General features: G+C 37.8%; 1 protein-coding gene across 1 annotated transcript; it reads right to left on the reverse strand.

Moving 5' to 3' along the window:
* Nucleotides 1-43,584: 43,584 nt before the first annotated feature.
* On the reverse strand, nucleotides 43,585-207,293 carry ANGPT1 (angiopoietin 1). The gene is made up of 9 exons (XM_049827939.1): nucleotides 206,747-207,293; nucleotides 131,141-131,296; nucleotides 127,968-128,089; nucleotides 118,953-119,185; nucleotides 103,192-103,319; nucleotides 98,056-98,157; nucleotides 81,019-81,185; nucleotides 54,550-54,680; nucleotides 43,585-44,045 (listed from the first exon to the last, which is right to left on the reverse strand). The coding sequence occupies exons 1-9, from the start codon at nucleotides 207,041-207,043 to the stop codon at nucleotides 43,885-43,887; spliced, it is 1,497 nt and encodes a 498-aa protein (XP_049683896.1). The 5' UTR covers nucleotides 207,044-207,293; the 3' UTR covers nucleotides 43,585-43,884.
* Nucleotides 207,294-288,358: the final 81,065 nt, after the last annotated feature.

The raw sequence follows: 288,358 nt of genomic DNA on the forward strand, positions 1-288,358 counted from the left end.
TTTGACAGAACTTCTTTGAAGAGCCTCTGAGAATTTCCTTGGATTTGGATATAAGATGTAATTCTAGTTTTGGCTCACATGTTTGTTAGCATTTCTTTTTGCATTCTACCTCCAGTAGCTAAGACGTCCTACCTGAAGCCATCATCTATTGCTCAGTTTGGAATCAGTCCCTATAAAAGTGCAGGGTCACTTGAATCTTGGCCCAGACAGCCTAAGTTTTCCAAAAGTGCAAGTGAGCAAAGTGCACTATTTAGAGAAACTGACTAAAGCTGTGAATCTTTTATTTTCACAGAATCCAGAAAACTTGTAAAGTCTAGGATTGTCTGGCTGTTTCTCTTGCTTGTTACATTATAGTTTAAGAACAGAAAGGAAGTTGTTAATCACTGTTATGCTCCTGACCCACCTTAAGCCATTTTCCACTGAGTGTCCTGGTATGCAAACACAAGCTTTTTTACCGAGCACTTGCACATGTGGATTTCTTCTACGTTCAGTTACATCCAGTACAGCATAGTCCCTCTACAAGTGCATGCATACCGGTGAAATGCCTGAAACCTACTATTAGTCCCAAACTTTTAAAACATTTCGTGTACTTCATCTTCAGAAGTCTACGAGAAGAGCAGATGGCCACTACCTCTGAAAACCAGCCATTTAACTTCAGATTTGAATCATTGACCTTTAGCAGACATTAAATCCTTAATTTTGATAAAAGAAAATGATACAAATGTGATGCTGAATAGTTCATTCCTATCTTTTATGTTTATTTACTTCTATTTTCTCTGTTCACTCTGCTGGGATCTGTTTTCTTACTTTTCTTTCAGAACAATAGAGATAAAATTGTTGAGATCACAAGAAGCTCCATAAATAACATGAGCCCTCAGAATAGCAAATGCATTTCTAGTTTAGGCTTTGCTAAAATAAGAGAAATGATCTCTGTACTCTCTCACCTTTTTCTTCCTGATCTTTCCCATTAACTGAAATTAAAGTAATTCTCTCTTTTCTCTCTCTCTGTAAATAATTTTCATAGAAATACGTGCTTGGTATACAAACCATGCAGAGGGTATCTCTTTCCCTAGTTTTGAAGGTGTTTAAAATGATGTTTGTATTTGGTTTGCGTGGCAAGGTTTTGGTAGTGGAGGAGCTACAGGGGTGGCTTCTGTGAGAAGCTGCTAGAAGCTTCCCCCATGTCCAACAGAGCCAGTTCCAGACAGCTCCAAGACGGACCCGCTGCTGGCCAAGGCCGAGCCCATCAGTGATGGTGGTAGTGCCTCTGGGAGAACAGATTTAAGAAGGGGAAAAAACCTGTGCAACAGCAGGTGGAGACTGGATTGAAAAATATGTGAGACAAACAGCCCTGCAGACACCAAAGTCAGTGAAGAAGGAGGGGGAGGAGGTGCTCCAGGCACCGGAGCAGAGATTCCCCTGCAGCCCATGGGGAAGACCCTGGTGAGGCAGGCTGTCCCCCTGCAGCCCAGGGAGGTCCACGGTGGAGCAGGTGGATGCCCAAAGGAGGCTGTGACCCCTTGGGAACCCTGTGCTGGAGCAGGCTCCTGGCAGGACCTGTGACCCTGTGGAGAGAGGAGCCCATGCTGGAGCAGTTCATGAAGAACTGCAGCCTGTGGGAAGGACCCACACTGGAGAAGTTTGTGGAGGACTGTCTCCTGTGGGATGGACCCCACTCTGGAGCAGGGGAAGAGTGAAGAGTCCTCCCCACGAAGAGGAAGGAGTGGCAGAGACAAGGTGTGATGAACTGACTGTAACTCCCATTCCCTGTTGCCATGCGCTGCCGGGAGGAGGAGGTAGAGAAGTCTGGAGTGGAGTCTAGCCTGGGAAGAAGGGAGGGGTGGGGGGAAAGTGTTTTAAGATTCAGTTTTATTTCCCATTACTCTACTCTGATTTGATTGGTAATAAATGAAAGTAATTTTCCCAAGTCAAGTCTGTTTTGCCTGTGACGGTAAATGGCAAGTGATGTCTCCCTGTCCTTATCTTGACCCACAAGCCTTCCATTATATTTTCTCTCCCCTGTCCAGCTGAGGATGGGAGTGATAGAGCAGCTTTGGTGGGCACCTGGCATCCAGCCAGGGTCAACCCACCACAATGGCGCAGCCCAGGAGGAGTTCTTAGGACTACATCTGTACTAGTGAATAAAATGTTGCCAGATACTGCTCCCAGGGTCTGAAACTCCATCATCCATCCCACAAAATTGCTGGAGTGGATCACAGCCATGACCAACAAGTCCCAGGCATAGTTTAGGACTCAGCACAGGTCAGAAACTGTTCTCAGTGGGCGGTCTGGATACAGCCAGCCATATTTTGAATGGAAACAGAGTTTAGTATGGACAGGGGTTACTCCATGCCAGCTGGTCCAGAGTACATTTACTCTGCAAAGACAGCTGCGTTAGGAAAGTACCAAGACATACTAGAAGTTGTTTCTAATGAAAAACTGTCTTTTTCTCAAATTGCACTTTTTATTCCTATTTTAGAGGCATTAATAATTTGCAAATGTTCCTTTCTGTTCTCTGATATCTGATTTATGGTCTCTGTTATCGTGGAGCAATTGTCTGCCAGCAGACAAATAAAAGAGCACATATTCATACATGCATGCCAGTTAATTGCAGGTGAGATGTTACAGCACTCAGAGGACCAGAAACCTGTCTCATGTTTAGAGAAATAGTTAAACAAATGATGGGGAGAAAGACTGGAGGTATCTATCTTTCTGTAGATGTAAAGGAGTCCAATAAAGCTGTGGTAATCAATAGCTGCAGTTCCACCTCTTGCAGCTGTATTTGCAAGAGTTGCTTTAGTCTTTATGAAGTGTGGAGTATGTATCACCATGTAATCCTACATAAGAACTGATATTTCATTATGATTTTTTACTGTGATATTTTAAATAGGAACAGATTTGAGTCAATATGCATTGCTCTTTAAAAAATCATGTTAGTGATCTTCATCGCCTTCTAAGAAACACGCATTACATGGATGATACTTTGGCCGGATGGCTGATTCACTAGCAAAATCCTGCTGATAATCCTACCATACGTCAATATGTCAAGGTTAAAACTGAACTTCAATGAATTTTTTGAGCAGCAATGTCAGTATTTTATACTTAATATTTAGTATATATTAAACTTATATCAAATTATTGACTTTATATTAAATACATAATACATACCTTTTGCTACCCTGCCATTTTCCTTGAGGGATGGACTTGAGCTTAATTTAGTCTTTCTTTCTTAACTGTGCAGCACCTGCTTCCTCAGCTGTTCTGGCTTCACGTTGCTACTGGACACGAAGGAGGGAAAGGAAGTATCTTTCCTTTCCTATCCCTCAACAAATATTTGTCTTTGCTCCTACTGCTGTGGGCAGTACATGAAGGGAAGTAGTCTGTGGCATTTTCTGGCACAATGCAAACACTAACGCAAAGTCAATGACAGATCATTAATGCATTGCTCCTTCAGACCTTTCTTGAGGCATAACTTTGTAATAAGTTCCCATATGTTCACCTGGAAGGAAAACTAGTTTTACACACTAGTTATTTCTATTCTATTTCTATATTTCATTATTTCTAACACTCAGATTTGAATGACAAGAGACCAATTTTAGGCAAATGACCGAATTATCTCCTTAAATTTTTTTTTAATGGTATAAAACAATGGACTGTTTTTGTGCCCAGCTATATTACAAAAGAATCAGAAATTTTTAAATAGTAACTTTATTAAAAGCACCCTTAGCAAGAGAAATCCAGTGGGTTTTGACTGTTGAAAGCTAAATGATATAGTAATTTTACTCTAACCCAAGACTGTATTGAGAACCCAGAGTTAATTCACTTTCTTAGGGTTGGAAAGCAGCTAAGCACCTAATAAAAAGTTTCTGTGGAACAGGCCAGGTTGCAGGTAATTTCACCCTGTGAAAGCACAAAATTCCGAAGTAATTATCTAACTTTAAATATTAGAAATTAAAGCATTTTGCAGTAGTGGTTGTGTGTTATGTAATATTTTCTAAGTTTTATATTCTTATAATTAAGTCATCTGGCACTTGTCTGAATCCAACATAAAAAAATACTTAATTCAAATGAAGTCACCATAATATATATCAGTAATTTCATTACCATGCAAACCCACCACATCATCTTTTCCTAGATTTTAGATTTTCTGTTGTGCTTTCTTATTTCATCCTCAGTGGGAATGGCAGGATGTTTGCTAATGTATCATACAGACCCATTTCTTTTGATTCTTTCTCTGGCAATTTTTCCCAGTATAGCCTAGTCCACACCTTCTTTCTCTTTCTCTTAGGCCATATTAACTTTGTCTTTTTGTCCTTCATAATCGAGCAATACATAACCGAGTATTTAAAAAAACATTGAGATGTCCTAACTCTGTTTGTACTTAACTTCAAGAGTCTGTACTCTTAATGCAGTAATGGCCCAGCACAGTGCCAAGGTTGCTCCTGGGTTCTCCAGTGATCTGAATTTTTCCCATGTCAGAAATGCTGTTTTCTAATTCTGAATGACAAGAGATTCTTTTATATCCTGATAGATAATAAGTTGTATTGAAGTATATCTATACTTCGCTACTTCTGCTCTGGACCAACCAAAACATCTAGGACCCCAGTAATTCTGCTGCTTAAAAAAACTTGGTGCATAAAATATGCACTGGGGAGGAAGAGTTGCTCTCTTTCATACTGTAGCAGGGATGTAGGTGTAAACAATAACTGTGAGAATTTTTAAATAGGAAAGCGGTGGTTTGCGAAAGAGCCAAATACAATAAATGTTGAGGTACAAATGTCAAGGTACAAAATTTATGTAATGGAAAAAGGTATTTGGACAATATTATGGTTGAAGACCTCGTGGGAAAGACATAGTTAGATAGTTTTGTCCTCCAAACTTCTCAGAGGAAATCCTGACAAATATTTCAGATGAAAGTTTTAAGATAGTCTGCAGCTATTCCCCAAAGTCTTATATAAGCCTTACTAGGTTAGGTAAAGAATTAAGACTTATTCAACTTTTGCTAGTTATCATCTTAGTATAATTGATTCAGTGTGCGAACTGAGCTCACATCTCATCTTATCAATAGATGAAGTAACTCCAAGCTGTTTGGCCTTTCAAGTATCTCAAACACAAAATCATTTAACAGCTCTTACAGCAGCTATCCCTTTCTGCAAAACCCTTTTCTCCTTAATAACAGAGATTACTGAAAAAGATGCCATTGAACAGAAAGCTGTTCAATGCCTTTTTAAAGGCATGTAAACTTTCAATAGTTTGAAAAAAATTTATGAACGGATATAGCAGCTACAATTTTTTGCAAAGGTAGATCCAATACTCTGTTGAAAAACATAAGAAAAACTATGTTGACACACTTTTGTTATTCACAAATAATTTAGTATTTTATTGTTCATTTAATATCATAATACCCTTAAAAGGAAATGAATAACTTCTATTGCTGGAGCTGCTTATTATGGACAGCAGTTCAGAAGAATAAAACTTTAAAATAATAAATATACAGAAAAGACATCTGATTACAAATATATACATTTTTATTAGACATGTAATAACTGTAAAATGTCGCCTTTATGTATGGCATGAAACTGACATTAATGGACATTTTATATATTTTTTTCTGCTCTCATAGTATGATCTAGCTAATGATTGCTGTTTTGAAAGGAACTTGCATGTATTTTGTGAGATGACTCTGGAACGAGCTGCTAACTATTTTGTTTTTATCAAATCAGACATGGACTATACTTGATATTTTCTTCTACTGTAAGACAGTCCACATCCATTTGTTTTTAGAATTTTATCCAGACTAATTTCAGGGCTTTATGTAAGTGAACATTGTGGCGGAAAAAGACTTAACTGCAAGGTTGAAGCAAATGTTTTATTTGAACTTCACTTACAGACTTAATGTGCCCCTATTGCAGGTTTTACAGATACAATGGAGGAATGCACTTTTGCAATTTTTTAAAGCAAGAGTAGTATAGTACACTGTTACAACCATAAGCGACTCACAGACCACCACAAGCACACACGTGTTTACAAACTTAAAGCATAAAAAATATTCACTTACACCTCCAGGTAAGGGCTTTCAATCCCAGGGAAGCTAACTCGACCGGTGTCCCAATCAAGGCGGGGAAAGGTCTCCTTCACAAGCCAACTGTACAGTTGGAGAAGTGACTTCCCAGTTTCCAACCTGAATTTTAGGGGTTGTATCCCCTGACTTGTGGAACAGTGTGTATGACTATGTCTGAGTGGATTATGATATATACCTAAATGGATTATGTATATCTGGAGTTTCCCCTTATCTTTCCTTTGCTGGTCTCTCATTGTTTAGTACATGAGGTTGTTATTTGAAACTGAAGCTGAAACCCTCCAGGTGTGGGTTTGGGGTTTTTTTACCTTGCTTCCTCAGGCAACTGAATAGTGGTTGGACTGACACTCAGGGCATACTATTTGTTAAGGGATTTCAAGGCTCAGCTCAGGTTTTGGTTCTTTGAATGGCACAGCCACCGCCCTGTTTAATTTAGGGTTTATCAGACAACCCAGGGCTAAACTGTCTACACAGCTCCCCATGAGTGGTCTCTGCAGAGAGACAGGGCCTCAAGGCAACGCAAGGCTGGGTCACTATTGTTAACCCCCCGTGAGTCGCCTGTGTGCACTAGACATGGTGAAACTTGTTTGTGAACTATGAGCAGGACAATCCACACAAACATGAACTAGTAATAGTGCTTCTATCACTATATCTTGTGCAATGTGTTTTTCTTAATTTTAATTTACTCGTTTTGCTTAATTTTATTCTTTTTATAACCCCCTCCTCTGTGCAAATCTCAGTGTTCTGTCCTTCCTTGGTGTTTACACCTGCAAATAGTTAGGCACAGCAATAAGTGTTGTTTCTGGTTAGCATGTGTTTCAGATGACCACAATATGATGTACTTCTGATATTCCATAAAACAGTAATAAAACTACTACTGACTTCAGAAATACTAAATATTAGGCAATATGTGGTATTTCTACATGAAACTGTATTCAGTAAGTTGAGGATCTGTGTCATGGATGCCTGTCCTTAAAAGTTGAAGGTGCTCAAGAAGAATGTATTTGGTGGTGAGGGACCTGGATTGCTCCTATTTAAATCAAGAATATCCTTGATAACAGAAGCCTTGTAAGCACCACTTAATTTTGTATAACACAGATCAGTGACAAGATGTTATGGCTTTATATTTTAATCTACAGTAGTTTCTTGAAACCAGACTTGTTCATTTCCAACTGGAATCCAAGTGATCAGGGCTAAGCCCCAGGATGTTTAGCAAACTACCTCTGTGATATTAAGTGGTTCAGTCTTTCTGTGGCTCAGTTCTCCACATATAAATGTCATCAATAAAGATATTTCCATCTATTTTCTGTGCTACCTGTTAACTCTGGAAGTTTTTTTGGGGAAAAATCGATCCCTCATTTTACTTATGTACCTTGTCAAGAATGATGTAGCACAGTTGTACATTGATGCCTCTATATACTACTGTACTCCATAACATTAACAAATATATGAATATTTTCTTAGATTTCTTTTGGCATGCTATTCTTGCTAAGGTTGAAAAGTCAGTTTATCACTCAGACCAGCTCTGGTTTGAAGATCTTTACCATAAAGTCCCACTGGTTAGCAGGAAGATAACTGTGGCCAAGAAGAAAAAAAGAAGAAATAGGAAACTTTTAGCCCGTGTCTTTTAAAAAAACCCAGGAAACTATACTTTTTTTTCCCTCTAAAAGAGTCACAATTCATTTTTATTCTTCAGTTAAAAAAACAGACATGTAAAAATATGCATTTCCATCTCACAAAAATCCCACAAACAGTGATTTTTCACATAAGAGCAAAGGAATTCTGCACAGCGGTCTGCGCACTAGTCTCCCAGGTTCTACATACATAAAATTTCTGGAATGAAGCATATAGTAAAGCACACTGGTTGAAATTTTCCATCTTGTGTAGCTGAACTGACTTCCGTACAAGCATTCAGGAAGTCTGCAAGTCAAATCCTGCTGATCTGAACACTGGACATCTTTGAAAATTTTGGACACAGTTCATAGAAGATAAGCAGTAAGGCATGAAAGATGAGAGAGAAAGAAATAAACTTTGATAGAAGCTTTGGATGCTTAACAAAGTGTCTCGTAATCACCATCTTCAGACATAGACAAGTCAGCCCAAAGGATCAATAATTTACATATAGATTTTGCTCTTTGCCAATGACTATAATTCCCCAGATGCACTTAAATTTGGAAATAGGGATCTAGTAATTGTTCATGCTTTGAATAATGACATTGCTGAGTAATAAAATCTTTATAGACATCACTTAATCACCCATAAAATAGTCCAATGACATAATATTATAATATATATTTTAAATGAAAAGATTTGACCAAAATGTAGTTTTTTATTTAACATATGTTTAGCTTGGGTGGGCAGGTGGGGTCCAATCTTGTTAAACCAAAAATACTATACCTTTGGGATTACTCAGTTGAAACAAAAGTAGAGCAGAGTATTAAAGGACTAATTGATGAAGGTAGTTGACATGAGCTCATGTGGTATAATAACTACTCATACCTTTGGAATGTGCCCCTCTGCAAAAGGATGTATAAAGGTATTATATGAGTGAGATTGTAAATTGAGAGTGAAAGTGATGCATTCCCTTTGCATTGGCTACCTGTGCATGGGTGAATTTCATCATGCTTAACAGATACTTGTGGGCTAGGACCATTGCCCCTTAGTTCCATATTATATTTAGTAAATGGATATAGCTAGGTGATGCTGGAGAGCGATTTGCTTCTCAGTGGCTCAGTCACTCTCTAGAGGTGCTCCTCTCGCTTCCCTTCCTCTTCCCATTGTCCAAACACAAGAGGTTTTTGCCTCCAGCTTTTGTGCCTCAGGTACTTAAACCGAGTTAATACAAGGTGACAGTGACTAAAATTCCACTTCTGAATTCAAAATAAGGAAGCCACTTGCAATAATATTTTTATTTTGGTTTAGATTGAACTATTTAACTGTATAATGTTAAAGACAGTTTCTTAGCACTTATAAGCCAAATTTCTGTTTCATTTAAATTGATGCAAAGCTGGAGAGGAAAAAATGTGAATGACATGAGTAGGTCTTTTCTCAGCAAAATTGCAAAATCATCTTTTTTCCAGAGACCTTCTGTCATTACAATTAGGTGGAAGAAGAGGTAGCCATCTGGCAAACAAGTAACACTTTACCAAAACTTCCCTTCAGCTTTGGAACCTGTCCGTTTCCTTGTCATGGTTTAAGCCCAGCCAGCAACTAAGCACCACGCAGCCGCTCACTCACTCTCCCCCCACCCAGTGGGATGAGGGAGACAATTGGGAAAAAGAAGTAAAACTCATGGGTCGAGATAAGAATGGTTTAATAGAACAGAAAAGAAGGAACTAATAATGATAACACTAATAAAATGACAATAGTAATAATAAAAGCATTGGAATATACAAGTGATGCATAATGCAATTTCTCACCACTCGCTGATGGATACCCAGTTAGTTCCCAAGCAGTCATCCCTCCAGGTCAACTCCTCCCAGTTCCTGTACTGGACATGACATCACACGGTATGGAATATCCCTTTGGCCAGTTTGGGTCACCTGCCCTGGCTGTGTCCCCTCCCAACCTCTTGTGCCCCTCCAACTTTCTCGCTGGCTGGGCATGAGAAGCTGAAAAATCATTGACTTTAGACTAAACACTACTTAGTAACAACCAAAAACATCAATGTGTTATCAATCAACATTCTTCTCATACCAAACTCAAAACATAGCACTGTACCAGCTACTAGGAAGACAATTAACTCTATCCCAGCTGAAACAAGGACACCCTCTTTCCCAACAGATAGAAGCTAAAACTTCCCGTGTCTTTTTTTTTTTTTTTTTTTTCATTTTGAAAAATAAAAAGTAAGCAATAAGGTAAAGATTTGTTTTCCTAAATCTCAGATCACCTGAAATAGTGACTGAAGACAGAGGCAAGTTAAAATGCCCTTCATGTTTTCAGAGTTTTGTCTCTGAAAGAAAGGACACATAATCTTCAGTTAAATGGGGAATTTCCCCAGCATCAAAAGATATGTTAGGGAATTTGCGAGACCTGTTTTAAGAACTTAAATTTCCGCTGTGTAGGGAGTTTTTAGTATTAAAACCAAGTGCTTTAGTATGGAAGAGGTGGATCTATCAATCCATACACAATATGGATAGATATGTAACATTTCCTTTGGAAGAACATCTTAAAGTATTTCATTCTAGAAAAACAGGAACTGATTTTTTGCAAAAATATTTCACTGGAGCTTCATAAACTCTCCAGCAGCAGGCCTCCAACAGAATAAGGCAGCTTGAGGAATCTTCACAACAACAGCCTGCAAAGTTGTGGCAAAAGCAAAGATGTGACCTTGGAAAATCTGAAAGCCCATCTATAATCCTTTAGAAGATTTTCAAATCTTCTTTCATAGTCCTGTGGAAACGACATATTCCTATTCCAATACACATTTACTGACAGGAATGCCTTCAACTGGAAATGTAAGTAGAATTTAGAGGAAGTCAAGTACAATTCATTCCTCTCCACAGTCAGAAAGACACCATCCCAGATTTTAATAATCTTAAAATAGATACAATTTTACAAATACATTTTCTAACCTCCACATCTTTGCCTTCCTGTCTTGTTTTCTATATATCAAAAAAGTGCATGGCATAAATCGATTCCCTGTTTATTTTAAATGAAAGTTATCTGTTATCAATTTAATGTCAGTCAGAAAAAAAGTTAACTTTTATGACCTATCTAACCAGCAGTTACAATGGCTGCATTTTTATGTTAGAATTCACAGTCTTAAGCAGCAGAAGTTTGTTGTGAAGCGCTGGCACAATCTTGACACTTCTTTTTAAATACTTAATGCTAAATTCACTTAAGCCTTTGCATGACAGTAGCATCTGGAGAGTCTGTCTGTTTGTTAAGTAGCTAGGATGACTAGTTTTCCACTTCTGGAAAATGTTACTTTCAGGGAGGTAAAGGATTTACAATTAGAGAAAAAAAAGCCAAGAATTACAGTATTATGAGCATGACATCTCTGTCTGAATTCTAATTGCCAGACACAGAAATGCTGGCTCACACACCACATCAAAACAAATGAGAAAATATCATTAAATGTAAGTTTGGAACCCTTATTTTCCTCTATAATGTTGTATGGTTCTTCCAATCTGACAATGTGAGGGTGTCACGAAGTGTAAGCAGTACTTTCCAGAATAGGAACAGGTGGCCTTAAATTCAACAGAAAAAACAAGAATTCAGCTGTCTAACTAAATCTGTATGAATTTAACAAATGCTAAGGGAAAGAAGAAATAATTATAAGGAAAATGCAATAAAAAAATCTGTCTGCCAAATGTTTAGCGTCTGGCCCTGGACCAAGGCCCACTAAGACATGCCCTCTGCAGACTGGTGCACTCACCAGTAAGGTCCTTATCTGCTCTCTAGAATGTTTCTGGATTTTATCCAACAATTTTTAAATATCAAATTTGTAAAAAAAAAACAAGAAAACTTGACGTAGCCATTTCTGAACAATACATTTTTTCATTAAAACATAAAGTGGCTAGCCCCAGGCAAATGGGAAGATAAATGTCTTAGTGTAAACCAATACTCTGTGCTGCAGCAACATGGGGAACAGCAAACCAGGCAATTGCAGTGCTATTGTACAAAACCCCACACTAGCTATTTAGGAATATGAAAGCAAAACAAACAAAACAGTAGAAGGAAATGCTGATGTTGCTTTCGAGGCATAGGATTTAAAAAATAATAATAACATGATAAGATGCATGTAATAGTGTAAATTTCTCCACTATCCTGCAAAAAACAGGTCCACCTGCTACTGCAGATGTCCTCTGCCAGAACAATGTAGAAGTCTTCATAGAAATAACATCCTAAAGTTAATCTTCTCTCCCTCCCCTGCAAAGTGGAAAGGGTTTTCTTGCTCTCTTAGGCCATGGTTCAGCTACTCAGATTGTTATCCATACAAAACTGAATCATAAGACACAGGAGCTAAGAAAGTCTCTCACCTTCCTGAAGGAGGGGATGGAGGCCACCTCAGATACCAAAGACATGTCAGATGGCATTCTTTAGCTCTGCTTAGGCAACTAAACTGCGTCTATACAGAGGGAAGAAAATCCAGATGAAGAGCCTTGGATAACTACATGTAGGTAGCTCTGTATCCGCTGAGTAACTCAGAATTATGGTCTGTGGGCATCTGGTCAATAGAGTCAGTAGTGCCTAGAGAGGTACTCAGCCAATCATCAGTGGCTTTCTGCTTTCAAGTGCCTTGACTTCCCCAGGATCTAAGGATTCTGCTTGCTCGATCCCCATTGATGTCCAGCAGTCATCTGCTTCTTGTGGAAATGCTTACATGTAAACATCTGAAGATGACACCCTTCAATCTTGTGCAGATCTGCCCTTATTTTCAGACCCTACTGGATTCCTTTATTCTTGTCTTTCATGCATACTTCAAAGACTTGTTTGTAGACCTCTAGCTAGACACAAGTGTAGCTACTTGGTGATGGGCTGCTGTTCAACTCTACACTTATTCAAGAGAGAATGAGGACAGTGGTGCCAGTGTTGAAGGCAAAAGGATTTGACTGCACAATGGTATAACTTTTCTATTGTGCTTATAGTTAAAGGTCCCTACTGCTGTTATGTTTTAGACAGTGGATTAACTGATGAGACTGCCTGTGATAGCAAAGGGCTGGCCCTCAACACCTGGCTAGTTTTATGGCCTAAATGCAATAAATACTCACACTAATTCCACCATGCTTTCCCAGAATACAGCCAGGCAATATTTACAAATGTAGTCTTGAATTTTATTATTTTCTAAAATATCTGGTAAAACAGTTCACCTCCTCATCCTGGACAATGAATTTCAGAAGCTGAAACTGCCCTGAAAAATGCTAATTAGAGGTTGGACAATAATTATAAACATGAGATCAGGACTGAACTGGGTAATTTGAATCACTTGCTTACAGTCCAGTTAATAATTTTCACACACTTTTCATTGAAAACAACCGTTTTGTGGCTGCACAGGCGGGTTCAGTAATTCTGCTGTCATGAGTACAATTATAAAATAAACACCAGGGACTAAATGAGAGAGTGAAAGAATGAATTTGCCAGCTGGAAGCCTTAATAAAATGATATTCTATGACCTCAGGAACCATTCAGTACAATTGAACCTTGTCTATCCTTGGCAATATATTCACAATAAATGTAATTGACTGTTCCTCTCTGAACTTTGGGACGATATAGAACTGATCTTGTCTATGAAGATTAGATGTTCAGTAATGTCTTTGCTTATGTGAGGTCTTTATTACCCTGTGGCTAGTGTGTAGGCTGCAGTATGGTTTGGAAATAGCTTACATATTTTGTTATCAAGATTTTAGCTGGTATGGCTATTGTGGTGACATTCTTTCTCTCTCCTCCCTCTCTCTTTTTTTTTATGCACGTATTATCTAATTTTTTTATGCACATACCTTTCAATGTATATGGTTCTTTCATGGTTTTTTTTTAAATCTTTGGGTTTTTTTAAATTCTTATATTGTGATGTTAATTGAATGCTCTTTGCTATCAGTGACTTTATAAAGTACAGGCCAGTCCCCCAGGAAAAAGGTTCTTTTTCAAGTTTTCTTTGGATTAAGGCATTTTCAAATCAGAAACTAGGTGCTAGACAAAAGCAATAATAAAATAAAAGCTTTCCACATATAATCCCCTTCCAACTATTGCAAAATATATACAAAATATTCCCCAAACCAATCCCGAAGATCAAGCCTGTTTTCCTTCAGGTGTTGGATACCTCTCTCCGTTAGGACACAGAGCAAACTGATAGCAATGGTTATGCATATATAGGGAAATATTTCTGGAGACGCAAGCTACCTGCGTTTGGGGAGGAGGAAGGGTAGATCAGTGTGAACCAGCACATAGTCCAGGGCAACCCATCTGTGGCTGGAGCAATCCTGGCTCTGTTTTGCCTGAAAGGAGTCCAGTTCAGGCGCTCTAAGACCACTCTGTGATATGAACCAGAAAATTTTATTAAGTAGGTACAATCAGGAGATTATCTTCAAGAGTGCAATCATAAGGCAGATGCATTTGGGGTGTCCATGTACCTCTTATCATTATTGTTTTTCCCATGGTTCAGGGTGCTCCAATTTATGGACTGCAGTGATCTGGCTATAGTATGTAACACAGCATAGCACTGAAAACCAAGAGGGTGTGCTTTTAAAATAGAGAATATACAAGCTGTATGGAAGCATCTGTGTGGCTAAGGGAGCAAGTAGACACAGGTAGCTACCATAGCAGAGCTATCCTTCTTTTCATATTGGCCCTTCAACAAAATGTAGTTGATGTAAACACACTGGAAAGAAAATACTAAAGTATAGTACTAAAATGCTCAAACTTGGACGTGTTTAAAAAGTCCAATTTTTCAGCACTGCCTATCACTCCCAAATTCATTGATACTATTTGCAATCCCATATGTGTAACAAGTCTTGCTTTTTGCATACAAATCTAGAAATAACAACTATTCCCTAATACACATTCATTACATTGAGATATAGATATGTGTATGTATGTATATAAACCCCGGTTTTGTTAGAAAAAGAGAGAGTCTACATCTAGCCTCTGGCCTTTGTATCATAAATATATGTAAACTCCATTTATATATTACTGAGGGGTTTCAATTAAAGTCCTATCAAACTTTACATTTAGATGCAATTTTCATTTATAGCGTAACTCAAGGGCTTTATTTAAAAAGGCAGTATTTAAGAGACCCATGAAAATTAGCAATAAGATATGCTACAACAATTTTTGTATGATGTGTTAAAGATGGACATTTGATTATTTAGATAAGCCAACAAATTCAATATCTGTACTTGCCTCCATAGCCAGGAGCTTCATCCATCCCGTAAGAAGTGAAACAAATGTTGCTGTTTCACTCTGATACAAATCCTACTTCTTTTATTCTGTCTTCCCAAATAGTAAAATGAATTTTAATACAGTAAGTTCCTATACAAGGAAGAAAGTACAGGAAGGGACTGAAGTGTGCCTCCCATGAAGCAAAATGGTGTAGAAGCCACAGTCTCACTTAGGTCTGAGTTCATTCCACCAAGAGTATGGCCTTAACTGAGTGTCCCAAGCAGGCATCACACAGACCCATGGAATTTCATTTAATTGGCGAGAAGACAGAGTTCATCTCTAGAGACCAATTCAGATGGTGTGTGGGCTGCAAGTGCAAAGCAAAGAGTTTTGTGACTGATGGGTCGGAGGAAGTGAACTGCTCCTGCATCTGCACCAGCTGCAACTTTCCCAGGGCCGATGCTTTCCAGCTTAAGTGAATTGCATTGCTGTAACCAAAATGGGACATGCTGAAGGCATGAGTTACCATTGCTGGCATTGAATCAGAGAAGACAAGATGCAATCCTGAAGCCAGTGGGAGATAGTAGCAAGCATTTCTTGCAAACCCCGAAATATAAGAACATTATTACTGTCATAAATCATCTACAATATTTCTCAGCACTTTGTCAGCTAAATATCTACAAAGTAGGTCACACAAAACCAAAGAAAACTTAGAATCATCAACTATTGAGCTAGTATCCTATTGATTTGTTTCTAAAAATTGTTCCCAAGAGTTTACTGATTTTGGGATGTTTATATCCATCTTTTTTTGGATTTAATAAAAGAATTTCCCAGAACTTTCAACTTCCATCTTCATCATGTTGAAATTGCTCTGTTTCCCCATAGTTATTTTCAACTTCAACTGAATATAAAGTACTAATGCTAGGACAAATTACAGCCTTCATTTCAGAGCTAGAGATAGTCACAGAATATGTTTGTTTTGTAGAGCTTTTCTATTCTCTGATGCCCTACTATTAATAGAAATGTTAGTATTCGGCCTCCTTTCAGCTGCCTAAATGGAGGCAGTAAGTCACATAGACCACCTGGTCTCCAACTGCTGCTCCAGAACAGCCTGTAGGGCCTGTGTCCTGTTCAGAAGTGAAACCTTGTTCAGCTACCTTGAGACGTTTAAAATGGCACCAGGAGCCTTTGTTTAGGCAACTGAATTGAGTCTTTTCAGGTACAGTCATAGTGTGTCAGGGAGAGAAGATAAGAAATGTTTGCCATTCTGAGGATCTTTTTTTATTGATATTAAAACACCTCCTGAGAATTAGTCTGTTTTTACTGAGGGTTACTTTTTCTGTGGTGATGTGTCCTCTTGTATGGCCAAGCAACCTTTGAGAACTGCAGCCTTGGTAAAGGTTCATTTTCTATGCTACGTAACACCAGGAGAAAAATTGCTTCATTTTTATCAGAGTAATAATAATGACCTGATTTGCGAGGCACTGAGGACTGGGACAGTCTTTGTGTGACGTTTTTTAGAAATTGTCTTAAACTTACCAATGTATGACTTGTTTAAAAATACAAAACCATGAGATGCAGATTGCCCCAATTTATCTGCGTGCGGTTTTACATACCACAGCTATTGAAGCATATTGGTATTGGGACTGACTCCAGTTGTTGTCACATCCTTTAAAAGAATGTAAAGTCTTTAAGCAAATCTGTTTTTCACGTTAGGCCAGACCCCAGATGTAAGCTGTCCTTTTACATTAGTGTAACTCCAGTGATGTCAATGGATCTGCCCCAACTCCCGCAACATGGTGACCCAGTTCCCCTAGATGAGGTTCTTGGTCATTGTCTCTATGTTCCAGGTTCCTTCCAGCTACTGCATTGCATTGTTTCTAAAAGAATTCATTTTTATTTTAGGGCTTTTAAAACACATGGATTTTTAGAAATCTTACAAAGACCTTCAAAACTGGAAAGATTTCCAGATTGCTTGGACCTGTTGCTTAGTCAGTGCCAGTCCTCTGCTTGTGTTGAATTAACATGGCAGGTGACATGTTGTTCACTATTTACTCCATTACAGCTTTATGTTGGAATGAAATCACATTCAATGATTTCACAGTACATGAAAAATCTGGAGATGATACTATAGTATAATATAATAATCATGTTGATTATATAATTTAATTAAAAATACATGTGAACTTTTCTAGTGACACTTTAAATTATTCTTGTTCTATTCTCTTTGCATTTTTGGTAAAAGTACAAGCTGGTTCTTTTAAATTTATTCATATAACTTTGTCAATCTGTACTTGAGTGTCCAAAAATTATTTGGCTCTTGTGTCAGCTGAACATCTTGGTCCTAATGATGAGGGTATTCTCAAGACACTTCAACTCTCCCAGCTGATGTCAGCCAACAGGCACATAGGTCAGCCAGAAAGCTGTTTAAGGATGTACACAGAAAAAGCAACAACGGGGAAAAAATAAACACAAAGAACATCATGGGCCATATGCCTTCCAGTTAAAGGAAGATTCCCCTATGGGAAAAAAAAAGAAGGCTGTAAGTATAAAAACAATTATACTGTCCATTTTGAGACCACTTTCATACCAACAAATGTAACAAAGAGATGTTGTGACATTGGATTAAAAAGCTTTTGTCACCAAAGTAATGGTTGCCTCAACCAGTTCAAGCAATTATGCCGGTTTATTCAGTGGATCCGTGGCAAGAAAGAGATTATTTTAAATGTTTTTACTTATACCAGCCTGCCTACAACTCTAATGGCTTCAGTGCTGAGAGAGATCTAACGGAAATTAAAACCAAAAGAGGCCTTCTTCAGTATGTTGGTTATTGTCTTGCCAAATCAGCCGTCTGTATACAGAGCCAGTCTCTGTATCACTTGTGGCCTTCCCTTGGCTTCTACTCAGAGAGCTTAGGAACTGTTTGTTGTTTAATAGAGCCCTCAGAGATTATTCTTGGAGAGAGTTATTTCTGTAAACCAGAATACATTGACTGAAAATTCTTTTACAAAGCCTTGAAATAGGAGCAATTGGATGCACTCTTCCCCAACTAAATATTCACTGGGAAAGAGCAAACCAAACTTGAGGTCTACACCCCCAAATTTTTGTTTGCCATTCAGCAATTTACCACGCTCGGGGATGTTGTCTGGTGCCTATGTAAAGGCTTCTCAAGTGAATCGATGCTGTCATCACAATACGAAGGTTACTCACTGTCTTGCAGAATTAGGCCAATGATAGGGAGCAAATTTCTGTGTCAAAAATAGTAGCACTGGCAACCTAACAAGAATTCCTGTTTCAGACACTGTATGGACATACATATATACAAACATGTTTACGATTGCTATATATTTTTCTGGGAGTCATGCATTAGAAATTTTTCTTTTTTGTCTATGTAAGATGAAAATTTAAGGGAAAACACTTAAAAAACCCACACACAAACCCCTCTTTTTTGTTTGTTTCTTCAGTGAAAAAAAACCCCAAATTCCAAAGTACATTGTATAGAATGGAAAATAATTTGTTTGAGCTGAAAATAAATGTGTTTGGTGATTTATCTTTGGAATGTAATTTTTAAATGATTGTCATTTTCAAAACGCAAGTGCTTGAAAATGAAAAACTGAAATGTTTTCCCAAATATCAATGTGAATTTTCCCCTTCTTTGGCTGAATTTATTCTCCCAGAATTAACCCCAAATTAAGGAATCATTTGCATCTTTCCAATTGTATCTTTAAGACAGGCAACTTCTCACTGAAGAAAAATTAAATGCCAGCATTACTAATCTGCATCCACTGAATCAATAGTAGAGTTCTTTGGCTTTCTGTCTTGCTCTCAAAGAATAAATGTAGGCAGTCTAGTCAGATCACAGTAATACTTATATCAATAATTTCATTATTGAATTGTTACTAATGTGTGGCACTTTAGCAAGCTGACAGCTAGAGAAAGAGCCATATCTCCTTATATACAACAGGACATAGCTGCAGAGCTGGCTGTGACTGAATTAGCTGGGGCATTGAAACTAGCATAGCTACATTAATTACTCAATCATGAGTACTTATGAGTGGGCATACTCAATTATGCCCACTTCCAAGTATTTGTGGTACTACTTTGTTCATGTAGACACACTCTGGTGTCCAAAATAGAGATTTTCAGAACCCTGGTCAATTGTTTCTCACTGTGAAGATGCCAGCAGAATGTCTATGGGTCAAACATTGCAGTCCTGAGCCTTTCTCTTTGTGGATTCATCCCTTTAAGTTGTCATGGTAAGTTGTCATAAAGTTATGGTAAGTTGTCATAACAAGTCTGGGGTGAGTGATGGGGGGGGGGATACCCCAATAAGTAAAAAGACCAGAGTTCATGTAAGGTATCAGACCATTGGATGAGGGAAAGTTTTTGTGTTCTTCTCCTTTTGCAAGACAATGAGATACACACGGAATAAAACATGACAGCAAAAGCACTGGTAATAGAATAGAAACTTTTAAAATTAGCTCAAAACAGTCTTCAGTAGATGAGCTTTGTCTGAACTCACAGACTAGGAAATACAGTATTAATTAGATATAATTTGGAGGGTTTTTTGTGATTTTAGCAGAAATGAATACTCACACGTGAAAATAAATATTAAGTATTTTTTAAGTGGAGTTCAAAAACATATATTCAGCGAGTTTTTGGTCCATTGATCTTTAATTGAATAATGTTCCAGCAGGTGATGTTCCAGCAATTAAACAATTGAATTTCACAATTTCAGAAGTAAATCCGCTAAGTATAGCTAAATGAGGTTGGATTTTCACATCTTATTTTCATTCTCAGACACTCATCTGATCATTGTTAAATATCTCCAAACCCCAATTTGATCACAGTATTCTCCTGCGAATGTAAATCCAAGACATACTACAGTGTCTGGCAGGATTTTTCAGTGGTCTTTGATTCTCAGTTTCATTTATAATGCTTAAAAATGATATTAACCGGCTTTATAATTCTGCATTTTTTGCTGATCCATTCCATTTAATTTTCTAAAATACACTGCGTGAAATGTTAACTTTATTATTTTGACCCAGCCTGAATTTGTCCTGAGTCCTGGAAAATGTTCAGCTGAAGCTACCACGACGCCACAGAACGCTCTGGAAAAAGAAAATTATTTCCCCATAAATGTCAGTAAAGGCATTTCAGAATAACAAAACAAACATGATTTAAGTATTCTGAGGTCTTATTTGTTCATATTACTCAAAAGATTCCTCAGTGGTTCTGCCTATTTGTGAAAAACTATCATGAAAATATACTGAAACCACTGGGAAAATAGGCATAAATGCCTTCAGAAGCTATGCAACAGATGGAGTGATGCTGGATCAAAGGAATATGAACACTTTCTCTCAATTTCTCACCAGCTGAGACTCTTTCAGGTTCAAAGGGACTTCTGTCTTTTGGGCAGAGTATTGAGTTCTTGCCCTTACTCTTCAGGGACCCACAGGATAGGTCCTAGTCCATTTTATTTACTGGTGTAGACATAGCCATAAAACGTAGGATTTGATGTCAGAGTAGCGGGGACTGGATCTGGCAGAAGCTGGGAAACCAAACAGCGTTAAAGAGCAAGGAACCCAAGTGCCCAAGGACACTGCAGCTGAAAGCCCAACAGATCTGCTTTGGGAAGCAAAGAAACATGAAACTGATGAAATCACAGCTTGTGAGAAGAAAAGAAAGCTGGAGTAGTTACAGAGTGACGTACTCTTTTATTCTTTCCTCTCTTTTTCTCCCTCAATCTTGTGGCCCCTTTGGGGAAGACAGAGGGCATGAAAGTTGGAGAGGATCCTATAATTTGATCTATGGGTTATTTGGCCAATGGCCCCTTTCCATGCCTAAGCCTGAATTGCTGAGAGGCCTGATATGGCAGCTGCAACTTGAAGTCTGCTGTCAAAAGCCACCCCTGAACACCCATGTTGCTACCTATCCTGCAGTCTACATGGAGAAACTTTAACAAGAACACAGTAGTTCTGTTGGTGGCAAACGCTGAATAAACACAATCCTCTGCCAATATAATCATTCCCAGTTTTCTTACTTCATGGGCCCCACCTCCTTTCAGCACCAGCAGTTCCTCTTGCCTCACCAGCACAAGCAAGCTGCTCGTGCCATCTCAAGCTCATTTTCCCATGGGCCTCTTAAGGTAGGACTCCCAGGAGAGTTAAAACCAATGCCTTGTTCACATAGACGGCAACATAAACCCTGAATTAGACCATACCTCTGTGGCTTCAGTGTAGTATAAATATATTCTAATGATTTATCATGTATTTGCTTTTCCATTTCACATAAATAAAGCAGAACATTTGCGAAGCACAGTCTGTCAATGTTAATATAAAAGCCAGATGTCCGTTTTGTCAGCCTGCTGCCTTATACTGATATTTGAATATTATAATTTGCTGCTGATTGGTGAGTTATTTAAGGGAACAACATGTGTGTGCATGAGAGTGTATGCTGCATTGTAGCTGCTGCAGCTAGTGCCCTGGGTTCAGGGTATGCACAGGTGAATAATTTCAAGTCTCAAGAATAAAAAATAACCAGCCATTGGCATTGGCATTTCACACAACTGTGAACATATCAACTTCAAATATGCAAATAGCTGGTCATACGTGAATATGTTACTGTTGTTTATTCGTTAAACAACCACATGGGAATTTACTTTCATGTTTCATGAAGTACTGCTGCACTGAGATAGAGTGTCCTAATCTTCTGAACCCTTGCCTCTTCTGCCAGCCATCTCCAGGCCTTGGAGCAACTCCTGTTATTGCACATGTTTGCCACAGTATTAAAGTTTCATCAAGGTGGCATATAGCCTAAATTACAACATTCTAAGCAAGAGCAAATTTGCCCTAAGTCTCCTGTGCTAATGTTAAATTGTACATTCTGTGAGTGAATTATGTTACTCATTTTTCATGTAATGGTCCAGTTCTGATGACTTTTCTTTGGAGAGGCTAATGTTGTTGACGTTCCAAATGACAATTTTCTTGTTGGGTAGAAATGAAAGCTATTTGCCATACAGTTTCTGAATGATTCATTCTCAAGAATGAAGAATTGCTCTCAAGGGTGCTGGCTGCACAGTAGCCACCAAGGTCAGTGCCAGTAAGTACAACTTCTCTACTGAATTGCAGGTGCCAACTATGATAACTTAAAATTAACTTTACATGGCAGTTGTGTAAGGTGGCTGCTCTGCCATGCTCTTCTTGTCACAAATGCGTGACCTTCACACAGAGCGTGCTAAGCAAAAGCTGGTTACGGCATTCAAATCTTCCTCCATTCCTATTTGGAAGCGATGCTGGAGCAGCTTCATCTTGGTCTCAGAGAAAATATTTATTCAGCAGTACACCATACGAGGAAAGTTATGCAGTATCTTATATCTTAAGATACATTGTTAACACTCTGCCAAATTCTGATCTTAGATATGTGTGGAAAAACTCATATTGCATCAACTGAATTAGTCAAAACTAATTGAAATGAAAGTAAGCTTTAGCACACTGATGTCAAATAGATTTGCATGTGTGTATCTGAAGAGAGGAATGAATTTGCAAATACAGGGCCAAATTGAAGATTTCCCGCTGATTTTTCTGGGCTTTGTTTCACACCGTAAAATAATTTCAGGGTCAAATGACATATACTTAGCAACAACTGTGTAAGGGAGAATACATCCGTTGTTCTAACAAGCTTTTTTAAAAGTAGTTAAGAATTTTTTTGCTTTTGTCACATAAAATTTTTTTGCTGAAAGAACTTTGCCAGAGCGCTACATACCTCCAAAGCTATATCTGTTCCAACTAAGCCAATACTGTGACCCTGGATTTAAGTCAATGCTAGTGAGTGCAGATTATGCCTTAAAAAGGCTACTCACATGGGTAAAAGAAGCAGGATTTTTCTCTTTTCTTTAGAAATGGAGTTGAAACTTTGCTTTTAAAAAGTAACTTTTTGCAAAGTTATTCTAGTAGCTGTCTATAAAAGCATTGCCGAATCCATCTGAAATAACTTACAAGAATGAAATATAAATTCTATTTCTAATAAAATTAGAAATATTTTTAGAGACTTTTTTCTGTGGCTTTGCAAACTTGTATTTAAATTTCTGATTAACAGAATTTGAAAAAATCTGGTCTATGACTGGATCTGCAAATTTTTTAGTGCATATACATGCGTGGGAGAGAGCTTATATTAAAGAAGCTTAGAGTTTAGTTTGTTATTTAATCAGCTCATTGTTCAACAGTAGTCAGAAAAGCAAATCAAATGTTGGAAAGGAACAGAATAGAAAACACGAATTAAAAACCTTCCACCACTGCACAATGCTACAGGGCTCTTACATCTTTAATTCTGACTGCATTTATGTTGCCTCCATTACAAAGAGAATACAATAGCAGAGAAAAGAGGAGGAGAAGGTCAAGAAGAGGAGGGCAAGAAGGATGATTAAAGGTTCGGAACAGTTTCTATACAACAAACGAACAAGGAACATCCACTACTAAGCAACAGTTAAAGGAAGGAATATATGGTCCATTAAAATAATGAGGAGTCTAGAACAGGGAATGATCACTGCCATTCACTTTCCTCCACAGGTGATGTAAAAATAAGAATATCTTTAGCCTGGAACTCTGGAAATATTAAAAGTTCAATTGGTTTAAAATACATGATTGGAAAAAATACTGGGAGAAAATCTACAGTCATTAAATAAATGACATCTGAATTAAGTTCCTGAGCAGTATTCATGGAAATCATCCCTACATTCTGGGCCTGCTTTTACCCTTTGTCTTAGACTTCAGCTGCTGTGTAGGGGTTCTTCTACAGAAAAACAGAATACAGGGAGGAGTTTGGTTTTACCTGATGCAAGCTTTCCTATGTTCTCATTTGGAAGCTGCCACCCAATTGAAGTCGTGGCCTATAAATATCAATTGTCCAGAAGAGGGAGGAGGGCTGCAGTCTTCAGAGGAAATGATACAAACTGCTAGGCCACCATCACCGTGTCAGTTTGGCTTAAAATGAAAAGTTAAAAGCACAAAAAAAGACAAGAATAAAATAACACAGAAGGCTTGATAAGACAGACTTAAAAATCTTTATTTAAAAGATGGTATTTTAGAAGGATAAAACTTTATCATGTTACTTTGCATTTTTCAGTCTCTGCAACAGGATTAAACAGTACATGTGGGATTATTGCATGTTTGATTTTACTCATAATTCACCAAGCAATAATGCTATGACCCAAGTTTGCAATGCTTGCTGATCTCAGGAAGGATTACTTGTTGTAAAGACAGTCTGTGCAATGTTTTGGTCAATGTGGCTGGATACCCCCTTCTGTGCTGAGAGCACACAAACCGTGAGCAAGGTACCACCCACAGCTGCTTATGATCGCCTTTCGATAAACCCCATGGACTGGAGGTCTGTGATTCTGTGCTCAGTGCACTGAACAGGACAGCTGCCATCACTTGAGTGGAAATTCATGCGGGATTTAAATTGTTGTGGGCTTCCAGCTCTCAGTTTCTTTTTCCCAGCAGAGGCTGTAAGTCTCTGTCCATTGCCAGGATGATCTTCAGAGGCCTGGAGGCTGTTTCAGCTCCAGCGGGACTGCGTGAAATAGTGCTGTGCATCATCTGAGGCAATGTGTGTGAGCGAGCGATGCATCTGCTCAAAACCGAATGGCTGTCAACTTGTCAGGTTTGGCCCTTTTTAATATCTGATTACCGACACACCTCAACAAATGCCTTTGAGAAGCGTTAGTTGAGATACATTTGCAAAAACAGCAGTTATGCAATTTTTCCAACTATAGTGATTCAAAGTACCACACAAGAGAGTACAGCATGATTTTGAGACACTGAAGTACTAATCCATTTACTTTTTCTTTAAATATTATTACTTATGTTTTCCAAGTATAGTTGAATCAGTCCTTTCATATACTAGCATAAGAGTACTAGTGTCAACATGATATCTATTAGGCAAAATTGTTCTCTCAATTTTGATTAAAAAACAGTGGTTAGTGAACTTCTCTCTCATCCCTTCGTTGATTATAAACTCAGTATAATTTCAGCCTTTTGACTCCAATTAGAGGTTTGAGATTTCTTGGGAACAGATGACATATTTATAACTCAATATGTTTGTCTCCTCCATCTGTTCTCTGTTGGCAGGTTGTAAATTATTAGGACACATACTGTCTTGTCTATATCTTTGTATGCGCAGAAGAGATCAGGGTGGGAACGGTTTCCTGCTCTAATTGCTGTTTAGGTTCTTCCATTGTGTGAAAGCTATATAATAATAATCCATGGTTAGCTTTTTGATCTTCTCTAAACGCATTTATTCCTGTCCTCACTGAGGGTGAACTTATCAGTGGAGAGCCATAGTAAAAGGACAACAAGCACTTCTACAGACTGCAGCAAGGTCACACATAAAGCATCAGACTCACTGAAAAATGGCAGGTTCCAAAACCAGCTGCTTGTAAAAGTGAGGGAAAGCACAGAACCTTATTGGTCCTGACATACATGTAGTGACAGTGACACCCTTAGTAAGTGATTTAGTCAGAAAATAAATTGTTAAACTTGTACAGATAATTCCAATCACAAACTCATTCCCTGTAGGAATAGCCATCAAGCCAAAAAATGTATCTTTTCCATCAAACCAAAATTTGTTTCAGTGCAATGTGTGTCACTTTTAACTGCTGTATTTTATGTGAACCCACTGCTGGAATCAATTTTCTTTGAGAATTCTCCATTTATCAAGTTTCTTTTACAAACTATAGTTACGTGGTTGGCTTTGGTAATAGCAAAGGTGGAGAATGGTTGTGCTGTAAATGCTGCTCTAACTGCTAAGGCTGAAAAAGCCAAAATAGCAATACAGCTTTTATGGAAATCAAACAAAAAATTAAAGAATGCACTAAGCACCCTAGGAAAGATTATTAAGGAGTCAAGGGGTGATATTGTTGACAAGGCATCTAGCCAAACAATATTTGTCCAAAGCTGATAAGAAAAGACGGGTTAGAAATTGGAGACGCTTAAGCAGATATTTTTACAATTTTGCTTAGTACAAGCAAGATCTCCAAGGACTGGGCCATGGTTAGTATAACCCCATTATTAAAAAAGTGGTCTAGGGATTTACTTAGAAATTATATATCAGTGCATTTAGGCTCATATGGGACAAAAGTGTTTCACGAGATCAAATAAAGATACCCTTGGAAAAATCGACAGCCTGAGAACAGCAACATGTTCTCAGGAAGTGGAGATCATGCTTGAGCTGGTTGGAATTCCTGGAGGATATTATTACTGCAGAGGTGCGGGGTGATTTGCTGGAGTAGCAAACAAAAAATACAGAATTTACACTGTGGTTATTCAGATACTTTGATCATATAAACATCTTAGAACTTTAAACTGGTGTGGATGAATGTTCTTTGCTTCAAGGATGAGCAAAACTGGTTAATTTAAAGGTGTTTCTTAAACTCTTTTGGCTTAAGATTTTTAAGCCATCATCAGACTTAAACTTTGCATTTAGGATTCCTGGGATCTAGCAGGATTGGACACAAAGAAAAAAAAGCCCAACCCCAACACATTTGTGAATACTCCTGTTTCTTCACTGTTAAGATCAAGAGAAGTGCAAAAGAAACAGGAGGCAAAAAGTACTTCAGAGTAAGTATTTCAGAGTTTCTCTAAACTGTATTCTGCCACCTGGAAGAGCCAGCAGAGCAGCAGAGGGATAGTATAGTTCTCTAGAGTAAATGGAGCTTTAGTTTGGTTTGCTTAGTTTGTGAACACGAGCAATGTTTAGTAAAAGCTTAGCAATGCTTAGCAATGCTCCTGTCTAAGTATATTCAAGGCTAGAATCACCTCAAGATTAATGGTTTTGTTTTCCTCTTAGTGCCCCAAACCACAGCCGACCTACTGGGATCAACTGATTTCTTGTTGGCTGCCAGTGTTGAAATATATTCAGGTAACTTTTCCTGGAAAAATGGGATATTAAGTGAGCACACAGAGAGGACCCAGCTTCAGCAAATACTGAAGTTACGGCTCCAAGAAGAACTTCTTCAGGAAGAGTAAACATTGCAACTTGGATGACTGTTGAGATTTCATTACCAGTGTGAAATTCCCAGATTGCATGGATTACACAGAAGAGCTAACAAAATGAACAACTGTCAAATGAAACCTTTCCAAAGGACCTTAAGGAAAGAGCTTTAACCATCAAATCAGATTAAGAGTAAATTATTTTGAGTGACATGGAATTACAATAAGTCAAAGTAATAGTCGGATTCTCAAAATAAATATATCCCAAGTTATTCTATAAAGTTCAAGAACTCTTTATGTAGGGAAAGTAATAGAGATTGTTACTCTAGGAATGACAGATACACATAATGGGAAGATTTTAACCTGTACACACTAAATCATTCTGGTTTTGAAATGAAAAAAATACAAAAAGGCAATCTACAAAAAGTTGTTGCCTCTTCAATGTTTATCTTAAACTCCTACAATGAAGCCTCTACTCTTGACTGAAAGTTAAGGTTGCTGTTCTCACTTAAAGAAAATGGGACAAGAGACCATGAAATCTCCCTTGCCTTTATATATATATATATTTACTAAGAAAAAAATGTGTTATAACATGCAAGAGAAGTGAAGAATGAAGAAGAGGAACATTTTTCCTTCTTCTGTGACTGCTATTAAGAGATCTTCAGCAAAATGAATCCTATCTCTGTCTCCCAGATCTTTTAGGTTTCTTTGAATTAAATGTCTCCCACACAATTCTGTCAAATGGCTACTAGTCTTACCAGGGAAAACACGTGACTGTGAGAGCTGAGGAGCATTTCTGCTCTCTTCTTGATGGTGCAGACTGGGTTCGGTGTGTGCCAGTAGTGGTGAATGGGAACGGCACTGTCCCTAAGGCGTTGGTGAAGGTTTCAGATGAATGCTGCAGCTGCTGTGGAAATTTCCCTACTCGGCATTGGGCTTAATCTTACTCATTGTGAAATCTCACTGAGGCTCACTCTTCCTGAAGAAGCCACAAAATTTAGGGGTACACTCCTATGCTCAATAGCTATTTTGCTAAGTGTTTAGAGTTGAAATTGTGACTGTTAATGATTCTGATTTTTGACTGAGTCACTGAAATATTCCCCAGATTTTTTATTTAGCACTAGGCTTGGTCTTTTGGCCTTGGATATATTGAAACAGTTAAGCTTGTTAGAAGTAGATGCTAGTCCAGATGGAATTGAAACCAGATTGCTGAGGCAAGGAGTCTAAAGTAACAAATTATTGACACATTTCATTACTTCCACTGCAGTCTAAAATATTGGACAAATAAGTAATATAAATTCACAGTTTAGATAGCTTTTGGAACAAAGGAAGGCCATGAATTCTTTATGGTCAAACATGATATCTAATCACTCAAGTAACACCACTTTGCATAAAACTGCAGATGTCATTTTTGGATTGGATTTTGTATTAGGATTTTTTTTGATGAGCAAAATTTGGATTATTTCTTTTGTTATATGAATTATCCTGTGTTACAATCTGACATCTATTGTTGTGGGGTGGAAATTGACAGTAAACTTGGCTTCAGTCATACTGCTCTAATTGGCTTAATTGTTATTTAGAACAGAAAATGGCAATGTCGACAGATCAAAGTCTTCTCAAAACTAAAATGAATTCCTTGGATACTCCAGGGATTTGTATCCACATTGGATCATATTATCTACAATTCTTGCAATAATTATTTTATGTCTGTCTATAAACACAGAGCAGATGCAGGTTCCCCCTTCTCTTAACACCCTCAAGTATCCAGCATCAGGAGAGGCTGGCTTAGCATGCAGTCCATTTACATAACTTTCTGTGTCCAGCAGATTTCATACTGCTTTATTAACCCATTCAAGAGTTGGCCTTACGTTTACCAAAAGTGGTGAGAAAATCAGTGCATTGTTTAGACAATACAGAACACCAGAATTTTGCTTTGTGGAATGGATCTCTTTTTCATTGAACTAAGGGTCAGACCTTCAGGAGGCTATGGTGAGGCTTGTACTTTCCCTAATTATGACAAATTTCATTTCCATGTGGGCTACTTGTATGAAGGTACTTGGAATCAGGCCAGAGACAAAAGCAAAAGGGGGTATACAGCAAGAAAGACCTGGCACCGTCTGGAAGTGGAAGAGAATTCCTGCTACTTTTCATAGTTTTACATGTCATCTTGAGAGATTCAGGATGCAGAATAGGAGGTTGACTGCACCTTTATGAATAGCACAAATTTTAATTGTTTTCAAGTCATGTGTTATGTTTGGAGGGGCTTGAGGAAAATATTGTTTTTCCTTTGGATGTTACTGAAACAGACACATAACAAAAATTACTAAATTTTTCCATGAAATTCTGTAGAAGACACTTGATCACAGTAAGGAATACTTCCTCTGCTCAGCTCACTTCTAGATTTATGCAATTATGATTTTAGGAGGGCTGGATCAGTTGTTAGACTTGAATTACAGAGGCATTAAAACAGGAATACACTTTCAGACACTTAATCATGCCTTTCTGTTACTTAAAATATAGAGGGGAGGGGCAGGAAAAACATTTTTTTCCCAAAATTTTTTTTAGAAACCCAATAATTATTGTTTCCTATTTGTAGTTAATTGCTGATTTCCTTAGTGGAATTTGGGGTGGAAAGGAAGGAGTCAATAAAAAAGCAGAATTCTTCCACCATAATACGGAAATATGCGGACCTTTCATTGGACACCCAGACACTTCATCCCGAGGTTTTCAGTGAAACCACAAGTATTTCTAAAAAGAAATCCCCCTGCCCTGAATATTTCTGTTAAATAGGAAATCTTCTGTGAAAATCCTTGTTTTGTAGAAATAGACCACCGTGTTTTTGATGTTTGGTTGTAGTGAAAAGAATTTTCAGTTCCAATTTTTTAAAGCATCTTTGTTAATCACATCATTCACCTTTTTTAGACTTGGAAACTTTACAAATCAAACCTAGAATAAGTGTCAGATGCATCAATCCTTTATAAGGTAATGTACTTCATGATACCATAGAAATTTTATTTAAATTTGGCCAAGCCCTGTGAAGTATGAAAAATATAAATTGCCTCAAAAGTAATACTTTGGAGAAAGCTAATCAATGTCGGCTATTAACATTCTAGGTGTTAACATCAACCAAACTAAAGACCAATTTAGCTACCATAACAAGGAATAATGGATAGGAAGAAATATTCTTCAAACTTTGGTACAAAGCTACATTTGAACATAAAAAAACCCCATGGATTCTGCAGCCATACTCTTCACAGAAATTATTTGTAATATAAATTACTAGAGATGGAAAGAATAACCTATAAGTTTCAACTGTGGTGTATGAATCCATTTCTATTTTATGTCCTACTTTATGTATATATGCTGAGTATTGCCAAACCAATAGATGAAGAGTTCACAAAAGTTTGTTTCCCTTTTTTCCTGTAAGTAATAAGCTTCCCAGAAAAAAAAAAAAAGTGAATAAGAAAATGCAGCCTGACACAACGAAAGAGAATTCTGCTGATATTAGTTCTGATGCTTAGGAATCAAAGCAAGCTAATTGCTATTGTTTCATTGTATCCTATTTGAAAGGAAATAACTTTGAAGAGTCCAGACAAAAATTAAGGTTATTCAGCTAAAGGATGAAGCAGTTAAGAAATAATTGACATTAGAACAATTTTGCACTGTCTCCTGAGAGATAGTTTGTATATACTGTCACATATATTTTCTGTACAGAGACATGCATGGGAAATAAGTTTGCATGTAGGAGACCGCTGCCCAAATATGGTGTTACTTATTGTAGGCCACCCACAACAACGCCGCACTGAAGTAACTCTTCACCACCAGCAATGATTCAGTTAACCTTTGATTAAACACAGGAATTTAAACTATGGAAAGGTCTGAAACCTGACACAGTCCTTTGACACCTCTGTGTCTGTCATTAAAGATAATCCTGCATTAGGTACCGAGTTCTGAAAATAGAATTAAACTACTTTGGTTTTCAATCTTAACCCCTCCATATTACAAATGTAACCCTGCTGTGTTAGGAGACTTACTGAATTACTGCTTCTCCTTTCAAGTCTGTGTGTTTGTGAAGGAGCTTTGGGGGAGCACAGAGGCTAGCGAACACAAACTGGGCAACTCCATCACCAGCAAATGAAGTGACTGTCCAGGTCATAGTGATCGGTGGACCACAAATAAACCCCCAGGACCTCAAATTCTGATCATGCCCCATCATTCCTTCACTTTTTCACTCTTCATATAGAGTGAGACATCAAATCAGAAAGACAGACAACATTGTTGGGTTTTTTTTTAAATCTTTTCCTTGTCTGAGCATCACAAATGCCATGCCACTATTTTTAACTTTGTCTCAGTGGAGACTGTGCTCCATGTTTTGCCATGGTTTCTGGTAGGTAGGACCTCCCTGTGATGGAGGCCTTGGAAAGATCTGAGAGGCTCACACTCTCAGATATGCTTTTAATCCATTTTAACTACTATATTTTTTTCCCTCTTCCTCAACTCTGTTTATCCAAGTTACTAAGAAAACCTCAGTGGGAATCTCCTGATATTTCCTTATCCTGCTGTTCTTTTCCTCTATGCAACATTAAACACTGGCAAACAGCAACATGGTTTCATTTTGCAGTGGTTGTATCTCACCTGGATACACAAAATAAAATAAAGAAGTCAGAGGAGCACGACTCAGCAGCAGATTTCCACTGGAAAATAATGTGTCGGGATCCAAAGTTCATAGCCTATGAAATATAAGAAAGTCTTTGGATTTATACTGTTTTTGAGAAATTGCCCGTCAGTTTTTTGGGTACGTGGAAATTTTTTGGCTGAGTTGGATGAAGCAGGGTCCTGGCTGAGAATAGCCCAAGCCTTGACTGTCCTGCAGACACAACTCTTACACCCGTAATCACCAGAAATTATTTTGGGGGGCAGGACATCACCCCACAAAAGGGCTGATCTTGGAAGTACGGCAAGAGTCTGACCTGAGCAAAGCAAAGCCTGGCCAAGAGCAGAACCCTTCTCTTGAAGCTGAACATGAACACTGACCAGACTCCACAGGTGACAGTGGCCTCTCCAGCCCCCTCCAAGCCACCCTAATGCCCCTGGATGCTGGGATGCCCACCAGTCTTTCCAAGCCACTGGCAAACAGTTACGTGACTTTTAGAGAAAAGACTTTTTTCTTTTTCCCCAGCAGAAGCTTGTCAATCTTCCTTGTCAGCCTGTACCCTCTTGGCAGTGCACACAGGATGTTCCTATCTCCCAGCTACTCACAGAAAACTGAAAAAGGGAAAGAAGAGGCTTTCTGCTGTTTTCTTTTAGCTCCATGATGTATGGGCATGGAGCCCATGAAGGACAGCTTGGTCCTTGAAAAGTCTTCAAGTGGCACCTACTTAACTGTCCCAAGGGGCTGTAGTGCAGCTGCAGTTTCCTAAAATTAAAGCCTATCTTGCATGTCTCTCTCTAGCTAAATTTCTGGTTCCTCTTCACAGGTGTCTTATGAAGGAACAGTCAAAATGTTTCAAAATTATTAGTTGCAACAGGGCTGTTGAAAGTTTCAGTATGAATGGAGCTGGTTTAGGATCCTGCCCATATTAACATTTTTAAAGTATTTCCACATGCACTTTCTAGAAGGAAAAAAAAAGAAAAAGAAAAAGAAAAAAAAGAAAGACAACCTAAGGAATCTTCAGTTTAAAGCTGATGAATGCGAACAAGGAAAGATGGCAAGGGTTGAAAAGACTCCATCAGGGATGTGGCCTTTATGGAAGAAGGCAGATGAAATCTTACCCTTGTCAGTGAAGCTCATTTCGCAGTACCAAAGAGGGCATTGCATTTTGGCAGGGTCCTGCTGGGCGAGTATTAGTGTTGTTTATTGTGCAATCATTGTTTCTGATAACAATGTGCAGAACACTAACTGGAGATAAATACTTTGGGATGCATAGAGTAACCTGATATTTCCTGGCGGAATACCAAGTTTATCCCTTCCACGACATTAATTGCCTAATTCACTCGCTGAGCACTAAAGATTTCTCCTACAAATTAGATCTGTTTGGTAATCTATTTAGTGTTTTGACATACTTAGTACATTGCTGTTCATGTTCCTTCCTGGATAACAGTTTAATATGATCATTTGCAGATGGCAGCAGGAGAGTCAGACAGGTGCATATGTAAATGGAGTTTCTCCATGTTCTCGTTAATGATGCAGGAACCTGGTGGACTTCAAAATCCTTGTTTCCCCTACCTTGCTATTTTGTGTAAAAGCCTCATTGAGTGTTGTTTCTGACAAAGAGAATATGGAAAGAAATAATGCTAGCTAGACTTTTCTGACTTAATTTCTGTGGAGAAAGGAGAATGGTTCATTTGTTTTGTTTTGTTTTAATTTACATTATGTTCCAGATTAAAGGCCACAAATTCAGGATCCATTTTGATAGACACTGAACCTGCCCTAAAGTTCTAGGAGCTAAAGACTTCGAGAGACACAATGTAAAAACCTTCAGAAAAGGTATAGCCAGGGGGATAATTCAGTCCCAATTGAAGCAGCTTGACTGTCCATGCAATCACAAATGTTAGTACTTCAAAAGGCTTTACATTGACTTTACTGTCTAGCTTCCCTTGCCTTTAGTAAAGTAGGATTGCTGTGCATTAGGACATTCATTTTCTCCTGTTCACTAGGTGTGACATGCTCTGAAAGTACTGGTTCCTGGATATGCTCTTAAAAGGGAAGACAATTGAAAAATATCCCATTTAAGAAGTCTGTGGCATTAAGTGCAAAGCTGGGCTCTCCACAACAGGGTGACGCTAAGGTTTTTTATAAGTAAACAAACTGACATGTAGAACCACACCCTCAAAACATTTCAGTGTCTAACTCGTACGTGGAAAAGTCTAACTAGACACAAGCATGTGACATAATGATGCTGATTTGGGGCCCTTCAGGTATATAGTAGTGATCCTGAGAAGAGTTATTTGAGTTAGTGTGGGATCTGGTGCCTGAGCTCCTTCATGGCAAGAGCTTCATCTGACCCGAAGAAGATGAAGAATGGGAGGAAGGACATTAGTCCCATTTTCACCATAGGGCCCCAAGCTCCCCAGTCACGTGCAGAGCAGATAAGAACTGGACTGCAGTCCCAGGGTACGGCTGCCATGAGAAATGGCTTTTCAGGCATTAAACCTCCATTCAAAACACTGCTTTTTCTCGTGGTACATACACTGTAAGCCTGCGTTTCTTTACAGCTAAGGTTCTCAGACTGAAATCTTCACTGCATGTATAACACAGTGCCAGCTCCTCCATGCTGTACTCCAGGCACTGTGCAAACCAAGATGTGGGCAGCCGTGAGCAAAACGGTGTTTGCCTGTCATGCTTGTAGCCCATGGGTAACCAAATTGCTTCTGGTTGTGTTTCATCTGCATTCATTTTTATTTGTTCAGAGCTGCTAAGTTCACAGCTTTTGAAACTCAAAGTGGACAAAAGGGCACTAACAACGGGATTTCTCCAGCTTTCTAAATATTGTTTCACTTCTGGTTTCTGTAAGAAAATGACATGCAGTCCTACTAATATCTAAGGTTATCTGTGGCCTTGTGACCTGTGAATCATAACCTCAGTGTGACTCTGGTTTGAACACTGGAAAGTGAAAGGTCAGAGAAATGAGATAGCTTATGTATGGCAACAGGAGTAGCGGTTTGGGCTGCGCTGAATATATTAATTTGAACCATCTTATGACAAATATCACTCAGGTGCACTTAAGAGAAGAAAAGGAATTGTTGAACTCTTGATAAGACACAGTATTTTTTATATTGCTAAATATGGTTCCAGAGTAAATAAGGGCACCAAAATGAGCTGATCAGTTGAGAAGTTAAAAATATAAAATTATAAGGATATAATTTCATTTCTTGATTAATTATTTCTCAGGAGTCAAAAACACTATTGCGATGTGATTCTTGGACCATGCGATAAAACCAGTGTGTGAGAGAGTAATTAAAGACTTTCAGGATGATACATTATCCATAAGTTGGCTAAACTTAGGTTGGAAGAACAAACTGAATTCTTGCATTCACAACTGCTGAGTGTTTGTCTTGAAGACTATTTTAATGTGCTTTTTTTAAAATATAGTTTAGTTCCCATCTCAAAGTATAGTTTTCTTTTCTTTGCTTCTTTCTTAGGCTTCCTGATATGTGTGTGCTCAGTATACATATCTCTGGTCTAGTCAAATTGTAGTAAATGCAACATAACTTTTTAGAATTATTTTGTTTCATTCCCCTTTCTCCATCACCTATGTTTTTTGGAGAAACTTTTACTCTGTAAGTATCATTGTTTCCCTTCAGGAAGGTCTACACTGCTATAAAACCAATGTATTTTTAATCCATTTGGTTTAAACCGAAACCAGCAGGAGTTCAGTACTTTTAATACCAAAAGTATGTACTTAAATATAGACTTAACTTTGACCATCCATGCTGGATGTCCTAACCATTTTTATTAGTCTCCTCAGTTTCCTTTTTTCAGATCTTTCATTGCATGTTTAGTCGATTCTGGAGATGAACTGTTCTTTGAAAAAACTCATTTTTAAACCATAGGTGGCAGCAGACAGCAGAAACCTCAGGAATAAGGACTCCTCTGCATCCCCGAGTGAGCTGAGATGGCAGGATAGCTTGCTTTGCTGTAGGATGGGTTGTCTATCACTTTCTTTACACATCCAGTGGCTATTTAAACTATATGTTTTATATATTTATATTATATCTAATTGTTCTAAAAATATAAGCATTTTTGCTTTTTTTTTCCCTCTGAGTATTTACTTACTTACATGTATAAAATGTTAACCTGAACAGGTCACATTATAAATCTCCTTAGATTATATCAAACTGAGGCAGTTTTTCTGATCTAGTCTTTGGGCTGCGGGTGTGGTGGTGCAGACCCCCTGGGCCACACTGCGATGTCAGGACGAGCCAACATTGTGTTCTCGTTTTTGCTGCAAGTGCAGTGAGTTGGGACAGTCTGGTACTTTCTTGCCCTGGCTATGATACAGCAAGTTAGGACAATTAGGCACTCCTTAACCATACCTGAAATTCCTATTGCCTGGAACCATACCTGAATCTCCCACTGCCTGGATCATGGCCCACCGGGGAGGGTGCTAGAATTACCTGACAAGAATTGTGGCCGGAATGGAAATATACTGACCAAAGTCAGTCATCTTGCTATCCTATAAATAGTGATCCTAAGTGAGACCCTTTGAGCTCTCTGGGATTGCAGCAGACTGTGACTCAGGATCTCCTCCTGAGCTGGGGCGCCTGTCTAGGTAGGTTTCACAAGGATTTTAAATAGTAGATTTTGCAAGGATTTTTAAGTAGATTTCACAAGGATTTCGAAGATTGTCTGCTGACGGATGCTGATGAAGAAGAAGGGGTCAAAAATTGTCTGCTGACAAATGCTGACGAAGGAGAATAGTGAGTAATTCATTGCAATTAGATTTTGCGAGGTTTCAAAGACCATTTGGTACCAGTAATTTACTACAATTGATAAAGAGAGAAAAATCTTGATCATAGGTTAACCTCTATATATGTCTGTGTGTGTGCAATTTGATTTAGGATACTTTGTAGTGTTGTTAGCAAACTTTATTAAATCACTCTCATAATAGGGTGATGATTTAAGTACTGTTAAAAATCATGTAACCTAATCTTATGATTTACCATAACAGTGTTAATAAATCTTAAATTGCTGCTACCTAAAAGTCATGTAGGATCCATAATCACTCATTCCTCAATAAATTAGCATAGTAATTTAATGGGAGGTTTTCCTTACTCTTGCATTAATTACATTAGACATAAACCATTGACAAGGTCTGGGACTAAGATTGGATCTAGCTGTACCTAAGCTCCATCAGGAGTTTAGAATGCAAGGGGGTCCATTCTGAACCTCATGACTCAACAGGATGGTCTCCCTTACCTTTTTACATCTCCGGTCTCTGTGTGAATCATTCTAACTCGATTTTCCTTCATAAGTTTCCTCCATGTAGTAAAGTAGTAGAGCGAACCTTGCCATTGAACTTTGTTAAGTCACACTTTTAAAAATTCATGTTAAAATCACCTTTTGCTAATACCTTTGATGGTGGTTCTTTAAGTGATCTAAACCTCTCTGTCACAACAAATTGGCATAGTCAGCAGGCTGCTAAACCAGGATCTGCAACAGTGGGGCAGCTCCCTGTGGCCTGAAAGGAGATTCAGGAGATGCCGATGTCATGTGAATTTGCACAAGTCACACAATGGAAAAGAAGCAGTGACAGAGCTGCTGGTTCCTGCCCAAACCTCTGTTAATAAACCCATAGTCACAGCTAAAGAGGTAAATTTTCCATCTCTTATGTTACACTGTCGGGTACTTGAAACTGCTCTGGCTTATAAATTGATTTTTACAACACAAAGACCAACGTATTTATTATTGTCTTTTCCCAAAGCTTTGAAAACTCTAAATAAATGGCAACTTTTGTAACATGCTAAAGGTGAGTGAGCGTATCAGTCCTCTGAGAGTGCCATTAGACACACCTCCACCTACATGTTTAGGGAACAGCTTCTCTCCTCCTCTGGTAAAACTAACATTAGTTTCTTGATCTAATAAACAGGATAAATGAGTGGAAAAGACTTTGGCTAATGAGGCTTTGCTTCTTAAAAAATACTGGTACATAGTTATATCATCTTCAGCTTGTGACCAGGTAGTTTAAAGCCAGCACCTTCAATCCAAGGCTGCTTTACTGTGTGCACAGCCTGGAGGTGTGCAGACGTCACCTTGTGAGAAAGTGCTGCTGTGGTTGCTCCTGGGTTGCTGTGCTTCTCTCCACTCCTGGGACAGGGAGCTATTCCAGGAGAAATGGGTAGGAGGAAAGCAGGGGGGCTTGATGGCTCCCCCATTGCCTGGCCTAGGGTACAGACAGCCCTGATGTGGCTTTCAGCCAGAAAGGTTTGGGCAATAGCTGGTCAGTGGGCAGGGATGAGCAAGGATTTGTGGGACCCAGGACCTGCACTGAGGTTGCTCCAAGGACTTCAGTAATTTTTTTTTTAATTTTTTTTTCTGGGGAGAGATTCCCTCAAAGGACTGAAAGAAACCTTTCAAAAAGGACAGTATTGGTGCCTGGCAGTGTGATAGATGCTCCACATGAAGGCAGAGCAGAGTATTGGAGACAAGAACCACTGTGTAAGTCCAGGAGGAGAATTTTGCCTGGGGCTTTTACAGAACAAACAGCTCTAAGTGAAGCTATCAAAGGGAGATTAAATAATAATCTCTGGTGAATGAAAGATGAACTGAAAAGCAGAAGCTTTTAAATGAAAAGAAAGAAAGAAAGAAAGAAAGAAAAAACTAAAAAGTAAGGTTTGCTGCAAAAGAAGAAGAGTAAAACATATATCCAGGAGTTCTGTTCCATTACTCAAAAGAAAACAAACCAGTGGTTCAACAACACAGCTGAATGAGATCAGGTCTGAGATTTGTAGTTTCCTTTAGAGCAGACAATGATTCTAAATATAAGCATGAGAGGGCTGCACAAGGGTGGAGATCCACATCTTTCAGTGGAAGAATAAATACTATCTAAAGCTGATTTATCTACTGGTGGATTCTTGCCTCATGCTAAAAGCATGAACTGTTTTTCAGACAGCATGTTACCAAAAATTCCTCCAAGAAGGAACTGCTTTTTAAGTATTGCTTTAGATTTTACCAGATGTCAATGTATCTCCATTGCATTGTAAATATTAAATAAAAGCAGAAAGTAAAATGGCCACACTGTTCCCTTTAGGCTTTGGGGAATTAATGGGATATTAATTATCCTTTAATAAATATATTAGCAGATTCCTCTGCCCAATTCTTCATTTTCCTCCTTTTCCTGTGCTTTCATCTTTGCCATTTCTCCATACTCTTTTTGTCAGACTGTCTTCCTTCCTTTGCTGGCCTTGCCTTCAGCTTTGATCCTTTTGCATTCCATTTGATTCCTTTGCATCTGATTCCTTTGCATTCTTAGCTGTATTATCCTATAACAGCCATTTGCTCACTCTTTCTCAACTTTCTTACCCGTCTCAGCCTATCAGGACTCTCCAATTTTCCTTTTTTCTTGTTTCAGAGTTTTTCCCCCTCCTTTTCCTACTGGGCTAAAGAAGATGCCTATGAGTTACTCTTCTGAGGTCCTATCAGGGCTCCTAGGGTTGACCTGGGAAAGCATCCATTTTCTGTTAAAGTAGAAAGAAGGTCTTCTCTGTGCATATGTGCGTATTTTTCCCTCGGCAGCCTTGAAGAGCAAATGACAGTCAAGAAAGGTTCCTTCCGCAAGGACTGGTGGGGTCTGACTTTGCACTCCCCATAGGTGAAGTTGTGGTTGTGAACACAAGCATCTGCAGGTCTTCTGTTAAATGTGGTGCTTGCCTTCCTGTGACTACTTCCAGGCAGCAGAAGGCAAGCACTGCCAGCAGTTTAAAAGGAGGCACAGGGGCACTGTGAAAGTGAGAGAAAGGTAAGAAGCTTAACGAGAGAAAGAAAATTTATGGTAACACTTTGGGGCTCAAGATTCTCTCTAGTGAAACACGGGACTGGTGTCTACTCCTTCACATACTTTAATATATCATTGTTTTGGGGGAGTCATATTTACTGTATATATCCATTCTTTAATTTTCTTTAACTGAACTCACTGGTTCAGAAAACTGCACAGACCATTTATGTGGAGAATACGGTCTGCTCCCAACAGAAATTTTAGCTAGTGGAAGAACAAAGGTTCTAATTTCACAAGATTTTGGATGTGTATAGGTTCTATTTCATTACCATTACCAAAATTTCACATGACGGAATACAGCATTTTCAAAGGGAACTTTTCCATTTTTAAAGGACTTGCTACGGAGCTATTTTGCCATAACCATAAGCAGCATGTCTTCTTGAAGATCCATACTAAATTTCTCCCTGTGCAAAAATTAAAAAAGCACAGACAAACACACACACACACACACACACCCCCCAAAGCATACAAAAAGAAATGAGACCCATAGATTCTTGCTTGTATGAGCAGGAGCAAGGGAGAGGGGGGTCAGGCATTCCTGGAGGAGAAGGGAGATCTTACACTGTGTGACAGATATGGCACAGGAAATATGGAGCTGCTGTGTCTCATGAGTAATCCCTTGCCTTCAACTCTTCCCTGTCTGTCTTTTCCTCTCTTCATTACAGTCCCATACCCCTGTCTTCTTTCTTTCCTGCTCTTGCTCCCCTACCTTCCATATGCTATCCCTTAATCCTCCCATCCTGCTGGCATTTGCACTTTTCATTCATTTTTGGTACTTTCTGATTTTTTTTTAAATTTTTTTTGCCTGAGATTACAGTTCCTCTAGATAAAATTTTAAAAAGGCCATTTTGATTGGCTTTGTCAAGCTTTCTCCAGGCATATGGATTTGTGTGTGTGTGCACGCATGTGTGTGTATGCACACTACAGGTCAGGGTCAGGCAACACCTGCAGCATCAGCTGTATTCAGGGGTCACTGCCTCTCTCCTCAAGCTGCCCAGCTCATGTAAAAGCTGGTAGGTAGGAATGCCTTTTGGCACAACGGCAGCACAGTCAGGTTGTAAATTAAGCTCGATCCTACCAAGAGAGTTAAGCTCTCATTGTGATTGCTGTTTCAGTTTTGTTCTTCCCAAAGGAGAAGTGAGTGCTGTGCCAGTGCCAAATGACATTGGCTGAGGCGTGGTCAGAGCTGTGGTTTGAGCTGCAGGTCTGCAGAGAAGAAAGTTGTTATTATAGCTGGAAGGGTTTTTTAAGGAACCGTGTCTTGGGAAGCCATTGTACAGGTGATTATAAATGGAGATGACTTACCTACTTAATAGGCCAGTACTGGGTGCTAGGGCACTTAAAAAAGTGTGCATTGAAATTACGTCTCCAGCCTTAGAAGATATTAAAAATTAAGGATTTGTATGCTATGGAAAACACATCTATTGATCTGTGAAAATTTTCTGTATTCCTGTTCTATAAAAGAGGAAGAAATATATCTGAGAAGGGTAGGTAGTAAAGTTACTATTGACCATTGACTATTTTTTTAGTATCTTTCAAGGCAAGCAACATTTTAAGCAACATTCAGATCCAGAAAGACCATTTTTACTAATTATGACTCTTCAATTCATGCAGTACATAGATGTTCAACTTAAGGAGCAAAATATACTTTTATGTACATAGTTCCTCACAGCTTTAGTGTTGATTTCAAAAGCTAGGTTGGTCTGCATGAACACAATGAACAAGACCAATTAAGCAAAAATTCCTGAGTAAATGAGGATAAATTGACTACAAAGAGATGTTAAAACTGATCCCTGTAGTGTTAAAAGGCATACGAATGGAGAAAGAGGCATTTCTGGCTAAGAGATCAATGGAGATTTGTCACTGCCACACAACACAATCGAATGGATGATAGAACACATCATAAGGCAAGAGAAACAAGCATCACACTTCAGTTTGTATCTTTGCATGTGGAATTCAAGAAACGTTTTATTTTAAAGATTCATTGAGAATTGTATGATTTGAACTTAAAATGAGAAATCTAGTCCCATGATTTTAATCAAAGAAATTGAATTAAAAAATACAAAAATGTGGATTTGAAAGGTTAGAAATATTAATTTCTGGAAAAACTATAATTAGAGTCCTTTCTAGGCTTTGTCTGAATTTATTAATATTTCTTACAAAGAGAGATGGTGGCTTGTAAAATGTTATCATCCTGTCACAGAAAGGTAAACTCAAAGTAAAGCAAATCACAGACTCTGCAATTTTTTAAAATGTTTTATTATAAAGGATAGGAAACCAAATCCACATTTTTTTCAAACCCAGATAAATAAACAGTAAATAGCATGCTTTTGATTTTAAATGTGTTTTGCATTTTGCAATAGGATTTGCAAAAATGGCATTCCTAACTTGGAGACCTGCAAAAATATATCTTTTGAGAATATGGAGGAAGACAGACCACATATTTTGCACATAAATGAAGACCATTTCAAAAAACTGCTGGAAATTGAGACAAAACAGCTCTGTGAAGAAACTGCTGAGTAAGGAGTAGTCTGGTAACTTATTCAGCAGAAAACAGCAAATTAACCCTTAGGCAAGATTATTTCAAATATATATATAAATATATACAAATACACAAAACCAAAGATCTTCCCACTTAAAACCAAACAAACATCAAATTGTATCAAAACCAGAGAACCCTGTGGAGCCTTGTGATCTTTAAGAAGTGGTGTTTAAAAAAATCCAAGCAGTTTTTTTTCTATTCTGTGGAAATAAACAGCTAAAGGAAAAAAAAAAGGAAAAAAAAGAAGAAGAAGAAGAAGAAGAAGAAGAAAAAGCAGTTGTTACTGTATTACCATCATCCTTTAAAAAGAATCAGATCCTTCTTGTGCCTGATCTCAGGAACAGTTTAATGAATGAAACAAAGCAACAAACAGACAAGCAAAAAACTCACTACATTCAGATTTTGCATGTCATATTGGTCCCAATTTAATCGATGAGAATGTTACTTTTGATTTCAGTGGGATCGGGGTAAACTTTTTCCTTTTATATATAGCAGAAATAGAATGACTGCAAGCTACTTTCCCAAATGGACTTTCTTCATATAACTAAATCACAAGGGGCTCTAAATGGAAAGAGTTTTCTCTACAACCTTATGGGCCACCCAGCTACTTTGTTGCTTCTTATTATAGGAAGTTTTTCTTTTCCAATAGTTGAATTGTGCATCTTGCCCCACACTTCTGCAGCATTTTTATATAAAAAAAATTACTTGTTAGCAACCTGTAAGCAGTATTCTAAAGTTCTTTTAATATTTATATCCTTTTGAGGCTTTACACCCTTTGAGTAGGGTCAGGGCTGCCTGTACAAATTGAATGACCATTACAGGAAATATAAACATGCTATTTACAAGTTCACAATTCTTTATATTCTATACAGTTCTGATGAGTACTTTTTATAGTTGTAGCCTAAGCATTGTGTAGCACTGGCATGCTTCTGATATTCACAAAAATGTAATAAAAAAGTAAAATAATTAATGATAAATCACGCACATGCAAGGATACTGTAAAATGAATCCATTGCCTTAAGCTATGCATTTGTGTAATTTTTATATACCCTAACAGTTTGCTTTCCTGTGTACTTTTGATGGAAATATTCCATGCAAAATCCCATGTTTTCTTTAGGATAGTATTTCACATTCTTTAAACCTTCCATTAATTTTTTTTACATGACATTCAGGCTGCCTTTAATGAAAGAAGGGAAAAAACTCAAAACACAGCTACTTTTGTTATCACACTATAAATCCTAGCTCAGGGATTATGCCAATTATCTGATTTACCTCTACAGAGCAACTGAAGAATTTATGCTTATTACCCTTATCATTCTTCATATGTTTGACTCAGTTTATTTATAAGAAACATGTCCCTAAATGATTTAATGAAAAATAATATTCACACAAATTATTTGACTCTGGGATTAACATAAATCCATCCACCACTCAAATTCAGTTCATTTAAAAAAACAATATTTGGAGCGGCCACCTTGAGTGCTTTAAGATGAGTTTTGATAAAGGTGTCTCTGTAATCCTTTTTCATGGGTATAATGTTGGCTCTTCACTCCCAAATAACATTCTAGTCAATAGAGCATTGTTGATACATTTCAGTGCTTCAAATTCTGATGCTGTTGCTGAATAATCTAGTATGTTTTTGCATCTCCTATTTAGAAAAAAAAAAAAAAAAGGGACATCCACTGACAAACACCAGATTTGAGCAGAATAACCAGATCCAGTTGTTCTTCTCTGGAAAATCATTGCAGCCACCTTTTTGTAAACCAAGCCTCCCCAAGTTATCAAAATGCAGACTGACTGTTGGAGCATTTTGCAGGTTATGGAGTGATAATGAAGAGACTTTGCATCATCCCTATATGTTGCTTTCAAGAAGCGCTTCACCTTTTACCTTCAGACTGTGGTAGTGGTGCTGCTGAGGGCAGTGTTGTCCTGGTTTGTTCTGGGATCCACCGATGAATGCCTTTAATAGTCTAAGGGCCGAATCATCATGGTGGTGGAGCGCAAGGAGTAGCTGGGGCCTTTGAAATAATGCCATTTGATGCCGTTGAGCTTTCCGTGGTTTTGCCCAGCTGTGTAGAACATCCCATTGAGATTGGAGGGGCCGCAGGCATCAAACCACCACCCTGAAACCAGTAAGACAACCAATCAAGCTGCAAGTGCACTAAGCATTTTTATTTTGTTTTATAGGTTTAGCTGATTAGCAAATCCTGGTATTCCCAGGCTCATAAATACACACGGTGTGGTGGTGGGGGAGGTATTTTAATTTTTTTGCTCTTTTCTGCCATTCTGTAAATAGTGATGCTGGAGAATGCATAGTTGTATTTAGAGTTGGAAAAGTATTTAAGTCCTAACTCATTCTGGTTTTACATGCAGTATGTGAAGCAAGAACAAGACCAACACAGACAAATAAACTGCTTTCCATGTTTAGATAGTATTACAGTTCACCCATCTCATGTACACCTCAGAAAAACACTATAATTCATAAATATTTTGCATAATTTCACTTGTTTGGTTATTTTGCATATAAACATGATTTAATTTTATTTACTGGTCCTTTTCTTTTGCTTTAACTGTGATTGTTCAATTGCTCAGACAGTTTGCTTTTACTCTCAGGTTAGATGTTCTTAGGAAACATTGGTTATAATTATGGTGGTGCTGCCCTGTTATAATGATTACAATATTATAGTAATAGATAATCAGTATTCAGAATGGTGTACAAGGAGACAGATAGACTCTTTCTTTAAGGGTTATGATAAATCTGTAATAAAGACTCAGCAAATTAATGGAAGGACTAAGTGAAGAAGACAATTATAACATTGTAGGGTGCTGATAGTCAGAATACCTATGTGCATGGATATATGATTTAGATAATTACATGAGTGTGCATGCATTTAGGTGTCAGTATGGTCAACTTCAATCAACATATATTCATTGCATGTACAGTTTGGGCTGTAATAGTGACATTCAATCCTTAATCTTAATATTTTGAATGGGAAAACCTATTAAATCTTGAGCCTCCTAATCTTGATCTTGGAATGTGCCAAACGCTTTTGGGTCAGCAGAATCAGGAGGGTCTTTGCTCAGATCCATCTGACTTTTCTTCACTTCTCTGCAAAGCCTCTGAGCAAATTCACACCCAGCACTTAGAAACCTGACAAAAGTGCATTCTTTTTTTTTTTTTTTTTTTGTTTTGTCTTGTTTTGTTTTAAGTAGGTTCTAGGCACTTTATTTACATGTCTACAGGTAGCAGAAAATTACTAGTTACTTGACTATCATTGACTCCCAAAAGGTATTACAAATGTTACTGATTGATATCAAAGTTAGGCTTAGAAAGTTGCTGACTGCCTTTTCTGCTCCTCTATGCTGCCTGCTCTTTCCTAGCAAGATGCTGCTTCCTACTCATTAACCCGTTGAACTCTGTGTGCAATTGCACATATTTTATTCTACTGGAAAGACAGGGCAAAAAATGTCTTGCCCAGATGCTTGTGCTTCTAGTTCACTGCTCCAGCAGCTGCAAAGTTCTGAAAAGTGAGGTGACACAGATTTAGAAAAAAACCCAGAACTTTGCTTTCTGAGGGCAAACCAGCAATCTGGCTTACAGAATGGCCCTGTGAACTGTTGTGTTGGCATAACTGAAGGAGTAGTAAACTGAGAAGTTAGGATAAAAAAAGAAGTGTAACAGCTCAGGAACTTTTCAACCTGAGTTTTCTGCCAAAGAAAATGCATGTAGAGCCATACCTTCACCTTTGTGAGTGCTCTGTTAACATTGCACTGAAAATAAACCAGAAATATTTATCAAGTACTTGTAAATGTTACTAACAATGACAGAGGGTTTGCTCCCATTTGTATGACTGAGTGCAGAAAATTTGAACTTGCTGTAAGTGTAGGTTTGGTTGCAAAGTGTATGCAAAAAAAAGTCATATCACCTTTAGACATCTGCAATGAAGACATGTATGTATGTCTTTAACCAATGGACAAAATGGAGTCAGTGGTGAAATACAGTAAGAATCCTCAGATCTATTTTAAATTGTTGCTTTAAGATGAAATTAATCAGTTAACTCTCTTGTCTACATCCCCAAGATCTTTTCTCGTTAAGGTGAGCTTTAGATTGCCACAGGAGTCAGAGTTTTAAGGAAAACTCCAAACAACATGAAACTTGGCAACACTGAGATTACAGAACACAAACTGACAAAGATAAACTAGGTGACATGCTGACTCCACTGAAAGTAGTGGGAGTTTTGCTGAATATCTTGATGGGAATAGAATTTTCTCTCCAACACCTTACAGAGTATCTATGTAATGTAACAGAAAGCTGCCTAGTTCAGGATGAGGAAGGCAGAATGAATGCCCAGACTGCAAAGAGCTGATATTCCCCATGTCAAAAATATATTAACCTCAATGGCTAGGAACTCTATTTGTTAGAAAGATTTCTTCTGGTTTTTTTTTGGTTTGGGGTTTTTTGGGGGTTATTATTTGTTTTGGTTTGGTTTTTGGGTGTTTTTTTTGTTTTGTTTTTGGTTTTTTTTTTTGTTTTTGGTTGGTTGTTTTTTTTTCATTGTAAGACCTATAGGCTTTGTGAATCTTTAGCACAGGTCTTATGCATCTTTTCATGTAATATGGGTTGAACTGAGCATTTGCCTTCATATATGAAGGCAGATAAGATCATAAAGATCAGGTGGTGGCTTTTGCTTTTGGTAGTTGAATGCCATTTTATTTTATAAAGTTATTTCAGCCTGCACATCACAGCTTTGTAATCTTCCCAGGACCCCCTGCAAACCTTTTTCCAGCACCACCGATACTGGCAAACTGATCATCTAGTAAGTGGCTACTGAATTCTGCAGGTGCTGCTGTGGACTGAAATGCAGAATTGTAAATTTTCCGTGTGTTTCCCACTCTGACTTCTGGAAATGGAATTAAACTGTGAGATGGTCCTTTTAGACAATGTGCACTGCCCTAGTGAATAATCCAATTTCATCATATTCAGTGGTTAGCCCTTTATCTACCTATCATGAATGTATTGTACGAAGGTATTTTAAACTATGCCTTACTACTACTGATATGATATTGATAGTGATTAGCCTTCAAATCAAGTGCTTACTCTGTCCTTTGTATTCAGATCCATGTAATTCATGTTTCTAGTCTTGTAAACTAATTTCTTAGATTTTGGACAATACTTAGTGGGCTTTTTTCAGAAGTAACACTTCATAATGAACTCTTGAGGGAAGAATTTATGCCAGATAAATTCTGGCAAACTTCTATTTTGATACAACTGGCCTCCCTTTGATTACAATCTTATACCTAAGGGGGCAATAACAAAAGAAAGAGAAAGCCGTACAGCTGATGTTTTACTGTAACCAGAGTATAATCTTGTAGAAACTTAAGACAAAGTTAAACAGAGGAAATCTAATCGTCATTTTTCAAAGCTGGAACACAGATGCAGCTGGGTTCTGTTTATGGTGTTGGGATGAAGACATGGCAAGCTGTGCTAGTTACCATTTCATCTTAAAGGAACAGCAATAGATGTGTGAATGGCCTTTTCAGGGAGGTTTTCAGCAGTACCTTACAAAATCTATGTTAAAATGGAATGAGTTGAAGAAACACAATATTTTATAAACCTTTTGTAAGGACCTGCTCAAATCTCTCATCATAGATTTCTTCTAAATATATACTTTCACAATGTGTTTTAATGAGCATCTTTTTTTTTCTACTATACTGTTCTTGTTAGTGAGACTGTATGAATTTTTTTAAAGATGTTTCCTAATACTACGTTACATTGTTGAGTTTACTTTCTCTCTGTCTTTCTTTTTTTTAAGTGTTTTTTTTTTTGTTCTTCGTATGGTCATTTCTCTCCATCCTCCCCTGCAGACCTCTAAAAGCTCTTCATTTCCTCAGAGGGCCTCAGATTATCACAAGACTTCCTACTGCATGTCTCAACACCAAAATCCACATCACTGAATGGATGCAAATGTTTTTTTCAGATGCCTTGTATATTGGGGGAAAGAGGAATGGAAGCAGTGACTTCCTTGGTAGCTATGAGGGGGTGGGAGAACATAAACCAGAGGTTTCTGAAAGAGATACCTGCAGCACTGCCATTGGAAAAACATCAAATAAAGCAGCTCCAGAGCTGTGAGACAGTCTGACCCAAGAAAGAATCCCAGTAGCTAGATGTTGGCTTATTCCCCAGAGTTCATAGAATTTTCATCTCATGAAGAATCTTGTTTATTTTTAACTACAAGGTAATGGCTTTCCCAAATAATTATCAAGTCTTCTCTGAATAGCAATAAGATTTTAACCTCAGAGATAAGTTTTGGCAATGATTTCCATGGGATATTTGAGTCATGCATGAGAACCATGAAGGGTGGGCATTATGAGAAATAATAGAAGCAGTATTTTGAAGTGACTAATGAAGTGGTAAAGAGGAGGCTTTCATGAGAAGGTTAAGAGAGTTTTTATTCAGAAACACAGGTAGTTTCTTCAAGTTATTGTGATCACAAAGTCACTAATTGCTTATTTGAACTGAAGGTGGTTCAGTCTTTTGTGGTTAGCCCACCTCTAATAATTTGTATAGTACAAGCAACACTACCATCTCTGTTTGCTTTAAAAATCCTTAGGTCATAAAGTATATTGTCCAAACAAAAAATAATTTAGATAATACACTGATAAGTTGTTTGAAAGTTCAGCTATACAAATAAACATGAATTTCCACTGTAGACAGCTGCTCTTCTGGAGCAGTTAAAGCATGATCTTGCTCTGTGGACTCTTATGCTTTGGCCTTTAATTAGCGTTGCTACTACCTCTGGGAAGTTGTTAAATCTCCTGTCAGCAATTTTCATTAAATAAAGGTATTTTGAATGCTTCAGTCTACTTCAGCCACCTATCACCAGATAGTTCAGCTCCACAGACCTGCTTGTACCATATTGTTGGCCAAATATGAATGTGTATTAAGATAATTTCTATAAATACTTGCAAAAAAACTAGCTAATGAAGGAGCATTGCTCAAATAAGTAATGATACTACAAGAAAAAAACCCACAGCCATCTTTTATAATGGTTTCCTGAAGTCACAAGTATAATTTTTATATGATAGAATCTTCGTTGTCAAAAGCAATATAAAAAAGACTTTTGTATGCCAAAGCTAACAGCTTGCCTTTTTTTGGCTTCTTTTATAAATTGTAATTAAGCATGTATGTATGTAAAATTCTTTGTTAATAACCTAGGGCTCATCAGTTCATGAGTGCACTGTAAATCTAGCATGCATTGGGAACTTGCTAATGATGACTCAGGTCTGATGAGACGTTTTTAGCTGCCTTTTACGTACTAAAAGAATAGGTGTCTAAACCTTGCACATTTGATGGCGGACCTTTTCTTCACACGTCTGTCTCTGCTTTCCCTCTTGAGATTGAATGCCTCCAAATGCAGTAAGATCAATACAATCCATTCAATAAGATCCACAGTATGTTTGAACAGTATATTTATATGGGTCTATGGGATAAATGGATCCTATGAAAAGCCCTCTGGCTTTGTCCATAAAATTTAGTGCATTTGGCAACAAAGCCAATAAGAACAATTTCTAATGCAAAAATATTGAAATAGTCTTCATTGTTCAAAAGACATAATTTATTTTATGAAAGATTTCAATGTTTCTGACATTCTGTACTTTAAAGAAGTTACATGGTGATACTTGGACTCTGTTTGACTTTGCATTCATAATTCTCAGCTAGAAGACTGGGTGCTGTTTTGGTTGACACCTCAAGCGATATGTGGATCCACTGGACAGAGTCCAAAAGACTGAATGTAAAAGGAAAGATTTAGGGTTGTTTAGTCCAGAATTCAAAAGACAGGTTGCCAACAGTCTCAAATTCATAAAAAAAGCTGCTGAATAAAGTAGCTTTTCAAAGGAATGCGAAGGAATGGTCTATTCTTTCCAGTAATGGAGGATAGGACAAGGAACACACTTAAATTATTTGAGTCAACAAGTAAAGATTTCTTACATTAAATGTAGCCAAACTCAGTAACAGATTATATTATGAGAATGAATCTCTATCACTACAAATCTTGAAGATGAACAGAAAGACAGAAATAAATAGGTAGAGAAGAGTCTGTCTTAGAAAGGGCCTAAATGACCTCTGGAAGTAGTTTCCAGGCCTATGTTATTTTATTCATTACAGTATTGGATCGACCAGACTATCACTTAGCAATTGGTACTTGACATTCTAAAGCTTAAATCAGAAATTAGCTGCCAGGATATGACATAAAGGCATTAGCTTTTCATATCAACTGGATAACACAATCTTTTTTATAAGGACCGTTTTATGAGGTAAAAATAACATGAAACTTGCAGACTGGTGACCATGTTCTGATCTTCTAAATATATCAACAGAATATTTTTTTAAGTTAGTCACTTCTTGGTGTTCTCCTAATACTTTATTACTGTTGTCCATACTTAACCTTGATAAACATAGCAATATAGTAATGATTTTGTTAAAAGTGCTGAGTAGTCATATGTGTAATGAAATATTTCTAATACTTCTAGCCTAAATCAAATAATATTCCAATCACTTCTAATCTGCATGGTGGTTATATTTTTCTGTAAAAAAGGAAGGCAATATAAATGATACTTCATGAATGGTGTTTTATGAATATCTTCTTTATGAAAGCAACAATATGCATAAAACTTAAAAATTGATGCTTTCCTACGTAAGTAGTTGTATATCCAGGGGTTCAAGTTTGATACTTTTATGTGTGCTGAGGTTGCTATTTTCAAAGTCTTTGTTTCAAACACAGTATAAGAGAAATTGTGGCTTTTTCTAATAGGATAATGTGCGGGAAGATTTCTATATTCAGCCAAGAACTTCCCTCCATAGCATTCTTGCCAGACATTCACAAAATTCACCAGTTGGAGAAAAAAGCGGTGAAACAACAGGCAATGAGTGCACCACTGCTTGGGATTGTCATTGAGCAGTCTCTCACTTAACAGATGACAAATCCATTGAGAATTACTAAATACATGGGAACTGTCTCTGACTCGGGAAGCTCCCGAGATGCGAAAGATACTGGGAAAATACTCAGGGGAAGTATAATTTATTTGCATTGCTCTTGTACCCATACTGAGGCATCTGCTGCTGACTGCTGTCAGAGACAGGAGGCTGCAGCTGGATAGATCTCTGCTTCCAGTAGAACAAAAAAAATTATTTCAATAATCCTGTGCTGTTTCAATACTAGCAAGACATCTATAAAGTCTCCCTGTGACTTTGTCAAACTATTTCAGGGATCAGAAGTTTAGCAATGTTCTCGCTTATCACCTGAAGCAAGGTAAATAAATGCCTGTGTGAACACCTCTGCAGCTAATGCAAGACAAAATAAATCACCTTAAGACTCTTTCACTATGGGCCAAGTTACCATAAGTCACTTTCCAGTGACTGAAAACAATTGTACAAACAATTCCTGGGGCTCAGCTGACAGGTGGTATCCTGGTGGGTTGCTCTAATTTGGCCTTGTGCCCACAAATCTGATGCAGAGACATTAAGTGCACGTCTATTGGAAATCTGTCTGAAGTGCCTTGGACATCTACTCAGAGCTTCATTCTGGTGACAGTCTGTTATATTTTAAGTGCTGTTTCTTGCAAAAAGCTGTGTATGTACCTCACTGGCGTACTCTTCAAAATAATGCTTGAAATGATATGGGGATATAACCTTTTGTTCAGTTTATTGACCTGAGATATTGTACCAGTTCTTAACAGGTATTTTCATTATATAATTTTTTTTTACTATTTTGACAAATGTTAATTTTAAATGAAGAATATATTTGAATAAATATGGTTTGTCTCCCTTTAAAGTAAACCAAGTATGCTTAGTTTAGATTTTCCAAGGCACAAAAAAGCAGCTAAAATATTTAAATACCATATAAAGTTTACAGGGGCTAAGAATCCAGCTCATGAATGTGGTTTTTAAGCCATTCCCTAAAATCAATGTTAAGATAGAGTCAGGGAGCACAGCATGGCTCTTGAAAGGACGAGAAACACACACACACAAAACTCTGTTGATGCTACTGTATTATTCTCCCAGTATTTAATTTCTTATTCTGGGGAAGATGGAGGAGAGAAAGAAGGAGAGAGAATAATAGTTTTGATATAGACCAAATAAAACTGACAACTAGTAAGACCACAGAGAGAAATGTGTGTTTTCCGTACATTTTTATTTTCAGCCTTGACTATAACCATATCACAGTCTTGAGCTTCAGCTTATCTCAGCCTTTATTCCTGACATAAATACATTCAGTTCACCTCATAGAGATAACAGGCTCACCCAAACTGTCAAGATAGCTAGAAACCTGCCTGTAGATTTCATATCATTCATCATTAAAGAACTCTCTGTGATGTTGCCAAAACTAACAGAGTCTGGTATCTTTTGGAAAAAAAAGAGGTTTTCCAAAACCTTTTATCATTGCTACTTTTCTTAATTAGTCTTTGTCTGTGGTACAAAACTGAAATCTACTCACTAAACAAATGTTTTGGTATTTAATTCAATTTCTGATATTTCTCAAGGGATGAGAAAGTCATTTCAAGCAGCAAAGCATAACAGTGTTTGAGGAGAACTCTAGCATGGATAAAGTCTTTTTGTTCTTGAAGAACTACAAATTACTCAATGCTGTACAGCCTATCTCCAAAAGACTAGTACTCAGAGTCTAATCCAAAAGACTAGACTCATCTATCGCCAAAGGCTAGCTGCAACTCCTTTTACTCTGCAGTGATTTGTTCTATTTGTGGTTTCCTCAGTCTTTGGTAATTCTCCCCCTTCCTCCTTATTCCTTTCATTTGCTACCAGTATATTCCAATATGTGGTTTTCCTGTTGATTTACAGGACTGTTGCAGCAAAATATATGTGAACCTGGTGGAATGGTTGTTCAACAGCAGCTGACCTTAGCAGGGCATTGACCTGCCATAGAAGTCAGGGCAGAAAAATAAACAAAACCCTCAACTCCCAGAATTAGCTGTCTGGGAGCAGAGGTATTTCCAGGCAGCTGAGATACATGAATGAGTCTGCACTCCAGCACAGACACAACTCACATTTAGAAGCTTCTCACTAGACTCTGGTCTGCCATGGAAGTAAGACACTTTAATTTAGCATGGTCTCTAAAGGGAAAGGTCAACAGTTTTAATTAAAATAAACTGTTAACTTCTTACCCATTGTCTGTCTCCAGAACTACCTGGTTAGCTTCTTTTTTTATAGAAATGGAAATGTAGTGTCTGATCACCTGTCTATTGGAAAAAGTTTCCCATGCTGACCTTTAATAAGATATCACTATAGGAAGTCAGGAAAGTTTGAGAAATTGGCTTCTTAAAGACTCTCCCAACTGGGTCATTTCCAATCAGCAAAAGAAAATGAGGATATAGGTTGTGCATTTGATATAAATGCCCAGTGATGGGAACCCATCTTCTGTTAGCAGATGACAGCTTTAGAGGCTCACAGATGCCTGAATATGGCCTGAGCTGGATTCAGTAAGGGTGCCAGTAACCACTAATAATATCAGTTTTAACAGTGTGATCCAAAATGATGAATAACTTATATGCTATAGGATTTTTTCCAGAAAAGTTAGAAATCACTGAGGCAGAGTCTCTGAAGAAGATCAGGTGTGAACATAAGGGCCTTTCTTGGTCATACAGTCAATGAACCAGAGAATTCCAATTTAAGCTTTCTGCTTTAATGTGGTGTCCTAGAGATAAAAATGAGTTTGCCCATACAGGGACTAGGAATAAGCATCATTTGCCAGAGAAAGTTCTCACTCTTGTGCAGACCTTTACATGTCTGTATGGGAAGATAACCTCAGCTATTTCTCCTCTGCACTGGAGGCAACAAATATCAGTCATATACACTATACTTGCTGGCAGTCAGATTGACTTGGTGCTTTGAACTGTCCCAGTATAACTTCTCTGTGTTTTCCCCTACCTTGACTCTTCTTTCTTTCTTTCTGCAGCTCAACTCAGCTCAATAAGGATACTGTTTTAAATCTTCTAGAACGGCTAAGTGCCATAATCTGAAAAGGGGGTTGCAGGTCTAATCTTTCACAGGTGAGTGAATTAGCCATTACATTAATTATGTTTATATGTATATATGTATAATGCTCACATAAGACAGAAAGCTGAATCATTATAGTTATTTCAATAGCAGAATCATACCCCTAAGTAAAACAGATAATATATTGCAAGTCCAGATTCTGACTGTTTTTAAACTTTACCTTCTGTTGTCTATTTCCCTGCATTTTCTCTTTTCTTTTTTTTCTGGCTGATTCTCCCACTTCTTACAAAGTTCTTTTCCCCTTCATCTCAGCTTCTCTCTTACTTTGCCTTTCTTGCCTCAATAATAACACTAACTTATGTTTTCCCCTTTGACATTGTTGCAACAGCTTCAGTGTAGAAGTATACTGACTGCACCTCCCTTCCCTGCCGATAGGAATCTTGAGGTATTGGCACTACCACAATACATGTACAGAAAAGAGTAGGGGTAATAATAATAAAAGGAATTTTCACACAGTACTTACACATCCATGAATGCAACTTCATCCATGGTTGCTTTAGGAAAGCAGAGTAGATTCCTATTAATGTACCACATATTTTCAGAGTTGTACTCACCTCCAGTCAACATAAGAGCACATTTACACATGCAGTTGTCATTGTCAGCATCTTTTGTACTGAATTCAGCACCATGTAAGATCAGGCTACTCTGTTTTCCAGCTGTTCCACTATGACCTTTTAAATAAAGCCTGAAACAGTAAGAGAAAATAATCAGTGTCACCAAAAAGAAAAAACAAAAGATCCAGATCTCTTTTCATATCAGGTTTGCCTTGTATGAAGTTCACTCAGAAAATTCAGAAATGTCTTGTGTTTTGGCTCAATTTCTTTGTTGTTTCAGGTTTAAAATGGGGACATTCAGGGTTTTCTGATATATCTGTAGTAGCACATTGTCCCTGCTCCAGAGCAGAACAGAGCACAAGGAATCTGCACTGGAAAATGCAACAAAGTGGAGGGAGTCAGAGGAAGAAAAGAGAATGAGGAGAGGTCCCCAGAGATCTGGAATACATTGACAGAATAATTGAGTATTTGAGTAGCTGGTCTCTTTACTGTGGCATAGAAACAGCACTCCCAGTTAAGAGCAGCCATGTTATTAATCCCTCAGCTCGAAAGAGGATTTCAGCAGTTTCAGAATTTTTAATTCCACCAGTTACAGCACAAGACAGCAACCCAGTTCTGCCAAAGCTGTCTCTGAGTGATGAATGGAGAATAACTTAGAGTTCAAGCCACAAAAGTCTTCATGATTTGCAATGCTAAATATCCCTTTTCTTAAGGATCCTTGTCAACTAGTTGAAACCACAAGCATGATCTAGGAGCCTGAGCCCAGCTCCAGCCAATAACAGAGCATTTGTGGTGCTCAGTGCCATAATGCCCAAAGCCAAGCATGCCAGCTGCAGGGATGCTGAATGCAGTACCTCTGTCCCAGCAAGGAAACACTGGGGACCTGGGCATATCTGACTTGAGTTCACAATTGCAGGGACATGCAGAAGAAAATGCTGAAAAGAGAAGGGAAGGGAAGGGAAGGGAAGGGAAGGGAAGGGAAGGGAAGGGAAGGGAAGGGAAGAGAAGAGAAGAGAAGAGAAGAGAAGAGAAGAGAAGAGAAGAGAAGAGAAGAGAAGAGAAGATTGCACATAGTGTTTTCCCTTGCCTCTGCTTAAGCGTCTCTGTGAGACAGACATCACTGTGAGATGGATGCTCACAGCAAAAACTACTTCCTGTACACAGCTACCTGCCTCAGACATCTGACTAGTACATTTTTGGTCTTTTTCATAAAACATTGCTGGAAGCAGAAGGTATCCTTTGCCATAATAGCTTCATATGCAGGAAGGAGACAGGATCTCAGTGTCTACTGGAGAAATATGAAGCCATAATCCTTACATCCCAGGAGCAAGCCCTAGCCACTGGAGCAAGAGACAGGGGAAGGAGCATCCGTCACCTGTCTCACTGAAGCTCCACAGGCAGGAATACTTGAGTCACAGGGCTCACCAAGAATATGATTTGGTATCTAGTGGGATAGACTTCTCCACTGAAGAGGAGGTGAGAAACATCAGTTCTGTTTCTTCTAGGGTTATTGAAGAGAGACAAGTATACCCTTTAAAGTAAAATGCAAAAGGAGCTACGGCAGCAGCAGCAAGACTTAAGTGTGTAAAGTGGGAGAGATGCCTTTTTCTCTCTGGGATTTACAGTTGGGAGTGCTATCTTAGAAAATGCCTTCCCAATTTCTCCCACAAACACAGTGAACAAGGAGAGCAGTTATAAGTCACTGATTGTTGTTGCTGCCTCTTAGATTGTCATTGTATTTTTATCCAATGACTTTGGATGAATAAAAAAGTAAATGCCTTTACCAGAGTGTCATTCCTCCATTTGTTTAGATGGAAGAGAGATACTTCACTGCAAAGTGATCACAGTGTTAACAGCAGGAGTAGAGAGCATCCCAAACCCATTCTAGCAGTAGTTAAGCCATTGGCATTTTTCTGAGATGGGGAGGAGAGCCTGTCCTCTAGACTGAGATTTAAATAAAATCCAGTTCTCCCACAAAACTTTGGGTTTGGATCTCTGCTCATGAGTGGGAGGAGAAGGGGCACATAGGCATCATATGGTAGCTTTCCTTAATCAAGTGTATCACTGCTGATTTTACTTTACTTTTTTTTTTTTCATGCATATGTGGGTGGATATTAGATCCAAACAAAGCCAGTCTGAGTAAACTTGTTGTGGAAACTTGTAACAGAAAAGTGTCTTCTGGATATCCCAGTGAGATTACTCTCAAGATGTGAAGGCACAGAACCAGCACATGGGGCTCTAGAGGGTCTGAGATTCACATTTTCAGACTGACTTAAACTTCACCTAATTTTCAGTGAAATTCTTCCTATACATCCTTTCTCCATCTTTAAAAATGGAGACAATAGGTGCTAAGCATGTACAAGTTAAAAAGAAAATTTATTAAGAAAACAGAACTGTCAGGGCTACCATTCCAAAGTAGTTACACTGCCTACCTTCATTTGATTTTAATGTTGCATGTCACCTGATCTGAGCCTGATGATTAAATACCTTTGGATTTAATGCTTAGAATAAATGTTATATATACCTAAGTACACACATGTACACATATAAAAATTCTTGGATTAAATATAAATACCATGGATAGTCAAAAGCTTTGGGTAGCACAAAAATGGATAAGGCAAAGTGTGAGCCTCAATAAAAGATCATGAAGATTCTTAGAAATTTAACAAGGAACAACCTAAGAACAGGAATCCAGGAAGGTCATGGCATTATCCTATTGTCCAATCACAGTGGCAATTAGCCCATAATTACCATGTTACTCTATCAAAGGATGCTTGTTTTAGACAAGATTACTTTAAGATCTGTCTTTGCTCATGTTCATTTCTTTGCTCCATATAAACGAAAGGCTGGAATTGATACCATCTTCATTCATTGGACTTTTGCCTTGTTTTGCAAGCTGTGCCTAATTTTTTGCAGAACAAAATAAACTTTCCTGAGGTTGTGTTGATAGAAAAATTGCTTTGTCACATGATCTCTACAAACTGATTTTGAACTGCCATACATCTTCACTATATCAGCAACACCAAAGCTCACAGAAGTCTCATAAAGTCAGTATAAAAAGCAAATGCTGTTTACTTAAATCACAAAGACAATGCTAGCCAGATCTTTTTATTAACAATCAACATTATAAAACCCACTTAGTCCAATAAAAAAATTCATATAATGTAAGAAGACAATAAAGAAATTAATAATACTTGGTGTGCAATGTTTTCCCCAAAGGGGTAAGGCATTAGGATTATTTACAAGCTCATACTCTTTTCCTGATATTTTATAAACATTCCACTCAGCACAGATTTCGGTCTTGCCAGTTATGTTTGACTTTCCCTCAACACCATTTGTCTAGTAAGTCTCCAGTGTCTTTAAAAGAATAAAGCTTAGCTTAGCTCTAAACTCGAGTAGGCTTACCGTATTGCAGCAATGTACAGATGAACCATAGGGTGAAACAGTTATTCTCATGCTTTAAGCCTTTCTCCCTGAATTGGCATTGCCCAACAGTTAGGAAAAAATGATACTGCAAAGTTGGCACTAATTTAGGCCAAAATCAAGTGTCAATCAAAAACCAAAATTGGTCGTGAAGCAGTCAGTTCTTCTCTTTCTAAACTCAAGCCACATGGGGCAAACTAGCCTGGCTTGAGATAGCAAGTCTGCATAACACTAGGCCAACTGATGAGCCTGCTAGCTCCCAGGCAGCAGTAGATATCTTACTACTTTGATTTAGTTAATTTTTTAGTATTCTCAGATTCAGGTTGGTAAGATTGAACTTTTAAAATAAACTCTGAATAACTACCAGGACATAATTTCCCTCCCTTAGAAAAGATGGCGAGTCAGGGTAGAGTTCCTCTTGGTTGCTCTTGAAGGAGACAAAGAAAAGGAAGTTAAATATAAAAAGCAACTAATTCCAGTCAAAAGTCAAGGAGCAGTTTCAGGACTACATCTCCAGTCTTCCCACTTGTTCACAGCAGGAAAATTCTGAAGATCAATGAAAGTAGTGGAAACACTGTTCAGATTTACAAATTGGGTGGGAAAAGAAAATTCATGCTCAAATAAGCAAGAAGAACAAATCTACCTTATACTGTGGAATTAAAATAGCAACAAATAAGCATTAGCAAGTAAATTGTGAGTAAGTAGGAGTAAGTGAAATATTGCATGTGTATATTAAGTTTTGAGGGCTTCTGAAGACATTTTTATGACATTCTAAAATCACTATGAGGAACATGCCAGCTGATCGCATTCATTTAAAGACTAGTAACTTTCCTAGTTGATGTACTTAAGAAGAAACAGCACATTTGAAAAAAAATTGCAACTGGTACCTCTTATCTAGCATGAGTGTTAGAAATTACCTCTGCATCTTTTCCATGTGATATTATAGCAATGGCAGCTTGGGATCTATACATACAGGTGGTGAGGAAGAACTCTTCTAAGCATGTTTTGCTTTTCCCCATTCCTACTGTGTGACATGACTATCTGCACTCCCTTGAAACCAAAGCAAGGTATATTGTGTGCAAAGAATAGTTCTAAAAATATTGCATAAGCAACTGCACGGAAGCCTGAAAAGCCATTTCAAATTTACACTAGAAATTTTTCCTTTGGAAGTGATTAGATCACCTGGATTTCTTCTTTCAAATCTATACAGCTTAGCTGTGTTCACATCATATTTGATGGATTTAACAGATGAACCTGGGATAATTCCAAATAAATTACAAAAACATTTGTATATTTCTGCAAAATGCAGTTATGAAGATTCCAACATACAGAATGAGGTATTAGAAAATCTAAGAAATGAATGCAATCATAAATCCATATGAAAAAGTTGTGTGCTAAGTATTATCAAAAGTGTAGGAAATGGTTTCTGCTTCAGTATTGGATATAGAGCACCTGACCTTAGAGTTTCTATTTATTTATTTTTACTAGAACTAGTGAGAGGTCTGCAGGACTCCCAGAATTTAATGTTAGATATTTCTTTCTGTAATTTTTTTCTGTTAGAGTCATTAGAGATCACTCAGTCCTTCATTTAAAGAAGTGAGTAATGCATAGTTTGTCTGTAAATAAACAAAAAATATACTAGTTTACAGGAAACATTTACAACTGTCATTAAGAGATGTAGAGTACCATCTCAGCTACCTCAGTGTGCATGGTCTTAAGTATTTTAATGAGTTAAGATGAGATCGAATTTCATCATTGTCACAGTACTAAAAATTTTTAGCACAAATCTCCATGACTGTAATTCATTCATTCATATGAGTAATGGCCTAAGATTCTTAACCATTAAATAGAGAGAAACAGGAGTCTTGAAGTAGGATTTAAAAGATTCAGCATGATGAATGGAGAGGAAAACATCAAAGCTTGCCTTTGGGAAATACTGTAGAGGGACGACTCCAAATTCCCACCTCCCCTTTGTCTTTCTCTGCAGGTTAAAATGCCTCTCTCTGCCGCCTGCTCATTCCACATGGCTGGCAGGAAGGAATCCTAAATTCTGATCTCTTCTCAAGGAAAGGGTTGTTAATTTTGATGGAGGGGGTCACTGAATGGAGATGGATGCATGGGGATCAGAATCCTATGCCCAGAACTTCCTATTCTGAGCCCTCTCCTCACTGGGTTTCCATTTTTTCCTAACTTCAATAGGAGCAGAGGGCACCTACATCCCAGCCCTTCTTCTAACCCGCTGGTCACCACATACACCTGGTGTGTGGGAATACATCTGCACAGATAAATGTAGACAAATAAGCTCACACTGACTGTCCTCCAAGTTAGGCATGTTAAAAGCATCTTTGTTTTTAAAACCTGTATGACAGCCATAATTTTGTTCTCTAGTTTTGAAATGTCTGAGGTTAAGGAAGGATTTAACTTGTATGTTCCTTCTGGTTCACACTTGCGTCTAAATTTTAGATAGCTTCAGTTTGTGAATTGAAACCCACTCCTAAAGATGCTGAATTGGGTAGAGTTTTATGAATTGGTGTGTTAGTCAATTAAATTCCATTTATAATGATACTTAGGTAATTAAGCCCCTTTGTGAACCAAAGCCTACTGGCCCGCAACCATTTCGGAGGAACTGGTAAGAGATTATCCTCAAGTTACTCTTTTAATTCCAGACATGAATTCTAATAATACTAAGTAAAAAATGACACCCCCCCCCCCCAAAAAAAAAAAACAACCCCAAACACCTTCAAAACCAGATAGCAGCTTTATTTTAAGTTCAGAATTTTTCTCAAAAATGCTTTGATTAATTATTTGGGGATCACAAATAATTTGTTTATCAATGAATAAAACATAATATCTACTGAAGTAATATTAAATGTTGTTGGCTCCTTGTAAAGTTTCCCAATGTGTCTTTTCCTGAACATATTACAAAATTGCATGAAGTTTCCCAGTAGTAATAGTTGTCCCTGAATAGCAAAAGCACCTCGGTAATACAGACATCTTCTAAATATTTAATGATAGATAACGTGTTGTGAACAGGAGACAAAATCTAAATAATCACTCTAGAGAAAAAATTCTTGCCACTGAGGCTGAAGATAACATGTCTGCCAAAATCCTGTTAAACACGGAACTGAACATAATGTGGCAACTATCTGAGAAGCCTGCCCCTGGTATTCAACTTTTTCACCATTTAATACTCCCACTAAAGGATAAAGAGAAACATCCCTTGTGTCTGCTAATTTGTAAATTCAGTGGAAAGACCATCTCCTTGTTGGAGATAGAGTATGAGCCAGCTGTGGTGATTGGGGAGATCCCTGTGAGTTTGAACTGTTCTGGGTTGCAGAGTAGAAGGCATCATAGTCAATGCTTTTGTTCAGCTTACAGCTAGATTGCCCGGGCACCCATTTTCTTTGTTAGGAAATAAAGCTACTTCTTAAACATAACATACTTTTTCAGGGAAAAGCATCTAATTTACGTTTTATTAGGGCAGTGCTTGCTCTCCTTATGAAAACAAAATTAAACCAAACCCCAATATTTCATCATGAATCAAGACTGGTTAACTAACAAGGACTTAACACCAGATAAGGTAAGTAATAAGTTGAAGTAAATTAAAAGCCACTCACAAAGAAAGGAAAATACTTTGGAGAAATTGAAGAAACTAGATAGGGTGGAAGATGAGAAAAAACTCAGTCATCACTACTCTCACAAAATATTGAGCTCTTGCTAACCCATTTTCCCAAGTTGCAAGAACAATTCACTACCTTTATCGCTGCCTGTCCTTGAAGGACTGATGTAAAAGTACCAAAAAGAAGAAGAAAGGGAATGTCACGGTGTCTGACTGGAGAAACCCAGCAATATTAACTGTAAAAACCTAACAATACTAAATTTTTCCCACTCTTAACTTTAGTGCAAATTTGAGAAACAGTGTACGTGCTAAATTCATGGACTTTTTATTTAACCTCATTATATTCCTAATAGAGTTTGTAATTCTGCAAACAGTAGGCATGATGGTTCTGCAAACTGTCGAGAACCTGAATAATACAGTAAGTAGCTCTGACAACTTGAACAGATTTTTAATTTGGCTCTTAATATTCTTGCTGCCAGCACATGAAAATAATTTCCTCCCACAATTCCTTAAGAAAAGTGTAAGACAAGATGACCTCTGTATTTCTCCTCTGCTGCTCTGTAGCAATGACTTACTGCTGTAATTAAGTTTGACATTACCACAACTCCTTGCCCATTCTCCTGTTGAGACAAGTGAAATGTGCCAGGCAACAAAATATTAATTCAATATATCCAGAGTTAGAACACATATCTTCCAATTTTAAAGATAAAATGGTAATATAAATTACAATAATAAATGGATATGATCAGTTTTCCTTTAGAGTTCTTTCAGTACAGCCTGTCTATGGTACAACAAACACTACATAGTCGAGAGATCCTTCCCTGGGACTACACACTGTTAACAGAAAAGCTTGTTTTCTCTCTGAAGAGCTTGTGCTAATTTTAGCTTGTGTTTGAACCACACACACCTGACAGGTCAAAGGAGAAAAATATGTTTATCCTGGACAGTGAACAAGCAAACATAACCTAGCCATAAGTAAGGAACACATCTGCACATTACAGCAAACTATACAATAGTCTAGTGAGTCTTGCTGTTGTACTGAATGTGAATTTATACAAATAATACATCAAATTTGCTTTTTCTATATTAAATTTCTTCAATAATTGACTATAGAGCTGTACTCATTGGGAACAGGTATACTGAGCAGGGATAATTAAAAGACATCCAGATTTACTGTCAAAGAAATTTTTCCTACCATAAGGCAAATGGCCTGTTATACCACTGCATGCAGACAAATGGTGCTTTGTCACAGCTTACAAAAAATGTTTAAAAATATGTTTATTCTGGACAGTGAACAAGCAAACATATGCTTCTACTACTTGAAATACATGCTACAGAAGCCACAGAAACAGTCACTGCAGCAGTGTGAGCTGCTAGGTTTGCAGTTGATGTCAGTAACATAGTGGTGATGGAGACGAAACATACGGCAACACTGGTATTTACTGTTAACAGGGACAGAGACATATTTAAAGGCTACTATCACACTGATGTGTTGAACAGAAATAATTCCCTCTAATCTTTCACCAAACACAGCACAGAAGAGATACATTAATCTGATACTACCATTTTCTGTTAAAACTGTTTTTCAACACAATACTTATTAAAACGAAATTGCCCAGCCATTTCTTCTCGCATGGAAAACTGAAATGAAACTTTTCAGTTATTAGATTTATTATTTTTTTACTAATGAAAAGTTAAAATCTTGCTACAAAAAAACTCCATCTCACTCTCTCACCAGCTGTATAAATGGTAAGATTTCCTGCTGCTACAGAAATGACCACTTCTGTCCTGATTCATGTATAATACATAATATGTTAATTTAGAAAATATAGGGACTGTATTAATTTCAAACTTGAAATAACTAGAGATGATCAATGTTTTAGACAGACATATAAACACTGAACATATACTAAGATGATAATGCAAATTGTTTTGATAGCATTGAAGATGGATGAACTTCTTAAAAAATAAAATACAAAATTAGAACTTATCTGAACATTTGCCCAGGACACAGCAAGCCAAGGTTAGAGAAATTTGGTTAACTTAAAATGTAACTTAAAGTATAAAAATATTTTTGTCCCTACTCAACTACACTTCCTGGGTTTGGCTGAAGCCAACAGCAGAAATGCCAAAATTGATTCTCAAGGGTTTTTTCAACATAGAAATACAGGAACCCTCCAGACAAACTTATATTTTAAAAGTTTTCAAGGTTTATATAAGTAATCAGACCTTCTGCTGCTTATCTTTACTGAATTGCTGAACCTTGTGATGTTTGTGTATTTTATTTAAGGATCTGTTTTACAGCCATTGAAATTAGTGGAAAAGTTCAGTGAATATCAGTTTGAAATTTTATTTATCTGTAAATTGGTTAATCCTGTTTGAAAATCCAGTAAAAGAGACCCACACAACTCTAGTAAAATTTAGACTTAATAATTCTTTCAAAATATGTTTGAAGTTCCGAAAGTCTCATAAATACAGTTTGTTGATATCCATGCAGATATATTGTAATAGTGGATTTCATAAATCCATGTTTTAGTTGTACTGAGGGTGACATTAATTACCCACTGTCATCCACAAAGGTTGTACATTATCGTGATTAACTGTTTTAGATAAAATAGAAATGGAAAACTTCATGTATCAGCATGCTGTTAGTGCTAATTTTTACTCGGATGACTACTGTAGAGTTACTAACTTCTTGTTTCCATGTAGTGTCATTGAAAAATATAATTTACAGGCCACAGTAAAATATTTATCACACATTTTACTTAATTGAAAGTAACTAATCATAAGTAACCATAAAAGTTACAAATATCATAGACAGACCTATGTTAAAAATTCTTACTGAAGTATGTTGGTGTTTGGAAATTAATGTCTTTAAACAGTATATAATCAATGTGACTTGGGGAGGGAGCGTGTTAGGGGTTTGATTTGGGGTTTTTGTGGGCTTTTTGGTTGTTTTTTTTCTTTGTAAAGAGTGTGCTGGAATTCTCGCTGAAATTAGCTGTAGTTGTGCTATAAGAAGGTTAAGTACCACAAATCCATCTCTACTGTTGAATTATGCTAATTAAAACTTTGCTATGTTGTATGTTATTGTTTGCAATTAGAAGAAATCTGTGAAGATGCCATTTAAATGGGTCATTTCTTTTCCATTTACAGATATACAAAAGAAAATATAGCTAATTGCATTTTCTTTTTTCCACAGTATTTGCCTGAAGCTATGATATCAGTAAAACTTATTTAAGGATGCCTGTTATTAATTTGTAAATATCCTTTTACAAAATAGAGTTTAAAAGTCCTAAACACCTAACATTTTCAGAAAACAACACAATTGCACTCAGTAATTTCATATTCTTAATATTTTCAGATTCACTGGAATAACAAACTACTATGCTTATTACAAGAAAATTCAGAGAAATTATTCATACGTAAGCTTTTTCTTGTTAGAAAGCCACTGTCACTGAACTGGACGAGTTTTGTACATGCCTAATTCTTGAGGTTCCATAGATTATATATGTATTTTATTTTATTTTTCAAATTAACAGACAATATAAGGAAATTTCTAAGTGGAGATAGATTCTATTTTACCTGGATACTGGACCTTCACTGTTGGAGGTTCAATCAAATGTTTGTACAGCTTAGCAGAAAATTGCAGTCTAACTGAAACAAGTCACTATCCCAAGGATTTGGACTACCTTTTAGAACAGAAATTGATGTGATATTTTAATTGATATTGGTCCTTTCCTTAATAGTAGACTGTTCTCTAATGTTCTAGGGTCATGATAAAATCTCAGGTCACAAACCAGGCAGTGAGATAACTAACCCTTAAACAGGCCTGCCGTGCAGGAAAAACAGATCAAGAGTAGTATATATAGTACCACAAACTATTCAGTATGCTATGACAGCAAGTGGTAAGAATCAGGTAAGAGAGGAGCTGAAAAATAAGAGCAAAACCAAGGACTGGCACAGAGGCGATGTCTTTAGATTCCAAAGATTTTGCATAAAACAAAATGGAACAATGTCCTTGAAGTAATCTGGTCCAAAAATGTCACTGTGGATGAAGTACCTCCTATAAGGAGACAGCTCTTGTGATTCACTTTATGGAAACACTTACACTTCTAAACAGTGAAAGTAAAATACTGTCATTCTGTTCAAGAATCATGCCTGCTTCACACAGGCTTATGTTGCTTAAAGTTGTGTGTAATGCTAAGGCTGCTGGCTAAAAAGGCAATGAGAGGCACACTAGCCCACATAATTCCTGACTTGAAATATGAGTACTGAAATTTCTTTGTTTTTCTCAAACTGAATGTTGAATGAGGTGTAACCTGTAATCACCATTAAGAAATTATTTAAATACTGAATTGGACACAACATCTAGATTGAATAACCTTTTTCCCCATGTTTCCACAGGCACAATAGCTGATTGAAACTGTGTAAGGTATCTTTGAAATATCTAAGGGTTTTTTTCACTCCTTGTGAAGAGCTTGAATGTAAGGAAATGAATCATTATTGATAGAAGTGGAATATTCTGCAATTAATTTTTCATCAGTTATTTTTGATTGTTTATACTTTTTTTGTGCTAGCAGTGCAATCTTCTTTTACAGTCATGCTCTTTTGGGCATTTACAGATTCTGGTTTTGAATTTTTTCCAGTGTTAATGACCCAATGACCCTCTCAAATCACACTACAGCATTGCTATAATGTGGCTGGAATGGAATGAGTTTGCAGCTGCCAACACACTACGATTTAAAGAAATAACTTAATGAATAACACATTAAAATAAATATTTTGGGTTCTGCATGAGATTTTCAAGATTTATGATGGGATTCGTGTCAAGAGATGTGTGCTTCCCACTGGGTGAATCCCAGAGGAAAATTCAGGGATGTTTTGGAGGGATATTATTTTCAAAGCAAAATGTTAATCAGGATTTTCATTCACTTACCTATGTTTGAACCTCTTCAATCCTAATGAATAAACCAGTTCACAATTTATGAATCTATGAATTAGATTAATGGGCTTAATCTGGTGGCTGTGTACTCAGACTCATGACATCAGTAAACAGCAAGGGATGTTGAAGAATCTCTTTGTGGAGATGACAGGAAATGCAATAATTTCCGTATGTAGAAACAATATAAGGTAGTATTAATGACAACGTAACTGTCATGATCTCTTTCTGACCATAATATATATTTTTTTCTTTTACATTTTGATGTCATCTTCAAGAGTGTGCAATGGTAATGAAACACGAGTGACTTGACCTTCAGTGAGAGCTCTGGTGGCACTGCCTCAGCAAAGTACTTAGTATGTGCTTAAAAAAAATTGCCTAAGTAAGTGTATCCCTGAATGAGGGCCCAAGTACACCTCAAAAAAAAAAAAAAAAAAATTAAAATGAGAGAAGAGGAAAGAGAAGAAGAAAAAGAAGGTGGGGAAGAGAAAGGAAAGGCTTCTCTTATTCATATAGCATTATTCTCACCAGCAATATGACAATTAGTTTTTTGATTAAAGTTTTATGATATTGAAAACAGCACATAGAATTAAAATACTTATATAGTGAAGCACGTGCCACCTCCAGCCTGAGTTATATGCAACAGGTATGGCTTGATCCCTTTACTCATTAGTGACTGTATTGTACAACATGCTACGCTCATCCTCTGGCCTTTATCTCCATTATCATACAAAGGTTAGGCTTTCATTACATGGGCAAGTATCTAGGAAAAGGTAACAAATTTTAAAAGTGGCTGATGCTCAGAGAGTTTCTGTGAAATGTTTATAGTTATTTGAAAAATAAATATTGGCTTCACTGTTTGCTTGGTTTTCTTAATGCAAAATTAAGTTTAAAAAATGCCAAAATGAGTTATGTGGCACTAAGACCTCTGTAGAAAAATATAAACAGACTGTTAAAACATATTTCAACTCCCTTGGCGTCATTTGTGGCCGATAAACAGTCATATATGAGTGAAAGGTTCACTGACTGTCACCCATTTATGATCCAAGTTCTCTGCTGGTGCCACACTGACCAGGCTAACAGGGATCAGCATGTCTTACATGTTTTTTTCTCCCTAAAAACCCAGGTCATGACCTTATAAGAGCTGTGATTCACAATAATTACTTATTTGGTTCAAATGGCATTGAGATTGGTACAAAGAGTTTTTACTTCAGTGCAACTGAATTATAATGTTAAATAAAAGAAAATAGAACACAAATGGTGCACGTGCACTTGGGTCAAGCGTGGTGAGCTGTTCCAGCACTGATTTAAAATTGAAAACACATCAGCCTCTAGTATCTGATGAAACAGAAGACTGGAGACTAGACTCTGTATGGCACCAGGCACTCATTTGTCTTTTTCTAATTAGGCTTCCATTGTTATTGAGTACCACCTTCTTCCATGATAATAAAGAAGGCTTATTTAAACTTTGTAGACCAACTAAACAATAAAAAGTGCACTGCATCAGATACAACAATACTTCCATGCTCTGATGTTCAAAGCAGTTATCTGTTTGTAGGTTTATGTAAATTGGTAGCTCTTTAGAGATGGTGCATACCTCTGCTCTGTGCTCTAACGCTGCATTGCTGCTGTGGGCCAAATAATGAATATCACTTTTTCTTACCATTACTTTAGAGAGAGAGACAGCAAAATCTAGTATGTTTCCATTTGATAGGGAAAAAAACCAAAACACAACAGCAAACCAACAAACTCTTAAAGATTGATCAACGAATAACTCCAGAAAAATCTGGGATGATCCCTTTCCCCAATTGTCTCCAAGGGTCAGAGGTAGACTTGAATTTTGACTCATGAAAGAAGCAATCTCACATAAAATATCACACCATTTTTCTGGTATTATCCTGAAAATACAGTGAATCAGTGCAGAAAGTGTTCTCAGAATCAGACTCTAGAAACACTTGCCAGTAGAGCTGCTAATGATAAAAGGGGGGGGGAACCCCTGGAGCTGGTTGGCTGGGCAGTTGGTAACAGACTTCAGAGACTTTAACCACAAACACACTAGATTAAATAAGGGTCACTCTAAGAATTTTTGCCTATATTTTTGCAGGCAGATGAAAGCTTGCTCTGTCAGGTCTCTGAGCAGACATGAGCTCATTCTGCCCACACTCCATCCTGGCTGGAAGCTGTACTGTCGCAATAAGCACGACACTGAGCCTACTCAAGGGCAGGATATATTAGCTTGGGCTTGATGCCACACTGACAGGTCTACCGAGCTTCTGTTTAGCTCAGAGAGTGGGCAGACAGTCAACAGCTATGTGGGTATAAAGAGTGCACATCTCTTTGTTAGAAACTGTACAGAAGGGTCCTCCAGATCTCATTCTTCTTTGATTTTGCATTCTGAAGAATTTAAGTTTGAATTTTTGGCTAATGGTGAAAATTGTGGACATTTTGAAAAACTTTCCAAGCAAGATTATTTTTTTAATCTGGAGATATTGCCACTAATGCTAAATAAATGCATCATAAACTTGTAAACACTTGGTGGTCAAGCCCACTCTGATGGAGATCTTGGTCACCCACAGGAAGAATATAATTTTTCTGATTGAAATCAGAGACACATCTCATTCTTTGTATCCACATTTCAACCTTTTCTGGACCAGTATTTAGAAGTGTCCCTTTCTTCAGTTTTGATCAAGGTTATGACAAGAAAAATGTCCAGTTTAAATATTTTGAGCTGGACCTGAATTTGGATCCTGAAAATGTACCCCACTTCCCAACATTCACAGAAAATAGTGAGAAGAATGATACAATCATGGAATCTGCATTAAAGAAACTATTCTAATACAGAGATATTTTGTAATCCTGAATTTTACTGAGATTTTTTTCTCATTCTGCACTTTACTTTTGCATTAGTCTTTCACAGTCCTTTACTGCTTGCATCCTTAACTTATAGATTCATTATGTTGCAATCCTAAATCATCAACATATGAGTGATTAGCAAACATTAATGAAAGTCTAAATGTTCACACTGTGATGCTGTATCCATCTATAACTTTTGACATGTCCTTATATTTATCCCTTACACTTTGTACACAAATTTTCACTATGCTAATCTATATTCTGATAATCATTATAAGTTGTAGAGGGTTTTAACACTTATGGTGTTATACAAGAATTAAGTAAATTTAAACAGTGAAAAAGTGGCAACAAGAATACTCAACTACTGATTAAGAAAATTATTGTAACATTTAAAATTAGTTATTTTGTTATTTATCTTTTTATAGAAATAGAGCTAAATATCTCAATACTTATGTCCCTGTGATGGATAGCCTGAATTTAAATGCTATCTGATCTTGGAGATGTCTGGATATCCTACACACAAAAGTTTTGATATAAAAAAATTTCTCATGGGTGGCAAATATGTAGAAGTGTCTCAGATTCACAAGGTTCTTTTGTTCAGGATCTGTTTCATGTCAAAGCCCAGTGGAGATGAAGAAACTATGTTACTCATTTCTATAATAAATTCTAGACTAATACAAACATCAGTAGGTTTAAGCTCTTTGTAAATGCTTTGACAGAATTAAATTAAAGAAACATAGCTCTTCTTGGTGTTGCTACTGACAAAAGTGGGAGCTCATACCTTGGGGACAGTGAGGTCCATTCACACCAGGATTTTATAAACTTTGTTAAAATACTTGTTTGACATTCTTTCTTAATACAAATATGTAGAGATGGCATAAAGCAACAGAGGCTTAAAAGAGAGCAACACTGTGCAAGAAGAGTAACAATACAGATTACTCATAAAGATAATACCAACAAGATGAGAGTAATCATTTTATATTGGAGAACCAAAAAAATGCCCATTACCTTGTAAAAGCCTGTGCAGTTTTCTCTTAGGTGCCCTGTCATGCTTTGCGGGTCCTCAACAGCTGGGAAATAGCTGGTGAAACCTCCACTGAGCTACAATACGTAACAGGTAATATCACTACCGAGTTTCCATAGATATTTTTTCTGCCGATACATGTATTAAAGAGTTCTCTCTGATTTGTGTGCCTGTGCAGTAGTCCTCAGCAGGGATTTCACTATACCGTTCTTGCTTTGCATGATACTGTTCTCACACAAGTCTACTAAATTTTTTTTTCTGTAAAGATCCTCACGAGGTAATAAGTAGTTGAGCTACCAGTGGCTGTTACTGTCCACTTTTCACGTAGCATCTTACTGATCTGAGTGGTTACCCACCATGTAGGTGTTCTGGTTTCTATTCACTCAGCAAGAGAAAGGTTTAAAACCACAAAGCTTCCCTAACAGTGGTGTCATAACTAGCAACATGTGTCCCACTGCAAAAAATTGTTCAAGACTCACTGAGCCTTAGAGGGAGTACAAGTGAAAGTCTGTAGCAGAATTGTTTGCATAGTGTTCAGAGTTCAGGGATAGTCCTCACTGCTTCATAACATTCATAAATTTGCATCATTTAATCAAAGTCTATTTAATTCAAAATGAGACATAATCCATGGAGCCAGCAGCATAATCTTAGACTTCCCTCTCCCACCTCATTGACAAATGACCCAATACCTACTCATTCACTGAGCAGTGAATTTTTCCCTGCACAGTGTCAGAGCTTCATCAAGGAGCCTGTTCCCCTGCAGCAGGGATTGCTGATTTCTCTTGGGAAGCAACAACTATGGTCTGGATCCCCTCTGACAAATGAGTGCATTAACCCAGGGTCTTTTGTTTCTTTCCTAAGACAGGACATTGTCTCCTACCTTCAGGCTATGGGTTGTGAACTGTCAGTGGATATAAATGGATGCCTTGCTATTTTCAGAATTTCCTAATGGTTAACTCTAGGCAGCTCTCTGCTCTGCGTGTTGCCTGATTTGGCTTCCATCTAAGGAGCTTATCTCTCCCCAGGCATGCACAGAGAATCGAGTGTCTCAGCTAGGGTCCTGCGGTGGTCCGTTCCTAGGGCCTAACACCTTTAATGTTAGCACTGAAAATCTTTATCTCACCTACCTGTAGGAAACCATGTCTGATTTGTGAATAAGAATTACATTCATTAAATCCAGGATAATGTTTAAGTCCAGTAAATTTTTGCAAACCATTTTTTTTCTTGCCTCAAGTAATCAGTAGTTTGAATTGATGTGTTTATTTTATTGTAGATAAGTTTTATGGGAAAATAATATACTTTTGTCCTTACTCATATATTTTCCTTTTGTTAAAAAATGAATCTAGGAGCCTGGAGGAGGAGATAATGACATGCTCACTATGTCCATAGCAATAGCTGTGGTGGAAAATATTGGAAAACAAGCTGCTCTCCAGCTATGTGGTTTAAAAGCCGTGAAACACCAAAGAAAAGTTTCTAGAAACATAAGAGTGCAATCAAACTTAATTATTGAAAGTTTCTTATCTATAGCCTGCCAAAAAACCCTGGAAGGTGGGTGCTGCAGGTACATGAAAATGAATATATGGAGAAAAGCTATCCAATTTTGGTGAAGAAAATATATCTGTCTGGAGAAGGCAATTGAAAATTAACCAGTTCAAGGAAAAGGATAGAGAAAAGCAAGACCAAAGACAGCAACAATTTAGAGATAGCTTCAAAGATCTAATAATGAAAATAAACTAACAGATATTTACCTTTTATTGATTAATAAGTTAGGTCATTGTTATATCAGATATATACTGAGTAACCCACACTGGAGGCTTTGCTTTCCTCCTGGAAAGCAAGGCTGCTGTACAACCAACAGTGTATACCTTGTAAAGCTTGTATACCAGTACTTTTCTAAAATCTCAGGTAAAGTATTTCCCAGAGTTTATGGAACACCTCTGTTGGTTTGCCTCCATATCCTAGGTATTGGTGCATTAAAGAGCTCTAGTGTTATTTGTGACCAAACTAGAACACGAAAAAGAAATGTTAGGGGCTTTTAATGGTGTTTTTTAATAGATATTGTCTGATAAATTGTATCATTTCTGGGCTGAACTTGCATACGTGAATTGGCATTTGACTTTCTAAAAAAAGATTTTCGTATTGGCTGAAATGCAGTTCATGCTTGTGATCAACTGATTTAGAAAGCTGAGGAGGTTTGTGCTCTTCAAAGCATATTACCGTAATTGACTATGTAGATACTCTATCAAAAGGGCCTGAAGACTAATAGCAACATTCAATTTACATGGAACTGTTTAAGACTAAGAAGGCTAATGATGAAAATTGCAAATACCTAACTCTTACAGAGGAAATAATACATCTTCTGCATATGGAATGATTTGTGCTATGACACCTATAATGAACCACATAATACAATTCCAAATTAAATTTCTCACTTTTAATGATTTTTAAGTTATAAGCTAAGAAATGTAATCATCAATGCCTTTCTGTCACATGAAAGAGACAGTTCAGTGAACTGTGTTAGTATAAGATCTCATCAGTAGTTCTGTTAACAATCTGTAGCTCCTGGAAAATCAATTATTATACGTCATATGGACAGATATAGTTTGATATTGAATGTCTGTTATAGCTGGGTCTGGTACAGCTGTGATTTCATGGCTGCAGTTTGTGCTCTTTCTTCACTCAAACATGGCAGACAGTCACTAGATTTTGCAGAGCTGCCAGTTACAAAGTTTCAGGAGGATAACAAAGAATTACATACCACCTCATGGAGAGCCTATTTTGCTAAAGAGAACCCATTTTCTTGCTTCTTGAAGGGAATACAAGCGAAAAATACTTTGGTGCTGGCAACCGCCCCCCTGCTCCCCAGCCAACTTCCCACCAAAATGGGGATGTGGTGAGGGAAAGTACTCCACTACTCCCCAATCCACTGTCCAACAGGGCTCCCTCTTCTCCCACTCAGAAGCTGCACATCATTCCTCTTCCATCCATTCCCATCATTCTCTCTCACTATTCACCTCCCCTTCTCTACTCAGTCACTCCTTTACAGTACTCACTATATATGCATTCTCATTATATTCCATAACACAGATGAAGAAAACCTCTCTTCCTGCTTTGAGATAGTCAAGGCTATTGTATAGTGAACTACAAATGAGTTTTATGTAGTTAGAGGTGGGAAATGATGAGCTGTGGATGGATAATATACATAGGGATTTATGTGGATTAAGTTAAATTTTATTATTCATAAACTTCACAAGTACATTTGCATCAACTTTCAGTTAGACAGAGAAAATGTTATAGTTCATTTCTGCTTACATTTGGAGATAGTGCATGGACTGCCAGTGAGCTTTAGTCACTGACATAATATAGCAACACTGGCCTGGTTCCAGAAAGACCTCTGGTTAATGGGCATCAGATTGAATCCCTGCACTTCTAGTATTTAGACTTCATGGAATATTATTGGACTGACAGTGTTCTTAAATAGAATAAAGTTATTTCAGCCAGATATTTATATATACATAGAGACATTAAATCTTTTTTCCATATTATCTATTTTATACTATTGTTTGGTGAAAAAATATTAAATATATTTTCAAATAATGGAAAATATGCATACCACAGATATCATTCTGTCTGTTAATAGGATTTTGTGTGGATATTTCCTCTGAAGTAGACTTGCAAATTGAATTTCAAGCTTCCAAAGAAAAGTGAATTACTATAGGTTTAAATTTTTGCACCATGTCTATTTTTTGAGTTACTCTGTAGTTTTCATATTTGGCAAGAAAAGTACTAGGGTCTGGGCACAGGATTGGGTCTCAGAGGATCTGTGTTTATTTTCCTGCTTTGCTACAGATTTCCTATTTGTCCTCTACTATACTTTTTCTCCCCCATCTGATACAACTAATGCAGAAGAAGCTAAGCAAATGGCTCAGAAAAACTTACAAGTCAGACTGATTTCCTGTTATACCTAATCTACTAAAGTGACACAAGAAGAAAAAATGTTACTTATGGCAAATGCATCACTGAAAAGCCTGGGTAATAACAAAGAAAAACACCAATATTTAAAAATGAGATTTTGTACTCTGAGGAAAGTGACAATGGCCTGTTAATATCCTGCTGCTGAAAAGCAATCGTCTGTGGAATATATTTTTAAATTAAAGATACACAAAACAAGCTGTCCCCATAAAAGTTACACTCTCAAATAATACTTCCTTTTACCTATTAGAGCATTTTCATTGGTACAATTTAAAAGACTGTACCAAAAATATTTTTCTCTACTTTACAGAAAGAAAAGTGAGAAATTTTTGTAAGAGATTCCAGCATTAGTTCAACAATGGTGATTAAATAAATCAATAGCCCCCACCTTAAAAAAAAAATCAAAGATTAACATTACATCAAGGCCTTTGGCTCCAGGCTACCTACCTAGTTTGCCTAAGAAAACAGAGAGATATAATACTATTGCTGAAACTAAATATACAAACTCTTAAACAAACAAGAGCTAAAAAATCTAATACTCTGGGGAGACCTTATTGCAGCCTTTCAATACTTAAAGTGGGTTTATAAGAAAGATGGGGACAAACTTTTTAGTAGGGCCTGTTGCGATAGGACAAAGGGTAATGGTTTTAAACTAAAAGAGGGTAGATTTAGACTAGATATAAGGAAGAAGTTTTTTACAATGAGGGTGGTGAAACACTGGAACAGGTTGCTCAGAGAGGTGGTAGATGCCCCATCCCTGGAAACATTCAAGGTCAGGCTGGACGGGGATCTGAGCAACCTGATCTAGTTGAAGATGTCCCTGTTTATTGCGGGGGGGGGGGGGGGGGGGGGGGGGTGTTGGACTAGATGACCTTTAAAGGTCCTTTCCAACCCAAACTATTCTATGATTCTACTCAGGGAACTAAAAACTCTTTGCTACCGGGTCCCATAAAGTCTAACAATTGTTAGACTGATCTGGTTTCCTAAAGTAAAGCCTGGAGAGAAACAGTATGTTGGAGAGCTTGGAAACTGTGCTACCTAGATTTGTATGAATCACAGGAACATGTCAGTGGTTTGAAGTGATTTGAATCATATCAATGACTCTCCCTCCTCTTTGCAACAAATTGCATCAACTTCTTGCCTCTGAGGACCCATACATTTGATTTTTCTCTACATAACTAAAATTCCCCTGTCAACTTGTCTCTTGCTTGTTCCGCTAATAATGTGTCTCTATGTTCTCTTTCATTTTCTCATAAGATTTCCTAATCTCTTTATCATGCTGGTTCCAATATAAAGACTGTTCTCCTTAATTTTAACTATCAAAAGTCAGCCATCACCTTAAGTACGTGATTCACTCACAGAAATTAGGATGCTCTCTGTCGGGCATCAGTTTTCACCTGTACCTACAGCAATTCCAATGTCTTAAGTCTTACTCACCTCAGCAGCACTGCCCTCATCATTTAATCATATTCCTCCATGGATAGGACAGACGGTAGTGAGTCATTGCAGGAATAGAAAGCTTTTCTAACTGAAAGAATGACTAAATACTGGAATATATTGTCATAGGGAAGTGGGGGTATATTCAACCTCTCTAAGGGTTCTGAGGTACAAATAGCTCAGCCAATTAAAAATTGTATTTCCCCCATTCTCCATCCCATACCTTGCTTGGAAGCACTGCTCCTGTATCATAAGTAGCAAAACCAGATGTGAGTGCAGGCTGAAATTACTGCTGTTCAAAATCCAGCATCAGGATATCTGCTTTCATTAACTAATATGTGGGATTATGAAATGTGGTGCCTGAAATCCCAACATGTGGTTACTTTTCCTGTTTAATTCTGGAGGTTCTGAGGAACAGGTCAGAGAAGCAGTGTGTTGTATCTGTACAGATCCTAAGAACATCAAACAACGTCAACAGACTATCAAGAGTGGGCTAGGTAGAGTCTGCATGGGAAAAGAGGAGAGGCTGTGTGTCTTCTGGGAGTCTCTTTCAACTTACGTTTTTATAGTTCCGTGAATAATTCCTTCTGACTTTAATTAAGAAACACTGCACTAAATGGGGCTTGCAAGATCTGACTCTTCTTACCCTATGGAGATTTTACTTGCCACAGTGTAAGACTTGCAAAGAGACTGGCAGAGATAGTTTTCTTGCCATATACAGACAGCCCTCTGTGTAATCATTTTGTGTAGATAAGAAGCCTAAGGATGTTCTAAAGGAAATTAATCACTTAGATACTTCCATGCTATTCAACGTTTCGCATGTGGTGCAACAATGATTTTCCTGTTTCAGTTATCATTTATCATTATACATTTACTGCTTCAGTAACTACCTTCTCACCTCAACTTTATTCTATGTGGTCATCATCTGGGATAAATAGATTTCATTCTGCATTCCCAGAAACCCTTTTGGAGCTGTCTCATTTTGAAAGAGAAACAAGTATATTTTTAACATACATGTGTTCAGCATTACTCTTTTTAATCATAGATTCCTTAGGCTAATAAAAAGTAGTAAAGAGAATACAAACAGCCCAGAAGAAAAACAGAGCCCTTCTGAAATCACCAATTGGGAGCTATCCAGACTGAATCGAACTTTGCATAATGTTGGGGCAGGATTTTGGAGAAACAGCATGAAAATTATTTTCTGTATTTTCTCAGACACATTTTATCACTTCAGGGTATTTGTGTTCTTTTGTTTTTTTAAAATTTATTATATTCAAATGTGAGACCTGGAACCTTAAATTTTTTGTGTGTGTGTCTTCCAAATGTACAAGGTACTGCCATAGAATAAATGAAAGATGTTCCACTTCTTGAGCTTTTCCCTTCATTTCAATACCCTTTCTCTATTTCAGATCTCCTTGATCTACTGCCCAGACCAGCTTGGAAACTTCTCTCTGTACTGGTTATTATTTCTTAGTGAACTTGTATTATTTGAAACTAATGTAGAGTGCAGCCAGCCTAAAATTACTTATTTTTGCAAACAGTGTTGAAGAAACAACATTTAGTGTGGGTCATTAGCAGAAAATCCTAACAGCTTCCAAAATAAGAGAGTATCTAGTTTGTTTGGCAAAATTATTTCAAATTAACAGCAACTAAAGTTTTGAAAAAGTACGCTGTTCTGTGTTTGAGGTATTGAAAGCAAACATGGCAAATGCCTGACAATTGTGAAGAACACTGCAAGCAGGAGGTTGGGAGCTGTGGTTTTCAACTTCAGAGGAATCATTTAAATTCTTAATGGCAGCTCCTCAGATAAAGAGAAAACAGCATTCTCTGAAGGGTGGCCAGCTGTTTAGGACTCAATAATCAGGCTTTTATTTGGCCTGCCTTCTGGAGTTGCTTCTATCACAGATAGTGATGCTGGCAAGCAAAATAAAGAGGTTTTATGTCATAGGATGCATTCTTGTAATAATTTCTAAAACAGCCCAACATAATTTTGTTTTGCAAAATGTCTGTTGGACATATATCTGTCTGGACTAGGCACAAGTGTATTCATCAAGCATGAAAAACAATTTAGATTTGCATGTGGCTTATACTCCATTATTTCCAGAACTGTCACCATGTTACTCAGTTATTTTCTTCATGTATTCAGATAAGTTTGAGTAAAAATAATTGAGGAATTAATATGAAACCCAAAGGCCCAACAGAGATGGACCTTTTTACAGAGCCTTTTTACATCTCCATGTTTCCTTCTGTGTTTATCACAGAATAATGCGAATGGAACTGATTCCGTGTTCCCTGGACAGAGGAACTTCAGTTGTACCATAAAGAGGCCACACAGACAGCATGAGCACAGCTCATTCTGGCCTTTAATTGGACTATGGAGTAGGACAGGAACCAAAACTGCAGTCATTAGTCCAATTCAAATTTCTTCTGATTTTTGTGGAAATGTGACTTGAATGTGGATAGCAGAATTTATCCATCTTACTCAACTTTATACTTTTTGAGGCCTGTACACCCTTTCTTATTTAATTTGTACACTTTTGAAATACATATTTTTTGTTTTTCTTGTTCAGCAAGAAGAATTTTCATAGATCAGTTTTCACAGCTGTTTCCATGTTCAGAAAATACGGTTTATATTTCCAAAAGATTTCTATTGCTTCTAATGATAGTGGGTTTCCTTTCCTTTCCTCCTTCCCTTTCCTTTCCTTTCCTTTCCTTTCCTTTCTTTTCCTTTCCTTTCCTTTCCTTTCCTTTCCTTTTTCCTTATTCATGTAGACATCCTGGAGACCTAGACTGATTCAGGATGATTTTCCAGGGCTACTCTGTTGTCTATCAATATATTAAACCTAATTTATTTAAGAAATCTCCAAGTGTCTGTGTTATCACCCAAGGCAGAGAAGAAAATACTATGCCCAAGTCCTTTAAAAGTTCGTTCTTTGAGGCAAAGTTTATTACAGATGACAAAGGACATATCAAAATTTGAATAAAGTTTAAAACTTGGGGTAGGGCTTGCTCTTTGGCCTTCAAAATTAGTGGCACACCCCTACTCATGTCTGTATGGATGGACTTTCTTCCCCAACAAACTAACATGGACTTGCTCACAGTGTGTATTGGAAAAAGTCCCTGCTCCATGGGATCGATCCTACAGTTGTTTTCAGGAATTGACTGGGAAAGCGCTACTTGGATCAGGCTAAAACTGTGCCAGGAAAAGGGCAATCAATTAAATATACACAGGCAACTGTACATAATTTCTTAAGCCTGTGTCCTGGTCCTGGTTGGTAATTAGCACCTGGGGCAGTCTCAGGTCACAGTCCCCAGCAGATTTCCCAGACTGTTGGAGGGACAATGGTGCAGACCTTCCCCAAAACTCCTTGCGTCTTCTACTTTGAGCACATTACATGGATTATGATAGGCAGAAATCCCTTAAGCATTCCCAAGTTCCTGTACTATTTTACTACAAATGCAGTGTAGCATTTTGAAACAAAACAAGAAATTATTTCACTAATTTGCCATGAATGAACCCAGATGAGTCCTGAAAAGATATCCTCCCTTAACACAAGCTTTAACATAAGTTAAATTTTCAACATCCTTCCAATTCGTCAACAATATATGTTACCCCTATTCAGTACAGAATAAATGCGAGCAAAAAAAGACACTGTTTTTGCTAGCAAATTCAGCTATCTTAATTCACTCTCTAAGTAATACTCCTGGCATCTTCTGTGATTTTCACTGTAATTTTTAGAGCTATATGTAACTTTGTCCTTTGACATTTTTCCTCACTTGACAAGTATTTGTCCCATCTCTTCCTTACACTTTTGAACACCATCTTCTACTAATGTTTAAGGCCCCACGTTATCCACTTTTGCACTGCTGTTTTTACGTTTTGTATAAATACTTCTAGCCTCTGTTTTGAGAAATTCCCTTTACTTATATTTACTCTTCGCCTAAAAGCACCTCAGAATCAGTGCTCCACCTCCCCAAATCTGGGGAAATGGCATGCCATGGGCAGTGCCAGGCATGACATTGCTGGAGGCAATGGAGGACAGAGCTGTCCTTCGTGTGCCATGGGATAGTCTTTGCTTTATGCAGACACTAAACTCATACAGATTGCTTCTAAATGTAGGTTTTGTACTTCTAGGCTATGCAGTAGTGCCCTCTGACAAAACCCAAAGGACAGGGGCACTACTTTGTGCCCCATCTGGGCAGATTCCTGTCAGCAGAAAAAGCAAATTGCTCTCACTTCCATTTCTCTGGAGGCCCAGGGTGGGAGGAAGGCAATCAGCATTTCTGAGAATCATGTTACTTGAACTTAAAAATCTGAATATCAACCTAGTTTCACATGCTATGACTTGAATGTTTGGTTTTACAATATATTTTTTTCTCTATTAAGTCTTATGCTAACTAGGTGTGCTGTAATAAATAATTTAGGACCTTTTTCTGGATTTCATATTCTTTCTCCAGCATTGTAATGTCTGTTCAGATGAAGCAATGATTTTAAAAAAAAACCCCAAACTAAACCACTTAGTCATCCATCTGTCTTGTGTCTCCAAGGTTGGGGTTTTTTTTAATAAGCAGATTTAAGTTTCCTACTTTTTTATCTTTAAAAAAATATGAGAGAAAAATATTATAGGAAAAAGTTTTAAATTCATATGCCTTTTTAAACTGTAATAAATTACATGCTGCTGCTGATGATGAATCAAGGCTATCCAGTACCTGACGCTTCGTTTTATGTTTTATCTCCTCACAATAAGATCCAGCATTCTTTATTTACTCTTCATTTACACTGACTTTTTAGTTTGGAAATATCAGATGTTTTAACAGCATTTTTAGCCTTTTTTTTCTCATGTCCATTGTTTCAGTTTCATGCTTCTGAGGTAGAAATCCTTCAAGTTGTAATGAAGAATACATATCTTTTTTCTATTCAGTTTTGAGTTCTGATGGTCACAGATTTAAAGAGTTATACAATTTTTTAGCAGTTCTACCAGCCAGCACGATTAATAGATCATCCCTTGTTGTCAGATATGTTAGGTTTACTCTAACCTTCCATCACTGAGAAGTCAGATTTCTATTTAATTTTCATCCTCTTTATTCACTTTTGATGAAAATCAGGATCATATTATTGTCCTGTCTCATATTTAACAAGCGAACAATGAACAATATTTATCACTCAGCAGAGTCAAAAGAATTTCAATAGATTCTTACCTGTAATTCTGCTTTTCATTTCCTATGTGAAATCTGTCATACTGTGAATATGCCCGGTTTCCTTCCCAGTCCATTAATTCAATTCTTAGAGAATATTGCCTCTGACTTGTTATTGCAAAGATAAATTCATTTCCCAGCCAATGTTCACCTGACGGGCTACCAAAACCCTAGAAAAAAGTTGGCAAAATAACTAGATGTAATTATTGTAATTGGTAGAACCTTTATACAATAATAAAACCATCATTCTATTTTACCTATACATTCTAATTACTGGTCATAGCTTTTTGTGCTCCTGTTTGACTATCTCTATAATGAGTCTACTAATACATACCATGTAGGAGTGTTGTGCAGTTCAACTGATATTCAAAAGGGTAGTTGAGGCTATCACTTGAAAATCACTTTCCAATTACAAAATAGTAATATTATGATGCTGTATTTGCACATCCTTCAATGGGAATACTGGACATAGTCATATTCATAATACATTTCATATGATGTTAAACCTAGTTATCATTAAGACAATTAAGTCAAGATGGAATTCTGCTGCACACTATAAAAGCTTAAAAAGAATCTAAATTAGCTTAGATTATACACTAAATTCAAGTTAGCTGTGGATGATAGCTCATGTCTTAATCTCTAAAGCCGAATGGACCATTCCATTGCTGTCGAGTGTCTGCCACAACTGAAGGAGGGAGGTTTTTAGTTTTAAATCCTCTGCTGTATATAAGACCTGCTGGACAGGACAGTGTCTATGAGTCATCCTCAGTTGTAACATTTATTTACTTCATTCTTGGTCCACTAAAGCTCTTATTGGCTAATATTTTGGCTACAATGAAGTTATTTTTTTCTCACCCTGCTGAGGTGAAATAACGTATCTATGTATGTTTCCATGCTTTGAAATCTTTAACTTAAAGAGTTAGGATTATTCCTGTAGACTATCCAAAGCACAGGAGAGGGTACTGTAACTTTATTTTCTAAGAATTAAAAACCAGCAGAAGTAGAATATTTAAGGTACCTAACTCTCCTCACATTGCATATATTCAGATGATCTTATTTCCAGTTAAGCAAACTATACAATTTTCAAACATGGAAAAATTATAATAAAAAAAAAAGTACAACCAGTTTTCAAAATGTATTCCTAGCCCTATATTTTTTTGCATCTTCCAGGTTTTAAAGTTGTTTAAATTTCAGTTAATATTTTACTACATTAAATTTAAGGTTTTATTTATCGTAATTAACTTAATTTACTATAGATTAAAATTATTTTTCTTTATAAACTATTAGTTTATACCCGAGACTTCTTAGCTCCATTTTTGTTCTCTTTAAACAATAAAAATTATGTTAAACCATAATCTTTACTTGTGAAGAACTATTTCAACATGATTATGCTTACTCATATTTCTTAAGGTAGGAAAAACAGAACTGGAAATCTCCTGATTTGCTTACAGTCATGTGCTAAGAGTGTTTTAGAAGACCCTTGTGAAAATTTCCTGATCAAATTAAATGAAAGATTGGGTGATTTTCTTGCCTGTGATACAAATTCACCCTCTCTTACTGAGCTGTGACTGCCAGATATAAGAAAGAAATAAACAATAAAGCAATCCTGGGTTTGGAATAAATTAGACTGTATCCAATCTCAAATATTTTCCTTTATCATTCATTATAGGAAGTTGCTTTCCCTCTGCACTCCCCATCATGGTATTTAACAGACAATATTTGGTCTCAGTTTCAGATCATGAATTAAACCATGTGGTCTGCTATTGACTGAGTCAGTGTAATTTTCAAGAATAAGCTTGAATATTTCCAGAAAGCACATATTTTTTAAAGGGGGGGGTAAAATTAAGAGAATCCCTTGGAACTAGAAGTTAGGTAAAGGGAAATATGTCCGTGAGACACATTGGCAAGAAATCTATCTCCTATATATGACATTTCAGTCACCCTTAATGTGAGATGGAAACACTGAAAGTACAGACCTCTCTCTCTTTTGTTCTTTATTGCATTGCCCTGGCTTCAGCCCTGACTGGTTGGGTCTTCTGAGGATGAAATCCTGCCTCCCCAGAGGCCATGTGACAGCTGAATGAAGCTGCAGTGCAGCTAATACTTCACTCAGGCAATGCATAGGTATACCAGCTGAAAACTTCTAAAGAAACTTAATTGTTAAAATTTAGAAGCTTAAAAGTTTATGATTGGATAAAAAAAAATATAAAATGGATGGATCTTTTTGTTTTTCCTAGAGGGAATTACATTAGAAAGCACTCTACTCAAGAATCATTTTTGTTTTAACTGCCCTACCTGAGCAGATATTTGGTGCTCGCTGATACTAGAGGCTGAGAAGACATGCCACATTTGGCTACTCTGAGCTGAGTACACTAGTTTATGTTTTGAATAAGCATGCCTGCCTTTTTGGCTCAGAGACCATCAGGTGATAGCCATGGACAAAGTGTTTAGTTTGTCAGAACTAAAGTCTGTGATGAGCCTCAGAGAAGACTCAAACTGAAATATGGGAGGATACTATTAGTTGGCTTTTCCCTTCCTGCACATTATTTCATTATATCCTCTTTCTCAAGTAGATGATTTCATACGTAAGTTCCTGTAAATACTGGTTGTAGCTAAGACTGGTGATGTCTTGCTTTGACCATATCAGTCTTCCAGTGTGAGCTCCTGCCCCTCAAGGTTTCCCCTGATGATGCTTCTGCATCTCTCACCTACTGTTTTGATTGCATTCGCATGCATATTTGGCTTCATACACACATCCTAAAATACAAAAGCTTGTTCCTCACCTGCATAAACCCTGCCTACAGCTGACATACCTTTCTGTAGTTTTCACTGTTTTCTGTCTGTTCCTTTGATCCTTTTCATCTCCTTGCCTTGTCTCTCTGCCCTATGACTGTCACACATGGTATCTCCTGTTCTAGCAACTTTGGCAGTGTTATATTAGAGCAGTCAGTGGTTTGGTTCTGACATCGTCTTTCACCACTGGCCATTGCCACTCATCTCAGAGGAAGGGAAAATATGCTTTGCAGTGACTACCTAATAGGGAGTTTGCCTCCCTAAAATCCAGAAGGCAGAAGTTGGAGCATAGGTGTTTATATACCAGTCAAAGTACATTTCTTTGCAGTCTACATGGTTTCTTATTCACAGAAGATTTTTTTATTATTATTATTATTATCAGCTGTCTCCCTTTAAAAGAAGATTTTCAGGAAATCCTTTCTCCCTTTTCCCCAGTGCTGGCAAGCTGAAGGACTCCCCTTTGAACTGTGGCTCTATTGAATTATATTTGTCTTATCTTATTTAGATTACAGCCTATTCAGGATGTAATACATGTGGCTGTTTTAACATTATGTGTTCCCCTATGTGTTCTATATAAACTCCAGACACCATATATAATTATTCTGAAATAATAATAATTTTTCTTCTTCACATTTACACTTCCTTCTCCCTTTTCACACGTGTTATTACACTAAGATGAAAATCTATCACTAAGTGGTTTGCTCTCCTGACCAGAGGAAATGAAGTTGCAGCAAAAGGGAACAGAAGGAATATAAAAAGGAATATAAAGAATTATGAGGAAAGCCACCACATTAGTTAGAAAAATCTGAATCCTATTATAAGGAGCCCCAGTACTTAAGCTCAGATTAGAAATGCCTAGTCTAAGAATGATTATTTTGTTTCTTGTCAGGAGCAACTTCTTTTTAAACGAACTCCTTGCTCTTATGAAAAGAAAACCAAGGAAGTAAGTGGAATATAAAACATATCTCTGAAGCAAAGAATGTTCCTAAGGAGAAGTAGCGTATTTTATTAAACACCTAATATGGCTGGAAAAAGAAATAAACAAACAAACAAACAGGCATTGAAAGCTTTCATAGATCTAAAACAGAGAGAAGTACATTTCTGTTTAAGCACAGAGTTGGGAACAATTTCTTCAAGTATAATTTTATTATGCCAAACTCAACTGTTTCCAACCTGTATTTAGTCTCCAGTTTACTGCCTCTATTTCAGACCTGAATAAAGATTTGTGTGCTTGCTGTTTTTTCCAGATACTTTGGCTCACTTAATAACTACACAGCCTTCCTTGTTTATATCTTACTTTGACTGTCACTATTACAAGAACACTACTACTTTGACATGATATGTAAGCTTTTGTGTGCAGAAGAGAAGACATATTATTAGCCAAAAAAAATTGAAAAACATTATTAACTTTTCATTTCCATTCCCAACCCTGGGGCTGGCAAAGAAAATGATTGTGCTAGGTTCTTTTGATTTGCCTTCAAGATTTTTAACCTTCAAAGTACATTTCAGAATTTTGTCTTCAAATACAAAATCTTTCTTTTCTTCTTCATCCAGAAAACTTAAGGAAAGAAGGCTGTGTGATTGTTATGCCCACCTGTCCTTTAATTTTGTGCAATACTTTTTGAACACTTTTGAGGTTGGGATAGAAGTCACGCAAAATTGAATTTCAACAAGGTTTCAGGAGAACTGGTGTCTGGAATAAGTTTCTGCTGGGAGAAATCCTGAAGCAGAAGCTCAGCAGTTGCCTATTCCAATTGCCTATCAGCAGGCGCAGACCAGCCAGCCAAGTGCAGACACTGAGCATGTATTGCCTCAGGGGACCCTCAGACATGTGGGAGAGATTTGAGGGAGATAAGAGGGGAACTCATTGCCACAGAGAGTCTTAGAAAATAATATGGATTCAGGAGATTAGTAGTAATGAGAATGGGACTTCTATGCAGGACTCAGGACAAAAATCCACAGAAAAGCGGACCTCACTAATTTGCTGTTCATGAAATGATTCAGTAATTGTTCCATAATGAAAAATCAGTAATGAGATCCAATCATTTTAGTTAATGTTTATACTGCTGCTGAAATCTGCGGGGTCCCAAGTGATAAGATGTTTTCAGCCTTGCCTAAGACCACACTTGTCATCGTCTATGGACAAGGAGTTTGGTTTTAAGAATGCCTTAGGGCATAGTGTTAAATCTTAAAAATTAACATTAGGAGTCATCTATTCCAGACCCATAGCTGACCTTAAATGTGTTTGTTTCCCAGTACATATATACTCTGTCAACATACTCATTGGTTTTTTTCATTCATATTACTATAGCAAATACTTCCAGAATTATTTGTGTTAAAATTTTGTACTTAAACTCAAGGAAATACATGAGGTGATCCAAGTCATCCGCAGCTATCAATCTACTAGGCAAAGGAACATCTGTATTTGTACTTCATGAATGTGTTTGTCATTAACTACATTTTAAGCCCCTCTGAAACTCAGTGTGTTGTAAGCACTGTTCCAAAATTGCATTTTAAATGACTAAGAGACACTATTTTGTCATTACTTTTCTATATTTTGTTCATTATATATTTCCAAGTAGACAGATTAATTCTTTAAACCTTACATTTTATTCCAAAAATACTCCTTTTGCTTTTCCCTTGAAATTTGCATAACATTTTGGGATGACTGGCAAATCACAGGCTTTAAGTTTCCAAAAGAGTGTTTAAGGTAATTAGGAAAGGTCAGAAATTTCCAAAAGTTTTCAGAGTTCTCCTATATTTTCCTCATTAGCAATCTATGGAAGTTGGGAGAATATAGCAGGGAAATATGCTTACATTATCATAATATGTTTTCTTAACTATCTACTACTAGCCACAGACAGGATACATGAATCTTTGCACTGACTTAGCATAGATTATTCTAACATTTCATTTTATTGTTAACAAATGGAAAATATTTATATATTTGCTGCTGAAAATTTCATTAAGATCATATTTTGGCAAAGTTTGATCTGAAGAAAGTCAGTTAAAAAGACGTAAAAATTGCAACCAATTAGTAAAATAGGGTTTTTATCAAGCAATAATCAGGTGACATTTTGTACTACATTTAGAATAGATTGTTCTTGTAGACATGATAACACTTGGTTTTGGAGTAAAGAAATGACACAATATAGAACCTTACTGACAGTTTTAATCCTGTTTATGTACAAGGATGAAGCAAAGGAGTTTTCTGGTTCTTTATGTCTATAACCATATAGTAAAATTGTGTAAATTCTGACATAGTACCCAACTGTTCCGTAAAAGAATAAATAAATAGTAATTTGTTGTTCTTTTGTATGCATTAAGGTACTTAGAATCAGGAATCACAGACAGAAGTATATGATTTTATAATATTTACTCTAAATGACACCCAGGTTCTACATCAGCTCATTTCCAATTGCATGGTGATTAACAGAGTCAAAACTACTAAAGCAGTCATGAGTACAAAGAAATGGAATTCAATACTGGTTTTAAAAATGACCTTAAGAATTTACAAAGTTGATACTTATTCAAAAATAATAAGTAGGGTGCAAAAGACTTTTATTAGCTTTGGCAAAATCTGTGGGGGTATTCTGCTTGAATCTTGTTACTCCAAGTTCATTAAAAAATTATCTCTCTTACTTTATTTATTTTGTCTGATAATGCTCATAGGAAGCTTTGACTTTTTATAGACAAAACAAAATTGAAACCAGACACAGTCAATATATCCTATGGGTTCATCTCCTGTCAGACAATTCACTGAATAGAGCAGATAATAATTCAGTGTTTTACAGCTGCAGTGTCTTCCCAGAAGCCATAAAGAATATTCAGCTCCTTTTGCCTTAGCTGAGAATGTGGAATGGATTTTGTTTAAGAAGATAATTTCTAAAAAGGTCAATATACTTCTTCATTTCCATCATGTTGAATTATTCATTGTATTATTTGAAATAAAGATGTAGTCTATAGAAATGGCTTCAATTTCCTCAGAAAACAAATGTGTTAAATAATGTTAACTTAAAAGAATATGGGAAAATAATGCTAAATATTAAGAATTATTTCTATGATATACTAACAAATATTTAGTTGCAGGTTTTAAAAATATGTTTAGATGAAGCCAGAGGTACCTTGTCGAAAGACTAAAACAAAAACTTACGTATTGTCAGTTTAAACAAAAACCTAAATGTCTGTATAGTCATTACAAGTTTGAAAAGTGTTTCTCAAAATCTTGTTCATATCCTGCAGCAATTCAGTTTGTTACACTTAATTCTACACCAAATATATTAGTAGACATACAGAAGTTAGGTTCACTTTTCCTTTTTTTCTTTCTCAAACACACACAGCACCAGTAGTAGCAGACTTTCTGATGAGGAAGAATCACAGTGACAGGATCCAGGTTTGAGGTGCAAACCTTACACAGATGTTACCCCTGGCTAGGCAATGGGGCCCAAACAGCTCAGTTTCCTACAGTGACACATATGCAACAGACAGTGCATCTTCCTCAGGCCTGGATTTCAATCTAACTTCCTTACTGTTTTAACTAAAAACATGAAAGCATTTCCTACTGAAAGAAATTACATTGACAGCCTCTTTCCCAAACCACCTTCTTCACTCTAGGATAAGAGGATCCTGGGAATATACAGACACTTAGTGTAGCTCCTAGTAAGTGCATCCCAGGGAACTGGGTATGTTTTAAAGAAAAGAAAACTTAATTTTTGTACTCTAAGAAAGACAAATAGGGAGCTTAAGAGTACTTTCTGTTTTGTCCTTTGCAAAGAAATAAATTGTATGGTTTAGGCTAAAAATTCAAAATCTAAAAAAAAAAAAAAAAAAAAAAAAATCTAAAATAAAGTACTTTTGTTTCACTTCAGGCAAAAAGAAAAAACTTTTGGAGGTAGGACTTAATTCTCTTTTCAGAAGACACTGAATCATCCCAAATAGCAAAGATGCACATGACTAGGAGCACAGATGCTACAGGAAAGACCAACAGTCAAACCATCTGAATGTGAATTTGAGCAGGGACTTGAATCTCAGCCCCATAATCCATCGAAATACCCCAAGCACCAAACTTACAGGTTGCTCTTTTCTCTCTTGTTTGGGTTCAGTTGCTACACTAAATAGCTGAACAAGAACAGATGACTGACACGAGAGTCAAAAAGTTATAGTGCTAATCTGACGCATGAACCCCAAAGTGAAGGGCTACTCCAGCAAGTCCCAAATGGAACAGATCAGGCAGGAGATTCTCCTCGCTGAAGAAGAAGCTGTTCCATGATGAGAGCACACAACTGTCATTTTGGAGGACCTCTGCTAAAATTATACTAAATGTTCAAATCACTAATTTAAAAAACAACCTCTCAAAATCTCACCTGGCTCTTGCAAAATTGCATTTCTGTCTTATGGTTAGAAAGGAAAGTTTCTTTAATAACATTAATCTTTCTCATGGTGCTCTGCTACAGGCTGTTAGCATAATTAAGCTGAGTTTTGATATCATTACATAAAATTTATTAAGTTTTACATGTAAGGAATACCTTACATCATTATATTAACAGCCTTTGGAAGACCACGAGTCTTAATAATGTACATTAATGGTGTTACATTGAAGCACTGGTGGCAGAGTAGGCACAAGTACATAGCCATGTGTCAATACAACACTTGAAACTAGTGTTATCCAGTAACATTTGCATAGGGAAGACTGTGCTGAGTATAACACATTTAAAACACAAGTGTGCTCCACACAAAGTTGTGTTTAATTTTACATCCAAAACCCTTCCCCAAAATAAAGAAGGTGCTTCCTTGTGTGGTAGCATCTTCTCTGGTGCCCAATCTAGTGATCCAAAGCACTCCAAAACTAACATTGTTTCATTCTTTCTCCCTTAGATTATACTGTTGAAATGCATACTGTAGATTAAGCTTTGGTCAGGACCAGAATAGTTTCATGAACTCATTTTCATAAAACCAAATATGGTCTCTTACCACTTTGATATCACGTCTATCTCCACTTGACATGCTGGATTTAGACCTCGGGAGAAGCAGAGAACATGCTGGCTCTTTTTATAACACTGATGAAAGTGACAATTATCTGAATAACAGTTGCAGTCAGAAGTGACTTTTTATTAAACTAGCATGACGTGTCATTCTTTATCACAGAAGGGTGGGTCTCCACAAAAGACGTTACTCACACAATATCTTAATACACATTCCAGTCACCAAAAATCATTTCCTTATATACTAATTACTTGGTAAATGTTTGAAAGAAACAAAAGACTTCCATGTCATCTATCCCAGTCCATTGAAGTAAATTATTTTTTTTTAGATGTAAGCAACTTATAACTAGTGACCTTGGAGTGTACTATCATAAGAAATGTACTTCTGACTATATGTTACAAAATTATTCATGTCTGAAGCATGCCTTTTTTATCACCTTGTACCCATAACTCACTCTCATTCATGCAACATAATAATTCACCACCACCACCACTCCCAACCTATCTTGTTTGTTTACAGTACAGAAGGAACATGGTTTCTGCCAAGGACACACGTTCCCTAGTTTTTGCCTTTCTCACAGGTCCATCCTGTCCTCAAATCCTTCATTTTTGCAGGAAGGACCATGCTGATGTTGCAAGGCACTTTATAGAATTCTTTACACTACTGGCAGGGAAAGAACATGAAGCTGTTTCTGCAGAAGAAATTATGGAATATTCCTCCAGCTAGCTAGCTAGATGGATGGATGTAGTACAGATAGTGTAGGTAGATGAAGGCTCTCTTCCTTCCACAAAACTTTCTGTATTCCTTTGCTATTCCCAGGTTATCTTCAAAAAGCTTCCCCATGTTCTCTGAACCAACAATTCTTCCCCTCAGGACTGTTTCACTAAGCCACAGGGGGAAGGAGAAGCTGTGAAGAGCATTCTGAACAGCCCCTACTACTCTGTTAAGCAGAAGAAAGCAAACCAGAATAACCCACGTGCTAAGAGTAAAACCTTCTCAGCTCTGAAAAAAAGGCAGCCCTGTGCAAACTGCCACTTGAGAATGCCTCATTACCCCTAACTGCTTCAGCATTATTTGTGAAATGTTATTTGAGTCAGACCAAAATTCCACTAAAATTTAGTGATGAGGATCTTGTGTCATACGACTGTGATCACGCACAGGCCTTCGCCCTGTTCAATGCACAAGTGCAGGTATGGCCTAGGAGCTGAGAAAGAAGAAATTGAGTCAAATAGGAGTAGGATCCCCATCCACTGGATCCCTCCTGTGCAAAACAGGGAAACACAAAAACTCTCGTTGGAAGAAAGACACAGTTCTTATAATAAAACCCAATTAGCTAATTATCAGGAGCAGCTGTATATCTTTGCCCTTGGGGGATCCTTCATAGCCAGACAATTTGGGGTAATAATGGTGAAGATGAAAATATATGTGCATATGAGATCAATCAACAATCATACTTTTAAGGTTTACATATCCGACTGTCGTGGTTTAACCCCAGCCAGCAACTGAGCACCACACAGCCGCTCGCTCACTCCCCACCATCCAGTGGGATGGGGGAGGAAATCGGGAAAAAGAAGTAAAACTCGTGGGTTGAGATAAGAACAGTTTAATAGAACAGAAAAGAAGAAACTAATAATGATAATGATAACACTAATAAAATGACAACAGTAGTAATAAAAGGGTTGGAATGTACAAATGATGCGCAGAGCAATTGCTCACCACCCGCCAACCGACACCCCGCCAGTCCCCGAGCAGCGATTCTCTGCCCCCACCTCCCAGTTCTATACTAGATGGGACATCACACAGTATGGAATACACAGTTGGGCAGTTTGGGTCAGGTGCCCTGGCTGTGTCCTGTGCCAACTTCTTGTGCCCTGGCTGGCCATGAGAAGCTGAAAAATCCTTGACTATAGTCTAAACACTACTGAGCAACAACGGAAAACATCAGTGTTATCAACATTCTTCACATACTGAACTCAAAACATAGCACTGTACCAGCTACTAGGAAGACAGTTAACTCTATCCCAGCTGAAACCAGGACACTGAGCATATGTACATTAGGGGTAATATTTTTTTGTTTTCCTTATATTTCTTTGAGTTACTGTTTGTGACCAAAAATTGGATCACTTGAACATAGCTCAAGCCAAGCTTGATGGAGGCAACCTCTTACTGTCATAAAACCACAGGCCTTTTGGTAGCTAGGAATCTCTAGCTGGTATGTGTATGTACATTTTCCACATGATGATAAAGGTTTCCTAAGTTTAAATTCCTGTCAAAATTACAAAGCGTTACCTAAAAAGCAGATGAGTGCTTTAATTCCTGTGAACAACAGCAGCATTTTTCTAAATCTCCCTAACAGAAGTTAGGCGAAGTTCGTTTCAATGACCATTTCAGTACTTGATGTCCTGTGAACCCAGGGAGCTGCATCCTATGCTTGCAGTGGAATATACTTAGCTCCCAGCAATCTCTTTTCTTTAGTCTAAAGGGAAAAATTTAGCATGAATGATGATCCCAAAAGTGAGGTTTTGACAAACCTATTTAACGGGGAATAGTCACAGGTAAAGAGCAGTGTTACCATCTTCAGATCTCCTTGATAGTATTTGAGTTCTCTTTTAAAGAACACAGAAATACAGCAAATATATCAAAAATATCAGACTACTGTGAATGCAAGAAGTGTGAAGATTTTGTGGCCATATCAATGCATAACATATCTTAAACATTTATAATCCAGAAAAGGATTTAAATTTAATTCAGAATATCTAGCTTTAACAAAACTGAGAATTATGAAAGATAATTTTTCTACAATATAAGCAATCAAATTATGAGCAAATTTATTTTTTCTTTCAAGAACATTCTATTCAGCCTAGCCATATGGTTTATGTAATTTTTGTTTTAAAAAACCCCACATCTGAAGTTGTTTTCCACTAAAATAGTGGAACAAGAATCATGAAACTTACACAAACAATTTAAAAACGCTCCTTGTGATTTTTATGCAGTCACCCTCTCCTTGAAAAAGCAAGTGATGAACATAATAATCTAATGTGACTGGAAGGGGTTGGAGATCTGTCTGTAGCTGTTTGATTTTTCAAGTGTTTGGGGACAAAAAAGAATCTGCACATTGTTTGTAAATGGACAAAACTGCAACAGAGAAAAATCCATCATCAATTAAAGTTCCAAAAGGGAACAGTACAACAGCTTGAGTTTTTGCCTCTTTGCTCAGGTCAAACACAATGTTAATTAATTGTGGTGAGGACCTATCTTGAAAAAGAAAAAAAGTGTAAGTTAGTATTGTTACTGAAGCAATACGGAACAAAAAAAAAGTCAGAGTTTAGGGACAGGAAAAGCAGGCAGAAAGAATGCTAACAAAACTGAAAACTGGAACTGAAATTTTCACAAGAGAAATTAAAATAAGACTTAAAACAGATGGAGACCATAAAAGGAATTAGGAGACCACATTCTAAAACAGGAGCTGGACACTTTGCAAATAAAAATTAAATGTAAGTAACATCTGGAAGTTTTCAGAATGGACTGAAAGATGGTACTAAGAAATAAAATCTTTGTTGGAATGGTAGCTCTTGTTATGAATAATTCAGGTAGATCTAGATGCCCAAATACACAACTCGCAGTCTGTAGGACTTGCAAGGACTGGTGATCAGCAACTGGAAGGTCTTCCAGGAAATGGGTGGGACCTATATCCAAACTAGAGCTTACTCACAGAGGTGAACTGCAGGAAGTATATCAAAAAGGGTAGACAAAACATCATGTCTAGAAGGAAATCAAAGGTTTACAGTCCAAAGACATGTTCAGCTGTCTTTTAGGTAAGCAGAAGACATGGATCACCAGGCTTGTTATACTAGTTAAAATTTATTGAGTCTCAGAGGAAAATCACATTATTCCAGATAACATAATGTAAATGCCCACTAGAACTGCATCCAGATATACTTCCTGAGAAAGTTCTGGTAACCATCTCTGTGGTCTGGCTCTCAGTATGCTGTAGAATTTAAGCCATGGAAGAGCATAAATTATCCTGCTCTGCATCATACGATACTGGCACTATGGAGATAGCCATCAATTTGACCCAACAACTTTAAAGGAGAAAAGAAAAAGAAGAAACCCCAACAGAAATGGAAGTGGTTATGTGAATGTGCTTTTCAGGCACACACAAATGCTGGTGATGACTGCTGAGATGAATTGGCAGCAGACTTTTTTTAAGCACTGAACTGATGTTGGATTCTTAGATGTTAATCAGGAACATGAGATTAAGGGGGCGTGGAATTTACCACTGAACGTCATTCAAAAGAAAAACCAGCTGCTGCTCAGGAAGATAGGAGGTGGTTGCCATAAAGCTTAGAAATTCAGCTGTAAGTCTAATATGTACAAGTGATCCTAATCTAGCTCATGATATTATGAATGATTAAAAAAGTGATAGCCTTCTTTCATCAGAGAAAGGAAAATAGCAACACTGTAGCAATGAAGGCATGCAGTACAATTAAATACTGACATGCAGGGAAAAAAACCTGGCTAGGAATAGGATTGTTGTGGGCTGGCCAAGGCACGCAATTTCAAATACCTTTTAAGACTCTTTCTCCAATGACAGAAAATAAGAAAATAATTTTAAAGGTCTGAGGAAGTCCCCAATAGACTTGACCCCCAAGAAGCCCCACTGGGAAACTGATAGTGAATGTTGGGCTGTTGAGTGTGGAATAAGTTCTGTGAAATTGATGGGAATTATTAAACTAGACATACTAAAAGGCTAGAGAATAGGGAATCCAATACCCCATCACCTAATCTGGCAAAAATGGAGAGAGTAACTGGGAAAGGTGCATTCATCCAAGAACTGAAAAGCTGGAAATTGAGAAAGAAGTCTTGATAGCCAAGTTAGCGCATGAGATAATCATTGGATTCGATTATTCCTAATGACTGCCTAATAAATGCCAGAAACTGTGTCTTAGAAAGTAAGCTTGTGGAAACCCCCCTTCTAAAAGCGGCTCAGGTTTGCAGATGGTAACCAATTTTTTTTTAAATGATATTCTCCTTGTAGAGGTCAAAACTGTAATAGTGTTTTACATTCCCTCCTCAGGCAAGGAAATATGAAAAATGGTTGAAACTTGCTTCAGGGTGACCTTAGCCACTGTTGTTAAAGGAATTATATGTTGCTTCACTTCAAATTTTTCTGATAAGTAACAAACAGTATAATGGAAAATCCCTTTCAAAATGTGAAAGAACAGATGTAGTAGATACTGATAAGAAAAGGATGGGAGGATGAACTCACGGGATTTCCTCTGAATTTCTTCCAATTAGAATTGAATGTACAAAACTGAATTAGCCCAAGAGATTTCGTAGTCAGAAATGAGTTCTTAGAAGCAAAGGCACAAATTACACTACATGGCATAAGACTAATAACAAAACTGAATGATACTGGTAAGTACATAAGCCACTAAGGAAGAAGATGGCATAACCAATCTTGCATAACAATAAATCTGCATAAAACATTTTCTATTCATTAGCTATTGTTTTAGATACCAAAGAAAATGTAACCTTATTTTGCTGAGTGGTGACTGGATGCCAGTGGAAATGGAACCAAAAGAACAAGGAGAAAATGTTAGTACCACTATTAGTGTAGTATCACTGACTTTGTGGCAATTGATGTATGGATAGAGTTGTATATTTCCTACTTTCAAAAGATTCATGGCTACTTTAACTCTCTCTTAACCTGTTTCCTGTGATGGTGTCTGGAAAATATATTGAATAGGAATTGAAGTTCTTCCATGTAAGCTGAAGGCACCAGCATGAAACTGAATCAAAGACAATGATGGCCTCATTGTTGCCAGGTGACTCCTGTAACCCAGCAGTGCTGTCACTCACCTTTGCAGAGGATACTCCATGTGCACCCTTTCCAAGTTACCTGCTGTAAGGATCTCAGCTTAGAGCCAGAGAAAATGTGCAATGGCCTCCGACAACTGGAACAGCCAATAATTTGTGAGGGCACTAGCAGTGCCGCAGGTGGGTGGCCTGAGTCCCTGTGCAGCTCAGAAGCTGGCAATCAGTACTTGCTTGTAACTGAATAACTTCAACGGTTTTCCAGATTCTTTTCCAATAAGAGCTAAATGCACTGAAATTAAAAGAAGCCCCACTGACTTATTCTTGCTGTTATTATATTATTATGACATTGTTTATTTCTGTTAGATTTGGGGACCTAATGAGATACAAGGACAATAACAATGTCTCAGGAAATCTGGAAATCTGTATCTGAACTATGGGCTGAGAGAACACATATGAAGTTCAACCACTCCAAGCAAGATGAAGTACTATTGTGTCCCACAACACACTACCTGGTTTCCATTGGAAGAAACACTAGGTAGATGTGTCAGGAAGGAGAGGGGATGTGATCCGATAGCCATTGCACACCCTCTCTGAACAATGAGGGAATTAAGTCAGTGGTGTCATTGCCTTGAAGATCAGACACTGTTACATATTTGAGTAATCCACAGAGCATCCATCAGCCTCTATCATTCATCATTTGGTGATATAAGATAATCACAGAATGGGGCCTAAACTAGTTACTTGGATGAAATGGTTCATAGAAGCAGAGACAAGCCTAAATCCCATCTTTTCTCATGACTTACTTATAGGATAGCTATCAGTAAAAGTCCAAAACAGATCCTTTTTATTTGGTAGAAGTAAATGATCTCTTAGAAGACATAGAAGACTATGGCATTCCTAAAGAAAAGAAAAATTAATTCAGACTGCTTGAACTAGACAAAACCAACATAATCTAATCCTGAACAGGCTCACACTGTTGTAAATGAAAATTTGAGGAAAATGTTTGACTGAGTGAAAGGATATACATGAAAAAAGGCCACATGGGAAAACTTTAAAAAGAAGGGCTGTTTTTATTAAATGGTCTAAGAAAAAGCACAGAAGAGAAAAAATGAGTAAATCTCAATAATTCTAATGGTATAAACAGAAATTAAAACAGCCCATATAGAAAGAATGAGTTAGGTTGCATATACAAATTCTAATTTCCTCATAAGTAGAAATGGTAGAATCTTCAAATTTTGGTTCCCCCAAAATAAATCAATATTTTATTTGTCTCTGAACCAAAATAGAGTAAAATAGTTTTCAAGTTTCCTGCTAAATTAAAACTTCATGAATTCTAAAAAGAGTTTCTAATTTTGCAAATCCATTAAAAAATACTTTTTTGCCATTTTAATAATATTTTTACTTCACATGTCTTATGAAACAGATTACATCCTCTGGTCATCCATAGTAGCAGACATCTGACCCAAATGGTTAGTTCTTACCCCTGTAATTTATATTTTCAAGTAATATAAAAATACTGAAAAGAAAGCATCCATAAAATCCAAAATGACATTTTGGTTCAGTAATCTGATTTATTTCTGAAATGGTAAATTCTGTATCAGAACTTTTTCCCATAGAGGTTTTGCTGAACTGAACATACTTTTATTTTAAAACATTTTAAATGCTCTCTTCATTTAGTGCTTATTGAAAACTGTTGGAAAAAAAAGCTTTTCCTCTTCCAGGCTGATAACACAGTTCTGAAAACTTCACTGGGAATGTCACTGAAATCCAAGCCAGTTCTCAGGGACTCAGAGAAAGGAGCTCCATCAGAAAGTTTGATCAGGCAGCAAATGAAAAAACTCAGAAGTTATTTAGATTGGAGTAAAATTTTTTTGAGTCGGCAAAGGGAAAATAGCCTGCTGAAATCATGTCATCTGTAATGTGGTAAGTTATTTATTTTCTTTTAATCCTATTTGAAATATCAACATTTCCGGTACATTAGCTTGATTGGCAGAGGTATTGTATGACTTGGGATAAACCCCAGTAAAACTTTTCATTCCTATCTGAGATGCTCCAGGTTCTAAAGGAGTTCCCCTCATCTGAAAACATCCATGCATTAGGAACATTGTCACATGGCTATTACCTCTTAACATCACAGCAAGTCAAAACTTCGGAGAGACAGACAGCAACATTCTTTAGTGCATATGCCTGAACCTGAACTCATTTTAATCTCAGTAACTGACCTGAAAGAAACCTTAGGTCATGGGAAATAATACTCAACTAACTGAGTAAAAAGAATATTATGATTTTTGAAAGTAACAGACATGACAAAAGGTAGCTCATAAAAGACTGCAGGACCACACCACATCACTATAGGCAGAACTATCTGCTTAAGGTAATAGGAAGTACTATTTGAAATCTAACACTTCTATGGACTGTAAAGCTATTCCACATTTTTCACCTTACCATTTTGTATTCTTTCCAGCTTTTTTGAAAATCCAGACTCCCATCTTCTCGGTGCTGTATAACTGTCCATCCTCCTCCAGCAATTTCCATATTGCAGAAGACCTATGCAATAATAACAATTAAAAAAAAAAAAAAAAAACAAACAACAAACAAACAAAAAAAACCCACAAAACCCAAAGTAAAACAAACTTGCATTGGAATAATTTCATTTTAGGGGGAAAAACATATTTGTGAAAAACGGAACTAAGGAAGCCTGTTTTCCTATGGATTCATGCCCTATGCCCTCAATGGTATCCTCATTCGCTTGATTACAACAGGAACTCTCCTTATGTTCAGTGTAATTCTCCCAGTAATGTCTCCTTTTGTTTCAGCACATTACTCAAGAATATCCCCCCTCATCCCATTCTGCATCCTGAACTTTCCTCTTCACATTCCCTCCACGCTCCTTTTATTTTCTTTACAGTGCCCCTGTAACCACTCCCTTCCTCTTAACAAACAAGAGTATTTCTTTCAGTGATAACAATATTTTCTATGGTTTATAGCAGAGTGTCATTCTGTATAAGAAAGGATCTTCAGGAATTTTTACAGAAAATACCCATTCGAGGAGTCCAAATCATAGCACAGATGAGATTATTCTGTTTTGCTTTGTGTTGTAATGTTACTTACCGTGTGCCAGGCAGTGTCCCAAAACAAAAACAGCTGATCTCAGTTTAAGCTGCTTTACAGCTGACAGAGGACATAGAAACATATCTGTGGACAAGCTCAGAAGACCTATACTGAACATACCCTGCCATCATTGCACTAATAAAATTCTAACTTAGATACTGACATTCTGTATATTAAGGATAATTTGACAGTTTGACAATTTTGATGAAGCTTGTTAGAATATTGAGTCAACTGAAATCTGTTAACATTCTTAAATAATCTATATAATAATCAAAATGCATATTTAGTTTTCATTCATTTTTCACTCTTCTTACATTATCATTTCAAAAATATATAAGATAAATGATGAAAAAATGCAAATACTGCTTATCCATTCACTTGTCTTGGTATGGGGCAAGTGACAGTATTCATTTTTGTTCCTATTTTTGTATGACACTTGATTTTAAGATCTAAGTTTCTCAGTGCTACTCATTCCAGCAAATTTTCCTGATTTTTATTCCCATGTACTCATCCGTGCCATATTAGTAGTTCAACTATCTTAAATTTCATTTGCCTGAACTCTTGAATAGTTATATCCCTCTTTTTAAGTAGAATGTCAATATATAAGAGGGTTGAAGAGGTGTCACCCATCAGCTTAGCTTTTGGCATTCACATCAACAAAAGTCAATCCATTCAGCACTGGTCAGTAATTTAAAGCTTTAAGTTTCTTTGCCAAATTGAAGGTTACTATCCAATTCAGTTAAATAAAAATTTGTCCCTCATTTGACTAGATAACTGTATTCTACCCTCAGGCAAAGCAATTCCAAATCTTTCCTACTTATAATAAGCATTGTCACAGTAATCCCGTGCAAGTTCTTTTGTTTTAATTTGCTCCAGGCATGCCAAGTGAAGTCCATGTGTAGGTATAGGAAGGAAATGGAATACCGAACAGTGCAAACATGTGAATTTGATTTAGGGTAACCACAAGAAAACCCACAATTTGCAAGACAAACATTTTGTCCCTATTCCTCCTTCAGGGAAGACGCTGTGAGTCAAAACATTTATCTACAGGATTTAATTTCTTCAGTCTGTTTTACAGTGAGAATTTCTAAATTATGGTTTTACTTTCCTTATAAGTCATTTCAAGCTCCCATGAATCCACTGCTAATTTTTAAAACGTTAAATCCGCAACTGTATGAAGACTGTATTGAGACTACTAATTTTTAAGATGTGCACAAATTATGGGGTTTTCATACTAAAATATAATAAAATACCTGTAAAAAGACGTTGATGTTTTCTGAATAATATAACAAATTAAAAGAGAAAACTGCATAGTGAAAGAAAGATTTACCAGCAGCGTATTATTCACTAGCCATCATTGTGTGGTCTGCTGGTGGTAGACGCAAACACCTGCCTTATTAACAGGAGTGCCAAGCTGATTATAGATTTTTACTGTGTGTAGCTCCAGCCAACAAATGTCCTAGACTGGCTTCTGTCCCAGACAAGGTCAAGGCACTCAGCCATTAAACACCTTTTAACATGTTCTGATATTTAACCTTCTACCAGAAAATAAAAGGGTGAAGAAAAGTGACTTTGAATTTGCATGCGTCTCTAGATTCTGAGTTTATTGTCAATAAAATAACCTGATTTAAATCAAAAGAGCATCCAAAGCATTGCACTCTTACTCTTCCTTAAATGCATGGTAAAAATACTCAAGCTCCTAAAAGGCATATTATGAGATTATTTATACATATTTTAGCTTTACGGACTAAATTATTATAAACTTCATAATAACCATTTAGAGATAAGCCCAATTTTAAAGTAAATAAAAGGAGGGGGAATACTACATGGGGCATTTTAAGTGCATGTGCTCTAGGACATCTCAAGTCTACATTGTTGCCATGGAGCAACAAGCTTGAGACCAGCCATTTGAGATTCCGGCAACGTGTCTCTGCTATGCAGAAACCGGGCCTGAAGGTAACCATGTCAGGATGACAGTTTCCACTGTATATGGGGCTAGCATACATTTAATGGGTTAAAATTCTGGCATATATGCTCAGAGAGACCATCAACAACAATTTGGTAGGAAGTCCACAGGCAGAAAGTAGAGGGGAAGGATTGAAAGCTGCATTCATGGCAACAATTTTGCAGAGCCATGAAGACCCAGATATATAGACCCCCCTAACAATTAAAAACATGACATTTTCAGTGCAGTGCACCCAGAAATTGGTAGAAGTCATGCTTGTAAGGGCATTAGAGGAGACAGTGAGAGAGTCAAATACATTAATCCAAGGGGACATATGGAGGTTCTGTGTGCACTCAGACCAGTCCCCCTGGCCTACTTCAGCTTCTGAAGGTTGACATGGTTCCTTCAGCTCCAAAATGGTGACAAATGCACTCCCACTGCTCCTCTGCTCATCAGCAGCCTCTGCTTCCCCTGTAGCTGACCCCACCTCTGCAGGGCACTGAGAGGACTCTTCTTGCCTTTGCTCTCACTATGGCCTGGGAACAATCATTTGTCAACACCATCAGGCATTGCACACACCCCCACATCAAAGTAAACCAAATAATTAGCTTAATAATTTAAGGCTATCTTTTTCTTTTCACATCTCAAAAATATGGAATATTATTAATATCCTTTTAAACGGAAATGAATCACTAATTTTTCATGCAGGGCTGGAAAACTAACAAACTAAACTAATGAACTGTTGCAGCTAGAAACATGAAAGAAAAATTGCGATCTAAATTTGTAAGCAAATAAAAATGAAGCATATAAATGGTATGGAACTGTAAGCACAGAGTATAATTTTCTATGAATATATGAAGGTAAAACCAGCAAAAAAGTAGAACTGACAGTAATATTTGTATATATGACAAAGGGATATTTTCTACTGAATGTCAGGATTCTAGTAAGTATCCCTTAGGAAATATAAAATGAAACGAAGGTATATTTTTGTGACCTGAAGTATAAAATTACTATAAATGAGACAGTTGCCAGTGGCTGTGAATATTACAGAAGGTAATAATATATTTGGCCTCTTAAGAGATGTCAGAGTTGTGCATTGCATTGTGGTAACCCAGATAACTAAACTGGCTTTAAACAAGCGGGTATGTCTCCACACAGTACCTATCAGGATATTAGCTTGGGTCCCAGAGCAGTCTAACAGTGTCAGTGTGGTGCTACCTCTGGGCTAATTAGCCCTGGCACAGTGCTGTGTTGATGTGATTTTGAAGCTATCTCAGCTGGAGTTAATTCAGCTATCTCTGCACAGCACTACCTTGCAGACTGTTAATAGGACCTTAATGTCTGAAAAAGCATCTGTTAAAGCAATCACACTCCTCACTTGACTAACATGAATGTGCCTGGGATCAGCTTTTGCTGTGTTATGCTAGGGCAAGACAGAAACAGGTGGCAGCAAAACCACCCTCAACTTCCCCCCCCCCCCCCCCCTTTTTTTTTGCTAAAACAGGAAGCCTCCAGGAAAAAATAATGCAATTATATCAGCTGAGCTGTGGAGCCTGTTTTGATTCATAGTAGCTTCTGCAAACAGGGATATAGCAGAAACACAGGATGGCTTCCATAGTGTCACTGTCGTTATATGACCAGTGAAGTGGGTTTAAGGTAAATATACCAGAAGCATCAGTGCCACAGTGCTTTCAGATAAGCATTGTTCTTCATTGCAACCCAGCTTCTGGGGATGGTTTCTGAACTTTAATAAGGCTAGGAAAAGCCACTGCCAATTTGTACATTCAGTTTGGACTCTGATGTTACATCTCTGTTTTGACCGGAACAGCTTCTACAGAACTGCGTTTATTGTTCTTGTCCTGTTCATTAATGCTTAAAGAGATCTCTGTGTTTTATGTCACGTCAAATATTTTTTAATTCACATTCACCAGAGTTATATTGATCTTTGCCCATAGCACTCTCCCACCCCAATTCTACTTATGGTTTAATGAACTCTAATTCCTTAGTAAACTATATTGTCTTGACGTTTACAGGCTTCCAAAGGCCTCTAATAAAACCAAATTCAGTTTAGAAATAAGTTTTACATATCTCATTTTGTAAATCTTTATCTTTAAAAACTGCTCATTCTGTTATTCCTTTCCCTGTGCTACCAGATAATCTGCCCCATCAGCTTCCTCATTACAGCTGTTTACTAATTCTCTTCTAAACTTTATCACAGATTTATTTGCAGCCATTGTCTGGTTCAACTGAATTTGCCAAGCGGGATGAAGTGAGTCAACTATTAAGTGTATATTGGAACTTACGAAGGGTTCTCTGTCAGCGAGAAAGAAGAATGTCCTGAATAATACAGTTTATAATTTTCTTCACTCTACTGTATTTTTTTCAAGACTGAATATAGCCCAAGTTATTTATACCAGTACAACATTTTGCAGAATGAGAACTTCAATAAAGGCTCCAAATGCTCCTTTAAGGCCAGAGAAACATCATATTGACAAACAAGAAAATAAAACAAGTATTTACTTTACCTTTTTAGGATCTGACACATTGTTAATATAAATAGTGTAGACCCCGCTTCTGTTAAAACCAGCTTGGTATACATCTGCACAGTCTCTGAAAGGTTTTTCTTCTTCCTTTTTTGCATTCTTTAGTAAAACTGCAAAACAAAAAACCATGATAATATAAGTTACAACAGCAATCTTAAGCATTCCTGTATCAAGGAAGACCACTTCTGCACACTGTATTCCTTTTAAACATACACAGCCATAACTGTACTATGGTCCTTAAACAGTTGGTGCATTTAGTAAATTCTGTTAAAGAACTAGTATGAAACTTTCAGACAGATGGCAGGGTAGGCACCAGCAGAAGTCATGATGCAAGTAGATACAGAGCATCCTGCCTACTGTGAGGTGAACACAGCTCATTCTTTCTGAGTGCAAAGGTCTGTGCAGCTGCAGGTGTTGCCTCTGTCTCAAACTGTATCTGGAAAGTTGCCAAAATATGCCCCAGAGGTGGCACGTGGAGGTGGAAAATTTGTTTAGTGTTGTGATCTGACACTGATGCTCACCTAAGACGGCAATGCAGAACCCTGGAAGGAGAGAGCTTGTGCCCTCCCTCCATGAGGTACTGCCTTTTGAGCAGCCTACGGGCTTGGGGCAAGGGAGCTGTTTGCTTAAATTTATGGGTTTTGGCAGAGAATTATTTAATGATTTTCATATCTAGATATATAAAACTTGCTAGATACAATTAGTGGAAAGAAGAAGAAAAATCAGAGCTACTGAAGTCAGTTGTTTAGAGTCATGATTTATTCAATTTATTTTTGGCTCAAAACAGGAAAACAATTTATGTTAGAACACCGGTGCAGATCTTGATCCTGTATATTGCAGACAGACCACATATATGAGTCTGGACTGAGAAATCAGGAGGGCAAGATGTTTGAGGATCCCCATCTTGAACAACCAGGAGATTCCCTGTAGAAGGAGTAACATCTGAGAGTGTTCCTTCACTTTCACAAACAAAAGTAGTGTGACCCCACACGATACTGAAGGATATGATTTCATTCCAACAACACATACTTTAAGCACATCAGTATTCCCCTGGAAATCCATCAGCCTACTCAGATTCTTAAAGTTAAACATGTCCTTAAGTGCTGTGCAGGGCCCGGGCCAGCACTTCATTAATCCCTACAATAAGGAAACAATATTTAAGTCCTCCAGACACACTCATCATCTGGTGACAGACACTTCTTTTTCATTTTTGGCTTGAAAGTGTGCATTATAGGTACAAAAGGAACTACGCCTTATTCACTCTCAATGAAGTGGCCTGTGCTGCAAAACTGGTGCTTAACGACAATGGTGTGTAAAAAAGCAACAGCCTTGCACAGCATGTGGGACTATCCACGCCATAACATGGTATGCAACAATGCCAAAGCTTTGTAGCTTGGTATACTATCTCCCATTTGAATACCTCAAAGCAGAACTTTAGGATGGCAAATTCCTGCCAGTTCAATTGGCATTAATACCATTTCATAGGTGGGGAAACTGAGGAAGAGAAAGGTTAAATGTTTTACCTCGGTGACTTTGTGAAAAGGTGAAAATAGAAAAATAGTGAGAAATCCAATCCTGAACTGTAAGACTATCCTTCTCTCTAGGTAGGCATTTTACACACACATCATATTCTTTTTTTCCCTTTTACGTGTTTTATTTTGTTCTTTTAAAATTTGATTTTGACAAACCAAACCCCCTTACTTCTCCCTTTCCATGGATTTGCTGCACATTTATTATTTTTATCCAATACCATCAATAAAAGTTAAACTTGGTTCATATACTTGCATATGAACTTCAATTAGAAAATCAATGGCTTTGACACTTGACCATATTTGGAAAAGGTAGTGCTGGCAATGCAGTAGATGACACACTTTCCCATGAGATGGCAGGGAATGAGGTCCTCAGCAAGGTATACATCAACAGTGCACTGTCAAAGGTGCCATTTTTTAGATAAGACATAGAACTGAGGCCTTCACAGTTTGTGTTAATTAAAGATTTCACAGTACTTTCCTGTAAGCAGATGGTGTTAGCATCAGTGGCCAAAGTCCAACTTGAATAATTACTTGGGGCTGGAGCCAAAGCCTAGAGGAATTAAAGCAAAGCCTCTCATTGATTTCAGAGGGCTTTAGATTAGATCCATTCTTCCTGGCCTGAATTTCTCTAATGCTGTTGTTTCAACTGCAGACATCAGTCTCTCCTGTCTAAAAAATGTATTTAGTTGTGCAGAGGCAGAGTGTTCATTTTCTTGAGTCTTCAAGTACTTATATTTTAATATCTTTATGTAGAGAGATTATCTCACCTCTATTCAGCCATTATACACAGATTGAAAACCACTTGGAAATAACTGCTTAAGAGTCAATCAAGGAAATTTGAATTTGGTTTCTTTTTAACTGGAAGTTAGACCAAAAAACCCCCATGAGTATATCCTAAAGTTCATATTATTTAAATTTTAAACAAGGTAAGATTTTCATTTCAGAGTAACTAGAATTAGATTTGAAAATAATTTTCTAAGAAGATGGATTTCTAAGAAGCATACTTAGAAATAAATTTTTTCCTCATGCTTAAAGACTAGGAAAAACCACATTAAAACTGCTGTTGATGTAAGAGATGAAGGTGACAAAGACAGGTGCCATAGATATGCCCAGTTCCTTCCACCCTTCCTCTCAGTATCAGACAGCTGAAACACCTGAGATCACAGACAGCAGATGTGTTAATTTCCTGTAGACTAAGCAACCCAATACCCTTCTTTTGCAGCAGTGGGTTTTATTCAGTGAACCACTGTAGCCAGAAGATGGCTTTCCTTGGGTTCCTTTCATCCCTCTCTCAGGAGGTAGTGCTCCCACTGGAAGAAAAGCTCAGCTCCTTGTGAAGGAGCACAATATATTAAGCATGACCAGCACAAAGTTAGTTTTTCTTAATACATCAGACTGTAATTTGCAAGAACAGCCCAAAGTTATCAGAAAATTAATACTCAGGAATGTTACTGGTAATGTTCTTTTAGGGTAAAATATGTTTTTTCTAAGGTTTGCTGTTGTTTTTCTAACTTTATATTCCATACAATTTCCAAACCGCTTCTACCTACTATAGCTCCAGACTGGTTTTTGTACATTACATAGACCTTGAATCCTTATATATTAAGTCAAGTTCCTGAATGATGCAATGGCTTACATATGGTAGATGTGTAAATAAATTTGAGAAAAAGTAACAAGGCTCAAAGAAAGTAGTTCTAAAACAAAATACAAAGCCATTACATTTCTTTGTTCAGCTTCAAGATCTTAATTGACTTTACACAGATTTCTAATGTTAGTTTAGCTATTTTCAAATACAATGCTTACGTCAATGTTTTATGTACCTGAAGAAGAAAATAAGTCTACGTCAAGCAAAATAATTTTACCATTTTTAAACCTGAATGCTTAGCCAAAATTTGGACCCCTGGAGGGTCCAAACTGGTGATGAAGTCATGCTCCTTTGAAGCAATGATGCCTATGTGGAAAATCCTGCTTTCCTGAATGGAAGAATAATTAGCAAAATAACTTCTTTCACTGCACTTTCCGAAAGTCTCTTGGTTAATTTTTAGCTCAGTAACTTTCTCCTTGGGCTACCCTACCTGTGTTTCCCTACTTGATGAATTATTTCTGTCAGTTATCAGTCTTTCAGCTGTTTCTTTTCCTCAATGCCCTAAATGATGGTTTGAGTCCAGGCAACACAGCTGGTACCATCCATAACTGCCCAGAGCTCTGTCACATGGCTGCTCCCATGTAGAGGCAACAGCTCTGGCAGTGCAACTGCTCTGCAGCCCCATGGAGGAACAGGAACCCAAATCACTGAAGTTTCAGCTAACCTGTAGGCTGTGAACTGCCAGGGCTCAGCAGCTGTTCTGCTGCCTCTACTAACAGGGTATTCACCTTCAGTAGAAATCTGGGTCAGCACCTGAGGTTGCAGTCTTTTCAGTTTTCTTAGAAAGGGTTACCGGCACTCACAAGTGAGAGAGCTCAGGTATATAGGGCCTTTTCCCAAAACAATAGTCAGAGAAATCTCTTAACTGATTGTTAGTTGTGTGTGTCTCTGTGTATGGTGAGACTATTCCTCTGCTATCAGTTATGAAAATAATTCAATAGTAAATGAGTTTACTAGTTCCTAACAGCTATCACAAATGAAGGATGCCTGCTTTTCTGCCCGGGTGGGTGTAAAGAAATACAAACTGACTACTAGGAATAAATAGCTCCTCTAGGAATACAAAATTTAAAATATACAATATCTATCTTTTTTTCCTAGCTGTATGAAAATTATCTAATCCCATCTCTACTAGAAAAAATATTTTTAAAAATATACTTGATTTTTTAAATTGAGATTTCTGATTGTTTTTGAGAAAATGAAGCGGTTCTCTCATTGCTTCTCAAGTCTCTGTCAGATATTTGGTGAACAAAAAGTGCAGTTTGTCTGCAAGCAATAAAGAATGTTAAACTGCAGTTCATTATGTTGACTGAATCAATAAAATCACATTCATATCTACTAAATTATTTAAGATCTGAACTGCCATGTTTGTGAAATCAGTTGAGACTGAGTTAATCACTACAATCTTATGTCCTTTAGTGATACTGCCAGCAAATGAAAGGCAGCTGTTGGTTATTTTGCATGATAGTGACTTATTCGGACAGATATGCAGACATTTTTGTAGTGTCTTAGTGAACTATTATATTTTCATTGTTTTAATGTTTTATTTACATGTATCTAATTTTCTTATAGGATTTAATAATCACTATATATACCAGAAGACATTTTAAAAAATTCTTCATGCTTTTGAAGCCAGAAAGGAAAAGTCTCTCTCCATATCTTATTGGGAAATATAATTGACGTAAATTTTAGCTGTTCTGTCAAAAGCATCTGAGGTGAAAATTTCTGTCTACAGATGAGCAGCTTCTAAAAAATCAAAAAGGACAATGTTGTAAATTGATGGTTTTTACCTACAGCTGTAGCATTCCAAGACAGGTTCATTCAAGGACTACCAAATGGCAGTTTTTGTCTAAATCCAGACTGCAAATAAATTTCCCCTTGATCTTGTCATGGTTCCAGACACATGGAACCATGGGGTATCCTCTATTTCTATAGGAGACCCTGTATCTGACCTCTTTCCAACCATTTGGGTGCAGCTGCTGTGTACCACCACAGTTTCAGTTATGATGGCAAATAGCGCCTAGCTCACAAAGAATCAAATCAGGAACAGTTTGCTAATGTTATCAAAAGGATGTCAGTCAAATATCCCCAGTGAGGAGGCCTGGAACATGGCCCACATATGTATATATGTTCCCAGACTTAGCAGCAGGAACCACAAACAGATCTGACAGAGAAAGGGTGAAGATTATTTTTGTTTTGAGGAGGAAAAATATGTAAAGAGGTACAGCCACTCAGTTTTTGCTGATTTACAGCCAGAGGTATAGTCTGTTGTTTCAGTGGCCTAGTATTGCATATACCAGCCTCCACTGGAGAACAAACATTAAACTGCAACCTAATAGCTGCCTGTGACATCCAACTATTTCCTGCAACAAGGCAAACCTGTGACAACATTGTGCTGCAAATGTCACACAAACCACAGGGAAAGGCACAAACCTGGAGGCTAAGTTCCAGTCAGATGTGCTCTCCAGGTAACCACAGTGCTCTCTACAAACTAAAATGATAGTCATGTAAGAGTACATTTGTGTCTCTGTCAAAAAGGACTTGAAAAGCACATTTTCTGGATTCTAGTTTGTTCAGGTACACATGCTATGTGTTTTTCCTTTCCAAAAAGTATTTCTGGATTATTAAAGCTATCACCGTCACCCAATATAGCCAATATGAAAATTATATTCCATTGAGATGTATTAAATTAAAAATTATTGCAGTTACTTATTATTGATAAAACATTGGGCACTTTTAATGCATCTATCTAATTAAATAAAAGTTTTAAATGTGAACTTATAGGCACTTAGTACCCAATTCTAAATTATTATAAAGACAAACTACCACCACCTGATTTAAAACTTTCTCCAACATCAATTTTATTTCCTCCTGTATTAATACTATGTTTTATTTTCATCTCCAGAAAGTCTGAATATGAACTTTAAAAAAAAGGAAGCGGGGGGCCATATTAATATGAAAGCTGTATCTGGATATCTTGGACTCCAGCAGTCTTCACAGATAAGTCATTGTTTGTGCATGCTTGTGTACTCATATTTGTTTATTAGGGAGGTGGGTGAAAGTTTAGGACTATAGTTCGGACATATCGTTTTCTTCCAGCAAAGTATGTATTCACCAAAATGCTTTTCAAGGTAATATTTCTTTGTGAGATTTCTTTGAACCTGACAAAAAGAGCTGGCCAAAGGCAAAATGGAAAAAAAGAAGTTCATTTTGACATACTGGAATAAAATTTTTCTGTTCTGGGAACTATTGCTCCATAATCAAGTTTATAGATTATAAATTTGCAGATTCTAGTTTCTAAAACTTTATTGTCAAGGTTCCCATTAATCCCAAATGAAGTTATGAGAGTGGCTATACCAGGTTACATTGTCACTCCATCCTCTCCAGTGTCCCATCTCCAGCATCAGAGGCCATAGAAGTCATGGGGCTTCCTCACCAGACTTGATCTTTTAACCCTCAATGCTCTTCTGGTTTCTCCTTTGCTTGCATGCTCGTAAATTTTCTCCTTATTTTCTTTTTCCTTTAGGCCTTTCCTTCCCCAGGAGGACCCTAAGGTGTTGCAAGGCCTGGGCTAACACCTGGCCCCAAAAAACAGTCTTCAGTAGGAACAGATGTCCAAAGCAGATGACTGGAGAGCGGCATAAGAGCAGGCAAACATATCCAGGAATTCACAGCATAGGCACTTCCTCTGCCAGATAGAATGTCTATATATTTAATAGGCTTTGAAAGAATTTTCTTCCATTAATTTCTCCAGTTGCTTTTTTGCAGCCACGCAAATTTTAATCATTCATAGTGTCCCATACCAAGGAACTCCATACACATGCCATGTGAAGGACAATCTCCCATTGTTAGATTTTAACCAGTGTATTTCAGCTTGTGACCCTTCATTCTTAGCTGAAAGTGTCAGTAATTCTGCATCCATACTCTACAAGACACCTATCATTTCTACTGCATTCTCCTCCTATTATCTTTTACAGTGCCTGAGGTATCTCTGATATGATTAATGAATGTTATTTCACATCTTTGATCATCTGTCTTTGTAGCTTTTTCCATCTTTTTTTGTTTTGGGGCTGGGGGTTTTTTTGAGACAGTTTTTGAGCACATATTTTATACAGTATTTGAGCACATCATGAATTATACTGTGGTACAGTTTTTTTGTGATTTCCTTTCTGTTCCTTTGTAATAATTTACAAAACACTGTTTTCATTTTGACCATTAATAGGCAAGTACCACCTCCTGTGTCTTTCACTCAAGATTTCCTTGGGAGCTTACCTTGAACTTACATGGGTATTTTAGAAGGTGTGAGAAAATAGAACTCCAGAATTCCTTCCTTAGGCATGCTTATCTGCTGAATTATTAGAATGGAAAATGCTGGCCTTCATTTAAGAGTTCAGAGTTGATGACAGTGTAAGTAAATATACATATACTCACACATTTTTAAAGTCTAAGGGAGCATTTAGTCATGATCCAAAACCCAGTGCAATGGCAGGGTGTCACTTAAAGGAGCCGTGCTGCTCTTCTAATTTCTGTTAGTTGTAGACTGCCTCCATAGTCACAGAATAATCAACTAACAGGAGACCTGGCAGAAAGTGTTTTGGTTTGGTGTACGGGGAGGGAAGGGGAGGCAGGCTTGGGGGTTTTGTTTGCTTGCTTGCTTGTTTCGTTATTGTTGTTGTTGGTTTGTTTCTTTGCTACACATGTTTACTATTCCACTGGAATCAGCTCAATGATCTGATTCATCCTGTGACCCTACAATCACTGGACTGGGTGGAGAAGTGGAAGGATTTTCTTCCAAGCAGCAATGACAAAAGCAAAAATAGCCTTTTTGCCATCAACCCCCAGCCCTTCACGGCTGCATGCATACAAATTACAGCATGTGGGAGGCCCAAATGCATGTGCAAACCTCTCTTAAATACAGTCCAGCATAACTACCAGGCCATGCTGAAATGCAGTTAGTAGGGCTACGATGATTCTACCAGCCTAGGAACTCATCCATTCTCAGATTCTTTAGGAACAGTAAGGTTCATTACATACAAGAATTTCAGATCTATATTTTTAAGGTGGGGAGGAAAGAGAAAAGGTGTAACCAATTAGATGCCTCGCATTAACATTTACAGAAATGTTTTAGCAGCTAACAGAATATTACTTTTCTTTCCCACATACCCTCTAAGAGTCTGAAGTAAGAAAGGCAATCAATTGCATAGCAAGAGCACTCAAGCTATCCAACTACTTATTAAATAAATCATTTAAAACAGAATTTGCCTCCTGTAGTGCTGCAGGAATCGACTCGGTCTTTGAAAACAACATTAACATAGTAAGCTTTCATCCTCTCAAGGGCATAATTATTTACTACCTAATAAATTATCAACAGTTATCAAGTTTGTTTCCCAATAAATCCAGTCTTAGTGACTGGTAACAACAATAATACTTCAATTCACTGTGCGTTTGAAAGACATCATTTAGGAATACCATAAAGTGGTCCTCATTAGTGAGCTGAAATAGAATGCCTTATGGCCCATTTACAAAGAGATAAAGACACTTAATTATCCAGCTGCAATATAGTTCCTTAAGAGTTTCTGCTTGAGACAGCAATTTTGTGAGTAACCAGCCATTCACTGTGATGAGAACTAAAGAAGTCTTTCATGAACTGCTACAAGAGAGATTAAGCCACTGGCTTTGTTTAATATTTCTAGTGTCCATATTTTTTTAATTGATTTATATTTTTCCATGCAGGCACCCTAATGTGCATTTAGGGTTTCCAGCTGAAGAATGGTATGCATACAAAGAAATTTTTCACTAACAAGCCATTTGGGTGACACCAACAGTGTTGTTACTGGGTTTATGTATGCTGATATTCCCTCTAATATCTTTGGTGTGAGTGAACAATACCATTTTCACAAAGCAGAGTGAAGAGGTATTTGGCACTGACATATACTTTAGGAATGAGGGTGGGTAATTGATTTCAATATTAACAATCAAGAACTTAAATGTAAAAATATGTACTTAAATTATTAATTTTTCTGTACTAATAAATACTGACCTCCTGCTGCGACCATCAACAAGTTAATAGGGATAAAATAGGGGAATCTCCAATTCTGTTTTGATGAATTTAAATATTTTCCCACTGACAAATTTCAAATGCTGCACATCCAAATTGATTTATTTCAGGCTGAATCTCTAATAAATCACAGCCTGGCTTGATCCTACTTAATACACTTTGTTGCATTTAATTATACAGCAAAACTTGGAAATTAAGTATACTTGCCTGAGTAAGGTATGAAAATACTTTTATTTACACATCATGATGATTTGGAATTAATATTGTTATTTATTTAGTTTTAGAAAACAAGAATATAAAATTAATCTGTCCCAATGTAGATACTGATCATATAAATAGCAGCACTAATATCATCACCCCTTAACAGATAATATGGAGAAAGAAGGTACTTGCAGATGCAATTCACCTCATCCTAAGAAAACTCACCTGACAAAAGTGCCTTTCTTGACTCTAAAGGAAGTCCAGACCAGGACTCCACATCAACACTGTATTATTCTTTCCAAGCACAGAAGAAAAATGACCAAGACCTGTGTCATACAACCTTAGTCTTCTACATGACTGTCTATAATCTATTAGATTTAAATATCCATGTTATTGTATTCCAATACATGGCTGAATCAATATAATATAGAAAATTTGTCTTGCTGAACACAGTCCAAACACTAAAATTACATTTCAGAACACCTGAATCTGTTATTCTATCCTGGGATTTCCAGTGGAAGGTTTTGGGGGTTGGGGTTTTTGCGTGGGTTTTTTTGGTTGTGGGGGTTTTGGTTGTTTTTTTTAAAATACTAGCTTGTATTATATAAGGTGTCTTTGAAGTCTTTCTAATGAAGTAGACCAGCATCACTGCTGAGGTAATTCTGATTATGTCAATGGAGTTTCCCCTGTGCCTGTAACCTTCGGGTCATTTCTTTGAAGTTCTCATTCTATTCTCACTCTCCTCACTTCAGCATAAATGTTAACATCATAAAAACTGTGGTTTAAGAAGAGGAATGGACTACTTACTGTTTAATATTTTGAATAAATTAATTGCTATGCCTTTTTAAAGCATAAATTTCATTCAAATAAATTTTTGGACATACATACTTTTCCTGCATAATTTTCTAAAACATGAAAACTACCCGTAAACCAGGAGATTGGTACCTTTTCAGAAATGCCAGACCCACTAACCATGTTATTTACTTCATGAACTCAATAGGGACTTCTGGGGAGGTAAATTCCTAGCATATATGTGTATTATTTTGAGAATTAAGCTTAGCTTCTTGTCAGCATTCAAGAGGAGGCTAATGCTTCATTTGTCTCCTACTAGGAGGTCACAAAACCAGATCCATGACAAAACTTTCTCTACTGTTCCATTAGTTCTCTGTAGTATCTAAGTTTAGACCAAACATTTTAACAAGGTATATTATTATGCAGTCTGACAGACAACATAAAAAACAGGAAAAAGAAAATAAGTTTATGGTTAAATATACTTTCCCATTGAATTTTTACATTCCCTTATCCTGTGGGTAGGAGTACTTGGGCAGCTATCCTAAGTTATGCAAATTAATGTTAGCACAATAGACAGTCTAGATCTATTTTCTTATACTGGAATAAAAAGACAATGTATTTAAAAATATATGTGACTTTTGACTGGACATGTTCTGTGGTGTTTGGCTTTAAACATAATTTCCCACTGGACCAATACAATTTCTGAATTACATGGTTCGAACTTATATACACTTCTTTGATGGTGATATTATCTATTGCTTAACATTATTTGTAGTGTATTCCTTGTTTTGTCTTGGTTTTGGGTTGGGTTTGGGGTGGGGGTTTTTTGAGTAATATTTGCGTGACTCTCTACTTAGCACTGCATATCTTTTCATAAGTAATTTTTCTGATGTGGAAGCTTAGACAGTCTGTCATTTAAACTATTTACTGTGTTACAGATTTATTGTTCGTCAGTGACAGCTACGTGCCAAAATGCTTTATCCATCCTCAGACAAATAATACTCGAAGTAGTATGAGGAATGAACACTTTAAGGAAAACAATAATCACAAAATCTTTGAAGACCTCTGCAAAGAACAATGTGATCCCTATCCAACTCTTACCTGCTCCAGGTGAAGGACTTCTAGAGTCTTGGACATAGTCATGCAATATCTCTATGGTGATTAATTAAGTCTTCACCTCAATGTTTCTATTTCTCCATCTTTTGTTGGGGAAAAGTAAAAGTTTCAAGCATTTATCTATATTTGAATTTGGAGATTACTTAATCATGAAAAGTTACTTTAAATTTTCACTGTACTGAACAATCATTTCATTTAGAAGACTAGTGTCTGAAAGTGCTGCTTTTTTTAGAAATTCTGTCATAGAAATTTATTGGCAGCTGCTGCCCATGTTGTTGCCCCTGCCTAAAAAATACTTAGACAAAGTGACAAATCTATTTAGCCATAGACACAGGCCAAAATGGAGACATGTGACTTCCCATGGTATCCTGGGTATATTTGACTCTCTGTAGGCTTTGTGGCCTATTAGAGAGTCTATTTTAAGGATTACATGCAACTGAAATCCTGGAATCACTCACACTGGGACAGAGGTGGGTGGTATTTTGGAAGCCAAACTCACAAACAATTCCAAGTTTTACAGGTGGTCCCCATCCCAAAACTGGTCTGTACCAAAACTGACACTGAAAGTGGGATCTGGATTTTGTATTTAGGTCCATCTATATTTTAAAGATTTATCCTTTGTGTGGCTTTTACTTTTTTCTCTCTTCCTCATTTGCCTTTATATCTTTCAGAAATCCTCCTAAAGTGTGTCTAGCCAGGGTAGAAGTACAAAGCAGATTTTTTAGGGTTATCATCTAGTACTAGGGACTATGTCAGCTAAGCTTCTCAGAGTGTAAAACCAAACAAAAGCAGTTTCTGTTCAGCCTAGCAGGCAAACTTCTGAAAGTTTCCCAACTTATTTAAATTAACCTAAAAATAAATTTTCTGATATGATTATGGCATTACTGGAGGAAATTTATCTCATGTTTTGTAATCAAAAAGCAATGGTTATCACCTGCTTGGTTTCAAATGAAGTTGTTTAGCTGTATTATTATTATTTTATAAAAAATAGTTATAAAATACTAATTTCAGTTTCACAAATTGGAAAATCCTGAATAGTATGACTTATTCAAGGAAGAAGATAATTTTCCTGTCTGTGACGTATCCTAGGGCAGATTTTTAGGTTTCTTGATACAGATAATAGTTTTTAAAATATATATTCATACATATAATATAAAATATATGGACTTACATTTTTAATTTATGGTTGAAAAACCAACAAAGGTACTTAAAGCTTTTCTCAAAATAACCACAGGATTTAGACATATTTTGCAATTCCTCTCAATTCTGTGTTCATCCTTAGGAGGTTACTCATCTTTGACAATCTGTCCTTCTAGATTTGATGCCTTGCTTAGGCTGTGCTTCCTTTCAATGATGAGTGTCCCTAGTTGAAAGCCTGAAGTTTTTAAGGGGACCCATCCTCTGCTATTCAAAATAAAAATAATTTCAAATTCAAAATTCAAAAATCATTATCAATCTCAATGATATCTAGCAACCTTTACTTAACTTAATCAAATACTCTCTTTTATCAACAGAAAACATCTCACAATTTTACTGGCTGTTCCTTTTCTCCCTACCATTAGTTATTATTCTGTATACTTCCATAACAGCATACCACATACCTTCTTTCCCATCTAATAGTTCTGTATGTTACGGCTCTCTCTCCTCATATGGAAATCGTTCCATGTCTCTAATTATTTCCATTGTCCTATTCTTTCCTGGACCATTTCCATTTCTGTTATATCCCTTATGAAATTAGATGACTGAGATTTACCAAAGTATAAGACAGAAGGAGTGTCACTGATTTATGTATCACATTTTGTTATTCTCTATCTCCCAATAAACACCAGTTCTCACAGTATATTTTATGTTTTGAGCATTAGTGCACAGAAATACTTGTGTAAGACTATCTAAACTTCATATTTTTGTGTGAATTTAGAGTAGCTCCAGTGGTACTTCCCAGCATGCATACTTTTCCATCTTCAACATATATTTGCACAGACTGAAGCTGGTATTAATTTTTGGTACAACCAAATGCTTTAGTATTCAGCCTTCATTAGAGTGGTCTTGTGCTCCAGGATAATATTATTATTTTAACTTAAACTGTCTGGCTCCTTTTTCCGCTGTGAATGTACTTACCAAAAATGTTGGTCAGCTAGATTTAAACAGACAGCAAGTGGAAATATTTCTGCAATTATTTCTCTTTAAATTATTCTTTTTAAATAAAAAAAGGTATCCAAGGAAAATTCTGAACATGTTAATACACAAAAGGTAATGAAGTTCAAAATCAAGGGTTTGAGTTAGGCTATGAAAACTATATTTATGCATTTCTCTGTGCTGGGCATCTTTCATTTCCACAGTTCCTCAGAAGTAAAGGAACTGCTGAAAATTCACGTTTTCAGGCACCTGAATTTGTACCCAGGAGCCCAATTTGAAACATCCACTTCTGTAATCCTTACTCAAAGTTTTTATAAGAAGCAGCTGAGGAAACTATGTTTAGGAAAAATGTTGGTTAGTTTGTGGGTTTGTTTTTCTTTTTTTCTTTGACTCAAATTCAAAATTGTTAGAAAATCTTTCTAACCTTAAAAAGAACTTGCAGTATATCTCTATATGAGAATAATATATCTTTCATTTTGATATTAATTTTAAAGTACTCCGGAGCTCTATTAGAACACTCTGAACACAGCTTTGCCAGGTTTCTTTGCCAAAAGACCAGAAAACATAATAAAGGATTTGCATTGCATCACAATGTTTCTCTACTGATATGAGAACAGCCTACTATGACGGATGTTATTTAATTCAAAATGCTGGGGAACTATATAACAGAGTAAGCAGAAGGGAACATTTAGAATGAACATGAGAGGGAAAAAAAGGTTTTTTTAAAAAAAAGTCTATCAACACAGGCCCAAGCATGCAACACTTCCAAAGGAAGAGATCTAATCCTTGTCACTGGAGCAGTTTAGATTTAAGCCACACAAGTTGCATGGGAATATATAGTAGAGAGCAAACTCACACTGCCTTGAGCTGAATAGTTTGAACAACCTAGTATGTCTTCTGCCTCTTAAACAGAGTATTGAATAATGATACAGGTGACGAGGTTTTTACTGGGGGTACAGGGTTGTTGCTTGGGGTTTTTGTTTTGTTTTTTTGCTTTTTGTTTTCTAGATAAATTAGGCACTTAGAGCTCTAGAATTGCAATGAGCAAATATGCTGGGCTCTTCTGACTGCTGGTACTTAACCTCACATAGACCTCTTTCCACACTCACTGAATGACTAGCACAACTCGCACAGGTACAGTTTGCCTCTAAGTTTACCCTGTACCCTTTCTCAGAAGAGTTTTAATGGCTTCTTCCCAGATGGATATTTTTTTATTTCCTCAACTTTCTTTCTCCCAGTATTTTTAACCTTCTGCATGCTATACCAGGCACAGCTGTTAAACTTTTAGCTGTTTTTCTTAGCACATGCCTTTTCTCTTATATTCTCCCTTACATTTCTTCTTCCCTCTCTTCTGTATGACTTTGCCTTGGTTTTTGTAGTTACTGATTTGTTCTTTCCAATGTCCCATTTCTGTCCTTTAAAGTAGTCTCCATTCACCCATCTCCCTTTAGTTCTCATAAAAGGAATTTCTTTCCAGAGACATTCTGCAGTGTCTGTAACATTTGAAAATTGAAATTCTACCTGAATTTCTTACTCAGTCTCTGTAAGAAATCTGTTTACTAAGGCAGACAGACTTGAGAATTGTGCTAGAGTCTTTGTCAACCCCTTCTTTCAAAGGATGTTATTTCCACCTTTTGTGCTTGTAGTATCTCTAATGAAACCAGAAATAAACAAAATCCAGCAAGGCAGAAGGAATTATTATTATTATAATAAAAAAAATCTTATTCAAGAGAAGAGATTCTTCTTTTGGTTGTCTACAGCACCATAAGTGCCTACATCCAAGTTCATCAATGTTATAACCCATATATATGTATAAAGTTCTGGGTTACTTTCCTTTGTTTAGTACGCTGTTCTCTCCAATGATTGTAAAGGAAGTCTAGACTAAATTAGATATAGGCTTCTATAAAGTTAACATCCACAGCTGGTTGGATTACTCCCAGCAGAAGAAGACATGCTCAGAGGAACAAATCAGTATTGCTAACATGAAGTCAATGGAATTACGGCCTACATCAGCTACGGTCAAGGTATAACAACTCAAGGATATTGAATTCAGAAAATCGAATATGGCTGTTAGTACAAGGATTGGCCTCAGCACTGTCTGAACCTTATTTGATTTGTGGGTTCTCATCAGCTCTTTTGTCCTCAATTATAATGTCTTTTTCTTTCTTGGAATAAGCTCATTAAGTTCTGCCTTTCCACAAATTCAGGACTTACTTCAGAATAAATTTCCTAGTACTTCTAATGTTTTATAATGCTGCTTTCTTACCTCCTTCCTTGGAACAGAGGGTGATCAGAGTGTGAACTGTATCCATCAGTTCAAGCTGCTGTTTCTGCAGGACACTGTTATTGCTTGTTGCCTTGTTTAACTGCTTCTCTAGTTCCTGGATTATGTAGCTTTGTCGTGTGACCAAGCTTTGTAGGTTCTCTTTTTCCTCCTTCAGAGTGTCCAGCTCCTCTTTATGCCTTTCTTCCATTTCTAAAATTCTGTGCTCAAGTAAACTAAAATTAAATAAAACAGTTAGTAGATACTACTTCATTCCAACATATTTATTAATACAGAAAACAGAACTATTTTATTTTTCACCATAGTGTTCAGTACATAAATGATTTATTCTAAAAATATCACATCTACTAATTCAGCCCACTGATTATCAAGTAGCCAAATATAACTAATCTCTAAGGTTCCATTTTGTGATGTTTGCATGCTGTAGTGCTTAAAGTAGACAGAACTGCATATCTAATTGTTACAACCATCCAAGTGCACAAGCATAGGGCCAGTAACAGATTTGTGTATAGAAGTGCAGTCAGAAAAGCCTAAGTTAGGCAAAGGAGGGAGAAGAGCAGGGCACTGAAAAGGGAAAGCTGGGAAAGGAATTGTGCACCAGATTAGTGGTATCTGTTTTCACATTAAGAATAATACTGTTACCCCAAAAGATAAATCAGAAATTTTCATTTTAAGGTAGGATTCCCTTGTTTTCCTTGAGTCCACATATGGATATCCCCCCTGGCCTTTTCTTGTTCCACAAAAATCTCCTCATACAGAAAACTGTTGGACATCATACTATGCAGCCTGCTTACATCAATTTTCATAAATAATTTTACACATGTATGGAAACACTGTCGTTTCATTAACATTCTTTTTCTAGTACCCCTCTCTGTCCTGAGTCAGAAGTGTACAATTTACAAAGACAAAAGGCATATCAGATTATATCTGGAAGAATAGAGGAGCTGTAGACATAAAGGACAGCTAGTATCTGTCAACAGTGAACAAGAAGTTTTTTTCAGGCCAGTGCTTTGATGCTGGGGTGGGAGTTTAGCAGAAATAATTTATTAATATTAGATAAAGAAATTAATTCAATCCCTCTGATACTTTCTATTCAGTAATTCTACTGTATATGCCAAAAGAGGTGTTTCTTATGCCTGTAAACCAACAGGGCATTACACACTTGCCAACAAACTGCTTCCTGTTCAAGTCAGTCTTAGGTTTTATTTATTTGCACTCTCCCCCCACCTTTGTTTTTACTTCTGGATAATAGATCAGTGGCAAAATGCCTGCATAATTTCAGGTCATTTAACCTAACTGAAGAATGTAATAAAATCCATATGGAGTTGTTTCCACTAGATATCACGGAGCCTTAATATGAGCTGTTACAAATGATAACAATGCAAAGATTAAATTCAGTCCCTGGATTTGCTGTACAAGCTAGAGTAATATAAAACTTTCTTTTTTTTTTTTTTTTTAAATAAAAGAAACCAAACAGCAAATCTCTTTTTCTGAAATGTTATAAATGTGGGACTTACAAAGATACTGAAGAAAATATACTTTGTACCATCAACATATCTAGTTCTGTGAAAACTAGAAGTATGTGGGTAAGGGGGGTGGGGGGGGGGGGAAGGGGAGAAAAGGTGGGAAGGGAACACACTTTTTCATGGGGTCCCAAACACCAAGGGGAACATGATGTGTCATTCTAAAAGGCTCATTAATTAGTAACAAAAGCATAACAAGATTCAGTGGACTGAAATCGGATGATAGGAAGTTTCAATCTGAAACAAAGTACGGATTTTGAAGCCAACGACAATAAATTATTTTAACACCTTATCAGACCTATAGCTGATTTTTTTCATCACTTGATCTCTAACATTAAATACAATGCCCTTATACTCTAGACTCACATGGATTTTTTTGCAAATATTTATGTGGTAGTCTTTGAGCTTTGTTATGCAGAAGATCAGACTAATTAGTTTTGTTAGGCAGAAGTGGTTGAAAATGTTCTGATGGAACTGGTTTTGGTCATAAAATACTATTCAAAAAAATAATAATAAAAAAATCTATGTGAATTTTATCTGTTCCGTCTGTATTTTCACAGAAATTATTGAAATGCACATTTTGATTCTAAATTTTAACTGTTCTGATAGACTATAACTTATATCAATGCACTTTGGATAGGAGAAAGGTGGGCCCTGGGCACAGTCTGTGATCGAATGGGTGCTAGGTGTGGCTACATCCCAGTCTGACATCTTACAGTCCATCGAAAATGTTGTGTATTGCCAATGTAAGACAAGATGCCGTTCTTGAAGCTAGAATATTGCTTTATAGTTAAATGGTAAGTAGAGAAAAAAAAAGTTCCCTTTATCTTTGTTGATATCCAAGTACAGTACATGTCATTTCCCTAATTCCACAACATCCTATCTGTACGTCCACATCAAAATGATTTCCATATCTCAATGATTTCATGTAAAAGAAAGAGCCTTTGACAGCCACAATTTCTGCATTGCATTATTTGTTTCCCACTGTAGCCCTCCTAAAACCATAGCAAATGAACCCATGGTGATGACAGTCTTATTTGTAGCAACACTGGCCATGTCAAGAAAGAAGGAAGAAGCTGACAATGTTTAGAGCTTCCCAGTTTGGTGCCTACAGAGACAGACAGCAAGCATATGTTTTACAGCTTTAGTAATAATACACCCTAATATTTATGAGTGGTGTGTCAACAACATGCGGTGGAAAGATTGGTGTCACATCACGTGGTTCTTTTACAGTTTTTCTATGTAGATTAAAAGTCCTGTTATTATAAACTGCAAAACTAAGCTATTTTAAGGAATGCATATGCATTTATGCAATGATCTTTCTATATCCATAAATCTATAACAGATAAGAATAAAGTTCTGAGGATAGGACCACTCCCTGTATTCCTGGGAGAAATCCAAAACATTCATTGTGTTTTACTAAGAAGCAGTGAGAAACCTTTGGTCAAAGCTCCAAATGAACAAAAGCAAAAACTTCACATAGACTGGGGATTTCTGCACTGGCCTGTTCCAAAAGGAAGAAATCCTTAAACAGCATGAGAAAAGCTGCTCTTAAGGCCTTTGACACCAACGAGGCCAGAATTTTTCATTTGTATTGTTACATTCATATTTATTATAGCTCATTTAAATTAAAAAAAAAAATTTGTTAGAAACCCATCAAAAAATCTTGAAACAGGTTGAAACCCATTACAAAGATATTTAGAATTTTTTTAACAGTTGTGAGACCACTCTGTTCTCTCTTTTTCCCTTGTGACATCGGACAATTTCTAACAGACAAGTACCATGAAGAAATAATTTTGCTGAGTGCTTGGTAAAGATATTTTCTCAATTTTTTGAAGAGGCGTTGTGAAGACAGAGTTAAAATGACAGTATTTGTACTAGTTTTCATTAAATATTGCTGACATAAAATATTAAAGAAAACAAAAAGAAGGCTGTTTCTATACCAATTAGTGCAACAATCTGTAAAGGTTGACTGGAATTATTATATAACATTCTTTTATAACGCTTTCCAGTAAAATGTTATGGGCATGATGTACTGACTGGCTTTTTTACAGTAAGTTTACCGTATACATTTCCTATACATTTGAAATTCCTATACATTTCCTATATGTTTGAAATTCCTATATGTTTGAAAACATTACTGACCCAGACAGATGAAGCAGTCATGGGAACTACAATACTCATAATAAAAATAAATCACCATTCACTAGAAGCATCATATGTATACATATATATATAATCATACACATACACATATGTGTGTGTATGATTTATAATTGTAGCCTTCAATCTGGGGAAACAAATCAGGCATTTAGAGAACAGAATGAAGTTGTGAAGAAACAAATGTTGTTGTTAACATGGATAAACACCAGTATTATCGGTTGGACAATGACTCTTTGGAGTCATTATCTAGAAGTCAATTAAATTAAAAACAAACACACACAACCCAAACATGGACAAACTTAATTTCCCTAAAGGTTAACCATGTCTCAATATCTAACCTACGGATCTTGGCGAGGCTAGGAATCTATTTTCAACCAGACAAATTATTTGTTAACTTTGTCACGATATAAGCCAGTGGGATGCCTTGGTGCAACTGTGCAGTGTCCAGCTGATTCAGAAAAAGCCCTCTGCTAACACTGGAGAGGGTAGAAGACCCATACAGAAGTCAAAGAATGGCTTCCAGTGAAAGCTGTTGTCATTTTGAAAGGTGATGAAGTAGAACATATAGAAAGCACTCTGGTAGCTCTCTGGGGAGGAAGGAAAGTCTGGTTTAGACAATCTGCCTTATAAGGTAGGTAGTTTATTCACTAATCCATTCCAGACCACAGCAGTTTAAGAGGGTTTTTTAATCTTTGTTTTCAGAGGCCTCGGTTTAGACACGTGAGAACAGGATATAGACCAGATCTTAGAGATGGACATCTTTTGTATTAAAATAATCTTTAAAAGAATCTGGATTTATTAAAAATACAGATAAAAACATTTACTTTGTTGAGCTATTCAATAAATAAAGACAAGTAGCGTCACACTAGCAAAAAATTCTTTGGCTGTATACATGTGTTTTTCTTGTATTATGTATGTATGGGAAGACAAACAGGTAGAGGATTTAAATGCTTACTTTGGAGTGCAAGAATGGCATTTTCTCATTGAGACAGCTTCTTTGTACTTGGTTTTACGTGAGTGAAATTTCCCATATATTGTTAGCTGCTGACCACTCATACTTTGGTGGTCTGATATTGTCTGATCAGTTTAAGGAAATACAAAAATATGTCCCCATATTTCTTAAGGCCAGTAAAGTAACTGGTCCCTAAGCATCAGTAAGCTTATTTTTTATACCAGTGAAAAGATAATTCCATTGAAATCACAAAAGTGAAATGAAAAATCTGGATTTATCTTTTTAGTATGTACGAGACCTGCAAATAAAACTCATTAGACATATTGTGTTTCGAGTTCTCACTTTTCATAGGATGCAACAATTCTTGTATTGAATGTGTTAATGTAGTTTGATTTTCTGCAAATTCAAGTAGGATTTTATGTTTAAATTTCACTTCCACTATGTATTGCTGGAAGATCCAGAATTCCATTATATTTTTCCTCATTCATTTCATTTGAGTAAATAAAAAGTTATTTTCACATTTGCATATTGAAATAAATGGCACACAATAAGTTAAATGCAGCTGGTACACTCTGGAGAAAAAAAAGGGGGCTCATAAAGGCAGTTAAGCAAGGAAATCTTTCAAGGATAAATCAAAATAGTTTTTAGAAAGCTCTTGTGGGAGAAAAAATGGCAATGGAAGAAACTACCATTTACATTATAGTGGGTGGGAACCCACAAAACTAAATTATTTATGGCATGAGAGCACTCTATAGAAACATAATTCTGGGGCAAATGTGACTCTACTTATGCCATGGAACATCTTTCACTTCAGTGGGATAAAAAGAAAAAATTGGCCAGTCTTCCCAGCACAGGCAGGAAGTAGAGAAAGGCCAAGAATAGATATATTTCTAGTCTAAAGAACATGCATTGGTCCCCTGTTGATATGCAGTGTTCATTTTATTTGAGGATAATATACAAGTTACTGTAGTACATCAACCATCACTTATTATTACTATAAGATTTTGCATTACGTTCATCCAAAATACAATTCTTTGAAAGTGATTAAGGTCATTATTTTTATTTTACATAGAGGAAATTTTAGCACAGAGAAAGAAATTATCTGCCCACAGTACACCATCTGTTTTGATTATTTTTGCTATTGTAATAGTTCCTACACTGGTTCCTACTGTGGTGTACACCTACTGCAAAAGAAAGGCCCTTTCCAAAAAAGCTTTCAGTCCACATAGGCAACATGGATAAAAGGAATTTTCTCTATTTTATTGATCTGAAAGTCATAAGAAGAAGGATGAAGACATTTTAACTGCAAATAGGTACTGAATGTAGCCTCATGGTAACCTATAAGTACTGTTTAAAGTACTTATAAGCAAGCCAAAATCATTGGCATGTCAAGAAACATAGTATCTGCTGAGATCACCAAGATTTGTCCCACTGTGAACTTGACACACACATAATTGATTTCAGGATCAGGACCTACAAGGCCACAACTATGCAGTTCTTTGTTAGGAGTAGATGATGATACAGGAGCTGATGATCCATATTTTAGTGTAATCATAACATTGCCCTCTCCCTAATTTTATCACTCCCAAGGAAAGAGTAGCAGAACCTGGACAGTGTATGCCAGGTTCTTGCTTCATTAGAAGATAAAACTCCATGTGCTTTTTCATTTATCCACATACAACTATACTTCTGAGAGAAACAATTGGGTATAAAGTGTGCTTTTTAACATACCCCTCCTTTTATTTTGAAAAAACAAGGCAGATCCTTTTGTCATGTCAGATCATTTCATCATAATGTCAGCCAAGTCAAAGGTCAACTTAATTAAAACTTATTTGTTTACTGACATGAAGGTTTTACACCCTGACACATAGCTAAGAAAAATAAATAAATTGAGATTATTAAGTACACAGGGATCAGTCTCTTGAGCAGCCAATAAAACTTTGTTGCTAACCAGATTGCAGCAGATAAAAATGCAAGTATTTATATACTTAACTAATGCTTGGGTTAATCCCAGATTGAAATAGGTTTGTAAAATATGTAGAACAAACTGCCTCCTCCACATGCCTACTCTCTCCGTGGACTAGAGGGAGAGCCCCCACACACAGTTTAGGTGAATAACTTAATTTTGAGATGGCTGAAGTCAATGTTAATCCCACACTAATTCATTCATATTTCCAATTGGTCAAGGGAAATCTGTGGAGTTCAAGAGTTTCAGTGTAATCCAACTTCTCCAGAATAACATCTCCTGGAATTACTGGTTATAAACAATTGCTAGATTAAATACATTAAATTGGTTTTCATAACCAGTAGCAATAATGGCATATTATTTGACCAGCTTTGCAACTGGTCACATTTAACAAACACATTTCTCTGTAACAATATTTTCTAGTTTTCATCATTATCTGGTTTTTTTGCCTCTTTTCACAATAGATCCTTGCCTATTGTGGTGTTAGTCTTCCTCATGTATAACCCTGGGCAAGTTCTTCCTGCCTCAGCTGCCGATTCCTGTCCAGCAGCACCGGAGTCATGCTGCCCTTTTTGGCAAACTGTCTGATCTCAGTTTAAACAGTCCACTAAAGCTTGTGCAGGATGCTTCAGTAACTACCTCACTTTTAAAGCTGTTTGCCTTATCCCAATGTCAAATGTAGATAGAGAAAATAGAAACCTTAGGGCTAGTCAGACTTACCTCACAGTTGCTCTTTCTAGAAGGGAGCTGAGAGTGAAGCTGCAGAGTAAAAGCACTCTCTGTCCTCCCTGCTTAAACCTGGCTGTTACAGAGGCAGGAATATGAGCCTTAGGTCTCTAGAAGGGCAGCCAAGAAGGAAAAGGCTTTACCCACTGCATCGAGTGCAGATGCCCAGGTACGGGCAGTGGGGGCTGCAGGGGCCGGTTCTGTGAGGAGAGGCCGGGGCCGCCCCGTGCCGCACACAGCCGGTTCCAGCCGGTTCCAACCGACCTCAACAGACCCACCGCAGGGCATGGCTGAGCCTGTCAGCCAGGGTGGTGGTGCCTCCGTGACAACGTATTTCAGAAAGGGTAAAACCACCACATGACAGTGTGAGGAGTAAGGGAAAAAAGTGAGAGAAACAATGCTGTAGACACCAAGGACAGAGAAGAAGGAGGGAAGGAGGCACCAGAGCAGAGATTCCTCTGCAGCCCATGGGAGAGACCATGGTGGAGCAGGTATTTCCCATGGACAACCCCACGCTGGAGCAGGTGGAGATGACCAGAAGGAAGATGTAGCCTATGGAGAGCCCACGCTGGAGCAATCCTACCCTGAAGGACTGCAGCCCATGGGAAAGAACCACACTGGAGAAGGAAAGTGGTGTGAACTAACACCACAACCCCCATTCCTCATCCCCCTGCACTGCTCAGGGAGGGGGAGAGGTAAAAGAGTCAGGAGTGAAGTTGAGCCTGGGAGAAGTGGAGCTGGGGGGGGGGGAAGTCTTTTTTGTTTTGTTTATGTTTCTCACTACCCTACACTGTTATTAATTGGCAATAAATGAGGCCTTTTTTTGCCCATGACAGTAACTGGTAAGTGATCTCCCTGTCTTTATCTCAGCCACAGTCTTTCCTTATATTTTCTCCCTCTGCCCTGTCGATGAGGGGAGCGAGAGAGCACCTGGGTGGGCATCTGGCAGCTGGACAAGGTCAACCCACCATACATGTTCTCTGAGAGACTGGATTGCTAAATCCAGTGACTTCAGGTACTGAGTCCCTCACAGAGAGAGGAGCTTCTGTGTAGCACAGAAAGGGACAACACTGGAACTTCTTGACTGTCACTTCACTGCTTAAAAAGTTACGTGCTAATAAACAATTTTTCTTCAATTTCAGCATAAAACCCAAATCTTTACTGTTCACTTATTCTTTAAATGGAGCATGGCTTCAAGTGTGCTATATACAACTGAGTCCAAGGGGAGAGAAAGAGATCCTTCTACATGTTAGATCATTGTATCCATTAAAATTAGAAGATAAACTGCTGAAGATTTTCTGTTTCTTATGCACTTTAAGGTAGTTTATAATCTCATAATTTATTATTAATATTTTTCCACTTGAAAGTGCTCATACAAGTTATCCCTATGCTTTTCAGTAGCAGGAACTGTGGTCATATGATTAAGCTGTCATGAAGCAAACTGAGATGTAAACTTACAGTGCACACGAAAAGTGGTAAAAGTCAACTTACATTTATCCTACAGGAGCTAACACCCTAGCTCTTTTAGCCATTTCATAAATATTACCTATACTTTTCACTTACTGTATTTGCTTTTTCCATTTCATCGGTTGCTTAGAACAAAGTATGCATAGACCACTTTGTGATGAACAGAGAAAGAGTGTAACAGACCAACTACTCATTCTTACCTGTTTTTCTCATGAATTTTCAGGATTTCATGTGTCTGTTGTAGAAGCTGTTTTTCTAGCTTGTATGTTGACAGTGAATTTTCCAGTAGCTGAATTTCAAGTCTGGATGTTTGATTTAGCACCTTAAGGATAAATTAAGAACATTAAAGTTTATATTGTCCTGGTTATGTTGTTATAGCAACATAATACAACCATTTCATTCTGATCTGATGATTTGTCAAAAATTGTTTCTAAACCCTTTTTTAACCTCAGCTGCTCAGCTGGTGCAAATGAACTCAATCAAGTTACATTGATATGTACCAGCTGATATTCTGGCACCCTGTTTACTGTAGAATAATACTAGGCCGGCAGAAAAAGGAAAGGTGACTGCCAAATAAGCTTCATTTCAGTGGAAAGAACAAGAGGCATGCCTCAAATATGCATTCCTACAAAGCATGCTTAAACCAGAAGAGTGCAAGAGTACTTGGACTGAAGCCAAAGTGTTGCATCCTCTGTTTTGTAAGTAAAGCTCCTACTTCAGCTGTCCCCTGAGTTCTCTTTTTTTTTTGCAGTGTTGGCAGAAGTCTGGTGTCTGCTTATGTTATCGCTATTTGCACTCTTACACAGTTTTTTAAGATGAAGGCTGTGATCCTAAACATTGCTTTATGAAGTTGTCTTTCACTTTAGTGGTGGTCTGTATCAATAGCACAAGATTTTAATAAGTACATCAGACTGAAAGAAGCTTTTTAACTAGATGAAAGAGAATAGATTCTAACAAAAAATAGTTCCAAAGTGGAAATAACAGAATGCTTTTAAGAATGAAAGCAATAATGTTAATTAATGTTAGTGGATTTTGTTGGGATGTCGTTGTTCATTACATAGAGTCTGAAAGAGTGTTTTTTGTAGATATGTGTGCACACACCAGCTGAGATGCAACCACTTCTGGAGCTGAAAATGATGCCTCTTTAATGGAACTTATCAGACCTTTCTTGGAAGGACATTTATCAGTATCATCATAGGATTACATGGTAACGTTTTCTCATGCATGCCTGATAGGAATTTGTTACAGAACATAAACCAAAGAGAATGGCTCTCAAACTCAGTCCAGTGCCTTATTTTTGTTTGAAATTGTTTCATTCACAGAGCAACTTGAGTTGCCCTTTTTAAGGCTACAGAGGTTGAAAAAATTGGAAATTATCAGTATGCAGCTGTTATATTTTTCAAGATGGATACATACAGAAGTTCCAGGAGGCATCACCACAGTTTCAGAAGCACATGGCAGAAATTGAAGGTGTATTAGAAAGGTAGGCAAGGGGTAAGAAGACAGGAAAGCATCAACAGATTTCCAAAGAGCATACATCTGTAGAGCAGCCTACAAAACATCAGTAGAGCTTCAGGTAGACAAGAAAGCCTAAAGGGAATCAGTGGGATTTTGGATGGATCAGGGATTGGGGGAGAGCTCAGTAAGATTTTAAGGAGGTGGAGGGTCTATCTTCAGTCCTTCAGACTCCTCCTTAACCTGGTATGAGTACTTTTTATTACAGGCATGGGATCCTGGCCTCCCTTTCCCCTCCTTGTATCCTACAGACCTTCATCTCTCTGCCATGCAGCTGGCTACTTTCATCACTGCCAGAGAACTCTCTTTTGACTTTCTTGAGCCACCTGCACCACTCTTTTCTGATTGACAGTATAACCAGGGACTACAGGGACTTTCTCATACTGCTGAAAGAAGGGAGGTGGGAAAAGCCACCACTGAGCTGAAATTCAGAGGAAGTACTGTGACAAGGAAGAAACACTCCCATTAATATCCTGAACAACTCAAATTCTTCAGCAATAGATGTAGAAGGAGGAAGTTATCTGCTCCTTCACACAGTTACCAGTGATACCTCTACTTTAAAGTGGTTCCTCAAAGTGAGACAGAAGCAATGTACATTTTGACCCTTACCTGCTTAAAGGAGTAAACCATGAATGAGTACTCAACACTTACACCTAGGTAGGTCTTTTGGAATACAAGAAGAGTTCCTACACCTCCTTTTTCTTTACTGAACATAGAATACTACAGTCCATAGGTCTTCACCTTTTATGTTTCCATTTAGATAGTCTGCTGATACCGAATTAAAGATTTTCCCCAACATTTTCTTAAGTCAATATACTATGTTTTAGAAACTGTGGTCATTTGAGATCACAACATTTACAAGTGAATGTTGACCTATTAACCAAGATGTAGGAAAAAAGGTCCAAAGAACCCTTGTAAGACAGTGTATCTGTCTTTCATAATTACTGTTGTTTCTCGGTGTACTGTAATGTGATTACATAAAAACTTGGTAATGGTATCATAGACATGAGTGAGGACATGAGAACAGAAAATATGGTCTTTCAAGAAGTACATATGCTACTAGAACAAACTAAATAAATGCAATACTTTAATTCCGCTGTTCTAAATGAACAGTGAATGCAGTGAAGCTGGTAATACACCACATGCTAGAAGAGCAGGAGGAAGTCAGCAAAATATAAGGAAAACAAATAGGCATCTTAAACTGATAAAAGAATTCAAAAGGCAAAAAGTAGTGCGTATCTTTGCAATAAGCCCAGTATGAAATTGTACTCCGTGTTATGACAGTGATGCTCTTGTCACTTCAATCACAACAGTGATTTCAGTGCTAGGAATCATATGGAGATGGCTTTTTAAATTCATGTGATGTTAAACAATTTTACAGTAATAACAAATACACAGTGTTTTATAAAGAAGCTGATGCTTGTCCTTCTCTTTTTGCTATGTTTCAAATAGCTGGAAACATATTACAGAAAATAAACAAACTTTCTTGTAATAGTAAAGAGGCAAACAACAATGGAGATCAAAGGCTCTGTTTTAGCCTAAAACTCATTATTTAGCTTGACACTTGTATCATTCACAGTTGGTAGCTGGTCTGTTTGAAGTCAAATGCTGATTTAGTTTCCTGGACAGTCCTGCCTGCTTTACATGCACGCAGCTAAACATACTAACCAAATGAAATCAAAAGAAAGACACATAACAAGGGTCAGTCATCACTGCTGTTGGTACCAAGAAACAGAGTGTGTATGTTTCTTGGAGCCCTGTGTTGAAATGTTTTGTGTGGTGATGCATTAGAAAAGAAAGAGGATGCAAAAAGTTCTCTGCAATTAACAGCTTTTAGAAAACCACTCTGGGAACATACCTGGGTTTCAACATCCGTGAGTTTTCTCGTTTGCTCTGCTGTCTGGCTGAGGAGGCTGGTCCCTATCTCGAGCATGGTGGCGGTGTGGTTCTGCACAGCATTCTGCTGCAGCTGCACCATCTCCGATTTCATGTTTTCCACAATGTAGTTCTCAAGCTGTAAAAGAGAAAAGGTTGTAGCTGTGGTATTTTTACCTGTTTAGGCATTCTGGTGACATAAGGGTGCATAGCTGGCATTCTTACAAAAAGGGAAAATTTCAACATTTTCAGGGGGAGCCCAAGTCTCAGTTGAGCCTGTGACTGTTGGGGTAGGGACCTGACTATCTGGGTTGCCCCTTCCAGACACAGAGTCCCAATGTTTTTCCAGGTATCACAGCCTGCTGTCATGAGCTAGAGCAGGACCTGCCTGCCTCCATCTGTGTCAAGGCTGCAGTGAGCATTTGTGGTAGAGATGTCATGGCAGCTCCGAAATGAACCCCTAAAAGAACAAAGCACACTACAGGGAAACGCCAGGTTCTACTTGTACATTTTAACTTACATGTGAGTCCTTCCTGGAAGAGATCCTACCATATCCTACCTCCCCTGGATTGTTCCTATCTCACAGTCATTCAGCAATATGATTTTTTTACTGGGTTAGATACCCACAAAGACTTTCACAAACTTGGCAATGAATGCAGCTTAGTTTAGCTGTGACCAAAATATTGTAAAGGAATGGAGACACTGTCATGGCAGTAAAGGAAAGGAGTTGACCAAAAATCATAGAAAGCTGCTTTGCTCCATTGCTTTTGTCGTCTTGATGTTGTTTGCAGTCTGTTGAACTGAATCTGAATTAGCACCCCCTAAATAAACAGGGCACCCCAGAGAGAGTGGCACTTTTTGTTTTGGTTTGGGTTAGTTAACACAGGCAGGATCATTCCCTTCTAGCTACCTAGGTCCTCACCCTGCCACAGCAGGTGAGAAACCGAGGACTAGCCTACAATATGATGAGATTGTTTCTTACTTATAGAAGCATTGTCCTGGCATCTTGCTTGATGTGCTCCATAAAGCATTAACATAAAAAAAGGTGGCCCAGAACATTGTTTTCAATACCTTCTACTGAAATCAGCTGGAGTCCAGCCAATTTACACCCAGTGAAAATTTGGTCCTCAGTTTCATATTGTGGCTGATCATGTTTTTTATGGTTAGGTGATTCCAGAACCAACCACTGTTTTACCTAATAATTTTAATTATGTTGGACCTGCATCTGCAGCAGTAAGCATATTTCATTGTGAAAGGTAAGCTGCACAACTAAACAGTAAGAACCAGATGGAGTTGATTTAAAGACTGAAGAAAGGAGCAGAAGTCAGATATACAGTGTGATTAATAAGAAGGTCTGCTTTCATCTTATCTGTAAGCATACCTGTGCTTAGGGGTAACTACTGTTAGATGTTCTGATGAGCCACATTAGCTGAGCTCACAAAAGATTTGTTACAAATTTGATCATTTATCTGCACCTCCTACTGTTTTTTATGAACATTTTTACAGATAAAGAACACTGTCACAATGTAAAATATTTTCTGTATAAGACAGTTGGTGGTGGTTTGTTTATTTGTTTACTCCAGTTTGGAGAAGCATTTCATAACCATGACGGTCAAAACCAAAGGGGATGTCCTACAGTTTCAGACAACAAAAATGCTTGCTTGAATTGCCAGGCAACGACTGTGGGCTGGAAACCTGCAGTGTTTTAAGTGGTGGGGAAAATTTATTATTGAATACTCTGATAAGTATTAAAATGAGATTTAAAAGCCAAGGAAAACTATGTATTGCAAAACAACGTCTGCAATGGATGACACCATTTTCCACTCCCAGTGTAAGTTTACTGCTCTGTTTCAGTTTATTACTGTGAGGTAAGTGTTATAGATATTAAGCTACTTCAAGGGAGAATTTGCAGATCCATCCCATTTCTACACCATGCTTTTATGTTCAGAAGTATTTTGCCCGTATATCTCTTTCACATCATATAATGTATTTTTAGCCACTCTTTGCTTCTTGTTTTCTAACCAGTAATTTTTTATTTTTTTCCGAACTATCCTCTGCTTGCAAATAATCCCTGTGAAAGAACCCCACAAACTGGATGGTTGTGTTTCTCCACATTCTGGGTCAGATACTGGAACACCTGAACAAGAAATTCAAATTTCTCCCACAGCTTTCACCTCCTAATGAAACACAGGGCTCTCAAGTCGTGGTACTGCCCGTGATGGAGTACCAACGCATATATTTCCTCAAATCCAATTTCTTTTGTTTCCAGATAGGACTGTAGCATATCTGTGTGCGACTATACAGTGCTTGATTTGTTAGTCTGAAGCTTTCTGAAACTGCCTTGCTGTATACGGGCCACGTGGTGCATGTGTGTAATGGATGTCTGGGAAAACCCAGGCAAAAATATGGTGGCTACACTGAGTTATACATCAGAAATTAGATATTTTCACAGATGAATAAAAAGAAACACAGATAGGGATATAAATATAAAAATACAAAAAGACATTTATAAGTTCTAATTTTTTTATTTGCCTGTTATTTTACTCACATTACAGAAAGGATTGCATTTGAAAGATCTAATTGCATCTGTGTGGAGCTACAGCAGGTTTTGACTAGCAACAACAGAGGAATAGAGTGAGACATATTGGATAACTTGTACTTTTAATTATTGTAGTCTAACACGCTCCCCATGGTATCTAGTCTTGGGCAATTGCCCTTGGTTACTCACCCCTAAAACAGGCTCTGGTTGAATCTGACACTGACTCATTGTAACAACAAAGCTGATTTTCCTGTTTCAGAATTAGTCATTAAATGCTTTTGTAAATATTTGGTGTTCAGTACACTGCCACAATAGTTTCTGTGAGCACATCTCAGGAGTACCAGGAGGGATTCACTCAGGCAAAGGAGGGTAGAACAATGACTGAAATAATGTAGAGGTTCTGTTGCATTAATTCCCCTTTCTTCCTTCCTTCACCCACTTCTTTTAGTTTGCTCAGTAGATTTATTGGTTGCAATACTGGCCCTGCTAAAATCAATGGCAAAATTCCCATTGACTTCAATAGGCCAAGACTTCACCTATTTTTTTTTATTGCAGGAAACCAATATTTACCAGGTTCATTATGGCCAAGAACTGAGTTTTATCTGAAGCCTTCCCTTCTTTGGAGGCATGTATTAAGTGTACTGAACCTTAGACTGAGCTTTCTTTGTGGTTAGTTAAGAGGAATAGCATCTGATAAAAGGATCCTTGCAGGGTGGCCTCACAGAAAATGTGACACACAGAAAGCTATTCATAGAAGTAAATTCAAGAACATTTAGGGTTTTAAGTCATCTTTTAGAACCCCTTCATCCTGTAATTAAGTTAAATTCAATTTGTCCAGAGACTCTGCATTAAGCATTAAATATATAATGCATGATGAAATACTCTTTTCAGTTAATCTACTTTTCACATTTGGATTTTCAAATCCTTATATTACCGTTTCTTCTTATTTCAGTTACTTTTTGTTGCAAAAGTGAAACAGAATTCTCTTCTGCATTCTTTTCCCCCATCCTAACCCTCCCACTATATGGCTTTCTATAGTTCATTGATGTCCTTGTTATTAATTTGGCTGCATCTGCTTTTGGTAAGACTCATTACATTGCACAAGAGTTTTCAGTAATGCAGAGTTACCGGTGGGATGCATAATAAAGTTATAACATTCTCAGAAATAAAACTGTCACAAGGTTCAGTGTTATTGTTTAATAAACATTCCAGAGGATTATGCATTAAAAGTATCTAGCTTTTTCTGGACAATGTTTATTGAATAATCTTCACAGAAACCACCCAAACACTAATAGAACTATTAAAATGGAAACTGTAACTTAGGGCCTAAGTAAATGATAATGGTTTGTGGCAGATGGCTTATAAATAAAATAAGAGCTTTTTCTTTTACTTTGATCAAGTAATGTTGGTCCCATGTAATTATATGTTAAGGACTGCTATGATATCCAGATGACATTAGGTTTTCATCCAGTGCCTTAGAACAAGAATGCAAGTTAAAGTAACAATAGACTGTTCTCCTTCTCCTACCATATATTGCACATGATTTGGAATAATAGAAACACAATGCACCAGTTATATTTTGTAAGAGCTTTTTTGTCTTGTCTTGCTTTGCATACGTGAAGATGTACTAGTAATACTATACCACAACAACCAATGGCAGTTCAGTTCTTCTTTCTCTGTTTTTCTGTCTGAAGGTCATACCTCCCCAAACTAACAAACTGTCTCAGGGAGTCAGATATAAAAGTGACATTTGATGTAATTTGTGTTTTATAAATACTCAAACTGCCTTAGCGGGAATAAGGTGGAAGAAGTTGAAATATATAGAATACCATAGAATTTCTTTGATTTTTGCAGATGCAGAAGGGGGTTAGGAAGGAGTTTAACACTGAGAAAAGTGATTTTATTTGTGTGTTGAAAAGGCCAGCATTACATTTATTTTAAAAAAATAACATCTTCTATGAACTATTTGTCAGTGAGAAAAGATTGATAAAATGACAAATTTACAGTGATGCAACCTTCTTGTATTACAGATCCAAGGAGTAGAGACCAACCAGAATATATCCTTGCACTATTTCTGACTGTATGTAGTCAGTGAGAATCAAGGAAAATGAACATGGATGGCACAAAAAGGCAATGTATGATGCTCAAATGTTAACATGCTAATCTACACTTGATTTGGAACAACCTTACCTGGGCTTTAAGCGTGTCAAGGAAAGTGCACATCAGCCAGAAAAAAAATTGTAGATATACCATCTGTCCTGGTTTCAGCTGGGACAGGGTTAATTCTCTTTCTAGTAGCTGATATGATATAGTGTTATGTCCTGGATTCAGCAAGAGAAGAATGTTGATAACACACTGATGTTTGCAGTTGTTGCTGAGTAGTGTTTAGACTAAAGTCAAGGATTGTTCAGCTTCTCACGCCCAGCCAGCAAGAAGGCTGGAGGGGCACACAGCCAGGACAGCTGACCCGAACTGGCCAAAGGGGTATTCCATACCATGTGATGTCATGCCCAGTATATAAACTGGGGGAGTTGGCCTGGGGGGAATCGCTGCTCGGGAACTAACTGGGCATGGGTCAGCGAGTGGTGAGCAGTTGCATTGTGCATCACTTGTTTTGTATATTCCAATCCTTTTATTAGTATTGTCATTTTATTATTGTTATTATTATCATTATTAGTTTCTTCCTTTCTGTTCTATTAAACCATTCTTATCTCAACCCGTGAGTTTTACTTTTTTCTTTCCCGATTCTCTCCCCCATCCCACTGGGTATGGGGGGAAGTAAGTGAGCAGCTGCATGATGCTTAGCTGCTTGCTGTGGTTAAACCATGACACCATCAAACAGACAATGAAGATGACTACTTTTCCAAATCTATCCTCAATTAGAATTAAGAAGATTGCAATATAAATGGCAGCAAAGGAGACAAGAAGTGATCCATTTGAGGAAGACAATTCCTCAGATCTTGGGTAACAGATTACCTACATTAAGATGGTACAGGATGCATACTGATAATTTCAGTGAATTTATGAAATCAACATTGTTGAGCTAAAATGAAAGCTTTAAATGAGTGGTACACAAACTGGACTCACAGAAAGACCTGTTGGGATATGTAGTATAAGAAGCTTTCATAAATCATTGGTTATGAAATATACATAAATATTTGTGAGTTTCAATTCTAAAAGGAAAGAGGAAGGTAATCCAGCAACAGTATATATAGCCAAGCAAATATTTTTGAGGAAAGCCAGCTATAAAACCTCTGTTTTTTTCTTTTTCTTTTTCTTTTTTTTTTTTTTTTTAATGCAAGATACCCAGACGTGTAGCCTTTTGGCAGCAAGAAAATAAGCCTGTTAATTTTTCAGTTGCACAGTAATGATAGTAATTATTTGCATAATACTTATGCAATTCATTATTCTGTACTTGTTTTTGCAGTTTCATAGATTTCTGTAAGATTGCAACTCATCATTTTGATTTCCTACTTAGATATTTTTTATATCTTAAACCTAAATCACAATACTGTGGTTTTCCAAATTCTATTCCTGACAGAGAAACAAACAATGACTTGCAGAGTGTATATATCCGCCTAAACTACCTCATGCTGAAATGAATATATGCATTTCTGAACTGAAACATTTAGTTATTTTTTCCAAACTAAATGTTCCAAACACATCAAAGATACTTTTCATTAAATCCTTGAATCCTTGACTGCCTGAATCTGGCATTTCATATGTTTACTATCTGGCTATAAAGCATAATTTATAGACAGAATTAAATTGCCATCAGGAAAAACTGGTGATTGACGATGTGCCTTTAATTTATAGCCTGCATAAGATATATAAACTGTGAACATATCCTCATATGTATAGAGGCTCACAGATACAAATAATGACTACTTGTTTCTTTAGCATGTGACCAGTGAAACCACAGCTGCATTCTCATCACACACTGACCAAACACTCTTTGATTCTGCCCCAGCTGACTGATACTGAGATTTCTAATCCAGGTGACTTCCAACATACTGATGACACTTGTCCTTATTGTGGTTGAGTTTGGTTTTATAGCAACCTTCAGTTAAATAAAAGTTTGCTATGAATGTAGAAGAATCTTTTAGCTAGTTAAAAATTTAAAATTAACAAACAAACAGGTTTTCCTCTTCAGATAAACAAAAAGATGACCAGACACCTTTTTGTCAAAAGAAATCAAGGATAAGAAATATAAGACATTATTCCCAAAACCACGAAGTAATCTTTCTGCTGCATTCAGCAGCAGCATAGTGTCTGTAGGAGTTTTCATTTCCAGTTCTGAATGTTGCAATTCAAGAAGGATGTACTTATTTTGGGAGAGGGTACGGAAGACGGAGAGTGGTCATAAATCTAGAAAATTGAGACTGAGGAAAGTTTAGCTTAATAAGAAGGCTAACAAGAAAATAACTGACTAGAAGGACATATAACTGCAAAGAGAAAGAGAATAATCTGTTTTCCACTTCTATGAAGCTGCAGCAAGTGAAGTTTTACGTATTAGGGGAAAAGTTTTCTAACAGTACAGGTAATAAAATACTGATAGGGATTCTGTGGGAAAACTATGAAAACTCCATCATTGGGGGTCTTAAAAGAGTACTTTAGGTAAAGATCAAGCAGATTATGTGGTATTTTATTCTTTCTAGATCTATTTTTTCATTCTTCTCAGGTTTTTTACTACTTCACTTCAGACCTAAGCTCACAGACTCAATATTTGGAATCAAACTCTATAGTAAAATCGCCATTGGACTGAGAAGATTTTTGGAAAACTCCTAATGAAACTTTTAGAAGGAAGTCAATAAAAAAGAGGAGTCTCATGAAATAAAACACAACAATTAAAAAAACCCCACAAAACCACACATAATGATATGAATAAGAGGAACTGTTCTGTGTAGACCAAACCAGCAAAATGAGGAAACTCACTGTGGATGTTTCTGAATGTATGAATATACCTCAGTAGGGATGCAGTCTGCAGAACCATCCGAGAAACTATGGCATGAACCAGCTCTGCAGTTACAAAATGGCAGCACTGTATTGTATTCAAATTACTTCTATTAGACCTCTTTAGAAACTACAGTCTCTGAAAATCAATCAACTTGTGGCTATTCAAGCTTGTGTCAGTGGTGGTTTGACATCTCTGTACCATGTTATGTTATGCATTAAAGTACATAAAACATAATAGGCAATAATAGATAATGATAGTGGAAGAAGACACTGTATGGCATCCCACTGGAATCTTGGGAAACTGAAAGCAAAAGTATTTTTATTAAGCACTGTACTTTAATATGAATAGAAAAAGTCCTTGCTACGCCAGTCAAGACAAGATATGGGGAACACAGAGATCTTTGTTTCAAGATATCAAAAGACTTCCCCAGTTAGGTTTACCTAATAGGATAATATTCAATACATGGGTAATTTATGGGAGCAAGAAGGTTGAGTTTCAGTTCCTCATGAAGTAGCTGGCATGTCAAAGACACTGTATTGACCTAGGCCAGGTATTGATTGTACTGGTCTGATAATTCAATCTGAGCTTTCCACTAAGGCATCTTCAAGAAAACTTTTCCATTTGTTTTCAAAGTTTTATATCACTCCAAAAGCTTACCTGCTTCTAGACTAAAACCCAAAAATCTGTATAAATGAAATTTATAATTTCAAATTTAATTAATTACAGTTATTATGAAAGCATACAAAACACTGAGTCATTTTCTATTACTTCTGTATGAATATTAGATCTCTCTCAGTTTTTTAAACTTAAGGCTTAATAAGTCAATAAGCAGCATAGCTGAGAATCATATCAAATGTGATTAAATGGTCCCACAAGGAAGCTACTTATAACAAGTAAATCATAACAATATGTTCTCATTTTCTACTGATTAGTGATATTTCTGGTTCAAAGAATTATCCAGTTTAATGTTAACCTTTACAAATTTTATTACAGCATCAGCCATATTTTTCTTTCTTGATCTAACTTTCCAAACCACTTAATTCTATAAACTAAATTCATTTGATTATACAGTTGACTGCAAACATGAACCATCCCCACTATACACTGAAGGGGAAGGAATAATTGTAGAAAAGGCAACATATGCAATCTTACCTTAAACAAATTAACATCTGTGGGGATTTAAAAAAAAAAAAATTTTATATTAAAGTGTGGAACTAATTAATTTTCTTTGGCAAAGATACTTTTGGTGAGGAGCACATTTCAGAATGACTAATTTTGGAACAACTTCTGTGTATAAGAATATTTAGACACCTTATGGCTCATTCCTAGAGGATGGACACATGACATACTCAAAATTAGTTCCACTGAAATATCTCTTCACTACATTACATATGGTTCTTGAAAAATGTAATCTTAACCTGCCTAAATACTTCTGGTTTCTTTACTGCACTTCCAGCTTATATTTAAACTTTCAGTGAACCTGGAAAGATGTAGTATAGTTTGGAATCTATATATAACTTTTTGTTCGTGTTATAGGAGGCAGTATGATGTTTATAACATTGTATTACTTAATCTATTTTTAATTCTGCTTGGTTTCTTACACTCGTCACTATGACATATGAGTATATTGTTTGTATTCTGTGTATGAAAACACTTTTCCAAGAAAGGTTGTGAAATTAAGACTCAACTGCATTACATACTAGTCTCTGCACAAGTTTCTTCTTTCTGTAGTGTCTTATGTAAATATCACAGAAAGGGAAGCTCTTTATTCACCACCATGAGCTTTGCCTTCAGCTCTTAGGTTCTGTATCTTAGGTCCTCCCTGATGAATAAATCATAAATCCTTTTTATTACCATTTGTCTGTCTTTCCTGTGTAGGTTGCAACTTCCTTGGAGATTACCCTTCTGCCTTTCATCAGCACCTGATACAAAGTCTCAAAGTCAGCTGAAGACCCAGGATGCTATATTATGCTGGTGACTGCCAATAATCTACCATCTTAATTTGGGATCTTTTCTGAAAGCATGAATGGGAAATTTAGATGCACTGAAGCCACTGAAAGTACTGCAACTTCAGTACGTATGGGGCTACAGGAATGCAAGGGCATCCCCTGGATCATCAAACAACTTCCCCAGTGTCTCAGGCAACTAGTTACTTTTACCTTGAACCCAGAGAGATCCCCAAAACATCCGCTCCCTGCATCCCACCAGTCTTAAAACACTCAGCAGAACTCATGATGTGTGCACTATGTATTCACATCCTCTGTGTGTGTGCTTCTATCATAAATAACCTAGTGGTGTGGAAAACTGAAAGTGATCTCATATCTTTTGCTCAGTGACAGGGAATAATGCAAGCTTCCTAAAGTTTCAGGGTTACCAGAAATGTAAATCATATTGTGTACTCCCTGTCTGTGATGCCTATGATGTTTCACAGGCACCTAGTAAGGACTGAACCATGGTAGGGTTTTGCCTCATCCAAAAACAGATGAAGTGTGGGGCCAGTGATCCTTGTGGCCATGATTAGTGTTTATGCAGCTAACTTTACTTCAAAACGCAGAGAATAATGAAAGCAGAGCAAATCTACAGTGACAGCATGGTTTATGATTTGCTTGAGGGCAGAGGATGCTGCTATCAACTTGTGACTCTTAGTGAAGCTTTTGACAATCTAGAGCACCTGAGATCCCTCACTTCAGCACGTCTTATTTAGTGAAAAATGTTTAAAAGAATCCTATCTACACTACATAGTGTGATAATATTTTAATCAAAAGCCCTGTTATTTTATCCTCCTTTCCCTTTACTAATAATGGCAAATAGTATTTTGTTTTATGTCTTGTGTTCAGCATTTGGCTTCAACACTGTGAATCCCGTATATATTGAAGGCTGCTGTTCTTGTCCATTGGTACCTAATATAGCAATCTACGTGCTCTAAAATTCATTCCCCCACAGAACCCAGGGAGGCAGAAGCCTGAAATCTGCTGAACTACTTCAGTCTATCAGCAATTAATATCTAGGCAAGGGTTTATATATTCTCACACACAGTATTTATGTGCATAGATTTACATGAGTGTATAGATAATAACTCCCGTAAATTATGGGTTATAAATGTAGGTAGACAGCAATGTTCATTTGTGTCCTATAAAGTTTGGCTATATTTATGGTTCTTAACTTTTATTACACTAACCTGGGCACAAGTGGTTTAATGATAGATGTTCTGGATACATGACAATATTTACCTTAGTTTTACTGCAGACATTAAAAAATGATATTGATATGTCTCTGCTGAAATCACTTTATAATTCTAAGGCACAAATAAAGGAAATTTCCAGAAATATCTGTAGCAGTAAACTAAGAACATCATTTTCCCACAGCACTACAAAACTAGTACAAACTCTAACACCTTTTCTTTCCATTCTTGAAATTCTATATATACCCATTAATCTCCATGTGCCTCCAGACATAACTATAGTTCTCAGCATTGTAATGAAAGTGTAACTCTTCATACTGGGGAGATGGTCCTGCCAAAATACGTGCAGCCCTAGAAAATTTGGTTACTTCTTGTGCTGATGGATCTGATTGCTTTAATACATGTCAAACAGTGAATTAAAATACATAACTAAAATTGTTGCCAAATACTCCTCTCCAATAATTATTAAAATGAGAAACAAGCATAAAAATCTCAGATTGAAACTGTCACATATTCAGTATACATGTACATATATTTACATATGCACATACATGTATATATACAAATAAAATAAGGATGACTTCATTCCACTAAACACGTTATAAAACCCCTGTTTTAGAAGCAGCAGTGGAAAGATCTGAAGTTCAATAAACCATATAATGAAATATCAGGTACTCGAATTAGCTTGCAGAAAAGACTATGAAAGTTAATAAGATAAAAGTGCCTTGGTTTATCTGAAATGTCATAGTTCAAGATATATATCCTTTTATGGCTTTAATAATTGTATTGAAAGATAAGACCTTTTTTTATAGGAAATATGAGAGCAACCAAAGCATATAAAGACAATTCTGGTCCCTCTTTTCATTACATTCCTGTGGAGATTTTGAAAGGGAGCAATCACAGGTTTCCTTTAAGTAAACATGTGCTAATACGATCTCCTTCATCCCCAGTTGCTGGAGTGAGATTCAGGATATGATTATGGGGATCAATTCCTTGCCCTGAGTTTACTTCTTGAATTCTACAGCCTCTGAGTGAGAAATGTAAACCTGCAGGTTTCTCTAGAGAGCTCATATACTGGGAATAAGTATTATCATTTCCATTAGCTGCTAAAGGAATAACCATACTGAGGCTGCAATAAAGAGTAGAATCGGGCTGTTCTGTACTTAGCGCTGAGCACAAACTCAGTAGTAATGACAAGAAAATTGGGTTGAAAATCTCTTATTTTACTCTAATTCTGCAGAATAAAAACCAGTCCAACGTGTTTAAATTTAGGGAAAATCTCAAAATTCATGTCTTTTGGAGATATACCTGCACTTAAGTCACTGAAAAGGAATGATGGAAGAGTCTCCCTCTTAAAGCCTTGCTTTAGGAGCAGCATTTTTCCTGTCTTTTTTTCCAGGACCTGGCAAGAATATTCCCTCCTACTTCAGTTTATCATAATCACAGCTCTTCCTGGAAGTCAAAGTTATTGCGAGGCATTCCTTTGTAAGTCATGAAATCATGAGCTAAAGTGGGGAAGATTTCAGCCTTCAACTTCATATCTGCTAACTCATTGTCAGTAGTTTCTCTTTCTATGGCTGATGCACAGTTCCTATGGCTGTTGTTAACAAAAGATAGGACAAATAAATTCATAGATGAACAACTATTATGTATATGCATAAGCACATATGCAGAACAGATGTAGCAAATGATAGACAGAGGAAGAGGGGCATATATTAGAAATTGATTGCTAGACAAAGAGATGGGCAGTTTGTATGCAGCAATTTAAAAATATATCTGGGTTTACAAGGGAAAACAGAAGCCACCAGACATGTATTTGCAAATGTTATGCTTAATGACCAAGTTAAAAAAACAATAAGACACAAATGGTTTAAGATTCATACATGCTCAATACAGATTCAAAGTATTATACTAAAAGTGAAGTGGAATTGGTTTAATTACTTTTTAATAGTAAGAAACTATTCGGATGTCTTTGATATATCCTTTGGACAACCTAAATATGAATATCTTCCCAGGCGTACTGGCACCCGTGGCTGCTCCTGCATTCCCAGCGAGGCGGCAGGGTGGCTGTCAGACTCACTCTCTCACTGATTAAGTTGCTACTTTTGTTTGCAAATTTCCACACAGTGTCCCTGTGCCCGAAGTGATAATGATCACAGTCACTTCCGATTTGTAATCCAGGAACATGTACTGGCCCTTGCCCTGACGGAGCTTCACAGTTCACAAATATAAAGTGACAGTCCTTCTGGCATGATTAATGTAGTGAAAACACAGAGCAATGAGTCAAAGATGAGACACACCAGTTATTTCAAGTCTGTCCTTCACTCAGATCTTATATGAATTCTTAGCATTTATCATTGGTTTGCTTTCTTGATCTTCCTTCTACAATACTTTTAATTTTACAATAAATCCCAAGTAGGTCATGTATAACAATAAGACTAATGTTTTCTTGCCAAGTAAAACCACATTCAGAAGGGTGGTTTTGTAATAACTCAGAAGCATTTACAATGTAATCAAAAATACATTGAATAAACCAACATATCAGAATAACAGGACTATTAAATAAAAAGGAAGTATCCCAGGCCTTTAAAACATGCTGTAATTCTTCAGAATCAGAGATGACCAGGGCTCGAAATCAAATACAGATATTCCTATACTTTCAAGTATTCAGATTCAGGATTTTAGTTCAATCTCATTTTCATAATGATAGCCATGTGGTACTGTTCTTCTCCCTCAGGGGTAAGGAAAAATATCCGTTGTACTGACTTTGTAGTTGCTGTACATAAATGCGGACTTTCGGGTCATTAGTTTAACCACATGTGCAGAACATATAGGAATTAGGATAACAGTTCTCATGACTACAGCTATTCAATTGAAGGAAGAATTGACATCAATAATGCTCATATCTATCACACTTTGTACTATAATAGTAGAGAACAAAGTGTTCATGAATCCTTTGGAAAGTTTGGCAGCTCTTTTGCTGAGATGTTAGTCGCGATCACATTAATAGTTATACATTCTGCCCATTAGCTGGCAATAATGTTCATGCCCTGTAGTCAGAACATTATAGCATGGCAATTTCTTCAGTACTGAAAACAGATGAAGAATCTTGTCAAGCACTAAAAGAATGCTGTGACTGTGACTCTAATCATACTCATATCTGTTGCTCCCAGAGGACACAAGGAAACTCTATCAGTTACTGCAAAGTACCTCTGAACTCCACCCCCACCTGCAAACCCCTGTGCCCGGAGTACAGAAAAACTAAACATAAACCATGAAAAAGTCAGGAATAAATGTTCCAGGATAGGTGCTCTCTTTTTCAGGACATAGTTTTTCCATCCCTGGTATTGATGCTGATGGAAACAGCATTAACTCTACGCCATGCCCGAAGGTCTGATCAGGTGGCGGGCAGACCAGACTACTAGAGCCAACAGAGCCATACAGGAGACCTGCGGGGTAACAGGCCAGAAAACCCCTGATTCCCCACTGCATCCCTGTCTCACCTGGATCCAGTTCTTTCCATTCAGGTAATGCTGTGGTTTCATTTCCATGAGGTCAAATAATGGGGGGTTAAGACACATAGGGATTTATCTGTGGAAAAAACCCTGTATGATCCTCTGCTGGGATGACACAGGAAGGTTAGATAAAGTCTGGAATCCTGACATGTTAAAGTCAATGGAGATTTTGTAGTTAGCCTCAATTTGGCCAGGATTTCACCCCTGAGACTTCACTTTCCTTTTTGACTTTCAGCTCCAAAACAGGTAAAAATATCTTCCCAAACCCAACAGGAATGCTATTATCTGATTATTAATTAGCTGTCTGCAATTTTAGTCTGCTCTGCAACCTAACATTAAGGTTTGTCATCTTACTGTAAACCTATTAACATGCTATCCAAGATTATTTTCTTGTGAAAAATTTGCTGTTAACATTAGTGCAAGAGTGCACATAGGGATTATTAAACATTATTACATTTGGACTGAACTGCTAGCTTCTAGACATGGAAAAAAAAGCTAAAACACAAGTGCTTCTATTCCACTTGAAATAAATTACCATGCTACCACAAATTCCCAGCAGGAAAAGGGAAGGGGAGACATAAATTTTTGCACACTACGTAGAATGTTTAATGGATTTCTTTGTGATAACAGTTGATGTAGTGGCACTGTTCATTATGTCAATGTGATGGCAAAAAAGCAGGAAAACAGGACTTTGTTCCTTTCTTTGCAAGTGGACTGCAAGGCCATCACAAAGGTGTTTTCTTTAAAAGGAAGGGTACAGAAAGGATTATACAAAATGAGCAAAAGCTGCAGAGTTCCAGTTGAGAAATGAACTTCCTGAAAGGTCAGGGTGTTGGGGGTTTGTTTGAAGCTTATCTTTTTGCCTCTCTGCAGTTCCAGTAGCAGATCTTTCACAGCTGGGCAGCAGCAATAGCTCTGCTTTCACGGCACCCCAAAGGAGGGGGACATTGCAAGCAGACCTGTAGTCCACTGCTGTCACATGAGAGAAGGTCATGGAATGAAAGCGTCATCTTCATCACCACCCACAAATCTGTGGCATGTGGGACTAGACGCTCAGCTGGAACACTGCAACAGCTTGGCTGATCTGAACGACTTTTCCAGGTAGGACTTCTTCTACTTGCCAAAGAAGATTGCATAACAAATTTCAAATGTTCTACAAAACTCTGCTCTAGTTGAAGGTTCCTTATCCAAACTAACAGCTGAGTGTTTAGAAAACATGATTCTCCCTCCTCTCCACGCTCTTGTAAACATCTGTGTTAGCCTCGATTACTGCAAGGTTCCCTTTTATCTGGGATAATTGCACAGCTTTTCACTGACATGCGGGCAAACCAGCCTGCTTTCACGAGTGAATGCAGGTTTTTGCAAGAAGTAGAAGGAAATTCCTCTAGCTGTACTACCAAAATTCCCTACAGATTTCTTTTTGGACATTACAAATATATAAGAGAAAAGTAGTCTAGCTTTTCTCCCTTGTCCCAGCTCCCAGAAACTCAGTGCAGATCAGGGATTCTCCCAGCCCTACTTGAATGCAATGCATTCATAATCCTGCTTCTATTTTTGTTAGGCAGAAGGGATATGGACTCTGGATCACTGGTGGTTGGAGCTGATTATTCTTGAGACAGCTCAATACAAAGGTTTAGTCTATTCCCCACTTTCCTGGTGGTGACAGTGTACTTGTGTATGTGACTGACAGTCAATTCTGTAATATGTAAGAAGTAGCTTCTGTTCCCATCCTGCCAGAAAAGATTGTGTTCAACAGATGAGTCAGGGAATTTATCAGGTAGAAAGGAACCTGACACTGATAACTCATCTGCTGCTAAAATTAAGAGTGTGAGTCCCTGTTTAATAGTCACAACTATAAAACACATTGAAATACAAGGAGCAGCAAAAAACCAAGTGTCGTTTGAACTTACAGCTTCCTGGCTTCCGTGAACTTTCCACAAGGCTGCTAGCTTGTCTGACAAGAAGTCTCTGATACACCTGTGAAATAATAAACTAAAACATGGGCTGTCCCAGTAATTTTCCGTCACATGGCAGCTCTATTTTCCTTTTGTAAATATAAACACTGCCTTTCTGAAGGTAAGCTCTGTTTGAGCTACCAAAATCACAAAGCTGCAATTATATGTCACATACATGTCGATGGAAAAAAGGTTTCCTACCATTTGTTTCTTACTCCACTGCTGTTTTGTATTGGTTACTAAACAAATGTCCTCATAAACACGAATGGAACTCTTCTATGTATGATTCAAACATGATGCCAGCCCTGTTTGCTCTCTTATTACCAAGATGCTTCAAATAAACAATTAGTGACGTTTAAAATAATGAAGTGACCAGTGACAAATGTGAAGAATGGCTCAGTGGAAGATGTGTTTCATCATTATGTTTAAGAAAGGCGGAGGGTCTTGGCACAGACTGTGCTGTAGATCAGCTGAACCAGCACAAAGAAGAATGCTTGAATCCTTTGCTGCAATGGATCTTCATAATCCCCATCTTTTAACACACGGTTCGCAAAGCCAGAGTGGTAAGAAGGTTTTTTAATATAAACTGGCTTTCAGAATCCTGAAATGTTAATCAGGTTGGTATTTCATTTTATTTCTTTTATACTTAAAGCCTATTCTACTCTTGCATGAACTGTAAAGCTTTTATTGAGAAGAGTGAGATGAATGCTAAAACTGAAATGTAGAGTATATAATTAGCTCTGGTGGACTTAATAGTTGGAGGGATATACTTTAGGAAATAATCCTGAATTTTCAAGGAAGAAAATAGGTGATCGAATACTTTTATTCAACCTGTAATTCCTAGGATACTGTGAATACCTACCCTTTGATACCTCAGCAAAATGAATGCTTAATAATAAATGATTGCTTAATAATAAATAGAGTGACTATTAATTGCTATGAATATCCTTCCAGAATAATTTTATGTAAAATAAGATATAAACACAAAAAGACACTGGTTTATTGTCTCTTACTTGGATGACTTACATTGATTTTAAACAGTTGCAGTTTATTTAAAAGTAGAAGAGTATGGTTTCTGCACAGAAAATTGTGTGCAAGAAATACATTGGAATTCAAAGTGCAGGCCAGTCTTTCCGCTAGAAATAGTTTATCTCACTTAAAAAGAAAAGAACATTTAACAGAACATCAGAATTGCTGAAAAAACGTGACAGCTATACTTCACTATATTTATGTTAACTTCCAAAATCAGATTAAATTAGTTATTTCAACTGTCCCCCTAATTTTGTTCAAAACTGCATTTGCTTCTCAAATTTAGTGAAACTTTGATACCATTGAAGGACAAGTTAGTTAGCTCATTAAATTAAATTTAAATTCATACAGTTTTTCCAACATAAATAAATAATCCAAATATTTTCATCCAGACAAATTGAATGTGATGTTCAGTTAAGGGAACAGAACATTCTGTAAGAATTTAAATCCACATAGTGACTTGAAATATTTTTATAAGACAATGCCAACTTAAAGTCAACCTTATATTTAGCTCCTTTTTACCTTACTTGTGCTCTTTCCAAGTAATACCAACAGTGATATGTAAATGACTGCTGAGAGAAAGAAGGTCTTTCTGGTCATTTTGTTTGTTTTTCATAGTTAATGGCCTTTTGTCTCTGTTCAGTTTCTACTCACTTAATTGTGCCCAAGAAGGGCCTTAAATAAAGCCAAGATGACAACGTCGGTCTACACGTAAGCCCAACACTTGCCATATCCAAGCAACTTGTGGGCAAAGGTACACATTGATATAATCTATGGTGGCTGTTCTTTGAAAAATAGGCAGGACTTATCAGTTCCAACCTTTGCATGCATGCATAGACCAATATTATGCGTATATGGGTGTACTGATACATTTGTACATGGCTGAAATTGTAAGCATCTGTTATTGTATAGTCTCCTCCCATGGAGATCTCAGTACAGGATCAGGGCATATGAACTGAACTGAAGCCAGCAAATTATTTCATTAAAGCCCTCTGAAATCTAGTAAATAAAAATGCCTTTGACTGTTATTGACCTGAGCTGTATTTTACAAGTGAGCTGTTTGTGATGGGATCCCCAGACCATTAATAATTTTCTGAGTCATGCAGTTAAATCATAGGCATCTTTCCTCTTTTTCCTTCTTAATTAACTGCATAAAAGGTCTAATCATGATCTCAGTAAAGACAATGGCTCAAGCAGGTTTTTTGTTGTGGTGGTGGTTTTTTTCCTGTTGGTGATCTCCCCTTTTACAAGGTAGTTAATAGACCTTTTTTTGACTGTAGGAATCCACATCAATTATCTCTTCAAAGAGACCCTCAACTTACTTTAACTCAGCTCCTCAAAGATTTATATTTACTTGAAATATCTTAGAATATGTTTAGAAAGAAGCCGTGTTTTGGCTGAGCTTCCACTGCTGGGTTTTTACTGGACTTGTTTCTGCCTCTAAAACTCAGTACTAACTTTGTTAGCTTCAGCTACAGAAATGTTGTATCACCATGGGTACACAGAATTAAGCACACTGGACACGGTGCTGCAAAGGGCTGGACATTCAGCAAAGCCTGAGGCCAACACAAGCCTCCTTTTAAACATGGAGTGTTTCCATGATCGCTGGGGTGATTCACAGGCACACACACACATTGTGCATAATCTAGGGCACGCGGAGCAGAGTGTTCAGAAGTCTGACGGACCCAGCCTTTGGGCTTCGTCCTGCATGTCCTCATCATTTCAAAGTTGTCCTCAGTGTGTTTAATACTCTATAGCTTTTTCCTCCTCACATCTTCAGCTTTTTTCCAGTTTCATTATTCACTTGGAAAATGGAAAGTTAAAGTTTAAAACCTTTGATCTGAGATGTCATAACATAAACAACAGATGCAAATACTTCTTTGGTGACCACTAATCTGTCTGTAAATCTGTTGAATCAGAGCTAAAAATAATTATATTCTGTGTTATTTGGCGTAATTCATCTCTTCACTTTTATACTCTGGGAAAACAGAAAAATATTGCTAACTTTAAGGAATTTGTGATCTTAAAATGTCTCATAGCTAGTTTGTTATATACCTTAGTGCCATGGAGGGCATGGAGAAGGGGGTCTAAACTCTGTTTTACTGTATTTATAGATGATAGAATTTTGTTCTTTTTGTTTGCTTTTCTTAACAAGGAAAGAGTGTGAGTCATTCTGTTAAATTTGCCGGGATTAGCCCACTCAATTCACCTCTTTTACAAGGATATTCCTTTAGGTTTGTGAGATGAGGGTACCGCTTAACTATTATCTTTTACTATTTCCTTTATCCTGGGCACTAGAACAATTCAGCATTAATATTGTCATTTCACTGATACATCCCAATAGGCCATGGCAGGAGCAGTTACATGATTAATGGTTTTAGAGGTGATGAAATCCTAAACTACTATTAAAGTAGCCAACCTAAAACCAAAAAAAATTACTGTTCAGTCAAATGTTGCCAAATGCACACAGATTTAACAGTGCCAAACTAAACTGTGTACATAATGTTGACTATAGAACATGCACCTTGCCTTTCTATCGCTTGTATTAGTCAAGTTAGAGAAGGTTTATCATCTTGTTCATAAAAGATACTCCTCTATAGTATAAAAGCTATTCAGTACACCTCAATATTGTATCTCTTACATAAATGAAAAGCATAGGAACAGTTTTAAGAATAATCTTTTGGGACAAGTATCTCAAAAGTGCTAAAGTTTAGATCTATAAGGAAAGCTTTGGAGCAAAGATAAATACCTAAATTCCTCATACATTGAAAGTGGGTCATTAAGCTCTTAAGAATGTGATTCATAGTCACAGACACAGTGAGCAGAAGTTCACTCAAGCCAACTGGCACATGTGTTTCACTGGGAATAGGCTGACAATGCTCTGTTAGATATTTTCTTCTGGATTAGCTCTCAATTACTTAGGTACAGCAAACTGAATTATCTGGGGTTTATTTTCTTTAAAACACCACCACATGAGAGAGTAGAAAACAGGACTTCTATTTCCTCCTCAGTCTGATGGGTTACAGGCCTACAAATTCTCTTCCAAGCAAGAGTTTAGTCCATAGAAATATAGACTAGGATGGGTCAAATGTGTTCTCTATCCCCCCTGCTGAAGCAGGACCATTATGCCAAGACTGTTAATGAATTTTGCAAGAATCATTGAATAAATATACAATTTAACTTCTTCTCCCAGCAATTAAGCAGTTAATTTATAGAAAGGATGCCACTGTACTTCACAGTGAGTTTAAGATTTCAGGTATCCATTAGGAAGTCTCTGAAGACAGTTTTTGAACTTAATCGTGAAAACCTACTGGCCTGAGAGTTCTCAGTTTGGGTGGTCCCATGCCAAATCCATCAAAGATTTGTAAAATGCTTAAAACTAAGTCCCTCCATACCACCAAAATTTCACTGTAGGCATCAGACTTTTCTGAATCTGTGGCTTAGGGCCATACTGTGTTTCTGTACCTAATTCCCACAGATTTCTTATCTGGGCACAGTTCAAAGTGGGAAGATATTCAGAAAATTGCTCCACAAATTTTCTGCATAAATAAACTTTTGGCTTGAAGTGTTGTGATTCCAGGAGTTCTCACACCCCACATATGCAACAATTGCACAGCATTCAACTCTGGCAAGCCTGTCTTCCAAATAAATCAGAATAGACAGCAACACACACAAACTGGACATCAAGCATGTTGGGTTTGGTTTTGGGGTTTTTTTTTTAGAGAAGGAGCTGGCTATCCTTACAAAAAACAAGGGTTTAACAGGATTTGGACTTGATAGGCTTTCTTTGAAACTGTCTACCTATTACGCAGATGCCTACACACAACAACTTGAGACCAGAAATACTCACCAAAACCACTCAATATTGAGTCATGGACATGTTCAACACTAGAAGAGATCCAGCACCTACTTTTAAGAAAACACTTTTTCTATACAAAAGAGCCATTGAAAGGGATAGCAAGACACAGCCAATACAAACAGGTTTCAAATGAACTGCTTTTTATCAGTCATCACTTAAATGAAATAGAGCTTCTTGCTTTCCTTTTTTCCAATAATGTGGTTTCTGATGTTGTGTTCACTTGAAAGTGGTATTATCAGTTTGTGATTACAGACATGGGTTATGACTGTGGAAACAAAACTGACAACAGAGTCTAGATTTCACATGTAAAAGATTCCATTATTTTTCAGAGAAATTGTTTAGTTCTTTCAAATGTTTGCTAGTAAGAGGGATTTTGTTTCCTGTGATTCAGATAAGGAACATGGGAAATAAAAATATCAAACTATCATATTTCAAGAATGCTATTAAAGCCTCCGCCTTCAGCAGTGACAGCATGATTACTGAAGAATATGCTCATCTAAGCAGGTCTTTACAGCATGGCTTTGGTGATAGAGGACCACATCCTCTAGTGATATATAGCATCACTGAGCTCTGTGAATTTGTTGTCAGGGATTAGGGACAGAATTAATAAATTGGGGAGCTACAGGTTTCAAAAAAGCCCATAATTGTATCACCATCTCCTTCTAACAAATACACAGTTTTCATAGATGAGGTAATTTATAGATGTCAGATAATCTCCTGTCATTAAAGGAACTGTGGAAATTTTCATTCCCCTTTTGCCTTCCTTTCCTCTTCTCATTCTCTTCTCCCCTCCCCCTACCCTCATTATATTAAGCAGAGCTATACATTTCTTCTCCTGTTTTTCCTTCCCCATGAAGATACTACTAGGACTATCAACTTGTTCCAGCCACCAGAGCAATATGTAAAAATATTGGTCAGTCTTTTTTAGTGCAAGCACAATTTGAAAAACCAATACACAGTATTTGTTAGGCTGCAGGAAAAAAATATTGAAAATTCAGGGCTGGCAAGATCAAATCAGATCCCTCAATCTGACAACTGAATTGCTGCAAGATAACTCAGATATTGGAAACGTGTCATTCATTACCCTAGTCTTTCTACTGGCTTCTTAATCTGTTTTTCATTGTGAAATTTATAGTATTTATCTTATTAAGTTATTCATTCATTGCATATGCTTTGTGAAGGTGTGATCCCAAATACAGTAAATTTCTGTCTTCCCTCACCAAAAATTCAGGTTCCCCAGAAGTTTTAAAAGATAAATGCTATAAAAAGATAGATGCTATACAGTGCTGGGACTTTAGCCTTTTAGCTGGTACTTAGCTGGTATTTAGCTTTTTAGGAGATTTAGGAACATTTACAACCCTGCCCTCAGGCTGTGAGTGCAAATGTACTTATCACTTGGTGGGTTTTACCTGCAACAGATCCTAGAACAGCTCAAGCACTTCAATGAATGTGACCTTGGCAGACTTGGGGTTGAAGCAGTGTGGTTCAACAGATGTCATTCAAGATATTTTCAACAACTATTTATTTGAAAGAAGGGGAAGACATTGATAAGCTGATGTGGACGTTGTTCTTCCTCTGCTGGCAGCTGCCAAGACATTTGTTAACAATTTATGACAGAATTTACAAGATTAATACAGTTGTGGAGATTTGCTCAAAAAATGTATCCAGCCTCATTGATTCCAGTACTATTTTGCAACCACTCTGATTAAACTAATCCTACATATTTTGCATTCCATTATTTACATCATAAAATTTCCTTTCCTGCCACATTTCCTTTCTTTTCTTTCCTCCTCATATTCTATTTAAAGCTTTCCTTTTCTCTGTGGTTATCTGACTAACTATGTATCCTATGTCTACATGTTTAAGCAAAAGCATTTAGCACCATCTTTCAGCACCTCATTATTACTTTTTTCATAGGAATCTCCTGTCCCTGTCTTAGGAAAAACACAATTTATTTCCTTCAAAACCAGCTTAATTTAATGCTGTAAAATTGAGACTGAAATTGTATCTAATGGAAGAATGAATTTAAGTTGAGAAGCTCTTATTGAAATGCATAGTCACAGAGTATATAGTCTTTACTGTATCTGCCTCCTGGGGGTGGATTAGGTGTTTTCCACCTGAATTAAATACTTAAGGAACAAACTATTCTTCCATCTGTGCATGCAGCTCTACAGCATAAATACCATTACTGCCACTTGAAATTACATAGTTAGCACCCATAAGTCACTCACACAATTCCCACTGATGTTAGTGGGAACACTATAGTTGTATGGAAAAAGGCTAATGTATGGTCCTTAAATTTGGGAGGAGTGGGAAGAACTCAAAGATTCAAATACAGCAGAAGAATGACACTACAGGCCTGATTCTGCTTCCATTACAATCATATGGATTTGTATGACTTCGTTCCATCTTACTTCACCAGCAGTTAAGTTATTAAGAATTTCCAAGATCAAAAGGGGTAGTTTATTTCAGGGAGGGGAAATATGACCTTTAAAAGTAAGCAACTGATGAAGAATAAATTTTTTAAAATACATTATTTCAGGGCTCAACCTAAATTTCTTCACATGATGTTTTAGTGCAAATCTTTATTTTATTTTTCTAAACAACACTTGTCATATTGTTATTCAAATTTCAGATCTTATCCTCAGCTGTCTGACTCAGCTGGAGATTGTGGAGCTGATTTGTGCCAGATAAGGATCTGCAACTTTAACAGTAGTTGATACTGATAAGTCTGTAGCCAATTGCACTCTAGACAACCTTCCCTGGGCAGTCTGTGCAAACAGATCCCAGATCAGTTCCTGTAGATTCTTGCTGGAATGCAGTTGTGTAACTATAAACCTGTTCAATATTTAGCAATTTTTAAAAATTACTGATTTTTCCTAAAGAGCAAGGGAACATTTCTTCTGGTTAAACTATTGTGTTGCAAGCTGTACTCTTGTTGCATAGGATTAGAGACTGGTTCAGCAAGATGGCTTCCATCATTTGTTAGAGTGAAAAAATCCACTGTGGAAATCTGAGGATAATTTTATGAAACAAGTTGACATTTTAGTAACATTTCCTATTGCTTCATTGCCTTGGGAAATAAGCTAGTGGGTTAAAGGAGAAGATAAATAAGAAAACATACTGGGAGACTCTACCACTGGCAATAATTTAAGTATTTTCTTAAGAAATTAAAAAAGACAAGACCAGAAAGACATAAAACGGCTATGCTGATTTATGCCAAAGGTTTATCTTGTTCAGAGTCCTTTTTCTGACAATGGTAAATACTAGAAGCCCTAAAAGAACAGAGCATGTGTAAGTTCTCCAGGACAGTACATACTCCAAGATATCCACAGCTTATGAACTTCCTGAGGTAAGTTTATATGTAGACGATTGTACTTTACAGTCACTGCTGGACCCAACCCTCGTGCATTTATCTAATATCATTTAAAAAACATTTATATTTTTGGCCTCCACAACATCCTGTGGCAATGAGTTCCATAATTTTATTATGCACCATGAGAAAAAGTACTTCCTTTTGTTTGTTTGTCCCTAAGGGAAACGGGGACAAATGAAAAGGCGCTGTATTTATCCAATAACGGGTAAGGCTGCTGTGGGAGACACTTAAAGAGCTGCACAAGGAAGATACTGATTCTGACCACAGCTTTGCAGCTGGAAGAGCGAGGGGGCAGTCACAGCACGGTCCAAAGACTGAGCTGAAGTTTTGCGGTAGGGGAAAGCGGAGAAGCCCGTGCTCATAATGTGTCGTAGAGTTTCTCCTTTTGTCAGTACTCTCTTTTCGCTCCTGGATAGCTGTGTGCTACAAACCAATGCCAGATGTTTATCCACATGTATCCAGTGAGAAATTTAAGGGACTGAAAAAAAGGCTTTATCTCATGTACATTCCACTGAGGAGTTCCAACCTGCTATGGAAATACATGAACAGGAAATTGTATGGATCCTAAAGGCAGACCAGAATACAGCCTGCGGTGTGGCTAGCGGCATGTTTTCATACGCTGTGGTTTGTCCTTTTTGAAGTGGTCATGTAATGAGCTGAAAATATCTACATGTTTAGATAGTAAACATGCATGTAAGACTGCCGGTAGTGCATTTCCACTTTGAAGAGTGTGACTTGCTAAATGGACAGCTACAGCCTGACACCCTCACACCTTCCCTTTCTAGAAACAAAAAGCAAAAACCCCAACCCTTATCCTCGACTTATTCCCACGTTTCTTCTATTTACCAAATACAAAGCAAATGTGTTGTACTTACTTTTTCAGTGCCCAAATTATTAAAACTTTACAGTGTAAAACTGCTAACCACAGAATTTGAAAATTGTCATTGCTTAAGTGGCAAGTATTCTAAGTGCTTTCAGACAGAAAACATGTCTTGACAGCCAAACTCTTAAGGAATGAAGGCAGCAGCAGCACTTTGAAATATAAGCTATATTCTATAAGCATTGATTTTCAGTAAAAATAACTGCCATTCACCAAATTGCCTAGTGCCTCTGTGGCTCAGATTCTCAAGGCTTTTCCCAGACTTGAAAAAGAAGACTACAGTACATGGTACCAGGTAGAAAATGCTGGCTTTACAGCTTTTGGCTGCATGTAAAGCTTCTGGTAAGTAATAGATAAAATATGAGCACTGCAAGTAATTGATGGAGAGAAGGAGAGAGGGAGGGAGATAGAAATATTACCCTGAGTTTCCAACAAATGGCTACTGCTTAGACTCATTCTAGGAACCTGAGTGCCTGGAAAGCATAAAATAATGGTAAATAAATGCAGCTGAAGATCTCTGGTGCTTAGGAATGTGTGTTAGCCAGTTGCACATTGTCATTCTTTTATTTTTTTGCAGTACTTCTAGTAGTCCAGATCAGGTCTGGATTCCAGTGTCTTAGCTTCTGCAGAAACAAATATTACCAGACATGCCCTGTACTTAATAGCTAGTAGGGGGGAAAGGAAGAGGAAGGTAACAAACACAGGTGGTTACATAGACTTGGTATCATACCTGTCTTTGCTTATTCTTAATATTTTATGAACAAGGGTATAATAATGACGGCAACAATTCACATAAACTGCTTGTCAGGTCAGAGTGAATTCTTCCCTCATCTTGACAGCAGAAAGGAATCCGGAGAAATATATTGAAGAAACCAAAGTACAACAAAGTTTAGTATACTTATACCCCGAGACAGTAAGGAATGATAAAAGCTTCTTCACTGGAATTTCTTACTCCTTATTCTATCATTCTATATAGTCTTAAAACATACTATTATTATGCCATGTATCTATATACAAATAAGCTTATTTTGGGACAATGCCCACTGAATTAATTATCATGCATGAAAGAGAACAGAAAATTTTCATCTCACCTAATTCAAAAAGGTAATTCACTGATGTGGCTGAGGAAATACAAGGTCCAATGGAAGACAAAAATATCACATTGAAATATGCCAATGAATCACCAATGAGAAGAAAAAAAAGGAAAGTTTAGTCCTTGCAAATGTGAGGAGATACTTACTATTTAGCCAAGAACAAGTGATAACATCTAATCAAACAAAAAGACACCTTCAAGAAAGTGAAGGAATTCTTATTTCATTTGGGAGGAATAGTGAAGGTAATTCTTGTAGTTAGAAGGGCAAGACATTAGTTTGAAGGTGAGGGATCAAAACTTGGACTTCAAAGAAGACTTCAAGAGGGCAATGTTGCAAAGCTAAGTTGCATCACCAGAGCACAGTAAATATTCAAAGGACAAGCTCCTGAAAGGCCCCTCTAATGGAAAGCTCTCAGGGTTTTCCAGCAGAGGCCCCCAGCTGGTATTGTGCCAGGTTATGTCTTCTGGATAAACATTTATGCCATGATTACCAACTTCTTGAAAGCTGAGAGCAAGTTAGCTAGGCACAGGGAGAAAGCCCTGACCAATGCAGCCTTAAAACACACAGGTTAGTATACTTTCTTTTTTCAATTCACTTATGTATTCAACAAACCTCTAGAACTGTATTATCTTTTTTGAATACAATGCCTTTGTTTAACTGTTACCTCAAGCTGACTTAAAGTAAGTATTATTTTAAGGTAACTGAATAACAGAAATCTCTTTAGGTAGCACAGAGAATTTACAAATGGGGGAAGTGGGGCACCTTTTAACTTCCCTATGTCCACACTATTTCTTCTGCTGTATTCAAAGAATTATAGAGGATATCTCAGCTTCATGAGCCAGCGGCAAATTATTTGCATGCAGCAAGATAATGGTATATATGCTGGAACCTAAAGGTCAAAAGGAACTTGTGACAGATGTGACAGGCCATCTGCAAAGAGCACAGATCTAGGTATTATTCGGACCATTTGTGCTAGGCATCCCACACTGGTTGTAAAGGCAGGCCCACAGCATTGCTGATCTGCATTACTGTTCACGGATCCCTCCTCTCTTCACTGCGTGTATAAGCCTTCTGCACTCCTAATTTACCCATACAGCTCAAGTGCCTGGAGCTGGACGACACACATTGTATGTTTCCCTTTCCCATCCTGGATGTCCCATCAAATAATAACTGAGCTGAGGTAATTACAGCTTATTTTGCCTTGCTTTGCTAACCCCTTTATCATATTAAATAGATGTGATTTTAACTAGCTTCTAATTTAAGCTGTTAGAAAACATAATCATGTGGTGTTAACTTTGACAAGAGGCTGCCCATGTCAATAGCAATCGCTGCATGACAGTGTTTGGCATGTTGATCCTTGAAAGGAAACTGAAAAATAGCATGTGATTATCTGAGACAAACAGGCATGATGGAAATGCTCATTTTACAGTGCCAAGCTGAATAGACACAGAACAAATTAGAAACTCCTGTGGTCTAAAACTTACTGTGCCACTGTCTCCATTTGGCATCTCCATGCCTTAGTTTCCTTTAGGAAAAATGGGGATTAACTCATGTTTCCATTTGAATAAAATAAATTCTGAGCTCTAAGTGTTCCAAATAGGTTTTTTTTTTTAATTCAACTCACTTATTTGGGACTGGGACTACTTTTCTAACAACCAGGAACAATGGAGCAAGTATGTAGTAGAACAAGTCTGTAAAAAACCCCCTTGTTACAGAACAAGTTCTCAAAACTTCAATAGACCAAGAAAATAAAAAAGATTTTTAATGATTAATCAGTTCTTGTAAAAAACCCAAACTACAGCTGGGGGTATTAGGCCAGTCATAAAAATGTTCTAAAACCAATCATAGGGTATGTTTTGACTTAAAGAGATTACATTTTTCTAACTATCGAAGGCTGGCAAGTAAGATAACTTTTAGGCATACTTTTTATTTAGCTCTGTTTACTTTTTGGTCCCTATATTTTCTGAAACATCTAAATTTAGCCTGTAAAAAATGCAGATCAATAACTTAAATTAATCAGTAGGTGTAACTGACTTCTAAATATCAGTATATTCCATTATCCAACTCAGCTGTGTGAAGAAAATTATATATTCTCTAGGAAAGTGTCTGTACATGGGAAGTGCTTCCTGAATGGACTTTACTTCAGCTGTCACTGGTAATTTCACTGAAAATAATTTTTAAATCTTTCAACTACTATACTCCAATTTATTTTATAATTTTTTGTTGGAAGATGATTGCAAAACCTTGTGCAAACTAGCTAAAACCGCAGGTTTCTGATTCCATTAAAAATCCACTTATAATATGTATCCAGTGTCTAAACCTAAAGGCAATAATTCAAGTCTGAAAATAACCACACTCAGTTTCACGTTTTGGTAATAGCATTGTGATTGCTGTTTACTTCCCCTTGTGCTATATATATTACAAAGCATTAGCATTTTGAGGAAAGCAATTTAACATGCATGGGATATCACAAAAATCAAAATATATTTGCATATGTATAGGTATATAACATGCATCATGCTAAGCCTGTTTTGAATTTTACATTATATATCATTCACATATGCATATAATATATATACATGCATAATGCTTTTTTCAATTACTGTGTGCAGTGATTTGCCACTTAGTTTTGGGTTTTGAGCTTTCAGAGAAACCATGTATTTGTGTCCTTTCCTGGCAGAGTTGATAGAAATGCATTAGAATAAATATGATCCATTATACCATATCAGTATCCTCTGGAACCTGTATAAAATAAATACCTGGTACTTTTAGCTTACTGACATATGTGTCTAATGAAGTATTTTCAACCAATAATCCATTCCTTATGATAATTCCAATCTTTTCAGTAATGCCATTGATAACTATTAATATTAATGAAATCCAAACCTCCATATGTTTTTTTAGAGCCAAGTGGATCTATCAGATCTATTCCTGTGCCATCAGCTTAACGTCTTCTAACCGCGGCCCCATTATTTTCTTATCTCACGTTCTTTCATGTATTTACCTATGCAACACCTTTCTGAAGTAAGAAAATGTCATTATGCTCATTTTGCAGAGGAGAAAACTGAATCATGAGGTCTCCAGTTCATACAGTAAGTACGATCAGTTAAATAAATGCAGGTTGGACCCTATCTGACTCATCACATGCAGCTAAGACAGGTCCATCCTTTCAGACTGCAGAGATGACAGCAGTGGATTAATGGTCCTGTAGTGATGAGAGTGCACTGATAATGTGCCAGTAGAAACACGATCCCTGAACAGAAAGTATGGAATATTAACACAACAGTTGGCAGGGAAATCTGACTGGTGCACTGAGTCGATGAAATGTATTCTTTCACCATTTGTCAGTTCTAAAAAATCAATGCAATTGAATAATGATAATTAAAAAAATCTGGATGCATTGCACTGTTTTACAAAGATAATTATCAGAGGATCAAACAACTGGACTCCAAACTCCCAGGTGGTACTGGCTTATCTCACATTTTGCCATAAGATTCAAACTATCCTGGCAGCTAAAAGTAAATGTTGTTAAAATAATATTGGCATTAAAATGTAAGAAACAAACACGGACACATAGAAAATTAGTACCTCAGGGAGTCTCAGCTTCATACTATAAATACGTTGCAGAGAGCTGGATAGTCAGAAATAAAAAAGAGGTGACAAACCAGGACATTTCTAATCCCCAGAGGAGGCCACGATGCTCGAGTGAGTTTTGTTCCCTTCCTGCCCAGCACACTGGAACTCCTGGAGTGTTGAAACACCATGAGGTAAACACAGCGAGTTCCTAAACTTAACAAAGTTGATCCATTAAAAAAATGTTAACTGCGTGTCTGTAACACGTTAGATGTTGTAACAAGCTAAAGATTAAGAAAATGATCCATGAAATATCTTTCAATTAAATTCAGTATCAGTTTCATGACAATTTACACACCAGTGTTTGATAAATATGTATGAAAAATTACAGAAATTAATTTACAAGCCTATTTTATCTATTCCATTGAGCTAAAGTGATAAGTCCAGTAAGATCTATAACTTTAAAAAGTGGTTAATTTGAGCATTTTAAAATGCACGTATTAACCTCTGACACTGAGAAAAACCATTATTAACTACGACAAAACAAGACATATTCTAAAGGCCTTTAAATAAAAGAGGGGATAACAAGGTTTTGTTAATAACGTGTAATCTTTCTGAAGCTCAGCAAACGCAAAGACATATATGTAAGAATGTTAAATACATCTGTGTGTAAGAATCACCAGCTCTGTCTATGTGTTCAGTCCCTTGGAAACTTCAACGCGCACCAGCTTTACTCTTTCAGCGTATGAGGAAGACATAGCACTGTCTTGCAAATAGTCTGACAGGATCAGCGCTGGTGGGCAGTGACGCAGGCTGGCAGTTCTGGCAGCAGAGCTCACATGTGGCTGCCTGAGCCTTTCAGAATTTGCTCAGACACATTTTCCAGCTTGTGCTGATGCAGCCATGGCTGAAGGAGGAGTGGTACATGGAAATCTTTGAGAAATGTAGAGATGTTCACTGAGAAACCCTGTCTGAGGATGAAGATAACTGATGACAAGTGCTGCTTTCCGTTGAACTGCCCTTGGAGGGGTGGGGAGGGACCGCTGCAGAGCCTGGCAGGAGGAACAGAAGCCACCGACCTGCAGGAGTTCCCGAACCTGCTGAGGAAGTGCGGCTGCAGCAGCAGGTGTTAGCGTGTGCCGTGCAATCCTCTGCAGCGACATTCAGTCCAAGTGAGAAGAAAAAGGTTGGGCCACATTATGGGAGCTCGGGTGGACCACAAATGCTTCATTTGTGCCACTGTGTTAGGGAAATAATGAGAAGGGAAAGCCTTCTGACCCTCTGCTTTGCATGCATATGCAGCAGTTGCTGGGGTCAAATCCTTACAATAATTCTGCACTCACTGGAATGTAAATAAAGAATATCACGCTTTCCCTGCCCTGCTTCCTCTCCTGAATAAGGCATCTGGTCCCGCATGGATGCATATGGCAAAAATATCATTCATTTCAAAAAAAAAGAAAAATTTATACCCCAGCTAGTCCAGCTGAGGGTTAAGACACTTGAAGAGCACCCGGCAGAGCAAGATCATTCCACGTGCGCTTGACAAAGTGGAGGGAGTCTGAGGATGAGTGTGAGATGCACAGAGAAAAGCAAGAAATTCAGCTGTCTGCACCTCCCCTAGGAAAGGGGAATTCAAGATGAAAACCCAAAGTGGAAATAAGGATCTCAGTATTACAAAAATCCTCCCTTTTCCTTTCTGTGGAAGGGACAAAATATCACCCTGGCAGAGGTACCTTGGGATCAGGGAGCTGAGATTTCCCACTCAAATACATCTGTCTAACATCCCAGCTAGCTCCTATGGCCAGGCACTGAGCAGACAACTGGCTCCCAGCAGCGCCGTCCTTCATTCTTTACTCAGCCAAAACTCCCTTTTGGTTCCACTGGCAAGTCTGCCTACATGCGTACATAAGGTCAATCCTGAAAGCAATAAATAGCCAGGCGCTCTAGGCACTCTGAATGACTTTGGCATTCACTTTTGTGCATCCAGATGACATAGCAACCTTCCAAGAAGTGGCCGAAAGGTGACCAGTTTTGGCTGAAATGCTAATAGCCAACTTAAAGTGATCTTGTTTCCACAGCGATATGCCACTGAAGAAAAGGTGGACTGACAAGAAGAAATATGCAAATTGTTTACTTTTTTGGTCCATTGATGCCATTTTGCGTATTCTTTCATTCTAGCCATTAAAAATCTCCTGTTGCCTCTGTGCAGTCATTGGGCTGTGTGGAAAGGTAAACACTGAAGTCTTTATTCTTCTGGTAGCTGACAGCTTCTCTCCCTGGGGAATGAAAAAATTGTCTTTTTTTTCCTCTTGTCAAAAAACAATAGAGGTTGCATTAGTCACAGCGAATATGGAAATCTGCCAGGAAAGGAAAGTAAGTAGTACCCCTGTAGAAACCTAATAAAAATGTCCATTAGGCTTTTGGAAATGACCCTTAACTACCAGCCAAAGCATAATGAAATTGGCAAAACACGAAAGGCAGTCTCACTTTGCTTAGCAGCTTTCAAATGACCCACAAACCTCGTTAAAAGGGATCAGCAGTGGCAAATACAGACTCTGCCAAAGTTCTTTGGCAACGTGTCCCAAAAATCTGAAAGAGAACAGGTTTACATAGAAGCAACAAGCTTGCTGTTAAGGTTAGCTGCTGTCAACATCTCTCACACTACAAACAGAAAAATCCCTTTTGACTTGTTTTCTTAATGAGTTATCCTGTTGAATTTATTTCATCCACAGTCCATGGGAGCAGATCCTGCAGTTCTTTATTCTGATAAAATCCAGATGAAACTAATGAAGGGGGATGCTGCTTGGGAAAGGAGGACAGCATTGGACTTTCTGGAGCAACTGTTGTATGTTAGTTGTAAGAAAATAATATTTTTAAAGAACAATGCCTTATAGCATTTACCATTTTATTGTACACATTAGTGTTCATAAACTATAATTAAGGGTAGATTTTACCCTGAATGAAACCAAACGAAAAAATTCCAGAACTCAATTATCCACTTCCCGCTAGCTGTTTATGTCTGTGAGAAGGCAGGATCAGGATTTCACCTTAGATTTCCTTCTAGAAAACATGGTCCAACTCAAGTGCAGGCTATGGGTTTGTACAGGAGCTATTTATGTTATGAAAGAGTTCTGGCTAACTGTTCCTCTCAGGTCTTAAAATCTGTTAGCTTTTAAAAAATCAGTGTTTTACTGTTAAGTTGTGAGCAAAAAAATCCTACCCTGTTTTATACAAAAATTGCAGATAATATCATGCAAAATTGTCCTCACATGCCATTTCATATTTTCAATAAAAAAGAAAAAGAAAAAAAGAAAAAAAAAAAACCAAAAAACAAAACCAAAAGAGAACAATACATATGCTTAGCCATACTGAGGCAACAGTATGAAGGAGTGAATAGATGTTGTATATTTGGACTGGTGGGTTTTTTTGATGAGCCTGCAGAGCTGATTTTTCTTTAGATAGTCCCAAGGACTCCATCATGCTGTTGAAGCCAATAGAAATACTACTGAGAGTATAGTTTTCAAGACTGAACCATCAGATTATAACAAAGCAATCTGATTTTCCCTAAAACTCCATGTTTGTACAGACCTTTATTCACTGTGTGTCCTGCTCTGTTTGTGGACCATGACTGCAGAATTTTAATGAGCCCCATGCAGAGCTCTTTTCAGAGCCAGCTTTGCAAACAGGCATGTCACACTGAGAAATTCCTTGTGTGCCACTGCTTTATTGTTTTGTGCACAAGTTTAAGTCTACCTTGATTTCATTCGATACATTTCCTAGTTCCTACTTTATAGAGCTGGTAAATTGTCCACCCGTGAAGAAGCTCAGCTTCACGATTATTCATTCTCACCCACTTTCCCTGTTTTCCTTTCATGCCAAGGCAGGTAAAACTGCCTTAGAAACCTGCCAACCTACAGAATTCAAAGACAACACTGGAGTGTGGGCACTTTTGTCCTTGTTTAAGACTGAACTCCCAAAACACAAAATATTTAGCTATAAAAATCAATCTGAGACCAGCCAGAAGCCAATGAAAATTACTTTCTGAGTAAAAGCTGAAAAACAGGGCTTTAAGTCATTGACTGCTCTAGAGACAAAAGAGGGATGCTAAGTACCTTAGTAGTTTCACTGTTTGTGTTTTCCTTTAGGTGTCTTATGATCATACATGGCTAAATATGGGGCAGTATGGTGCTTAAAAATAATTGTTGTGTACAAAGTGCCTTTCTTGCCTCTCCACTTCATAGCTAGCAAAATCTGTACTCTCCACCACAACTCAAAAAGCAGCAGGGACTGGGGATGTGAGACCAGGATGGGCACAGAAGGAGAAGATGACATGGGTCAACCTATGTGCTGTGGCTTGGGTGTCTAATCTAGAACCCTGAGAAGTTCGGAGACTGGCTGTGTCTCCCAAGCCCAGCTTCTCAGGCGGTCTTCTCAGGGTACAATAAATCCACATGACGTTTCCACGGTGTGCAGACCATAAAGGCAGAAAATATTAGGAGTCATGTTCTTATTACAGAGGAGGGCTTTGTGGCAACCTTATGATGTGACCAAAGCACCAGGATAAAATCATCTGCTGATAAGCATTACACGCCTAATTAAAAAAGAGAAAGAAAGCATACACTTGATTTCACTCCAGGTTCAGCTTTAACTTTGTACAAATATTCTGGTATTATTCTAGCTTTCTTGTTCCCCTGAACTTCCTGCTCAGACTGGAAATGGAAGGGCCAGACAGTTCTCCCCTTCTCAAGGGATTTTCAGAGCAATTCTGAAGAAAAGAACATTGATGTTTTCAAAATTGGTGCTGACATTCAACTATAAATCATAGATCATCAGTGATTCTTAACAGTGAGATGTACTGGCCAAAATCTGTAAGAACTATCAACGAAGGCAAAAAAATCTTTGTAATCAACACAGAGAAAATTAGGATCAGGGTGCCGGCTTAAGATTTGTATGAGAAATTCCACAAACTTCCATTATTTTCTTTGAGCAGGAACTTTTGTTAATAGGAGTGGTTTATTTTACCGTTGATAAATTGAGTGAAACTCTACACAGTATGAATGAGCACCGGAGAAACTTAGAAAGCAAATTTATCAAAGTATAACTTGATTCTATTTTACTCTGATCCACTTTTGTCTTTTCAAGGTTTAAATGCCATTTTATCTGTGATGAATATACTTTAGGTTCAAAATATACATTTGGCAGTATTTTTAAGGTATATTCAGCTGATTTTTCAGTGCGTAGCCTTTGTCTAAGAAATTTGGGAAAAGTATCAAAGAAAAGCAAGTTAGCTTCATATCAGTATACGAAGGTCCTCATCCACTGGTAAGCACTGAAAAACACTGCGGTCTGCAAATCCCAAAAGTTTAAAATCCCATTAGGTAAGCAGAAGAAGAGAATGGATTTACAAATGCTTACTCGATTGTAAAGTTGCTCAGCTCAGCTCATTACCAGTTAATTATTAAATATATATTACAGTCATTCTTTAGCTGAGATATTTGGGAAGCAGATGGCTCCTATCAACAGAGTTAAAAATAAATAAAGACTGTCTTCAGAAACATCTGGTACTGGCAACTGTCAGAAACAGTGCCAAGTTTCAAAATTCAAATACAGCCGTGGAGTTTGAGTGCTTCTGTCCCTAAGTTTCTGCCTGAAAAGGACCGGAGGAAAGATCTAGCTATTTAATCTGGAATCAGATGCCAAACTCTTTCTTCAAGGTATTTGCCTGTGTTGATACTAAAACATTTTTTTTCCCCCTCAGCTTTTACCTACCACAGCTAAATACCAAAGTACAGGTAAATTTGTTGCTTTATATTTTCTCTTGTGACTGAAATTAAAAAGTGTAACTTGGGGATTTTATTCTCTTACCTTTTAGCAATTGCACTTCACAAAAGCAGGTTAACATTTGTCAGATGAAAATGTTACATGAGTGAGCCTAATCTCACTAAAGCTTTCAACCATCTCTCTCATTGCAACTTCATCAAACTTGTCTGATGAGAAGGAAAGAGTATTATTTAGCTTGTTGGATTAGTCTCTAATTCATTTTCTGGTAAGGGAGTAAAAACACGCATCAAAATGCAATTCAAGTATTTCAGTGTTCTCTTATTCTTTTATTTATAGTTCCAAAAGGACAGTCCATTTTCATCCTAAAATATGTCAGCCTGACCACCTATGGGTATAGTCCTCTCTTTCCAAAGAGTATCTCCAATTTAACCACTAAATTTCCTGCTGAATCAGAGTCTCCACTTTGGAAGTTTATTTTCAAAGAAAACAGAATGGAGGTGGGGGGGATGCTGATCAGGGTCCATCTGGAAATGTTCTTGCCCTAAAACATCAGTTAGACAAATAATTTCCAGCATGATGCTGTGTATATAGGGGACAAGTCTTCCAGGAAACTGGAGCACTAATGAGGAACTCCAGGACAGATTTTCCCATTCCTATTATGGCTTTTCCCAAAATCCATGTTAAGAGTTTGCAACAGTGTTGTCCTGGAGATGCTAAGGAAGAAAAGTTTCTAGGGACACAGACCCTGTAATTTGAATTACAACATTTATGACAGTGTAGCTTGTGAAATATTAGAGTATTTGCCAAATCTGGCATTGGAAAATTTAACGTATTTGTGATAATTTTATGCAGGAAAACAAGATATTTCAGTGGTTCCTTTTGTATTATCTGGTAAACTCAGGGCTTTACCAATTTACAAATGTCATTGAAACATTATGAATTCTTATCTGAAAAAAAAATTATGAGTATTTAAGAGGAAGGTCAATTTTCAGTCTTTGTTTGTTTTTATTTTTAGATTTTTCTTCGTCTCTTTTAAGTGCAGGCAACATTTCCAGATGTTTTTTTCCCTGAAACTATGAGTGACTAGTTCATTAATTTTGTTTCTACATGAAAGGAAATATTTTTCTATGGTATGGTAATTCCAAGAAATTCAGCTTTCTGGGGGGAAAATTAAAGACAAAGAAAAAGAGAAGGAGATTTTTACACTTAGACTAGAACAAGTAGCACTAGAAAGTGCAATACTCTACACACAAATTTTTATCCATTAATTATGAAGCAATACTGTGAAATTAAAGAACTCTCCTTTTAATCAGTGCTGGAATTTCCTAGGATATTATGAAAAGTGAATTTACTATTCATTCACCTCAAGCTTTCTGACAACTGGATTTAAATCACTTAAGTTATTTGTAGCATTTCTTAAGTAATAAAAAAGACCAACCACAAAACCCCAACCAAAGTAATCCCTCACAACCTCCATGCTTATTTTAACCATATCCAACATTCATCCTAACAGTAGCGAATTAGCTGCTGTGACAATTATGAATATACAATAAATTTAACAGATTTTAAAGCTAAGCATTAATTCCATAACTGGTCAACAGAAGAGTGTAAGATGGACTAGCCTTGCCCTGTAAAAGAAACTTGGGACACCCTCTTGCTGTTTCTCACTTGTCCTCTATTAACTCAGTGTGCCTGAACAGTCTCTAACTTTGTCTCCCCCTTATCCAGAGTTTAATGCGCTAATCAAGATAACCAGCAATTTGTCCATCCTACCCATCCGTCCAGCGGCGGTGAGAGGGTGCGAGGTGTAGTATGCAGCCACTGTCCCTGGTCAGTCCTGTACGTGGGTGACTCTGTGACTACTGCGCTTGTCACTGCTAGAAACCACACAAGAGAGCCGCCGGCCTCTCCTGTGCCACCCATTCCACAATCCCAAGCTATGCGGGCTATTAAAAAAGCCTTTTTTAGGCTTTCAGTTTCCTTTTTTGTCTTTGTTTCCCCTGGTGTGATCTGCAAATGTCAAGTACAGCTCTGATTAGAGGGGTTGGCAACTCTTTTTGTTCAAAATGTTCTCTTACTGACACAGAAACCGTGCTGGCAGCACACCTGAAAGCTGGCACAACTTTTGCTGTCCAGATAGTCCTTTCCTTGCTGTTCCAGCTCACACGAGGCCATCCCCTGCAACACTCCTTACCGTGTATCCTTCAGAGCTTTTGTTCCTGAGGTCAGGAGATGCACGAGGTCCCGTGCAGCTCTGCTGGGGAGTAACTGTGGAAGGGATTGGAAGTCCCACCAGTTTCGATTTGAAACATTCAGCTTGACGTTTTTTCCCGCAGCAGAGTGTGCCTCAGGCCTGAGCTTTGGTGGTCTGGTGGTTAACGCTGCTGTCTAGAGTTTCATGATATTGGGATTCCTTTTTCTGCTTTACCACAAACTTCCTGTGTCCTTGAGAAAGTCACTTAATCTATTATTCCCTCAATACCACAGAGAAAACGATGCTGTTCTTCCTGAGCACGGGTGTCGTGAGGACAGTTCTGCTCCCTCTCAGAGGAGAATGTATGGCACCATGGCATTTAGATAGGCAGAAAAATGGAACTTTTAAAACTCTTTGAAAAAGTTGGGACCTTCATTGCAACACAAAGTCATTTGTAAAAGACAGAAAGGACCGTTTTTTTCTGCTCACAGAGGAGCTGAAATGATTATAAAATTCATTTGTATGTAGATACTTCATTCCATATTGGCTTTTTTGTGTAAGATTTTTTAAAAGTTCTGAATATTTCCTTTACTGTAGAATAAATCCCTAATAAAAAGACAAATAGTTGCAATTGTACATGTGCAATTATCTGTGGAAAGTTAGATTGCCAAGTACCATTCAGCCAATGAACTCAATGACTTTAACTGTGAAAGGATTTTTTTAAGGCAGCTTTGCTTCACCCTGCTTCATCATAATCTGTCACAATTTGTACCTAAAAAGCATCCTGGCACAGAGGAAGATCTCAGTTGGTGCATCACACAAGTTCTGGCCTGATATCCTTTGAAAGTTGCATTCTTCAGTCTCCCCAGATCCCCTGACTATTGGAAGTTTGATGAAAAAAAAAAAAAAAAAAAAAAAAAAAGGTCCTAATTTGTATTCAGTCCTTTGATTTTAAAGCATTAGATCTTTGGACACACAAATAATGTAGCACTACATTTGGACTTTGTTTCAAGAAGAGATGTTGGATTTTCAGAATTGGGGACTGAAGTGACCTAAGTGCTGGTGGTTTTTAGCCAAGAACATTATCAAACTCCAAGGGACTGCCTGAATGAAGCAAAATTGTATCAGTGGCCTGTTGTGGATGCTGATGTGTATCTAACTATTGCCTAAGCTGAATATTTGCAAAGTGTGTAACACCCAACATTTGACCATTTAAATTAATAACTTATTTTAATATTTAAAAAACATTAGTAGCATGCTACAGATGTTTAGGTACTGAAGAAGAAACAGAAAATAAAACAGATAATACACAGTTTACAGGTTGCTCTAATGAGGCCTCAGTCAGTTCAGGTGACCCCTACGTATCTCTTCTGCTTGCCTTTCACGACAGCATGGCTGGCTGTGGGGATGAGGGGACGGTAGCAGGTACCGTGCACCTTGACGTAGCAAGACTTTCAGCCTGTCCTCCCAGTAGCCATGCTGGGGAGCAGGTGACTGGATGATTGGACTAAGAGGTGGGTGAAAAACTGGCTGGTCTGCTTCAGCTAAAATCTAGCTGATGGGTAGCTGCAAGTGCTGTTCCTCAGGGTCCGTACTGGAGGTCAATACTGATTGATGTCTCAATGATCAACTAGTAAGAAGAAATCAAACGCGCTCTTAGCAAATTTTCAGATGACACCAAACTTCAGGGAGCGATTGATATGTGCGAGGGCGGGGCTGCTGTTCAGAGGGACCTCAGCAGGTCAGAGAAATGGGCTGGTGGCGACCTAATAAAGTTCAACATCGGTGGGTAGGAGACCATGCCGCCCGGAGGGGACAGCCTGGTGCGTTAGCGCGGAGTGGGGGTCAGCTGGCTGTGGAGCAGCTCTGCAGAGGAGGCCCTGGCGGTCCTGCTGGAGTCGAGCGAGAGGGTGTCCTGGCAGCAATGAAGGCCAGCCACAAGCACACTGAAAGATCATAGTCTGCAGGCTGAGAGGCTTCCTCCCTCTTTGGCACTTAACTGCAAAAAGCCCTGAACTATTTGGAACTCACGAGACCACGTCTGGAGCTCTGCATCCCAATTTCCCAGCACAAGAAAGCCATTGGCAGACTAGACAGTCTTCAAGCAGATCCACGGTAGCAGCAAAAAGACTACGTAACCTGTGCATTTACAATGAAGTAATCAAAACTCTTACGCTAAACGACCTTTGAATCCAACATTTCCATTTTTCTTGAGATGTCTTCAATGTTATAATCTAAATTTTTCCGGTTTCCACAGTTTAGCCACATACTCCATTTTAGATAAGTACATTATGGTACAATTTCTAATACATCTTTAGATGCCTATTTAATGTTATCAAATATACCTACAACACATGCTCAGATATGCTCAGGAGAGAAAGGAGATGAGAAATAAAAGGAAAACAAAACAAACTAACAACAACAACAACCAAAAAAAACCTAGAGACAAAGAAGGAAAGAGTACCCTGAAAATCAGTACTTGGCTCCATATCAGGTAAATGTCCAGACTAAGAGATTACTTGCTATCTTAACTTGCATAGGTCTATCTTTCTTTCCCAGACTAATTAGCTCTCTTAAGAATAAAACAAAACACTTTCAATACATTCACTTCACAGAAGGATAATATTTCCTTCAGAAATTTCCCCTTCTAGATCAGATATTCATTCTCATGTTCTTGAACCATAATTGATATGTAATTAAATATACTTTTCAATCTGTTATCAAAGTAAGTTGATTAACTGAACTGCTAAGTGATGCAAACCTGTTTGCTAAAATTTCCTTTCTCTGTAATGCTTTAGTTTCTTCTGTTGGGTGAATAGCATTGTTGTGATACTTATTTGTGGGGCAGTTGTAGTGCTGTGTTGTCTTCAGGCAAATGCACTGTATCATTGCTCAGCTATGAAATTGCAACATTTAATGTGTTTTTTAATTGAAGTAGTCAATTAAAAGACTCTTTTTTTTCTTAACAATGCAGTACTTCCTTTTGCTAATGCAATATAAAATGTAACAATTGCCTGGAAGTATTGTGACACGATTTCAACCAAATGCATACAGGCTCATGAAATATGAAAACTTTTCTTGACCTAGTTTTAAGTTTTGTGAATGGTTATTGCGTGCTTAAGCAAACCTCTAATTTAGTATTTCTTGTATATTGAAGAACATTGCCTAATATAGCAATTTTATTTTTTTGGACTTAAAAACAAGAATGCTCTGCTTGCCAATGGCTTGGTCAAACATGTCACAAATATAACTGGTAGGAATTCTTACAATAATCTGTATTTTAAATAGCTGATTTCTCATTCATACGCAAATCGCTATCTTGTATTTTTAATTCCACTGTAAATCATGGGAACTTTTGAAATCTGAAAAATGTTACACAGGACACAAACCCCCTAGTGACCATCTAATAATATAACTATTAATTTTTACTTTTTATCATTTATTAAGCATATCACCATGCTTAAATTTTCACAGGCCCAAAGGAATGGTGGAGGGAAAATGAAAGAGATATGGAAGGTGGAACAGGCTGTAGACAGAAAAACTGGAACTCAGATTCAAGCTAAAGCTAAATTTCAAAGGGAAGCACTTTGACTATCTTTTCTTCAGAACTTCCTTCTACTTTTTTTTTTTAATTACATTTCTCAGGAAGTGGTAGAAAAAATACATCCTCACTCTACACAACAAGACTGTGAATGAAGTTTTCAACAGTGATAGAGAAGACAGTATGTAAGAACTTTTTAGGGAAAAAAGTTAGGCAAAGATGACAGGTAAATGCTGGAGCATCCTGGCAAATATTCTAGAAGCATGTAGCCACAGCCATTCCATTTATAAATGCCTACTGCCAATGCCAGATTTCCTCAAGGTTTAGGGATAGACAAACCTGGAGTTTTGGACCTAACTTAACTAGATACCCTGCTGTCAAACACATGCCCTGGAAAAGCTAAGATATTGAGGATGTGATCTCCAGGCCACATTTCAAAACGACAAATTGAGATTCACTGCATGGTCAGCGGCAAATTTACCTTTGATTCCTGTAAAGGCTTATGCAAAGTCTGTCCGTGCATACCTTGCCTGTTTAAGGCTTGATTATCTGGGAAAGTTGAGTATCTCTGTTCCAAAAACCTGTTCTTTTTAACATGCCTGAATCAATCGTATCAGCAGTGGATACAAACAAAACATTAATGGCTTTTCAAAATCTTGGCAAACATTCCCGATTGCAGTCAACAGTCACTAAAAAAGACAATCTGTAATTCTTGGTATTCTACACAGTACTCATTTTCTTTTTCTTTTTTTTTTAACATTGTATTATCAATTATCAACTTTATATCCGGTTTCCTCGTTATGTTTCAAAGCTTATTATTAATCTCTTTTACAGACTACATTTTCTATATATTGGGCTTGATACAAATTTACCCTAAGGGTTTTATACATCATTTTAGCACTTTAAAGTGTCTTAAATGTGGAAGGAATTACATTTATGTAAATTTTATGATTTATATATTTTTCTAGTATAAATATTTTCCCCTTTTTTAAGTTGCATTGATTTTAATGCATAAATTACTCTGCATAAAAGATTTTTCTTAATTATTCATATCCCCCAAATATAACTGAGTGTAAAACTTCTCAGTGATATCTTTTTGAAACACCCAGTTGTTAAGGTCAGTTTTCTTGGGTGTAACAGGTATTTGCCGCCTGACTTTAATAGATTTTATCTACCTTGAAAGAAAATCGCAGAAGATGTCTGCCTTTCCAATAAAGCTGGTAACACCAGGAGTGGCAGATGCATTGGATCCTTTCACGTTGTATCCTTCAAAATTTATTCTGTCGGCAGAAAGAAATTAGTATCAAAGCACTCAGGTAGCTAGTTTGTTGACAACGCCTGACCACTGCTCATCTTTAGGCTCAGCTTTTGGTTCTTTGAAATGAATTCTATGTATGATATAAACTGGAAAATCAAATATTTCAAAAATGTAAATACCCTGCAGTACTTAAATGTCTATAGTTTCATGACAACTACAGTAAGTACACAAAGCTTTTTTTTTTGTGACTTATGCTTAGGACATGGTAAAGTGCTAAATGTGCAAGCAATTATGAACTTGGCACAGTAGCAGTATTTATTTTAAGCTCTACTTGTGCTGCTTTGGTGGAGGATGTTTACTTAAGCAGACTCTATTAAACATGCTGAAGACTTTGTACTCTAAAACATTTTTAATTGATGAAACACAGAAGCAATCAATCATCACAAATGGTAAAGGAAGGCAGACAGGCCCAGGCAAACAGAATAAGATCTGTAGGTGTCTTTTTATCTTTTAAGAAAAAAAAAGAAAAAAAGCCTATTTGTGCTGCTGAATTAAGTGTTTGTGAAAAGAGAAGACTTGATAGTGCTGGAGACTGAAGTCTTCTATTTATTTACAAGTAAGGCATAGTGGTGGGAACTCTTGCATGGTCTCTTGCCTTTCCTATTCAACCTCTGACCTAATGGACCTGATGAGCTTATCCTCTCTCGTGACAGGAAAAATCCATGCTGAGTATACAACCTGCGGGTCTAACTTACCCAAACAATGCTGAACGGTGATGCTTTTCATGCACCATTTGTAAACATATGAAAGCCATTGCACTGCCTCACATTCCTGCTCCAGGAAGCAAATTCAATATAACCCTTGGCACCAGTAGATGGGAAGCGTTTCTCCAGCCACCTTACTCTCAGTCTGCATCTGTTCTGAGCTTCCAGATGTTAATTTCTAAATTACATGCTCACAAATGTGTTTTTTAAGTGTAAGTTTAAAAACAGTAAATTAGCAGAATACAGTGTTGAAGCTGGGTCAGAGCATAGTCTTTCTTTGAAAAGAGGATTATTGACAGCTACTTCTCAATAAAAAGCTTAAACCTAAAACACTTGCTCAGACTAAACCTCTCCTGAATTCAGTGGGAACTTTGCCTCAAAGAGAATGGCAGGACTATATCTATAACAGAAAAAGATTAAATACTTAAGTCATGCAGGTAGGTATTCCGAAGTGACATAGTCACTTGGGCATCTCATAACTGTGAAGTTGAAAGGAAATATATTTATATTAACTGTGTGTATATATGTATGTATTTCCTTTCAACTTCACATGAATATATTTGACTATAACAAGCACTTCAACTTTTTCTTCCGTACAGTCCACAGACTGAAACATAGAAGGCATACATATATATAAACACATGCATGAATGCATACATACATTCATACATATATCCAAACCAGCTTCCATATGAACAAATAATATGGAACAAATATGGACCCTAAAAGCAAGAAATATTAGTGACTTATCTTTAATTTCAAAACACATAATACAGTAAAGACAGTCTGCTTAAAATGTATGCAGATCTTACTATTTCACTGTGAGATTTTGCATTGTATTTATATTTTTCTATTCTTTTGTATATATACTTATATATACTATACATATACTTTCACAGTATTTATGTAGATTAAAATGTCCTTTTACTACCTTCCCAGAAAATTAGAATGCCCTCTGCTGTTAAACACTCCTAAATTCTTGTAAAACTTACTGAAATTTGTATAGGAAAAATTATTTAAATTACTGTCTTCTATTCTAACAAGTGTGATTGCAAATCTTGACAAAGATACATTTGTTATTAAACCTTAAATTTTTTTCTTTCTTATGAGAGATTGCTGAAAACTTATTTTTGATATCTTGATCTGTGAAAGTGAAGAATAATAATGCATTTTGTCTCTACCTCTGTTCAGAGTTCAAAAAAATTAGAATTTAATTGTGATTTTCTCAGATGGAAACAATAGTTCATGTATATGATAGATTTTTTTCCTCTAAATGACCTTCACTGTAGATCACTAATTGAGATCATAATATGAATGGTATTGCTTTCTTGTGTTTGGGTCAGCAACAGTACATGAGAAATTTTTTAGAGTTTCATGCTCTTTTATTATGGAAAATTCCTATCATGGAATAATTCAAGATAATGAATACAATATGTAATTGCAACTAAAATGATTTTAAGTACTGATTCATACTTCTACTTTTTAAAAATTAAATCCACAATTTAATATGACATCCTATCTAAGTTTCATATGGGTGTGACCTACAAGTATATTTTCAAGGGCAATAGATTTTGGTGTACTGGCAAAAATTAAGGTTGTAATATAATATTTAGTATAAGCAGGGATAACTGATTCAGACATCTGTTACATATTAACATGTAAACAGTTTGCTCTCTTTAGCTGATAAGGTGTTCAACCATTATTCTAAGTAGGTAACAAATATAGATATAATGTGAACTTATTACATCCATGTTTCATTAAATTCATATGAATATGAATTTTAGGTAGCAGTGAGAGATAGTCAACCCAATCTTTGGGGTTAACAAGATAATTTTTGAGTATTAGTATTATGTCTGTGTTATCCAAGGGCTAGCCTATATAAAAACTTGTGGCATCCCTCAGCTGAGAAGAGAAATCAGCCCTGTACCTAACTGATTATTTCATAACTGCAATGTAAGTATTACTCTCACAAGCTTTGGTGTTTATGTTATTTTATAACTATAAATTTCCACTTTTTGGCCTAAACCAATAACTTTTTTTCCTAACCGCACAAAGAGGAAATGTGAGCTGACCCAACTCAATAGAGGCATACAAGAATGTAACATGAAATGAATTATTACTTCATATTTCTCTGATATGTTTCAGACTTGGAGAGACCTAAAACTTTATAGGGATTAATTCATTTAATTCCACACTTTTTTTTTCCTGGGAATGAGTCACATAAGAGCCTGCGACACTGTTAGTCATAAAGCAGGGGATATTGACCTTTAAGTCTCTGTCCTCAGGGCAAAACTACCCTCTTCCATTTTTTTCTCCAAGCAAAAGTCGAACGAACATCTCCAAAACTCACCATCTCTCGTAAGTCTTGACATTACCAAATGGAAGGAGAATCACAGGTCAATGAATCTAGTTTCTGCATTTACAAGTGACAGCGTAATAGTGTGCAACTGCATTATAATATTATTCACATTTATTTCCTATTTTGGCAGAAACAAGTAAACAAAGCCAATCCCTTCAGAGCCACTATAACGGTTTCCTGACTTTCAATTCATTTAGTCTGCTAAAAAAAGTCAATTGCTTGAGCCATTCTATATCTTGGATTAACACATCACCTGTGGTTTGTGCCTAACACTTTTCCCATACCCCAGCAGCAGCAATATGAGGACCGTGAAGACACACGTTGACTACATCCCTCCTGTGGAGTCCTTGAGCACAGATACCCCCTGCCGGGGGGTAGCACCCTTTGCTCTGCTGCCCTCCCTCCGAATGCACCTGCGTGTCCAACATGCCGTCCTCGTGTCCAAGACGTTCTCCCAGTGGGAGCATCAGCAGGAGGTTGGGCATGGAGCACACCTACCTCCCTGCCTGGACGCAGCCCAGGACTGAGTGGCTTGGTGCTTTAGGGGGGGTGTCTGGAGGAGGCAACCCCAAGAATGAGCCTTCTCCTTAGGGAAATGTACCAGGGGAACATGAACCACACACTATTTGCTGCAAACCAATTGTAATATTATTTCTTGAATGTCATCTAAAATAAAACTTGTATTTTTCAAAAATATTCAGGAATCTGCATAAGCATCTGTGATACACATGGATTAGCTTGTGGATGACAAAAAAAAGGAAAGAGCAACTTCAGGGGAGGTTTATAATGGAAAACATTGTGACTCCTTAACTGACAGGTCATGACTAGTGCCCTGTAAATTAATATGAGCCAATCTGTGTGAAATACAGTGTTATATTCTTCCATTATATCATTTTAAATGTGTTTCTTGTGTTCAGATCCTGCAAGAGTGATACCAAATACATTTTAAAAGACAGTTTTTGTATAAGGACATGCTGGTTTATGTTTAAAAATCAGGCACTTAAGAAAAGGGACAGACATTTCTTAATTTTTAAGAAAGATTCAGCTAGGGTGTAGTTCTTTGTGACAGAATAGTTCCCACTGTAATATAAGAGAAAAGGAAATACATTTTATCTATGTCATTCTGAAAAACAGATAAGTTTATTATTGTTGTTTATTTATATATCACCCCCCAAACAGCCTCTCCCAAACCCCTGAGTTTATTTTCTTCAGCAATCATATCTGTTCTGTTCACAGTTGCTCATGTCCTTATCTGACTTAGTTGCTTATGTGCCATCGATATTAAATAATCTCGATTGCAATTCCTATCAGCATGGTATAAAAATAAAAGCTTATAGAGAATTCTTTTTTTCTAATATGGTCAGAACAAAAATCAGATTTAACTGTCAGACTTTGGTGACTTGCTGAACAAAATTTATGGAGGAATCTCCTCAAATTAACGTTCTCCCTTTAATGTTCCTTAACATAATACAGAAAACAGCTGCAGAGGAACGCATCTTCTAGCTGTTTATTTCAACTGACAGAAAGCAGAACACAAACTTTGTCAATAACGAAAAGAATTCCTAGCCAGGTCCTCTGAAATTGTAAACTTTTCTAAAATCCAATTAATGATAATCAAATAGTTTGACATCTATTAATGTAGACATTCAGCACGGAGTAAATGCTCAGAAATGTTTGTGATTATTATTTAGCTTGTATAACTTTTGCTGATTATGTGTTTTGCAACATTCTATGAAGCAGGCAGAATTGAGAACTGAATTAAATAAAATAATATTTTTATAAGGAAAAAAAAATGAAAAAAGGGGTTTACAAAAATTTTTACAAAAGTGGTCTCATTAATAACTATTTCAAATTTTTAATTGATGTTGCCTATCGTTTCCTTTTTTTCCACTCACTATTTGTTTTTTTTCTTCTCTAATTATCCAATTAGCTACATAAGCATGAAGCACATTTTTAATTTAGATTTATATCTAATAAGACATTAGGCATCTGCATCCTAAGCACTGAACGTGTAAGGACAAAGCTTTGAGAATAATGTTTGAACTCAGAGTCTGAGCCTGTGTTCTAGCACCTGAGACATGTTACTTATTATTTCTCAAGAAATAATACAGCACAGAAATATGTTTCACTCCTTTGTGGTGTTTAGATAGTTTGAATCATGAGTTGAAAAGATGTTCCTTTATATACTTGGCATCAGGAACCCAAATATATTCTTTTAACAAAAGACATCTAGTAATATTCTTAAAAAGCTGTGATTAGGCTTTATATACTCTATTATATGCTAAAGCTGTGTTGACACCTTTCTGCTCTTTATAAATTGGCCCAATGAATGTAACACTAACATGAAGTATGAGACCTCAAGTACCTTCTAAGCAGGAGAGCATTTGGTTCCCCATCTTCTACCTCACACCTTACCAGCATAGAGGTCAGACTGAATAAAGTTCTTAAACAGGTCCTTTAAAATCATTAGAAAGATTATAAAGTTAGTAGATGGTTTTGATTAGTTAGTTGTGAAAGATAAGCTGTTATCTCTGTTTAGGAATATTTTTTGTTAATTAGAAGAATGTAAGTTCCCTATTAAAGAGAAACCCAGTCAGAACAAAAAAAAACCTGTTTAAAAGGATGAGGACCTTAATACTATGACTGGTCCTTCCATTTACTCTTTTATGCAATCCTGGATCCACTACAGTCACGAAAGGTTTAGCTGTTGCTTTCACTAAAGGTGCCCTATATGTTAATCTGTAGTTTAAGATATCCTATAATCACCTGAGTGATTTTAAAGTTAACAACTAATGTCCATTGGCACTTTTGTTTAAGAGATGACTGTAATGAGTCTTAAGCATATTCTTAACATTAAACTTTAATGTTGCTGAACAGAATCTTGGCAAAAAAATAAAAAAATAAAAATAGTAAACATAATAGTTTCTGCTTTATCTGAGATGCTTCATTTAGCTATTTATGATAGCCTCTCTTCTGCAAAAAATATTATTTTGATGTTTCCTTTTCATATCCATCTTAGTAATTGCATACTGTAATTGCATACTGTAATTGCACTGACGTGCAATTCTGGAGGTCTCTGTTGAGCAGCAAATACATCTCTGTTCTTGATAATCCAAACATGGACTGTGTTGCTTGCTTTGACAGCCAAAAAAGTTTGTGATAGAAACTCCACCACTTCACTCCTTTTTTTTTCTCCCCTCTACCTCTTTTTTAAGGGTCAGGTAGGGTCTTTGAATTGGGTTTTGCGCCTTACAGCATTTTTAACTGCTTTCCTGCTCGCTGAATTTTAATAATAAGCCTGAAAATAAAAATTGGGGTTCTAAACCTTTGCTTCAAAGACTGCTTTTCCACTGCACTGTCCTACCCCAAGAAGCATTGTTTCAGTTAACATGGCTTAACTGACAGAGTTAAACAAAGGGTCTAGCAGAGCCCTGTCCCTCTGCAGCACGTGCTTTTGAAGTGCAGACCTCTCTGGTCACACAGAGCTCCTCTCTGGGAGCTCTCACTGCTTCACAGAAAATGGCTCGAGAGACCAAGGCTGTATCTTATCTCTCAATTCAGGGTTGAGAGAGAGAGCAGCAGAGTGGGATGACGAGCGAGTTTTTCCTAAGTGATGGTGGCAGTGCCAATACTTGCTAGGACAGCGATAGGGAGTCAGGACATGCAGTTTTATGCAACAGTTACTGCCTGCCTGATCAGAAGACCTAAGTCCAAACAGACTGGACTAAGCAGGATGATATCTAGCTGGTTTTTCCCCTCATATTAGATCATGCACTGGAAAGTTCAGAAAATTCAGAGCCTGGTAAAAGACCAACAACATCTGAGAGAAAGACTGTTTCACAGGCTCCTCAGGCAAAAAGCAGGATAAAATCTTAGGGACAAAATGCTTTTTCTGTAGGATTCTTAGTCCAGATTTTGCGTAGTAAAGAAGCTGATACAGTTCTTACCCAATAGGCATTCAAATATTAAGATACAGTAAGCATCTGAATGTTTGGAAGCTAATCCAAATTGAACTTGAACTCTGATCTTGTCACTAAAAGTGACTTTCACCCACAAAAAGTTCTGGTAAACCAAATGCTAAGGAAGGGTAACATTCTGCATCTGTAGCTAGAGACTAAAGATGTATTTTATTCCTTTAAGAAGAAAAAATAATTAGCTAAAACCAGTAAGTATCCACATTACTGGAACCCTAACAATCTTGTCACTTGTTTCTGGAATTCTTTTTCATTTTAGTTTATGTCCATAAATTACACAAAATGCATTCCAGTTTTAAAAAACAACAAGCCTCATAACCATTATGAAAAGACACAAGCTCAACATGCCAAAAGACTCTGTTTATTTCTGAATGAACATCTAATCTGTTTTAATTGAAATCAGTTGCCAAACTCCAGCTGATTTTAGGGGAAGTAGAATTATGACCATTGCGGAATTCCAACATAAACACATACTATACACACATCTGCATATACCCTTATGTGAAAATAACCTTGGGGTCATCATAAAACAAGGACATATCTTGCTCTCTAGGGCAAATTTGGAGCAAGAGTTGAAATCAAACTTCTGGAGCCATTGCAAGATACCTCAAACACTCTTCTTTCATGTATCAGTGTTTCCAATAGCAAAACATCCAGACACTTGCAGCGGCCCTTCAAGCTAACATGCTTAACACTACTCCAAAACTCTTTCCCCTTAAACCAATTACAAATTATTTTTGTAGGAATGTTTCAGAAAAGGAGTTCAAATGCAAATTTGCAATGGAAAACTACTTTCCAGGCAGGATTTGTCACCCCCACTTCCAGCCTCCTGTGTGGCCCAGCACAAAGATATTTCCAGGCTCCCAGTTCTGCAAAGAGCCACTGAAAGGATTCGCAAGGACCTGTGACCCAGAAAGTCCTGGGATTGCCAGCAGCAAAGGTCCAGACTCCCAGGTCCTCCAAGGTTAGCAAGCTCTTGGCTCAATTTCAGCCTGGACAGACATGAAGCCAGGAGTTTCGAAGCTCGTGGGAGCCATAGCGTCTGAGTGCCAAGGATTCTGGGTCAGCTTTGACTCCTAGGCACTCCAGTTCCTCCACACATTGGGATCTCAGGGAATCCAAGGTCCGTGGCACATAGCCAGTTCATCAGACTGGCTGTTTCTGAGCCAGGATTGCATTTCCTTTCACAGATAATTATGAATAATAATTCCCCATCAAACTGAAACCTGATTTTAAAATACTGAGAATTAATGAAAATACCTGAATAATAGAGTGAGAACTGGAGAGTTACCTACAATGAATGACCAAAGGAAAAAACATATTCATGAGGAGATAAAATTATGCCATAAAGAACAGAGGCACTTGAATAGATCATCTAATGTCAAGTTACAATAAATAAAAAGAGAACAAGGAAGAAAGAAACAAGGCAACTAGGTGGTGAAGAAAAGGTAAAGTTAATCCCTGTTTGGCCCTACAGCTGAATAAAATTTTTGCTTCAGTTTTCCATAAAAATATTTACATGGTGTTTGGGAAGGCAGATGGTTATTTAACATCTAGAAATGGAGGTTTCTGCCACCAAATGTCATCCTTATTAGCTGAAGTTTTCTAGGGGAAAAAATGTAGAGGCAGGACTAATTTGTACAACTCTGGACATCTACACTCAGATTATATAAACAAGTGCAGAAAAGTGCCACTGTGATGACCAGAAGTATGGAGAACTAAACTGACAAAAAGTTAAAAGTTATCAGCTTATTTTACTTAAGAAAAAAAAAAAAAAAGGGCAAGATTTTTTCTCTGTAAAATGACCTCCCTTCCTATCTTTAAAATCTTGTTTCCTATTCATCTTTCTATTGCTCAGGGTATTCAACAGAGGTGTTGAAGCTCAGTGTGTGTTCATCTCTTACTGCTATATAACCTCTTGACAGGAAAAATAGAAAATTCAAGATTTAAATCATGCTATTAATTCCACCAAATCTGATAGATTGAGAACAGCATTTAATGTCAGGAGAAACCTATGCTAAACTTAAATTAAAATTGTGTTACTAAGAGCTATACCTTGCCGTCAAAGCAATAGAGGTCAGTAGTAGTATGATGGATACATATAAAATCGTCCAGTGCTTACATCAGAATTATTGTATGTCTCAATTTTCACTATCACCAGGTAAAAAATATACATTTTCTAACAAGATAATTAAACAGCACAGTCTCTCACATTATTTCTGATGACTTTAACATTATGCCAACTTTCAACCAAATCAGTCTGTGCTGAAGAGAGATTCCTTTTCACATTTGTAATGCAGTTAGCTAATGTTATTTCTGAAGTCAGTATAAGTGGATTCCGTGACAGTAAATAATAAACAAAATATGATAAATGGATTCTTCAAAAATACATATTCTGTCATTCAGAATTGCAGATGTTTTGAGTTTCATTAAATATCCTTCTTTTACAGCACTCATGAATTTCTAGATGGGACATAATCCTTTTTGCATCTTACTCTTCAAGTTAGTACGCTCAACTAACGCAGCTTAGGTATTTCTGGATCATAACTGGAAGGCAAAAAAGATTATATATATCTGAAATGTTCTCTTGGGCCAAAGGGATACCAAAGTCTGCCAAATTGTCTTTGGATTATGTGTTGAAATAAGAGGAAAATACAAATTCGTCAGTCCCTCCCTGGTATAGTGAGTATCTGAAAGAAAAGTTGGCCTCAGCAGAAGTTAGACTACTGCCAGATGAAAGCCTACCTGTAGTGACTCTCAATATCTCCTATGCTAGTAGTGAGTGTTAATTCAGATTGTAACTACCACCCTCAGTCTCACTTCTCATCATAGTCTCTTGCACTAGGCAACCTAATTATCTCTGGATACTTTGTATTCGGTTTGTGTGGTGGGGTTTTGGCAGCAGGGTAGGGGCTGCAGGGGTGGTAGCACCTCTGGAATAACATTTTTAAAAAGGGCAACATGCAGTGGAGAGGGGACTGGAATGTGAGAGAAACAACCCTGCAGACCCCCAGGTCAGTGAAGAAGGAGGGGGAGGAGGTGCTCCAGGCACCAGAGCAGAGATTCCCCTGCAGCCCCTGGTGAAGCCCATGGTGAGGCAGGCTGTCCCCCTGCAGCCCAGGGAGGTCCACAGTGGAGCAGATATCCACCTGCAGCCCGGGGAGGACCCCACGCCGGAGCAGGTGGATGCCCAAAGGAGACTGTGACCCCATGGGAAGCCTGCGCTGGAGCAGTCTGTGCCTGAAGGATTGCAGCCTGTGGAAAGGACACATGCTGGAGCATTCTGATTTGATTGGTAACAAATTAAACTGATTTTTTTTTTCCCTTCCCGAGTCAAGTCTGTTTTGCCCTTGACAATAATGGGTGAGTGACCCCTCCCTGTCCTTGTCTTGACCCATAGGCTTTTCATTATATTTTCTCCTCCACATCCCAACAGGGGGAGGAGTGACTGAGTGGCTTCGTGGTGCTTTGTTGCCTGCTGGGCCTAGACCACGACATGCCTTCATACAATGGAGTTTTCTAGCTGCCTTCATTTAAGTCCTTTGGGGCATTGCCCAAAGAAGGAGCCTTGCAGCTGGCTATGAATCTCTTGGGCAACAAATGCAAAACATAAAAGTAGAACAAAAATTAAAAACAAGCATGCATTGAAGTTAGTGACAATTTAAATCAAGAATATGCTCAGAACCATATGTTCAAAATTATGTGTACATATGCAAAAGAAAACAATGCCTGTTCTGCTTGTAGTTACATTTTGTTGAACTCAGAGATGCTATACTGATCTACAGCCAACATAAGCGGAAACAGAAGCAAGGCCAGTGGATATTCCAGTAAGTATAACAAGAAAGAAAGAAAATCTTATGTCGCTGAGAGAAATTAATCAAAATCAAATTAGTATTAACATTCCCTAGTCTTGATAACATAAAAAAGGCTATTAAAATATAGATAATCCTACAAGTTCACATAAAAGCTGCTTTTTCTGTTGCGAACAGTGTTTGAGGTATTGATAAAAGACCTGATCATTTATCTTTAGTTGAAAAGTCTTCTACAATTTCAATAACATTGTTCCTTGGAATTTTCTTATCATTCCTTCTTCCTACAGAAAATTTCATGTGTTTTATACTCAACAGTGGAGTAATGGCTTTACTGCTGATGTTCCTTACATTTTTACCAAATTTGTTTGTGCTTCTGTATTTCAATAGTTCATTCCCTTACATGCTATGTAACAGAGATAACAGTGGCTTGACCTAACAAGCTAGCTCTTCCAAACTAAAGACATTTGAAAAAAACCTGTAAATCAAACAAAACTATGCTATTCTAAATATTTATATGAACACAGCTTTTCTAAGACCTACAGTAGGAAACATGCAGAAACATATGAAGAGTCAGCTATAATTGCACACAGTACAGTAAACGTGTTAAATTTGGAAATATGCACATAATAACAATATATAAAAACACAATGCTTTCCTTTATGTGTTTGAAAATTCACACAATGTGGGTTTAGGCAAATATGTGGCAATGTCGTATTCACTCATAAAAAGTCAATTAAATATCCACATTGTCATAGTTATTTCTTCTGCAATGAATGACATTTTGCCTGGGATCCAAGTCAAAAGTATGTATCAAACAGCACAAGTCGAGGAATTTGGTCCAAAACTCTGTGTAGAGACAAATCCCTTTGAAAATGTTCATGTTTTGTAACCATTTTACAACAAACTCATCTCTGTTACTCATAGAATCATAGAGTCATTTAGGTTGGAAAAGACCTTTAAGGTCTTCGAGTCCAACCGTTACCCTAGCACTGCCAAGTCCACCACTAAATCATGTCCCTACACGCCACATCTACACGTCTTTTAAATACGTCCAGGGATGGTGACTCAATCACTTCCTTGGGCAACCAGTTCCAATGCTTGACAACCCTTTTGGTGAAGAAATTTTTCCTAATGTCCAATTTAAAAGTCCCCTAGTGCAACTTAAGGCCATTTTCTCTTGTCCTATTACTTGTTACTTGGGAGAAAAGACCCACACCCACCTTGCTACAACCTCCTTTCAGGTAGTTGTAGAGAGTGATAAGGTCTCCCCTCATCCTCCTTTTCTCCAGAATAAACAACCCCAGTTCCCTCAGCCGCTCCTCACTGGACTTGTGCTCTAGACCCTTCACCAGCTTGGTTGCCCTTCTTTGGACACGCTCCAGCACCTCAACGTCTTTCTTGTAGTGAGGGTCCCAAAATTGAACACAGTACTCAAGATGCAGCCTCACCAGTGCCAAATACATGGGAGCAATCACCTCCCTGCTCCTGCTGTCCACACTATGGCTGATACAAGCCAGGATGCCGTTAGTCTTCTTGGCCACCTGGGCACACTGCTGGCTCATATTCGGCTGGCTGTCACCCAGCACCCCCAGGTCTTTCTCTGCCGGGCAGCTTTCCGGCCACTCTTTCCCAAGCCTGTAGCACTGCATGGGGTTGCTGTGACCGATGTGCAGGACCTGGCACTTGGCCTTGTTGAATCTCATACAATTGGCCTTGGCCCATTGATTCAGCCTGTTCAGATCCCTCTGTAGAGCTTTCCTTCCCTTAAGCAGATCAACACTCCGGACCAACTTGGTGTCATCTGACAATTTATTGAGGGCTGGCTTGATCGCCTCGTCCTCGTCTGGATCAATACCTCTGTTCAAGATACTGAACAGAACTGGCCCCAACACTGTGCCCTGGGGAACACCAACTTGTGACTGGCTGCCATTGTGACCGGCTGCCAACTGGATTTAACTCCATTCACCACCACTCTCTGGGCTCAGCCATCCAGCCAGTTTTTTACTCAGTGAAGAATACACCTGTCCAAGCCATGAGCAGCCAGTTTCTTCGGGAGAATGCTGTGGCAAATGCTGTCAAAGGCTTTACTAAAGTCTAGCTAGACAACATCCACAGCCTTTCCCTCATCCACTAAGTGGGTCACCTGGTCATAGGAGATCAGGTTAGTCAAGCAGGACCTGCCTCTCATAAACCGATGCTGGCTGGGCCTGATTGCCTGGTTTTCCTGTACGTGCTGCATGATGCACTCAATATGATCTGCTCCATAACCTTCCCCAGCACCAAGGTCAGGCTGAGAGGCCTGTAGTTACCCCGATCCTCCTTCCAGCTCTTCTTGTAGATGAGCACCACATTTGCTAACCTCCAGTCAACTGGGACCTCCCCCATTAGCCAGGACTGCTGATAAATGATTGAAAGTGGCTTGGTGAACACTTCTGCCAGCTCCCTCAATACCTTTGGGTGGATCCCATCCAGCCCTATAGACTTGTGCATGTCTAAGAGGTGTAGCAGGTCACTAACCATTTCCCCTTAGATTATGGGGGCTTCACTTGGCTCCCCATCCCTGTCTTTCAGCTTAGGGGGCTGGGTAACCACACAACAACTGGTCTTGCTGTTAAAGACTGAGGCGAAGAAAGCATCAAGTACCTCAGCCTTTTCCTCATCTTTTGTCACTGTGTTTTCCCCTGCATCCAATAAAGGGTGAAGATTCTCCTTAGCCCTCCTTTTGTTGCTAATGTATTTATAGGAACATTTTTTATTGTCTTCTACAGCAGTAGCCAGATTAAGTTCTAGCTGGGCTTTGGCCCTTCTGATTTTCTCCCTGCATAACTTCACAGCATCTGTGTAGTCTTCCCGAGTGGCCTGCCTCTTCTTCCAAAGATCATAAACTCTCCTTTTTTTTGTGAGTTCCAGCCAAAGCCCTCTGTTCAGCCAGGCTGGTCTTCTTCCCCAGCAGCTCATCTTTCAGCACAAGGGGATGGCCTGCTCCTGCACATTTGGGATTTCCTTCCTGAAGAATGTCCAGCCTTCCTGGACTCCTTTGCCCTTCAGGACTGCTTCCCAAGGGACTCTGTCAACCAGCCTCTTAAACAGGCCAAAGTCTGCCCTCTGGAAGTCCAAGGTAGCAGTTCTGCTAATCCCTCTCCTTACTTCTCGAAGAATGGAAAATTCTATTATTTTGTGATCTCTATGCCCAAGATGGCCTCCAACCATCACATCACCTGCAAGTCCTTCTCTGTTCACAGACAACAGGTCCAGCGGAGCCCCTTCCCTGGTTGGCTCACTCTCCAGCTGTGTCAGGAAGTTATCTTCCACACACTCCAGGATCCTCCCAGACTGTTTCCTCTCCGCTCTATTGTATTTCCAGCAGACATCTGGTAAGTCGAAGTTCCCCACGAGAACAAGGGCTAGTGGTTGTGAGACTTCTCCCAGCTGCTTATTATTCCACTATCCTTGTTAGAGCTATGCTACCACAAACTTGATGCAAAGTGGATCCATTTGTCTGTACACTGAAAATAAGTCTTATTCATGGGTTCAATTTTTGCTTTCTGTTGTAAGTGTAAAAGCAGAAGCAGGTCTATTGACAGGATATGTACTGGAAGGAAGCAACTTCCCACCCAGCTCTGCAGCATCCCAGTGCCCAGACCTGTCCTTTGACTCTGCTGCAGGTCTACAGGCCAACCTCAGACATGCGGGTGCGTGGTTTACTGCAAGCAAAGCAAATTTATCTCAAAAGCAAAGAGACCAAGCAAATAGCTGAACATACATATGTGTATGAACGGACTTTGTCTTAAGTTCATATAAGGCAGATTCGTTCACAGTGTCCAGACTGGTAAAGAGTTTAGAGGTCCTTTGAACTCTTGTTCTAGTCCTCAAAAGGATTAGAGGCAGGAAAAAAAAAAACAAACAAACAAACCAAAACAAAACTCTATAAGGAAACTCCCTCAGTTGCAACCTGGAACCTGGATAACAATGTGGAAGTTTGTTACCTTTGTTGACTCAATGGTCACAAGACTGCCATACATACTGTCTGATCTGGGACTGCTCTCATTTTGGAGAACTTCAAAGTTTCTTAACAGGTCTAATTTTCAACAGATGTTGATTCTGCAGCTCCTAAGAGATGAACATTGCAGCCTGTGCACTCTGATTACTAGTCATCTTTGAAAATATAATCTGTGTACAGATTTTCAATAACACTAAGCACCCACCAATACTGTTGATGTCAGGGGTAGCTCCCAGTCCCTGTGAAGGTCAGATTTTACATTTTTCTCCTAACACACTTCTATGGTCTGAAATTACAGGAGCCTCTAAACTTCAAACAACATATATTAAAAGGAAAACAAAAAATTGCTTCAAAATTGCTGTTAAATTGTGATTTTCCTACTAATGATTAAACAAGGGGTTTTAATGTACATTCTTTATGTAAAATAATATTCAGTCTATACATTGCCTCAATCATTTGTATGAGTTTCTAGCATGATTCATACAAGGCAACACATGCTCTATATTTTGCCTGTCATCACATTTAACCCCAGTGGAGAGTGATTTGTTGCTAATAAATTATACATTACATTGTAAGGCATTTTCAACAAATTTCAGATTTTACTTTTCATTTTAAAAGTTAGTGCTGTTAGATGTTTCCATACCTTCTCTGCAACAATGGGAATCAATGGGCTGTAACATAACAAGAGCTTTTCAGTTCAGGAAAGGTTTTTACTTGCTAAGAAGAGGAAATGGGTCTCTCCTTTTGACAACCAGAAGTAGGTGTCAAATGCTTGGCTTTTGCATGGGTGGTGCTGAGGATACACTGCTGCATAGCATCACTGCCCCTTTGAGCATCAGGTTGTGTGACCAGGGCTGGCCTCTTAAGAAAGCAAAAAAAAAAAAAAGGTCAGTTTGGAAATTGAGTGAGAAAATGAAATAGCATGGATGTGTGCTGGAGCTCTGGCCAGTTTAGTTTTCATTCCAATAAAGCGGGGAATGAGGTTTTGATGTAAGCATGAGCATCCAGAAGCCTAGCTGATTTAAATCAACACCATTCCACTAATCTAGGTTGAACAGTGTTAATTTACAGCAGCTATGAAATTAATCCATCTGTAACTGCCACAAAAAATAAAATTTCCAGACAGCAATGAGATGAGTAACCTGAGAGACAGCTGGCTATTTACCTATCTGTATTAGTGTGAAGTATTTTGATAGGTATCATACAAACACTGAAGCTGCCCCAAGTCTTGGTTTTATTGTTGGCTGTACTTAGATTTCCCAAGTGTCTAAAGGTACACCAGCTACCCCTTGTGTACCTTGGGTTTCCACTGGATAATGAGAACAAAAGTAATGCCACCACCAAGCCTTTCAATTGCTGTGAAGATTTATTCACTGATATCTGTAAAATGTGTTGAGAATCTGAATACAAAAAGTTATAGAAGTGTGATCAATTGTTGCCATTATTTAAAAAATAAGTGCAAGACTACGAAGGAAGCATGGAGCCTCTGCCAATATTAGAGACAGCTATAATGCATATATGCACAGAACTCATGGCATGAACACTACTTCTTTCATAACGTCAGAAATTAAACCAGCAAAGATTGATATACAGTCTTGACTGCACTGAAATTACTTGAAGTTCTGCCTTTGACATCACTATAGTTAGCATATCTTCCTAGATGCTTTATTTATATCAGAAAATGTAAGTAAACAGTTGTTCATAATTTGAAACATAATCTTTATAACATTTTCTTCTTGAGTTTGCCAGTAATTCTGTAAACTTTGTTCCAAGGTAAAAATCCTGTAAATGTTTACTGCACTTATATTTCACCTGTACTAGCAACAGATGTGTTCTTGCTTCATTGCATGTTGTATTTAATGTATATTATTCAGCTGTGATGAATTGTGATGGACAAGTGGTTTAATTCTGATCTTTTTATGTGTGCTCTGTAACTAAAATAAATATCGAAACCCTTCATTACTTGCTTCCAGGTAGTAAAACTATAGAAAAAGTTCTGTATTTAAGAACTGGGCAAACTATTTTCTTCCATATACAAAATATATCCCAAAGGAAGGCAGTAACAGTCAAATTTTGTTTGGAAAGTATATCTTTAATAAAAAATCATTTGCAAAAAACACTATACAAAAGAATCACGGACACCTGAATTTCCTCATTTGTTAGTAAAGATAACACAAGCTGAAAAATATGAACAGGTTAAAAATTCAAGCAAACAAACCGATTCTTTATGGGGAGGGACACTTAAGTAGCTCTTATCTTTTTTTAAATTTATCTGGTCACTTTCAAATTAATATTTTTTTCTCAGCATGTTGCAGTGTAGAAACACAAAATTAATATGTACATGGGTGTGGTGACTGGCATACTGTATTAAAAGGCATCATCATCAGAAGATGCCAGAGGGATGACATATAGCCCTATCAACCAAGTCATGAAGGCTTTTCAGAAAAAACAAGAGCCCCTGTTTTTCCGATCATGTCTGCAACATCCAGGGATGCATTGCTAGTATATCACTCAACAAAACAGTGGAATATTATCATGTGTTCAGCATGGATCTACTTTTTTGTTTTGCAACATAATAGCTGTAAGAGCTTTTTCTTAAGCAGATTGATGATTTTTTTTCCCTTTAGTATGAACTAAATTAGCCAGCTAAAAAATATTTTTGTTAATTGAACCAAAAAACAGGGTAGTGGAAGAAAAGTTACAAATAGTTCTCTTTGAACTCAGATGCCTCTAGTTCAGTGGGGATAGTTTGCATGATCTTTTCTATATCAACAACATTCCACATGCATATTCTGTCTTTTTCATTAAAAAATAGAATGGCAGAAGCAACTCTTCCCAGATAAACAGGAGGACACCAATACAGTGCATTCTTTTTCTAACATCTCCACTGTGCCTGTATGTTGATATTACACTTAGGCTTCTCCTTCATATCCCAAGATAATACTGGAACTTGATTCTATTTTCACTCAAGTCAGCCCTAGGAAAGTCACTTTGTAGCAGTATGCTGATTTTATGAGCAGAAAAATATTTTCTGGTGGCATCTCTTTCAGTTTATGAAAAACTCATTTTTTTAAAAGAAAAGGAACATTACTTTATAAATAAATAGATTAAAAAGAGGCAGATTACAATGTTTAACCAAGAATTCTATCCTTTTGGCTGAAAACCACAACATTTTGATTTGCAGTTGTTGCCCTCTGCCATGCAGCTACTTTTACCTGAGATCTCAAGCCCTCAGGTTGGAAGGTCTCTAACTGGATTACATCTGCTACATAGCAATTCTGCCACACAAATATCTCATGGAAATGTCCAAACAATCTGCAGAAAATATCAACAAAAAGGAATTTTCTATTTTAAAACATTTCAGAAAAAGAAACAAAAATATTTCCTGACGGTCTTCAGTAAAAGAAAAATGAAAAACTCAAATGTCCCCTGAAAATAGAGGCCAGATAGAATCCAAGACTAGGTTTAAATTAAAATAATCTGCCTGATCAGTTTGAGTGCTTCTGTTTCAACAGGCATCTCAGTTCTTCTTCGGTGTTTTAAGGGACTGGAAAAAGGAGTACTGAAAAAAACTGATAGGCAAAGTTGTGTTTATGTTCTTTTTGATGTGAACGAAAAAGGAAATACTGAAAATGTCTTTATAAAATTGTTCTCATGAGATGTACTTCCCACTTTCAGGCCTGGGGAGTGCTGGGAGAAGGCTGTGCACATAAAAAAAGCCGAACACAGAATCCCATCCTCAAATGAACAAAAAAATCTGAGTTTGCTTCTCACAGACTGGGCTTGAGTCTTCTTTCAGCTGCAGCAGACTGACATTGGCACCGTTCCACTGATGCCATTGCCATGATTTCTGACTTATAATGTTGTCCCAGGGCTTTCTAAAAGTGGTCTTTTTTGTATTATAAAACCACCACTGCACATGGTATTAGCTGGTATCTTTTTAGGCATGTGGAGGAAAGAACTGGCTGGAGATAGAGACCGTACTATCATCTCAGTTCTTGATGTGGTACCCCACAAATTTATGCTGACACAATGCAGTGATTGTAGAGCATATTGTGAGGAAGCACACCATGTGTTTTCTGCCTCTGCTTTTCTATAAATAACAGACTTCAGTCTCCGTGGGTGCCAGGCTAGCCTTTTGCAACATACCCCTCTAGCCCTTTAAAATTCCTCCTGACCATCTGGGAATTTCCTGTTCTGCCAAATAGGTTCATCTGGACAGAGCTGAGGTCTGTCTCTCACCGCTTAGAAATCCCCTTACATTAGGGCAGGGACATTTTGAAGTAGGTGAATCCAGAAAGCCAGTGCCAAAATGTAGACCTGGAACTTCTGCCACTCCTGAAAAAGTGCCAGGGGAAGGAGGGACCGAGGGGTCAGTTTCATCTGGGTGGGCCTGAAGTTGGGAAATGCCCTTTTCTGGACAGAACTGAGCTCAGATTTTTACTGCTGATTCACTGTAAGCAGCATCAGGCCAGGCTCCGCAGGAATTCATTAGCATCACACTCCGGGTGAGAGTCGAGAGACTTTTTTTTCAGTTTCTAATCCTCTCGAGGCTATTTAATGATAATGGTTTGAGTTTGTGGAATGTGTTGAAAACCTCCTTTGGATTCATGTTCCCATAGGAAATTACTGCTTTTTCTAGTCATACTTTTTGGTCAGGGCTCATGCTAGCAACACCTGGAAAGCGTGATAGCAATACCAGACTAAGCCTGATAGAAGCAAACCCATTTTAATATCCACTCTGATAGAAAAAACACCGAGCAACTCCAACTTAGGATGTCAAACTGTCTCACAACATAAAGTTCGTATTGCATTGTGAGTAGTGTTCTCAAAATAATCTTGCTGTAGCTTGCTTATACCCTTTCAGAAGGATCTTACTACGGAAGCGAAAACATGACAGCATTCAAAATCACACTGACATAACTAACACTGAGGTGTCATATTGAAACTTAAGAATAATGAAAATAGGAAATTTACCCTAAAACACATTGCCAGAGAGAAAAAAAAAAAAAAGGCTAATTCTAGAGACAAAGGACCAAAGAGCTCAGATTGTAATTTCAGGAGCCCTGCATGATTTCAGCAGCAAAATAATGAATGAATATGTCGAAGTAGTCTTTAAAAATGCACAAAAAGGAAAAGGATGACACACTTGGTTCATATGTTACAAATCAAGAATTCGTGTCATATCTTCATGCCTGTAACAGTGCAACAAAAACATTTTCAGTCTTGCTCAATTCTGCTTCTAGGAAATACCCCAGGGGGGGCAGTGGCCAAATTATTAGATGTTTCCAAGATGTGTAGGAGTGTTAAATCCTGGATCAAGGAAACTTTTTTTTTTTTCATTACTAGGGTTCATAATGTTTTGTGTTTGTTTTTTTTTTTTTTGCATGGAGCACTGGGAGGCATTAAGATAGAAGGTAAAAACTGCTGGTTTTTTTGGTTTACTGGTTTAGCATTAAAGAAATACAATCAGTAATCCTAGTTTTAAGAACCTGAATTCCAGACAAATCCTTCTATTCCTGTCTGTGTTCAATTTTATAACTCTTTTTAATGTTGGTACATCCATTGCACTTTAGAAGTCAATATATAAATAGATTGTATAAACACTTAAATATCTAATTTATTCACTCACTGTAGATGTAACAATAATGAAATATTTTTATGTTTTTAAAACTTTTTAGTGGCCAGTACAGCATGTGCCATAATGATTATCATGCATTGGCAAAAAAAAAAGATATCTAAGGTCATATGATCCCCTAGGTGCACTGTGCAAGGAATTATAATTCCCTTCTTTTTGATGCTTTTAATTATTGTGACATTGTTCTCTATAGGAAGTCTTCTATAGGAAGTCTCTGGACTTCCCATTTTCATCCACTTATCCAAAAGTATAAAATAGATGTGAGCTTGTTTAGAGTAACAGAGCAATTCCCGCTCAGTTCTACCTCTTCTTGAAGTCTACTGAGAAGTAGCTACATGCTTGTGATAACACTCCCCAGTAGTGAAATGAAAACAATTTATTTTATAGGGGTAAATCTTGCAATGTGCTAGATGTTTTCTGGAAAATTATGAGTACCATCAACTCAAAACAGGACCCCTGGCATTTTGGGGGTTGAGTCCTTAGATCTTGCAAAATCTGAAGTTGGCAAGTTTGGGCAAATGCCTTCCTAGTATTTTTGACCTCTAGCTCATCACAGACTCTCCATAATGCTTGCTTGATGCTAGTAAATTATTTCTTCACTTAATGGTCAGGTATATGCTGCAAACACAAACATTACTTTTGAGGTTGTCGCTGACAGTTGCAAGAGCGTTCCTGGTAAGAGACTGACGTGCTGGTGACCACCTGCACCGCCACACATGGCAGTCTGGTCCAACCCAATATTTCAGCTGGGGCTCGTCTGCATTTCAGATACTTTAATAAACAGCAAAATCTGGAGAATTCACGGTTTCTTCATTAAAACATGCTGCTAAGCATCTTCTTTACCTCACTCCTGTATTCTTCTTAAATTTAGAAAAATAATATTTCTGTTCTTTTTTAAAAAAAAAATTAAAACAGTTATTTTAAATAAAACCTTCCTCAGCTATGATGATTTTTAGTTCAGCAGACTGTAATACTGCTGAAATACATACTATTATGAACTTTGTAGGGCCACACAGCCAGTAAATAGTTTACAGCTACATTTTTTCAGGGCATTTTATTGAACATAGTGCTGTACACCAGAGCAATTTTTCAGAAATTTCTGTCACTGCAGGACAAGTTATCTTATTGTGTGTGCTTTAGTGACATGTTGATTCCTTGGGCAGCATACAAATTTATGGATTACAATAGCAACCTTCACCCTTCCTGTCAGACTTTTAATGAAAATCCTCTATCAACCTCAGATAGACAGACTTCTTGCTCTAAAGCACCACCCCCACCTCCCACCTTCTATTTAGCCTTTCCAGTCTTTCTCCAGGTCCCTTACACTTCCTCTGAAATGACCCTTTCCAAGAGGCAGTAGTCCACAGTTACAAAATTGTCTTCAATTCTTTGAAATTAAATTCTTTCCTTGGGAGTTACCTGTCCCATAACTATTTTATGGAATTCAAAATCATAAAAAAACCACTTGAAAAAGTGGCATATATTCTTACTGCATTTACAGTTTACCCAACCCACAAAACTATCATAGATATTTCACACAGTTTACCCAAGCATTACATTGTTTTGTTAGAGCAGTGTATGTAAGCATGGAATGAGGTGCAAGCATTTTGTCAGTGAGGTGAGATGCAGAAACTCACATAATACCCTGGTTTCAGGGAAGTCAGTGGAGTGTGAAACAAAGCCAGCTTTCTCAGCAAAACTCAGCTCACGAGGATTTGAAATCACTCATTCAACACAATACTTCTAAGATGCAGACAGAGCCGTGCATGATATATTTGTACAGTGACTGGCACAATGGCTTATCAAGCAGATCAAACTATAAAAATTTGTCTTTTACCAATGATTATTGAATTCATTCTGCTGTAATCATCCTTAACCTTTAATGATAACCATTTGGTACTTGGCAAACTCCTCTTGCCTCGTGTCCCTCTGCAAATACAGTTGTCTTGCTTATGCTTCCCTGCATAAAACTCTGGTATTGCAACAGGTGCAAATAATTCTGTAACAACTGACGTGAAGGCAGAGGCCATAATGGTTGAGCTGTATGATGTCATGGAGGTAAACGATGTCAGAGGAATATACAAAAAGATATTTATTGCGTCAGCCAGAATTCTTGGAAAAGCCAAGAGATCAAACTGGATCATTCAAGAAAAAATGCGAAGAGAAACAACCTTAATCATCGCCTCTGTAGTCAGCAGGCTAAAGTGATAAAGAATTTTGTGGTCCATATCTCCTGCATACAAAAATAGTAACACAGGAAAAGTTTCTAGCAAAGCATTGATGGTCTTTCCCATTAACAGGATAGAAGTGACACAGGAAAGATAGGTGGCCCTTGACCATTTATCTCTACTACAGTAAGTCACACACAGAGTGAAGTATGACATTTTAGCCAAGGAACAAAGGGGAATAGTTCATTCAGGAAGAGATTAGGTCATCTCTTTGAGCAATTTTCCCTCTAAGCAGATCCTCAAAATTCCAGGCACAGCACCAAAGGCATCACGGTTTGGGGGCTGCCTGTTACTGTGTTGACTTGCTGATGTGGCCTAGAAGGCCACAGGAATTTCCTGATGAATCAAGACTGTAGAGGGTAAATATTTAACTATGACACAAATAAATATACTTAATACTTAAATGATAATGGCAGCGATCCTAAATCCTCATTTCAGCTACTTTTATCTACATATGAATGCCCAATTTTCAAAGGGTGTAGCAGTCTTCACTGAGTCCTTTGGTGTTAGAGGTGACTTCAGAGAACCAGGTTGTATATAATGTGTTTCTGTGAGATTTCAGAAATATCAAGTCATTTCTGCACAGGTTTTTCATACAAAATATTAGGGGTTTAGGAGAACTAGTGCTCTGATAGTGGTGGTGAGATAATTATCTGAAAAGCCTCCCCTTCTTGAGATGCAAACACATGACTCAGAAGAGAGAAGAGAAAGGCATGTAAATGACCCTATTAGTCACCCTCACTGTTACCCACACACTGAGCTGATGGGAGAGTTTTAAAAAAGAGATTTATTTAATACAGTTCTCTTTCCTGCAAAAGACTTCTGCATAAGAACTAAAACTCCCAGAAGCTAATTATTGCTAAAGTTATTCAAAGCTGAACATACAAAAGTGAAAAACAGCACATTTAAATAAAGCCCTAGGTGGTTTAATCCAAACTGAAAATTCATTCAATATAATGCTTAGGAAAAAAAGATTCCAAAAAAATCATTTAACAACAACTACATTATTTTTTCCTAAATTTCCACTCTGCAAGACCATATTTGCAGACAAGACATTCAGAAAGAAAAATAAACTTTTATAAGCATAGGCTGACAACTTTAAAACACCAATAAACTATATGATTCAAAGGGCAGGCAAGTCTACCACAACCCTGAAGATAGATGTAAAAGCATCTCTAGAGATTGTACTAGGACTGCTCCTTTGATTTTTGTGGGTATTTAAAATGTGTTCTGTGGATTTGAAGTGTATTAAAGGTTAAATATTAAAATACATCTCAGAATAGTAAATTTACACATCAAGATTCAGATTCTTTTCACCTACAGTCAGGAAGTAAGAACCCCACATTGAAGGCTGTAGAGCCTTTGATAATGACTGAAAGTTTGCTGTAACATTTAAAATAGTGAGCAGGAGCACTCAAATGACACTAGTGCTTTTCTCTTTGAAACCTTGCAAGTTCCCTCTGCAGGTTTAGGCTGGAGTGGATCATGGACGAGGAAACTAAAAGCCTGGCCTGCTAAACAATGTTGTTCCTAAACCAGAAGTTTCGTAACATAGATAGTATCTTTCAAGAAAATCCTCTTGCACACAGAAAACCTTTAAAGGAAGTTTAGATGTGAAAGAAGGCAGGATCAGACTATAAATGGCATATCAGCCTGCAGCAGAAATAGTTTTTAGATTCAAAATTGATTAGCAGCAATCTGATCATCTCTGCTCTAGCGTGAAAGAAGCCATGCTGTCAAAAGGGGAAAAATTACTTTCTAAGGTTGTCTGCTCATACTCCCAGTTTTCTCCTACAGTTCTCTAGTCTTGCCTTAATTTCCTGACAGGGGTGCTCAGAGTTTATGCTATCTCTAGCCTATTTGCCTGCTTGGTAGAAAGGAAGGAGACAGAATGCCAGGACCCAAATCCTTGGGCAGAACAGAGTCAGAAGGGAATTCTGTTAACTGGAACAAGTGGATTTCAGTTGTTCCCATACATTCCTATTGCAGAAGGAACGCCTGGTACATTATTTGTACTAGACAAAACATGACAAATGACAAGAATTTAATCCAACAAATAAAAATTCCCAGAAGACACCATGAAAAATTATAAATATATAGTTATGCCAAGTCCTATAAAAGAAACAGATGCCATACATGCACAAAGAACAATGAGGTTTGTCTTGCAACATATGCACATGTAAGGACAGAAACATTTCTGGGATGGGGAGTACAAGGGTCCAATATTTTTTCCAGAATGTATGAAAATACTTGCTTCATACACATTCGGGAAAGGACAAAAGCAAAGGCACACTTATAATTTATCAGCAACACAGTATGGGGACTCGTTCACACAGAATTAATGTATATACAATATACGAGGTTTCATCTTGCTACCAACTCACCTAGTTTTTTTGAACCAACAGGCCAATTCCAGGAGAACAACAGGTTGAGAGCAGGTAAGTAGGTATAAAACATAAAAATAAATTTAAGACACTACACTTAGAAACAGATTTCCATGTACCTTAACTCCAAATACTCCTAAAATTTAAATGCATATATGTGTGTATGTGCACACTTATATGTGTGCAGACACTCTCACACCAGGGCGAGGTGTCCAAGGGGAAGAAATTCTGCAACATTCTTACAGAATTTTTGATCAGCCACTTTTTACTCATGGTTCTTCAACCCAGATTTTCCAACTGCCAGGCTGCATCTGCACTTGCAGCCTATTTCTCTCTCTTTTAAGACAGGAATAGTTACACAGATCATATGACTGACCATGTACCACCATACAAGAGACCTTTAAAGTACCTTTGCTAAAGACACACCTATTTCACCATAAAACTAGCACAGTTCTGTGTTACCCTTTTCTTACTGGATTTTTTTCTTTTTTTTCATTTCTGCTCCTAGAAGCCAGTCAAGAGAATATAAGAAATTTCTTTCAGTTATGTAGCTCCACGGCCTAGAATACTGAATTCCTATATGACTTCTTCTGAGGAATTATAAAATTTTCTTAATCCATTTTTTGGTTGGTTGGTTGTTTTGTTTTAATTCTGAAAGAGAACCATTTTTAGAAATGTAGAATAGTGTAACTTTAACATCTTTCCAGCTGACCCTGTACCTGTCTTGCTTTAACAGCCTGTACCTATATGTTTGTTCAAAGTTGAGTACAGCCCCACTGTTAGGTCTTGTTTAGAAAAGGAAGTTGCACTAGTTTGATTTGCATCAGTTTTAAACAGGGATGATCAAACTGGTGCAAGTCCTCTGGTAGACTTCTTATCCCAGTTTAGGAGTAACTTACACTGTTTTAGATTAACCTGAATCCTAAGTAAGGTAATGAAAAGCAAAACTTGATCTTTGTGCAGGAACATTAATGAGAATGTAGTGCAGATGTGCAACAATTTATGACATTTCTAAGTTACCCTTCCAAATGCATATTCACCACCCTGGTGTTTCATAACACTGTCTAAAATATGCACATGTGGTTACACAAGAATAACCTTGTCTTAAAGTACAGCTTGTTTCATAAGAAAAAGAACCTTTCCTATGAAATATGAAACTATTTCAATTTCCTTTTCCTGATCAAACCTCAACCCTTTAACAAGAGAGGAAATCCTTATGCTACTGGGAAGACTTTTACACCAGGCCTGTTTATTCAAGACACTTGAGCTGCTGGTGTTGAAGATGAGGTTTGCAGCATAGCTAAAACCATGATACTGGTTCTAGAATGTCCTCATTTACTAGTTCTTCCTTGTTTGCATCTTATTGCAAATACAGAGAAGAGGACTGAACTAAGCTGAACTGTAAATTGAGATGAATACAAGCAGGTTGCTAAGTATCTTCATCTTTCAGGATACGCTTGCAATAAATCACACAAGTGAGCCCAGTTTTGATAATGACAAGTGCCACAACCCAGCTCTGAAAAACTAGCCATTCCTCGCTGGTCTTCCTGAGAATCCATACAAGACTAAGCTACAGTCCTATTCATCTCAGATGAACACAGGTTGGAGCAGCAGCTGCTCGACAGGTTTTAAGAACACTGCAAGAATGACGACAATTCTCACTGTTAGCAGGACATATATAATCCATTTACTCACTGCAACCTGCAAAATTTACTTAGCATTATAGATTCATATTCATTGTATTTATCTGCTTATTTTTAATAAATTATTTTAGTTGCTCATTTAAAAATTATTTTCCTTCCAAAAGATTTTTTAATCTAATGTTTCTGTAAACATTGGAAGTATTATTATCATACATAAACTGTTAATAGCACAAAATACCGTCCACCAGAAAGACTCCAAAAACAACACAAAAAATAACATACTAAGCCTCCCAACAGCCTTGTGAATTTGAGTAGTAGTACTATATCTGTGTTAGAAAAGGGAAACAGGAATACTTAAAGTTTACAATTTTCTTGCAGTTGCAAGGGAAGTCTATGCTACAGCCATGGACAGAAGTAAAGCTTAAATCCATCCCACTTAACTGACGCACTTAAATCAGGAAGCGAGCTGCTGAGGATTTCCCTGGAGTCAATGAAGAGAAGCAGGGACTTCCACAGGACAGTTCAGATGGCTGGCTCTTCCTCTGGGCTTGCTACTGTCTCTGGACACACCACTAAGAGATTCCCCACAGCAAAGAAAAACCTATCTTGGGTATCTCTGGGTTTTGGCCAGAAGTTTGGGTGGGATGATGCAGGCCTAAAATACTCAGCTCTATACTTTTCCCACATGGGTTGTCTTTTTTTTTTTCTTTTTTTTTTTTTTTTTCCAAGGCACCCAGCACTGTGAAGTAGAGATTGCTTCCAAACCACAGAAGGGAATGGGAACGTTGAGTTCTCAGCACCCTCAAAATGACACACCATTTACTTTATATCAGTTTCATTTAGAAAAGCTCTCAGTGCTCCAAATGAGATCTCCCACTGGGCATGTTGGTTGGACAGTTCTGATGACTAATAAATGTAATATTTTATTGTTACCAGAAAGTTCCTAATTACAGCTGTCATCACTGAAAATATACGCATTCAGGTTCTACTGCACATTGTGATAAAGCCTTCTGTCCAAGCATGGGAAATATTTTTTTTAAGTAATTTGCTACCAAATGTGGCACCATGTGAGACTGCCCTTCAGTCTACTTCTCTGATCCCTCTGCTTCTAAAAAAAAACCATTGCCAAATAGGTTATTCCCCAATAATGTAAAGCTTTCAGGCATTTCCACATTTGAAGTCTTGCCTCTTTCTTGTGGGCACCTTGGAATATCCCAAGAACTTCAGCAATTTGATTAATAAAGTTAGAAATGCAGGCATATTATTAGCCAAGACATTTTTTTGGAGGTAAATAAGCAATTTTGATTTTACACTTAAGTGTGAATTTTCTCAGAACCAGTTTGTTTCCATGAACTTATTTTTGCTCCTTAAATTTGGCTTTTATATATACTCTATACTTATCCATTGAGTAGTACATACTATATAAGTAATCCCACTAATTTGGATCCCACCATTTGTTTCACAGCTTGTTTATGGGAACTGCACTTCAAAAGTCACTAGGGTGAGGCTCTGCTTTGGATATGAGAATTCATTGACTCTCAAAGCAAAAAGGAGCATGTAGAATAGTAAACAGTCTCTGGGTCTAGACAAGAAATCCAGGTTCAAGCTGCATGCTAAAGAGAAGGCTGGCAGCCAGTTTTGGATGAAGGTTTCTCACTGTTTCCTTTTAGCCCTGGTCCACCTTGAAAAAATGAAAGATTTACCGGAAAGCCATGCCTTACACAGCCCTGTCAGCAATGCTTACACAAGCAGAATGGCAGATTCCAAATCTAATGACCTGCTTTTATTCGTGAAAATTAACAGGATATCATCATGGATCTTCTTGTTGCACTTAACATCCAAATATTATGTGGACTTTAAGGTCACATGTTATATTGCAAAATGCCCAGTGAAACATAACCATAAATAAAATGGAAATTTTACTATTTCTTGTAATATTTCAACTAGGGAAAATTGGTTCCTTAATGTGACAAAATTTTACACACACTATGGCCACCTCCATCTTTATATTAATATAATTTTGCCTCGTGGGATATTATGACAGCTGTTTAGATCTTTTCTCTTCAGGGCAGGCTCTGTCACACTTTCACACAGCTTCACAGCAAGAGTGACATGTAAGGAATTTTCCCATCTTCAGCAAACCATATAAAACCCAAGGCAAAATCCAGCCACTCCACACACATAAACATATTATTACTATTTTGTTGCAGTGCTAGGCCCTGCTGGTAAAGAGAGCAGTGAGGGCCAACCTTTCAATGGAGCCACAGCACACAGTGACAGACACCAGTCTTTCCAAAAGCCAGTTTCTTCCATACAGTGACTGGTCCCCCTCAAAACCTAGATTCCTTACATGTTTAAAACCCAAGTGAGCACTTGCGATGTTACTTCTGAAAAATAAGGAAGTCAGCAGAGAGCACAGAGAATGCCATAGACAAATAATTTATCAAAACCATGGTAAGAGTAAACTTTGAGGTAGACTATCAAATGGCTACAGATACCCCAGAAAACTTGCTTATAATTTCTTTCTTTAGTGACTGAATCCAGCTCATCATTTTATACTTCTGTTATAGCTAGTGACAGCACAGGCACTTTGAAAGGAAAAGGAAGTCAGTTGAAGCTTCTTTATCTACTTTAAGTGTAGTGGTGCCAACAATATTTGCAGAGAAAAGGAAAAAAAAAAATCTAAGTTCGGATACCAGCTGACCAGAATGATTGTGGTTCACTTTCAACTCAAACTTGTACGTTCATGTTGGCTTCTTATAGTATACTATTATTAAGCATGCATTTAAAACTATTATGGTATTCTGCTTAGGTGATAATCAGAAAAAAAAGAAAGAGTGGATCATCTCAAACTCACTTATTACTATAATAACAATTGTTACTATTATTTGCACTGAGAGATAAGTATATGAAACACTCATCTATATAGCTATCCTGAATGTATACTGAGTCCATCGATACCTTAAATTCAGCAAGCTGACTAGCAGAAAGTTCCCAAGCAAGACATGATGATAACATTTCATGTAACTCCTCTTTGGCAATACTTAGACACTGCAATTAAATACCAAACAGTATCACATGTGCCAGTCAGTTACTGCAAGAAAGAAAATGTAATGAACTGTTTGTTTTGAACTATTAGTATAAACATATTGCAGAAATGAAACCCAAGCTTAAACAATGGGGAAAGTTATCCGGTATTAAAATAAACAGTTCTAGGAAAATCTCTAAAAATGTTTACCAAGTCATCTTCTTCCGAGTAGTTTCTGTGCAGAGCGTTTTGCCATGTCCCTGGTTTGCCAACCAATCCCAGTTATGCTGACTATAGATATGCAAATGCTAATGGACAAGGCTGGGACTTAATTGCCTATAACTGGCTCCCCAAGCAAGTGCAATTTCAACTACAATCAAGCTTGTAGGTCATCAAAGAAGCATTTTCAGATTTAAGCATTAAAAAATTTCCTTTTTAAAAAAAAAAGAAGACATGTTTTGCTTCTAGAAATCTGCTAGTTTAGATATCAAGGAAAAATATTTTTAAATTAAAATACTACAGAGTTGAGCAAACCATGATTCTTACAAACTTTCTTAATAAATAATCTTTCAATATTGCAGGCCAGCATTTGTGCTGAGAAAATAATTCACCCTGACAAACATTGCCTAGGTACAATTTTAATGGAAGTTATATATATTACCTGAAGTAATAAACATATTTCTTTTATGTAAGTCAGAATATATCTCAAATTCTTAAACGTTATTTCTTATTATAACTATTCACTTCCAATCGTAGACCTATAACCATTAATTATTCTTTACTTTGTTCACAGCAGGTGCACTGTAAAATGCTGTTTAGTGTAGCAGCAGTTATATATGATTTTAAAGTCTAGGGGGAAGAATAACTGCAGAGTATAAAAATGAGATGCGAGATATCTACATAATATATTCATTACACTTAAGCATTATGCTTGTTTTGAAAGGAAATGAGTTATGGCTGAGATGCTTTGTAATTTCAACAGCAACAAAGCAAATTCCGTATTCAGAGATGCTATAATGGAGCTGCATCAGCCTCATTTGTTCAGAGTGAGCCGTACTCCATCACACAGAGAAACGGGTCCTTTCATTCCAGGGTAAACTGACACATGGGGATACGTGCACAATCCCAGTTCTATGTAAACCCCTGGGAGCAGCGGGTTGGGGGCTGGGAAGGAAAGGAGGAGGGGGATGGTTCTCCCCATAGCCAGTTTTACAATCACTGCAGAAGAAAAGAGTCCTCAAATATAAACCCCTTTCATTGGGCTTCCTACCTGTTTAATCACTTCCCTCCAAAGTGTGAGAGGAGTAACCCTAACTCAGACTTTCACACTCCAGAGACTCGTATTTCATCATGTTCAGTTCAGAGTGAAACAGTGATCTTAGTTCAGTCTCTAGTGGACAAACACAGAATAAGTAAAGTCTTACAAGCATGATTCAGCAGGCAATTTGCTCAAGTAAAAATCATGTGTGCACAAACACAGATAACAACTTTCCTCTTTTTAATGCTTGCCTCAGCCTCCCAAGGTACAGTAAAATAATTTCTTAAGAAATGCTTTCCTCTACAAAAAACATCCCCTCATTTCCAGCCTTACATTCCCCAAAGCAGACCAAGATATTAAAAAATGAGGAAAGTAGTCTAAAAAAGAAATGCTTGGTTAAGTTTTGTTTTATAGTCACATGTGTACTGGACAGAATCTTTTCTCTCTTGCTAGAGCCAGATATGCAAAGAGCACAATTAATTTACCAAGAGATCAGGAAATCCTCTCCAAAGATGTTAGTAGGTTTGGGGGGATGGGAACAGCTGTATATGCTTTTTAACATATTTCTCTCTTGTGTACTGTCGGGATGAAACAAAACTTGTAAATGAGATAGGTAACAGTAACTATGCTAGTAAGTTTTAGCCCACCCAGTAGAGTCTTCATTTGATTTTTATTGGTGTTCATTCTTAGTATGAACTTGTGTTAGAGTTAAATCATGTATCTCTCAGATGGATACATACAACAGTTTTCTTGTGCCATCTTATATGACTAACTGCATCACTCAATTTTCTAAGTTTTGCCAGGTCAAAATGCCAGTGTGAGAATGGGAATATTACAAATAACTATATACAAAGACTGTTTGTTTATACATTTTTACTGGTCAGCTATCCCAAGGCATTTTCATTAGCAAAGCATGGACAAGATCCTGCAAGGTATGCAATTTTACACAAGTGAGTAATCCTGTTAAGGTGAATGGGACTGCTCATATGAGTGAAATTATTCACATATTGAAGCCTTTTCAGGCCCAAACTTCAGCTCATATATAAAATACTGAAATGTTCATTAGAAGTTTAAAGCTATTATACAAATTCTTAAAAATAATTACTTCTGCTAAGGTACTGCAACACCTTCAAACCCATTTTTCCCTTTCTATGAAAGAATGTACATATACACACACAAATTGAAACAGGCTGTTTCAAGTCCAGTGTAATCTACACAATTAAAAAGTTTTACTGCGAAGTTTTAGGAGTGTGAATGCCTATATATTTTCTTCTTTCTTTCCAGTAATTAGCTGGGTAGAATAGTATTACAGGAACTATTTATGGAGGAAAAATCATATTCTTAACCTAGTGCCTTTAAATGCCGATTTTTTTAAATGCTCCCTTTTGCTGTCAGAGTAGCAGGTATCCTGCATGGCATCTGATCTGAAACTGTGAACTATAAGTAGAGTTTATAGGAATACTTAGTAAGTTCTGTCATTAGAGTCTCTGGAGGATTTTTGTGTTCTCTGGCTCACAAACATTCATGGTCTCTTGAGGTACAGCTTTAAGAAGTTGTATCTTTCAGTAATGTGAAGAAAATTCTGCTCCCAAAGAGCAATGCCACTAAGAAGGGTGCACTCTGGCTGAAACATTTCTCCCCTACACAGCCATGAACTAGACCAATCCTTATTACCTCAGTTCTCATAGAAACTACCGAAATCTTTGAACAGCGTAAGCATCACCAAAAAAATCCATTTATTGAGAAATGAAAAAAAAAGAAACACTTACTTTTTGCAGCCACTGAGTGTAATTTTCCATCACATGTTCCAGATGTTGCAGTTTCTGGGAAGAGAAATCCTGTTCCACGTGAGGAGCATCTCTCTGAAGAGCATTTGTGCTGTACTGGTCTGTCGTGCTTTCACGACAGTTCCCGTCCTGTTCTGGCAGAATGAAAGTATAGGTGCACTGCCCATGCTGGATCCGGTTAAATCTTCTCCCACTGGCTTCTGGACCCCGACGCTGGTTATTACAGCCTATATGAGCAAGAATCGCTGCCAGGAAAGCAAAGGAAAGAAAAACTGACATGTTATTATTCCTTTCCTTTCCTACGTTAAGAAAAACTTTTTCTTCCTCTTTCTTTAAATTTGTTGTTAATTTCCCTTAAAGTCTTTGGAAAAAGGACTGGAGAAGCGCACTTTAGTAATCAAGCTTGGATAAACTGTTATTTTTTAAATTTTACTATGAGGATAGCTTCCTTAGTTAAAATTGGGAATATTTATTGCATAGTAGTTAAGATTTATTGTTTCCTCTCTGTTACAGTCCAGCATGTAGCCTGCTTTAGTCAGCTGCATATGCATATCCCAGTCTCTTTCCCCTACACTATCTGCTGCAGAACTGCTATTTTCTCTCAGACTTCAGTGAGTTTTATTAAGGTTGCACTTTCAAGCCAAGCTGGAAGCAAGCAGCCTTTCACAAGATGACTTGACAGGAATGCGTGTATGAGTGCGCCCCTATGCTAAGGATGGCTGATGGCTCGGTACAGAGGGATCATCTTACAAACTGGCTGGATGCATGACCTCAATCATGCATGGCTTTCCAGCCCCTATTGCATACAACTGCTAAGGGCTTTTGATGAATTCACATAAGTTTAATAAGGAAGGCAGTCCACCTTAATACACTTCATATGTTCACACTGACCTATTAAAATGTAGATAAAGTGTAGAAGTTTGTTGTAATCCCTCTGTAAATATACAAAGCACCGAAATTAAAAATACTTTCAGTTCTGGGCTGCTCAGTATCTATTAAAGAATTCTAAGTCGGGCAAATGACACTTATGGGAAAAAAGTTACATTTAACCCTCACATGCTTTAGCTACTTTTCTAAGACAATTGGGTTTCTTCAGCAGAGTTTGCAGAGAGGGTTTTTTACAGCATATAATGAAATTAAGGCTGCCAAATTGTAATGGGAAACGGCAGTTCAGAAGGATAGTAATTTTCTATGTTTGGCGTCTCAACTTAGGTAACTAATTATAAAGCAGTGAGGGATGGTGACTGAACTTTTCCAGATTGTCTTCTGTACTACTGTGTAGTTATCACATGCAAAACACTTCTTCCAATTTGCAAATCTGCATGGGCTATACAGGCACCCTGTGTTATATGTAGAAACCTTCTCGAGGGCAACTTCCTCAGAAAAAGATTGTGGTAACTATTTAAGAAACTATCTTATATTTAAATACTGCCTTTGGTACTTGCTAGAGAGAACTCAAAAATGCACAGATTAGAAACACGATTGGAATATTCCTGAAATTCAGAGGAATTTGGATCTGAGTCCCTGCTCCAGTATTTGTTGTTGTTACATAAATATCAGCCAACACCTATGCAGACCACTTTGCACAATTTTTCCCATGTAATTTAGTCTTCTAAATAGCAATAGCACTTCACTAAAAAAACAACCTGCAAGGCTTTACCCACAAGGAAACTTACTTGCAAGAATACTGAGTGCAAGCACCTTCAGCTCATGCAATTGCCACTTGTGTCGCAACTACAATTTCATCCTAGAAGAACTGCCTTGAATATTTAGCCAGGCATCTGACCTGCTCCTGAGGAAGCTATTGCTGCTCAAAACTGGGGGTGGAGGTTTTTCATCTTGCATCTGGAAAGAAACCACTGCATTTGAAACAATAAGAAATATACTCCACAATAATATAGAGAAATGAGAACATCCTATCTTGCTTTAAAATGTCTGTATGTCCAATATAGAGAGAGAGAAAAAAAGGAAAGAATATAAAGCAAAGAGCAAAGCATCAGTGCTACTGTTACTTTTAGCAAAATCAGATTATCCTTCCACCTCTGAACTGTTCAGGCCACCTTTGCATTGTTTTTTCTTTTTCTGCCTCTGAAAACCAACTTCTTATAGCTTGGTTTCATATAGCATTTCTCATAGTTCTCCACCATCACCAGAACTAGTTCTGCTGTGGTTTGTTACACTGTCTTTGCAATTATTGTGAAACATAATTGCAAGATAGTTGTTCATATCAGATCAGAGAGTTTCAGTCAGGAAGAAAACTGTCGGATCAGACACTGAGCTGAAGGGTTAGCATAAAAACAGCTATTCCCTATGAGGCAAAGCAAAAATACCAAAGCACAAACATGGTAACAATACTTGCTTTTTTTTTGAAAGTGAAAAGAGAACTTTATGAAAGGGCTTCAGAGCAGCTAAAAGGGGAATAGCAAAGGTGGGTGTACAAAGGCTTCCTAGATTTTTAGTTCATATTTTAAAATACTGGTTTTTACACAAATGTCACATTCCCTTTCTGCAGAGTATTTAAGCAACAGGCTTATTCACTTGCAAACATGGAAAAGTGAGATTGTAAACTTAAAATTGATGTTTTTCAGATGAGAAAAGACTTCACAGAAGAGCAGGCTCAGTTCGGTGCTGTTGCGTGCCCCCTTCCCACTGGCTTGAAGTGACTTCTCCTTCCCCTTCTGTCCTCCTCTTCCTGAGGGGTATCCGCAAGGACCTTCAAGAAGCGCACAGAGTTATCAGGCATCTTTGGCATTTGCTCATTTGTCTCCAGCTTAGTTCCCTGCCACAGCACCTGTCTCTCAAAGCCAGACCCCTGACCCCAGGCCCCAAACTGATGGATCACGGGCAGCACATAATGGTCAGGTGCCACACTGGGCAGATGTGGCAGAGCTGTGCAGCAGCCAGAGCATCTCCTACCAGCACACTGCGCTAAAGGTCTCCTTACTAGAGAGAACCAAGTCCCCCCACCCACACACTGCCCACATCCGTGTCGTAGGGGTAGCACAGCTGAGACATCTTGTGTGTCCAAACACATGGGGTCTCACGCAGAGGCACAGAAGGGTTGGCAGGAGCCTGGGGAAGCCCAGGATCCATTCTGTCACTCCCAGTTTGCAGCCTTTCTAGCCCAAGGGGAGGCACAGAACGGCAGTCGTGAATCGTGCTGGGATGACCTTAAATCTTTGCAAGGACTGAGAGTGACTGCTGAAATGGCAGCAGCTCTGTTGGCTACACTGAAACTCAGCAAGCTTTGGAGCTGCTCTTGCTGATACCAGAGCTGGAGCTAGCCACCAGGGTCCCTAACCAGCAGCACAGACATTCCCAATCCTATAACACAGGGACCACCAAGGTCAACTTACTGTTCCCTCAAACACATAGCAAAGTCACTTTGATAAGGACATTGTACCAGCCAGGCCAGGTTCAGTTTATGCTCCTCCCTGGTACACTCATGCTTCCATGCATACTTCCCAGGCAGAAGTGGAAAAACAAGTACAGAAAAAAGCTTGTTTCCGGATCTACAGCCACTTAATTCCACAGTGAGGTTTTCTAAGGAATTCCATTTTATCTAAGGAAAACAGGTTTAGAAATAAGAAGAGTCTTTATTTTCTGAAATTCCCTATTCCTATTAAGGTATTTGCTTTTTTCTTTCCAAAAACCAACCAACCAACCAACCAACCAAAACATCTTGCCCAAAGAGTTTCAACAGTTTGGTGTCTTCTACCCGATTTGATAAATGTACAGTTTATTATCCCAGTACCACACGATCTGAAACCTGTCCCAGCTTTTTAAGACCTGAAAATTTCAGTGAGGTGAAGAAAAAAATAGTTCTCAAAGTTCAGTCAAAGTCACTGTGGGTATTTCTGCAGGATCTTACATGATACACTATAGAAATAATATAGATGTCAAGTATTGCACAGAAAATCAGTGGCTCAGGCAGAAACTGAGTAGGGGCATGGATGTGTTTAAAAGACTGTTTTCCTAAGACCACTTCCTCCAACACAATGACTAGTTTTGTATTCCCTGAACTCTTCCTTCTGTGTAACAGGGAAGGGATGGATCCAGAAGCTTCCTTCCCGGTCCATGCAAAGTCTCATACACATTGTTTATTTAGTAGCTATACAAAATACTGTAGCTCACTATGTACCCAATCCTACAAGGCAAAATAAATGGGAATTCAACATCCAGATAGAAGCTACATTCACATGATCAGTTCCCACATATCTAGCGTTAATATAATTTAATGGCTTTTGTCACAGAATCATATGCATGCTCAGAGTTCAAATTCAAATTCTAGGAAATGAAAATCTATTTCTGTTTCTTTACATTTCTGCTGCAATATGTGTTATTGCTGCACATGAGTTGAAATAAAGTTGCATCATGTCACACGCTGTAAGCAGAGTTACTCCAACTCAACTTCCTCAGCGTGTAAGGGAAGTCACTGCCGAATGGCTCCTAAGTATAGGTATAAGAAGCAGGCTTTTACCTCTAGGTAAACCAATGCTATACAGTAAGACACAAAATGTTTATTCTTATTGTAGCACATTACAAAGAACTTCATTCTAAATATATAAATTCGAATGAATAAAATAGGATCTGAAGTCCCATAAGTCTGACTGGTTATGTGCTAATGCTTCCCCAGTGACTCCAGTGGAAATGGTCCCAATTTACCATAGTGCTGAGACCAGAATGGGATGCAGGATATTTGCCTGACCCTACAGAATCCAGACAGTATTGAGAGCAGATGAAGGGGAAGACTGACTTACCATGCAACAACACTTTCTCCTACTACCTGTATGCTTTCTTTTCTTACTCTCCTGGGAACAAGCAAGTAGTCATCTCAGATAAATTACTCCTCAGGACTGAAGCTTGTATATTTACATGTGCATATTTAAGGTATGATCCCATGTAGTGCTGCCTGCCAGATCCTTCCTTCAAAGGAATACAGCGATGGGTGCTGAGTCACACTGCAGTCCAGCCCAGCTCTCCAGCATTTCATTTCACACCTGGGAACAAGTAAACAGCTGGGAACATTAACAGAGTGGCAAAAAACAGCAGCTCTTAGAAGAACACTGTGGTTTACCACAGAAACATCTGAGCTACTGGTTATGCCTTATGACCTGTCTGAATTTTGTCTCACACGGAGGCTGCAAGGCTTCTCCAGGCAAAAGCTTTATCCGACTCTTTCCAAACATGTTGGCAGCTGAGAGAGCTAGGTGTTTTCTGAGAACTTATTTTCATGCTGTTGGGAACATGGGAAAATCAAGTTGTTCTTATATTCGTAACAAATCTTCGTGTTTACACATGTAGAGAAAAAGCGTGTCGATTAATTCAGTTAAATTTGCTCTCATTCCCTGGGGAAGGAGGGAAGGCCCCAGGCATCTTCTTGTTATCTGTCTAGGGTAAGTTTTGCCCTTAACTTTCACACTTTCAGGAGACTTGAGGCATTTTCAAAGACCAGCTCCCAACCCTATCAAATAGGTGTGATGCACAGTAACTGAACACAGCGGGCATGACATTTCTGTTTGAAAAAAATAAAAATAGATGTCCTAATCTAAATTGGCTGATGAGAGGAACAACAACAGTGCTCTTCCACTGTAAATCCTAGGCAAAATCAAACAACTGCCTGGTTTTAAAAGAAAGATGTGATATGGCTACAAGCCTTTTAGACCTATCATGTGAATGTGCCTTCTGTTGCAAATTACACTGAAAGTGCAATTCTGTGGAAATGATTTATCAGCAATGTTGTCTGACTGAAGAGTCTACTTATTCTTTTGACTATCCCCAAGTCTTATTGTTCACCAGGGAAAAGTACAGGAGAGAAATAACAACCCATTGGTGCATTACTTTCAGTTTCTGAATTAATTTAATATGTAGCTCCAAGTACTGTGCAATATGTGCATCTATTCTTGAGGTCACGAAGGCAGGAACCACGATAGTATGATTTGCCTGGAAAAATTGAAGTCTCCCAGTCAAATGTAAATAAAAAACATTATTCTGAATACTGGTAGAAGTTGAATACCTAGCAACAAAAAATTGAAGTTTCTTCAGACTCTACGGGTCAGCAACTTAAGATCTCTCCTTTGGAGTCTTAAGGGTTAAGTCCTGCAAGACCACAACCTTCCTACCTGATGGAAACCAAAATCCTGAATCAGGCGCTTAAACTCCCTGTTCATGAGGAGCACTAGGTACATAATGATTAGAGACACAAAAGCCAGCGTATTGGTGACAAAATCTCTTAACGTTATCTGCAGAAGAAATATGAGACCTACCCATCATTCCTGAGCCCCATGCTCCAGTGAGCTCAATCTTTCTGTCCTCATCAGAAATTCTTTTCTTCTCAGATCTTTTCAACTCAGGTGCAACAGAGGGAAGTGATACCACTGCCAAGGATGGTCAGAGCATTTGGAGGTGAGTCCCAGGTCTAAATCCTTCTACTGCTGGATATGGAGAGAGACAGGAATCAGACTTTCATCTTTTAAGCATATATATTCATAGCAAGGCATGAACGAGCATTCTGATTTCTTCTGCTGTTTGAGAGACATCAGCCAGATCCCCCATCAACCTGAATGACACCTTAAACAGCAAACTGTGAAAGTCAAGGTTGGCTGCTCTCTGACCTAATTAAAAATTAGAATGTAAAACATTCTCCTTCATTTTCTCCACATAGAAAAGGACATAAATCCAGGTCAATTCTCAGTATTTATGTCCTTCAAGAACTCAGTTATCTGGCTAAAGTGCATGTAACAAGAAAATAGCATTTATGAGGTAGCACTGTCCTACTTCCTTAAAGGTAGATACTTTTTTCTAATTAAGACTGATTTTCCTAAGAAACTTAATTTTTTCATAGAATGGACTTAGCTAAAATAATCCACAAAAAATAAACTTTATTGGATATAATGCTGTGGTAGAAGCTACGAACATCAACTTTTCCTCTTGAGTTGCTATGATGCTCTACTCAACTTCTATATACCGTTTGAGCAATACCTGCAGATCAAAGGGACTGGAAAAAATAGCCTGGGAGAGGTGTAATCTATACACCAATGGACAAAGAGGAAAAAGCTACAGAGAATGCACCAAATCTCCATTTTACAAGTTTCTGTAAAAAATCTGGCATTATTTTTTTTCTAGAACAGTTATAACACATTGTTTTCACCCATCCTTCAACTGCACAAGATAATAGTTAATTATGTGGGTGAAATATCTATCTTTTGATGTAGCTTTAAACTGGGAAAATATGGTATTAAGAGCTCATATTGCTATTCTTCTTTGAGTTCGCCCTCAAAACCACAGCTTAATTGTTTTAGATGTCTAGTTAAAAGGAGAATGTGGCAAAGGCAATGATGTTTTTGAAATGTATTTCATTCCAAATAAGAAATGAACTAGAGTCCCAAGGGTGAGCAATTTCAGTATTACAGCTTTTTGAATTCTCACTCTTGCTATATTTTTCATGAATGCGCACACCAACTCAGTGAGTACTCTCAGCGTTCATCCAACTTATCTTAACTTTTTGCCCAGAGTTTGGGCAAACATAAAATTGCATTTCAATTCAAACTGCAGGAAATACAAGCTCATCGTGACTATGTGAATGTATGATAGGTCTGATGAAGCCCAGCTTTTGCCAAAAAAAATCCTTGAAATCATACTTGTTTTCTCAGAAGGAAAGAGTCAGAATTTCAAGTGTTTTCCCCAGCAGTACTAAATAGATTGTGTAGCCATATAACTACCTGTATTTTCAGGAATTAAGTCAAATACTAATTGAATATTTTGATAGCAAAACTAGCATATTGGACTTCAGTCTACTTGAAACCTTGCAGTCTCTAGATCGTGGCAGCTTCCTTACACTCAGCCTGTTTATTAATTCATTTCTAGCAGCTAAGAGTTGGGTTCTGGATGGCAGAGATAGTGGAGAAAAAGGCAGGAGTCAGCCACCAGGGATCTGAGGTATCAGAGCTAAGTAAACAGCAGTGTAGCCATTGAAAGGGAGAGGCACAGAGAGACAGTCTGGAATTAAGAATTGCAACTATTTCTTATTTAAGAAGGTGGTTTATAAATAAAATATCTCTTATATTTTTATAGTGTACTTTCTCCCCACACCTATTATTTATTTTTGCAAACAGCTTCTGGTTTCACATTCCATATATGGGTACAAGGCAGAGGCTTGTCTTTCTGTGCTCAATTCTGGCAGCATCCCCATAATACCAAAATTCATGGTTAACTGATTAGAAACCTCAATCAACTGGTCAAAAGTATTTTAAAAGTCCAATCAGCTTCTTCCCAATCGTACGTGTCACTTTTAATTAGGAAACAAAAAGTCAGACAACACAAATAAATAGCAGTGAGTCAAGAGGCTAGCTATGGTTTGCGAGCAGTGTCCTGTGGAATTGCAGCAGCAAGGCACGCCAGCTGTGCCACGCTAAATAGCCTTGCTACATCCATGTGTCACACTTCTCAGCTGAAGTATAGGATGCACTCCTCCTATACTTAGACAGCAAGCTGTCATAATTTCACACTGGACAAACATTTAATACGAGTTGGCTCTGATTAATTGGCCTCCTAGGACCAAGTCATTAATAGTAGTCAGAGACAGTATTTTCCAACAGAGTTGGAAAACAGAGATAGGAATCCATGTCCTGTGGACTAGGGTATGCCTAGTACTGAGGCTCAGGCACTGTGCTACGTAGCTATAACTAGCCCCATAGCTCAGACGTCTCCACGTTGCACTGCAATTGCAGTGGAGGCATACTGCCTTCCCTTCAGAAATTCCCTCTGGCACATTTGCGCAACCTGCTCTGGTACAGATGCCCAAAGAGGCGTGTGAAACTCACTTCACTGGAGTTGTGGACACAGCCAGGTTGTGGTTCCTTGGGGAAAGCAGACATAGCCACACTGTTTGAGCTTAGCACCTATAGCAGGCAGCCAGAATACAGGTCTCAGGCTTCTAATCACACTGAAGATCTCAAAATGCCTAATCAGTAAGCCATAAAACCGGAGATAATTAATGGGATTACAAATATCTTTGGTTTCCTCTAATGCCAGTGGTCATATAAATACTGTATCGAGTGTATTGAATCCAAACAACATGCTCATAAGTGTAATGAGTTTTACAGCTGATTCTTCAGCCACTTCTGTGAACACAGTGCAGCGTAGGACCTGTGACACCCTGACAATACTTCTTCCAAGCATGGTGCTGTATCCTGTGGAAAAGCAGTGCTGAAATATGAGCACCACAACCTGGACTGTGTCCTTGGGAGCATGTGTGCTCAAGCATCAGGTTGCTGGAGCACCAGTAGCATGACAGCTTCATTATCAAATGTAAATAGAACAGAAAACAGACTGAAGTACAATAGTTAAAAATGAACATTTTCTTCTCTATGTACACCAGGTACTGTACATCTCACATACATTAACCCAGGGTACTCAAATGACCCAGTCCTTCTAATACCGTGTAACTCAAAGATGGACTTCTAATTCACTTTGATCATCACAAACCCATCAGCACACTAGTAGGCATTTAACTACTGTATGCCAATAAAAATGTTGTTTAAATTGTTAACTGCCTGTTTAAAGCAGCAATTAATCCCTAAGATCAACACCTTCAAAATTACTGCCATGGGGCATAGATAAATATTAACTTTGGCTCTTAGGAAAAGTGTTGGGCTCGTGACCTGGGAAGGGATCACTCTTGGTAGCTTAGGGTTTTATCCCCTGCTCTGTCATTGAGTTGTTGTATAATTCTTAGGAAAAAAAAAAGTCTAAAACACTACTCTATTTTTAGCATTCTTGATGTAATCTTCTAACTCAGAATGTGGAGATAAAGTATTTTCTAATTGCAACTTTCTCCACGTTTCCTATGCAGTAATTACACCCCATCCTTTGGATCAGGTGAGGGTAATCTTGGTACAATGATGAAGATTGGCAAGGACGTGACTTGTTAAAATCCAATTCTTCCCTCTAAAATAACCAGAGTCCCTCTCCTGTTTGGAGACTGTGCTCAGCAGATACTCACTGAACAGTTATTAGCCATGCATGCCCAGGTAGGTCCCAGAGCAAGAGCCAGGTTTGTGGCACTGAGTTCATTCGAACTGTAAGTGCTGGAACAGGACAGTAGGAGACAGAGAAAAAACACAGAAAGCAGAAGACTAGATAGGTCTGTATCCAAGTATTACTGTTTGTAAATTACTTTACATCTCTTGTATAAAAGGTATAAAATTCACGTGTTTATATAATGTCATGTATTCAGTCAGTGATTTGCAGTCATTTATAAAACATTGTTACTGTAATTTATAAAAGGTACCATCTGGCCAAAAATATTTTTCATATAGAAAAACATTATTTTAAAACAGGTGGCAAAATGAGCACAACTTTATCTATCAAAATTCTAAGTACAGCTTTGAAGATGTAATCCAGATCCAAGCAAGCCAAGCTCTGGGGAGTTTTGTTCCATGATATAATCTTGTTCCTCAGATTCTGAAGTGCACAAAAGAAATATCCTGTACTCAGCTTTTTCATGTGCCCTAGCTGTACTCACATCCATGTTTGAAGTGCCATGAATTCAGGCTCCCTTCATTACCTACCCCACATGACACTATATAAGTGGGTGGGACCACATCATGTGGCTGGAAATATTGGAGGTTTGTGCAGTGACACAAGTCCTCTCCACTATGTATATATGTCAGAGCTGGGAACCGTAAAAAACCAGCAGTAACATGACAAGACCAAACACAGTGGTGAGGTTTTGGTAGATGACCCTTAAGGGATGAAGTGCAGAGTGCAGTGACATCTGATGTGGCTCTGTTTCCTCCACCCTTAGCCTGCTTCTGCAAATTCTCTATTGCTCATTTGGTATTTTTAAATAAATGTTTTGATAAATATGGAACCATCACTCTAAATACTGCCTTAGGGAATAGACAAGCATAAACTCGCAGTTCCTAAATTACACATGAAGGTAGCTGGCTGTGCATCTGAAGGTGCTCTCTGTTGTAGGAAGCAGGGAGGGTGGCAGGCTTCGTCCAGTACAGTAGAAAGAGGCAGAAAGGTCTATGGGAACTGAGCAACGCTGAGGAAGTTCTGACATTGTTAGTATATTGCCATTATGTTGTTGGTCTGGCTTTTTGAAATAAATTGCGTGTATAATTTATGTTTTATTCAGGACTGCCGTTGTGCAAGCTAGGAGCATTAGGAGGTAACAGGTGCCACTTGTTCCACTCTGTGCTCTGCATGAGAGAAAAAAATCGTGTCACCATTCAACGATTTCACCAGTGCTAGATCAAAAGAAGAAGAATCAAAATTTCTGTAGCAGGCACTATCAACAATTTATGCTTTGAAAAAATGCTTTGTGCCATGCTGTTTTCACACTACCTATGACAGGTGAGCTTTTTTTTTTTTTTTCCAAAGGCGAAGGAAAACTTCTGAAGACTTGAATGGGAACATGAGCAAATGTAACACAGAGCAGAAGTGGTATTAAATGCTCTAAAGTGAGGCAATCATGGTATTAATAAAATGTGAAGGAAATAGAACATCAGCATAGTTACTATTTTTCATTAAATTGTTACTTAAGATTACCCCCTTCTCTCTGCTTCTGCCACACTTTCAATGTTTAAACTTCTTTTCCTCAGCCTTTCCCAATGTATCTTTTTAACTTGTCACTTACCCTTCACTCCACCAGAATAAGGTCCTATGAAGTGTATCACCGTTAAAACTGCAGGACTTCAGAAGAGAGGTGGAATCTAAAACCTGAAGAAACACAGTAATATGTTCTCACCTGGGTTGTGTCACGCAGACAGGGTGCTGAGTTTGGGAGGCACTGATGGGAACCAAATCTTTAATTTGAGAAGTCCCTGCCCTCAAGACTTTTTGTATGCTCAATCTACTAGAGGATTTGTTTTGGGAATTTGAACATGTTGTGTTTTGGATGGGAATGGAATAGGAACAAAGATGAGTAGCAGCACTAGAAGAGTAGTGAAAGGTGGTTTCATTGCTCTTTTTGAAGTGTGGGACACTCTTGCAGAAAGCTAGGCAATCCATACTGCTAACACAGAGCCTTAATGGAAACCATGGACTAAACATCATCTGTCCACCAGTACTCCCCAATGTCAGCACGTTCACTCAAGTTTTCAACATCCTAACAATGTCTTGACCCATTCCCTGTTCAATTACCCAAATGCTTGCTGGTGCATGAGCAAGTGACAAACAGCAGCTCTCATGGTATTACCAAAATAGGCAGTGAATCATTCAGATAGGGCATCTCCTCTGCCTACCCTCCTCCAAGTACACTACTGTTTGAATGACATGGTCAGGATCAACCCTGGCTACGTCATTCTTCAACACCCAGTATCATACCTGTTATCCCCAATAGACCCTTAGAGAATCTAGATAAAGGGAAACCAACTCACCTAGCAAAGAGAGGTGACCTCTCAGTATCAAGACTGAGGCTGGTTGGTAAGACTATACCAATGAGGAGAGTTGCCATCAGTATCATCAATCATTGGAAATAATGTAATGATCCCTTCTTATCCTCCTGGACTTCTCTTTAACAATAGACCCTGATGACCATGCGTTACTGATGTCTCACTTGAGAAGTAGCAGAAGTCCCTAACTTCTGACCAAGCAGCTAACGTAATGAGAGTTGTTCTTGAGGAGAATGCATCCCATCAGAAGAGGTAGGAAACAACATCTCCATTGCTAGGTCTACTAACTAACAGAGTCTTAAAAAGAAACAGTTCTTTCTCTAATGCTTTTTATAATCTGTTTTCAATTACTACATGATTGATCCATTCAGCTGGCAATATCATGAATAGACGTCAAGAGGCATCATTGTTGCATCAGAGATCAGACAAAACAAAGAATAGTTGAATGCAGTAGGAAGACAGATCAGTACTGATGGGAAGAGTTCAGCTGCACAGTGCGTTCTCCTTTGTTGACACGTGAAAGGCTCAATTCAGGCTGTAATCCACATAATTTACAGAAAGACAACCATATGGCATCCAGACAGCTAGTGATCTGCTCTTAGTCACTTTTCAGCCAAACCATACTGATGCAAGGTACTTGAGCAGGAAGTTTGAAGCTCAAGCTTTGCTAAATGCTGTAGAATGCCTTGGCAGCACAGGCTGCTGCATGCAATCTGATCTTCCTCTGCACACTGACAAAATTTCATGCCACGTTCAAGGTCTTGATCCATTTGACTAGTGCGTTGCTTGAACTTAGCCCAAGATATCTAAGCGATCTTCTAAATCTCATGGCTATTGGCTGTTTGCTGGGGTTTCAGTTCAGCCGAAGACTTTGGATGTAAAGTACCTTCACAAGTTTATCATTCCAGAAGGAAGGAGCATTCCTTTGCAAAGTATTTAAGCAAGGTAAACGCATGCATGTGCTTTTTTTTTTTTTTTTGGTTATGCTTTTAAATCCATGTTTTTGTCAAAAGCCCTGTAGAAATGCTGCTTATACTTGCCACAGGCAAGAGGTATTACGATACCCCGATCTAGACAACATTCTGATGGCATTGTGATGAGCATCCCATAAGAAAGGAGAAAGAAACAAGTAAGAGAAAGGAAATATAATCAGACCATAGTTTTGCAAAAAGTTCAGTTATAATCAACTAATATGCTTTCATATACATAATCTGCAGTTCAAATGAGTTGTTTCACTTTAAAAATGCCCCCTCAGATGAGCTAAAAAAAAAAAAAAAAAAGGTGTTAGAGATGTGAAACTGGAGGTCAGGAAGCTACTGGGAAGTTGGAGTGAGATCCATGTCTAAATCTCCCGCTGGTGTGGGATTTATAAGTGGAGAAAAGGGTAACTGGAAGTATGCTGCTTGTGTACTATGAGCACACCTATGCACAGATGAATCTTATAATAAAGCAATTCTAATTAATGTTAAATCACTCCCACCCTTCTTTTTCAAAAAAGGAGGAAGGGAAGTGAAGTGATAATATGACACTTGTGGGCAGCTGGGCCTAGAAACAAAGCATATGCACTGTCTGTAGTATGTGAGTCTACCTTAATGCTTGTCTAAGGAACAAACACAGAAGATTTGAGCTAAATTGATTATGATAGGAAAATCATTGTTTGAATCTATACAGAAAGAGAAATCCAATAACAGAACACTGCAGTCCATTGTTTAGCACTTCAGCTTCACGCTGCTGCTCTATATTCAGGCACTGGTTTGATTTAACAAGAATGATTTTATGGTGGTAGCAACAAAAGAAAAGGACAAGGATCACCTAGGACTGCTTTTACCTACTGTACAGATCCTGCTGCTAGTTAAAAAAGTCATCAGTTTTGTTGCAAAAAAAAAAGGTAAAGGTGGGTAAACTGCATTTAAGCGGATACAAAATTGAACAAGTTGCTCATACAGTATCTTTCACGTTCATGTAAGATTTAACTGATGCAGTGGAGGCACGTTTAGAGTTTACTCTTGAAGAAATAACTGAAAATTAAATTCCCTCTAGAATACTCAGGCTTGTAGGAGGGGCTACTTCAAAAACCATCAGTTGAGAGAGTTTCAGTTCTCATGCACTTATCAGTACAGACGTTGTGAATATGTTTCAAAACAAAGGAAATCCTAATCACCGCAGTGGAGCAAAGACCAGACTGTCAGAAGTCAGCCTGATCCCAGCAGTGCTGTCATTAGAATTATCGGTATCTTTTTGTTATACGCTCAAAATAGGTGTGTTTTAAATGCAGGAAAATGGTTTTGGGGTGATTTTTTCTGCTTCTATATTGATCCAAAAAAGGTTGGGGGTTTTGTTTGTTTGTTTGTTTATTTTAGCGATGTGGGAAGGACAGTGACAGATCGGCTCCTTCCCACTGGGCAACCGGTTCCCACTACGGACTCGCTGCCGCCGCACCTCCGGAGCCGGCTCGCCCCTCCCCCTGCTCACGCGGCCGTCCCCCCCCCCCCCCCCCCCGCCCCCCGCCGCTCGTGCGGCCCCAGCCCTCCCCGCGCCGGCGGCGCGCGGTGTGTGGCCCCCCCTGCTGGCCCTCGCGCCGCACCGCGCCCGCCGCCGCCGCCGTCCCGAGGCGGGAAGAGGAGAAAGAGAGGGGGGAGAAAAAAAATAAATTAAAAAAAAAAAAAATCTGTTCCTGTCTTTGCGAGGAGTGAGCACACACCTGGAGACAGTAGCGGCCAAAAAAAGCGGAGAATTGACGTCACTGGGGGGCGGGGGGGGGGAAGGCCAAATTCTGTACATCAGCAGCTACCGCTGGTAGAGCACTAGTAAAAACAGGCCCTTTTTTATGGCCTGCAGAGTACATAAGAAATGAATCCTCTTCTTTTTCTGCATCTTCTCTCTAATTTTCTGACGTTGCCTAAACGAAGTTACAAAAGAGATAGAGATTTATATTCAGGTTACCGCTTCCAGCTCACTGACACTTTTGCCAATCTATAGGTGATTGCCAACTAAGAAATACCATTGATTGAGCTTTTATTTATGAAATTCTCTAAAGGGAAAGCTTCCCACTTTGAGATCAATTACTTTCACGCTACTGCATGTTTCATTAAGAAAAGTATTTCAGCTACTGTTCCCTCCACAATGTTTAAAGCAGAAAATTGTCTAAAAGGTCAACGAAATCATTATACCAGAATATGATTTCAATATTAGAGGCTGTCTTAACAGACATAATCTTCATAAATGAAAATAAAATGAAGCCTTTTGCTCAATCCAGGCGATGCCATATTTCCGGCATTAGCAAAGGCTTCTATTTTAAAAATGCCCTGTATAAGTGATATATCAGCCTCACACTAGGGAGGAAATCTTGAAATCATTACTGTTAATGAAAATTTTGCAGTGGAACCAGGTTTTTACCTAAAAATACTTACACTACTTTTTCAGCAACTCCCTGGCTACACACACAGTCTTACAACACACTCTACTGCAGCCTTGGTAAAAGGATCTGGGCTTGGACCCAAGCCTCAATCCCTTATCGGACCAACTCAACTTCTTGTTTCAGTCAGCTGTAAACAATTGATCCTATCACTGAAAAGTGCAAGAATGCTGTTCTAAATAATATTATCTGTCCTTGGAGAAATGTCATTTGCCCCTTTACACATAACGCTGACCTATATGTAATATTAAACTATATGTAGCGGCATTAGCATTTCAACGTGCTCAAAACTCAGTGCCCGTATTACTGTGGTGTGTGACAGACAGACACACGCAGTCGTCTCCCTCTTAAAGAAAGAAAGACCTGAAGCTCTAGCTCTGCGTTGCCATACGCCTACACAGGTCACAAGGAAAGAGATACCAACTGCAGGATGGTTGGAAACAAGAGCAAATGGCCTAAATGAACCGATGCCTTCAGACTGGCTTAAAGTGGTTGAACAACAACAGACAATTCTCAACATCCTGACAATTTTAAAAAGGCAGCATTCATGCACATTCGTACAGGCTTCTGCTGTGACATCTTTATTCTTGCGGCTTGCGTAAAGATGCAAAAATCCTTTAATTGCACTGGTTTCTGTTTCATATCTGGTGAAGAATGCAACACGAATAGCCACTGAGAGCAAAATCAGAAACAGTGTGAACTACATTTAGATATTTGTGACCTGGTAGCCTTGAAACTAACTGAAATGCTTGAGTAAACAATGGTGCTAGTGCCAGTGTAAATTTGCACCCCCAAAGATGTCACAAACACAAGCAGAACTACTAAGGAAGGGAGTGACTGAAGGGTGTGATTATGAATCAGTCTATGCCAATATGTTTATTATGCAAAGCATTCCAAGTACCAAAATAGCTCTTTCTTGTTAGTGTAGGGAACCAGGACCTACAACCCGTGCAATGCCCACTTATCGTTTCTTCCACTGAAGAAATGGCATTACTCAAGATACTTTCAGCCATATTTTTTCAAGCAATGATTAAGTAATCCAGCCTGTCCCTCGCTACCAGACAGTATTAGTTAGTTTCTGTAAAAAAAAGGGGTTCTATTTTCGCATATTTTTGCCATTTATTACATTCCATACATTCTCAATTTTAATTACAATGCAGTATTGCTAAAGAGCAATTGTAAATGCTTTCCCATCCATTTTACTTCTGAAAACAATTATTAAGTTCTCTAATCACTTTCGCCCGACTCATTCTCTCTCTCAGTACTTTAGTACACTCTAGAGGTTTTTCCCTTTCCCAGGAAGAAAGAGGACTAAAAGGACTGCCGTCTTTGCCACAAAGTCAGACATAAGTGATTTCAAAGTTCTAGTAGTAATTTAGAAAGGCAAGTAGACAACAATTTGCTAGTGTGAAGGACTGGTAAAGAAGGTAAAGCTCTACTGAGAGGACACTTAGTTCTGTGCATTTACCTTACTTCAGTGATCAAGTCACCCTCTACAGAGTCTGAAAAGCGGAAAAAGGAGGTAAATATTATTTAAATGTGTGTTTACTGCTTGCAGCCTAAAACAGCACAGTCCATCATGCTGAGAAACATGAACAAATCTATTTTAGAAGTTCAAGAAATAATGAAAGCTATTAAAAAAACAAATCTGAAATACAGAAAGAAAAGCTGAAAGGCAGACAAGGAATTATTTAGAAAATGGTTTTTCAATTCCACATAATTTGTATACGGTTTCTTAAATCCTCAATATTACCATGTTTTTGTTGTGTCAAATAGCTCTGTTGTACAGGACAATGCAAGAATGGATTCAGCCAGGTTGCAGTGTGTGCAGGACACAGCTGTCGCATCAAAAGAAATTATGGAGAGGTCTTAAAAATGTACCTCCTTCTCATTAACTGTAAGCCTTGCAAGGCACCAATATATAAATTTACTAGTTGCATTTCACATTAAATCTTCCTACTTACATATTTATGATGGCCAGGCTACATTAAACATTGGTAACATGTTTAACATACTAACATACTTTAAAAGTTGATTCTTTAACAGCGCTATATGAAAAATATTTATAGGAAAACAAAATTATGAGCATTTAATCTCTCTATAAAATTGTTTTTTAAAAAAAGAAGGAAGATGTTAAGTGTTAGAAGATTTAAATCGCAAATTTCCACTTTTCATATGCTTTTCTAACAGTTATGTTTACATGTAACATTCTGGCAGAAGACCACAGACAAAAAGACTTATTTGAAATAACTTTATGAATTTATGGAGTAGCCCTGAGAAACTACTTGACCAAAAAAAAGTTCCGTAATAATTTCACTTTAAATGCCACCCTTATGTTTAAACCAGGGACATTTTGTGTAATGAATGATGTAATTACTTGGGAAAGAGCTTTGATTATTTGCATATGGCTGTATTCGCTTTGTTTTTTTTGTTTCTCTGTTAGGAAGGTAGAAGTGAACACCTGGATAAACAGAGAAATTTCTGTATTTGAAAGGAAGGGAAGTAAGTACCAATTGTATTTTTTAAAACATCCAAAGACAAGCATCAAAACTACTTTCTCTAATTACATACTTTCAAACACATTTGGTCTGAGAAGTTACTGCTATGTGATCTGGTTATACATATATAAGTGTACGTGTGGTTTATACATATATAAAGATATATATAAAAATATACACATACATATGCATACATAAATATAAATAAAATAGAATAAGATCTATAATATTATTTTATAGATAGAATTACATATTTATACATATAATGTAGGTATAAATATAAATACTTTGGTTTTGCATCTCCGAGAAGGCATAGGTCTTTGCTCGTGATTTCTGTGATGTGCAACTCCTTACTGGACACTTCCCTCGGGAGGCACAGAAAGCTTTCACTTCATTTAAAAAGTAGACTTCAGTGAAGACCAACTCTCAAATGGTGCTACAGACCCCTTGTGACCCCCATCCACAAGTCATCTAGTAACGTATAGACGGTACATCCTAAATGAGCTAGCACCCAACTTTGAGTGTGCAATTCCTTCATTTCGGAACTGCCAGCAAACAATGTTTTCTCTTTGTGCAGTTCCATTAGAAGCTAACAGTCCAGCTTTTTCCTACTTTCTTTCTTTATTGAGGCTTTTGGTGAAAGGACATTCCTGTGTCAGAATTCCAGAACTAATATTTAATACCCTAAGGGCAGAAACATTTTCTTCATATAAAGAGTAATTTCTTTATTTTATTCTTTTTAATTCATTTAAATTGTTAAAGATATAGCATATATATGGTCAAAGAAGATATTTCTGACTTTCCATTACTAACAGGGCCAGTGGCAATGATATCTTAGTATATAATTTCAAATACTATAGCATTATTTAAAATAATTACATTAAAATTTGAACTTTTACTACTCAATTAATAATATATTATTTTACTGAATAGGACAGCATATAATAAATAGATCTTCCATTAAGGTTATGTTATCATACATAAGCATTATGTTTTTAAATAACACAATAAGTGCTAAATAGTTACTAGATTATTTTATATCAAAATAAATGCAGAAATTGGTGTGTGAATTATTTTTGAGTGAAACATAACAGTGGGAAAGTATTCCTTAAAGAGATACTTGTGTAAGAGCTTTGAGTGACTGAACAGTTTGAGAGAGTTACAGTCTGCACGCGAATACTTTGGGAATTAAAGGCAGACTATAATTGTTAGCTAAGATATCTGCTGCAAATTAGTTAAGCATCCAATGATTAAAAGCTCTTTGAGGTCTACATGTAAGTGCTCAGTATGAGTATTGCTCCTCTGAGTTCCACTGCCTTGGTACGTTTGTGATAACCCTTTACCACGGAGATTTTCACTCTACTAAACTGGAGACAAACCAATTGAAAACTTTCAAGGCCTGACATATAGTTTAGAAATACACCAGACCTCTGCCTAATATCTCACTTAAAAACATTTTCTTGTGACACACTATTATGAGCTTCTGTCCATTCTACAATTGTAGCAGCAATGAGGACCCTATGCCTTTTATGCCAGGGCCTCAAGAAAGTAAATAATCAGAAGGCTTGTTCCTCATTTATAAACATTCCTTATTAGAAGAAAACAACAAACTCTTTAATAAACCAAGTAGCAATATTTAGAAGAGACAACATATACATTTTCAGAAAGAAATTTCGTTATTACTGTGTAGATAATGGAAGACATAAACTATAGCCCAAATTCAGCAGGAGATAACAGCTACACACAATTTCTCTTTCCACGCCAGTAAGTGGCTATACTTTGCTTAAAGACTTTTGGTCTTGAAAGAAAGACAGATCATGACAAGGTTGAAGCAAAAGAAACATAAGTTTATTTTTTAATTGGTGCATAGCAAAGCATGGTTTCAATTTCTGTTCTTCTCCAGACAGGTGCTGCTCTAGGACTCCAGATAGGAAGACTCAGGAGGTGCGTAGCACTGAATAGAGCAATTTGTCTGTGCAGCAGTTCCAGGCAGGAATGAGGTTTTAAGGACGAGAAGTACTATATGAGCATGAATAAAGAGAAGACCTATCACATTCTTGGTGCCACAAGCAATTTAAAATCCAGTGTGTGTTTACTGGGATTAGAATGCTGGTAAACTAGGAAAGCTTAATTATAAACAGTATCTGCTGGTTACATACGCACTTTCACCAACCTCTCAGGATGTCCTAAGATGGACCCAGAACAGAATAGTGAGACAAACAACTCAGCAACACCATAGCATGACCTCTTTTTGATCCTATAATGGATACTTTTTCATCTGGTCCAATTACAAATTGAATCCTTTCCAGTAGGTTGTTTCTCTATGAATTTAGTTCACAAACTCCCTTAGCGGGGATAAGTTCACTATCATAAGGCTGAAGTTTACCACCTTACCCTCTGCTGCCTGTGGCTCTCCTTTCAGTGCTAATATTACAGTTTTTGGCATAACACTGTCTTGCACAACTGTGTCCAACTTTTAAATTTAGCTTTCCCTGTGCTTTCAGACTGACAGCCCATTCATCTTACCATTTAAAATTTCCTTTTTTTTTTCATGTTAAAACTTATGTGGAGTGCAACATCTTCAGGATTTTTGTAATGCAATTTTACAGCTAGCTTCCTCTGCCTACAGCAGCCGAAAACCATCAAGATTAAGTCCGTCAGAATGAAGCATTTGTTAGAAAGAGAGCAAACCCTTTTTGCTTGCAATATTGCTTTTGTCCCCAGAACAAAGAAGTATTCTCTTCACTCACCATCTGCATTTATATAGTTTTTGGACACTTCATTTGGATGAATATTTATTATAAGCTGAAGAGCTCATTTTTCTTAGATCCTTTATTGTAATATCAGTTATTGCTCAGTAAATACTCAAAAGCAAGGAGGCTAATAAATATTTGCTTCAATCAGTGTCAGAATTTTAACTGATCACTAGTACACAGAGATTTCAAGTATAAAATGTAACATGTTGTTCCAACTGTCTCATATCAGACCATCTTTGATACTTCCTTCTTCAGCCCTCCTAGAGTCCTCTTCAGTTGAATTCTGTAAAGAACCATGCATCTTCCTGCAGTCTTTCAAAAGAACTTTAAGAAAACAGAAAAATCACTGCAGCCTGAATTCAGATTATTCCCAAAATCTTACTTTTTTCCCAGGGTTCCTGTATTCTATCACAAAAAGTGCCAACCTTCCAGCGTTGCTTTTCTGGAGATCTGGACCAATGTAAACTATTAAACAAAAATAAAAATCTAACTCTTCTTCAGAGATTTTTATTTTTATTTTTTTTTAACAGGCTGTCCTCTTCAGAAGAAAGAACAACCTATACTTTTCTCCATACCATTAAATTCTTTTCATGCTAGTACTCAGTTGCTTCTACCTGGATTTCAGAGTGAACCAACTGTTCCATGTGCTTTGGGTGCACATGGATAACTCTTTGTCTTCCATAAGCTCTGTGAGGGTGACTGTACTCTTGTGAGCACCGCATAGATGTTCCCTATAGGGAACGCTAGATATGAACTCAAACTCTCTGTAACATTTTTTCCTATTCTATCTTCCCGCAGTGGAGGGGGAAGAATGAGGGAGCACTTGTTATTGCTGCAAGGCATGCTTTCAGAGCCTGCCAAAGCAGGTGTACTGGGATCACAGCCTGACCACAGCCTCTTCTCCCGTGCCCAAATGCAGTTCAGGAAACACACAGCTGCACCACAAGATTTGGGAAGGTCTGATTCCTGATATACTCAACTGTAGCTATTATGTATAATATTAAAAGTGTAATTTTATGAGTTTAGAACTCCAGTAAACTCAGATAACCATGTGGGCATATCTGAAACTAAAATTATTACCTTATATATTTTGCATTGTGATAATGCAAAAAGATCTCAACCTTGTTTCAAGCTCTGTTCTGACATGCAATGTGGGAACTATATACACAGAATAGACCTTTCCTAATGGAAGACATTATTTAATGCCTTCTTTCTGCAACAGATGTATAGCTTTCCTTTCCACACAATCCCGGGAAATCTGTTAAGTACATAACAAAAGTATTTTCTTAACTCTGATACCAAGTACCATTTATAACTGTCTGTCTCTGGAGTATGGTTCACTAATAGCATTCTCCAGTCCTCTACATTACCAGTGCAGTGTCAGATGTGATAGGCTCTAGGCAATGGTATCCAAAAGAGGCTAGTTACAACTCTGTCATAGTGCCAGATGTAAATATAAATCTCTCTAATTATAAGTGTTTGAAATATAGATGGATCAAATGGCTTTATGGTAATTTAAAGCTTAGAAATTGAAACTGTTTAGAAATCTGGGTATAATGTATGGCTTTGTGCCTTCATTTCTTTTAGGAAAGTCAAAGGAACAAAGAACAAATTTCCCGGTGGAAAAGTAGCTATTATGAAAAAATAAACTAATTTTCCCCTATTTTGAGAAACATTCGGAAAACACACTAGCTAGCAATATTTCTGGGAAAAAAATATTGTAATATACTTAAATATAATGCTCTTTACTGAAGGGATACATAGAGTTTTTATTGTGCTTGAGAACTTATTTATGATTTCAGGCAAGTTCAAGTATAGAGGGAAATCAAATAGAATGAACCAAGATTTCGTGTACACGTTGGAATTATGAATGTATAAATGTACATATACGTGTGTGCATATCCATCACAATATTAGCAGTGATATACTACCTGAATTCTGAAGACAAAGGGCCTGTATGACCTCAGTTTACAATGATATAGCTCAAGTGGGGTCAGTGTATGCCCAAAATTAATGTATTGGCTAGGAAGGATGCAAAATAATAATAATAATAAAAGAATTATTCTGTGGTAATGCACACTTTTTAGGAAACAACTTTTCTTTTTTACCTCAAGAGTGTGGTCATGAGTGGGTTTTTTTACATTAATGAACACCAAGCAAGCTGGGGATCAAATAATAATCAGTGGGTCATTAGAAGATAAGTGCTTCTCACTAATCAGTAAAGATTACCGGGTTTTAAAAGTATTATAGGTGGATTTGTAGCTCACCTACGTAGCTCAGTAACAGCTCAGTACAGGGATACTACAAAGCCTACCCCTTAGTTTCTTTCTAAGGAACATTTCCCAAGATCTTCCCTGTGGAACTTAAGCAAAAAAGGACAAGCAGCCAGAGATGGAGGCACTTAGTAAGTTACAGGGAAGGGTGGTGGCACTCATTCAGCCCTGGACATTGCTGGAGTTTTGTTTTCCACTTTTTCTCACACCAAAATGTTGCTTAAGATACCATTGACTTTATCTGGAGGCATCACAGAGCCCAAGGCTATTCCACCCAGTTTTAATTTCACTGCGCATCTACAGGTAGTTTAAGCCACAAATATTAAATAGTTATCATATTATAATAAGGATTTTTATATGTGCTTATTGGTCTGGAAGCAGTTATGGTGTTGACTGGACAAGCATACAGAGTGCACCTTAGCCTCTCCAACAGTCACCAGCAGTGTTCAGCTTATACTTCTCATCCTCCCAGTAAATCCGCTGAAGATTTTAAATTATTTGGTGGCAACAAGCAGGCACTGCTGTTCCCCCAGGCGTTAACACCGGTCATCTACAACTCAGCACAGCGAGCATGCCATGCCTGCCACAGTCCTGCCGAAGCACCCAGGCCGGTCGCTGGCCTCCATCTCAATGGCCTTTGTAGCCAGGAATTCAAAATGGACTAAAACACCGCAACTGTACAGTTGCCATCTGCATATTATTGTAAGTGTCATGGCACCTGTCAGTTTTGTGTGACACTGTAAAGGTTAGACATGAGATAAATTGTGTCTGATTTATACTGAAGGAAACAGACAGGTTGGGAATGTTTGGACCAGCCAACTCATGTAGACAAAGTCATTTGATGCTTGTGTCAATAAACCTGCCAATAACTCAATTAAATTTGGTACTGTTTGTGAGGCAATTTCATCAGGAAAACGTCAGTGTACTCTCGGGGATTGACATCACAATTGAAAATAATTGTGAAAAGTTTCATCTATTAGCTCATGGAGTCCTGCAATAGCAGGTGATTTTCATAGCTGTTTCTATGACAGGAAAAAGTAAATATTATTTTTCCAGTGCCTAGTTTCACCCTTTACTTTTTTATTTTCATGTAATGAAATCTGAATCAGATTTCTCTAATGAAGTTAATAACTCTTGATTCCCTTTCCTAATCTGAAACACTTTTGTTTTGAAATAATTATTAAAATCATTTTGCATAAGTCACAATATACAACAATGTGGCATAGCATGGATTTTTTCACATGTAACATCATGAAACTAAACCATGAAAAATGCTTGTTTGCAGGCTTATATTTAGCACATATAATCTCCCTTAAAGTACAGAAAAAAATAAATGTTTCTGCAAGTCTTCTTTATGATTACGTTGATTGTTTCTTCTTTCTTTCCATATACTCAGTAATATATCTAGTATCCTACACTTTGTATTTTATTTTGGCTTATTTAGCAGTCATTCAACTATCTGCTCTTAAATTTATATAGCACAGAAAATACGCGGGTTTTCAGGCACACAAGCATTTCCTATGTCTGAGGAAAAGCAGTCTAGCAGAAGATTTGCTTGCTTTTTCCAACTCTGCCAGTTAGTCTGGCAGTAGACATTACGTCTCTCTCCAAACTTTGTCTTACTTATCTCTTTAAATCATGACAACTATAATACTATAATATGGAATATGTCTCTATTACAGTATCCAAAATACTATTGTTTGAGATAACATTATATTCAAGGAAAAAAACCAAAAACCTATTGCTTTAAACAATCTAAAAACTTAAATTAGTTATCATCTAGCAACTAGACAGATGAATCAGTGATATCAGTACTGCATAGTCCTCTGTACGACCGTATCAACTTATTTTTCAAGAAAAGTTTTAACTGATTTTTTCAGGTTGAATCCAGAAATATTAACCTCAATGAAACTTTCAGTCTTCAACCTTTGTTAAATTGCTGTTGATCCTTGCACATTGTGTTATGGATCTTTATCCCATTTCCATTAATCTAGTCCTTGAGCTTACATTACTCTTCCTGTACAGTATACTGCTCTATGCTCATTGACTTTGTGCCATGGGCAAATTTCATGTTGTCTTCTGTACTGTAATTGTAATATGTCATATTATGTCCTACATGTATATATTCTTAACTACTTTTCCACTGCATGAGTTGCTCTTCTAGGAAGTGCCATTTCTAAACAGATAAAGTCTATCAAAAGGTAGGTGAATTCCAGACTCCCTTCCTGTAGTTGCCTTGAAACATCTGCTAAATAATACCAGAACTGTTTCAATACTTGGAAGGTGGTAACATTCACCATATGACTATGTCATATTCAACATGACCAAGTGTGAAACTAGCTTACAAATCCTTTGAAGTCAAGAATGTTTTCCAAAGAAATGTGGTAGATTAATTTTTCTCATATGATCTGAACTTGTTATGACAGTAGGCTACTTGTAGAGGAATTGTCTAAGATGTGAAGAGAGGTCAATCAGTACAAAAGGACAGTGGAGATTATAAATTTGTATTTGTTCTTTCTTTACTGAAAAAGTGTAGTATGATGCTCTTTGTCATTACCTCTCTGTTTTCATCTATCTTACCTAAGTAGCAATGGCAATCTCCATGACCTCCTGTCCCATTCCAGCCAATAACTTCAACATACATTTCTGATAATTAGGTGTTTATGGTACATATTCATTCTAAACCACAGAAATCTATATAGGAAATCCAGTGTAAGACAGTTCACATTGAAACATGCCAGTGAGCCACCAAACAGGGAAGAGTTCTACTGTGATGAAACCGTGGACTGCTTTATTTTCCAGATTACCGGCAGTGTAATAGTCCAAGAACATGAAACAATCTTCTATTTAACAGACAAGCGCAATCAAACTATATCTCATAAGTAAGAAAAGAACAGAATGAAAATTAGGATGAAAGATTTGCTTGAGTCCTCTAGGAATTTAAAGGGAGTTTGTCTGCAAGGGTTAACATACCCTGCCCAGCAAAAATGCTGGTGCAATCTGAGATTATCTGAAGATAAATCCTGCAGGTTGTGCCTGAATTTGGGAGATGATGGAAGTTCCTGTAGGGAAGCTCTCTTACAAGTGAGTTCTCTGCTGGAAGCTCCTGCAAGCATCTCTCCAGGTGTCTTCTTGTCAACTATCTGGACTTCTGGAAGGCCTTTGACATGGTCCCCAACACCATCCTTCTCTCTAAATTGGAGAGATATGGATTTGATGCATGGACTGTTCAGTGGATGAGGAATTGGTTGGTCACATCCAGAGGGTAGTGGTCAATGGCTCAATGTCCAGATGCAGATCAGTGACAAGTGGAGTCTCTCAGGGGACCATATTGGGACAAGTACTGTTTAATATCTTCATCAATAACATAGACAGTGGGATTGAGTGGACTCTCAGCAAGTTTGCAGACCACATCAAGCTGAGTGGTGCCTTTGACATGCCTGAGGGATGGGATGCTATCCAAAGGGACCTGGACAAGCTTGAGAAATGGGCCCATGTGAACTTTATGAGGTTCAACAAGGACAAGTGCTAGGTCCTGCACCTGGGTCAGGGCAACCCCCAGTATCAATACTGGCTGGGGAATGAATGAATTAGAGCAGCCCTGCGGAGAAGGACTTGGGGGTACTGGTGGATGAAAAGTTGGACATGAGCCGACAATGTGTGCTTGCAGCCCAGAAGGCCAACTGTACTCTGGGCTGCATCAAAAGAACCATGGCCAACAGGTCAAGGGAGGTGATTCTGCTCCTCTGCTCAGCTCTGGTGAGACCCCACCTGGAGTACTGTGTCCAGCTCTGGGGTCCTCAGCACAGCAAAGACATGGAACTGTTGGAGCAGGTCCGGAGGAGGGCTGCAAAAATGATCAGAGGGATGGAACACTTCTCCTATGAAAAAAGGCTGAGAGCGCTGGGGTTGTTCAGCCTGGAGAAGAGAAAGCTCCTGGGAGACCTTATTGTGTCCTTTCAAAACTTAAAGGGGGCTTATAAGAAAGATGGGGACAGACTTTTTAGACTTTTTAGTAGGGCCTGTTGCGATAGGACAAATGGTAATGGTTTTATACTAAAAGAGGGTAGATTTAGACTAGATAGAAGGGAGACATTTTTTACAATGAGGGTGGTGTTACACTGGAACAGATTACCCAGAGAGGTGGTAGATGCCTGTGAAAGACTGAAAGAGTTAATGTCTTAAACATTTGGTGGGGCAAGTTGTGCTTAAAGACAAGCCCTGCACAGCAAGGAACCAAGGTGAAAAGCCCATCAGCTCAGACATCAGCAACGGGAGGGGGAGGGCGTGCTGGAGGGTGCGCAGCTCCCTGTTCTGATAAGCTGTTCTGATACAAAGATCAAACAATGACTATGTCTGCAGGGAAGGAGAAGTTACTCCACAAAGACCCCCAAGCCCAAAGGCTCACAAACTATTCATTAACCTGAGGAGTTTGGGTGCCCACCCGAAGGAGGGGCAAGGATGATAAAAGGACACAAATTGAAGCCCCAGGTGCGCAAGCCCACCGGGACTGGACCCCTCGGCTGACTGAACCAATGCTGGACCCAGGACTGGTGAAATCTTTCTCTTCCTTTTTCTCTCTCTGTTTTCTCTCTTTCCTTTTCCTTTTCCACAATCTCTACACCTCATCCATTTCAAGATATAAACCATTGACCAAGTCTGAGACTAAGAGTGGATCTAGCCGCCTCAAGCCCTTCTCTGAGGAGGAGTCTAGAAAGCAAGGGGGTCTGCTCTGAACTTCGTGATTCAAAGGGAGGGATCTCCTTATTCCCTGAATTGATGTATATGGTTATCCTGGGTTACACAGTTTACAGAAGTAGTCCTATGCCAATTCCTGTTGTGAGAAACCCTGCCACCTACTACCACACCTCACCAGTTCAGTTTGCTTCTGTCACAAATAAAATCTTTAACTGATCGTTTAGTGTCATTTCAACTTAATTTAGCCCGAGGGAATTTCGAATTAAACACGAGCCCCTGGTCTGTCCAGTCTGGGTCATGACAATGCCCCATCCTTGGAAACGTTCAAGGTCAGGTTGGACGGAGCTCTGAGCAACCTGATCTAGTTGAAGATGTCCCTGCTCATTGCAGGGGGGGTGGACTAGATGACCTTTAAAGGTCCCTTCCAACCCAAACTATTCCATGGTTCTGTAATTCTATGATTGCATGAAGTGATGTTTAAGAGGCACTCAAGGGCTGGAACTAGTGCCTGCTTAGAACTGGGAGTCACCTGAATGAGGCAAAGCAACACCTTCCTTACATAAACATAGTATGAGTACATGAAATTGTTTTTTCATTTATTTCTTTGGTTACATCTTTATAAAAACTAATAACTGTTGTCTACCTGGGATGTTATGAATACTGGTAACTTCTACTCGTCTTTACGTGGTTTGATTTAAGTGTGGGCTAAGACATACTAATAACAATAAGATGTTGCTTACCTAAAGGAAAAAGTGGATATATAAACCGAGGAATAGGGTACTTTTCATACACTTTAGTTCTCAAAAATATCCTTGAGAGGATTCGGAAGGCATCAGAGTGGGTCGTCTGCTTACTTGCATGGCCCAGTAATAATGAAGTGACACTGAAGGAAGGCAGCAGAAACTTCCAGTAAAATTAGCAACACTGATGTTTCTCTGGCCTGCAGGAAATTACTGGTGTGATACATGAACATTAAGGATCACAGGGAGCATGTCACAAGCTCATTCACTGTGTTTTTTACTTGTCTTTCCTACTGTGAAGGCTGTATATTTCAACTTCCACTGGGCCATTTGCAAAACATTTGTCACAGCATGCTCTGCACTTGATATCCATAGGAATTGTATATGCTGTGTAAAACATCATGCCTCTGTAATCACACGGTATTTTGGATACTTTTCATTTCTCTGCTCAGCACTTATATTTGCCAGTTTGTTCCCCCATGCTGTAATGACTTCTTTTTTCCTGAATTTTCACCATTAGTGCACTTACTTAACCCATTTTCTTGTTCGGTTACAGCTCTCACTGGCTATGTCTACGTTTTGGCTGTAGATTAAATCCAGACTCCACTGGAATAAGAACACTCCCACTACATAATGCAGAGTGCTGATAAACTTACACTTGAGCCAGAGATGTAAGTTTATAGTACTCAAAAAATGTTGATGAGCTAACTTTGTGCCAGCTAACTTTATGCTAAGTCAGGACTGTCTGACCATGCCAGATCTCCCACAGCTAGTGAACCTCCTACAGATAGGCTGTAAGCCTTCTCACAGCCCCTTCTTGCTCCATTTCTGCCTGCTTACCCACAGAGTCATTGTCCTTGGAAGCAATCTTGCATCTTTTATATGCAGGCACAGGGCCCTATATTTCCCTTTGTGTTTGGTTTCCATCTGTAGCTGTGGTCCTGCCATGCATTGTGTCTGTACGTTGGCCCACTGCCTCAGACTTTGCCACTGCCACATAACTAAACGTTAGCTACAACACCATGGTTATCATCATGGAGACAGGGAGACAGGGACAGGATCTGAGCCAGATCAAGGCCATGTGTGCCTCATTTGCATCATCACCAATGCCAACGTGTTTATCTTGAGCCAGAATGAAGGTGGGTAGATATAAAACAGTTGCTAAGGCTCAAGGGGGAGACTCTTCCACAGGTGTCCTATTGCCAGCACGTGCAAAGGTTCTGTATGCTTCATTATGGCTGTGCATTAAGTTTATTTTGCCTTTGCAGGACCATAGCATGGCATTGAGTCCTGCCCTGCTGTTGTAACTGTTAGCACTCCCCTTTGCGTAGTTTTGGCCTGAGCCAGCTGAACTTCTCCCACAGGTTTGGAAAATACCACTGGCCAGGGTCTGGCCCACAGGAACCACATATGAGGCCATCCACTTTTTTTCCTGTACAGGAGGGAAAATTTTAGCCATCCAAATCTTCTGTGTTCAGGGCCATGGGAGACATCCTGGTTTTGTTCAATTTATTTGTATAGGACCAAAAGGACCAGCTATGCTTGACTAAGGTGAAGGCTCTGAAGAAGGGTTAATATGGACTGAGGATAATAATGGCTGAATAAATACTGGAAAGACATCTTGCAAGTACTATGAAGAGCTTGGCAACTGCCTGACTGCAATGTAGTCAGATGCAGATGTTTGAGATTTTGGGCCTCCTGTTTGCTGCCCTTTTGGAGGAAAAGAGGGAGCATCTGAGGACAAACTTTGGATCATTTTTGAAGGCCTTTGAGACCAATTTCTATTTTCTTATCATTTTCTAAGCATATAGTCAGCTGCTAGGCATTTTGCCAATAAAACAGTCTAGTGTTGCTGGAAATTCTGTCCCTACTCTTCTGTCAGTGGCTGGGAACAGGCCTTATGCTACCTAAACCCTTCCCCTCTCAAAATATGCTTTCTGGGTCCAGGACCCGGTGTCTGTCACATCTGGAGGCTTTTACTTCTTGCTTGTTTCACCCTGGAAAGTGGTGATTCATAGCCCCATACCTGTTTCTTTCCACAAAAAGCCCTCATTGGGTTATTTTACTGGAGTTATACCATATTAAATTTAAAATGTAGATACACACATACATAAACAGCAAGAGACATGAATTTTCCTGCTCAGAAAGAGTTCTTGGAGAAGGGAAAAGAGATTGGACTGACATCCCTCCTGCTCAGTTATCATCACTTACTATTCTGATTTCACTTAATGTGTCAGCAGTTATATAGCTATACTTCAGCTTGAGACAGGTAGATAGTATACCCTGATGTTTCCTGAGATGATAGGCTTCTCCACGGAGGCCATTTTCTTCTGCCTAGTACATTCAGTATTTTGGACCATTTTGTGCTGTACAGGAAGGATGCACGCTGTTGAAAAAAATTTTCTGTACCCCTGTAATTACACAGGTGACTGCCATCATGAAGCATAAAGAATTGCCTGCCAGAGGTAACAGTGGGGCCACCGGCATCTGATGGTCCCCATGATTCATCATGGGTCAGTCGAAGTCTTCATCCTCCATGCGCTGGACCCAGTCATGGAAGAGTCTGGAGAGAGCATACTGGATCCAGCAGTTACAAATTCTTCCCTTTTCCATTCTTGCTGGGACACCAGCCAGGCACAGGATCACACAGACAGAACATACCATCACCAGAGCTGACGTAGACAGAGGATATGTCAGCTGGGATCCATGATAACCTAGAACAGAGGTTGCTTATTTAGCTGGGGTATCTACAATGACCATTTCTATTTTCTGTTTAAGCAGTTTGGGTATCTAGTCAAAGTCAGCTGCCAGGTCACATGATCCTGATCTTTGGCCAAGTAGATGGATGATCTATGAAATTAAAAGTATGTGAGTGGGGAAGAGAGGACTCAAGCAAACATGGTCTGGCCCAGAGGAGGTGTACTATTTTGTTATTGTCCTGGGCCAGAGCCAAACGACAGCTACAGCTGCACTCAATTACTTCCATACTAGCTCTGAAGAGGACAAAAGCCAGAAGATAGCAGAGGTAGGTTATGAGAAACCTAGCACAATGTGTGGGAAGGTCTTTACTGGCACCTGGTTCTTACTCAACCACCTCACACACTCTCAAGTCACCTACTTCATAAACACAGTTTCTCCAGTCCACATCTCACACAATTTCCTAAGCAAACAGCCCACTTAATTTCCATTAGCTTTCGGAGATCAAAACCCAGTAGAACAAAGGCAGGCTGCAAGCAATGCCTACTGGGATCAAGTCTGGTTCTCTGATCCTGGAAGCTAAACACACTCTAAATTTTGCAGTTTCTATTATGTGCCGTTTCCAGCATCTGTTTTCCAAAATCCTTTATTTCAAAGTCTTTGTGCTTTTTCCCTTGACAAACTCTAAGCTGTATTGTTATTTCTGTAGTTAGAATCCCAGACCCTTTAGGGTTGGGATGGAAAAGCCCACTCATTTGGGATTTGAAAGATGGTATGAAATATACTTGTAGAACCTGCAGGACAAATGAGACCGCAGGGAAAAGCAACAGAGACAAAAATAATTATGGGAAAAATGAAGTTGTATCATTGTGTTTCATTATTGTAGCTAACAGCCATAGTGCTGTTTCTGTGTCCTGAAACTGAGCTGCGACATGAGAGCATGTATATATGTGAAAGACAAATCTTGCAAGGATAAGGCTGAAGGAGTGTGTAAGAAATCAAACCTGATGCTGTATCTTTCATACTGCCTGTTGGGATGAGTTTCTGACATGATTTTTCCTCAGAGCCAAACCACAGAGTGCCTAGCTAGCTCATCCTAGAAGTCCACCCAGGAATGGCTGATCATCACACACCCAATGGTATGTGCACTAGGAGGATCTAAGTCTGCAAGACCAGGACTGAGGCATGTGTTCAGCAGCCAAAATTTGTATCAATTGCCAGATACCTAAGATTTATGGCTTAGAAGTTCTACCCCCGGTCCCCATTCTTCTCCCACTTTTATCTGCAAACACCGTACAGAGCAATCTGACACCAGGATCTTTCATCTTCACCCTTCAGATAGAGAGCACATTTGATACTGTGCTGCGCAATAACTGCAGAATCACTGAAGAGTTCCTGAGAGTGACAACAAGGAAGCTGCTTGTTAACAATTTCTTGAACCAAAGCAGTAGGTACAGCCATGATTACCAAGTAACAGGGCTGGTAAGGTGATATCACTAATCTTCATGGGCCCAGCACAGATTATCCTAGATGTATTGCATCAGTAAAGCCAGAACTGGAAAAGATAAAAAACACCCTGCCTTTTTCTGGACCACTGAAGGGAGTAAAGTGTCCACAGTAGTTTAGAACAGCTTGTAGCACAAAACTCCTGACAATGAAGGACAGCACTGGTCAGATAGGAGAGGTAAAAGCAATGGATAAGGGCAGGAATATGTGAAAGCAGTAGAGCAGTTGGGAAAACACATTTGAGCAGAGCCTGCTGTGACCTCCTGTGTGCACCTCATCTGGATGTAATCCAAGCTAAGACCATTTGCACAGTCACAGTCATATCGCAGATCAGGTACTGATGGGTTATTACCCCAGTTTTGAAGTGATGATTAAGAGAAAAGCAGACTCTAGGAGTTTTGAACTTCTTGATGATCAAGTTCCATCCATACCAGATGACACATGACTTATGGGGCAAATTCAAAACAAGTCTGCTTGACCAACGTCTCCTCCATCCTGGAGTCTTCTATTCATTTTGGATCCCTACACGTTTACAGACTATACTTCTTCCACCAGCTACCATTCTTCTCAAAAGCACTGAAAAGAGGAACAACACAGCCATAAATCTTAACTGTTTCCAACCCAAACTGCATGTGCTGCTTACTGCTGAATGATGTTCACTGCGATAGCAGTCAAAAGCAGTTAGAGGTTTGAAATATCTTTATTTTTTTCCTCAGTAGGTCAATGCCAAAAATGTGAATGGGGCTTTTAAACCCAAAAGTAAGGTTTGGTTGGAACACGCACTAGAATGAATGCATATTAGCTGCTATGAATAACAATTATCTTTCTTTGAAAGTAAAATTCAGCATGAGAGAGAATAAAAAAACCCCCCTCTATACTGCATCCCTGTGCATTCCTTTTCTCTACACTTACTCTGAGTCTATGACTTTCAGTGTCCTTCTGGGCCACAACAAATTCACAGAATCATCGAATCACAGAATGGTTGAGGTTAGAAGGGACCTCTGGAAGTCATCTAGTGAAGAACTTCACACAATACTAAAGGTGAGGCTGCACCAACACTAATACAGCAGGATAATCACCTCTTTTGACAAGCTGGTCATGCTTTGTTTAATGCCTCTCAGAATGTAGTTTGCCTTCTTGGCTACCCAGGCACACAGCTGACTCATATTGAGCTTACCATCAACCAGCACGCCCAGATCCCTTTCTGCAGGGCTGCTTTCTAGCCACTTCTCTCCCTGTTTATACTTGTGTCCAGCATTACACCATCCCAGGTGCCGTTAACGATTGTCCAATACTTCAATCTGTCTGTATCCCTCTGCAAGGCCTCTTGAAGTTTATCAAGTTGTTCAAGCATGACTCCCCTTTAACATAGAATCATAGAACCATAGAATCATTTATATTGGAAAAGACCTTCAAGATCATCGAGTCCAACCATCATCCATGCCCACTAAATCATGTTCTGCAGTACCCCGTCTACTCACTTTTTTAATACCTCCAGGGATGGTGACTCAACCACTTCCCTGGGCAGCCTATTCCAAAGTTTGACAACCCTCTCAGTAAAGAAATTTTTCCTAATATCCAACCTAAATCTCCCTTACCCCAACTTGAGGCCATTTCCTCTCATCCTACCTCCAGCCACCTGATAGAAGAGACCAGCACCCATCTCACTACAACCCCCCTTCAGGTAGCTGTAGAGAGCAATGAGGTCTCCCCTCAGCCTCCTCTTCTCCAAACTAAACAGCCCCAGCTCCCTCAGCTGCTCCTTATAAGACTTGTACTCCAGGCCCCTCACCAACTTGGTTGCCCTTCTCTGGACACGCTCCAGCAACTCAATATCTTTCCTGTAGTGAGGGGCCCAAAACTGAACACAGTACTCGAGGTGCGGCCTCACCAGTGCCCAGTACAGGGGAAGAATCACCTCCCTGCTCCTGCTGGCCACGCTATTTCTGATGCAGGCCAGGACGCCACCTGGGCACACTGCTGGCTCATATTCAGCCAGCTTTCAACCAACACCCCCAGGTCCTTTTCCATCACAGTTTTCCAGCCATTCTTCCCCAAGCCTGTAGCGCTGCATGGGGTTGCTGTGACTGAAGCGCAGGTCCTGGCACTTGGCCTTGTTAAACTTCATACGATTGGCCTCAGCCCATCAATCCAGCCTGTTCAGATCTCTCTGTAGAGCCTCCCTACCCTCAAGCAGATTGACCCTGCCTCCCAACTTGGTGTCATCTGCAAACTTGCTGGGGGTGCACTCAATCCCCTTGTCCAAATCATTGATAAAGACATTAAACAGAATGGGGTCCAACACCAAGCCCTGGGGAACACCACTTGTGACCCGCTGCCAACTGGATTTCACCCCATTCACCACAACCCTCTGGGCTCATCCATCCAGCCAGTTTTTTATCCAGTGAAGAGCACACTTGTCTATGCCATGAGCTGCCAGTTTCTCAAGGAGTAAACCATGAGAGACAGTGTCAAAGGCCTTGCTGAAGTCAAGGTAGACAACATCCACAGCCTTCCCCTCATCCACTAGGTGGGTCACCTGGTCATAGAAGGAGATCAGGTTGGTCAAGCAGGACCTGCCTTTCATAAACCCATGCTGACTGGGCCTGATCCCCTTCTTATCCTGGACTTGCCATGTGAGTGCTCTCAAGACAAACTGTTCCGTAATCTTGCCCAGTACCGAGGTCAGGCTGACAGGCCTGTAGTTCCCCAGATCCTCCCTCCGACTCTTGTTGTAAATGGGTGTCACATCGACAAGCCTCCAGTCCTCTGGGGCCTCCCCTGTTGACCAGGACTGCTGATAAATGATGGAGAGTGGCTTGGCAAGCAACTCTGCCTGTTCCCTCAGTTGTCTTGGATGGATCCCATTGGGTCCCACAGATTTGTGAGTGTCCAGATGGCGTAGTAGGTCACTAACTATTTCCTTCTGGATTAAGGAGGAAATATCCTGCTCTTCATCCTCGCCTTCCAGCTCAGGGGGTGGAGTACCCTGAGGGTAACTGGTCTCCCTATTAAAGACTGAGGCAAAGAAGGTATTAAGTACCCCAGCATTTTCCTCATCTCTGGTGGCTATGTTCCCTTCTGTATCTATTAGACAGATATTCTATGATTCTATAATTCTATGATTCTATGAAATGCTCTGTCGCTCTTTCCATTGGCTTCTACCTGACCAAGAGTGCAATGGCAAGGCAAATATGTAGCCTTTCTTTCTTGGTATTTCCCAACCACTCCCTTTCTAAAGGATGATAACAGAAATACATAATAAAAAGTGAATATCATTATGATTGCGATTCTAGCTGCCAGTCCAGCTAGCTTAATAAATGCATATGTCTGTGTGTATTATTATGATGAGGCAAGAAGCCTTTCTAGTGTTTCTGTTTTAACAGTTGCCCAGGTAGATGACTTAGATGTTATGTTAATCTTGCAAGGAGAGTTGTAAACGCAGCCTGGTTCAGCAAGACCTTCTAGTGAGATCATTCCCTCCCAAAATGGCTGATTTTGCAAACAGAAGCTGAGTTGCCCCAAAGAACTGCCTAAGAACTTACTATGTTGTACTGCGGTTGTCATCCCACAACTTTTAAAACGGCCAAGTGGATGCACTACATGCTGTGATCCTCAGGCAGCTAACCCTGATCTCTTACTGGTAAAGAATCAATGTTGTGTGGTCTTCCTCAATGAAATGTGTATTGCTGTGCCTTCAACTGGATCACATCTGTGTTCCATGCAAACCACATACTTCCAGAAAATACACAATAGCCTCTTTGAGTGAAATGCTCAGCTATCATGTGATTCTGCACACACCATGACAATTTTTTTAAACAAGAAGATAAAAAAAGTTACTGACTTTGAATTTTTAAAAGTTATCTGCAAGATTTTAAACTCAGTTCAAATTCTTGGTTTATGTGCTGCCTTTTCAGTCTTGCCTCCTTTGCTTTTCCCCTTATCTTGAAGACAGGGCAACGCTCTTCCACTGCAAGTTACCTTTCATCTGCTGCTAGTTCTTCACTACTTGGGCTTCTGAAACATCTACCTAGGTCAACCCTACCTTGTCACAGAGGTTTGGCAGCTAACAAACTGTTAACACTCTTGGCAGTGATTAAAAGCAGAAAGGCTTTTTCATCCCTCAGCTGCAAGATGTTTTTCCTACTCACAACAGACAGCCCCAAACAGACTCTGCAAACACGAAATTGCAGCCAAACCACAGATCTGACAAACTGCAATCAAACAAACCATTACTCAACAGATAAGCAAACAAGTTAATTTACTCCCAGGAAACAAGGACTTATTCCTTCCACACTAGCAGTCACACAAGAAGCTTGGTCTTTCATACACTCTGGGTTCTGAATTTGCTGAGAAAGAGGAAATGTGGATTAAAAAAGCCCTAAAGATATATGCATTTTTTTCTGCCCCTATCCTGCTGAGGGCTTAATTACTCCTTGAAAGAGAAATAGCTTCAATAGATACCTTCTCTGCTCATGAATTTCCTGAGCAACAAAAAGTTGAAAATTGGGAGGGTATTTAGTAAAATATTTTTAGAATTCCTATCTGGATTTCTGCTTTCGGCTTCTATCAGCTACTAAACCCAGTGTGACTGCTGGTGTTAATAAGTCCCAGCAAGGCATGAACAGTCCTTTCCCATCCCATGTACCTGCTAGCTATGGGATAAACACTCTCCCATGAAGCAGGAGATGTGGCTTCAAATCAGTTTAAGGAGCACATGAACCTGTAGCCAAGTCTCCTGATGGCAGGTGAATGTTCTAACACAGGGCTATATGGAAACAGTCAGCTACAACCTCACTCTTCCTTTGACCTTGACCCACCACTCATTCCTTAAGCAAAAGGTCTCAATAGCAGAAATGGCTATGAAAGGTCTATAAAGTGAAATCTCTTGCTGTGGCAAAGGTAAAATGCCTAAGTCTTGGCATGGGATTATGCACAATGTTTCCCATTAGCTTGCCTAGGTTATTTTCTGGTCAGAGTGCTGGCATTCATCACTTTCCATACAATGTATGGACAGTCTATATCTAATTCATATGTTGTGACCTCCCAAGATATGGCAGGAGTCTAAAAGCTGTACACTGCAGTGCCAGGGAACATAAACATTGCATGACACACCGCAGTATGTTACAGATTATCAGAAACATGATAGCTGTGTTAGTGGGGTGCTCCACACAGGCTAATTTGCCCAACTCCTCAGCAGTTGAATTACTCGTGGTAGCCAAGCTGCAATGTGCAATACAGATGTATCCTGATCACAAGGTTGCAGTATTCTGTGAATTTAGCCCAAAAGCCTGTAATTTCCATTGAACTGAAATATATGCTGGCAGCATCTCTGATAATCAAGTCACATTTTAAATCTTTAAATATGAATGTAGACATGAATTATTTTAGTACTATTCTACTAAACTTAATGTTACTAACTCAAAACTGAATAATACAAATCACTGAGGAAAACAAGGTTTCAGGATATGAAAATATCTCTCTGCTTTAACACTTTTTTTTTTTTTTTTAATGATACCAGCCGTCAGCACATAGGCATGGCCACAGCCCAACCTATTTAATAATAATTGGACCAAAAAAGTGCTCTTTTTAAGAAGCAGAAAAGGAAAAATCAGACTTTGACATAATTTTTGTGCCATGAGCACCAGAGGGGTGTTGAATAAAATATTAGCTGTGGAACAGAAAGGAAGAACAGAAACAAAGATTTATATTTCAATTTATATTTCAATAACAATTCATCGCAATTTGATCATGCAGAAATCTATAACTGGAAGGTGAAACTTTGCATGCCAATATTAAAAAAAGAATAATGGGTGCTGAAAATAGAACATACAATTCCTAGCTTTAAATAAGTTTTAGTTGTGAAGTAGAAATACTTAATAAATAAATAGCAATTAAGTGCTTCAGGGAATAAGTACTCCATAGCCAGTAATGGCTAGTCATTATTTAGGGCTTCTAAAAAATTTTCTCTATTCAGGCTGATGTCAAAAGTGATTGCCTGTTCTTAAAAACATAAATTTTTCTCTGCACCATTCCTGCTGCTGCTTCTTGTATTTCTTTCCATATTTCTGAAAATAGGTTTCCGAAAATCTTATGCAGGCATAGTCCCCAGATAAAAAGCTGACAATCTGGAAAGATAGGTAAGAAATACAAGCTTATAGAAGACATCTAAACTAAAGTAGTTTTACACTGACTGCATATAGCCACATGTTAACATGTTGGGGTGGGGGTTAACTAAACTGAGACAGAGCACTAATCTTGACTCTCCTTGGGTCTTAATCATGCTTTGTAAATGAGCACATGTTGACAGGTATGACAACTTGGTGCTGACAGGTGCAGCATAATGCATACTGAAGAAAAAATACTTGAACTAACTACAGATTACTGAATAAAGTCTGTTAATTCAGGAGATGAATATAGGTATACAGGAGGTAGCTCTGTCAACGTGGAGAAGTTATACATACAGCTAAGATGATAAAATGTTATAAAGACAACACTGCACTGGAGAATGCCCGAGTTGGCTGGTTTACCTTGCTGATGAGGTGTGCTGAACAGGTCACACCATCACCAAGAAGATATTGCAGAAGTGCACAGCTCTGAGAAAGACCGGGACCATGAAAAACTTGTGTGAAGGGAGACTGAAGAGCTTGGAGTTGTTTACTTTAGAAAAGAGGCAGATAAGATGAGACATGATAAAACCATGAAATGGAATTAATGTAATATAGCCTCAGTCTCATAACACAAAAACAAATGCATCTCTGGAAAATGTCAGCTTTTTGACAAAACTTAAAACTCAGTAAGCTATCGACTGAAAAAAGAAGTATTGGGGGTTGGCAGCAAAGGTTTCGGTTTGGGGGTTTTGGCAAAAGATCAGGTTTTCCATGGAAAACACACACTTGCAGTACGAAAATGTTTCTTAGAAAATTCAATTTTATGCTAAAAACAAATTTGATAGAAAACATTTGATCATCCCTAATTTGGTTACATGAAGTCCTAAGAGGATGTGATGCAGGTATTTGACATGTCTGCTAATCAAGGTTAGCAATTTCATCCAAGGTATGAAGCATTTCACCAGCGCTTAGGAAAAATTCTGCTGCCAGCATTTTCTCTGCAAAGATGCCTCCTTTTTTAGACTGACTTTTCTCTGAATTGCAGCTAACTCAGTTCTGTTGACCTGCAAGGAACACTGCAAAATCACATCTTCAAGAACTCAATGTTCTTTTAACAATTATTCAGTGAAAATTTTCAATCAGCTCTAATTTTACGAATGACTAAGTGCTTTATCCAGACATATTGCTGTTCGTTCTGGCTTTTGTCAAAAAAAGAGCTTCAGAAGGTCTCCTGTTTTGTCTTAAAGGAACAACAATTGCTAAATTTCAATGTAGAAAATGAAGGTATGCAGCCATATCCATGATTGTTTCTGCTTTAGAAGATGTAAAAAATGCCTACAGCAAAGTATGGGTGCTCTCATATTTATGTACCCAAATCGTGATAATGAATTTGCTTTTAATGTAATTTGTAATGCTAAGTTTGCAGTCAGCCAAAACAGCAATCTGTTCCTCTGCAAGATAAAGCACACCAGTTTTCACATGCTCCTCTTTTAAATGTGAAAATGCATATTTAGATAGAAAAACATGTACTTTGCACTATAGCCACTGCATAATCTTTTTCACTGAGAAACAAATACTCCATCATTTTTTGCAGAATCTTGGCAGGGTGGGGGGTGTTTGCTACTAGTGTTTCCTTGCTTTCTTGGGCATTGTGAAAAAGATCTTATAGAACAGCTTTGAATCCAGATGTTTCTCTTCCCTGACGTGTTGACATACTCGGCCGGATTCTCATCTTGCATCTGTTGAGTGTAAATCTGGAATATTTCTACAGAAGTCAAAGAAGGAACTGAGTGTAATTTTTGTATAGAAATGTGCCAAGAGTCCGGCACTAAGAGATAAAATATTGATTTAGATGCCTTGACTATATATGACTGGGAAAACCAGACCATATCAGACTTATTCCACCTTTAAGAGCAGCTTCTGGTTTCATTATCTCATGGGGCAACATTTTAGTGGAGAACAGCGTACTTCTGTGGGTGGAAGGTTGAACGAGAAGAAGAAGAAAAAGGAGTGAAAATCTGGTCAGTGTTATGAATCCCTCTCTTATTCTTCATTATTGCAACCTTCACCAAAGTGTGCAGTTTTGCAGCTCAATGTTGTTAGGCACAGTTTTACTGTCTTAATAATACCTCTGCCTGAACTGGAATAAAAGAAGATAAGTGCCTGCCTCCTCTTCCTTTTATCATCCTGAAGAGTTTTGACAGCAAAAATATAGAGATATAGGTAGCAGCACTTGTGTCTAGGAATATTCAGAGGGGCTGGTCCAGAATATTTGTTAACTGAGGTTAGCAAACTCATGCAAGGTGCAGTTTTCCCAGTGTTCAAGGAAAAATTCTGCTGTCAGGATTTTCTCTTCAAAGATCCCTCCTTTTCTTTTGGCTGACTTTTCTCCTGAGTCATATGTAATTATATCCAGCTGCACTTGAAGTTAATGAGCTAGTCCAGATGAAAATCAATAAATCTAAAATTTATTTCACTCGTGTCTCCTTGTAGTCCACACCCAGATGAGGTCTTCTTCATGACACTTGTTCAGATGCAGCCTGATGAGAAACACTTTTTGAAATTTGCTTTTTAAACCTGATATATCCTAGGATACAGAAAATGGCCTTACTGTAGGATGTAATTTTAATTTATCATCTTATGAAGCTCTAGTGAAAATGACAGTTTAGTGTCTGAGCAAAATAGCTTATAAATATTTAAGCCAGCTTTAGCAATATGAATAAAAAAGCACCTATATTTTTAGTTGCTGTCCAATCAGCTTGAAATAACTGGCCATTTCTGTATATGAGTTGTACTGTTTTGTTATTCCTTGTCTCTCTTAATTCCCTTTAGGAACTGGCGTTTATACCTATAGGGTATCAGTTACAGCCCCCAGGGCAAACCCAGCCTGCTGGGCTTAAACGAGTGGCCACTCTTCTACCTGGGTGATATTCTGCTATAGCAATTATGTGAATATGGAGTCTGAGAAGATGGTTCCCAGCCAGCCAACTTGGACCTGCACAACCCACATCAAAGACAGTCAAAAAAGTGAGGACAAGGCTCCACCCTGGCTTTGGGTTGCCATCCCCTCCGAGTTGTCCCCAGAAGCTCCTCTCTTCTTGCTCCATCAAGGGGTTATGCTTAGGAGAGGATTCTGGGTTTTGGATCCCAAGTGAAACTCTGGGCTTTAACAGAGTTTAGGAGCTGTTTAGTATTTCCTGTTGCCTAGCCTTAAGATTTGCTGTTCTTTGCAGGCTGAGTGCCCTAAACAGATGTCATGAATCCTATACTTAAATTCCCTGAAGGCATGTTGTTACTTCTATAGACTTGGGCAATCCGTAATCCACCTTTACGCTTACACGTCATCTCTGAGTGCAGTAATACTTCAGTTTATGGAAATCAAATGTAAAGAAAATAGAGGGGCATGCTAACATAAAAGTTTAAGATGATACAAATTAAGTCATCTAACCTTCTTCTAGCTCTGAAGTGAGTTAATGTCTCAAATTTATCTACTTTGTTCTAAAGGAAGAGTATCGGCATCTTAATATATGGCCCACTATGTCGGTATTTTTCTCCCCCTCCCTTAGATTATCAATGTTGTTATTCAGTTTTATTCTGTGAAATGCCCCGAAAAGCTCAATCTCACAAAACACAGTAATGGAATCTGTAATTTTTTAATCTCTCAGGGGTGACATTTCTTATCATGACTGTGAAAGGCCTGCCTTCTTCAGCACAATTCTAATGCACAAATACTGAGGATGATATAATTGAGATTGTGATTATATTGCTATGTAATGAGGTATGCAACAGCATATATGTAAATAAAATTTGGAAGTACTATCGCTTTTATCTGTGTTGCAGATTATCTCATCCATTTCCACTGTCAAAGAGCAATCTGAGTTTCAAGTTTTTATGGACCACACCACTCAGAGATATCGACAGGCCTACATGACAGGAATTTAACAGGCATGGCAGGCAGATACTGTCTTGACAAACTCATGCAAAACTTCATAATCAGAAGTATCAGACATATGCTTTTCAAAATATGCTTACCTGATAATTTATTAGGATTGAAGTCTTTACTGTCCACTAGTCAGCAACTCTGAAAATCTCAGCTGTCTTGAAACAATGACTCACACACGCTGTTCCTCTCCTTTACCTGGCTTCCCTTGCATCACAAGCATTTCTAGTAACAAACTAGCACAGAAACCTCAGTGGATTGTAAAATTCTTATTTCTGCTTTTTTAAGAGCTCATTTCTTAAATAGTCAATGCCCTGTTTACCTGCGTCATGTACAAGGAGAGTAATCCTACGTGTATTTTTTCTGACCATTTCTTGCTGATGGAAGGAAATATGTTTATCAAATATATAAATCAAGTTTGGGTTGGCTTGATTCATGCTGTTTGTTTCCAAAATTAGGAAAGATATTCTTTTTAATGTCCCTTCTTTCTATGAAACCACAATGAATTAGTAAAGGCTTCAAATTTATGTGTGATACACAGGAGGAAAGATATTCCACAGAATATGTTGAAGAAAGTTCCACACATGAATATATTCATACCTAGTAGTTTTTAAATCTATCATTCTCCTAACATAATCAAAAAACTGATGCTAGAAAACAACAGGGTAAAAAAAAAAAAAAAAAAGCAAAAGGGTTTACCTGAAGTATTGTTCTTACTGTTCCCCAGTGAAGTAAAACAGTCCATGTAGAGATAAACTAAATAGACAAACCAAAAAATTCCGTGAACTGGAAGCAGGAAGAGGCTGGAAGGATTTTAGAGGGAAGTATTATGCTTTCATGTATCTTCTTTTTCCCTGATGTCCACTTACAGGCATTGCTGGAGGCAGAATACTGGCTTAGATGGAGTTTTCATGAGAACTAGTATGGCCATTTTTGTGTTCTTAGGCTGTTTTAAGGTCTAGTGAAATGAAAATGCAATTCTGCCTCCAGCAGATAAGATTATCTACTGTGCTATTTTTCAAATAAAGAGATTCTTTACAGGCTTACAGACCACAGTGATGGCATGCTTGGTCTTCAAAGCACAAGAAATATTTTGACTTAAAAAAAAAAAAGAAAGATGGAAATGGGATAAAACAGTAATGCTCAAAAAAATGCAAAGCAACTCTAAAGTATTTATAAAATCAAGTAAAAAACACACTTTTTTATTTTAAAATATGGCATTTATCAATAACAAACCAAAGCATTTATAATAGTCTTATAACATTATTTATATTATATAAGTTATATTTTATGATTTATAGCACTATTTTTATGTGAGTTAACACAGTGTTTTCATGTACAGTTCCACAAAAACTGAGTTTTCTATCTTGAATTTTTTTAGTCATAGCTCTATTGCTCTATGTTTTTAATTAGGAAAGTCATATGTTTTACATTACTTGGCTTGTAAGAATAATAGTTGCTTCCATATTCCCATTAAGCTCTACAAGATTATCTAACTAATTTATTTAAAGGGTTATTTCATTCTATGTCCCTATAAAGAAGTAGAACTGTTTATCTATTTCTCTTGTAAAAGAACTCTTTTTCCCATAGAAGGAAAACAAGAAGCCATTTCAAGCTGGATATTTAAGACAGTTCTAATTATCTCTGCTTGTCACAGTGAAAAACATTACTGTTAAAATTTAGTAATGTCCTAAACTATAAATGATCCCTACCAAATACGAAGTAACGTTTTCCTCTTTAAAACAAATTATAACTGTGGAGATGATTGTTTTAAAATTATTCTGCCTATCCTGCAGCTATAATCTTTGCTAGCATAATGTGGCACAGGCTCACTGAATTAAAGGGAGTTACGCACATTCACTCCAACTGATGATTTGCTCCTATCTGCACATAAAAGAAAGTAAGTTTTAATTCATCAAAAACCCCCAATGGAATCCTGAAAGTTTGAATTGCTCTTTTAGCATCAGGATGTTAACAGCCCACATCTGGAGGACAATTTGATCCCATCAATGGTTTTGATATGTGACAAGACATGGCAGACTATTGCAACCTTCCATCAAGCTGGCAGGAATGAAAAATGTTTCAATGTAGAAAGTCTGGTCCATCCGTTGGTTTTGACCATTACAAATATCAAACTGTTGCTACACATTGATGAACTCTACCAGTATGGACAGCAAAGGATGGCTGGTTGAATTAGGGTGCAGACAAGATGCATCTAGGAGGAATGCAAAAAGACCTTGCTGGTCATATTTCTATGACCTGTGAGATAGGTGGAGAGCTCAAGTGTGTCCTCAGTGGCAGTGACTGGCATGTTTGGGAGGTGCTGTATTGTGCCAGTGCCCTTCAATATGGACATCAATGAGAGCTCTAGCTAAGAAAATCTTCATGATGGAGACTTGACCAATAAGCCTGCTTTGCATAAAATGGTTATGAATGATCATATGCTGGTAAAGACAATCAGCTAAGACCCTGAGGCCATCTCATATAGCTGTTTATATACTTACAGCCAAACCCTCTTACTCCTCAAAACAGGGTGGTTGCGTCCAAATTTCCCCCTGGAGTGGTTCCTGACCTGTGTTAGGGATCAAAGTCAAGGGTTTTTTGAGAGGGTGTTACCAGGCCCAGGGCAAGGCCAGAAGTGTGGCAGTTGCTACTTGCCAACAACTAAAGAGTATAAATGATCACATGACTGTGCTTAGGTCCACACATCGACCATCTTTATTTTACTAATGCAGAGGATTCTTGTGCAGCCAGCATAGAGAGAATAGCTCTTTGAAGAGGAAATTTAAAGCTTTTATAGTGCTTCTATATTATCACAGTCTTGGCTGCTAGGATAGGAAGTGCTGCCATCAAAGAGGGGATGATGCATCCTTGCAACCTCAGCTGTTAGAAGACTTGCAAGGTTATAGCTCATACTGATTAGCACGCAGCACCATGTGGCCCCATGGCCAATGAAACCGACTCTATCTGCTCTGTCTCCAAAACCTTTACAGTGCCAATCTCTGCATCCAATATTTTCAGTATTACAATGTCCCTTGGCAACACATGACATAGTATTATATGGATTCCTGCAGAATTGAAAACCTCAGCACATGATTTGCTAATGGACGCAGATTGATGAGGAGTATTGTGTTATAGGAATGTAGGTAGAAAAGGACACAGATCTCAGAGTCTCAAAGAAAAAGGTTGCATAAAATATAAAAAACAATTATTTCTTCATCAACAGAATATTTCACATGTATTTTGCCTAAAGGGTTCTTCAAGGACTGATTTAGATTTACTCATGGCATAAGAAAGGAGGATAACCTTTGATCTTTTTGAGTTTTCTTGCTGAACAAACTCTTTTTAAACATTCTCTTCTGACTCATGCAACTATTAGAAGAAAGAAGCAGCGGTTATCTCATTGCAAAACTAGAAGAACAATATTCAGGAACACTTCTGAAAGACTAGAACTTTACCAAAAAGATAATTTCAGTAAAATCAACCAGCTTCTCTTTAATTAATCCCTTTGTGGTGTAAGTGATAAAACAAGTATTCCTCTAATGTGAAGTCAGAGTTTCTAGAATGGACTTTGGCCGATCAGATTTCTAATAAAAATATGAAGTTGATCATCATACTTATGAATCTCAGTGTCTTAGAATAAATTAGCATTTGTGGATCCTAGCAATGGGAATTTCATGCCCTTCTGAAAACTGATCTTGTAGATTTGTGTTATTTCCAAGATTACTGGGGTCTTAACAAAGGCATCTCTTGCAGTTCAAAGATCTCAACTGTCCTAGAGAGTTCTTCACTTCATCAAATTAAATTTCAGAGGAAGGCCTGAAATGATATAGACAAGTAGTAAACAAAAAGGAAAATCATATTGGAAATACTGAAACAGATATTAGCAAAACAACTGTCAAAATGGAATTTCAGTGCAAGAGTCAGTGGCCTCAGTGACCTTTAAATGAAAGGCAGTGAAGCCCAAATGGGCCTCCAAATGATGCAGAGAGGTACCTCCATCCAAAATGAAAATTTTCAGTGCTGTGGTCTGGCTGATGCCAATCGTGGAGTCTCATGGGTTTTGCTAGTAATATCATGTGGTCCAGATACAATCAACTTAAAATGAGTAGGATTCACCCAGATGCTAAATGTGTTGGTTGATGTGGCTGTAAGTCTGTTCTGAATCATCGATGAAATTCATATGTAGAAAAATTACTAATAACTGGGAAAAGCTTAATCTTGCTCCCATGTTAAGAAAGACCAGAGAGAGAACTTGGGATGACTGTGTCTGTCAGCTTCATCTCTGCCTGGAAAGATGATGGAAAAAGCCCCTAGTAATTCAGTGTCAGCGTGGATGACAAAGTTGTCAGGACCAGTCAGTGTGCATCCACCAGGGACAAATCACGTTTGATCAGCTTGACTACCTTCTGTGATGAAATGACCATATATGAAAACAGAGGGAAAACAGTGGATGTATCGTATCTTGACTTTAATATGGCCTTTGACACTACCTCCCGTAGCATTCTCATTTGGAAATTGAGGAATTATGGGCTGGATGGATATACTGCTGGGGGTGCTGAAAACTGACTGGAACTATTGGGCTCAGAAGATAACAATCCTGACATCCAGTCTGCAGCTGGTCCCAAGTCCTGTGTTCCAGAAGCTGATGCTTAGTCTGATATTGTTCAGTATCTTCATCAATGCGATGAGGAGTCAAAGTTCACCCGCAGCAATATTGCAGACTTAAATTAAGGGTACAGAATGATACACCAAACAATAGAGTTTCAATCCAGAGTGTATTGAGAACTTGAGGACTAGAAACTTCGAGAAAGACAAATATAAAGTTTTGACACTGATGCTGACCTGCATGGGCCGATGTTCTGTCCCAGCCTCAGCCTGTCCCTGCTCCCAGAGAGGTGCCCGATGCTCGGGGCTGGGGCTGTCCCTGTGCCTCCCTGGCTGCCCTGCTCCTGGCTGGGGTTGGGACAGTCCCAGGCTGCCAGACTCTGCCCTACCACCATTGCAAAGCCCCCACAGCCCCTGGCCCCCCAGGGAGTCCCTGGCCCATGATACACCCTGGCAGTTTTGCACCGAAAATGGCGTAAGCCCACACATTGGTTCCAGGGGTGCAAACTGCAGGGCTGCAGCTGGAAACCAGCAGTGCCCGAGCTGCCGCTGTGCATCCTGCCTACACATGACACCAGGGCTGGTCTCTCTACTACTGCTGTAGTCACAGAGCTTTTAATCATGCTCCTCCTGAATTTATGTGTCAAATCTGAGTGAAATGAGTGTGAAACTCAGTGCATTTGTAAAAAAAAGACGTCAGGAAAATTATCCAGGACGCTACCATGGAGAGTCAAGTCATTGCTCTTACTTTGTCTGTTTGTATTTACCCACAGCAAGACCTATTTATCTGTTTCTTCCATCAGTCACAGTTTGCCATGATTTGATTGTCATGGACAAGATTTCCCTTTAGTGTTTCATAACCCCTCACACACTTATTTCTGATGATGCCCCGAAGCCTAATAGTGGTTTTAAGGCGAGACATAAGCTTGGCTGTCTACCTCTTCTGAATCTATTACTTAATAGATTATTGGTGTCTCTGTAAGGTTATACACAGGGGCTAAAATTCACAGCTCTTAGTGTTCAGCTATATTTTTATCTTTATATACATTTATATATATATATAAGGAACTCTTGGAATCACCATGATGGTCGGTGAAATGAAATCATCTTCCACCCACCACACCTGTGTGCCACAGGAAAGTCACTCAGACACAGACAAAAGGTGATGGGCAAAACTTCCCATGTGCTGCTGCCAAAAAAGAGCACAATTTTTTGATGCACAGTGGAGAACGACTGAGGAGGAGAAGTCACAGCCTAAGGCAGCAAGAACAGTCCTGGCACTAGCTGCTTGTCTGCACGCTGCCGGCAGAGCAATGCGAGCACAGATTAGGTTTGGAACGTGAAGTGACGCAGACTGAACGTGGACATGGTGCTGACTGCAGGTCAGCGTCACAGCAGTCAGGGTGGGCCACCTTACAGCCCCGGTGCAGGGAACGCTGAGGTCAGACCGCGTTAGCAAATGGTCAGGAAGAGATTAATATTCTGCTTTTATTACTTTAACATGAAAGTATTTGTCTACCTGCAAGAGGTGAAAGACTCTTGCTTTCTACCATGTATCGGTATTACAGGCTATTAGAGGTTTCTTTCATGATTTATAAGTAGCAGATGTTATTAAATGGAAACACTACAAGAAAAGCTAGAGAATTCTTAAAATGCCCCTTTTCTCATTTCACTTTCATTTCAGTGACTGGTTCTTAAAAGCTAACCACAGCATATGCAGAGGCTTTGCTGTTCTGGGACGTGATGAGAAGAAAGTGATGTTGAAAGGAACAATTAAAGCATTCTGAAAGTCATTTACTTTCACAAAATTATAGGAGCATTTTCATTTCTGGCAACTGACACAAAGAATTCTGTTACTTTTTATGTATTTTGTCTCAGGATTAACCCTTCTCTGATTTTTCACATGCTTCTAAGAGATCTTATCTTAGCAATAAGGAGGTAGGGGCAAGCCTGCCTTCAATTGTGAAACAAATACTTCTTAGTATTTGGAGAAGGCATTGCCAGAATCAGGACATTTTAAACTTTTATCATTTTGCTTATTAAAGACTACAGACTGGCCAGATTATTAATTGCCAGGTGCTACTCATCTCTAGTCTTGGTTTTACTGTTATCAAATCTGAGAGCAGGAGATACTTGCAGCTTACAAACCTAAAATAGCTCAAAAGTGTTGGTAAAGATATACTTGCTCTGAAGGTACATAAAGTGCTCTTTGTCAATTTTACTCCACGGTGTTAACTGACATACTGCATGCAGTGCTTGACAGTCCTGTTAAAACTTAGTTTAAAAGTAACTAAAAGACTGAGAATTTGGCTGCTTGTTACGTGGGCCACTTCAGCTTTCATAACATAAGAAGAGGAGGCTTCCAGAGGTGCCAGATCAGACCTCTTCATGACAGAGGCAAAGCTGATAAATGCATAGCTCCCATTTTAATTTAATATTAGTTTACTCTCTTTACTGGTGACAGGTCTGGAATGCTGAGGGCTGGAAGAACATATAAGTTTGGACCAGAGCTGTGGAAATAAAGATGTTCACAGGGTAATCTCTGACCTGTCAATCCAATAGGAGTGGGAATAACTGTAAAAAAACCCTGAACTATTTCATATTGCATGGCCTAAGAAATTGTATATTTTCTGTATTGCTTTTAAGGGTAATTTTGGAAGCTGTTTCTTTAAAACCAGTTTGAGTTTTGCCATTGCCTTTAATGCAAATAAGTTTAGGCCCTTTGGATATATTTTGATCTTTCACAATAATGGCTAAATACAGGCTTTGTACTGAAATTTTGAAATCTTGATTTCAGTGACATCAAGGGAGAAATTTCACTGATCACAGTGGGACCATGGTTTCATGCCACTCAGTCTGATCTCTTGCTGATCTCTTCTCCCTGGTATCCAGTGATAGGACACATGGGAATGGTTCAAAGCTGCGCCAGGGGAGGTTTAGACCGGGCATTAGGAAGCATTTCTTTACCGAGAAGGTGGTCAAACCCTGGAACAGGCTTCCCATAGAGGTGGTCGATGCCCCATGCCTGTCAGCGTGTAAGAGGCATTTGGATGATGCCCTTAACAACAGGCTTTAACCTTTGGTCAGCCCTGAATTGCTCAGGCATTTGTACTAGATGATCATCGTAGATCCCTTCCAACTGAAATAGTCTATCCTATAATAAAGGAAACAGCCAAAATGTTCCCTTGGATTTCATCAGTCCGGATTGTTCACTGCACCACATTATGTTTTGTTGCCAATCTTCACTTACTCTTGGATACACTGTTGAGTGTGGTACAACCTGGGAATGGATGAGCTGGGATGTAAATCATGAGTATATTATTTATTATTAAAAGCAACAGTACACTGTCATGAGCAACAAACTTACTCAAACCCACATGATTCTGGTAAGTCATTTTATCCTATAATCAGCTGAGCTATCTTACATTGAAGATGAAAGTCAGCCCAAATTCCAGATTTTGTTGTTGTTGTTTAATCTTTTTTTGGTTTGAGCTGCATTATTTCAGGTAACTTGTATCAGATACTGCATAATGTAACTTGACATGATATAATGCAGCATTCCCGAATACGGGGAAAGCTGAATGTTATTTCAGCTGTCAGGCATACTTTTGGATAGTAAATTTTATAGTCAGTGTTTGTGCAAGAACAAATAGAGAACAGAAGACAACTACTTGTAGACTGTGAAATGTTATCAATTTCAGAACGAGCAGCTGTGGATTTTTCTACTGTACTGTGATGTGTAACACACATATTTTGAAAGTACCTGTACTATCTACAGTTGCCAAAAATACAATGGAATCAAAATGAAATACCTTCATGCTCAAAATAAAACAAAGACAACAGTATAATGCAATATTAAAAGATGCCTTTATGAATAGCTAGGTAAAGTCATGACAGAAGGAGATGGGGAGAAACAGACATCATCATCTGCAAGAACTGAAAGAGGGTGGGAATCAAAGGTGACATAATTATTTTGTGTGGTCAAAGAGGTTACCCTTAGACTGAGTTCAGGAAGTATCTAGTGTTTATCTGGATATGTTTCCTAAAGCAAGGTCTGTTAAACTGGTATATACTCTGAGGAAAGAAGGTGATGCCCCTTAATACTCAGGTCATTTAACACTAGATTGTTAACTGCAGGGAACAATTTTAGACTGGCAGGGGAGAGTAACACGCGACCTAATACTCAGCTTTCCATCTCTAGTTACTCTTATTCTGTGACTGCACGTTTCAGGGGACTTGAAACAAGATACAAGTCTCTCGCATTGAGGGCACTGGAGATTTATGTGTGGCTTGTTTGCTATTGCTCTGACAGTAAGGTGTTATTTCAGTAGAGATGTACTGACACCGTAACCAGACATGAGTTCAGGTTAAAACACCACAAAAATCCTATTAAAAGGCTGGCAGAGGGAAAAGGCACATGCACATACACACCCAGGATCCATTTTTAAATATTAGCTAAAGTGTGGAGCACTGGATGGGGCCAGGGAATTCTGAGACTGATTACAAGTTATGGCCCACTTCCTGTTTTCAGTGAAGTCAAAGGCAAAACTCCTTGATCCCATGGGAACACATCCTATACTTTCCCACTCCATAGCTTTAATATTTTAATGTATTTAAACATCTTTGCTTAAAAAAAAATCACACTCATGCTGACAGTTTAGACACCAAATTTCTTGAAGCTTGATGTAATTTGAAATAACCCAGATGTGAAAACCTCTACAAACAAGATTTATAAAGGAAACAAAATTTTAACCTTAATGTTGACAACTCTTGCGATACCACTAACATCAATAAAGGGAAGAAAAGTTATTTTTTGCAGCTCTGTGGGTACAAAACCATTGAGCTACTCCCGTCTGAAAAATTACTCCCACTAGGACTTCAAAAGATACTGGTCACAACCTCGCATACATGAGGATTCATTAGTGCCTCTCAGTAGTTCTCTCTAAGCTATTTTTATGCAAAGCTGTGAGTTCAGAGGTCACACTGTACATCATGCACAGCATATTGGGGAGCTTTCAGAAGTGTAGGTATAGTTGAAGCATTATGCCATGTCATACTATGTGACTCTGTAACTGTATGTAAGGAAAGCCATGTGAACCCCTCTATAAAGCAGCCTTACAAAGACCTAAGCCATTTATGTTTTCAAGAAACTCTCACCCAAAGCTCAGTTTTTATTTTAAATTTAATTTCATTAAATTCCTCATCCAAAATAAACCTCTCTCTGGACAAGAATAGCTGAATACAGCTCTTTCTTGCACTGAAGAAAGCCACGGAATTAACAAAAAGCCAAAATCAGTCTTGACCTGTCACCCTTGTGATGAAAGTCTTGTCCTGTGCTCCTATTTAAAGGGCCAAGTTGAAGTGTTTATCACTGGTTTTCATAAGCTATTCTTTACTCTTCCATGGCGATTCAAAATTTCCATTTTGAAATGCATAATTGTTTTCATACATTTGACTTTTGTTGACAGTGAAATACCAACAAAATTCAGGAGTGACATGTCCCTCTGCACTTTTACCCAAGCAAAAAAGAAGGACCAACCCTGACAGACTCATCTCCATGCTAACCTTGTGGGTTTTTTCAGTTAAAGGCTCTGTACGAAGTGTATCAGAAGAGGCTGCTGAGAAGACACCAAGACAGTCCTAATAAAGTCCAGTCTTTCCAGAGACTTTTTGCTGATGGGGAGGTGAGCAGGTGCGCCTTGGCTTTCTGTTCCCAACTCTCAGAAGTGGCCTTTCTTTCCTCATGTCTTTCCTTGATTCAGGTCACTGGGTCAAGGTAAATAACAGCAAAGACAAGTGTTGCTCTTGGGATAAGTATGCTCATTGGATTATTCTTTTACATTTTGCTCCGCTTTTCCTCCTGTGATGTCAATAGCCCTCTTGTCTCCCAAAATCCAGCTTTCTCTAATCTTTGTGGTAAAGATAATCTTCCTTTGCGACATACTCCACTTGGGGAAGTGGGGACGGAGGTCCTGATCACTTCTCCCTGGTATCCAGTGATAGGACACATGGGAATGGTTCAAAGCTGCACCAGGGGAGGTTCAGAGTGGGCATTAGGAAGCATTTCTTTACCGAGAAGGTGGTCAAACCCTGGAACAGGCTTCCCATAGAGGTGGTTGATACCCCAAGCCTGTCAGTATGTAAGAGGCATTTGGATGATGCCCTTAACAACATGCTTTAACCTTTGGTCAGGTCTGATTTGCTCAGGCAGTTGGACTAGAAGATCATCATAGGTTCCTTTCAACTGAAATATTCTATTCTATTCTATTCTATTCTATTCTATTCTATTTTCTCTAGTCTAGTCTATGCTATTCTGTTCTGTTCTGTTCTATATAGTTAACAGTTATAGAAATAACTTTCATACACAAAGAGCAAAGAACCATAATCATCAAGTGTAGGTGAAAATATAAGGCACAGTTTGAAAACAAGCCTTTGCTCATACGGGCATCACTTTGCCTGCAGGAATCAGGCTCTATCAATGTATTTTTTATGTGTGCATTAATACAATAATAATATAATTAGGACATGCTACATGCACAAGATAAAAATGTAGGCACATAGCAGGAAAAAATCAGGTGGAGGCCTCTTTAGAAACTCTGTTCATAAAGAAAGAAAGCCTGACATTTTTAAAACCCCGCAGGACTTACATAATTAGCTCCCACCGCATTGTAACAACATTTGAACAATTCCTTTAGATCTCTTAGAAAATGGCAGACAGCCATAGTAATAGAGGAGAAGGAAGAGACAATGATTAAAGCTGAACAAATGTTTTGGAAGAAGTGAAATTTTGTTGAAGCAGATGTCTTCCAGAAATTTATCTGTTTCAACAACATTTTTGCAGATCCAAGGCTTTCTGACTATTCCAACCAGAAAACAGGAGAAAGATCAAGATTAATCCTCACATTTCATTGGTTCAGATGTTGGGATGTCAAAGACACAGGTTCAAATTCTTAATCTGACTCAGACAGTAAAATATCTATCCCAGATCACGAGAGAGAGAAACAAATATGAACATGCAGTGAAGTCAAAAGAACCCTCTCATATGAAACCATTTCTGGTTTTGACTCAAAGCCTAATATTTCTTCATCATTTTATTTTGTAAAGTTTTCAGTAGGCTTGGGATTTGTTCCAAAATAGAATCAAAATTTCAGACCTTGAAACTTACTGAAAAACAGTGATTGTCCTCCGGACAGCTTTGTATGCAGTATGTATCTACTATTTTTATGGCTATGATGTTATTCATGTCACACTTTCTTTATCCCATGAAAAATTCTATTGCTTTGATTTTACTAGACAAGCATGCTTCCAGTAGAAGAAGAATGGAAATGTGAAACAGTCATCACTGCAACTTTTAACTAATTCCTACAGGGATACAGTAGGCAGGACTCCACATATTTAAAGGTACATAGAGGGTTGCAAGCCCTTAAATGGCCATTGTTTCCCATCATTATCTTCTCTCATGAAAGCACGTGTTCTTCACACAGACTGCCTCTGAAGTGCTGAACTGATTTTAGCTGGCTGCATTGGCACCGTTTGCTTGCGGGGATTCATTCATCGTCCTGGCAGTCAGCGTAATACACTTTGCGTGGCAGCTCTAAGTGGCAGTAACTGGGTAACTGTCTCAGCCGATTACTACCCCAGACCTGATTTAGACAACTGTGCTAAAGCAGAAGTTTTCCTAATACATTCGATTCTCTTTCCCCTCCTATCCTTCAGGTTTTTGTATTAAAGTATTAAACACTTGTATGAGTGAACATAATGACGTCTTGTGTTTTCAAAATGGGTAGTTCTGCCAAGTGCGTCTCAATCTGTTAAAAGCTCAAAGGACTATTTTAAATTTCTGTCTTTCTGGTAGAACCAGAAGTTGATTCAGATACTGCAAAAGTAAATATGCCTGAACAAATACACTCTTGAGTCATACTATACTTCTCAAGTGCTCTTCCCTCTTTCCTCACTTTCTTGTCTTCAGGTTTTTTTAAACCTTTGGAAACAACTGTAATGAAAAAGATCACATTTTGGGCATGCTGACACCATGCAAACAATCATGTTGCAAAGACGTGAAACATAGAGACAATGTCTGTTCTAAAAACAGAAGCAGTATAGATGATTCAGCCTGTCACTACATCGTAACTCAGAGATCATTAACTTCGGCTATAGTGCTCTGAAGATAAACATAGCATCTCTGCATGGCCTGGATGTAGCAAATGGGATAACTGCTAGCTCATGGATCTTGTCTCCATTGCACCACCAGGCATAGCCACTGTACCCTTCCCTTCTCTCTCACACCTCCAGTGTGTCTCCTTTTAATAAAGTATTACTGAATATTAATATATATAACTCTCATATAACTTTATAAGATGTACTTATTGCTGATTTATTTTCTATGTTGTTTTGAAAGGCACATAAAGAAACAAACAACTGAACTAGCAATAACTCCATTTTTCAAGTGATACTGCAAACTAAGTAGGTTCCAAAAATACTGAGAAAAATAAGTACTGATTTCCACCAGGAAAGGACAGCAATTCTTATCAACTAATAAACTGAAATGGAGTAAAATAATGTAAGTTTCTGAGAGGAAAAAAACCACTCTAAAAGACAATGGGTGACAAATAATCAGCTATGAGGGAAAAAACCCTTTGCCTCATAAACTGATTTTCAGATATTAGAAGACCACAGAATTATATGAATGTAGTGTGTTAGAACTAAATTTTAATAAAGCATTTGAAATTCTATGTCACAAAATCTAGCTTGACATATTTACCCAAGACAATCTGAATTATTAAAGATATAAATGTAGATTTAGAAGTGGCTAAAGGAGCAAATAAAGGATTATAATAAAGAAGAAATATCACATTGGAAGAGACAGCCAATGAGACTGTCAATTGGCCTTACTGAATGTCTCCATCCAGAAGCTGTAGTACAGAGAGCATGGATGAAATTCTGAGACAGCACTGAATTGGAAGAGGTGTTAGTGCTAGCTGGAAAGGGCTAGGGGAAGCAAATTTTTTTTCTGAATAACTGTAAATCTTAGGTGAAAAAATTAATTTCATGCAGCACAGAGGAAGGAAGAAATCTAGGAAAATTAGTGCGGTGTAGAAGCATTTTTGACAGCAACACAGACATAATCCTACAAAGCACTATGCAATACTTCTGAAGGTGATGAATGAATGAACAGACACTCTTTGGTCTGTACCTGTGAAGAGGTACCAAAGATGAGATGGGCCTTCTGTAGGCAGCTGGGCTGCAGTAAATCTTCTGGAACTTTATGGCAACTAGAGGTTGCTGAAAAGAAAAATAAACATGACCCACGTATAAGTTAAAATAATAGGCCTAAAAGTATTTATCTTGGAGAAGGAGCAAGTAGGGATGAGGCCTGGTAACAGTCCTCATATACTTGACAGGTAAGGGCATGAACAGTGAAAAAGGAACTATTTAGGGAGTCTGAAGATAAAACTAAGAAAGAAAGGTTTGAGCTGAGTATCTCAAAGCCTTCTCACAGGGAGGCATATTAGTCTGCAAAGGAGTCAAAGATATATTAAATTGAAGGCTTTAAACATGACTGAATAGAACACTAAGACCAAGACTTCAGAAAATGCATGCTCTAAGTCAGGCCTCTGCATACACATTTAGCTGATAAACCACATTTATACATTTTTGTGTCTGTTAAAGGCTGCTTTGACTTCAGTCCAACCTTGGAAACCTCACTGTTTTCTTACCTATAGCTGCTTCTTTCCTCCCCCCCCTCCTTGCATCTCTATCCATGAGAAAAGGACACTAGTATTTCTAGGCCAGAAAATATTGTTATTGTCCTCTGGTCTCAACTCTTGAAAAGCTGTAACTTGCACAGCAGAACGTGTGTCTGGACGAAGTCCTTCCCACAAACTGCTCTATACAGTCAAGGCTGCCTTGACTCAAACACACACAGCTGCAGCCTTCAGGATTGTCCTGTTCCCTAGATTGTTTGTAATGTTGGGCTTTTCACCATTTTCACGGCAGATTTTTTTTTTTTATGGCTTACAAAACGAATTTATCATTTTATTCATCTGCATGTTTCTCATATAATAAGGTCAACTGAATGGTTTTGTGAATTTTAAGCAAATTCATCACTTCAGCAAATGTTTTCCTAAGTGCCTTATTGGATTGATGTTAGAAGGGTTTAAAAGCTGAGCAAGTGTTTGTTCTCTCCATTAATTGATTTTTGCACCCTATTTACCATATCATTTTATATCATTTAGTATCATTGGTGATGTTTGTTCTGCCTCAAAAAACAAAGATCAGCCACTATCTTGTCATAAAAAGTTCATCCTTACAAAAACTTCCAAGATGACATTTTAGCATATTTGTTAAAAGCACTGAATATTTATTTTTAAAATATACAAATTATTAAATTTGCTAAAACTTATGTTTATTTTTAAATGAATACAACTCAGTACTTCTTACTTAAAAATTGTTGATTTCTGACTTACTATAGGCAAGTATAATCAATCACCCAAACCATGCATAGTCACAAATGACTGTGGTTTGCAATGAGGTCTTGGAAATCTTTACATTTTCTAAAATAATATTTATTTTTAATATCCTGAACAACATGTATTTCAAGTGGCAGAAATAAAGTGCCTGGTATATATGTAGTAGAAAGAGTTGAATTTCAGGCAAAGGTGGCTGGAACAGATGCATGAAAATAGTACAGTGGAATTAAGTGCTGAGAGCTGCAGTAATGTGATGCTTCAGGCTTTTCCTTCTGTAGACATATCTTGTAAAGTCTACAAAGCCCCTGCTCTGGGCTAGGCAGCTTTCTTTTCAGGTCCATGCTCTCAGGCCCTTGTCCTAAACCCAGGTAAAGGTGATGTCGGGCCTGGTCTTCTTTGCATACTCATTTCTACCAGTGCACATGCACACGCATGCACACACACATGAAATGGAGACACAGTCAGGATGAAGATAAGATCAAAAATCAATTAAAATGACTGATGGACAGTGGAGAAAGAATTAAAACAGATTTAGCTTTGTTTGTCTCACCAATGACAAAGAAAACATGTCCAAGAACCTTAAAAGGAAAAATTAATAAAGTTATTTACAGCCTACAAAAGAGTGATGTTGCATTCTTTTATTTTCAGTCAACTATCTCATTTTGAGGAGAATGGGAGGAAGGATCCTGAGGCCATGCTTCATCTGCTGCTTATTTTATTCTCCTTTCTGCTGAGCCTGAACAGGCACCGCCTGACTGCTGGAGGGATTGTCTGTCCCAATCGAGTAGCCTCTGCTTTTCTAATGCACCTTCTGGAGATCCTTTGTACCACTTACTCGACAAGTCTACCTTGAATATGGCTTGTATCTTCCAAGTGGCTCCTGTTATTTCAGCTACCTTTTCCTGAAACAAGAGCCTAGCTGCTTCTTGATGTTCACATTAAATGAAGGGCAGCTATTTTGCCACCACGTTCAGCCTCTTGTGCAGAAATACTATACAGCCACCATGCAGACGGCTTCCCAAAATTCTGCATAAAATGTATGCAGCTACAGCCAGAAACTTGCTTTCCATACCTAATCCTAATAAAGATGCTACATATTGAAAATCTCTCCAATTGCAAGGCTCCAGTTCTCCCCTGTACAGATAAATCACTCTGAAATGCCTTATATATGTGAAATACCTTACAATGGGAATAGTGTTTACTCCACAGCTGTATAAATCCAGAAGTATTTGACAAATGCTAATATAACGTGAGCCATGGAATATCCTGGCACAAAGGATTCACCACTGCTATTAAATGCTGCACAGCCTACTGTCAGCAAAATGTCCTCTTGCATAGGTAAATCTTGCCAGGAGCGAACAGCTCTACTAGAGGCATAATTATAAACAGAAGTGTGGGTATGCCTCAGTCCGTGGGCAATGGAAAATAATCAGAGATCTCCTCTCATAAAAGCCATGTGCATTGCAAACTACACAAAACTTTTAAAGCGCTGAAGACATTCAATGTCACCACCAGCAGGGTGTACATGTTAGCCCGATAAAAAGCATACATTTGCCTGCAGCCCAGTGAAGTGAACAATGCTGTGAATTTGGCAGGTGCCTCTGTGCTGCTGACAAAGATCACAGCCAACGTCTCCCACAGCATTTCCCCCTGAGCAGTGGAATCAGGAGGAGGAGTTGAGCTGAGACCACCTAGCACTGAACCCCGGGAGGCAGAGGGGTTTGTTTACCGGTTCAAAAGCCCAAGTGTCTCATAGACCTGTGGCTTCTGAGCCACCTCTTAGTAATTCAGTGTAAGTTTGGCTATTCTTCAACAGCTCTGATACAAAGAATGTGTTCCTAGAAACATCCACTTTCAACCTTGGGCAGAAATTAAGAGTCGGCATCCTGGTTCGTCCTTTTCAGGCAACCTTACAGAGTCATGCTTTCCTCTGAGTCACGGGCCTCAGTGAAGCAGTCTTTCACAGATGCTTCTTTCGACCAAATGTCTGAGTAGACAGTGTTTTCCATAGCAAAAGGACGCTTGGGTCAAGTACAGTAATAAGAGGAGTGAAAATGTGATCATCTAACAGTGCCAAAAGAACCACTAGTAATAAACAACACCTTAACCTTCCAGAAATAAATGTTCATTTTTATATGCTTGGCTTGCTGAAAACAATATATTGGAATGGTAAAATTCTAGCTAAATCAGCAACAAATCCTACATCAATTTTTCCTGCAAGTAGAAGAAAAAACAACTGAGTGTCACCTATGTTATAATAGAATTAGTGCCCAGTTTAACATATATCCATAATATGAAGCAGATTTTCACATATTCTTTTCCAGTGTCTGTGGCTTTCACATAGCTTCACTGTTTCATGTTTCCACAGAAGTGATAAAAATACATGCTCTTTTTCTTCATTATAGGAAATAAGTCTCGAAGTTGTCAATCTCAGGTGATGCCTATGCGGACCTGCCTTAAAAAGATCAAGTTTCAGCTTGGAGATATGACACCATATCTTTCTTTTCAAACCTTATATTTAATTGCCAATAAGACTGCTAGGATTCCAGCCTAAGGTTAATAATCCACTTCCATACTCTTTGGGCCTCTGTAAGATACTGGAGACAAGCCTTCCTGGTTGTTGTTTGAAAGTGGAAGTGAACAAACATAGACAAAAGAACAATTCCTAAGGAAAAATGTGTCGTACATGGATTAATGTGGTGTGAAATCACATTATGTGCAGAAACTTTCACTCCCTGCGGGCCCTGAGTGATTTCAGTTTTCAGAGTTTTTATAAGGAGAAAAAGTGTTATTCGCAAGCACCTTAGCACACAGGTTTTGAGAAACTGGAAAAGAGTAGCTTTTTGACTAACTGCTTTTCACATCAACAAAATCCAATCAGCATTTGAGTTATAGATACTTTTTACATTCCTGCAGCAGTCGTGGACTTGGAGGACTCGAGTCTGAAATGTTGAGCGTGTATTCCCATAGGGCGTGAACTGAAGCATGAGATTCATGTTGAAAGAGAACTAGATTTTTTTTCCCCCTTGTAGATGCAGGACAGCTTAAGGAACTTTTTTGTCTCGGAGGCAAGCTTTGAGTTCTGCACGTATAGCAGAGCATTCATCGCATATCACATAGGAAACAATTTGAAATAAGTTTGTCTTAAAGTACCTTCTATTTATTGTTTATACCTAAATATTTTTAAATACTATTTAACATTTTATTACTGTGATCCATTGTCATACATTCCACAATGACCAAATAACTGCAGAGAGAGCTGAGGCACTAGTCTTCTGCAGCAATAAATGCATGACTTCAAACCCAACCCTCAAAGTACACAGTTCCTTAAGGTGTGCTTTAGGAAGCCACGTGAAGACCTTCAGCCTGCAATAAGGGGAGAATTACTTTTCTCATCCCGCAGAAGTCTGGGGTTTCATAAATGCTTTTTGCTCTCCATTGGGAAGAAACCAAGAAAATTGCAATAGCATTGGGGAGAAAACCAAAAAGCCGCTGATCCCAGTGTTCTTGGCATTTGCTTGTGCATGTGTGGCAGCTTCAGACACAGGCTCTGAACCGTGATGGCTTGGTGCAGGGCCAGCCTGCTCTGGGGCAACCTCACAGGCTGCCCCGTGGGGAAAAACTCCAACCTCGTCTTGAGTGCTCTCTGTCAGAGCCGATGTACTTCTTCCCAGAAAGCTTGCTGGTATCTGCACATCAACATCTTGGAGGAAAAAGGGCTTGATTCAAAATTCAGCTGTACTCCCACTCCCTTTTTGGAAAGTAATATCAAGCGCTATAATCACAGCGCTACTCAGAGCACCAATCTAGGGACTGAGGGGAAGAGCCAGCAAGACAGTTCAGATACAGCCCAGACCTCCATGGGACGCAGTACATGCATGAGAAAGAGGGAGTGCATGAGTTTGTATACATCTTTGGGCCCTTCAGAGCAAAAATAAAGCCCAGCTGCCTATTCTGGCTTATATCCATGGCTGCCAGCATTTCAGAAATGTTTTGCAAGGGTTTCTTCAGTTTTCCCACACTGAGAGAAGGAGAGAAATTTTTCAATCTGAATTACTTATTTCATTTAAAAGGACAACTAGCAAACAGACAAATAAAGTGCGTGTGTTTGTATATGTGCTAAGCCTGGGTCAGTGTGTGCACAAGAGAAACAAAATGGATACTTGGCCCCTTTGGGCTTGAATTAGCAGGTGGAGCAGCCAGTTCCTCACAGCTGGGCAGCAGATACATCTGCATTTCGTCTGTGCTCAAAGCAACTGCACAGAGAAAGAAAAAACTGATGGCTTTTTTGGTTTCGTTTTACTTTTTGCCTTGCAAGAACTACTGTAGGGACAACAATTTATGTAAATGAAAGATCTGAATTATTCTAGGTTGCTGAAGTTTCGAGTAAGAGATACTGCTCTCAAAGAAGAGTTTGAGTTCTGCATTTTTTTCAATATATCTTCAAGTATACTTTCTGCATTAGGCAGAAGATAAAAGAAGTTATTACAGTGTCCCAGGCTCACCAGTCATATGTAAAATGTGACCATAATGTTAAGCTCATCTTATGCTCAACATGTTCATCTTTTTAAGATACATTCTCATCCCTTTAAGGCAGTTTAAATATCAGCATAGTTTTTCAGATTTCACTTAGGAATAATATGAACTAAATAAGATTAGGCAAAGGGACTGTTCTTCCTACCTTCCCTCTTGTTGCTGAAATTCTATCCTGTGTTCCTTAATCTTCATAATCTTTTCTTTTCTATCTAACAATAACATACTTAGGCTTTAAAAATAGTATAATATGTTGATGACATTCCTAGAAAAGTTTTCACGCTTTATGAACTTCTGGTTTCCTATCATATAGATTGTTGTTACAAACTTTTATTTTTAAACCAGGATAACAAAACAGTACAGTACACAAATCTGAAAATATCCTTTTGAAACAAAGCTATTAAAAACTAAGCCGGTGTTGTTCATGCAATTACATTTGCATAATAGCAATTACCATGGTTTTAGAGCTTGGATTCATGTAAGAAAAGCAGCTAAAGGTTTTAGCCAATTACCAATCTTTCATACAAACACTCTGAATTACTCTTAACTTCAAAACTTGGAGAAACTGTCTTGAGAGTAGACTTTTTGAAATGCAGATACTGGAGTCTGATTCTAGCTGAAAACCAGAATTTCCAGTCGCTTGTGCAAGCGAACCTTCCAAAGGCATTTCAAGCTCAAAGCAGAGCAGAAAAGAAGACGGATGTGATCTGAAAGTTAAGATAATGTTTGACTTATGTGATTGAGAGTCTAGTTTGAGCAAAGCCATTTTGCGTAGCTTTGGATGTCGATGCTGACTGCTGCTTTGAGCAAGGCCAACTCTAATATGACTCCTAGTCTGGCTGTTGGGAGGGTGCTAGATCTTGAGCTCTCAATGTTTACAAACTCAGAGAAGGGATTTGTATTGCTGCAGATCCACTGCTCTTTCCGGTGAGATTTTTCTTTCCTGCAGAACTGTGTATTCTGTTCTTTTGATATGAAAATAAATCATGTCATTTTCCAATGCAATCAGGGGCATGCAACCTTGCTTGTAGAAGTAATGCCACTGCAGATGAGGGAATTGTCTCTCCTAATCCAGGGTTTTGACCACAGTGAAGAAAGCTGCAATTTGAATATTTTGTACTGATGATATCCAAGGTCATCTGAAAATTGTTGCAGAAAATTCCTTAATATCCGAAAGATCAGACATTATCAGCCAAGTGCATTGCAACTCCCTGACTTGCATACTACAGTCAGGAGAGCAAATGGAGAAAGTGATAGGTTTTATCTGACTGGGAAGCCTGACCTGGTACAGGTGGACTCTGTTCAGTGTTAACCTGGGCTGATTCACCTTACAGAGCCCAATTTAGGCTTAATTTAAAGCAAAATTTTTTTTTTTTTTTTCATTTGACCTATGAAGTCTTTTCAGTTTCAGCCAAAAGTAATATATTTTTTGCATTTTTTAATGTAAAACCAAATGTTCTGTGGACAGATAACAATTTCATTAACTCTTAGTATATAAAACTGGGTATTTTCGAATAAGCTCTAGTCCACACATTTGTGTGTACATGAAGTATGTAACTTGTTCAAGATGGGGTTTTTTTCTTTCCACTTCATCAACAGCCACATACTTTTTTTTTTTTTAAACACTTGCCATCTGCTCTTAATTAACAAAAGCAAACAGTGATTGATAGATAGATACTGTGTCTGGTAATAGTCACAAGCTGTCAGCTTACAGGTGTGGTGAAAACTAAGAACAGAGAAAACAGATTCCCCAGCTGGGAGAAAGTTCTTTATAACCTAGTTTATGTGACTTTAGACCTCCACTGGACTTGTAAGTTTCTTTTCATTTTTAAAGCTGAAAACTGGATTCTACTTCTCCCCTTACATAAGTAAACAAACTGCTTGGAAAGAAAAAAAAAGGTAAAACGCCTAAACTAAGATTAACACTGTTAAAAAAAAGTATGCTAATTAAAGACAGAGAGCTATGGAAAAGACTATGGATAAAACACAGAGCAATGACCTACAATAGAACAAATCAAGGAATTTTACTGAAAAAGTAGCCAGAATACCAAAGCACGATAAGTTTGAGCATTTTTCTCAAGGATGTGAAAAGCTATTAACTGGAATGTACCTGTCAGTACAGAAGAATACATGTAGTCTTAAAAATTGTGCTACTGCAGTTTACAAAGAAAAAAATGAAACCTAATTGGCTAACCAGCATAGAAATTCAAAAAGCTATAAAAAAACCCACCCTTGCATGTTATGCAGAAGAGAGGGAATTACCACAGCACTATAATGACAGTGTATATCATAGCACTGTATAATTGCAGTGCATATCATAGAACTGTAACTATTAAAAAAAAAAAAGGTTTGGCTGTGCACTTTTTAGGGGAACAGTAGAAAAAATTATCAGTGTTCTTCAGAAACAGAGAGGCTGTGGGTTTTCAATTGGACTCTTGCTCTTCATTTCATTTGTCACCCATCTAATCAATTATTTTTCACAGATAGGTGCAAGCCTTCAATTTGTTTGTACACTGTTAATAAAATATTTACTAAAAAGGTAAGGAATTCTAGTATTTTCAAGAAAGAGATAAGGAATTTGGAGACAGTCCTCTTTGTAGATACCCATAAGGTGAGCTTTCTCTTATAGGTGAATAAAAATTTAAGCCTTTCATGATAAACTTCAAGGCTGTGAAATATTTTTTATTTGCACTTGTATGAAAATAAAACCTTTCAGACACTTTTGCAAGCAGTGACTTAGTATGTAAACAAACATTTTAAAACTTTTATCTTTCCAGGAAAAAGTTAGACCTAAATAACTACCCCCGTTGAAACTTTTTTAAATTGATACATAATTCAATATGTTTTGGATTCTATAGCATAGCTTTTTTAATGAAATAAACTCTTCCTAAAGATTTTCTGACCAACTCATCCTTCCCAAGACCTTCCCATCAATAATTAAGCTAAAATAAAGAGGCACAACCTCATCTTTGTACAGTGGTTTGGGGTTTTTGTCCATTGGAACCAGACATAGTATTTTACTGTAACACATTTCTGCTTTGCTGAACGCTCTTTGTCATGGCATGCCAGCAGAGGGAAAAGAGTTATTTTGAGAGGGGCAAGATAAGAAATCTTATTATGTAAATTATATAAAAATGTACCTTAAAGTAATTTGACTACCTCCATGATTTTCATCTGTAAGGAATAAATTCTGGTCTGTCCATTGATATAATGTTATTATAAATGCAACCTAAATAAATTCAAAGGAAACACATAAGTGTAACTGAGAAGTTCTATTAAAAAGTGTTTTGCACTGACAATTAAAAATAATTACATTTAACCTTGTTAATATTTCTATTAAGAAATCTACTTCCTTAATCCATAGTTACTCACTAAACTATTTTAGTTGGCCTTAGGTGTTAAAATTGCAAAAAAAAAATTTTTGAAAAAATTGCTGTCTCAGAAGAATTCTGAAAATCATCCAAATGACATCACCTTTAATATTTTCAAAATTTCCATGAATCCTACTCCAGCTCTGCAGAACTTCAGTGTATATGTCTAACTTCAGAGATTGAGGGACAAAGCAGGTCTGAAAATCCACCTATTTTTCCAGCTAGCACTCTCCCTCTACCATTTTTTATTTCTTTATATCTTTAGACCACCATGATTATGAGAAAATGATTTCTGCTGTATATTAGGCAAGTGAAAAACAGCCCTGAAGTTGGTGTGACTAGATACGTCAGTGAAATTCACCACGTATACAGTTCATAAAACATCAGTGTCCCAGGGAGTAACGTAAAGAGCTAACGCAAAAATTTCTGAAAGTGTGCAATAGCTGTAGGTGCTGAAATATAGTCCTCCTGAATTACGCAAACATGTCTTGAAAAGTCTGGGGAGCAGTGGCAATAATTCAAGGCATCTGTTACCGCTGTTCACCTCCGATGAATGCCACTTTTTCGTAGCCTCCGTCAAAATTTGGATCTATTGTCTGCTGGCAGGCTGACCCCTTCTCTTTGCCATCAGTGCAAATATTCTCACCACTGTGCTGGGAATGGCAGTTCCCTTTCTGGCAAGCACGCCCTCTGTTTTGTACAAGGGGCGAGTTGCAAAAACCCAAGAGAGTAACATCAAACCTGTGGCAGGAGTTTGATGAGGCCTGGACAATTCTGGCTCATTGATGATATACATTACTCACACGGGCCCCTGCCTAGCATGACTTTTGAGTATCCTTTACTTTTTGCATCTCAATAGTTCTTGCCGGATGGAGGCCTGTGAGGGTTTAGGACTAAATCGACTGCTGAAACTAAAAGGGAGGTAATTTACCCAGATATGACTGGCTTTTTTCCACCTCTGTCAAAAGCATCAAGTACTGAAGACAGCAGGATTCCTGCATTTTGTAGAAATTAGGTGGAGCACTGTGACAATTCCCATTATAAATCTCACAGAAGTTTCCCCCCCAATATCCACAAGAAGAAAGCACAGAGATGGACACACACTCTGACTAATCCAATTCTTCTATTTCTCACACTTCTCCATTGCATAGTAGTAGCAGCAAAAAAGCTGTTATATCCATGTTCTAACTATGAATACCTTGATGTAATGAAACCAAATCATCATGATAAAATGACAAAGCAAACAGGTACGTTAAAATAAGCTGTTCTTCGGTAAGCTTGACTTCATTCAAAAACTTATTATATTCACTACAGTGCACAAAAGTCTCTTCTGTGGACATTTATATTGATGTATTTCAACAGCAGCATATTCCCTAAATTTGCCAGTTACAGGGAAGAGTAATGGAGTTTCACTTAAATCCCAAGATACTTTAATACAATTCATATGATGCCTGTGAAGCATCATTACAACTTGCCAGTTCAGAGCAAATCCCTCTCTTTGAACACCTTGTTGTGATGAGAGCTGCCTGCCAAGAAAGCTCTCAACAGATGGATTGAAGCTCTGAAGAATGTCTTTCTTGACTTAGAGATGTCTTTGACACCACTTTCACAGTAAGACTTGTAAATCCTTCTGTAATTTTGGGGAGGGATAAGAGATGTGTCTGCAAATGCACCTGATCAAAATATAAGCCATTCCAGAGGTATTTCCTAATCTCCGCTCCATGTTTCTCAAAAGATAAAGAAAGTGTGTTTTGCTAATGCCTACTTTCTGCCTTAAAGGGTCAGCCACATTGCCCTAAAGCATGCAAAATAGAAAAGAAGTATCTGCATAAATAAGAGGATCTATCAGGTGTTCCACAGATACATGTGAAAGCAAATTAACAGCTTGGCTTTTGTAATGACTGATTTTGTTCATCTCTCATCTAGCAGCAAATCTTAGCCCCTTCCTGCCCTGTAGGCTCACAGGGTTTTTTTGAATGGGTACTTTAACTGTAGGGTAGAAACTTCACAGAGCTGTGGTACAAATTTTATCATTAGAATTTTGTTTTTTAAACCTTTGAGCACTTTAGCCAAATCTCTGTGCAGAAGATAAGATTGCAGGAGTACAACAATAATTGCTCATGTAACAGAAGTTTTTTCCTGAACTCTTAAGTGACCCAAGACTGGTTCTGGACAAACCTTAAATAGTTTATCTAAGCAATAAGATCCCTCTCGGGCCTGCAAAATTGAGCTGGCAATCTTGAGAATCGTCTATCTCACAATATTTCTAGTAATTCCTGCTCTAAGACTGATACACTGCAACAAGGGCCGCCTTTGTAAAACAAGCTCTTTATTTCTACATCATTCTAGCTGCAAATCTGAAAAACCCCCACCTTTGGAAGGAGGTGATTTTATTTGTAAACTGATGTTTTTCACTAGTAAACCTGGTGGTATAACATGAAAAAATGTGCTTTCCTTAGAATATGTTGTTTTGTCAAAACTGAAATATTTTGTTAAATTGCATCACTGTTGATAGTATTTAATAGAAATGTTTCTGAAGTCCAGAGTACATTGGTTTTTTCCAAACAGAATGAGAGAGATAATAAAAATCGTACATTTGATGGAAAAGCACATATTCCGACTAAATTAATATTTTTTTTTACAAAGCATTGAAAGAGTTTTGTTTAAATTCAGGTGTTGAATGTAGACCAAATTAAGAATATAAACACCTGGGGGGACAAAGAACCCTTGTCTTCTAATCCATTCTGTTCATGAAGTCTAATAAATATTTTGCATTTATTTTGCCAAGAAGGAATTGAGAAAATATCAGAAATCTGGTAATGGAGTGGATCTGAACTAAATAAGCTATTGTGCAAGCCAATTAAAAACACTGGCTTTCCACCATGAAAGGAGTTGAAACAACTAAGTGAATCTCCACCTAACATGTCTCATTGTAAGCAGTCCTAATAGCATAATAGAGAGGGATGTAAAAGGTGAAATTATACAGTTTGCAGAGTTTTAGCTTCTGGGGTTTTTGCAATTATAAATATAATTATGCTTTGTTCACTCGAGATTAATCAAACAAAACGATAAAGAAACTGGTGGACTGGAATGACTCTTGTTCCCTCCAGTACACTTAAGAAACTAAAATTTCATTGTACTGCCATTATTCTGAGAATAGAATAGTTTTGTAACACCTCCATCTGGCTGAGGAAGATGTTACCACAATTAACACTACAGAGGCGAACAGAGATAAAGTTCGATTCCACAGGCTGGGCATATGTTATGCAAATTTTACCTCATTCAGTTCTGGTTTTAATGTGCCAAAATATTAAAGGCATCAGAAAAAGAGGCAGTTCAGTAGTTCTTTAAATGACTTCTTCTTTGTTCAAGTGGTAGATTCCAAGAAAATCATGAGCAAATTTTCAGTCGTGTCAGGCAACTGAGTGATTGTGGCCTACAACCACCATAAAGTGTGTAAAAGTAAATCATATTCTTGTATCTGAGGGCAAAAATACAGTTTATAAGGGAAAAGCCTGAATAAGACATTATATTTGATCATAGTGAGACTAATTTTATGTAACTTGCTGACACATAAGAAATTCATTAGCACACAAAAAAACCACTTTTCCCTGGTATTTCTGAGTGGAATTTTGCCTTTTTTGCTTGTGTTTTCTTCTAAAATTGAAAGATTTTGATACATAGTATGATTAAAGCTGTATAAAAGGCCACAAAGTTGTAAAGACTTAGGTCAAGATATAATTTGGCACACAGCAAGTTATCCCATTCATTCAATGTGACTATGCAAAAATGCATAAACTTAGTCATGTGTTTAAACCTTTCCAGATTGATGTCTAAGAGAGAGTGTTTTAACACAAAAGAAGGAATCCTCCTGTACAAAAACAGATAAACATCAATTTAATGTAAATATCATGTCTGGCACAAATGCGACAAAAGTTTGCCAAGAGATTCTGTTTTCTCCATCTTCCAGAATGTAAAACCCATATGGATAAGGCAGATTTCTGACAGCCTCAAAAATGAACTCTATTCACTCGGGTTCTGTCAACTACCAAAAACTATATTCCATGGTCTCTTGTACAGGTTATTCACAAATGAAATGCAAAAAGCATCCCAGGGGTTCTTGCAGGCAAAGAGTTTGCATTTGTAAGGCTCATCTGGATGCTGGTGACCCAGGAACGTGCTTAAAACTCTGATGAGAACAAGATGGGTTTTCTTTTGAGTTTTCTAACACTTGCTCAGTTTTCAGATAACCTTACAATATTCAATCTTCCTGCTAATAGTAAGTCATATCGATAAAACTGTATACAGGGAGAAAAAGAGTAAAGGGAGACCCATGTACATTTTTTTTTAAGATCGTGCTATTTGTTGCTGAAAAATAAAAGCAATTCTAATTTTAAGCAAATATTCAAATCTAACAGCTGGATTACCTATTCCTACCTCAGATAAAAAATAATGGGTTTTCTTCTACGTGTTAAAAACTGACAGAGAATAACAAAAATTACAATAACAGCAATACTAAACCATCACTAAAAAAAAATCTGAAATCAAAGTATTTCTCTAAATAGTATTTTTGTCTTGACATATCTTGTTTATAACTGGTATTCTTAGTTAAGATTTCCAATTCTCGGTCTTAGTATATATAATAAATTATATTATAGTATAATTTATTATATTATATTAATTTTGAAAATTTTATATTTATCATTCATTTAGAATAAAATGGCATTTGCTTTCTATCAGAAATTATGCATTAGAAGTCATACATTATTTTGCCTCTAACAAAAGTTACTACCATTTTCAAATATTCAAATATCTGTTCTTGAAAGGCTATGTTTATGAATCAATTAAAAATGATAAATAAATTTCACCCTAAAATGCTTATCAAAATAAAATGTTTCAAAGTTTTGAACCCTATTTCAAAGATAGCTTTATCTACATATACTTCTCATTGTGGGGAGGGATGCAGTCAAAACCTAAGTAATGTTACACGTCAGCAACGTAACTGTTGCATAATACTCATTTATACTTTAATATAAAACGTATTAAATCAAATGCTTGAACTATGTAAAAAAACTATATTCTGCAAATAATAAGGAAAATATTCCAATTGTCTTTTGTATTGTCAAATTTCTACTTCAATAACACTTTTGCTCTCTCCATCTTATTTTCCATTCTGCATACTAATCCAGCTCACTGAAAAATAATTGCATGAAACACAAGGGGGCAAATATAAATCAACAGTTTTCTACTAAATTAATTTGCCTTACCTCAGGATTTAGCTCACCAGCTCTAAAACACACTAACATTCTCCCAGCCAAAAATGTCTCTATAGGGATACAAGCACTTAAGGTCAAAATCTAAAAAACCTTGAGAAGTGAGACCACGTAATACTTTGTAGAAGCAATGCACAATGTACAAAAGAAATGAGAGAAAGGGATCAGGCTCCTACCAAGCTACTTTTAAAGTGGCATTTTCAAGAACTCACATCTATATGTGTATGCTATAGTCTCAACAGAAAGACATTCTGTTTCTAATGTAGGAACTCAGAGCTCCTAAGGGTGAAGAATTCCTTAAAAGGACAGTGTAAACAAATAAAGATATGTATAATTAGCTGGATTTGCCTTAAGAATTAAAGTACTATTTCATATCACAAAGTTGTAACATCAACAGACAGCATGTATGGTTGCTGCTTTTCAAGGAGCCCTAGTATATCAAAGTCAGGGAGTGCTGTGAAGCTGATAGTGCATTTTTATCCCAAAGGATAAGAACAAGCAAGATATGCAGAAAAAAGAGAATCTTCCACTTCTTGTCACAAATCAATGTTTTCTGTGTGGGTGTGGCTGATTCAAAGTACTAAAAATTGAAAATTTTAAATCTCTTTTCTCTAGTGTATCTTCTCTTGAGGTGATAGTATTAATTAATACAGACAGAATTTCAGTACCTTTTGAAACTTTTGCCTCCTTATGTTTTTCTTTAATCAGGCAACAATACTATAAATAAAATCACACTTGATTATTATGTCTTTACATATAGCTTATTCAGATAGCAAAGAGAGAAAATTTATCTTTAAGTAACAGATGCAAATATTTACAGAAGGATAGTAATCCTACCTGAAACTGTTTGACAATGCTTTGAACTGACTATCATGCCAATCCTCAGATCCTATGCTGCGATGTTAATGCTATAAAACGTCTACTGGAAAAAAAAGTAGAACAAAAACAGAAAAAAAATATCACAATGTTCTCTTGCCCCGTGCCATAGAGATCTATAGACTTGATTATCATGTAGGCCTAATGCACAGGCTTCATGTCAGGTTCAGTGTGATTTCTCAGGATAAATTCATGTTTTGAAAGTTGAGTTTAAATGCTCTCCTAGATCATGTCTGTTGTATTCTGCATTTCTGAGGGCTGGACATCTGAGGAGGAAAATCAAGTCCCACAGGACATTTGAAAAATTTTAGCAATTGTCAAATGAGAAAAGAAGAGGACATTTAAGCTGAGGCAGATTATATTTCTAATTAATTATTAATGAATTTTTGGTACAATTACTTATATTACAGCTAATGCCAGTAACGTTTTCTCTCCGTGTTATAAGAAACATCAGGGAGGAAAAGTCAGTGTGTTTAAATTATTTGTTTGATTGTCCACTTCCATCTGTCCACTTGTCCTTGTTTCATCTGGAATAAACTTAACTTTCTTTCTAGTAGCTGGTATAGTGCTGTGTTTTGGCTTTAGGATGAGAAGAATGTTGATAACACACTGATGTTTTAGTTGTTGCTAAGCAGTGTCCATACCAACTCAAGGACTTCTCAGCTTCTCATACTGCCAAGCCAGCAGAGGCTGGGGGTGTACAAGAAGTTGGCACAGGACACAGCCAGGACAGTTGACCCCAACTGGCCAAAGGGGTATTCCAGACCATGGGACATCATGCCCAATATATAAACTGTGGAAGTTGGCTGGGGGCACCACGGCTTGAGGGTTGGCTGGGCATCAGTCAGTGGGTGGTAAGCAATTGTATTGTGCGTCACTTGTTTTGTATATTCTATATTTTTTTTCCCCTTCCTTTTCTGTCCGAAGAAGGTGTCTTTATCTCAGCCCATGAGGGGGTTTTTTTCTGATTCTTTCCCCCATCCCACTGGGGGGGCGGGGGAAGTGAGCAAGCGGCTGCGTGATGCTTAGTCGCCAGCTGGGGTTAAACCATGACACCACTACATCTGAACTCTAGCAACAGCTTTTAAATTTTAAAACTTATATGTACATTTCATGAATAGACAGGAATATTTTTTAAAAGTTGAAAGAAACTGCATTTTCTGGGTCACTGATTCCTGTTTGTGATCACAGGCAGTCACAATTGCAGTGCCCTAAAATATTTATTCTAGCTCCATCTTGAAAGCAGTTCTATTTCTTGCCTCCACTATTCCTGTGGGAGAGTTGTTACAAGACCTTGTTGCTCTGACGTTTAAGAACATTTTTCTCATTTCCAGCTCAAATTTATCCATATACTAATTTTGGCTTGTTCCAGCATTGTCCTTTAGTTTAAATACCACATCGGATTTGTGGATATAAATTATATTCCCTCTCAACATATCACTTCAGATCACAGAGATATTTTCTCCATTCTTCATCATACCAGTAGTGCCAGTTTTGTGACATGAGCAATTTGCACTAGGAAATTTCTACCCACTGTGTTCAGGATAATAACTGAAACATTTAATGTGATTAATCCCAAACCAGTCTTTCAAAAGCTCAACCAAAGTTCCCTTTCAGCATGATACTTTGAAGACTGCTCTTTGGCAAGTCAGAATACAATGTACTAATTTTATACTATTTCACATTTTCCTTGGCTTAATTAATGACTTAAAATTACTTATTAAAGTCCTTTTTCTGCAGTTTTACATGAGAAATGACTGATTAAATTGGAAAAGATGACTATTACTGTAAAATGCATTCCCTTCAAATCACTTTTCCAGAAACAAATAGGAAGAATATACCAAAAAACAAAGACTATTCAGGGGTTATATTCAGCTATGACCAGAAACAGAAGTGCTAGAAATCTTAAAAGTAACCATCCTCCTGCAAGACTTCCAGCCCAACTCTGTAGGCTCCAGAGGATCAGATAAACATCTGAACTTTTAGACACTTGTCTATAGCTTACCCAAATTCCAAGTCTTTTGGGGTCACCCATCATTATGAATTTCCTTATTTTTATGTTTTCCAGACCCTTTTAACCCTAAATTTTCAGAGGTTCATAGAATTTAATTGCTCAACTCCCCCAAAATCCAGAGGTTGGGTGATTAAATTCCACTTAACTCTGGAAAGTTAGAGTTCACTATTACTTAATGTATAACCCTGTCTAAAAAATGTCATTAACATACACAATTCATACAACTGTGGAAACTCTAGTATCCCCTTAAGGTGAAGCTGCTTTAGTCTTGCTATATGTACGTATCTGTCATTTTTTTCCTTGTTTATGAGTGCATATTGAAAACAAAACAAAACCTTCAGTGTGTTAAAACTCACGACCATTAGAAAGTACAAGTTCTGTCAAATATCAAAATTTGCTAAATTCTTTTATTTTCCTTAACGTAATGTGGTCTTTAAGAACACAAAATTTAAAAATGTCTATAATTATATGTATTTTTATGTTTTATATTGTTTTACTGTCCTTAGAGAGACTAATAACTGTGGTTCTACCAGTTATGTCATACTTACAAGTATTTTTCATGTGTTAAACAAATTTTTGTCTACTTTTCAAATTTAAAGCCATCTGTGTCTATACACACTCATAGAATATGTAAATGAGACACCCATTAAAAAATTTTTTACATCTGACTGCCTGAAATTAGAATATAAAATCCTAATAAAGGGTCTAAGTTGCTTCATTTTCAGTAGCCAGTTTCTATCATCTTGCTTAACACTAAAGAACAAGTAAAACATAAATCTTTGCAACACAGGCTATTGTTGATATTTAAACATTATGTCTATCTTTCAAACTGAGAGATAAGATCATCACTCTTCCGGCCTCTTCCATGGATTTTTCAAAAAAAGAGCTTCACCAATATTTTGAATTCCTGTGTATGGCACTATCACTTGTTGCATGGACACATCTATTTCTATTTTCTATTTCTTTGCCTTAAACTAGAAACACTTGTGCAAGCAGGGATGGCATATACAGTTTATATTTTCTCAATAATAGACACCAGTATAAATTTCTCATAAATAATATAAGCTTCTTTTAGATACCTCTCTTAGCAGGCTCAATTTATTCAACCTTAAGGAGAGTTAGCAAGAGTGGTGCATTTGTCAAAAGGAAGGTATAATAGTACTGACCCACAATGAATAGGAAATCAGTACAGAAGACCACTGTGGTCACAATCCTGCAGAGACTTGCACTTGTTCTGAGCTTTATCTGACAAGATTAATGCCTTCAAAATCAATGTGATTAATAAATGCAATGCCTCACAGTGTGTGTGTTTGAGTATGGATATAAGCTATTGCAGGCTTATCTCAATGAAAGGGAAACCTGAAAGTTTCAGGTTCCTATAGCGATAACTTCAGAAACTGAAGACAGACTAAACGTTGAGGAAATAACATAAGTCTGCAGCACTTTTTTAGTGATTTGGGAGGTTCTGCTTTTAAATGGAGAATTCAATGGAAAAAAAGGGATTAGTTAAAAAAATTCTCATAGATATTTTTTCACTAGAAAAATAATTACAGAAAGTTCTATGAAGTCTGGCTTTTGGATACATGGAGAATTTCGGATATTGACTGAAAGTTAAAATTGTTTTGTCTAGACCTGCTGAGATCAGGATGCCAAGATCCCTAAATGACTACTAAAAGTTTCTTTGGTGTTTTTGCAAATGACTTTCCTGCTCATGTGATTCAACATGTAAAATGGGAAGTAATTAACCACTAAGGTCCAACTCCCCCCTCACAAAAACCCCAGAGAAACAAAGTCCCAGACTGATACAAAAAGCACTTTTATACTCAATTTCTCCATAGTAGTTACGATAAAGTATTTTCAGAATAAAGCACATCCTTTCAAGATTGTTGTATGTTTGAAAGACACAACAGATTTAATAGTCATTCTAGCTTTATTCCCACAAGAATTTCAGTATTGCAGTGACAATATTGTACTTTTCCTTGATGAGAATGATGTGTTACTTTCACATCAAAGTTAGTTGCCTTTTCAACTTACAGCAAATGACAAAATTTTAGACATTGAGGTACAGCATTTATCTTAATTTGATGGCAAAGCAACATTGGTCTGGCTTTGCAATGTGATATTTGTCCTAATATGACTATTTTTCATTTTATAGTACATTTGTTTGCCAAATAGTTATTCCTATTGGCAAATTAAAATCACAAAATAGCCCTTAGCCTTTCATTTTGTTTGAATTCCCCAAACTCCATTAAAAGGCAATATTGACATCCTTAACACATTACAACAAAACTTTGTGTCATGACAACAAAAAGCAGTACATTTGTTTTGTGTTTGAAATTCGCTATGGTCATTTCTACAATGGTATCTAGTTAAGTTTTTGGCTCTCTCCTGTTGAATACCCTTTCTTGGTTTCAGCCGTCTTGCTGGAGTTAACCACAATGTCTGTACTGAGGTTAGCAAGGCATAAAAATTAGATTGGTTCTAAATGGATGTTTAAATTGGATAATGTGCAAAATCTCTGTCTGTGTGAGACAGCAGAATGATAAATGAGCATGCTTTAGAGTGGGAAGCCCTCCAGGTTATATACCTCCTCAAATCCCCCTGAAGACTGAGAGCACATCATGGACATTACTATAGTTGTAGGTATAAGTAGTCATGAATTTTTGACAGAAAGGTTAATGAAATAAACATTCAGAAGGAAAGACACAACATCAAATAGTTCTGACATAGCTAAAGCATTAACCGATCCATTCAGAACTGAATTGAAAGGAGGGAAAATAATTTTCTAAGACACTGATATAAAGGGGAAGTGAAATGATGTGATTGATTAATAAATTCTTTTTCTTGTTAAAACTTTCACCAAAATACAACATACATGATTGTGAGGGTAATTAAGATTTTGATCCCCCAAGGAATTATCTGCTTCTGTTGAAGTGATGGAAATTTTTCCACTGAAATAAATAGGAGCCACTTCCCCTGTGTTGGGGGTGGTAGAAGGGCAGTATCAGGAAGAAAATGACCTTTGCTGTACTTTTAGTACTTTTGTAATATATTGCCATTGTGGTTGTACTGAGATCACTATCAGTTCCAAAAAATGACCAAAAGTATCTGTAAAGATAATGTTTAGCTGCAGTGTAGAAAACACAAGGCCAGCTCCCAATGCCTTTCCTCATGTTGAGTCATACTTAACCACTCTAGGAGGAACCCCGCTGATTTCAGTGAGATTGTTTCTACTGAGGAACTGCTGGGGTTGAAACGCATCGGAATCTGCTCATAATGTGTGAATGGTCTATATCACAAAGCTTCCATAAGCTCTATATAAACATACTGTAAATAGTTTATACGCGCTAAGGTGAACCAACCATAGTGCAATATGCAGGTCCAATTTGCAGTACTTGCTGTCTTGGTGAAGAGTGGTGGGATTGTCCTGCAGCAAACACTTCGAGTTGAAAGAAAGGTCAACAATAGTTATAAAATAAAGTTCTACCATATGGTATGTTATCATTTTCATATGCTGTGAAGCATGGACAGGCAATAGAGTGAGTTCCAGAGCAAACCTGAACCTTCTAAAACTAAGTTGAGCCAACTATTATAAATTTCATTTTGTTCTCTTTTCAGGTATCTGGTTCCTATTTTTCAGACAGGAATTCTAACAAACTGTGTGAAGAGAAGGTTCTTATCACATTATTGGTTCAAATAAAATTTTACAAGGTATCCAGTCCTATATACAAAATACCCTGTATTGGCAATGCTCAAGATACTCAAAACACTAACTTCTACTTCTCTAAATCAAGTTTAAGTTTTGCATCATGACCTGTGTGATCCTACACAACTCCATTCCAAGTGACAATTCTCATATGTATAACAGAATCACAGAATGGCTGAGGTTGGAAGGGGCCTCAGGAGGTCATCTGGTCCAACCCCTCTGCTCAAGCAGGGACACCTAGACACAGTTGCTCAGGACCATGTCCAGAATTTTTGATATCTCCAAGACGGGAGACTCCACAGCCTCTCTGGGCAACCTGGGACAGTGCTCACTCACCCTCACAGTGAAGAGGTGTTTCCTGATGTTCAGAGGGAACCTCCTGTGTTTCAGTTTGTGCCCATTGCCTCTGGTCGTCACTGGGCACAACTGAAAAGAGCCTGGCTCCATCTTCTTTGCACCCTCCCTTCACATATTTACACACATTGATGGGATCTTCCTTGACCCTTCTCTTCTCCAGGCAGAACAGTCCCAGCTCTCTCTGCCTTTCCTCACAGGAGACAAGCTCCAGGCCCTTAATCATCCTTGTGGCACTTCGCTGGGCTCTCTCCAGTGGCTCCAAGTCTCTCTTGTCCTGGGGCCCCCAGAACTGGACACACTGCTCCAGATGTGGCCTCAGCAGTGCTGAAGGGAAGGATCACCTCCCTCAACCTGCTGGCAATGCTTCTCCTTATGTAGTTCAGGATACCTTTAGCTTTCTTTGCTGTAATGGCACATTGCTGGCTCACGTTTAGCTTGGTGTCCACCAGGTCCCTCAGATCCTTTTCTGCCAGGCTGCTTTCCAGCAAGTTGGCCCCCAAAGATGTAGTTGCTAAAAACTTTTCTTTCCTACTTGAAGAATCCAGAAATGCAAGCAAGTTTGTCAGTTGCCACATAAAAATTGTAGTCTTTGGTGAATTATTGGAAAATCTGAAAGGAGCAAGTGTATGAGACTCCAGTTTTACACTACCGTAAGTTTGGAGCTCTACGGGCCATTGCAAGAAGATGCCTAATTAACCACTTGCTCAATGTACATGTACAGTTGAGGGATATCTCAAGGAGTTAATTTAGGCATCCACCTTAAAATCCTCAGGGCAGCCTAATAATGGTGGGCAGAAGTCATTAATGTTTGTATATTTGGATGGAAAAGAAACATATCTTTTCAAAAATCTGCGAAGATTGTACAGGGCAGCTATGAGGGACAGCCAGATTTAGCCAGGGATGATTCAGCCCTGTGGAAGTGAAAGTAGCAAGGGCAAGCCATCCAGGCAGACCGCAGCGAAATAGCTGGGAACTAAAAAATACGGAAAATCTTATTCCTCACAAGAGCTCCTTTGTGCAGTTCAGCTTCATCCACTTTGGGAAGGAGCTTGTTTAGGCTTGTCCACATGGAGACTTCACATTATTTTGCAACAGCTTTCCTTGGCAACAGTTCAGATCGATTCAAACAGCCTGTATTGATATGACAGACAATGCAAGCACTGTCAAAAGTGAGAGAGAAAGGGATCCTTATAGGGACCTGTCTGAAACTGCAACAGTCCATTTCTTTCTAAAGAGTTTTCTTTTACTCACTTCAGTGGTCACAAGCTTACCACAAAAGAAATTCCTTTTTGTTTCTCAGAAGGGTCAAAACAGATGAGCAGATGTCTGAAGATAAAGTATGAACAGATCTGACTCTAGTGTCCTCACCCAGCTGAACTAAAAAAGACTTATGTTGCTTTTCAGACTATCTCCTCTCTCCGATTCTAGTTGGGATTAGAAGCCGAAGAGCCAGAGAAACAAAGACAGACTGTTTCTGGCTTAATCAAATGTCCCAGGAGATTAACTGTAGTTGCAAGATTACCAGCATGATTTCTCAAAATGGAGCAGGCCAAACAAGCTTCCAACAAACATTCAAAAATTTGGAAGTTTATCTAAATCATTTTCCATAACAGTTTAAAGTCCTCCCTATCTCAAATCCATGACGGAATTTTAAATTCATGCTGGAAATGGAGCAGAAGAATTAATTAAAGAACATATTATTTCTTTTCTCCGTGCTGATCTATCCAGGGATCACTGCTGGCTAATTACAAATTGCCTGTGCTGACATTAATATTTTTCTATTTGTACTAAAATCTCCATAGTTTAGCAGACAACTTCCCTGTAAACCCCTTTATTTTAATACTGAAATTGACCCAGAGAAGTTATGTTAACTTTAAAATTGCCAGATGAAGACGAAGAGAAAATAAATCAGCAAATAAAGACAAAGTAATAAAAATTATGTTAGCATTCCTTGTCACAAATGAAAATGGATCTTGGTTTTTGGTGCTTTACACAGAACTTCTTTATTATTCTGCCTTCTATAGAGCAGAATTGCAGCAATATGTAGAGACAGAAAGAGATTTTTCATACTATGGAGGCAGACCTTCACTGGTATGAAATGTGATGTTATACATGGTGGAACAGCATCAGTTCTAGGAGCTGAGATTTAACCTCATATTTTTAGCATTTTTCCCCCTCTTCCTGGTCACTGATAGCTATGAAAACATTTTCCTAATGCAAATATACTCTCACTAGGCCCTTGCTGGATGAATCAGTCTGGTCTTCCTTTGGGAGCTCATTACACAGCCTTTGCGCATTTGTCCAAATATACTGCAGATTTCACATACGGTCCCTTGCATTTTGCAGTTGAATTACACAAGCAGAGTACCAAGGTATTGTTGAGTTGTATATGAATTTTCAATCTCTGTTTTAACAGAGTCTTAGTCTGCTGTTAGTTTTGAAAAATTAAAGCCACCAAAACTCACTGCAGTACTGGATGTGGAGTCAGTGGAGGGGCTCTGCTGAGAAGAGACACCATTCAGTTTTGCATAGACAAGTCTCTGCACTGCTCTCATGCTCACCACCTGAGTGCAGTGATTTATGAGACCTTGTTTTCTTCCACATTCCCACCCCAGTCACAGGAGGAACTTTCAGCTGAAAAGCTCAGTTTCCTCTGACAATGCAGTATTATTCCTCTGACAGCAATTCATCTCTCCTACGGCAGAAGTGCATTGGCCTTTCTCAAATGCAAAAATATACTAAGGCCAGCTATCATCTACACAATAATAAACAGACCGATTATTTCAAAGTATGAAGAATCGGTTTTATCACAATATAACTAGCTTATCTGTGAGCCAACATCAAAATTATCTTTCATTAGTAACTTTCAAACATCCCCAAATACAAATCCCTATATGTTCAGAATTTTATCGTAAGTAAGACTTAACGCCACTGAGTTACATGTGCATAATAATTTTCAAGAAACAGAAATTGTAAAAAATATAACAAAACCCTTACTGTGAACTGAAAAACACTTAAGATAGTATCTCTTTTCAAAATTATTCCTTAAAAGAAAATATTTTAACACTGAAATTAAGATAAGAAATTTCATACATGAAGACTGATTTTTTTCAATGGTAATAGACCAGCTTGCAGTTCCCAGTATTCTGTCTTCCTATATCGACAGTAAACACCCATTTCCAGCAGAACATTAAATCTCCATTGAAATTCCATTCAGAAAAAAATAAACAGTAAAAAGATTCAAAGCAGAATCAAGCAGAAGATTGTAAAAAGACAACAAGATTAACATAGAGTATATCATCAGTTTTACACAACTGGACAGACATTTAGGATGTTTGGAACATAACAGC

The sequence above is a fragment of the Accipiter gentilis genome, chromosome 2, assembly GCF_929443795.1.
Source record: "Accipiter gentilis chromosome 2, bAccGen1.1, whole genome shotgun sequence".
Lineage (NCBI taxonomy): Eukaryota > Metazoa > Chordata > Aves > Accipitriformes > Accipitridae > Astur > Astur gentilis.

What these genes read in the sequence shown, in the direction of transcription:
- ANGPT1 (XM_049827939.1), bottom strand. Translation starts at nt 207,043, where the DNA reads ATGTCAGTTTTTCTTTCCTTTGCTTTCCTGGCAGCGATTCTTGCTCAT. An exon ending in AAAATTCATGAGAAAAACAG is followed by an intron (nt 119,186 to 127,967) that starts GTAAGAATGAGT and finishes ATTTAATTTTAG; the next exon opens with TTTACTTGAGCACAGAATTT. An exon ending in GCTGGAAAGAATACAAAATG is followed by an intron (nt 81,186 to 98,055) that starts GTAAGGTGAAAA and finishes ACTTTTTTCTAG; the next exon opens with GGTTTTGGTAGCCCGTCAGG.